The following is a 251,417-nucleotide window of genomic DNA, read 5'->3' on the forward strand; positions in this document are numbered from 1 at the left end:
GTAAAAATGTTCCAGATTACAAAGCGATTTTGGTTGGACAGCCTTGTAGATACACAGGGTGGGGCAAAAGTAGGTTTATAGTTGTGAGTAGGCAAAACAGAGAGTTTATTCTTCTATTAATATTTACTAATTATTGTATTGTTTATTTGCATTATAACCGTAAACCTTTTGCCCCACCCTGTACTAAACACCACTGAATTGTATAAAGAGTGTATTTTATGGCATGTGAATTATACTTCAACTTGAAAAATAAAGAATTTAGGCTTTTAGAAACTGGTGCCAGGAAAATGGCTTTTTTCCCCTGCCCTCAGGTAACACACAGCACCGAGTGATGCTAATTCTGTGAAACTCATCAATATAAATGCTCACCTGGAATAATTTAACTGGGAGAACAAGGCCACCTTTCTCTTCTCCCTGTGACACTACTGACCCATCACTGTGGCTTGGGACTTGCTTCTTTCTTCCAGATGCCTCTTACACCTTGATTTTATGTCCCCATCACCAGGACCCGTATCCATTTCACATGGATCAACGCATCAGTCTGGATGGGCGCCCGCTTCCTTCCCTTTCCTGTCTGTAATCTCCAATTTATTCTAACGGAACAATCGTAGGCACGACTTTCATCGCTCCTGTACTCCACATAGAAATCTAAACTGGCTTCCTTGAGGCATTCCCCATATCAAAGAATGTCTTTTTCTGGAAGAAAAAAATCTATCCTTTTTTTATTACATACTTATTAATTTAATCCTCATCCAAGGACATGCTTATTGATTTTAGAGAAATGGGAAGGGAGGGAGAAAAGTGAAGAAACATTAATGTGAGAGAGGAAAATCCAGAGGTTAGAGATCAGCTACCTGTTGTACAAGGCCCAACCAGGGACCAAACCCACAAGCTAGGCATGTGCCCTGACTAGGAATTGAACCCACGACCTTTTGGTTTACATGAGGCATCACTCCCACCAACTGCGCCACACCAGCCAGGGCCAAAGACCCACCCTTTAACTACGATTTTGTGTGGCTGCTGCCTTAAAAAAGGAATTTGGATGCCGAAATGTTAAAAGATGTTGGTTTATATGGAAAATGAAATAAAATATTTCAGATCAGAACTAGCTTGGAAAACTCAGGAAGGATGGTTATTATACCGAGTGCGTATTGAGTCAAGTTTACAAGCCAGTTCTTCGCACTGCCCACCCTGTAGCACTCACTTCTTTTTCATCTTGCTCATTCTACGCCCACTCTGCTGGGGGGCCTCTTCTTTCTCTGCTTCTCAGAATTCTGCCTTCTCTTCACAGCCCAGCCCAGTTCCAGCTCTTACACGAAGCTGCCAGGGGCGCAGCCTGGGCACTGCCCACACCTTCCAGGTGGCTCTGAAGTACAGCCAAGGCTGAGACCCACTGCCCTGGGCATATTTTCCTCCCCAGACATGGAAGAATAAACAAGAAGCCCCAAGGGACTTATAGTCCAGTATAAAAATAAGCAATAAGCATATTTTAAAAAAAATACTTTATTTATTTTTAGAGGGGGGGAAGGGAAGGAGAAAGAGTGGGAGAGAAACATCAATGTGTGGTTGCCTCTCATGTGTCCCCTACTGGGGACCTGGCCTGCAACCCAGGCATGTACCCTGACTGGGAATAGAACCAGTGACCCTTTGAGCCCAGGCCCGGGCTCGATCCACTGAGCTACACCAGCCAGGGCAGCAATAAGTATATTTTTTTAATTAAAATAATTTCAGAAAGTGGTGAAATAGATAAAGCATATACAATAATAAAAGCAGCTAAGAAAGTGGGAGTGACAACTTTAATTTTTTTTTCATCCTCACCTAAGGACATTTTTTTTCATTGCTTTTAGAGAGAGAGGAAGGAAGAGAGAGAGAAATATCAATGTGAGAGAAACAGATTGGTCGCCTTCCATACTCGCCCAGACCTGGAGCAGGGATTGGACCTGAAATCCAGGTATGAGCCCTGGCTGGGAATCAAACCCACAACCCTTGGGTTATGGGATGATGCTTTAACCAACTGTGCCACACATTCTGAGTGTTCTCACTTATATTTGGAATCTGAAATAGTCAAACTCATAGAAGCAAAGTGTAGAATGGTGGTTACCAAGGCCAGTAGGAAGAGGGGGAAGTGAGCAGGTGTTGGCCAGAGGTGCAAAGTTTCAATCATGCAAGATAAACAAGTTCTGGAGATCTACTATACAGCATGGTGTCTATGGTTAACAATGTTGTGTTCTATACTTAAATTTGCAAAACAGGTAGCTCTTATGTTTAGTGCTCTTGTCACACAATAATAATACTAATAATAGGGGTGAGAGGAGACTTTGGCAGGTGATTGACATGTCCATGGCCTTGATGGTGATGATGGTTTCACTGGTATGTACATATCCCCAAACTCATCAAGTTGGGACATTAAATATACACAGTTTTTTACATGTCAGTCATACCTTAATAAAGTGGTTTAAAAAAAATTCTCAGTGACATTTAACTGAGACCTGAATGACAAGAAGAAGCCAAGATATGAGGAAGGAGCACTTCAGACAGCGGGCAGGACGAGGCAGGGATGTTTGAGTGGCAGAAAGTGAACTGTGAACAACACAGGACTATAATGAGGTAGGGACTTGTAGACTATGCTTAACAGAAGATTTTATTCTAATTGTGGGAAATTGTTTGCAAAGATGACCGCTACTCTCTTCACAACCCTATATGACATCCCTTTGCAATGGGACTTTAAGATGCTTCCCATCAACAGGTAAAGTCTATTTTTCCCTCTCCTTGAATTGGGGCTGGCCCAAACAAAGAGCATGTAGAAGTGACACTGTGTGACACCTGAGACTCAAGGGCCCCCACAACTTTCACTCTCTCCTCCTTAGAATGCTTCCCTGAGTGCACCAGGGAAGCCACTCTGGTGGGCTAGAGGCCACTCTAGCCCACTGGAGGTTGAGAGGCCATATGGAAGAGAGCCAGGACTCCTCAGTCAACAGTGAGCACCAACTGCCAGGGAGGCCACGTAGACCATCCGACCCGGTCAAGCACAGGATGACTGCAGTCACGAGAGAGACTCCAGGGGAGACCAGCGAACCACCTGTGAGCCCAACCCAAATTCCGACCCACAGACCTGTGAGCCGATAGCTGTATTTAAAAAACATAAAAATTTAGTGGTGGCATGTTATGTGGTGACAGACATGTGATGAGAAACCTTTGGGGGGTTAAATAAAGAGTGAAATAATGTTTTTATTTTTCTAAAGACCAATTTCATCCCCAAGACAGTGATAAATCCAATCATAAAGGCCATGATCGCTCATTTTTCTAAAGAAGATTAGAAATATGGTGACTTTCACCAGAGACAGAGAGAGAGAGCAGACCCCAGGGCTACATTGGACTACTAAGGCTTTCAATTCTTCTCTTCAAAAGGAAATCTTATCCTTAAGTACGTTAACACTGTGTGAAACCACAAATACTAGACAAAAAAGAGCTGAAAGTCATTGGACTCTTCCACATTTCTGCTAAGAATAGAATTAGAAAAATTCTGATGAAAACCAAGATTGCATTTTAGACCAGAACTCATTTTAAATGTGTTTCTAAAGAAGAGTAAAAAAGGAAGCATCTGTGAACTCTAAACTGCGGAGTTTCGGGTCTACGTTATGTTGAAATGATCAAGAAAGCATTACATCATTCAAGTAACTAGGAAAGATTGGAAGATAATTTTTGAACACAATCTTGAAAACAACCAGCACTCCTAACATATAAAAAGCTATTTTGTGAAAAAAAATTCTGTAATTAGTAAAAGCCAAGACACCTGCTCTTGCTGTGCATAATTATTTGATCTGCAGAGAAATGGGATTCATTTAGTAATAAAAATAGCATTATTTTCAAATAGTTCTTTAAGTGACAATATCTAACCAGTCTTTATGGCTATTTATTCACAGGACCTCATAGTAGTTTCCATTAACTTCTCAAGGATGCTAACATCATCTTCCCGGGGCGTTAACTCATCATGCTTTTTTATATCTGACAGTTAGATGTTATATGCCTTGAAAGGAAACTATGAACGTACTTTCAAAACGAGTTTATTTAATTCTAATTAATATCTGGTAGTCACTACTAAGAATGGTGGGAAAAGACGGAGAAATAAACTGGAGAAGTTCTGGCCTACCTGACCATGCCACCACTAAAGGCCAAGGTCCCCCTGGCAGCCCATTAACAGTACTGAAGAACAAAGGCGGATGGAGCGGACTGGGAACAAAAGGATCCAAATGAAGGAAAGAGACCGGAAATACGGCAGAGACAAACAAAGGAAGTCAGGTGAGTAAGGAGGAGGGGAGATGAGGAGGCCGGGTGCCTGAGCCAGAGAACAGACTCCCACAGAGGGCATCTCGGGCAGAGTCTACAAAGCTACCGCATGATTATTAGGATCCTTCTATTTAGCACACTATCTGTAGCTCCTTCTGGGCATTCTTGGCCTCTTTGGGATGATGCACAACTTTGAGCAGGAGACAAAAACAACAGAGATAGACCCCTGTCTCTAGGTAAAAGTCAACACACACACTTCCTATCTAGTTCTGATTGTCTCAGGTGTTACCTGGACCCCAAATTGCAAAGTCTCATGGTCTCCACTCAAGGCACGTGGGTAGCTACTCCCACACCAGCACTATCCAGAACAGCAGTGGTTCTACCCAGCTTCAGGACGCGACGATAATCGCCCGTCCTTCTCTGTGACATTCTCTCCACGTGAGACTCGTGGAAAGTTAGAACTCCACCCCCAAATGCTCAGCCTCCTCTCCCCATCTAGATGGGGGAAGTTAGTTCTGCTTTGCTACAAGCCCTGGATGAAAAGTGGCATCTGCCCCGCCCCCCACCCACCCCCGACGAAAGCTGAGGAGGAAAGGGTAGGGGGCCCACCTGGCAGCAGCTCTCAAGCCAGGCTGCCACGATTCTCCCAATGCCACCCAACTAACGTTAGGCTGAAAGGATCCAGTGTCTCTCCAGTTAGCGGTATGTCTCGTTATCTGCCTGACCTCAAACTTGATTGCGGAAGCCATCCACATCATGAGTGGATATGTGGACGTGGAGTAATAAAGTTAACTCGTATATCAGGACCCACAAAACGTTGGCTGGCCCAGTGGCCCGGCCCACATCATAAATCTAAACGAAAGTCAGCCTGTACCTACTGGAAACACTTGTCAAGGAAACCTAACACTCCAATCACAAACCAACAACTCAACTTTAGGTAGGTTACCTTACCAGGATAAGGGGACCTACTTGCCTTATAAGGAAACCCCTGATGTCCCGGCCAATCCCGTCGTCTCCTAGTTGCCCCTTCTGATATTCCATAAACTGGCCCTCGCTCAAAACTGCGAGGGAGACTCTGTCCTCCCCAATCCATGCATTGTTTCCCCTTAAATAAAGGATATCAACCTCGTGACTAAATTGTTTTCGTTGTGTCATTTGACAGGAGAGAGAGATACAGAGGGGAGGGAAGAAGTAACAGAGATATTAGTACCTTGTGCTGTTCCTGTGTTTGACGTACAGTTAAGTTGCAGGTTCAAACTGCGCAGGCCCACCTATGCACGGATTTCTTTTCAACAAAGCCGGCTATTTCTACCCATGGTTTCGCATCTGCAGATTCAATCAACCACGAATTAAAAACGTATTTTCACCTTCCCAGCCACAGATTCCCAACCCAGATAGAGTCTGCTTTCATTTGTGGTTGGTTGAATCCAAGGATGCAAGGGACCAAATGTAGTTCCGTTTTAGAGAAACATAAATTATACTTCCATTGTGTGGGTGGTCAGCACCCCTAACCCATGCATTGTTTAAGGGCCAAGTCTACTTTCAAACCCTAGAATTTTAGTCATCCATCTACTTGAAATGTAACTTTAAAGAAATGAATTTCAAAACCACCTTGAAATTGTTTTTTTAGACATACAGTTTTGCACTCTAAGTTTAACCAACTAATGACTTATTGAATGATAAATACTATAGAAATGGAAACTCGGGTTAGTTTTCGAATTTTCAAGACAAGGACGCGTATAGCAACCTTACTGACAATAGCCGCTTCTCCCCAAAGTTGGAAACCATCCAAATGGTCACCAATGGAAGAATGGATAAGCAAGTTTTGTTTTAGCCGTACAATGTAATATTACACACCAATAAAAAAGGAACTACTGATAAACACAATGACATAGATTAATTCTAAAAATATACTGAGGGAAAGAAGTGGAATTCAAAAGAAGTGATTCTGTATGATTCCACTTATGTAAAGCTCAAAAACAGGCAAACTTAACCTAAATAATAGAAACCAGAAGGGTGGGTACACTGGGAAATGGTATGCATGGATATGTATACATTAAGTTAAAAAATCAGTTGATCTGTAAACATAAGATTTGTGCATTTGTACAGATTCTCTGTATGTAAATTATACCTCAGTAATTCTTTTATTTTATTTTTTAAATTTTATTTATTTAGCTTTAGAAGGGAAGGAGCGAGGGAGAGAAATATCAATGTGTGGTTGTTTCTTGTGCGTCCCCTGCTGGGAACTGGCCTGCAACCCAGGCATGTGCCCTGACTGGGAATCGAATTGAGATCTTTTGGTTCGCAGGCCCATGCCAAATCCACTGAGCTACACCAGCCAGGGCTCCTCAGTAATTCTTTTAAAATCATGTTTTTAAAGCATAAAGACATAGGAATTTATTATATAAAGTTAGGTGCAAGAGACAAGTTATAAACTAAATATTGCAGTATTATCCAAAGTTGCTCAAAAATACATGTGTGAAAAAAAAGACTGAAAGCACATGTGCCTCAAAGTTATGATTAATTAAACCTTCTGTAATTTAGGGTAATTTTTATTCCCCTCATTATATTTTTCTAAAGTTTAACATTTGTACAAGGAGTATATTTTGTTTAGAAATTTTGTTTTCAGTTTTCCGTAACTACTCTTTCTTCCTCATTTGCATGGCTTCAGTCCTGGCCTCTGTAACTGACTCCCCAGACTCAAGATTCTCCCTGCCTAGCCCAATCTGCTTCTCTGAATATTTCTTCCTTTTAAAAAAAAATAGAATTATATGTTTGTGTCATGCATGCAATATTTTTTCTTCTTTTAGATTAAGGTTTATTCTAGTTCTGCATCCTCTGGTTTCCCCCAAGTATCTTCCTTCCTATCTCTGTTGGAAATTTCCTAAACTCTAGGCAATCTCTGGCTGTTTATTATTCACATGTAAGAGCAAGACAATTAAAAGCCTGCCCTTTACTGAATATATTCCATTTAGAGTTTTGTCATCACACCTACATTGAAAACTACTCTTGTCAAAGTCACCAGTGACCTCTACGCTGTTAAATCCGAGGTTCATGTTCAGTTCCCACTTCATCTGACCTAGAAGCATCTTTGATACAAACCCATCATGTCCTAACCCTTACCCTAACCCTAACCCTAACCCTAACCCTCCTGCAAGCCATTCTTTCTTCACTTGGACATAGGCTGCCATTCTACTCTAGGTTCCTCCCTCTTTCTCCATCCCCCCTTCCTAAACTCCCTACCACTTTTCCATCTCTTTTGCTGATTCTGTCTTATCTTCCTGATCTCTCTCTGTTAGAGTGCCCCCAGGGCTCAGTCATGACCAAATCTTGATGATCTCACCTGGTCTCAAGACTTCAACTACCATCTGTGTGATGCGATGATAACTCACAAATGTACCTCCAGCTCTGCTCTGATTCCCAGACTGTATTTCCACTGCCCATGTGATACTGTCACTTAAAATTGATAGACTAGAAAAACTCTGAAATCAAACATGTTTAAAATTCCTGATTCCTTTCTCTGCCAATCATGATCCTCCCCAGATTCTGCCTGTTAGTAAATGTTCCATCTTTCTTCAGAACAGGTTCAAGGCCTGACCACTTCAGGGGACTCGGTGTTCTTTCAATATGCCAAGTGTGTTCCCACTTCAGCACCTTTGTAGTTGCACTGTTGTATTCCTGGAACCCATTGCCCAAATATGCTCTTGATTTGCTCCCTCACTGCCTTCAGTTCTGTGCTCAAAGTTCACACTATCCCTAAATACTCAGCACAATACACCAGCCCCCACAGTCCCTATCCCTCTTACTCTGTTTTATGTTTGTTCCTAGCACTTATTATCCTCTGACATACTATGTACTGGATTTGCTCAACCAGCTTATTTTTTATGTCTGCCCTCTGGAATGTAAGCTCCACAAGAAAAGAGATTTCTTTCATTCCCTCATGTTCTATTCCTAGTGCCTGGACCATTATAGGTGCTTGATCACTGAGGATTTCATTATAGATGCTACATGATTATAAAATGAATGAATGGTGGAATTTCTATTCCCGTGAGCAGCCTTGGTGGGAGGCCTGCACAGGAAGCAATCAGGCAGGGGTCCACTTACTTTGTGGGGAAACCTCCAAATAGCAATGGCTGTAAGCCTTTCTCTTAATGAGTTACCACCCTTCGCTGCCTGAATCCTTTAACTTCCTGCCTAGGGAATATGAGCTTGACTGCCAGCATTTTGGAAGATCAGCCCGCAAAGGCAGCTGAAAGTTTTTAGTGTTCAGTATACAAATTTTTAATTTCCCTCTGTTTAGTGAATTTTGTTCATTCACTGATTCATTCATTTCATAAACATTTACCAAGTGACTACTAAATTCCAAGCACCATTCTAAGTACTTGAGATATATCAATGATCAAAATAGCCAAAAATCTCTAAATTTTGGAGGTTATAGTCAGTATTTCCAGGTGTTTTCAATCCAGAGATTCTCTGTCCAGAAAATAAACCTTCTGTTTTCCACTAGGTTAGGGTGGGGCAGGTTCTCAACTGGGCTGGTTCGGGGAGAGGAGAGACCCAGTGGTTATAACTGCTCTTACCTGCCCGTTCAGCAGGGTTGTGAAATCTGATCCTCAGTCCACCCCCTTGCTCCGACCTCCAGAGGTACCTGGTGCTGGTGCCTTCACTTCTGTAGCCTCTCTGGGTGCACAGCACAAACAGCTCCATTCTTTTCTCACTCAGTTCTGCTGAAGTCAGCTAAGGCTGTTGTATCCCCATTTAGCTTCCTAAATGTGATTTCCTCTTTTTTCTTTGTCCTAGAACATGTTTCTATATTCCTCTATTGTAACTTTAGAATGTAGGTATAACTATCTACATTTAATCTGCCCTGCTTAACCAAGCCAACCTGAATGTCATCTTCCTGAATGCACCATCTTCTTAAACACCATGTCAGATTTGGAAGAATATATTCATCGAGCACCCATTCTGTGCAGGGCATGTACTGAGCATCTAGACAGTGTCTGCCTTTCCATACCTGGGGTACCTGAACGAAATTCAGCCCCTTGGCACCTCCCTTTCCTCATGAGGTTGCTATCAGAATTCAATGATCTCAGGTATGGAAAGGGCTTAGCATAAGGCCTGGGACACAGTAATACATGAAATATAAATAGAATTTCAGCTTTGCTCATTCTTCAAATTGGTCCTTGCGGTTATTAATTCATTTGAATCGGACCAGATGCTATTCTATGCTAATGAATTGACATATTCGTGGTTTCTCCCGAGGAGGCTCAAGGCTCCCTACAACCTAGTTCGGCTCTCTCAAAATGCCACATAGCAGAATCACATGACTTCTAACACGTGGAGGCTATTTCAGCATGTCACATGTGATTTCCTAAGACCCTGAGCCTAGGCTACAGCTGAGTGGCAGGTGAAACTAGTGCTGACTCAGTATTCACATGCTCCACGATAATCCCTAGCCACCTCTGAAGTTAGGTTGGGTCTATATGGCTAGTGCAGGTCAATGGACTAAGAGCAGAAGTAACAGTATCATTTCCCATTGAGGCAGTGAAAAGCCAGAGCCTCCTCTTTCCTCCCCCTTTCAGGGTGGTATCAACGGTTGTATGTGCCAAATGGTGAGCTACAAGATGGAAAGTACAGGAAAAATAAATCCTAGGTCCTTGAGTGATTTTCTGGAATGAGCCTCGAATCCACCCAATCCAACCCACAGTCAACTAGCATGGGTTTACTCACCCAAGAGAGAAGTGAATTTTTGCTGTAGTAAGCAACTGAGATTTGGGGTTTAATTTATTACCATACCATCTCTAGGGAAATAAATCAGTTTGAGAGAACTTGTGAAGATCAAATTAGAGGGACTTCAGCATCCACTAACAGCAGACTAGGTAACTCAGACCAACCTTCACACTAGAAAATATATACCTTTTTAAATGATGCTCAAAGGCATTGGAGAGCCAGCATGGCAGAGAAAATTTACCTGGCTACCATCTGGGAGAAGATATAAATCCTGAGAAGTGAGCTCGACATTTGAGGCCACTTTTCTCCAGGGAGTGTGCTAATTATAACAAAGCCAGTGTTTGACAGCTGAGCAGTTTGATGGCCTGGCATGGCTGCAAAAGTCAGACACTGGTAGAAACACAGTAGTGTGGGCTGGGACCCTGGAGTGCGGTACTTGGGGAACAAGGGCAAACTGAGAGTCAAAGAGCCTTCAAACTGCCTGTAGCCCGGGCTTCAACTCATCTGGCCTTGTACCTGGATGAAACAGGCCCCGGACTGCTAATGCCTTCAGGATCCTGGAAGAAGCAAACAAAAATTCTCTCTGGAGAAAAAAACGACATTATTTGAATCCTAAATTCATTTCTGTTGTACAATTTTTCAAATACAAATTCAGATGTAAAGAAAACCAAGCACAGACCAAAATAGGATAATATGAACAAGAAGCAACAAAACCAATAGAAAATAGAAACAGAGAAGAGGCAAGGGCCAAGAAAAATGGAAGGGTGTCCCATGGGTCTCAGCTTGGAGAGCTGGGTAAGTCGAAAGGTAAGCCAAAATTTTCTCATCGTGTCCTGGGAAGATGACTGGTTATTTTGTTCCAACTCCAGAATGTCCGATTGTTTTCCTATGGGTTCAGAGGTATCACACTTGGATATTTCAGACTATTGACCTACATAACAAAGGTTTTTAGGAAAAAATGGAAACAGAACGACATGGCCTCTAGATGGTGGCACCAATCGGACTTTAAAATAATTAGTTTTTCTAAGTTTTAGGGAAAAATACGGGATTAAAGATTTCAACAGAGAATTAGAAATATTTTTGAAAAAGCATAGCAGAATTGAAAAAGAACCAATAAAATCTCTAAAGCTGAAAAGTCAATAACTAAAATTAAGCACGCAGTGGATTAATTTTTTTTTACCAGACTATGTTTTGCTTAAGAGAAAAATAAGGAACTCACACACACACAAAAAAATACCCGTCAGAAGAAGATATTCAGAATGACACAGAAAGAGGGAAAAGGCTGAAAAATACAAAAGAGATAGTCTGTGCCTTACACACAGCCCAGTACTTGTTTAACAGAATTCCTGGAAAGAACATAGACAGAGAATGGAGCAAAAGCAACATCGTGAGAGATAGTACTAAAAAAAACTTCCAAAACTGATATAAAACATTGAGCCAAACATTGCATTAAATGGACTTGGCAATAAAGAGAGAAAGAGTTAGGTTTTTAAATAAGTCAGAGATGACTTCAAGGTTTCTAGCTCCAGCAAAAGGGTGATGCAATTTCCTGAAATGGAAAAAACAGAGAAGGAAGAACAGGTTTGTTGGGGTTGGGAGGAGGCAGTGTGAAATCAAAATAGTAGTAGGTTTCAAGTTTTAACTGTTGAATTTAACATCCAGGCAGGGATAACAAATGTGCTATTATCTCTTGAGTGATTATTCTTTTTCTTGTCATTTTCAGGAGTCTCCCAAACTTTCATTCTTTAAAAAGAACCAGTGAAACCTTCTTGTCTCAAGAATCCAGCACACTCAGGCCTCCTTCCCTCCTGCTAGAATCCATGATTTGCCTCCAAGGGTCTGTCCATGGTACGAATGGATATTTGCAGCGAAATGTGCGTTGCCTTAGAAACTGCATCTGCCTGGCATTCAATTATCATTACTTGTTCAAAAAATCAACCTTCACAATACCCATCACAACAAAACAATGTGCTTTTTAGTTTTTAACACCATGATCCAGGGCTCCACTTTTTAAAATAATATAAGGGGAGTTTACAGTTACCCTAAATGCTTTGATTCATCAAAATGTAAAATTTCTGCATGACATGGACTTGAAATGATAGAACAAAGGCAACTTAGTGTCACAATCTATAGTATTATTACCTTCAGGATGATCATGAGTTTGTTTAATAGAATTTTGACTTTATTAACAGAAGAAAAAATAAAATACTGGGTACCATAAGTTTCTCATTTTTTTTAACTTAGAAAACAGCACAACTTTCACAATAAATTCTGTGACTCACAGATGAAAATAACACAGCATGCTCTCCTTTCAAATGAAAGTTCCCCAAAGGTTAAAAGCTGATGATGATGATGATAGCTAATGTTTATTGAGCACTTTCTACGTGCCAGAAACTATTCTAAGGGACTGACATGAATTCACTCATTAAAGAGATTTAAAGATAGATGATACCATAAATTATATACCAATAATATAAATAACATTATTTAATGGAGAACAAGGCAATTCTCTTTTAACTCAAAATTATTCTTTTTCTAAAACACACCACAGAGTTATTTTAATAAAATAACTCTGATGGTACAATTGGGGACCAAAATATATATGGAAGAATTAGGGAAAAAACACTTTATAATAATAAACTACATATAAATGGATCACTTTTCTACAATGTTATATTTTTCTTCTGAGAGTAAAAATAAAATTTTCAAAAACAATGAACAGGAAAATAATTTTATTTTCAAATGACCCTTTACATGCCAACATTAAATGTTAAAATATACTTAAAGAGTATCCATATTATTGCCTTATGCAATCAAATGTGAATTTTTCAACTCTTGGCCTAGTTGTCCCAGCTGTTCTCATTCTAGAGTTTCCTTCTCTACCTACTGCCATGTTATTGTTTTCCCTGAATATCATTCTAAAAATGGTCATAAAGGTTACATCCATCATAATTTTGTATAACTCAAACTTCCTAACATCATCAGCAGAAATGGCTACAGACAGACATTTTTCAAACTGAAGACTTTTTCAAGAGAATTTTATGTCATAAAATGCATGAGCTGATTTTTTAGTTTCTAAATGTCTTACTGATTTACAAGTAATTTGGGATGTTACTTCACAACATTCTTGATATTATAGAGTTGAAGTTAAATAGCCAAACCTTTGTTTACTCCTTCTTGGCCATTCTCACCAGAGATTGCTAGAAATATAATCTCTTGCACGGCTTTGTTTTTCTTTCTTTTTAAAAACCTATTTGAATCTCTCCTATAGTCTGTGACCCTTATTATTAAAAAAAACAAAACACTACACATTCACAGAATCATTTGACGTTTTAGATGGTACAGGAACCTGAGAGTCTTTAAATCCCGTCCCTCACACAATGATCTAAAGCTCTGCCATATCAGCCCAAAGGGCTCCCATCCTCTGCACCCGCCAAGATACGGAGTCACACACAAGATAACCCACTGCATTTCAGTTTCATTATTAAAAATGTCTTTCCTACCCTAAGGTGAAACCTTCTTCCCCACAGTTGCTACGTATTTGGGGCCCTACCAAGTCTCAGCACTGGCCCTGGCAGAATGACTGTGGGCACGTCAACCTCATGTTGCTCCTGCTTCCCTAGCTGTGAAATGGGGATAAGAAATGTGTGTCGTTGTGGGTGTGAAGATGAAATGAGAATGTCGACAAAGCACCCGGCACACGAGCACCAGCCTTTTTAGGAACAGGAAACCCTCCTCTGAGTGGCTGCTCTCAGAATCATAGCGGCAGCTACTGTTTTCTCTCCTCCAGGCCAAATATCCACATTTCCTCCCATTTTCTTTAAAAACAAAACAAAACATGGTTTTGAGATATATACATGTATATATGTATATCTATCTTGTCAGCTTAAAGCAAGCTCCATACCCATAAGTATCACTGCAAGATAATATTTCTCTTTTCTCTATTGCTTATTAAATCTTCTCTCCCCCTCCTCCCCACCTCCAGTGGCCCCATGTTTAACCCTCTGGCAAGCTGGGCTATGGGAAGGCAATAGGTATGGATACTTTCTGGTTGTGAGGTGGGGAGGGGACAGAAGTGCCCCTCAGACACTAGGATGTGTCTGAGAAGCTTCCCTCTTCATTCTGGTAATACGTCAGCTCTTCCTCATCAAGAGTCACTCCTCTTTGCCCTCTCCATTCCTTCTCCTGGATTCCACAATTCTGGGTGGTGGCTCCATAGGACATCTTCTTTTTGGGACTTGCAAAACTCTCATGATTGAGTTCCGTCTCCTCGGCTAATTCATCTTGGTCAATGATTCCACACTTCTCTTCAGAGAGGTTCTCGGGGTCGGCCCACTCCTGTTTCTCCCCAGAAGCAAAGACCCCATAGAAGATCACGCCACTGTAGTGCACCAGGGCAGCTATGAGGAACACATTCTGCCATTCTTCACGGGTCTAAACAAGGAAACACAGTACCAATGAATATTATAACCAAAAAGAAAAAAAAAAAAGAGATGAACCGTATGTTCTGGGACAAAAGTACCCAGTCACCCCAAAGACAATGTTATGCTTCTTGGAAGGACATGTGTCAGAAGTGTGCCCAGGAGCCAAACAGAGTTCCAGCATTTAAAAAATGAAAGCTAAGACTACAGTAAAAATGCATTTTTTAAATCCTCACTGAAGATATTTTCTATTTTTGATTTTAGAGAGAAAGGAAGGGAGAAGGAGAGGGGAAAGAAGGAAGAAAGGGAGAGAGAGAAAGAAACATTGCTGAGAGAGAGAAGCATCCATCAGTCGCCTAACCACACACACCCCAAATGCGGACTCAACCCACAACCATTTGTGCAGGGGCTGACCCTCCAACTACCTGAGCAACCCGGCCAGGGCTGAAAGGGCGTCTTTTCATTTAAAAAAATACTTTACAGAGTAAGCATCATGTAAAACACATGCAGCACCATTTTACAGCTCTCTGAATATAAAAATGAGGTTTCCACTCACCTACTAGGTTAAATGTAACTTGCTTAAGGAACCCGCCATTTCAAATATCAGAGGTCTCCTTCTTGCTTACTATAACAATTCGAGCCCTGAAAATACTCAGACTTCACTTCAATAGCTTACTATTTTAAATGATATTTTCTGTGTATAATACATTACCCAAAACAATGGGTATTTGTTTTTAAAGTTGGGGAAGATGGTATCTGAGATTTAATTGTCATGTTGTAAATCTTATCATCTCAGGAACAGAAAGGGAAAATGTGGATCCTCTGCCTATAAAAATCTCCAAATCCCACCTTTCTTTGTTATCAAAAAATAAGGAAGATCACATGGAGGGTCATCAGTGGGAAGGGGGAGAGGGGAGGATTGGGGAAAAGGTACAGGGAATAAGAAGCACAAATGGTAGGTACAACATAGACAGGAGGAGGTTAAGAACAGTATGGGAAATGTAGAAGCCAAAGAACTTACATGTATGACCCATGGGCATGAACCTAGTGGGGGGGTGCAGATGGAAGAGGTGGGTACAGGACAGAGGGGACTAAAGGGTGGGGGAAACAGGACAACAGTAATAGCATAATCAGTAAAATACATTTTAAAAAATAAGAAAAATTGCCTTATACTTTCTCCTCCAAGAAGCTGAAAGAATTTCTGAAGTCATATTTGTAATAGGCAATCTAACTTAAAAAAAATAGTTGGGTAAAAACTGCATAACATCAAAAAAATTCTTACTTATAGAAAGCAGCCTCCTGAAACCTTTCCAATAACAGAGACTAAGAAACCACATGGCCTGCGCTTGAACTTTGGATGGATCCAGGATCCTGGACCGCCAACCACCCTGGTCTAAATGCATAAAGGCTCAGTAACGACCCAGTGTTATACTCTTATGGAGTGTCAGGAAGGGCCATCAGTGTCATGTTTATTTCCTTCATAAGAAGGAAGTAAACAGCACTAATATTTTTATGCTGGAAGATGTTAAGCAATAGATAGAAATTGGCTATAAAGTTTAAATACTTAGAATTATAAAAAATCTTGAGTAATGTATTCATCCTGAGTTGATTGCCTCAGTGTTTTTCCCTCTTTAAACAGTATGGTGTTTGTCCCCACCACACACACACACACACACACACACACACTGTCAGGTCAGAAAACATGGAACCCAAATTAATGGGTAACAGGCAGCCCTGTTGCCATCAATACACAACAAATTAAAGAAGGACCAGGGGGAGGAAGAAGGGGAAAGAAAGATGGAAGAACGGGAGGAAGGGAGGAAGGGAAAGAGGAGGGAGAGAAGGAGGGAGACAGGGAGGGAGGAAGGAAGGAAAGAAAAGAGCCTTGGCTGGTGTGGCTCAGCGGATTGAGTGCAGGACTGTGAACCAAAGAGTTGCCAGTTTGATTCCCAGTCAGGGCACATGCCTGGGCTGCAGGCCAGGTCCCCAGTAGGGGGCGTGCAAGAGCAACCACATATTGATGTTTCTCTCCCTTTCTTTCTCTTTTCCCTCCCCACTCTCTAAAAGTAAATGAATAAAAATCTTAAAAAAAAAAAAAGAAAAGAAAAAAAGAGTTCAAATGACTCAGGCCAAAGACATACACATTTGCAGGCTAGGACTGGGCTTTGAAATCTCAAATCTGTACAATATTTCTTTCAGTCCTCGGATACTCACAGCCCAAAAGGAGACCATTACCTTGTGCTTGGTCATTGCCCCAACGATGAGGGGACAGACCATCCCAGACAGTGTCCCCACTCCGTTTGAGATGCCCATGAGGATACTGGCATAACGGGGCGCAATGTCCAGGTGGTTGACGTTAAAACCTACAATGAAGCCCAAACCTCAAAATCAGGGTCAAGACCAACATTCCATATACACTTTAGAAAATATTTAGCTTCCCCCCAACCCTCATCAGTCTAGGTGTTTTCTTCGAGCATATGACTAATAGAGAACTCTGTTCATGGGATGAGGGTTGTCAGGCTGTGCTGCACACAACAGAAAAATGTGCTGGGATTGATCAGCAATGTCAACCATGGAAAATTATGGCACCTGTGATGGGTAGGGTCAGAACTCCAAAGTAATGGTGTTTTAGGCAATACCAAAAAGCAGAAAGCCTGGATTACATTTACTCAGAGGAAACAATCACAGCATCAGTGTGATTAGAATCAAACTGCCTTCTAACAGGCTCCTAGGCCTCCCAGGCCTCTATCAACTCCCTAACGGCCACTGTAGGTAAGTTTGCCTTGGCCGAATAGAAAGGGTACTTCTGAAACAATACAATTGTGGAGACATTGGCAGAATCCTCTGTAATTTACAAGACACTTTCATGTACATACTTGATTTGGAGTCCATACATTTGGATTGTAATCTTATTTCTACCACTTAAGTCATTTTTAGGCCTTTTCCTCATCTCTAATATGGGATAATAATACTACTTAAGTCATAAAGATGCTGTACTATGAGACCCAGGGGAAGTGTGTATGTGGGAGCCCACGGAAAACAACTAAGCCCTACTAACTACCACTAGTATCACTATCATTAACTACCACTATCACTACCATTACCAGCACTGTTCCCACTATGACATTGTTACTAGGCCAGTCTTGCCCATTGAGGTTTTCTGTCACAAGATAATGCTGCAGGGAGTGGTACAACAATACCTTACTGTTCATCTGTTTATCAGGAGAAGGGAATGAATGGAAAGCTGGGGGAGCATGTGGAGCAAAGGCAGGGAGGGCAAGGGCCAGGCTGCGGAAGGGGAGGCTTTGGGCCCTGAGAACCAACTCTCCCCATATTGCCAGGGTGCATTTTAAAGCAAGACAGGCCTGCCCCTGGCAGCTTCATTGACATGCAAACCTGGACAAAGGATTTACACTTTCTGAACCCCGCCCTGTTCATATATTAACTGGAATAACCATTCTTACAAAATTAGCGTAAGAACCAAGTGAAATAATGTGTCTTCATTATATGGCTCATACAGGTGAAAACCAGCACGTGTGTTTTTTTGGGTGGGTTTCCATCTGTCTTGTCTACCACTATCTTCCCTGAACTGGCAAAGTGTCTGGCACATAGTAGGCACTCAATCAATCATTATTTAATTGATTATCAACTTGAGCTATGAAATTGCAGCAGCGGGTTGTAACTTCTATTTCTCCATATTTTTGTTTTGCTTTGCTTTGCTTTTTAATTTTCTATTCTGTGCAAAGAACCTGAAAATAAGATTGAAAAATTTTTTTCTAATGTAGTACACTAGCTGTTTTTTTTTTCCTACCTCCATTCAGGAAATATTTTGAGAAAACCATTTTTTCTAATAAACATGCTGTCTCTTTCACATCAAAGTGGCAGACAATTAGAACATATTAGAAATATTGTTACTTCTAATATTTCTAATTATTCTAATGTATTACTTTAGTATATTCTAATATATTGCTCTCTATATTAGAATAATTAGAAGTATTAGAAAACAGGTGTAAAATTAATTAATCTTCCCGCTGATTTCAGTGTAATAAATACTTTATTAGAAAAGAACCCAGAGATAAGAAGCAATTAATATCACTGTCGGGTACTGCATCCTGATACAAAACCAAGTCCAGGCACCAGGGTTCTGCTAAAGATAATGTGAGAAAAGCCATTTAGGTTTCTCACTGCACAATCCTGGTATTCAGAGTGGGTGGGGGGGAATCACTGAGAAACAGAGTTATTAATAAATATTTTTTACAGCAGATAAATAATATTTTTTGTATACAAGCTGGGAGAGTCTGCCTTCTCTACACAGGACATTCCTCAAAACAGGCACCACCCAGTCCTCGGATCTTTCAGTGCCACCAGTCTCAACTCGCTTTGCAGACAGACTGGCTACAGCCTGTCCCTAAGTCGCGCCAGTCTTCCTTGGCATCCCTCTTCACTCCTCAGGAAGCTGGCAGAGAGCAGATCCTGGGAACTCCTGCCCACATGGCTGTAGACCTTCCCATCATGTCACTGTCAGACTAAACTGTCTTCTGTCCCAGCCACTTCAGTCACCTTTCCAAGCCCCAGGGTCCTCACTGGCCAAGTGGACATAACAATACCCTTTTTTTTTCAGGCTTACTACAGCGATTGAATGAGACCATGTCCAATAAATGGCTAGCTCAGAGTTAAGTGCTAGAACAATGGGCAGCTGCTGTGATTCGGAGTATTGAGTTTCACTCCTTCTGATTGTGGCTTAGTTGACCATATGGGAGCAACATGAACCCAAACATTCCAAAACCTCTGTGAACAGGATGCAAATCTCTCCTGCATCACAGGGCTATAGGGAAGGTATTCTTCAACATCCTACTGGAAATGGCTATGATTGCTCTGTTCCTGCAACTGAAACTGTGGACCACTGAGCAGCAGCCGCAGCTTTGCCAACGAGCTTATTATAAATGCAGAAACTAAGGCCCCACCTGGACATGCTGAATCAGAATCTGCATTTTTCAAGATCCTAGGGTGATTTGTGTGTACCCTTAAGTGTTAGAAGGACCAGGCCATAGTGAATAATAGTTGAACAGTAAGAGTGAATAGTTGTTAATTTTGTTGTGCCTCTCACACTGGGCTGAGAGCTTGAAATGTTTTATTTCCACTAGAAGGTAGACTTTATAAGGACGGAATCTTTGATTTTTTTCAAAGCAATACCCACCATGCCAAGAACAGTGCCTGATTCATGGGACGTAAATTATCATAAATTATTGATAAATTATCAATAATTAATAGCATAAATTATCTCAGTTCATTGGGACCTCCCCACAGATCTATGAGGTGGCCTTTCCGTCTCTCCAATCTCTAATAGAAGAAATTAAGGCTTGAGAATTCAATAACTTAGCAGTTTTTCCTTTCACAAATAGTAAGTAGTAAAGAGAGGTCTCAAAACCAGATCTATCTACATACCTCCACACCCAAGTTCTCAGCTGCAAGCTACTTTCAAAGTAGACATTTTTCCTGATTTAACTATTCACCAGATTGATCTATGTTGATAAGAAGCGGCCCTTATTTCAGGGTAGTTTAAACCAGAGGTTCCACGTTTTTCTGTTCTGGACTGTTACCACTCTGATTTTTTCAGCAGCCTGGCACGACGGGAAGGGCACAGGCTGGAGCCCTTTAAATCTTCCTTTGCCACTAGCTGAATGAGCATAGGAAAGTACCCAACTTTTCTGAGTTTTAGGTACTTCATGAGCAAAATAGTGATATTACTATTTGCTTCCCATTGTCATAAGATAGGCGCACTTTATGTAAAGTGTTCTGTAAATGATCATTTTTAGTATTACAGCATGTTTTAAAGGTAGAAGAAGGGTTGAATTTAACTTTTTCACCCAGTTTTGCATGGAGAGCTTCTGAAGTCTCTAAGGCATGACACAACAGCACTCTGACCTCTCACACCCAGCAGACTGCTGTCTGTTCCTGGACAACGGGGATGCTGGAAGCCCCTAGGGCAGCTGGGAAAACCAGAGGGGTTAATACGTACACAGGGCTTCGAACCGTCTGACTCAGAGTGAGCTTGATCAAGGTTAGCGCTCGCCATCACTATTATTATTCTTACTACCTGTCCTAACCAGTTTCAGAAGGTCACTTCCTCTCTCTGCACCTGCATTTCCTTGTTTGGAAAATGAAGGCCACGAAGTAGACAAAATCTAGAAAAGCTTTCCAGTCTAAAAAATTTCTGACTAGATGTCAATTCCATGACTAGATGTCAAATGAGCTAATATTAGCAGTTCTCTAGTCAGAGGTGCATCAAGCAGGGGGGTCGCTGGCACTTTGTGTCTCTTTCCAAAACAGAAAAATGACAGGCAATTCCAGGTGGACTGGGCTCCTAAGCCCAGTCCTTAGTGAACTTACAAAGTCATCCCCCACTAGATGAAATTCTTTAGCCAGTGCCTTCTGCTCCTTAGGAAGGGCCCGCCTACTCGAGGAAGGTGATCCAGTATACTTTTCCTTTCTTCCTCCTAAAACTTGCTGGACCCACAGAAAATGTTTGGAAACCTAGAGGACACTTTACCTGAAATAGCGAAGCCACTAAATCCTACGGCGAGCACCAGAAAGGAGATAGCCACCCCTTTGGTATGGGAAAAGCCAACCACCAGGAGCAAGGTTGCTTCCATGCCAAAACCTGTGAATGGAAACAGCAAAGGGAAAAGGTCATGTCATGTCAGTCAGCCCAAGTTCACGAGTTTCTGAAACAAGAATCTATTAATATCTCCATGGACTTCATTTTCCAAACATACTTTCTGGAACACTGCTTCCAGTACTACCTGGGTGTTTCTGACTACATGACTATGCTACCATTACCCAGGTGTTCTGTGAGCTTCTGACGTTATCTGGTGCACCTTGAATACCAGGTAGTCCAAAAAGATTCCAGTGAAGTCCTGGGGTGAGGGATGTTTACTATCAGTTGCTTCACAGACAATTGCCCCTGCCATTTCTAAATGCTAAAACTCCTTTATATTGCCAATGAGTCCCTTTTGGTTACATGTTATGGCCTGTCACAAAAAAATAGTGACAGTACTCTAATATTGATGGCTGAGAGTGACTAGAAAGCTATAACAAATACCTGAAGCAAAAAGCACAAAGCTAAATTCTTCCCTTTTCAGAAGTTCACCAAGCTCTCAGGTGTCCATCTAAAAGCTATGACATATTGGGGGGTAGGGTCGAGGGTGGGAGGTGAGAGTGGGTAGGTGGAAAATGGAGACAACTGTACTTGAACAACAATAGAAAAATAAAAGCCATGACATATTTTCACAGAAAATGCATCAGGATAAAAATATTTTCTGGTCCTTTCATTCAGAAGAAGCAACCCTTCCACAACAAAAAAAGATGAGAAAATTCTAAAGCTGTTCCTCTCACAAACAAAAATAAAACAAAACACACACATTCAGCCAACAGCAGACAGAGGGTGATGTAAGTAGCATTTCCAGGTGTAAAAGTGCCCCAGCAAATGGAAGATAAGGATGCGTCCTTCTGAAGACCGTCTGCTGACTCCAGGCATCTCCACACGCCTGTCCTGTAGGTACCTCCAAGGCAACATGCTCAAATCAAGACTCTGTTCTCCTATTTTTAACTCATAAACAAGGCGAATCACCACAACCATGCTCTTCCTTCTTCTCTAAATTAATCTTCTACCCACCTGTGTTCAGATCCCAGACTTTAGAGTCAGACAGGCCTGCGTTCAGATTCCACCTCCAAATCACTCATTGTGTGACTTTGGACAAGCCATTTCACCTCTTAGACGTCTCATCCCCCAAAACAGAGCTAATCATACAACCATATAGGGGCACTCTGGAAGATTAAATGAAATTGGGTACTTAAGGTATTGAGTGTTGACCCTGGTACATGGGCACAGCTCAACAAACGGAAACCAAAAATCCAACACAGAAATCTCAAAATCCCCCCTTTCTTGGTGTTTAGCTAAGAACCTGTGGGTTCAGCCTCAGAAGCAGCTGTCAAAACCAGCTCGCTCTCTCTTCCTCTGCCGCTGTCCTAGCCCCGGGAACCATTACCTCTCACCCAGACAAGTTCAATAGCCTCTTCATGGGTCTTCCTGTGCCTTCTTCCCTCTGCTCCAGGTTGCACATCACTATCTTTCTAAACCACAAGTCTAATTAGCTGTCCCTTTACTTAAAGCTTTTGTCGAGGCTTCCATATTATTAGTATAATGTTACATAACAAGTCCCTCCTGCTGTTCGTGTTTCATCTTCTGCCAGCCTTCCCATCCCTGCTCACCAGCCAGCCCACAGACAGCCTTCTGCCTTGTCACACAGGGCTATCTGCTATTCTGTCACCACAGCACTGTTTGAGGCCTATATGTATTTCCACAGGCTGTTCTTTAACCTGGGGTACTCCTCCCATACCACCATTGCTCTTTTTCTGGAGAAATCTTGTCCTTGAAAGTCCAGTTCAAATATTACTTCCTCTAGGAAGCTTTTCTGACAATCCTGCACTCAACCACGAGTGAGACCAACATCTCTTTCTTCTCACTTACCTTATAGAACTTTTCAACATCGCCTTGTAATTTGTCACTTGTGTTTCTGCACCACCACCACCCTCGATAAACTGTGATATTTCCCAGGGGAGGTACCATGTACACAGTACAGAGCCTGGCTAACAAGTAATGAACACTCAACAGGTGAAGTAATGCAAAGGGGAAAAAGGAGAATGAAAGGGATTAAGTTGAAAAACAAGCACTTTTTGTAAACCTTGGTAAGTCGCCTACCTTTCTGAGTTAATTTCCTCAAAACTATCCTAGAAACAGAGCAAGCATCGATAATTGCCTTCAAGGGACCTCTCAAAAGGATCAATTAAATCATGGGCCAGGGGTGTTTTTTAAACCGTGGGCTTGATATCATTGCTATCATTGCCATTCACTTTGTTTCAGCAACTTAATTTATATACAGGACAAAATTCTAGTGTTTATATACTAACTATACATGTTTCAGATATGGCCTGTCTTGAATAACAAGGCACATATGAAACTTCTTTTATCTTAATGTTTTCACCAAAGGTTTTACCAGAAAGTGAACAAAGACATTGTCTGAGGAATAAAACTTGCAAGTGATGCATTGACTCCTCTATAAAAAGAAGAAAAAAGAGATGTTGGCGAAATGGTAGATTTTGAAAGAAAAAAAAAAAAGAATTAAGGGCCTAAATGGTCCCTGTCTACAGTGAAAATGCTAGAAATAGGACTGCATATTTCAGGAGCTGAAGGGTAGAAAACGAACTTCAGGAGTACTCAAGAGACTCTTGAAAGTGAACCTATTCAGAGCTAAAACAAGAAAAAACAGGGTTTAAATGCCTGATAAGTGTTTTCATTTCATACTGAAACAACCTGAACTCGTCCAGACCGCCGATTCAGACAGACTAGAATTTCTGACCTTACTTACAATTTACGTGACTCCCAAGGGAGGTACAAGGATTTGACAACTGTCTTTGAGAACTTTGGAAATGCACCCTGACTTAGAATAAACTAGAATAGAGCATCATGTTTTAAGACGATCTGTTTGCTTTAAATGATTGTAGCAGCAAACATCTCTTGCCCACGGAAAGAGAAGGTGACTGACTCCAAGATGTATGAGATCTTCCTCAGATGAAAAATGTCATATATATGTCTTCTCAGGAAATAGGAAACCAACTAAAATTCTCTACATGATCACACAAGTGCTTCATCATATCCATATCAATCTGGCTTATTCAGCGATGGCAAAAAAACTCTACCTTCATGTATTTATCTCTGGTCTAGCATCTTGGTAGTTAAGCAAAGAGGGACAATTGTGGGTTTTTAAAAAATTTTTCTATGGAGAACTCACTGTTTCTGTTATATCAAAATATAAAATGAGTTTGGAGATGGGAGGGAGATGGGGAGGGCTGGGGGTGTGGGCTGGGCTAAAGGGCAGAAAACTGTACTTGAACAACAATTAAAAGAAAAAATATAAAATGACATGAAAAGACATGTGGAGAGGGGTTTTTTGCTTGTGTTTCTCTTAAAGATAGAATTGAGGCTGGTTAGATTCTACATATGCATTCTAGTTTCTGAGAAGAGGAAGAAGAGGGAGGGGAGGGAAAGGAGATTGCTCTCAACAGGCACTTTGGTAGCACTTAATCTTGAGAGTGTTCACCAACAGCAGCAAACACCGACATTTCTGTTTATGGAGAAACAGTGGTGAAGGTGATTGGAGCAAAATTAAATATGAACAAGACATTTCCATAAAAAATAGGTTTAGAGAAGACAGGGCATTTGTCTTTAGAAGAGGCTGTGCAAGCCTAATTTAATCCTGAATTTTCTTCCAAGTTCCAGGTGTAGAGGGTGCATACTTTTGGCTGTGGGAAACAACATTGCATAGCGGATATTTATTGAATGTCTCCTTTGGAAAACTTCTGCTTTGTCAGCGTCTTGAACACAGGAGGAGGGGCACTAACGTACATTGGACCCACGCCAGATACATGTCTATGCTGCCTCGTTTAACCTTTATAACAATCATCTCAGGTAAATACTATTATTCAGATATTAAAGAAGACAGTTAGGCTGGGAGAACTTAGAAATCCATCCACCTCCCTCCACCTCCACTGATACTACTTCAGTTCAAGCCACCATCTTCTCTTGACAGAAAAACTGAAATAGTTTCTTAGGGGTCCCCTTTTTTTACCCTGGTGTCATATGTTCAGTTATACAGATTTGAAAACGTAAATCAGACCATGTCCCTTTCCCTGCTTTAACCCTCTGTTTGCTTCCCAACTGCACTGCAAACAAAACCCAAGCCCTGTGTACATCGACAAGGCCTCCCAAGGTCCGGCCCAGCCATCCATTCTGCCAAAATATAAAAAGACAGGGGAAAATCTGTCCTTGCCTTTTTCAGGATTTTGTATATGATCTGCCATGTGAGCAAGTCACCCTATCATACCCTGTGTTCTTCACTGCAGTTGGGCTTAATAATACCACTCTCTCCCCAGGGTGGTTATGAGGAATAAATAAGATGACATGAGTAAAGAACTCAGCTTCATGGCTGGTACAGAAAGCATTTAATAAATGCTAATTTTTAAAGTACAACAGAAGAGATAATAAGACAATGTAGAGTTTTAAAAGGATGAACAGTCACAAACATTGTAGGGGTTCATGATTACCTTTACCTACCTCTTTTGGAAAAATCACCCAACTTCTACTTTGTCTTTGCAAAATGAAAACATAAAGCAGGGACCGAGGAAAGCAGGAAAGAGGATGGAGTGGGTTCATGCACTCCATGCACGAGAATACGTTGGGAGGCAAGAAGACTATTCAGAGAAACTGTTTTTCTTATGTTTCTTACTAAAACTTGTATATGTAGAAAGGGAAGGTGGAGATAAGGGGATGAACTACATAAGCAAAGGATTCTATATGTGGAAAATGTCTGGGAAAGATAAGTAATAAACAGATTTCTAACAGGAAATCCTGCTGCTTTCGCTTAAGAGCAGTTGAAAGAAGCACTTCTGCAGTTGCAGGTGGGTACTGATTTACCAACTAACTTGTCATATCGTGGGTGGCACAGGTACAGGCTGGCTGACCACTTGGCAGGGGTGTGAAGGACATTCAAGTATCTGCTGGGGGACAGATGTAGGGACTGTTACTATCCTTTCCAGCGATGGGACATAACCTCCAAAACATGCTCTGCAGTTCAGTTTCATCTCTTTCTATAAAAGCTGCTCTAAACCACCTATGAGATCCACGGTACCTCCACAGTTCATGATCTTTCTGACAGCAGTTGTGGTCAAAATTTTTCTGCTTCTTAAATAATCAGCCAGCTGTCCTCCAATAGGTACAATGATGGTCATGACCATGTGTGGAAGTGCCGACAGGAGACCCACCTGGATGAAGAGGAACAATAAGCTGTTCTTTGCTGTTGCTGGGAGATGCGCCGTCCCAATTTCCTGCGCCCACCAAGCCACACCGCCCACCACCATCACCACCAAATTTAATCAACTAATTAGGTGGGACCCTGGTAGACCGGAATTTTGTAATAAATAAACAATGAGTAAGTAAATGATTTTAAGGGTCGACCTACTTGTCTCCTCCACCAGACTGGAAGCCCCTTAAGGGCAGAGATGATTTTCATTCATCACAGAGGTCCCACCACCCAGTATAAGGCCTGGTACGTGGTAGTCACACCCTTGGCACAGAGTGAATGGTCACTGGCGGAACCTGCTGTTGCTTGACTATGTCAGCTCTCCCCTGGTCACTTTGGACAGTCCCTGCAGCTCCGCAGGCATCTACCTCCACCAGGCTGCCGCTCTTCCCTCACAGAAGGAGGCTTAACTCCTTTCCGGTGATGGTGTCAGATTCACATTCCATCCCCCTCCCCCCGCTCCCCCCTCCCCAAACACAGGCAGCCTAATGGCTGGGGGACATTGGAAAGGGCGCTCACACCAGGCAGGGATGGAGACGGGGATGACCTGCCAAATAAGCTCTAAGGTTCTTACTGCTATTCACTGACTAATTTATAGAAGAAAAAAAACCTCTCTCACTGCGAAGTCTTTTTTTCCTTGTCTAATATGCCATCCTTGAGTTAGCTTCAAAAAATACTTTGAGGTCGTATAGAACATAAATCTTTAAAAAACAGCTTACCACAGCTCTGATCCTTACTAAGGAGAAATTAAAGAACTATGTATACTATGCACAGAATGCATGACTTGTCTGACCTCCAGGATTATAAATTATAAGCAGCAACTTATTTTAACATGCAAAGATTTTTCTCAGTAGAAGCAAGAGATTTAAAGTTTGAGAACATCTAAAGCATCTATGTGTTTACCTTACTGATTGCAAATCCAAAGACCTCTTCAAAATAAGCAGGCTGACTTATTAACAGCAGATAAAAGGTCCAACTTCTGCAAAAATTTGCTACAATGATTGCATAAACCGGCAATGATGTGAAAAATTTTTTCCATGGTGTATTAAATTTCTAGAGAGTAAAAATATGAAGGAATTTTTAGTGAATATATTGACATGTCATTTTTATCTGCCAATTACAGTTGATATTCAATGCTATTTTATATTAGTTTCAGGGGTACAGCGTAGTGGTTAGATGTTTATATAATTTATAAAGTGATTTCCCCCTCTAAGTCTAATACCCACCTGGCACCATACATACTTATTACACTGTTATTGACTCTATTTCCTATGCTGTACTTTATGTCCCCATGACTATTTTGTAACCACCAACTTGTACTTGTTAATGCTTTCACGTTTCCCACCCATCCCCTTGACCCCTTCCCCGTCTGGCAACCATCAGTTCACAGGTTATCTTTCTTAAGAGGACAACGCAATCACTAAGAGAAATTCTTACAGGGAAGAGAGGCGAGTCTTCATCTCTCCGCGGATACTTACACTTAGACTAACCAAGTTGGCTCCTTCCCCTATACTCGTCTCTATATAGGTCCTCTCCTCATCGGATATCGTCGGGTGAGCTGCCGGGCACTCATAGGCCTGCAACAGCCAAAACATGTACCAAATGATGCCAAACATACCTGCAGTTAAAAAACAGAGGGTTTGATGAGATGGTCTCATTTTCTCCCATCTCTAAATTTTTTAGTTTTCACAATATTCCCAAACAATACTATGTTCGCTAGGAGAAAGTATTTTGTTGTATTCACTGATATTTGAAGAAAGATAATGTTCTGCTTATTAAGAAACTCAACTTTAATATAAATGTTAAATGAATCATAGGTAAATAAGGGCTCTTTTCATATGTTAAATTTAGGTTAGTAACCTCTATTTTCATAGAGGAAAAGCTTAGCCTGTCCCATCATACAGTGAGTTACCATCTCATGGGCACTCATGAGGTCAAATCGCTCACCATAAATATAAAAGACGGAGGCCCAGCCAATGTACTGCACCAGCACGCCTGCCAGGGGCATGGCGATCACTGCCCCCGCATAGGAACCTAGGACGAGAAAAGATTGAGAGATGCTTACCTGTCCTCATGCAAGCCCTTCCTACCCATTCGGAGTTCATGTGGTTGGGCTGAGGTCGACTCAAACTGGGCAGGAGCCAGAATGCCTCCCTGCAGAGGGGCAGGCCAACTCCCAGTGTGCCTTAAAGCAGGGCTTCTGGCAGACAAAAGTCAGTAGGATGTCCTTGAACTTCAACCAGGTACCATGGAGGGATTCAACAAAGATCGCTCAGGAACAACAATTTGAAATTAATGACAAAATGGAATAAAAAGATGAGAAAAAGCTGAGAGAAGTCTGAAAAATCCAACACAGCACAATATTGGGTGCTGAAGACAGCAAGCAATGAAACATGAACCTCCCTCTCAGAGCTTGTAGTTGAGGGTTATTATCACCTATGTCTTTAAATAAGGGACTTCAAGCTAGTAAAGGATCATGCTTTTGAGAATCTTGATTTTTTTAAAAATCAGGAAACAGTTAAATGGCAGGATGACCACCCACCTCCTTACTTTGTAAATACTTAACCTGGTAAATACTCACCTATGTGGGACTGTGTATCTTGTCTAGACAAGATAACCAGGGCACAGGCAATGACCTGGCCGCCACTGTCTCCTGCAGCTCCCTAGTGTCTGCTGGAGAAACATGAGCCCAGCGAACTCCCAATAAATATTAACCGAATAAAAAAAAAAGCTATCTGAAATTTCCTCCGGGCTGTGAATGGAAAAAATTCTTGCTTCAGAAAAAGTGAGCCACCAAAGGCAATTTCCTTTCCCAGAATGCAATGTCAAGAAACACCTTTGGGCAGTGGGAGTCGGGGGACCCCAGAGAAGGGGATTGAATCCCATCATCTCAAGCTGGGCGTGACTGGCACAGGCCCAACCTGGAACCCCAAGTCTGGACACCATGGCACCGGGGGAAGTCTCTCCATCCCTCTAAACCCTGTTCCTCAGGAAGAAGAGGAGATGAAATCTCTGTGTCAGGCAGCCGACGTGAGGAGCAAACAACCCATATATGTGAAGATGTTTTGTAGCTATAATTAGTGCCACCTACAGACCAACTACACTGCTACTGCCATGTGCAGAATGACTGCACTTTTTTTTTTAACCTCAGACTTTCTCAAAGCAATAAGGCAAGCATTCCAGAACATTCCAGAAAAGCTGTATCCAAACTCCATTGCGTGTGTGTGTGTGTGTGTGTGTGTGTGTGTGTGTGTGTAGAAAGTGGTCTTCTTCCCCATGCCAAACACCCTGGGAGTGAGGGGTGGAAGGCTCCTGTTTAGGTGAGGCAAAGAAATGGCCAGGACAGGGAGGGTCGGGGTAACTAGCAACTAAGATGCACTGGGTGCTTTCTGAGTGCCCAGCACTATGCTGAGTATCCTGCACCTGTGATTTTATTTAATCCTTTTTTCAACCTGATGACATTGGTACCAGTATCACCTCCATTTTACAAGAAGGAAAACAAGGCTGGAGGGGGCAAGGTAACGTGCCTGCAGTTGCGCAGGTGTGAGTGACAGGAACCCAGGTCTGTAGGAATCCAAATCCTTTACACTGAACTACTGAATAATTCAGGCCTGCCTCCCCCACTCAAAAATGCCCTAGAATTCCTTACTGTAAGAAAGCATTCTTTCCTGCGGGAAATTTTATAAACTTGAAACTATCCTTCTTCCCTGTCTGTTGAACAAATTCTTTCTCCTCCTTCAGAACACGGCTGCGTGGAATCTCTTATCATACCCACCCACAGCCCCCGAGTGCACCCCAATAAGGCATTTCACCCACACTGCCCAGGGGAGCTGACTGTGCCTCTATCCCTCTGGGTGTTCCCACACCAGACAGAGGAAGCCCCCAAATGCTTTCTGAATGGCATGCAGGGTGGGGAATGGCTGAACAAGGGGTAGGAGACTCCCCAGTTCCGTCCTTACTCATTGTGAAATTTATATTTTTCCCATCCTCTTTTTCCTCTATAAAATGGTGCCTATAATTAGATGTTTTCTAAAGACCCTGCCAACTCCAATGTAAGAACCAATTAATATAAGAACCAATTTAATATAAGAACCAATTAGCCCCAGGCCTGGGTTTCCTTCTAATGGCATTTTCCCCTGGCTGTTCTTTGAAACCGAGGCCACACCTCAGCTGGGAAATGTAATCAAGCCTGTGACTTTGATCAGGTACTTCCCTGGAGAGTCAAACCACTTCTTAAACAAACCCTTTTAGAACTTATAAAGATGCTAAGAATGGGGAGTGGCATTAGTCATGCTTGCTTTGCTGGTGAATCTGAATGAAATGCCTTAAATAAGCCCTCCAAGGAAACTAAGGTCAAGACTCTGACAGTACCGAAGACCGGCTGGGGTGAAATCTCACATTTTTCTAGAGTTGGTAAGGTCAGCAGTGAAGGTAGAGATGATCCTGAACTGCAAACAAGAGGACAGAAGTGGTTTCTGAAGACAAGAGACACTAAAGATGTAGCGATAGCTCAGCTGGGCATGCAGTTTCAAACTAGGCACAGACTAGGCACATTGGTGACTATGTCACACTGAATTCCAAGGCTGCTGCTGATGATTTAAGGAGATAGAGAGAGAGAACAAGGGAGAAGTAAAAATATTCACAGAAATAAAGAGGAAGGAAGCTAAGAAGTACAGGTTACCTTCTCTTAGAAAATGCATGTTAGCTTGAACATGCATGTTCAAGCAGGTAGCTTGACCTACATTCTGAACCTAATTCTGCCTGGCGTCACTGTGACTTGTGCAGCCTAAGTCACTTTTGTCTTCCTGAGCCCTTTCCCTGCTAAAAAAAAATTTTGAAAATATACAACTGTGTTGACAGGGGAGCACTTGCTGTCCTTGTTGAGTTGTTGACTGGTATCTAGGAGCACCTTTGGGAATGCACACCACTCCCAGAGACACAGAGTGGCGGCCCCAAAGCCACGGCTCAGAGGCAGGCAACCTTAGCAAGTGAAGTCTGGAGACCCAGAAATTAAAGTCACATCACTACTTAGGAGATACTCATTCACTGTCAGGTAAGGTGAATGGTCTCCGCCTCTTTTTACCTGGAATGTAATCATGAAAATTAATTAAAGGGTCTCCAGGACAACGTAGACACAGTAGTGAGTGAGCGAGTGGTAGTGAGGCGAGTTCTGAATCAAGAATCAGGTGGTCCAGGTCCAGCTCCGTGACTTGGTAGCTATGTGAATTTGGACAAGTTACTGAACTTTAGTTTCAGTTCAATAAAACTAAACTTTACATTTTAATCTCAGTTTCTCTATCTCTAAAAAACAGGAGTGGGGGCTTAATGATTCTACCTCTTTGGCTTTTGACTTTGGCAAATACCATTTAATGGATAATCCAACTACCACTTCCAAATCCTTCTTTTTTACCTTCTGCTCCTCATGGTGCTGGAAAAGCTGGGCTCTTACATTCCTAGCCTTCTCTGTGGTAACAAATGCATATGACAGAAACAGGACCAAGGAACTGTAAGTGGAAGCCTGCTAGAGGGGGTTGGAAAAGTTTTTGCTTTTCTAATGAATGGAAGAGATGTGTCTAGGATACCCATTCCCCCTTCTTCCTGCCTTAACGTGGGCTTGGTGCCTGGAGCTCTGACAGCCATCACGTGAACATGAGGAACAAGTATGAGAGTAAAAGGCTATCACAGGACTGTGGAGTAGGAAGTCAGAACGCAGGTAGGCCCTGGATGGATGGATCATTGGGCAGCAGAACCAACACCAGCAACCACTCACCCGTGGGATCTTTATCTGAACCCTAACGCACTCCTAAATGAAACTTGTTATGATTTTAATACACTTACCACAAAAAGAGGTCGTGGCTAGTCGGCTTCTCTCCAAAGGTGGTGCCCACTTACTCCACATCCCGTGGCAGGCTGGGTAGGTCACACCCTGGCAAAGTGGTTGGAAACAGATTATTTGATTTGACTCCAGCTTCTGTTTGTGTCTAAAATGTGGCTCCTGAGTCTTTAACACAGGCTACAATACAAACACTCAATTTATAGATACCAAATAGCATGGTATTTTGACTGACAGCACAGATGCTCAAATTGAAATGTCACTTCAAATGTAAGCATGGTGGGGAGTGGGGGAGGGGGCCTTTGTATTTCATATTATACAGAATATCACTATAGAAAGGGATTTCTGCAATCAGCTGGTCCATCCTTTCATTTCAAGAAACAGAACCTGAGGCTTATTGCCACCGAGTAACCAGACTAGTCCTCGTGGCTGCAATACGACGCTCTTTCCACCATGCCAGTGTTCTCAGAAATGTGCTGTGTGTCACTCTAGTGGGGCTGGAGTAGGATTTGAGGTGCCGTAACCACCTGCACTTTTTAACATAATGGTGACACATATATCCTACCACGCTTCAGAAAAAATGTACCTAGCACAGCAAACCCATGATTTCAAAGACATGGTTCCTCACAATGAGGTTGCGTGTTTTTACGTTTTATGGAACCTAGGTACACAGATTTGTTAGCATACTTTCTTCAGCTACCTTTGCACTACAATGGCAGAGTGGACTAGTTGGCAAAGTCCCCTGGCTGTATTATGCTACCAAGTTAAATCTCTGCGTAAGACTACACTCTTGAAAATCTACAGATTTATTAATAAATCCATTTACATTGCTTCAGTGGGAAGAGCCCTTGTTATGTGACCTGTAGATCAGTTTCATCATTAAATGAAAAGCGTTGGGTTAGATAATCTCCAAGATCATTCCTTCCTCACCTAAAACCCTGCACTCTATGAAATGGCCCTTTATTGTATTTAAATTTGGAATTACGCAATGTTTTTAAATAATGTATCAATAACTGTAATCCCAGCCAGAGAGTTGAGATAGCAATACAAGGCAGAAGATAAGAAAACTGAGTAAAAGGAGTTCTCTCCAGAAGCTGGATTTTCTGCAGGACCACGTCTCCAGTGATATCAGAAACAGATGAGGAAAGAAGCTCCTACCTCTACTAGACCTTGCAAAATTCTGACACACATGACGCAGCCGTAGTGCACTCTGGCTGCAGAAGGAATGAACATGTTCAAGGTCGATGTTAAGAAGATGGCAGCTCCAAAAACCCTGAGGGACCAAAACACTGTGTTACTGGGCAGGCCTGTTCATGGATTTGAGTACTTCACTTAAACAGCAGAAATGAGTCTAACGGCTCATGGAAGACCACTATGGAAATTAACGGAAAGAAAAATAGAGATGTTACAGTCTGGTGTGTCCCAACCAAGACTGCTGGGCTACTTTGATTTGCAAGCTCCAGTGGCTAGACCAATCACGGGCATGTTTTTGGCAATACAGGGATGTCCTGCCCGGATAAGGTCCTGACACTGGAGATTGACCAGCATGGGGTGACCTTGCTGGAGACCCACCATTCTCCTTGGTTCTACCCAACTGACTCATTCTATTATTACTTCGTGACTTGTGCACATTTGGGTTGTATCTCCTGCTTCACAGTTCTGCTCTCACTTTACCAGGAGGGGATACAGACCATCTGAGAAGCATGCTGTGCCCTGGGACCAGCCAAGCACAGCACAGACTGTGCACCTGTCTCAGCCCCCAACTCTCTGTCCTGTGCCACCTGCTTTCTCCTCCCTGCCTTGACCAGCGTGTCCTGGGGAAAGAGAGCAGGCAGCGTTTCCTTCCTTTCTCACACACGCCAATGATGCTTCAGCCCATTTCACAGGCTGGGAAATGGTGCATGATTTCTTTTCTGGGCAGAAGTGTAACAAGTAAACTGAGTGACCACAGGGGCCAATATTTTATCACTTTTTAAAAACAATATAACAGGTAAGTGACAATAACACAGGACACAAATTAGACAAGAACGTAAGTAAATACAGTCATGCTTATATGTATTGAGATCTTATAGTAGTGACTCTCAAACTATTTTTACCTTGACCCATAAAATAAATTTTATATTGCAACCTAATACATCCTCATACACACAAATGTAACTGAAACAAGTTTCAAAAACCAAAACTTAAGTGTGTAATGAGCTAGTTTTTATTGTTTTATTCTATTTAATTATCTTCTATTTAACTCTGTCCCTCTCTTTTTTAGGAAATGCCCATTGGTAAATAATTACATTGATTTTATTACCATCTAAAGACTTGTGTTTTAGAATTTGAAAAACACTGCTTTAGCCCTGGCCAGAGTGGCCCAGTTGGCTGGGCATCATCCCACAAAGCAAAAAGTCGCAGGTTCAATTCCTGGCCAGGGCACATGCCTGGGTTGCTGGTTCATCCAAGAGCAGGAATGTAGGGGAGGCAACTGATTGATGTTTCTCTCTCTCTCTCTCTTTCTCCCCCTTCTTTAAAAATAAATAAAATCTTTATTAAAAAAACAAACAAAAACACTGGCCCTGGCTGGTGCAGCTCAGTGAATTGAGATGGGCTATGAACCAAAAGGTCACCAGTTCAATTCCCAGTCGTGCCTGGGTTGCTGGCCAGATTGGGGGGTGCACCAGAGGCAACCACATACTGTTGCCCTCTTTCTTCTTCCCTTCCCCTCTCTAAAAATAAATAAATGAAATATTTTTAAATGTTCTTTGAAAAAAATAAAAGTAAAATAAAACAAAAACATTGTTTATCAAGTGCACACTTCACAAAATCCACAGATACAAAGTCACACAGGACACGTGTCCCTTCCATTGGAAGGGACCTGGAAATACTTAGCCCTCTCTTTTTCTAGTACACAGACACCCTACCTCTCCTCCAAGTGACATCTTCTTTTGCTTGAGTGACAGAACTCACTGCTTCTTGTGACACCTCATTCTGTCCTGGCTACTTGTCATTGCTCAAACACCTACTATGGAATCTCAAGGACATTAAAGACATCTTGCCTTCTAGAGACCAGACCCTACTGCTCACCTGACAGAACCTGCACAGTACTGCACGACATTTACACAGGATCACAGAATGTCCCCGGTCGAAGGGAGCACAAACCTAATCTAATCCACGCTGTATTTCACAGGTGTGGAAACTGAGGCGCACAGCAGGAAGGAAGGTGACTCAGTAGAGGTCACCACGGGAGTTACTTAGGGTCCAGAAACTTTCTCCTAACTCAGAGTCAGGTGTTCTTTTTACTATATTATCACTTTAAAAATTGTAAGATAAACTAGATTAAATAAAAGGAGACTCTTAAGAACAGGGTCACATGGGATTGATACCTGTGAATCACATCTATTGAAATGGCCCCTATCTTTCCCCTGGACCCCCAAACTGAGCGCCAGCTCTGCAGACTTGGTAAAACTACAAAGCCACGCTACGGTCCATGCAGCACCCACATTACATACGTATATCTTACCTGTTAGCGGCAAACTTGTTCGAAATGAAACCGCCTGGAATTTGGGTCACGATATAACCCCAGAAAAAAGATCCATGGATAAAGCCCACTGTCTCTGGATCCCAGTTAAACTGTGCTGTCTGAAACGAGAAACCGGATACAGTTTTGTTCATCAGAAAGCACTGGACCACCATTTGTAACTGATGATTCTGTATGAGAACCCCACCAGTCCCTTCTTTCCTTCCTTTATTCGACAACTGTTTAAGGAGGGCCTCTTGTGTGTTTGGGACGCAGCAGGGAACACACCAAAGTACCTACTCTAAAGGAACTCACCTTGTAGTAAGAGACTGTGCTCAATTTTAAATATATGGACATGTTTAAATATAAATATATACTATATACTATATATCATAAGGAAATGATACATATATATGGTGTGTGCATACATACATACCAAACATATATGTGCCATACACACCATATATGTGCCATATATATATACACCATATACCAAATAAAATGTTTAGATATATACATGTATATGCATAGATATGAGAACTGTCGGGAAAAGTCCAACCATTGTTAATATAACAAGAACAGTTTGTGTGACATCAATGTCACCTGGCAGCCAAGGAAAGTGGACTAGAATGAATACATGTGAATAATGACAACTTCACTATACTAGCTGTTGATGAAGATGTGTACTGTGTGGCCATCACATTCAAAATGAGCAAACAGAGCAACGAATCTGCATCATATTTTGTGTTAAGCTTGAACATTCCTCTGTATAAACTATTCAGTTGATTCAGAAGGCCACAGCCATGGGCAACTGGTGATTGGCAGCTTCATCACGACAATGTGCCTGCTCATGCATCATGTCTAGTGCAGAGTTTTTTTGGTGAAACATCAGATCACCCAGGTGACTCATCCCCCATACAGCCCAGATTTGGGACCCTGCAACTTCTGGCTTTCCCCCAAACTAAAATCACCTTTGAGAGGGAACAGATTTCAGATTATCAATGAGATTCAGGAAAATAGGATGGGGTAGCCGATGGCGATTGGGTGAACTGTGTGAGGTCCCAAGGTGCTTCATGAAGAGGACTGAGGTGTTCATTATCCCACGTACAATATTTCTTGTATCTTGCATCTTCTTCAATAAATGTCTTTATTTTCATAGCACATGGCTGGATACTTTCTGGTCAGACCTCATATATAACAAATAATGATGAATGCCAAGAAGAAAGTAAAACAGCTTATGAAGTAAACAAAAAATAAGGTCTAGGTTTACTAGGCTATGCAGATGCCAGCTTTGAGAGAACACAAAGGGAATGAGAGCCTTAAGTCTCCCACTTCTTAGAAAAAATAATAAAACCTATCCTACCTATTCATAAGATGTATGGAGAGAAATGGCACAGATATTTCTGGTAGGTTATTCATTAGCTTAGAGATTTGGCATTCAACACATTTAACACTGGAATGTAAAATGGACTCAATAAATGTCAGCAGTCGCCGTTGTTGCGGTGACAATAACAACAGCCATCGAACACCCTCCCACCAGGCTTAGGCCTTGGAAAACGGGATTGTCTGAGGTTGGAGTCTATTTCCTCACTGTCTCTCTAGGCTGAGTAACTCATTTTCCCAGACTCCCTGCAAATGTCCTCTCCTCTGAGGAGACTCCCCAGTGTCCCCGAACTGATGGGGTCACTTTCTCCTGTACTTATTCCACAGACCTCTGTTCTGATAGCAGGGCACCCTCCCCTACTGTCCCTACTGTGCTGTTCTAAAACTAGCCATTCACGTGTGCGTCCACCTCCCACACTGCGTAGCAGGCAACTCAGAGGGTACAGGCCTGTCCCTGTGACTTGATAGCCTCAGGACCGAAAACAAGTATCTGCAGCGTAGGAGGCACATGTAAATACTTGCCAAGTGAATAAATGAATGGCTTTGTAAAGGATATCAAAATATAAGATGTTCCTATTATGGGGTAAGGTTCTTAATTATCGATGTACTACCTTCCGTGACTGTTTATTTTCCTGTCACAAATTGTTACCTATTTATTTGCTCATTTATTCAACATTCGCCTTAGAGCCTCCTAGGTGCTGGGTCAGGTGCCAGACAGTGTAAATACAAACTCGAATAAGAATTGCCTCTGCTTCTAGGAGATCACAGCCCAGGTAACAGTGGCCTGTACCATGTAGTTTCCATTTTGCAGACTGAGAAGTTAAAACTCCAGAGTAACAGTCATTAATTCAAATCAGCTCACCACATTTTTATCTCACACTACCTGGTGCCACACCTTGTTCTAGGCACGGGGGTGCATAGCAGTGAACAACAGCAGTAATTGCTGCCTTCATGGAGATGCCAGCGGGGATGGCAGAGAGTCAACAAGTACATACTGTGTCAGGTGGTCATCAGGGATGACAGGGTGAGAAGCAAAAATAAAGAAGGGACAGAAAACATCGGGTAGGAATCGGGAAGGCTGTGATTTTAGATAAAGTGGCCAAGAAAGACTTCACAGAAGAGATGACTTTTGAGTAAAGCCCCTAGAGAAAGGAAGAGAGTAAGTTGTGCATTCATCATTTGAGAAGAGAGATTTTTGGGCAGAGGCACAGCAAGTGGGGGGGCCCTGAGGTGGGGGGGTATCTTGTGTATCAGAGGTGGGGGTATCTTGTGTCTCAGAGGAACAGTGGGATGATGGCAGAGCTGGAGGGTGGTGAGGGAGGGAGAGGAGAGTAGCAGTTTAGGTAAGAGAGGTTCAAAGGATGACGGGCCTTTGAGTCATTATAAGGACCTGACTTTTGCTCAAAGAGATGAAAATCATTGGCAGCTTGGAGCAGAAGAGAAACACGATTTTGTTAAGGTACTTTCCATGCATTTCCTCCTTAAATCCTTATAACACCTAAAGGTAATTATTATTAGCTCCTTTTTTTTTAGATGAGAAAATTGAGGTTTAGGAAGAATAACTTACTTGCCCAGGGTCATATAGTTACAAGTTACTGGTTATAACAACTAGTTACAGGAAAGCTGAGATAGAGACCTCTTACCTGCCTGCCCCCACACATTACGTTCTTCCCACTGTAAACTCTTGACTTTCCTGCTAAGCAGTAGAAACTTGACTTCTTTGCCTTGAGGGACAGAATAACCAAGGCTCCAAAGGCAGAGGAACCAACTTCATCCAGTGGCTGACTGCCAATCACACTGCCCCTTGCTCATGTCTTTCTCTCTGAGGGGAGGGTGCTTCTGTCCATTCTCTGAAGGACATGACACATGAAGAGGAGCACTTGGCCCTGCTGAGAACTGACTTTCATCATCACTTGAGCCCCAGTAGAATCCCAGTGGCCCCAAGTATGACCATTAGTGCAAGCCAAGCACTGCGTGGGGCGGTAAAAATGGCGCCCAGGAGATAAACACACAAATCCCCGGAACCTATGAATGCTGTCTTGTTTGGGAAAATGGTTTTGTTGACATGATAAAGTCAAGGATCTTAGAAGAATTACCCAGATGAATTATCCATCTGGGCCCTAAATCCCATGACAAGCGTCCTCCTAAGAGAAAGGCAGGGGGAGAGTTGAGACAGATAGGAAAAGGCCATGTGAAGATGGGCAGAGACTGGAGTGATGCCGCCACGAGCCAAGGAAGCCTGGAGCCACCAGAAGCTGGAGGAGGCCAGGACGGATCCTCCCCTAAAGCCTTTGAGGGGAGCACAGCCCTGCTGACACCTTGATTTTGGACTTCTGATCTCCACAAGTGTAAGAGAATACATTTCTCTTGTTTTAAGTCCCCCTGTCTATGGTAATTCATTATGGCAGCCTTAGGAAACTAATATAGGTACTTAATATATTAGTACCACATTGCCTCATTTGCTCTACAAATGAGGTCTTTTATTCCCATTTCACAACAAGGGCAATGATAGTTAGCAAAGAATTATTAGAAATGCCAATTCCTGTGTCCCTGCTCATGTGTCCTTCTAAGAGGATTCCCCACCCCCCGAACTACCATGGGCCTCGCCCCTGCTGAGTGGACATCTGACTAGAGAGAGGTGAGGCTGGACTCAGCTAGACAGCCTCTGTCTCTCTCTCTCCCCCTCTTCTGCCTCTTTCTCCCCAATCTGAACCCAGAGGTTCTGGTTAAATGGTACTGAACTGAAACAACTCCCATTGACAAGGCAAAGGCTCAAGGAACCTCAGCATTGGAGAGAAGTGAGAAACCATGGGAAAGGACAGAAAACGGTCCCTGGAGGGGCTCAGAGAATGGAGCAGACTCAGCGAGGAGCAGAGGAGAGACTGTGAGGAGCGAGCACACTGGAGACCTTCGTAAGGATTTGCTAGTTCGGATGAGGTCCAGCTCTGCTCTGGCCTTCCTGGCAGGGCCTCTGTTCATGCCTCAGAACGAATTACACCAAGACCCCTGTTCCTCCTCATGGTAGAGAACAGCCTGGATTTCAGTCCCAGCTCAGGCTTGGCCCGCCAGTCCAGGGCACAGGCCATACAAACTTACACGGCAGACCTGTTCTCTGCCCTTCACTTTCACAAGATCCCCTACAGCCCTACCATAATTCCCTTTTTAACTTGAACTGGTGTCACTGAATTTCTGTTCTTTGTAACCAGCATTCCTTTACAAGGGTACAAGGGTAACTTGCTCAAGGTCTCAGCACTAATAAACAAAAGTCAAGTTTGAAACCAGGTCTGGCCAGTCCCAAAGTCTATCCTCTTAACCTTACAGAGCTCACGACTCATGGGAAGGAGTCTGGACTTTTCCTGAGGATAATGAGAAATAATTGCAGTTTCTCAAACTTCAGTCATTTATTTATTGCTTACCATATGCTAGATTCCCATGTTTTAAAACTCCTAATTATTAAACTACAAGTGATTATTTACATAACAGCTAAAACTATCTTCTATCCCAGTAGTAATAGAATATATATTATATATACCACACATTTTTAAGACCTACCTATTCATCCTACTTAATTCTTGCACTCTTTCTACAATGAGAGATTTAAAATCTTCTCAGTGCAAAATGTCTAGATTACCCTCCATGGAATGAAAAATCGAACAAACAAAATTTCCAGCCACCCAGAGCCTTTCTTAATACAATTAGTGAAATACCTTTGTCAGCAGGTTGATCACTCTCAGCCAAACTACAAATTGCAGTTGTGCTAGAGCTCCTGAACTTCTCCAACACAACTCTACCCAACTTCCACTTCTGAGGCCAATGAAAATGACGACCTCACATATATTTTAGATCTTAATCTGGTTCTCTAAGACTCCAGAGGGCAAAACCATAGAAACTAGAGAGCACACACCAGTATTGTTCCTCAGGCTTATCAAAATATCTTTTGCACATGCCTCAGGGCAGACTCTACTGAGCTAGACCTGTCTTTGCAGGCAACAAAGGCTAACCAGCATCTCATTGGGATCTGGACCCCAGCAGACAAGTTTTAATTATCTGGCCTCACTCACAGAAGGCTGGGAGGATGCATGCAATACACATCAGAAACCTTGCTCATGTACATCGCTCTTTATTTAAAAAATGCATGCCAGGCTCCCCACAACTTGAGAGCGCTCCTTTCCTCGCCTAAAAAAGAAATGAACAGATTTAGCAGTGAAATCAAAAAGAGACTGGTTAGGAGAATCTCCACAGAGCTCTTTTCTTCTAGCAGAATAATCTCTTAGATTAAAAAAAAAAAAAACCTACAGGCCAACTATTCCTTTTAATGCATTGAAATCAAATTTTCGCAAATCAGCAGTTGGCACAAACTTCTCCGGGCAACACAAGAAGAGGTGGCATGAAGGGAAGCGTTCTGCAGTCAAGTCCGGGAAGTACAGCACGTCACAGCTGCCCTTGGAGCGTCTCACAGAACCCAGCACAGTGAGGGCTCCCACTTCACATGACGCCTTCTTCAGGGCACAGCCTACAGAACAGTGACTTGCCAGACCAGTTTGGATAACTCTGGTCTAAATATTTTTCCAGTTGTGGGCGGGGCCAGACCAGACAACTATTAGATGCCTCTCTGCCAATGGAGGGGTTTCCACATGAGCCATTCCAGTGCGTGTGTCAGTACAAGGAAATGTGTTTATTGGGTATCCGCCGGGCATATATTTTCATCTTTTTCAATGATTCAAGGCCTACTATTTAAGAAACAAACCAGATCTTTCCGGTGATGCACAGAAACAATACTACGTAAGTCACATCAGAGTATGCTCGATTATGACCACAACAGCGCTTGACCTGGGCCTGGTGTTTCCATCCATGGCAATCCCGACCCACTGGGAGATCACTGCTAAACAGTGACCAATCGGAGCACAGATTTTATTGTCTTGTCTGTCCTTAAAGCCCACCCGTGACTCCCTGCACCGTTTACCAAGCTTTACATGATCTGGCCCCTTTTAACCTTCCGATGCTCACCCCCACACTCTATTCTCTTTCGGGGTTCTCAGCCTGGACTCTGTGAATGGAATCCTGTGGACCTGTGAACTTGGATGGAAAACCATCGGCATCTTAATTTCTACTAACTGCTAACTGAAATTTAGCATTTTCTGTGATTATGAATGTGGACAACAAACAACTATGGTCATATTGTCAGTCCCTATGACTCTGTTACTATCTCAAACCATTGATTACAGTTCAAAATTCAAAATTACTGTGATGTTTAGACCCAATGCTAGATTTTGTCATTTGACATGTTGAGACAGAAGCTTGCATGTTTCTATATAACCAATTTTGTTTTTAAATATTTTGATATCTGTGTTTTAACTTTCCCTTAAAATCGCATATATGTAATTTTAAGAATTTATAATGTTATTTTGACAAAGGGTGCATAAGACTTCACCAGGTTGCCAAAATAGGACCATCACACAGAAAAGACGAACTCCTATCTCAGTTCTAACTCACCTCTCCCTCCCTCCATCCCTTCCTCCCTCCTTCTCCTCCTCCCTCCCTCCTACAGTCTTTGACACTTGCTCCTTTCTCTTCAAAGACTCTTCTGTCTACCCTACCAAAACCCTCTTTGTCAAATTCCTCCTCATCTTTCAGGTCCAGCCATCACTTTCTCTGGTCATTCTTTCACCATATCAATTTTTGTATTAGGCCTCCTCACCTATATGATCCTGAGCATTCTGATCACCCCAATAAGCACCTAGAACCCCAAACTGCCATCAGTTGCTTGTAGTGATGTTGTTCAGCATCTACCCCCATCACCTTGTAGAGTTCCTGGCACATGGACGCCCCTTTATACTTTCTGTCGCCTCAGTGAATGAGGTACAGAGCTTTCTTTCACATAGTAAGGAATTTGCACAGGGATGGCCAAAAGCACTGCCACCAGAGACTGGCACTGACCCGAATTTCCGGTTTTCCATCAACATAGACAGTGCTGTTGTTGACCATTTCCACGATGGCCACGCCAAGGTTGCACCGGATCCCAAAGGAAATGCAGAATCCCAGCCCGCTCATGATGGCAATGATGTAACGCTTGGGGACGCCACAGCACTGGCAGTCGCAGAGGGTGGCGCTCTGCCTGGATGTTGGCACTGGCCTCCCGTCTGCATTCAGCTCAATGTTATTTTCTTCCTCATTGGTCCCGTCGATTTTTCTACAGTGGAAAAAGAATGGGCAGAGAAGGACGGTCAGAATTAAAGCAAAATCAAAATGCACTATTCAGAAAGAAAACGAGTAACCGGAAAGAAAAGAAACACACGGTAGGATGCAGCCTGCATTTTTTAAATGTTATTGCTGTTATCATCATAATTCTTACCACTAAAATACATTATAATGGTTAAAATTACTGATATTCTGGATACTGTGTTGCACTTTTGATGGGTATGAAGTCATTTCAATCTCCTAAGAGCCCCATGAGGTCGGCCGTGTTGTGGTGACATTGTGCAGGTGAAGAAACTCAGTCACCCAAAGCGGGATGAAGGCTCAAGACCAGAGGCTGCGTCTGCAACAATGTGCTTCCCTGAGTTTCCCCCCAAAGGTTATCAATAGACTTCGTCCACACTGCATGAGCCAGCTCGCCATTAGGTTTGCCCTTAATGTTGATGTCACCGAAGCTTGCTAAAAAGATATACAGTAGAAAATTAATTCATTTGCAGGTTCTTTCCTTTCCTTCTTTTTCTAAGTCTTAATAAAATGCTGTGTGGAGGGAGGGAGGTACATTTTCCATCACAGCGCACAACCAGTGGGGTGTGTCTGTTTTCCTCATCAAGTGGTTCTTCTAAGGAGGTGGTACTCTGGCATCTTTTAACCAGACTATAGGATTTTTTTCTTTGACTTCCATAGGTTTAGGTTATGGTATGTCCATTTTAGTGAATCTACTCTCTCCTTAAAAATAAGTAATTGGGCAAAGTGAACACTATCTGTCAGTTATAAAAGGAACTGTTTGTAACCAGTTATATTATAACCCTTCACACATATTATAACCCTTCTGGCTTATTTTGAAAAATCTGAAGATCTGGAATGATTAGGCCCACATTCTCTCCTGGCTCCACCCACTTCCTGTCTCCTAAAGTCCCCAGCACTCCCTGCGGTCACTCGGATACTGAACTCAGTTGCCATTTAACATCCCACTTGCACTGGTGCTTTCCTTATAGTTAAAATGAAGAGAAAGGGTAATATGTTGTATATACATATCTCTACCAGAAGTAGAGAAAAAAAGATGAGACTAGGAATAAACATACAATACATAGTCACCACCATTCACAGATACCCAATATCTCAACTGCCCCTTGAAAGTTTGAGCCCTCCCTTCCTAGCACAGAAAATTACTTTTTCTCTGCTCCCTTGCAGCTATGATACTGACGTGTGATGTATCTAAATCAGTAGCACTTGAGTGGAATTTAGATGGTGAAGGGAGTAACGAGAGGAAAATGCTTTGTGCAGGGGAGATGGCACCCAAACAAGGTCAGGTGAAGAGGCAGCGGTCCCGCTCTGACTGCCGTGGCAGATCTGCCGGACCAAATCATGATTAGCACGCAGAGGCGAGCACTGGTGGCATGACTCAACAGCTCCTCTCCTGCCTTTTTCTCAGAGGTGGAGCTCCTAACGTGCTTTACTGAACTTAGAGTAGATTCTGTTGATTGCAACCAAGGACTTTGAATGGTATTGCATGTTTCTTTATGGAAGTGGGGGCTATTTCTGTGTTGATATGTAAAGTGTGTCTTTGTTTAAAAAAAATACAATAGGTCCTGCTTTACTCTCTCAGTACTGAGTCTTTGGTCTTTTAAAATTTAAGAAATACATAGAGGATTTAATTTGGGAAACACTGGAAAAAAAGAGAAAATAAATCCTTGATAAGAAAATATGCTGCCAGACTAGGAGAAGATAAGAGATGGTTAGAAGAGGCAAGGCTGAGAGTCTAAAAGCTGAGGGGCCCTGCGCCCTGCTTTGTGGGCAGAGCCTCCGGGGTGGGGAGTCCCTAAGAGACAGTTGAAGGATGCAGACTCTCAGAGTGAGAGCTTGCAGTGTGATTTCTCAGTAGCTGGCTGTCAGTGAGGACCCCACCACTGGTGGGAGGTGGGGTGCTGGCAGTTCCTGGCATGCAGTGCTGGTGACCTGGGTTGGAATGCAGGTGGAAAGGGATGTGCGTGCGGGCCCGCGCACTGGTGATGGGGGAGGTATGGAGAAACACCGATTTCCCCACGGAGTTCAGCAGCTGTTGTTAAATGGCTTTGATACTTTGAAAAGAGAAAACAACAGGATTTGGACAATCAATCCTTAGTTTAAAGGAAAGTGCAAGAGTCGGTTGTTTCCTTGTCACCGTTTTAGGAGACCCTTCTCTCTCGCAGTTGGAGGGCAGACAGAACTGAAGTTCAGGCACAAGACTTTACTGTAAAAATGGCAGAAGCATCTCAGAGTGTGGGCTGGAGTTAGTGACTTGCTTCCAAAGAACAGAGTACGGAAAGCAGAGAAACCTGGAAACCGCTCCTTAACCAAGCAATCGATGTTAGCATCACTAGTGGTAGGTCACGTGGGCAGCATGGACACCCTGATAGGATGTGATGAGAAAGGCAGTTGCCTCTGTAGTATTCTTCCTTTTAAAAAAATCACAGTCCTACTCTAATCATAAGAAAAATATCAGATACACCCAAACTGAAGGACTTTTTACAACACTCCCAGTCCATATTCCTCAAAACTGCCCAAGTCATGAAGAGTGAAAGAAGCCTGAGAGATGGTCGCAGATCAGAGGAGACTAAGAAAACATGAGGATTAAGTGCAGTGTGGTATCTGGACTGGATCCTGGACCAGGACAAATGACATCACTGGGACATGTAATGGAATTTTAATAAAGTGTGGCATTTAATTATTAGTGCATGAATGTTGATGTCTTAGTTTTGACAAATGTACAATAGTAAAGGAAGAAGTTAACATAAGCTGAAACCAAGTAAGGAGTACACGCAGAGAAAATCTCTGTTCCCTCTCTGCAACTTTTCTGTAAGTCTATAATGATTCCAGAACAAGAGCTTAGCTTTAAAAAAAAAAAAAAACCCAGCAGAACTCCAGAGAAGGTGGGATTCTGAGCTGAGGTGGGTCTCTTATATCAAAGCTGAGATCCTGATAAGAACTGGGATCCTGACAACTTTGGATAAGAGGGTGTCTGAGGCTTGAATTAGGGGATACCTGCACTCAAACACCTAACACCCTACATTCCTCGGAAACCTCTGAACCTACAGAGGTGGCCGCTTCCCCTTGTTGGAAGGTATATGTAAGTCCCTCCTCGCCTTACTTAAAAATTTGGCAAAACCTCAAACACGGCAGGTGACTTATAAGACAATGCTGACCCTCTTCCAAATCTACTCCTACCTCCCTCCTTGGCAGCCAAGGGGAGCTGGTTGAATTGTGTACTCCCAAAAGACATGTTCAAGTCCTAGCCTCTGACATCTGTGAACATGACCTGCTTTGGTGAATCCTGACCCAGTGAATGGTGTCCCTATGAAAAGAGGGAAATTTAAACACGTAGATTCAGAAACTCAGGGGAGAAGGCCACGTGAGGCCACATGAAGCCAACAGAGGCAGTGGCTGAAGCACTGCGTCCACGGGAATGCCAAGGATGACCAGCCACCAGCAGAAAGGAGGAAGCAGCAAAGATGAGTCCTCCTTCAACGCCTTCAGAGAGGGTAACCTTGCTGACTCCTTGATTTTGGACCTCCGGCCTCCAAAATTGGGAGAAAAGAAATAAATTTAAGCCACCCAGGTTGCGGCACTTTGTTACAGCAGCCCTAGGAAACTAAGGGACATTCTCCCACGACACAGGATTGGACATCCTGGCAAAGGCCCAGGCAGTGGTTCTAAGTTGCTAGTGAAGCTCTCAGGTTAGACAGAGAAGAGAGGCTGTGAGGAGCCCAATGACTTTCTTTTTAATTATCATTTTGTACTAGTTTCTAGTCATGATTGCATTGTGGTCAGATTATGGCCACTGCAGCTTTTAAAAAATAACTTGAGAGTTTCTCGTGGTTCAGGAATCGAGCAGAGCACACCTTTGACGTGAATTTGACTACCAGCAACTTCTGCCCTTCAGCTTGACCATGAGGGACTGCCCCCTTTTAATCAGAACCTGAACACGGGGATATGGTGAAGTCAGGTCATGGTTTGATTAGTGTGTCCAACATCATTCTGCTTGTCATTCATATCCATTTTGAAGAGAGACCACTCAAGGATACCACAAGAGTACTCTCCCTTGGGTCCAAGGGTCTACTTCTTCTCTTTTCCTTCATTGTCCAATAAACCTAAATTATAGACTTATTTCACCTTTAATGCCTATTGTATCAATTACTGAACTTGACTGAACCATGTGGATGAATTAGTGAGGATTAAATTGGCTTCCTTCTATTCCTTGACTTAAAATTTCAATGTCTGGAATTTGGAATCTAAAAATTCATGACGTTTTTAATGTTGACTGTACTCTTCAATAAATAGGTCTCTCTGTAACTGTTTTGTTTTTTAAGAGCAATGTCAGAACCGTTATGGCAGGTTAGAGAGAAAGGGATCAAAACACGAAGGAGAAGTGGACATGCTCAATGGATTTACTATATAGAACCAGAAGGTCCACGAGGTAACTACATTTCTCAGGAGGCCTGAGCTAATACCCCCTTCACCAAGGCAATACAGAATGTGGCAGGGACAGGCCACCAGCACCACTGAGAAGCTCCGCAGTGGCTGTGCTATGCGGGTTGAAGCCAGTAGCAGGTGCTGTAGCAGAACGGGGCCCCCTAGTGGCAGTCCGAATGATAGCATCCTGGAGTAGCAGAGGCCAGCCGCCGCACTTTAAAGATCAGAGATGGGGGTGGGAGGTGAGGGGGTGGAGGGATTGAGCGGAAAGGAAAAAGGACTCATGGGCATGGGCAATGGTGTGGTGATTGCTGGGGCAGGGGGGCATAAGGAGACTCAATGGCAATGGCCAAATATATGTAGTAACGATTAAATTTTTAAAAAGAACAGAGACAAGGGCAACAAGTCAGAATGACAATTGAGAGACCTGACTCATAGGAACCGGGAGACATGGGGGTGAACCTACGAGAGTGCACACAGAGTATGAGATCTTTAGGTTGCAGGGAACACAGACCAGAGAGCTCCCACTTGGAAGAGGCACTAAATAGCCAATGAGACAGGCTGACTTGGCTGGTTGACGTTCTCGAGCTGTTGTTCTCAGCCACCCAGCTCTAGAGCAGCGGAACCATGAGTAGCCATGGTAACAGATGGAGGCTGTGCTTGGGCTCCTACTCACCAGGACAGGTCTAGCAACTGCCGCTGTCAGCAAGAAAACTGGGTTGAGCCCCGGTTACAGCACGACCCCTGAGGAGACAAACCAGCCCCGTGGCTGCAGTTGTTTCAGTAAGACTCCTTTCATCCTGGAAAGGGTAGCAATTCATCCTCATGGGGGTTGGCATATATCCCACGTATGAGTTTGCCCTTTGAGCCTGCTATTCTCGGCCAGCATCACTACCTGAGGATTCACAGAATCCCGATTAGCAAACACGGGTTTCCCCACAGCATCACCTAAGACTAAGACACCCAATTTATGGCAAAGGAGGAACGGCAGGGGCACACGACAGCGGGACCCAGTGGCCCTACCGTGCACCACAGCAGCCAGAGGCTGGCAGCCTGCTACAGCTGCGGGAGCCTCTCAACGACGCAGCTGAGGCACCAGGGATGACTCCCTGTGAGGGCAGAGTGCTGTCCTTCAGGATGCAGCATATTCCATAAACCGACAGCTGTGCATGGTGCCATGTCCCCAACAGGCACAACAGACTAGGGTCTTGGAAGCAAGGGGTGGAAGTACCGTCACTTGCAGTAACCCACTTGAGGAATATCTCATGTCTTCAACTCCAGGTCCTGTGGGTCCAGAAGTCCTGATTCCCGAGGAAGACTTCTTGCACTCTGGAGTATCATGGAAACACCACTGAACACACGGCTATGACTGCTGCCCAGTCACCTTGGGGTACTCATGCCAAGACCAGAAGCAAGGCTGGGGGTCACCAGAGTGGCAAGAGTAACTAACTGATCCTGATCTTCAAGAGAAGTTAGCGATGTTGCTTCCTCACGGCAGCAGGAAGACCTATGTTTGGACCTCAGGTGACCCTGCGGGGCATCTCCTGACACTACCTTGTTTAGTTTAACTCAAACACAGCAACCACAGCGTGGTAAGGATACACTAGCCAGGGGTTCAGACCCCTCGGGGAAGCTAACGACAGCGAGGGGAATCGAGAACAGGTAGATGCAGAGACTGGTGGGAGCCGTGGGAGCCGGAATGCATCCCAACTTTTTTCTGGAAGGTTCCTTGGGAATTACCACCACAGAGTCTTGGGGAAGCTGTACCCAGATGGAGTGAGCTTGATTTTGAGAAGTAGACCTGAGTGGTGCAATGAGTAGGCTGCCACAGACACTGTCGTGCACTCCCTGGGTCCCTTTCCTCAGGCCAGCCCACTTCCAGAGCCATTGGAAGCTCTCGGCTGCTCCCTTCGCCCACTGCTAAGTGGACTCCATTGTACACCCCTGCCCCCGCTGCAGTTGCCCACACTCAGTGACTGGCTGGTACAGAGACATACCGGGCTGGCCCCTTGGCTCAGCGCCACTCCACTAATGCCCCAGAAGCTTCCCACTGTGGTCTGGCCCCTGTGTGTTACTTGAGATCACATTCTTGCTTGGTTTTCTCCTTTCCTCCAATCTTTTCAGAAAGAGCTCCCTCTCCCCTCAATAAATCACATCCTAGGCTCATTCAAATCCCTGTCTCAGGCTTGGCTTTTAGAGAACCCTCCCTAAGAGAGAGGTGAAGTAAAACAAAGCAGCAAAGACAGACAAGGAGTGGGTGGGAGGAGGAGGGAAGGTGACCCTTATCTTTAAATAGGATGGTCAGGAAAGTCCTCCCTGGGAAGATGACCTTTGAGAAGAGGCTTGAAGAAAGTGAGGGGTTGAGCCTGCAAGCTGTCTAGGAAAAAGCTGACACAGCCACAAGTCCAGGGAGTTCCAGCCAGAGTGTGGAGCATGGCTGGAGCGGTGTGAGCAGGAAAAGAATGCCAGAGATGAGTGGGTGAGACTCAAAGCCTGCCAGATCTCGAAGTGAGGTCCTGAAGGCCATGGAAAGGGCACGGGCTTTAACTGAGTGAGGCGGGGAAACTGTGGGAGGTTTTGAGCAGGGAAGAGACAAGATCTGACTTTGCTTCAGTAGAATCACCCTGGGGGCAAGGGCAGGAACCAAGTTGCCTGAGGCTGTGCAGGCCTGTTTTGCACGGTGCCTGGGCAATGGGCACCACTGCCTGCCTCTGTCCCTGCAGACGGCGTGCAGAGTTTCCATACACAAATGCTGAGTGCTGAGGATGGGTGCAACTCAGGGACAGGTTCCATACCTTTAAATGGAAAATAGAAATACTTGAAAGACCAGATTCCCCCACCCCAGTCTCCCTATGAGAAAAGCCCATACCTGGCTTAAGATCAGAGGTTGCTGGCTACGTTATAGCCCATATAACTCCCTAAACCTAAATGAGTGGTTAAATTTCAAAACAGCAGGTGAGAAGGGCAAAGGCACTTAATTAGAGAGGTAGCATAGTGTAATGACTGAGAAAGGCGGGCTGAGAATGTCTGTTCTGAAACCTGGCTCTGCTACTTACGTGCTGTGTGACCTTTGGCAACTTACTTAACCTCTCTGTGCCTCAGCTTCCTCATCTGTAAAACTGTGATTGTAATTGGCCCCACCTAATAGGGTTGTTAAAATTAATTAAGTTTACAGAACCTGGAACACAATGTTTGTTATTATCATTTATTACACATAAGTAGAAGATGCCTACATTGTCACTTAAGTTGGACAGATCTGTATGTCAATTTCTGGACATTCATTTCCAAAGTTAATGCCTTCTATGTCATCTGTTCCAATAATGTGCCGTAAATGAGTGCATCGTCTTTCTTCCTACACTTCTAAAACATTACAGTACCTTTAGCTAATTAAATGGTTCAGCTGCTTCTTATCTGTGACTGTTCTCGAGAAAGCTCAAAAATGCCTGACTGGAATTAGCCTCGCGTGCCAACTTCAAACACTTCCCTGTGTGTCTGCCACCGCTCTGACCACGAGGAGTGCTCCATGATTAAAGAGCGCCTCAAGAATTCCACGCAGATGATGGTCTCAGTCTCAAACACATACAGACATCTATGATTTACCCTGTATGCTAAGACAGAAAGTCAGCGCTCCTAACTTCCAAATGTGTTTGTCCTTGTCCCTTACAAAACAGAAGACGGTGCTTTGTGTTTGTTTTTTATTACGTTGGATTCTGTCAACTGGCTTAATGAAAAGAATCAACAAGGGAGGGAACGTGCATCATTACACGCCAGGCACTTGATGCGGAATTATCTTACAGACTTGCAGTTAACATTGTGTGTGGCAGAGCTGGGGGCGCTGGAGGAGTCCTAATTAAGGAGCTCTACTCGGAGAGCTAGAGCAGAGGATCAGCTTAGATGGCTGGTCAAGTGATGCCTTATTTTCCTTCCTTGGCCAATCATTTCCCTGCAGGGATCACTGGAAGGAGGGGTTGGAGTTTGGCTTTGTTTGCTAAAGTCACTCACTCTCCACCCATGACAATGACCCTAACATCTAGCATGCATTTGGGGTGCCCTCTTTCTCAAACACAGTTACCCCTTCGCCTATTTTTCCGTAACTCAATTCTGAGGCAAGTGTTCAGAGTCCTAAACACAGAGCTCAGTTTTGGGTGGAGGCCGCACAACTTGGAAATCACCAATTTTGTTATATCCCTAAGTAAACCAACTGGTAAATGAAAGGATCTTCAAGAGGATCATCCAATCAAACAAAGCAAAGCCAGCTCTTAGGAGAAGTCTCCTATTGAGAAAAAAAAAAGCAATTAAATTTCAAAAAAGCAATTAAAGTTAATGTTGGAAAAGCAAACTCCTAAGTACTCTTTGTCAAGTGTTTTAGAAAGGAGACGCAGTTTGATGAGCACGGCGGTGGCAGTGGTCCAAAGTTCCTGCTTTTATTCCCGACTTTGTCAGAGTCCTTTGTCATCACCTGAATATGCCCGTGAAGCCACTGCGCCTCCCTTCTGCATTTGTGATCAGAGGAACGGCACCATGATAAGGCGTTACCTGGGGAGAGCTCAACAGAAGGATGAACACTCTTAAAACAATAGGTGGGTCTGTCCTGCTTTCACCGAGCTAGGTTTTCATCCAGACAGGAGGACTCAGGTCTAATTGAAGCTGTTCTGTTTTTAATCACTATATTAATAAAGTGCCCAACCCAGTTTTCTGACTGTGCAAGCTCACAGAGAGTGACACAATAAAAAACAAAACGGTTTCAATCAGACTTGAGTGCAGGAGCCCCAGTGTTATAAAAACAGAAGAAATGGAATGAATCTCAGAGTGCCTAAAAATAGTCCTTTCAAGGCTGACATTTTTAAATTTAATAGAAAAGTTAAAAGAAGATACCAGGTGACATCTTCACTCATCATGATTAGAAATAATCATTTAAACACATAAAAATCCTAGCAAGGATGTTTTTCTCATTTATTTATATCAGAGAGAGTAAGGGAGTCATTTCACCTTATATGAGAGAACCACTTATTCACTCATCAAGAAAACCTAGAAAGGCATTTACTATGTCTATTAAAAAATCAGAGATTAAAATGTCATCTCAATTCATTCATTTATGGCAAACTCTCCTTTCAATAATAATGTGTTTAAAATTTTTAAATTATATTTTTGTTTGGACAAAAACATTCAATTCAATGATAGGACTTAACATGTCCCCACTGTAATCCTGTAAGATTTTCTGCTTTAAAGGACACTAATTTTTCATTACCTTCCTCAAACTACTGGTATACCTACACCTCTCTTCAAAAACTGCACAATCAGGAACCACTGTATATAGTTTATACAACAAGCTAAACAATTTGCAAACATCTTATTTTCATTTATTATAAAAAAGTGAAGTAATAGTCTTAAAAATTATTTCAGCTCAAAGCATAGCCATAGGAATGAAATATAGGATTTCATTCCTTTAGGATTTTAATAAGGAATATTATTTTCCTGAGTCTTTTCTAACTCAATGCCAAACACACAATGTATAATATCACCATGTCTAGCAAGTGCTAATCCTGCTGCATAAGCAGAATGCGTGTCTTGGTATTTTCTTGATTCAACCCTGTATTTTTGACACATCCGTTTCCCCCCAGGCACAGTCTGTTGGAGCTGCAAGGGGCTCCAGAAGCCATCTGATCGACCCACCTTCTCCTTATTAAAATACGGCTTTAAAAGCATCAAGCAAAATCTCTCAAGCATTGGCAATAGGAAGCTACTCAGAAATAAACCTAAAGTTTGCATTCAAACTTTACCTTTGTAAAATCCCCAATGAATCTCCCACGGCATTCTTCACTCCTTCCTTTCCAGGCTTCAGAATTTTCTCTTTGAAGGTATCAAATGCTTTAAAAGGCATTTTCAACGGGGGACACACCTACAGCTGAGCCATTAACAGCCAGCCTCAGAAACTGTCATCCTTTCTCATTTCCAGCGTGGGGACCACTTTGCTTTCCTTGATGAACACTTCGAAGTCAGTTTTCCTGCAGGTTAACTACTTAAAATCGAAAAGGAGATGAAACTCAGCCCAGATCTTTCAAGTTGAGGCAACACCCTCCACCCCTCGAATAAAGAGGCCGAGGGAGGTCTGGCTGGGAATTCAGCCCCTTGCAAAGCTCCAAGCTCAGCAGCAGCTTTGTGGTGCTGTCTCAGGCTGAGCGCAGCCTCGCTCCTTCCCTGGGCTGCAGCTGGGGAAGCTGAAGTGGGCTCCAACCCTCGAGGTGCTCTGAGACCAGCGAGACCAGCGAGACCAGCGACAGCATGTGCGCCTATCTCCAGCCCCTCCTGCCGCTTCTGACCACATCCCCCTCCGGCCTCATTCAGCTTGGCTGTGATCACTGAGTGATCCTTTCCAAGGTGATGCTATAGTAACCAGCACAATACCTGCCCCTCAGCTGCTGGGACTTATTAATGGGCTCTCAGCCAGAGCAGACACCCAGGATGGAGCATATGAAACATTTACAAGTCCTCTGTGTTTCTGAGATCTGGCCCTGCTGACAGGCTCTCAGCCACTACATTATGCCTCTGGAGCTCCTCGTGGGAGCCATGAGCAGTTTCTTAGCCAGACACTAGCGTGGATGCGATCCTTAGAGGAACACTTGTTCTGGAGGAGGCTAAGTGCAAAACACAGGCCAGGGACATCTAGGGGGCATTTATTTGCTCCTGATCAACAGGGCAGGATCTCCGCAGGCGTGATGCACAGGAGCCCCTGGGGCCATCTAATTGAAGATACCGGAGCTGGTCTTGGACCTGCTTAGAACTCTTCACTGGTTCTCATGGTCCTCAAAATAAATCCAAGTTCTTTATCCCAGCACACAAAGCGCTCCACGGGGGACCCTGGGCTTGACTGTCACTGCTCATCATACCAGCACTTCACTGAATGCAGCAGGCTCCCTACCAACCCTGGGGTCTGCTCAAGCTGTTCCCTCTGCACCCTTCATCGGGGTCCCTGCAAGGGATTCTTGAGTCTCACTGAGACATCACGTCCTCTAGAAAGCCTCATACACAAGGTCAGGAGTTCGTCCTCCATGCCTCCCAGCCACGTACCCTCTGCCCCACAGGACCCAGCACCTGGGGTTGGCCTGGGGTGAAATACCACACGTTGCTCCCACCCTAATGGGCAGCAGGACGATGCCTCCGGAAGTGATGCTGCCATCTTTTCGTGTGTATCAGTCATTTGCATATTTTTTTAGATGAAATTTCTATTCAAATATTTTGCCCATTTTAAATATTTGTCTTATTATTGAAGTATATGAATACATAGCCTCAATATAAATCCCTTATCAGATTTGCCAGTATTTTTCTCAGCCTGCTGCTTAATTTCTTCATGCTATATTTTGAAGTGCAAAAAAATTTTCATTTTGATGAAGTCCAACTTATCTTTTTTTTCCTATATGGACTGTGCTTTTGTTCGTATAGGTAAGAAATGGTTGCCTAACCTGAGGTCTTAAAGATTTTCTCCTATTTTTGTCTTCTAAAACTTCTGTTTTCGCTCTTACTCTTAAGTCAATGGTCCACTTTGTGTTCGTTTGTGCGAAGAGCGTGAGGTAAACATCTAAGTTCATCTTTTTCCACGTGGATATCCAGTTTTTTCAGCACAATTTGGTGCAAAGATGATCCTTCCTCCAGCGGAATGCCTGGGCACTTTCATTAAAAAGCAGTTGAGCATCACCAACACCAAGATTATTTCTGGGCTCTCGGTTCTATTCTGTTGACCTTTATGTCTATCCTTATACCAGTGCCACAATGTCTTACCTGCAGCTTTACGGTTAAGTTTTGAAATTGGAAAATGAAAGTCCTCCTACTTGGTCCTTTTATTAAAATTGTTTTGACTATTCCAAGTCTTGCATTTTCATATAAATTTTAAGCACATCTTGTCATTTTCTACAAAGAAAAATCCTGTCCAGCCTGTGCTTTTAAAAGGATAGTTTCTGGCCACCAACTATGCTATCCACAAACCCTCAGGGCTGAGAATGCTACCACAGGAAATCCCACATCAAATCACTTCACCAGGCCTTACCTATCTCCAAAAAGCTTGCTCACTCACGATAAGCAAATGCAATCAAAACAGGATAAACACACTCTCTTGCAACAGAAAGCACCCACCAGTGGGACTCCAAACCCTTTCCTTAATTCCCAGATACCCTTGGTTACTAATCTTCTAGAGCAAATAATGGAAGCACTTCTGGCCAAGACCACCTGAATCTCTCTTAAGGGTCAATGACTGCTAAGAGTACTAACCATCCCTGCAGAATGTGTGGCTTATGGAACACACCTGAATCGACAAGTTTTTGGTGATGATTCAGATGGTTGATGATAATAATAACTAACATTTATGGAGCCCTTTCTAGGTGCCAGACTTGAAGCACTTAATTCATTTAATCCCACAGTGCTCCTCGAGGTAGGTATTATCCTTATACCATCTACAGATAGGGAAACCAAGGCACAGAGAGTTTAAGTAAACTTGGTCAAGTTCACACAGCTAGGAAACTAAGCAGAGAGAGGAAAGGGATCCAGAAAGTCCAGCGTTAGAGCCTGTACTCTTAACCTCCACTCCAGAGCTGCTGATAGTAGAAACGATATAAAGCCAGACTTTTCAGAACTGAGGCATTTTATTCATTTATTCACTCGTATCTTTCTTTGAGGGCCTACTATGTGGTAGGCCCTTTGGAAGCCCTGATGATAATAGTTACTGTGATAGTCCCCTTGAAGAAACCAACCAACCAGAAAATGAGCAAGTCCATCACAGTGAGTGCCACCCATGGGGTACAGGAGCACAGGCAAGGACCCCTGACTTAGGGTATCAAGGGGGGACCTCCGAGATGAGGGCAGGGTGGTGTAAGCTTTCAGATGTAAGAAAAAGTGAGGCAAACAGAACGGAGAAACATGAGAGAAAAGACTTGCATGAGAGAGCCTGGCACCTGGGAGACGCTTGCAGTTTCTGAGAGGTGGGTGGTCTGCCAGGTGGGGCAACGATCTTGAGCATTAATTATATAATTAATTAAAACACTATCTCAAAATAGCAAATACAACAAAGGCAGAGGAAAGTAGGTGTGCAGCAATTATCCTGGTAATTCGACACTGGAATTGAAAAACTGCTAGTTATTCTCGCAGGACCCTGGAACTCTAACTGTGTGTGGAGTGGCTATAATTCACTTTATTTACTGGAGCTGCAGAGAGCACTGGCCTGGCAAAGAGCAAGAGGAATGAATGAAACCACCAGGCTCAGGGTGTTCGTGGCAGAGAGTGGCCTGCCAGTCCCCTTCTGTCCGGACCCCGCTGCCCAACCGTCGGGTCTCATGAAACCCCTGCGTCCTTATCACAAACTGCTCTTTTACTTTATTCTGCTCCTCAGAGATGAAGACTTCTGACCATCGCAATGACTTAAAACCCACATCATGTAACACCAACACTGCCTCTGCCTAACGCCCCACAGGCAAGCCTGACTCTGATGAGGAATTCAGTCTCCAACCATGAAAAAAGTGGAGCTCAGGGGCTGGTTATGAGCCAAGTCATTCCAATTGGCTACCGAGACCAAAAAAGAAAGAAAAAGCAAACAAACAAATCCCAAACCACCTGAAGATAATATGTATTCAAGAAAATCATTTAATCTAATCCAACCAAAGGGTTAGGTGGAAAATTTTAACCTGGTTTAGAGCCAATGCCCAAACTGGTTACTTTTTTTTTTTTTTTGGTAAGAACTTCATAAGGAGACAAGGTTCCTTCTCTCCTGGGTTCTGCACAGCTTTTCCAGGCAACCCCTTTATTCACCCAAGGCCGTACTCCTACCTGCCCCCCCAGACCACACTGAGACTAGCACGGAAGTTTCTATCTAGGACTTCTCTCAAGCCTTTCATATTTGAATATTGTTGCTAACTATCATTACTACTAATTGGAATCTATAGAAAACTTGTTTTTCATTGCATGTCTCCTGTATTTAATACTCATTTTTATTAAGAGTCAAACGTGGACACCAAGCACTTTCAAATATTTCATTTGATTCTTCCAACAACCCTGTAAAACAAAACAATGCAGGTATAATGACTCAATTTTGTCCAAGGCAAGCTGTGGGGACCTGGGTCTGGATCCTTAAACACATTTCCCGAGCTTGCACCATCACGGTGCCTGGGACACTAGGATCCTAGGGGCCCACCATGGGCACCAGAGACTGACTGTCTTAACGTAACTCAGGAAAGATGTACTCGGAATCCTTCCATCTTTCACAATGTCATCGAGCACCTAGCTATAGGTGAGCTTGTGCTAGCTACTGTGGACATTTTAGAAATAAATATAACTGAGCTGGTTTTTAAGATGACACACTAATCTGCTTGCTTTCACTCAAAAGTTTCTCAAAAAAGTAGGGCAAACCAACAGTAAAGTGAGTATGGTGCCAGATGGGTACTTAAAATATTGGGGGGGACCACTCTCTAAAGTACATGATTGTCTAACCACTATGCTGTACACCTGAAACTAATACAGAATAATACTGAATATAAACTGTAACTGAAAAGAAGAGAGAGGTTAACACAAAAGTAGTTATGTTATGCACTAGCCTCTGGGTTGAGACTGCCACCACCCACCCAAGTCTGATAAGACACACCAATTCAAAAGAACTTACGCACCCCAATATTCATAGCCAAGTTACTTACAATAGCCAAGTGCTGGAAACAACCTAAATGCCCATCAATAGATTACTGGATTGAAAAATTGTCGTACATTTACACAATGGAATACTATGCAGCAGAAAGAAAGAAGGAGCTCCTACCTTTTGACACAGCATGGATGGAACTGGAGAGTATTGTGCTAAGTGAAATTAAATCAGCAGGTGAAAGACAAACACCATATGGTCCCACTTATAAGAAGACTCTAATAAACAAAATAAACTAATGAGCAAAATAGAACTGGAGACATGGAAACATGGAACAAAATGACTGCCGCCAAGGGGAGAGGAAGGGGAATAATGGTGGAAAGAAGGTGAAAGGACTAATCAAAGACATGTATGAATGACCCATGGTCATGGACAACAGTGTGGGGATTACCTGTGGGAGCAGGGGGTAACCTAGGCAAAGGAGGGCAAAGGGGGAAAGTTGGGCTAACTGAAATAGAATAACACTACAAACAATAAATCAAATAAAAGCATCTAACAGCTTTTTTAGATAAATTACCTAAGCAATGCACTTTTAAACAAGATATCCTTTCTAGGGGAGATGAATGGGAACCCTTACCCATTCTACTGTAATTGCTTCCTTGTCTGTCCTCCTGACTAAAATTCCCCACTTCATTTCGTTCTCATAAAGCAGAATGAAAAAGCAGACGTGGCAAGCAGAATGACCAGATACCATCATCATTTCACATTATCGGAAAGCGGAGGCTCAAGCTCAAGAACTTGTCCAAAGTTACATAGTTTTTTGTGGAGCCAGGATTTAAAACCATCAGATTACAATGCTCACTTCATTATACCACACTCCTTCTAGTCCACGATAAAGCACTGCTAGGCCCATTACATTTCAGCTCACTCCAAGCTGGATACTGGAATTTAATTTGGCTACGTTCCTTAATTACTTCTGGAACATAATTTTATACTATTTTTAATAAAGAAAACATCTCTGTAACACTTTACAACATATGGTCACATACATGGACACACTAGAAACACATATCAAGTTCCGTTTCCAGTCCATCATTGTAACTGTATAAATATTAGATGTCATTTTCCCCATTAATAAAAATTTAAAAGTCAAATAATCAAAATACAAAAATATGGAATGTCTTTACACAGCATAAAAGAATTTATAAGCGCTTTTACATTTTTTAAGAAGGATTTACTAAGTACCTGGATTCTTTATATTTCTGAATCACTTTTAACTTCATTTTTCATTGCTTCTTTGAGACTTATAACTACCCTGAGAAGCCGAGTGGGCAGACTACTCCACTTGAGTCATGGTGTGATGGATGAACTTAGTTCTTCTGAGATATTTGGGCAGAGCTGGACTAGAAACCATACCCTCATCTGCTGGCTGCTGTTGGTTGCCTGTAACAGATTAGTTATCATTTCATCTTGGATAACCCCACTCTCCATGGCCCCCAACATAAGACATCCAAATACCCATTTTTCAGTCTGCCCTCTGGCTGTAAAAACAACAGAATTTTCCTTTAACATATATTACTGTGTGGTCAGCAAGTACCTATTGACTCAGACTTGGTCCAAAGTCCCTATTTGTGAGTAACCGGGGAGATACTGGTTCATTTTGCTCAGTGTCACTGCAGCTTGGAAGCACTTTCCAGTTTGCTTTACACACCATGAACGGTGACTTGAAAAAAGATGCAAGGATTTCTGGGGTTGTGTCCAAGGCCAAAATATCCTGGAGAATCTGATAATTTAACAAATACAGTCGCATCACAATGCAACCTAAAACTGTGGGAGAAAGTCAAGATCAGAGTATATTTTGGAGAATTTCTCACCACCATTGCTTTTCTTGAAAGCGCAGGTGGAAGTCGGAGCGTCCAGATAGTCTCAATATATAGAGCGGTGAACAGGGTTCATAGCTGGGCATCAAGAATTAAGATGGAACAAACCTACACACGTTGAGCACGTATTTCTGGTGAGACCTTATCCTCCTTGTAGTTTAAATACCAGACGTCACATATTCTCATCAATCTGTCACAGCCTGTCAACATTCAAAAAAATGTACCTGAAAAGGAGGGGGCGGAGCAGGAGTGTGTGGCTATAAATGGACCATTACTTAGGAAACAGTGACATCTTCTGGTAGTTTACACACTAAATACATTTATGCCAGGCATGCCCCCACCACCACTCCACCCCCCCACCAATGGATCTATTCAGCATACGTTTATTAAACCTGTATGTGCAGATTCTTAAATTTCTGAAATGTTCAGTGAAGCATAAATTACTGGCTACAAAATGATACTATACTCACCCATTCTGCTCCCTGCCTTGCTGCTATCCCTGTCTCAATCTAATAGGAGGCGTTTTAAGCAGCCAACGTTAACTCCATTTTTCCTGGTAATCAAGTCATTTGGCCAGACTTGCCTTAATTCAGGTACTTTCATATAATCTCAGAATTCAAAAAAACCTTAGGAGTCACTGGCTCTAATCCCCTCCCCCATGCATCCAATTTAATTTGGGAAAATGTCATTCCTAAGTAATCGTTTGACAGCATCAAAAACCATTTTGAAAAGGCTCCTGGCAAGGCGGTGCTCAGGCCCAAGCCCTCTGAAGAGGGCCCCCCAACACCCTAGTGTAGGTGGGGCGCTCTCCTCTGCAGATGGGTCACAGCACACATCACACTGTCCCGTGCTCGGCTGCTTACTCGGCTTCCTTTATAACCACAGTGCAGATGCCTTGAGGTTAACATATCTCCGTTACTATTTGTCCCAAGAATCTCACAGTGCCGAGCCTAAAACCTGTTGCTTTACTTTTTTTTGGAAAAATAAAGGTATTCAAATCATGCTAGCTGAGACATCTGTTCTGTTCTTCGTTCAAGTAGGTTTTATTTGAGATGTGTAGGTCCCTCATAAGGAAGGTGGGGATATCTACAGAGCACCCACCATGTACCAGGAGCCTTGCAGGTGCCTAACGACTTTTACTTCATTTCCTCCTAATGAGGTAGAGTGGTCCTCACTGCACAGATGGAAAAACTTAACTTGGTGAAAGACAAGATTTAAACTCATTCACTCCAAATATTTATTTCTACTCTACCTTATTTTAAATTAAGACTGTCTAAGAACATGATATAAAATCTGGAAAAGGAAATCAGAGTAAAGGAGCTATAAGAATTTAAAAAATCAGATACAGCCAAAGGGTAAGTGCTGAACGACGACTATTTTTAACCTCCTACATATTTGCTGCAGGTAGCCTGTGACTCTGCCAGAACCACCCAACTGTCAACATGTGATTTGTTACATTACTTGCAGATTTTAAAAGGGCAAACCAGTTGCTTAAAAGCACATTTACTCCTGAACGGAACCCTGGAATTTCTCCTGTGGGTCCTCAAAGAAGCTGTTGTATGTTAGAGTGAACCAGTGTCATTCCTGACACGAACGCGGGTTTTGCAACGCAGTCGTAAGTTAAGTGTGGTAAAGGAACTTGACACTCGGCCCAAACACCGCAACCAGGCACAAAGGTCTCCACAGTAGACTTCGCTTCAAGAGAAACGGCTGGATTATTCCAATCTGGTTTCCTCCATAAACATTTCTCAGAATTGAGATTTTGGACATTGGGCAAGAGAGTTAAAGGTTGTTTTCTGACGAGTACATAGAGTACGGTCATCACTGCTGATTACTGGCAGGTCTCTGCCATCCTTGGAGGGGGGCAGCAATGGTCCCTCCTCCTGAAGCTGGAGCAGTCCAATGAGCACTTGACCCTCACCAGAGGCCTTTCCAACACTTCACAAAAGTGATGTGTTAAGAGCACCTTCTGGCAGAGACAAGAATTTCTTAAAAACATTTTGGATCTGTACCAACACATGACAATTGTTAAAGCACCCCAGCCCACCTCCCTACAGTATAAATGTATCCCCACCCCTACAGCATCAATGATATAATTTTCCCCTGAATTTAAAAGAAAACTTAAAAACAAAACCCAGCTTCATCTGACTCCACCATCCAGGCACTTCTAGGGTGCTCATGGAATGCCTCACGTCTGACTTTCATTTGACCACCGAGTGTAGAAAGACTGGCAAGCTATTAAGGACACAGACTTGGAAGACACTTGTATGAATGTTGATTCCTATGCTCAAATTCTAGACATTAAAGTCTGGATCTCATTTACTTTTATACAAAAGTCAAACAGTGGCTTTCCTAATAATCTAGGCCATTACACAAATGAATGTATCCAAAAAAGTAGAAAAGCAAGACAAGATAAAAATTAGAATGACATCAAATAGGTGTAATTAAAGTAGCTAAACTGTATTTCCTCGTCAGGCACATTTCAAAAGAACTCCTAAGAAAGGAAAGTTTTTAAGCTAGGCTAGGTATATACATGTAATTCCATATGGCCTTTGCTAGCAGTTTAAGCGAAGCCCTAGTTTAAAATAGCTTAGTAGAGACTTCTGGCCAAGATGGAGGTATAGGTAGATACACTTTGCCTCCTAGCACAACTAAAAAATGACAACAAATTTACAAACAAAAAATAACCAGAACTGCCAGAAAATAGAACTGTATGAAAGTCTGACAACCAAGGAGTTAAAGAAGAAACATTCATCCAGACTGGCAGGAGGGGTGGAGATGGGAGGCCAGGGTGGAGAGGACTCAGCAAGGCAGTGGCTAGAGGACCAGGATGGGTGAGACAGCGGCTGGTGAAGCAGTCGGTCCCACATCTGCATGCAAATAAACTGGGAAGAACAACTGGGGAGCGAGACAGACCACACAATCCACGGTTCCAGTGTGGGGAAATAAAGCCTCAAAGCCTCTACCTATAAAAACCTGTGGGGGTTACAGCTGAGGGAGAAACTCCCAGCCTCACAGGATAGTTCATTAAAGAGACCCACAGGGTCCCAGAACAAACACAAACCCACCCACCCGGGGACCAGCACCAGAAGGGCCCAATTTGGTGGTAGGTGGCTGAGGAAGTGACTAAAAGCTGGCTAAGAGCTGAGCAAGCAGCATTGTTCCCTCTAAATCCCCTCCCCCAAATACAGCAGGAAGGTGGGTTACCCTGGCCTGGTGAATACCTAAGGCTTAGCCCCTTAGTGTGTAACAAGCAGGTCAAAACTAACAATAGATCAAAACTCCAAAAACAGAACTAAGCGATACAGAAATAGCCACCTATCAGATGCAGAGTTCAAAACAATGCTTGCAAATGTTCAGGATGCTCACAGAAATGGTTGAATATGATTGCAAAATAGAAAAAGTGAAGGTTATGCAAAGTGAATTAAAGGAAAATGTACAGGAAACCAACAGTGACGAGAAGGAAACCAGGACTCAAATCAATGATTTAGAACAGAAGGAAGAAATCAACATTCAACTGGAACAGAAGGAAGAAACAAGAATTCAAAATAATGAGGAGAGGCTTAGGAACCTGTGGGATCACTTTAAGCATTCCAACATCTGAGTCAAAGGGGTGCCAGAAGGAGAGCAACAACAAGAAATTGAAAACTTATTTGAAAACATAATGAAAAAGAACTTCCCCAATCTGGCAAATAGACTTCCAGGAAGTCCAGGAAGCTCAGAGATTCCCACAGAAGTTGGACCCAAGGAAGCACACACCAGGGCATATAATAACTAACTACATTACACAAGATTAAAGATAAGGAGAGAATCTTAAAAGTAGTAGGACAAAAGGACAGTCGCCTACAAAGGAGTTCCCATCAGACTATCAGCTGATTTCTCAAAAGAAACCTTACAAGCAAGCAGGGGCTGAAAAGAAGTATTCCAAGTCATGAAAGGCAAGGACCTACATCTAAGATGACTCCATCCAGCAAAGCTATCATTTAGAACAGAAGGGCAGATAAAGTGCTTCTCAGATAAGATCAAGTTAAGGAGTTCATCATCACCAAGCCCTTACATTAAAAGTTAAAGATACTTACCTAAGAAAAAGATGATCAGAAATATGAACAGAAAAATGAGTTCGATTCCCAGTCAGGGCACATGTCTGGGTTGCAGGCCGGTTCCCTGTACGGCCAGTTCCCAGCAGAGGACACACGAAAGGCAACCAAACATTGATGTTTCTCTCCCTCTCTCCTTCCCTTCCCCTCTAAAGATAAAATAAATAAAATCTTAAAAAAGAAAAAAGAAAAGTGACAACAAACTCACAACTATCAACAACTGAACCTAAAAACAAACCAAGCAAAAAACTAGAATAGGAACAGAATCACAGAAATGGAGATCCCATGGAGGGTTATGAGTGGGGAGGAAGAGGGAGGAGAATGGGGAAAAAGGTACAGGGAATAAGAAGCATAAATGGTAGGTACAAAATAGACAGGGGAAGGTTAAGAATAGTATAGGAAATGGAGAAGCCGAAGAACTTAATACATATTACCCATGGACATGAACTAAAGGGGTAATGTGGGGGGAGGGTTGTACAGGGTAGGGGGGAATTAAGGGGGGAAATGGGACAACTGTAATGGTATAATCAATAAAATATACTTTTAAATTTTTTAAAAAAGAATTAATTTTGCCTATTTATTTAAAAATGTGGTTACTAGAAAATTTAAAATCACATACATGGCTTGACCCCCAGGTGGTTAAAACCTCTGAGTAGCTGGAGCAACTTGGCTGCTTTGGACAAAGTTCCCGGTAGCCAACACACTCCATGTTGGTGAAATGGCTTCTTGCACTGCACCTCCTGCTCCTAGAGGCCACATGCCTTAGTCCTGTTCCACACTGCAAGCACTGCTGACCCGGCTCCCCCGGCCTCTGCACACAGCATTCAGAGAAGCAGCCCAAAGGCTCTGACTAAACATTTGTTCTGTCATCTCCCTCTAACTCAATTTTTCCAGTGTGAATGTATTTACGGTAACCAATAAGCACTGAACACACAGTTGCTACATAAAACAGCTTCTACCAATGCTACTCCAGAAGAATTCAATACAATAAAGCACATAAAGGATGCGACATGGTAGAGAGAGTGGGACTGCAGATTAGAAAACAATCTAGTTTCTCTTCCTGGCTCTGACCAACTCAGGAAAGGCTGTGTAAATCCCTGGCCCTCTGTTTCTATGTCTGCTTGGACAAAACAGGGCTGAATTATTTTGCTTTTATTCAAACTACAACACGAAATCCTTTTAGACATTGTAATCAATTTAAAAAAAATAAATAGTATAAAATAAAAAATTCAAGACGTTTTCCAGTATCCTGAAACTTTTGTTTCCAGTATATATTTTACATACTGGTCTGCATTGTAAGATACATTTCTTAGTGAATGTCACTGTTACACTTTGAAAGCTACTGACATAATCTTTTAAATTCCTATACAGTGGTTTGAACACTTATAATTTGCTTTGCTCTAAAATGATTTCAAGACCAGTAAATCACAAAGAATGAAATCACAACTTAATATGGAATGTTTGATCAAAGCTAAAATTTATTTGGTGCATACTGTGTACTTGCTATCAGGTACTTTCACATATGCTTTTCCTTTAATATGTAAAAGCAACCATGAGAGGTATTTTACAGGTTAAAAAAATAAACAACATAACAAAAAACTACTCCCTTAACTTATTCAGGTGAAAGGAAGGGTCATAGCATTCCAAATAAAAAACACACCAAACACACAGTCAATTTCCCTTTCCATGTACACAACTCCACATACATCACACACTTTAGTATTAGAAGGGCCAAGTGAAATAAAAGGGGACCTTTCCTGTAATTTTTGTCTGCAGGTACTTTCCAACTTACCAATCTTCTACTCTAAGCATAAGAAACTTAAATGCTGTCAATATCTAAAATAACTGTTAAGGTGATCTAGTACTTTGAAAACTCTGTTCACATGGAAATACAAGCCTAAAAATAGAACTATTTTTCAGAGGCAATTTCTCAACAGAGAAAGGCAGTGGTAACAGTTCAATTGTTGAAAATTATTTAAATAATATAGCTTTGAGGAAATAAAGTGTAGGGAAAAGTTTTCTAAAAATGTAGCACCGTACCTCAATACATGAGCAAATTTCAAGATACGAAAATTACCTAAGAATTATATACCATATGTTTTCAAATAACCTATTTTTATAGGTTAACTTCTATACTTAGAAGTTCAAAGTATGTGTATTACATGAAGCTTTCCTTCTAACTAGAATTCAACATACTGACATCAAAGTATTTTACAAAATAAAAAGCAATTTCCTAATAAACAGTGACCACTGAATTGTTACAAAGAAAAACTCTTTAACATGAAGCAATTTTATTCCATGTAAACTTTTCTCTAGAGAAATCTTAGTGTGTTACAAATAAGACATACTCTGGTCACAGTGTGAACGTGTTTGTAGAAACACGTGATCTTCCCAGTGCTTTTCATTTCTTCGCTATTTCTTCAACAATCCTGTGAGTCCTTTCTCTAAAACTATGGAACTAAGTATACAGCTCATAAAGAAACCAGATGTAAAGCTAACTTCTTATTCTTTAAAGTATGCTCTTACTGAGTGCCGCCAACAAAATTAGCATCAAATTACACTTTATAATCAAGTTCTGTGTGGTTGATGAGACATTTAGTGTATGTATACATATATATTTCAAAGAATAAACAGTATCAGCACACTAAACTGCATATGGTTTATTTCAAATAATTGCTGGTTTCGGGTATTTAAAAAACCACAAACTCTATGGCAGCAACTATAATACATAAATATTTCTCTGAAAGACCATTTTAAAGTTGTCATATAATGATGGAATATAATTTAACAAAATACAAATCACATTTACAAGCATAAGGCTCAGTCTGTGACTGAATGAATTATCAGCAAATCAAAGACAAATGTTACTAGAAAAGAAGTAAACTTCAGTTGTGAGGTCAGACTTTCTCATGGTGGGCTCAAAAGTGATCTCTTGGTAGCCAGAAGATGCAACTGCTCATTTTTATAGAAGTAAAGTTTATTACATTTGAAACAATACAGCAGAAATCTCAAAACTTTACTCATTAAATATAGTTTAGTTCTTACAAATCTCCTTTTGAAAACGCAATTCACGTGTATTGCAACCCCAGAATCCTGAATTCAGATGAATGACGAAGGCCGCGTCAGGGAAATCACATCAGAGGGCTTTGTGCAATGTCTGCACAGACCGGTACAGACCTCTCCTGTCTGTGATACCACAGGAAAAGTGATTCTAGTATATCCGAGTAAATGCAAAAAAAATTACTATTTGAGGCAGACCATGCTAAAATATAATTTACAATGATTAATTTGCATTTAAGGTGGTTAATAACGCCTTTAGTTTGAACCAATGAAGTCAACATTATGTTAAATTTTGCTCAGTCTTTTGTACTAAACATCAGTTCATCTGAGAAGATTGGAAAAAGCAAGTGACCCCGATCCCTCTCGTTTTGCTTGTTATTATTTCCTCGCTCAGTCACACTAAATGCAAACAAATCAATACAGCATTAAGATTTTTCACATATTAAAATGAAGACTAACGACTTGTGAAGGCAGACTGTGTACCATGTAGTATTTAATAGATAAAAATTGCAATTACCATCAACTAGATTTTTTAAAATAATACCAGGTTTTCAAGCAAAATAAACATTTGATTTAAAAATTCTGCTATTCAGGATACTTGAGTATCTTTTTTTTTTTTTTCTGAGATAAGTACAGGTTGGGTCTCTTAAAAACCTGAATACAGTAAGTGAGAAAAAAATCCTCAATCCTTTAAAAATGCTTTCTACTCTTATAGAAGTCCATACAACCACTATGCGGGCATGGAAACAGGTATTTTCTGTCTCAGAACCACTTATTTTCCCACAGAAGTAGTTCCTCCAAGCAATGTATATAAAGATGTAAATCAGTTCACCCATGATTAAAACTGAAGCAATCCTCTGAAATTAGGGGCAATACACCTCACCCAAAAAGATCTTTTAAATCATTGCTAGCTGAGCTGCTATTGGTCATAGTAGTTGGTGGCTGTGCAAAGTTCTGTGGGCTAAAGAAAGGGTTGGCCTGCATCCCAAAGGCAGATTGTCCTATCATGTTCATCTGTGTTCCCATTACTGAACTGCCCATACCTGGAGACCCTTGAGGAGGAGCAAACTGATTAAGCCACTGACTTGGTTTCTGTTGTGATAACTGGTTCATGCTAACTTTGGGTTTCTGAGGGCCAAAGAGATCATTAAGAGCAGACATATCTGTGGGTCTTTGTTGAGTCTGCTTTCCACCAGCAGGAGGAACCCCCACAGCACTGAAGTTTGGCAAAGCAGAAGATGTTCCCAGTGGCATCGAGGTCACTCCAGGTGTGCTTGGACTACCGAAGAAGTTCTGGTTTGTATTAACTGGCATGTTGAATCCTGAAGTCTGAAAGCCCATGTTATTAGCATTCAGGCCATTTGTCAAATTTCTCTTTGTATTATCAATCGGTGTGGAAAACATCATGCCAAGGCCCATGGGAGGAACAGAAGCGAAGGTACTTGAAGCAGAACTTTTAGGGATACTAACAGACAGGCTGGTCAAAGATGACATGTTATTGTCCATCAGTGTGTCTGTCAAATCCTTAGTCTGAGGGGGAGAGAGGGGGAAAAATTGGGACAACCGTAATAACAGAATCAATAAAATATACTTTAAAAAAAAAGAAAAAGAATCCTTAGTCTGAAAAACACGAGGGAATTACTTCATCTCCAAGAATTCCAAATTACTTTATAATGAATAAACACTTCATAGAGTATAATGGGCAAGTTAAAATTAAGCTCAACAGTCTACACCAAGGTGGCAAACCAAGGCCCAGAGGCCAAATCCAACCTGCCAGTACACATTTCTGTACATTTTTTACAAATGAACATTTGTAAACAACTTGCTGCTAGGAAACACTAATTTTGAACTTAAATGCAATATTGTCTCCTCCACCTTCCCCCAAATAGAACTGTATTGTTCTCATTAGTGGATCTGTATTACAAAAAAGAATACTTTATCATTTTTATATTTAACTTTATCAAAATTTTGTGAAAAATTTTCTTTATTATTATGTAAGTAACTACAAAATATTCTGGATTTTGCCTCTTGGCACACATAAAATTTTTTCTATTAAGAAGAGATTAAAAAATTTTAAGAAAGCTTTGAAGAAAAAGTTATTTCTGAAACCAGTAAGAATGTAAATTCTCTATAAGCAGGGACATTAGTCATTGCCACAAGTAACAGCACCTATAACATTACCTAGAAGACAACAGGAGTTGAATACGGGTCAGGTCATATAAAAAATACTCCTAATCAAGTTACAAACTTAACTATAATTAAAAAGCCAAAATCTGAAAATTGCTTTTGTTTAAAAACACGTAAATGCATGAATATTATATTCCTGATCACTTCAAAGTGATTAGTGTTGAATTAGTACCAACACACCTAATATTTAAAAAGAAAAAAACTGTCTTGTTCATCTAGCTTCTTCCTTATTGGCAACAAGCATTATCTTGAAACACATACAGCAGGCAGGCTATTGAGGAATTGTTGGAAAACCCTTTCTGCCCATACTTTTTAGAAACTGTATAGTAAAGTATTCTTTAAATACAAAGTCTGTAAACGGGTTATACAAACCCCAAAGAGCAGCTTAAGTTCTATACTACCTTATTCCTTAAGAATGGTATGCTTAAAAGAAAAAGAAATTAACTCTGACCTGTTTGACTGGAGCGACAGGTGTGTGCACTTGGGGTTTCAGAGGCTGCTGGTTTTTCAACTTCTGTGCCTGCTCCTGTTCTTTTGCTAATTTTTGTTTTTCTTCAAGTGTAAGTGATGCCTTAAAAATAAAAATAAAAACTGAACTGGCAAATTCATAATTCCATTTGAAAAACAGCAGATTTCTTATTTTGTAAAGTATATCTTGGTATGTTTGACAATACCTGTATTGGCGATTCCAACAGGTATGTTTCAAAATAACTTTAAACAAACTGCAGAGAATGATTAACTTTAGGTAAAAACTCACAAAATTTGTGCTAAAATATTTCTAATGTGAAAATAATTATTTTAAAACCATTCATTAGAAGCGTATTTTTCCAGACAATGAGAATATGATTAGGTGGTTTTATTTTATAAATCTGGGAGATTCTTACTCAACTCTAGTCTATAAGAAGTAATCCCCCCAAACTTGGAATTTATTTATAAAAAATTGTATATTTATTCTTACATGTTTAAACTTCAGTCACCTTCAAAGTACTCTCCATCTGATGCAATAACACCCATCTAGACGTTTCTCCCACTGCTCAAAACAGTGTTTGAACTTGCCAATTTTGATGCCTTTTAGTGCTTTTGCCATTTTTAGTTTCACTTCTTCCACATTGGCAAAATGTTTCCCTTTGAGGACTTTTTTCATCCAGGGAAACAAAAAAGTTCTCTTGGGACAATATCAGATAAATATGAAGAATAGGGCATGAGGGTTATGCCATTATTGGTCAAAAAACTGCTGACCACTCAGCAAAGTGTGGGCAGGTACACTTGTAAATCACTCATTGCAAAATGGGCAAATACACTGAAAAAGTTTTCAAAAAAATTTCACTGAAGCTGAATGTAGCCTCTCACAACAATGCCAGCTGGTACACTGATACAGATGGCTTCCTAGAACACACACCTCATGGGGAAAGCCTGTACTACAACAGGCCCACTCTCCAGAAAATAATTCCGGTTCTTTTGGGTCCCTCCTCCTATCTCACTCCAAAATTATTTTAGAAACTCATCAAAAGGCCAGGGAAGAAATAAATAGCTTCTTTCACAATGGCTGCATCAAATCTGGTGTTTGTCTTTTTCTCTTATCAACTTTGCTAAACTGTAAACTCACAGAATGTTCTCTTATAGTTTTGTAAACCACAATGTCCAGTAGCTCCATGGCTTTACCCACACAGGTAACTCTTTTATTTGCTGAATGAAGAGAAGAAAATTGGTCTCAGCAGCGATACAAAATTCAAGGATTTTTTAATACTGGATGCTAACCAATATTTCAATTGGAAAGTGTAATTTTACTGTTTATTATTATTTGAAATCAGAAGCAGAAAAGAGGCACAGAAGTTACCAAGGGCTGTGACTGGCAAAATACAGCAGAACAAACAGAGGAGCCAGGCAATCGAGAAACGTTACCATGTGGGATGTTGAATAATAAAGCAACTAAAAATCTTAAGTATGTTTATTCTCAACATGGGTCAGCTCATGTTCCACTGATAACTTTTAAATTTCATAAAATGAACTAAGAATATTTCTTGTTAAGATGCTAAACACTGTTTCCCAACCAAAACCTGTTTAGAGGAAGTCCTCCTATATATATAGCACAAAGAACTGGAGTGAAGAAACATACTCTTTTGTGCTTATTCTGTAACACATCCTCTTTATGTTCTGAATCACCACTGGTCAGAAGGTCTCCTCCAATACTGTTAAAGACTTTGTCCATCTGATGAAATAGAAAAAAGTCAATTGCTTAAAGGACAAAAAAAATTTGTGATTTTACTTCTTAAAGAGCAACCCCGCCAACAAATGAAGCACAATGTCAAGCACTTTTTACAAAAACTTAAATAATCTAAGATTGATCTAAAAATAATCTTACCTGAGACCCAACATTTGAAACTTTTGTCTCCTCAGAAGCATTCATTTGATTTCCTATATCCAAAGATCTACAGGAAAATTGAGAATTATGACAGAGCAATAAAGAGAAATGCATTATTTTTTCAATACTCATACTAAAAAAATAGTTCATCTACATTTATTAGAATCTAAACAAACTGCAACTTCATTATTTATTCTATAAATCTTTTTCACTGTTTACTAGTAGTAATGTCTGCTTGCCTCCTAAAATAACATTCGCATACAAATCTTTTTTTTTTTTAACTCAACATTTGAGATTTACTGGAAAATTTACTCAGGATGTAAATTTTCATAAAACCAGGCAAGCAAGGTTCCTACCATTAGTTTATACACTGAGAGAGTAGATATAATATGGGGAAAAGTTCAGAATCTGTGGACTCTTAAACAAACAATAAATGCTATAACCACTGTGATACGGATCTGATCCATGCCTTGCAATAAAAGACAGGATTTAGGTCGGAAGAAGGAAAAGAGAAGGTTCATTTATACCGCAAGTACAGATTCTAGATATTAAAAATTTGTTATAATTAAAAAATTTTTTTTCAGGGTTTCTATGTTTATACAGTTATCCCACCAAACATGAATATCAATATATACATCCCAGAATACTTAGAGCATACAAAGGCTATTTCGCATCATTCTATAATACACCCCGTGTGATTTATTTCCATAAGCCTTCACCTCACATTGGAGAAGAAGCTAAGAAGTTTCTTTTCGGTAACCTTGCTATGGTTCATATGAATTTTACTGATTTTCAGATGTCTTTTGGCTTAGGGGTGGACTCTAACAGGTATCCTAAAACCATGTGTCGTCCCCCTGCCACCCTTGGCCCTGGGACAAAGAATATAGCAAAAATTTGATTTTAATAAACTAGCATTCTCCAGTGAATAATTTTCATCTTTTCTTTCTTTGTATATAAAATGAATGCTCCCTAAATGTTTCTGGGGTTAGAGAAAAGAGAAAGGAAGAAATCAAAATGCCAGGGTTTTATAGATTTGAAAATTATTGATAAGTGATGCTCTTAATAACTAGTACCCTGAGTTTACAATGCCAGTGGCTAATGCTAAGAAGAAATTTTTTCAGAAACAGAATTTTCTCTATATAGAGAAATGCTAAGATTATGTTATATTATACTTTTGTACTCAGAAATTATTAGATTTTCAACAATGGTCTACCTTAGCTCAGTTCAATTTAATATGCTGAAAATTTTGTCAAGTTGAAAGCCATCAATTTTTTCTAGTCCATATTCCAGAAAATTAATAATGAGATAATTTTAATCTTATTCCTGGACCATATGCAATTCACACACAACCTACTTACTTCTGCTGTTCTTGCATTATATGAAGTTGCTCCAGTTTGGTCTTATGTTCTGACTCCAATCTATTAAGCATCTCTTTAATGACGGAAATGAAAGAATTGAACTGGTATAACAAGAAATAGATATGGTTATAATGTCTCAAGTTAGCAATTAATAAATGTTAATTAATCAGATAATTCAGCAAGTAAATAATAATATTCCCCATTTTTACCTGAATATGACCCATTCATACCATTGATGTCACAAAAAAGTATATTTAAACTCAGTTTATCATAGCAAGCTTTTATAACATCTTAGTATGGTGGTGATATAATTGATGACTTTTTAGTTCCAGAAAAGATGTCTTCTTCAATTTTATACCCTGACTGTCTAACAGCTATTATTCAGGGGTATTATATAAATGTATCCCCAGCAGTTATTACATACGTACTGGTTTTCCTAAAGTAACCCAAAATTGACTACCTAAATTTGTGTACATTCAGGAACAATATGCTTAATAATGGATAAGAAATTACCAAGTATTCAGATTGTTATAAAAATGTTTGGCCAAAATAAAACTTGTTTTTCTGAAAAGTTAGAAATACTACATGTACCTAGTCTAACAATTAAAGTTCATAAAGTTAATCCGACACTATGTCTTAATGTAGTGGTTAAATAATTTGTATAGTGCCCTCAAGGATCATCATAAACAATGTATTTGAATAATAGCATCTACTACAGAAAAAGACCTAGAACCGCTTTCATCCTCTCCCCAAATCTCCTAACTACACCCATGGGCCGGGTGCTTATACATAGTGTTTCATTAACCTCACGAGTCTTCAAGGTTGGTTTATTAATATCTCTATCCTATAAATGAGGAAATTCAGGCTCAGCAAGAACCTTCTCAGACATTAAATAACTCACATGGCACCAGCAGAATTCATCCTGCCTGTCTCCCAAGTGCTGCTCTTCCCTACCGTCCACCCCACGGCCTCCCACCGCGCTCCACCACCCACTCACCCTGTATCTCACCACCAGAGTGACAAAAGGCAAGTTTCCTCACGGTGACCAACTCTCTGCTAATCGGTTTTTAAAACTTCTTAATGAAGTATAATATAACATGCTAACAGAAAAGTATATATTTAAGTGCACAGCTCAAAAAAATCAAAATGAATTTAAACAGGAGGCTTAGGAAGAAACGGAACGTTGGCAACACCCCAGAAGCTTCCTCCTGATCTCTTCCGGTCACCTACCACCCTCTCACCCCGAGGAAACACTAGTCTGGCTTCTACCATGTAGTTTTGACTGTTTTTGTACTTTATATAAATGGAATCATTCAGTACATCCTCTTTTGTGTCTGCCTTCATTTGTTCGCCATTATGCTTCTGAGATTCATACATATTGTTGCATGCGCTCAGTACAAAAAGAGTTAGTGTAGGCCTGAACTGTTCTCCTTGGAAATGCCTGTTTCCAAGGTTGGCCCCTGCTGGGGTCTAGGGACTAAGAGGTTCTCACCATTAACCAATGACAGTGGCTCACTGTGCCTACCAGGAGTGTCCAACCTTTTGGCGTCTCTGCACCACACCGGAAGAAGAGCTATCTTAGGCCACAGATTAAATACACTGAGACTCACAATCACAAAAATCTCATAATGTTTTAAGTAAATCTATAATTTTGTGTGGGCTGCATTCACAGCCGTCTTGGACTACATGCGACCCACAGGCCACAGGTTGGACACCCCTGGAAACTGTAGAAAGAGTATGTTTTATGCCGAACACCTACTTTCGTGCTGAGAATCTGAAATTTGAGTACATGACAGGCAGAGGGTGCTACCTGATCAGCTCCCAATAAAAACTCCAGGAAGGGAGTTTCTAATGAGCTCCTTCGGTTGGCAACATTTCACACATATTGTCACAACTCATCACTGGGGAGACAAAGCACATTCCTCCTTCCATTAGCAGGAGATGCCTCTGGAAGCTTGAGCCTGATCTCTGGCCCCACACCTCGCCCTATGAGCCTTCTCCCTTTGCTGATTTTGCTTTATATTCTTTTATTACAAGAAATTGGCGTGAATACAACTACATGCTGAGGCCTGTGAATCCTCCTTGTGAATCACTGAATCTGAGGGTAGTCTTAGAAACTCTCCCTGACATATGTTGTGATTATGTTTTGATTGCTGCACAGAATTTGCTATTTTTAATTAAATGCTAAAAATATTTTTAAGCTACATAATCATTTTTGCATAATGTATAATACACTTAGATAATTTTCAATCAAAACTGACAGAAGAGGGCAGTCTTGAATTAAGAACCCTGTCCATAAACTGAATAGGAAAACAGACCACTCTAAGTTAGACCATGCAACTATTCTAAAATACTAGAAGAGATGAATTAAAGTATTTCTGTTGATGAAAACAGGCCCCTAAAAAACCAACCATAAAGCTGAAGAAACACTAACACCATATTTCAAAAAAATTTACGTATCCTAAAATAAGCATTTGGAGATATTTTTAAACACCCTAAATCATAAATATAAGAACTAAGAAGAAAAATGATCCAAAGTTAAAGACTATCTTGATCGTCCTATTCTTCCTCAATATTCACTGTGTCTCTTTTTTTTGCCAATCATAACTTTAACATGCCATCCAAGATATGAAGAAACTATCAAGCCAAAAACTAAAATCTAAGAATGCAAACTTTCAGAGGCTACCCCTACCGCTTCCATAAAGTTTGGATCTGATTTATGTCACACGTTTCTTTAATTTGGAAACTCCATTAATGAACTCAATACTCTCCTCTATGCCCAGAGCTCTCTTGCTTAACTCCCAGCTTTGCTCTAATTCACTTGCACTCTCAGTTTAACAGTAACCCATCCCACTCTTTTCCATTACACTTCATTGAACACCAGCTCTATGGAGACAAAGGGTGTCATTACTCTGTACCTCAAATTTTCTCTCAACAAACATTTTTATTTCTGGCACTGTACTAACTGCCAGGTATAAAATGAAGAGTAAGCTATAACAGCCAGCCTTCTAGGAGAACCAAGCACTTAAGTACATGGCTGTGGTAACTACAGTGATAAGAGAGAGACAATTCCATAATAATTTTTTATCACATCACCCCTTTGCTCAAGCATTTACCGCACCCTAAAAATTTCAAATATCTAAATCACATAGGTATTTAAAATCTACCTATTCTAGTCTCAATTTATCCTTTTCCTACTACTCCCCTATTGTACTATAGGCATTGCTCTCTCGAACTGGATTATTCATTCCCAGTGGCAGATGCACTAGAATGGTTCCTAATTATCACCTTTGCTACTCATACCTTCTTATAATCCCTCATCTTTGAGCATGGGCAGGATCTGTGAGGTGCTTGTAACCAACAGAATATGGCAAAGGTAAATGGGATGTCAGTTCCTTGATTATATTATAAGACTGTAACTTTCACCTTTCTAGCAGATTCTTTTCCTTGCTTTGGTAAAATAAGTTGCTATGTTGGAGAAACCCATGAAGCAAAGAATTGACAGTGGCATCCTGCTAAGAGAGGGCTAGGGACTGAGGCCCCCAGTCCAACAGCCCAAAAGGATTTCCACCAATTACCATGGGATGAGCTTAGAAACAGACCCTTAGACCAGCTGAGCCTTCAGATAAGACCCGACCTTCAACTGACAAGTAAGAGAAACTAAGCAGAGAATACATGCTCTGGCTTGGCTGCCCCACAGACACTGAGGTAAGTGCTCGTTTTCTTTAAACCACCAAGTTTGGAGTGACTCGCTACATGGCAATAGTGAATACACACCCCAGGCACATTACATTCATATTCCTTTGTGCATGTATACTTCCCAGCCTCAAAGGTGAAGCAGTCCCAAATCCTACACACCTTCCAACATTCCGCTTATTTACTACCTCCCACTGAGGCCGCCAGTGACCCATCCTTCCACCTCACACTCCACACTTCGAACCCACAAGTTTTCACTTAACAGTTATATTTTCCCTTATTTTACCAATATTTATTAGTAATATATTTCTATATTTAATGCCAAGAAACAATAAGCTGAATAAATTGAATAGAGCACAAAATTACTCCTACCTGATTGAGGTTAAGATTATTTTCAATACTCAGAGGTATAAGATGAGGCAATACTTTGCCAGCCAGCTGCTCTTTGGTGATTCCCAACTTCTTATGTGTAAAAGTACATTTGTAAATGCCTGACAGAAAAAAATGAGAAAACTGTATAATTTAACATCACAAATTAGGAAAATAGTTCATCTACTTGGTGAATAGAATAGAATATAGATGAGAATGATTTCAGCTTCACCATCATTTAAACAGCATGACATATTTACCCTGCACTCTTTTCGTTTAAGAGCACCTTTAACGATAGCATACAACATTAAAAGCCTATCAGTACTAAGTACAGTTCTTATGGTGCAGCAATAAGGTTACAGAATGCCCGCTGAAAACATTTGAGTATACATTTCAGACCTCTCATTCCACTGGAGACACCTATTTCAAAGTGTATAAGTATACTCCTACACATTTATTCACATCTTTAACCAATGACACTCAACATATGTGAACCTCAGCCATTTAATTAAACTCCACACAATCCCCCCCTATTGTCTCACCTGTTCACTGGGCCCTCAAGACTCTGCTGGTTACACCTAGTCCACAAAGCCTTCACTTGGTCAACTGAGCACACTTACTCCTCATTCTGTTTTTTTGTGTTGTAAGAGTTTTGTATATAATCCAAGGCTTTAGAACATACCATTGCCTATTATTCTCCTGTTAATGTACACATCACTTACTTGTATAAACTTAAAGAATAACTTAACTGAGAACTTACTAAGTTCAAATAAGCATTTGCTAGGCACTATGCTAATTACTTTCTCTTCAGTTGTCTCACTGAATTCTCATAAGACTCCCTCCATTTATAATCATGTTATTTTTATCCTCATTTGATACATGAAGACACAGACTGGGACTAGGCTCTTTCCACTATGCCAAACTCCTTCTCAAGAGGACTAATTTCTTTGAGCCCAAAACTTTCATACATACCCCAAAAGTTTTATCCCTGCAGAGGTCCACAATAAATTACCTGCTACCGTTCCCAGAAATATTTGCTAAGAACTTTCTACAGACTAGACACTATAATAGATGTTAAAAATGCGTGGCTGAGTAATACAGTTTTTCTTCAAAATTCACAAAGAACTTCAAATTTAGTAAAAAGTGAACTTTTTATTGCTTCTGTGATTCATTAGTTGTGCCTGCTTCTATTAGTATAGCAGAGCCCTAGCATTTCCAGATTGCGACTCTCATAGTTCTATTTCCAAACAAGTTTAGAGTTTCTTAACACAGTAATCTGTAACTATGCTAATAGAATAAAATGTGCTGTAAGACCAATATGCTTCACCGGCAAATTACTTAACAGTGAAACAGAGTGGTTAAGATTTAAACATACCTAAATTGAAAACCAGCTCTATCACTTATCAGTTGTGTAATCTTCAATAACTTCACTTCTGAGCCTCAGTTTGCTATTGTAAAAGAGAAATAATAGTACCTATTTCTCACTGGATTTTGGAGAGGACAAAATAAGATAATGTACAGAAATACTTAGCATAGTGCTTCTTACAAACTGTATACCAAATGAACATTAGGTATCACTATTAAGACTAGTATCAGTATTTCAAGTAGCTTTGTCTGCCTCTCTTTTTTGGTACTAATTTACAGGGAAGACTATATGCTATAATGGTGTTTGTGAAGTAAGGATTCCCAATGTCTTATTCCTTTGTAAATGTCAAGGTTCTACTGCTTTTGCTAAAATTAACACAAAGAAAATTTACATCATGGCACTTACCCAATCATTCTTCAATTACTGAATGCTATATACAATACATGAGAGTACAATGGTTCTATAGATTGAAAAATTTATTTGCATGACTGTAAAACAATTCAGTAGTATCAAATGATATTAAGTTTTCAGCTACCTAAAATCCCCATGAGGACTGCGGGTTCCTTGGATGGAATCTGTTGTAAGAAGGGCAGGATATCATCAAGTACAAACCACTTATCCAAGTATTCCAAAATCTTTCCTAAGCACACTAATGAATTTACACGAACCTATTAAAAGAGGTAAATTGCATTAGTCATTGAATGTCTTTACAATTAAAACAAAATATTTAAGTGTAAATTTAATTTTCATATGGATACATGTTAAAAAATAACCCAAGAATAAGAGGATGAAATGCTCTCATCCTTTCTTAATATAGGAAATTCACATAATTACAAATGCCCTTGACTTGTTTCAGAAAGATTTACAATGGCTTTACCAGGACACTAGTTAGCTAAAGCTAAAGAATGACTTTAATTTTGTATTATTTTAAATAAAGTGATTAGGATCTGAGAAATTTTACTCTATGTTTACTGAGAACATTTCTTTGGGGATATCTAAATCATAAAAAGGACTGCATTCTCCCACCAAGTAATCAGTTTTACTGGGCTTCTACTATTTTTCTACAACTCAGATTCAATCCATTCTTTTCTTAATCTTTATTGTTTATTCTATTACAGTTGTCCCAATTTTTCCCCTTTTACCCCCCTCTACTCAGCCCACCCCTCTCACAGTCAATCCTCTCCTTCTTGTCCATGTCCATGAGTCACTCATACATGTCCTTTGACTAGTCCCTTCCCCTTCCTCCCACCATTCCCCCCTCCTGCTTCCTCTCCTACAACTATCAGTCTCTGCCCTGTTTCCATGTCTCTGGTTCTATTTTTCTCATTAGTTTACTCTGTTCATAAGATTTGAGTTATAAGTGAGATCATATAGTATTTGTCTTTTGCAGACTGACCTATTTCACTTAGCATAGTAGTCTCCAGTTCCATTCTCAGGTTCAATTCATTCTTTAAATATTTAGTAACATGTAAAGAGAATCTATATTTGTCCTAAATAAATAGAACTATTTCTAAATATATCTTTAATACAGTTATTAAAACCTAATTATTTTTTCATCTGGAATTTGTTAGGATAATATACTCAGCCAGGATCACAGGAATAAAACTCCATTTTTCAAAAAAAGTAAACTAAGAAAAGCAGAAAGCAACCGAATTTACAAAGCACTGTATTTCTGCAAGATGAAAAATTTTTATGACAAATAATGTATAACTTTTCTGAAATTCAAACACACAGGATATTATAAATTCAAAATGATGTCTAAAGGCTAAACTTGCTCTTAGTTTCATAAAAGAAATTGCTGCATTTGTTGTGTGTGTGTGCTTATGTGCACACACACCATAAAGAGAAACTGGAAAGAACACTTTACTTTTACTTCTTTTATGATGTATAAAATATTACGTAAGTCATGAATTGAGCTTTTTTTAAAGCATTTTACCTAACTGTGCATAGAATTTATTTTCTTTCTATATTTCCAGGGAAGTTTACTGAAATATAATTCTAATTCATGATTCATGTTTCAGGAATTTCCTAGTTAGATCATTCAAACCTTAAGAGTCTATACCTGTGAATGCAATTCAAGAACTCACATTTGCCACTCCAAAGGTAAAAGCACTAACTGTGACAGAAAATGCAAATCCATTTCAGTTAACTGTTCTAAATCCATTCATTATAACTCCTTCTAAGCAACAAGCTTTTAATGGCTTGGATGGCATCTTAAAAAGGAATATAAACATCCTGGGGCATTACAGATCATTTAAATATCCAAGCTTCCCATCTCACTCTGCAAACATAGAAATGAACTACAACATGTGCTTCAATAAATGTACGCTTCCAAGAAATACAGTATGACTTATGTGACTTTTTAAAGGGCATTTTGAAAAGTGAATTTTAAGCTATATTATTACCACCTAGTTTGAAATTTAATACTAAAATTAACAAATTTCAGAGAAGTGGACTTTTTTTGTGTTGACCAAAGACACTCAGAGAGGTAGAGTGATCTGCCCCCAGGGCACAGGGACAAAGAGCAGCAGAGTCAGAATAAAAACTGGGGGTTTTTAACCCAATTTCATAGATGGTCATTTCAGTAAACAATGATATTTTTTCGTACTTTAATGTTGTTTTACACTCACAGCCTTTCTACCAAAAATTAAAATCCCTAAAATAACAACAACAAAAACCATGAACAAAAATGAATTAGATGGCTGTGAGGTAAAGTCATGTCCTTTAAATTGCTTTTGCCTATAAATCTATTAAATTACAAATATTTATTTTTGTTTAAATTCACATTTCACCAAAGAAGAAAAGGATGGATGAGATCTCCAAAGAACTGCAAATTCAATTGATCAATTGAAAGAAGGCCATTTCTCTCTTTTTTCTAAAGCTGCTATTTGAAGAGAGTATTCAGTGTTACTTCTTTTTTAAAAATTATTGATAGACACATTTATTACAGTTTTATTTTATTAAGTATGTTCCTCTGATATTTTGTATTTCCTTTTTTTCTTTGTCTTCTCCTCCTCCTCTTAGTCCTCCTCCTCCCCTTCCTCCTTCTCTTTCTTCTTTTCCTTCTCCCCCAACCCCTCCTCCTCCTCCAAGCAAGACCCTTAACATCTGGTGCAATACTGGTTTGGTGTTAGCAATCTTTTTTAGCTTTTTATTGTCTTCAAAGCTCTATATTTCTCCTTCAATTTTAAATGATAGCCTTGTGTTAAGCAGCCTTGGTTATAAGTCATTGCTTCTCATCACTTTGAATATTTCTTGTGAATCCCTTTGGGCCTGAAATGTTTCTTTTGAGAAATAAGATGCCAGTCTCATGTGAGCTTCTTTTTAGGTAACTGACTGACTTTCTCTTGCAGATTAAAAAAAATTTTTTTATTTAGTTATTTTTCAAGTACAGTTTTTTGTCTATTTCTCCCATCCCAGCCTCCCCCCCCATGCTCTCCACCTCCCTCCCATTTCCTCCCCTCTTAGTTCTCATCCCTGTGTCCTTCCTATTTGTTCCTTCAAATCCCTCCCTTTTTTTCCCCTTAAATTCCCTTCCCTCTCCCCTCTGGTCACTGTCCCCCTGTTTTCTATTTCAGTGTCTTTGTTTTTATTTTGCTTGCTTGTTTGTTTTGTTGTTTAGCTTCCTGTTAAAGGTGAGATCATACGGTATTTGTCTTTCAACACCTGGCCTATTTCACTCAGCATAATGCTTTCCAGTTCCATCCATGTTGTTGCAAAGGGTAGTAGCTCCTTCTTTCTCTCCGCTGCATAGAATATGGGTGAGATAACGCTTACGATTTACAGTTAGAGAAAAGGCGGGGGACATTTACTGCCTCCAATATGAGACAATGAGAACTACACTGTTTACACTACCTCCTTGACTCCCAAGTAACTTAGTAGTAAAATTCTGTATTCAAAGAAGGCAGCTACCCTCACCACAGATTTCTGAGTACAACTATTTCTCCCACTTGTACTCTCATTAACTTACTGTTTATTGTACCCTTTACTTTTTTTGAATGTAGGCAAGTAAGTGAGGGATAAAAAAATTAAGAGTAGATGACTAAAAATAAAGGCAGTTTATAAAAGGAGTCATTCAAAAAGCTTTTAGGCTTATACACCAACTTAAACTCTCGTGATTACTTTAAAACTACCAACAAATAAATTGTGAGTTAAAATAGAAAAGGATAAGAAAAAGAAATTACTCAAATTTTCTACTGACGCACTCAATAGGGAATAAGATCAGGGATATACTACTATAAAATTACATATCAGGAAAACTACAGCTATCGCTTTCTTTTATAGTACTATACAGGTTACCGAAAGCCACAATATGAACAAACTATAAAAGGAAAATTATTTAAACCAATGAGAAACAAAAGAAAAACAAAAATTAATATGCAATTACTTACAGCAAGGGAAGATGTTTGCAGACATGCACTTTTAATCCTTGGTATCAAGGCATTTTTCATGGATGGGTAGTCTATAAGATTTGCAAAGGTTGGAATGATGTTTAGACAGAGTTCCTATTAAGAAAATTAATTGGATCAATCTTAGGGACTCACCTTTTCTCTCACATATTGAAAAACATTTTGCATTTGTATGGCTAATTTGTCACATGGTTTAAAATAAACTTTTATGTATGTCAGTCGTATCATTTGGTCTGTTCAGCGACTATTTGAAAGAATAGTTATTTTCAGTTTTCAATTTTACAGATGAGGAAACAGGCTCAGAAGGCTTCCTCAAAATCATACTGTGTTATAAAACTAGCATATGGTGCCGAAATTCCCTGATCTCGTTCTAACTTCTTTCCCTGATAACACGATTCTTTATTTACTTTTGAAAACAAGAAACTTCAGAACACCTGTTTTCTTTATATTTTTAAGTACTTCTAAATTCTGAAACTTAAGCAAGTATAACTCATAGAAATGGGAAAGGTTATTTAAAACATTCTTGTTAACTAGTGCCATGGCACTGCATAAATAATTGAAACTGGTAACTATGATGAGGATAATGGGAAAAAGAACGATGAATAAGTGGATTAAAGTAAGGAAAAGAAGAACAATGGCTGAGAACTAACTGGCTGAAGAACATCTCAGATACCTGATAAGGGTCAGAATGATCTTCTAGCAAAGCATAGAAGGGATTACTAAAGAAAATGGAAATGTCAATGTGTGTCGAAGAAGGAGTTATTGACAATATTTGGTAAACTGAAAGACGTTCATTTGCCATTAGCAGATAAAAACCAGTTAACCACTAAGACTCTTGTTATCGAAATACTGGGAAGCCTTTTATTTAACTTATTCCCAGATTTTCAAAAAGCAGATATAAGACAGTTATATGGTTTTTTTTTATTTTTTTAATTTTTTTATTTTTTAAAATTGATTATGCTGTTACAGTTGTTCTATTCCCCCCTTCATTCCCCTCCACCCTGCCCCCCATCCCCACCATTACCCCCCTTTAGTTTATGTCCATGTGTCCCAAGTCCTTTAGGTTCTATATTTCCCATGCTATTCTTGCCCCCCCCCATCTATTTTCTATCTACTGTCTATGCTACTTATTTTCTGTACCTTCTCCCCCCATCTCCTCCTCCCACTCCCCTGTTGCTAACCCTCCTTGAGATCTTCATTTCTATGTTTCCACTCCTGATCTAGCTGTTCTTTTAGTTTGCTTTCGTTTTAGGTGTGGTTGTTAATAACTGTGAGCTTGTTGTTCTTTCACTGTTCTTGTTTCTTTAACTTCTTTTTCTTAGATAAGTCCCTTTAACATTTCATATAATAAGGGCTTGGTGATGATGAACTCCTTGAATTTGATCTTATCTGAGAAGCACCTTATCTGTCCTTCCATTCTAAATGAAAGTTTTGCTGGATAGAGCAATCTTGGTTGTAGGTCTTTAGATTTCATGACTTGGAATATTTCTTTCCAGCCCCTTCTTGCCTGTAAGGTCTCTTTTGAGAAATCTGCTGACAGTCTGATGGGGACTCCTTTGTAGGTGATTGTCCCCTTAGCTCTTGCTGCTTCTAGGATTCTCTCCATTTTAATTTTGGCTAATGTAATTATGATATGCCTTGGTGTGTTTCTTCTTGAGTCCAACTTTTTTGGTACTCTCTGAGCTTCTTGGATTTCTTGGAAGTCTATTTCCTTTGCCAGATTGGGGAAATTTTCTTTTATTATTTGTTCAAATAATTTTTCCACTGGTGGTTGTGTCTTTCCCCCTTCTGGTACCCCTATAATTCGGATATTGGAGCGTTTAAAGATGTCCTGGAGGTTCCTAAGACTCTCCTCATTTCTTTGAATTCTTGCTCCTTGACTCTTTTCTGTTTGGCCATTATTTGCTTTCTTCTGGGCCACTTCATTGATTTGAGTCCCAGTTTCCTTTTCATCTCTATGGGTTTTCTGTGGAATTCCATTCATTTCCCTTAGTTTAGCCTTCATATGTTTCTCTAATTTGTGGCTATAATCAACCAGATCTGTTAGGAACCTGATGACCAGTGTTTTAAACTGTGCGTCTGAGAGTTTTGCTATTTCTTCGTCGCTTAGATTTATCTCTGGGACTCTGAGGTCTTCCTGCGACATTTTTGGTCTGTTCTGGCCCTTTAAATGTGAGAAGCAGCGCCTTGGACTCCCAGGTCGCTGGGTTGTGACGCTGTATGTGGGGGCGTGGTCAGAGCGGGGGAAATGGCGGCGCCCTCTACTGCCGCAAGCCACGGGGACCGCCGGGCCCGGTCCAAGCGCCCACTTCCTCGCCTGTCCGCTCGCCCACAGATAGGCAACTGCAGTCAACACGCAGCACCGCCTCCCCACTGTCTCCTCAGCAGTCGCTCACCCGGTGGGTCGCTCGGTCGCTCACTAGGTCCAATCCTGGGTTTGGAACCCGTGCGTCTGGATTCGCGCGTCTGGATTCCGCTCCTGGGTCCGTCCAACCGGAGTCCTGTGCAACCCCTCACGAGACGCCGGTTTCGCCCCTTACCGGTCGGGCTGAAGAATTTGTTGTTACCGGACTTCCGAAAAGTTCAATTTTCCGTGTTCTGGTTGTGTTTTCTGATGCTAATATTTAGTTGTCCCTAAACTTGGTTGTGTGAGAAGGCACGGCACATCCACCTATACCTCCATCTTGGCGGAAGTCTCCGAGAGTTATATGTTTGTATACACTCAGTATTACTTTGTACTAATTGAGTGGCATCACTGAGGATAAGATACACAAGCTACATTTAAGAAAACATTTTCCACAGAGGGGAGAGAATAAACAAGAGTGAGCAGTCAGTGAGATACCGCATTCCTCTTACCAGAGGAGAAAGATGTCTTTAATTGATGGGGGGAGGCTGGTGAGGGGCAGAGAGAGAGAACTATGATGTATAATCTAGCAAATTACAAAGAGGCCAATCTTGAGTCATGATTAAATCACTTAGCAAAAGGAGGGGAGAGCTCTCTCCATCAGAGAAGGTAGATTGAAGAACCTAAGAACAGGAGATTGAAACTGAGTTTCAGAAGTTACTTTCTAGCCATGTGTCTGTGTGGAGCTTGAGGAAAAGATTTTTGTTTCTTGCTCTTGCTCTGGGATGGGGCATCAAACTCTTTCACAAGGGGCCACATCAGCCTCGAGGTTGCCTTCAAAGGGCTGAAAGTAATTTTAGGGCTGTATAAATGAAACTACTCCTTAACAGTTAAGTGAGAACTTGGTGCTGCCACCAGATAGAAACAAGGTGCCAGGCCAGGTAAAACAAGGCGTCTCCGGAGGGCCAGATTTGGCCCTCGGCCCCTGTGTTTGCCACCTGTGCTCTAGGACTCTTCTAGAGCTTAGACAGGCTTTATCAGACTCTGACCAAGTAAGGTTGATACTAGTTAACTGGACTGGTGGTTAACACATATTAAGTAATGTCATAAATGTTGCTTTAACTATTTCACTAAAATACTGCCTGATACCCATGGGCAAAATGAACTCCCTTATAAAGAAAAGTAGCCTTTTTTCTTTATAGGAAGGTTAAATCACTTAACCTTCCCTCTCCTTCCTAATCTCACTGAATATAAACCCAGGTTGGCTATACAGGGCCTGCGGGAACATTTCAAGAAGCTGTACTGACAACTCCTTTGGAAAGAGCTAAAGAGTAGATGTATAGTACACTAACCCCAATCACCCCATGTCATTCGGACAAAGGCAACTTATCCTCACCTTTAAAAAGGCAAGACCTCATAAAGAAAACAATTTTAACCTCAACTTCACAACTTGAATAAACAAAAGAACTTAGGAGACAAAGACTGAACTGAATTAAAAAAAAAGCGACTTTATATGTGTTATTAGGCTCACATTAAAAAGCAAAACTTTGGCCCTGGCTGGTGCGGCTCAGTGGTTGAGTGCCACCCTGAGAACCAAAGGGTCGCCAGTTCCATTCGCAGTCTAGGGGCACATGCCTGGGTTTCGGGCCAGGTCCCCAGTAGGGGACACATGAGAGGCAACCACACATGGATGTTTCTCTCCCTTTCTTTCTCCCTCCCTTCCCCTCTCTAAAAAATAAATAAAATCTTTAAAAAAAAAAACTTTGGACAATAACTTTCAAAAATTAAAATCCTATGCTTTTCTTATAAGTGTACAAAATTTCTATAGTAGCAAAGAATTTATAAATTTAAATATGAAACCATTTTTACAGTGGGATGTTCTTAATACACATTTTCCAATGTAAAGAAAAAATAACAAAAATAAATTACACTTTTAATAGTAATTTTTTTTCCAGACAGAGACCCCTAGAACTAAAATTTTAACAGCAAAGCTACAAAACCAAGTTTGGCAAAGAACATCACCTTCGTGATACAGCAGCATGACTACAAATGGATTAGCAATGACTACACTAAATTACTGTTTGCTTTTCTACCTGCTTACATATTAGTTTCAATACAGAAGGAGCATTTCTGAATAGATTATGTTACTAAGCATGAAAAAACCTTATAAGTATGGGAAGAACCCACTCAACGTTTTTATAAGAAAAAGACATATATATATTTAACACTTTAATTCATATGTTAATTTTTTAAAGAAAAAATTAACATAAACTATACAATAAACTATAATCAATCAAACCTTCCAGAACAGTATATTTCTGACAAATAAAATCAATGAATCATTTTACTTCATTAATACGGGTACTTGTCAATTGATTCTTCAAGTTAGTTAAAAGATCCCTTCCACCATGTGAGAACACAGCAAGATGTCGGCAGTCTGCAACCCAGAAGAGGGCCTTCACTAAAACCTGGCCATGCTGGGACCCTAATTTGGGACTTCTGATCTCAAGAACTGTAAGAAGTAAATTTCTATTTTTGATAAGCCACCTGGTCTGTGGTATTCTGTTATAGCAGCCCAAAGTCAACCACCCATGTTTGCCCTTCTGGAATTGATCATGACCTGGGTCAGACCACCTGGACTCATCTACTAACCAGCATGGCCCCCTCCATCCTGGTCCTCAGTTCCCCACCTCTACAGGAAGAAAACCACATGGCTTCCAAAGGACCCTCTGGTTCCTTCCATATCCTCTGGATTCAGTGGCTCTACTTTGTGTTACTGCAAAAAAAGCTGCAATTTTGGCTGAAGGTGAAAGGCAGATGAGCAGGAAAGGCCCGTCCTACTCAGGAGACGCACACCTGTGGGCTGTACCTTTGAAGGGAGCAGAAACCAGGGGAGGTGAGTGAGGGAGCCTGGGGCAATCGCGCACTGATGACGCTATGGGCAGAAACGGGAGATGGAAGTCAGACTCCTGGTTGAGTGTTGCCCCATGATGACCCAATGGGAAGCCACACTCTGAGCTCTGAGATGTCACCCTCATTTGGGGAGGAGCCAGTGAGGGGAGCCCCTCCTAGTGGCCTCCTATCCCTGCTGCTTCTGCCCCAACAGAGCAAAAGGTGCTAATACCTCTAAAATCAACTCCCCACCACTTTTTTCTATCAGACTAAAGAAAGAAATTCAGACTGGACGAGAGCCGTTGTATTAAAATTTTATGTGAAATTCTATAAAATATATAGCGTGACCAGAGGTCACCTGCCCACAAGTCCTGGCCTGGGTACCACTGCTCAGCACTTGATGTGGATGGCTGCACTGCCCTGCTCCTCAAATTCTTCCTTGCTGACCCAGAACTCCTGGAAGGTCTGCAGGGATGCCAAGATGGAGCCACCAGTCCACACAGAAGTCTTCCTCTCGGGTGCAGCAGATACTGTGAGGCTGTCCCGGGGGCAGAGGCGGCTCAACTCCCTCTGAAAGCGCTCGGGAAAGCCATCCAGCATGGTGCAGCCGCCACACAGCAGCACGTTGGCGGCCATCTCCTCTTTGAAGCCTGCCTCCTGGCAGTGGCCCAGGCAAGTGGCTGTGAGCACAGGGAGGCCGGGCTGGGTGCTGCCCACCAGGCTGGGTTTGAAGAGCATCTCGGCGCACTGGAAGCGCTCATGGCCAATGGTGATGAGCTTGCCATCAGGGAGCTCGTAGTCTACACGCAGCTCCTCCAGGGGCAGGCCAAGCTCCTCCTCGGGCAGGAGAGCCGAGTAGCAGCAGGTCTTCTTGACATGCTCGACAATGTGCAGGTGGTTGTCAGTGAGCTCGTGGCCAGCCTTGTTGAGCAGCTGCCGCAGGTAGTTGGTAAGGTCCCTCCCAGCATAATCAGCACGGACCGTCAGGCCTGGCAGCACGTTGCCCTCTGAGATGGGGACCACATGAGAGACACCATGCCCGCTCTCCACCACCAGCCCTGTGGTCTTTCCATAGGAGTAGATGGACAGCAGTGACTGAGATGTCACATGCATGGCAGGGAAGCCAAAGGTCTCAAACATGAGCTCTGCATACTTCTCCCGGTTACTGCTGGGGCTGAGTGGGGGGTCAGACACCAGCACAGCATACTCTTCAGGGCGGATCTTCATGACCGTGTGGAAGATGTACTCCCAGATGTTCTGGACACAGTCCCAGTCCATCACAACACCATATTTCAGAGGGTTAACCAGCTTCACAGGTTCCTCCATGTTGAGCAGCTCATGGCCCACATAGATCTCTTTGTGGGTGTCGCCCACATCAGCTGCCTCGGAGTGGCGCTTGCCCACCGTGGAGGAAATGAAGTAGGTGGGCCTCGGCTCTCCTGCATAGCCACACTTGCAGTACTGTGAGCCCAGGTCAATGATGAGTGCCTTGATCTTGCGTACATTCTTGGGCTTCATCTTCAACTGAGTGGCTGCATCTATGTCCCAAGTACCAGCATCAAGAGCTGACAGTGTTTCTGCCTCTCCAGGGTCACCTTGACCTGTGCCCACAAGTGTGGGGCTTGAGCTGTTTCTCGTTGTCATCTGCCTTCCTTGCTCACCTTTCTCACATCCACATCCTAGAGCTCCGTGGAGAGATATGAGGGTCCACCTCCAACAGTGCCTTGGGAACCACTTGGGATTGTGATGTCACTGTGGGCGGGTCCATTCCAATAGCCAGGGGAGGGACTGGCTTTTGCAGGCCCGTGATCTGCCACCCCTAATCCTATCTACTTAGCTTGACTCTGCTCTGGGCAGAGTAGGTGGGCAGCACAAAAGCCCAAGCACACTGGTGTCTTAAGAGTTTTTTGCTCCTGACCCCTTAAATCCATGCTTCTAATCCTCTGTTCACTAAACAGACAAATACCTTTTCCTCCTCTACTTCTTGGCTGTATGAGTGATGTATATTTGAACCCTTACAGTAAGCCAGGCATTGTACCAGAAACCTCATATGTTACTTAACAGAATCCCATGGGTAGGTAGACCTGAGGAAATGGAGGCTCATAATTCTAATGCCTTTCCCACAAGCAGACAGCTCTTGGAGTGTTAGTAGTTTAATGAAAATTCATCCAACTCCAGTGCACCAGGTTTGCCTATAGAGTATGAGGATCCCAACAGTACTTTCATTCCTTTAACATTTACTGGGCTTTATGGTGGGTCCAGCAAAGTACAGCCTACCAGTGACAGAAACTCAGCCACAACCAGTGCCCAGTCTCGGTGGGAAGAAGATGGAATGGATGCAGAGGAGTCTGCCAGTGAAAGTCTATTGGGAGAACAGAAGTGCATAAAAAAGGGAGCAGTCATTGGAGAGAGGGGGTCAAAAGGTTCCTGAGAGAGGTGATGACCAAGTTGAGTTCTGAAAGATATGTGGGCATTTGTCAGGTGGTTGAGAGAAAAGTATCCCCAGCAGAGAGCGCAGCCTGAGCAAAGGCTGAGAGAGGGACAGAGTGGGGACCTGCCTGTACTTAAGGTGTTTGGAAAACTGGATGAAACTAGAGGGGTCATACAGCCAACCAGGGAGAACCTCGAACACTAGGAGTAGGAGCTTGGATTGAATTGAGGACAGCTGGAAAACAATAAAGACTCTAATCAGACTAGTGGTCAGATTTGACTACTAAAAACTTTAGAAAAATCTGTGTTCAGCTGTAATATAAAGGGGCAAAACTCTGAGACCTATAAGGAGAAATGAAGAACTTCCTGTAAGACTCGAAGGAGGACCAAACCAGGGCTGTGGCAGTGTGGAAGAGCACAAGGGACAGGTTCTACAACGTGCTGAAGGTTCGTTCCCCGACTGTCCTCAGTTCAACCCAGGCTCTTGCTCTGGCATTTGGGGCCTTCTCTGGTTGGCTCCCATGCCAGCTCTAGCCTCGAGCGCTGTACTTCCATTAGATTGACCGGATTACATGTGGAAAGTGAGGGAGAAACATGAACCTCTTACCTCTGTCCAAGGGAAGAAAGATGGTTGGTCATCAGAATGGACACATTCATTGCATTCCCACGGGCCCCTCCATCCAAAATTGCCCCAGACCCCACCAGAAAACAAACATATTAGGGTTTTGGTGATAAAGAAGTAAGAGAAAAAAGGGAAGAGAAACAACTGGGGTTGAAGAAGTTTTCAGAGAAAATTAAGAAAAGCAGAAATAGCCCTGGCTGGCGTAGCTCAGTGGATTGAGCGCGGGCCTGGGAACCAAGCAACCATGGTTCGATTCCCAGTCAGGGCACATGCTTGGGTTGCAGGCCAGTTCCCAGCAGGGGACACACTATAGGCAACCATACATTGATGTGTCTCTCCTTCTTTCCTTCCCTTCCCCTCTAAAGATAAATAAATAAAATCTTTGAAAAAAAAAAAAAAGGAAGAAAAGCAGAAATAGCTGAGGGATTAGGTTATGTGGCTAGGGAAATAAAAAGGGGATTTTAAGACACAGTCAATGCTGCTATCAAGCATGTAAGAATGTTAATGAAGAACTCGGGGGCATTTTTTATTGCTGAACTGTTTCTTGGAACATGGCACTTTGAAACTGGATTATGTGGGGAACAACTTCATAACGATTAAAGTGATGAGCACCACCAAGCTCCACTGGTGGTGTCACAAATCACAGAACCTAAGGATCGGACACGTGCTCCGGCAGAAACAGCGGTGGGTCCCAGACTCTTCCTCACACTGGGTTTACATATGGACCTCTGGGAAGAGGACATTAACTGGTCTTGGGTCCACCTTCGAGGTTGTACAGGGCAAGCTAATTCTTCCATGTGACAACTCTTATGCTATTTTAAGGCAATGCTTATGGAAAAATAAATAAATACATAAATAAATAAAATAATTTAGTTAAGAGTGGGTACATTTTAGTAACAGTGTATAATGCAAGTTAAGGAATTAATATATACTACTGAGCTTTACATAAAAGATTTTGACTCTAACCCAAAATCATCATTCGAAATCGTCATTAAAGAAGAAGAAAATCAAATGCTTTACCTGGATCTGAATGGAAGGAGCCTCTAGTGCTCTGTAAACCATTGGCAGGACGCTGTTCTTTATCTCATCAGGAGGAGTTTTGGTTAGTAGCAAATCCATTTTTTGTAAGAAAATTAATAAAATCTGTATAGAAAAAGGGAACGATGTATTAAAGTCCAGAATCTTTATGTGACTTTACACATGCCAAAATTTAAAGTATCTTCTAAAGAGTAGGTTATATATTTTGACACTCACCATGTTGCTAGCCTGAGAGCATGGAAGACAAAAAACATACAAATCAAGTCTCTTACATTTCTGGAAGCAAAATATTTAACATCTGCCCTCAGTTTAGACATTTAAATAAAGGCCCATTTCCTAACTCTCACATATCTTTAGTAATACGTCACTCATCAACAAGTACCAACTATCTGGAAAGCAACTGGGTAAGAAAATAAAAGGCTGAGGGCAGCAAAACCACAAGGCCCATAAAAGTAAATTCTATCACTCGGCTTCTGAGGGCTCAAGAGAAGAAGAAAAGGTACAGCTCAAGAGAATAGTAAAAATGATTGTCAGGAAAAATTCTAGAAATAAACATTTCAATTCATTTTTCCACCTAGCTGTTACTACATACCTAAATCATAAGGAACAAACTGCCCCTTCTGTTCCTGAGGAACAGTTAGTCTTGCCAAGGCTTGGTTAAAATGTTTCAGAAGGAATTTTTAGCTGGACTACTAAGGAAAAAAAAGAGTACCAAAGAATGGAGACAAGTAAGAATTCAAACGATAGATTCCTTAGGATACTATCTTGACTGACGCAGAGCGTAGTGACCATGTGGCTCCACTACTCACTACTTTCTCTCCCGACAGCTTCACAATGTTTGCCTAATTCTGCTTCAAAGCCCACAGTTCCCTCACCTGCCCTTTCCTTAGCTGCAGGAACTCCTGCCTTACTGCCGCAGACGTCCTCCTGTTCCCCTCCTTTCAAGGGAAGGACTGCAAACAGCCTGCCACAAAACCATTAAATCAGGTGGTTGAGAATTCACCAATAAGCTAGTGCCATGTAGTTGCAGAGGCACGTAATATTTACTATGTGCCAGGAAATTTCATTCACTCTCAACAACCTCTTTCATTTTGGAAATGACCAAAATAGAAGCTTTAGAGAGTAATGACTTGCTCACTCTTAAAGGACAATTCCAACCCAGGTGTATGATCCTAGTGCTCCTAAACCCAAGACTACCACGAATCTGGCAAATAAATATTGTAATAGAGTCTACATCAGCACTTACAATACATACATGTTAATTTTGGGTACTGTCACCATTTTCCCTTTTTTGATGAAACTATTCATTAACAATAAAATAAAGAAAAAATACTGGTATAAACCATCTTCAAATCAAATATCCTGAATAACAAAAGAACAAAAAATCTCAGAAGCATACGAAAAATATAAATCCTTCTTTATCCAAATCTATAACTTTCAATAAGGGCAATGGGAACAGTGGAACACATACAAAATCTCATTACAATTTTCTGAGATGGTACCTTATGAAAAGCTGCAGACATTTACTTGGAGAGTTCAATTACAATTTTAGGAATAGTTTACTTCAAACATGCAAAACAGCAGACTAATGGAAAAGAAAAGTCTCTATACTTACCTCATTTTTTAAAATGTCAGATATCCATTCCTTTTGTTTTCGATGATAGTCATCATTGATTAACATCATCGAAGAACAGTAGATAAATAGGAAAAATACCTATATACATACCTGTATTGGTTCTTGCTGCTTAAAGACAGGGCCAAGTTCAGGTAGAATTAATTTGACATATTCTTCTTTGGTGCATTCTTCAGCAATTAGAAGAACATTGGGCAAAACAAAAGGTACCATGTCAGGGTTTACAAATTCTGAAGTCAAAGAGGGCAAAATTCTCTGCACAATGACACGCTGAAAGGCAAAAAATGTTTTCATAATTTATTTCAGGTGTTTAGTATTAACATTGAAATTACACTTGCTAGTGAGACAATGAACTCCACAATGACAGAGTATGGGGCTTCTCTTCTGACATTTATCCTTCCAATTTTTAAATGCTATTTAATTACTTTTGAACAATATATTAAAAAGGTCCACGGCCCTGGCTGGGTGGCTCAGTTGGTTGAAGCATTATCCTGTACACCAAAAAGTGGTGGGTTTGATTCCCAGTCAGGGCACATACCTGAGTTGTGGGTTCAATCCCCAGTCAACCCTGACTGGAGGTACATCCAGGAGGTAACTGATCCATGTTTCTCTCCCACATCACTGACTGTCTGTCTCTCTCCCCACTCCCCTTTCCTCCTTTCCTCTCTCTCTAAAATCAGTAGAAACCTCTCCTTGGGCGGGGATTAAAAAGGAAAAAAAAAGGTCCACTAAACTTTTGGCTTCAGTTTGCAGTCTTTTATAGTCATAAGTTACATTTATTTCTTTGGAAGAGTCATTAGAGCAAGTCGAAGTAAACTTTAAATTCTAAAGTCCTGACTATAGTAAGAAACTGATCAACAACAAACCTTGGGCAGTTTTGGTAGAACCTTTGGCAATCCTTTGAAAAACTGTGATTTCTGAAGATTATCTCTTTGGAATAAGGTATCAAAATACTGCAGTGTTACTGCACCAACATCATCAAAGAAGGGAATCTAAAAACCAGAAAATAATATTATTTTAATAAATATTAAAGCACTTCTCATATCTGAAATCACCACAATTTAGTGAAAAAAGTATTCAGAACACTTAGCAAAATGCTAAAGATCACTTCATAAAAATTCTAATTATAAAAATCAGAATAAGAAGTAATAAATTATTTTTTTTGAGTTGGCTGGAGTAACATTTTCTCTCCATAACTAGTAAAATATTGAAAGATTAAGTAAAAATCTTGAAGGTATAAAGAATATCACTTATCTATTAAAGTCCATGCTTATATGAGTGAATTAGAAGGCTATAAATTCTTGGGATGGCCAAAATTTCTGCATATTTAATGGTGACTGTTAGAACTCTTGCTTATTTGAAATCTTAATTTTATACCACAGCAATTATACACATAAATTTTTAAAATGTTTAAGAATAAAAGAAGCCAAATGATTAATACATTCAAGAACATGGGTATTATCTGGGAACTGTATTTGACTAAATCTTGTTTTAGAAGCAGTTAATGATTTTTTTGTCCCTCCATCGAAGGCAGGAATTCATGTGTATTCACTTACCTTTGTCATTTGATCTGCATCTGGTCTTACAGTTGGAGTTACATTTAACAGTAGTTTTACATGTTCACGAACTTCCTCAGGTATATTTGTAAGTGAACTAGATCCCAAACGACTCAACTATTCAAAAAAGTGACAATATTAAATATGAATATAAAATATTCAGATATGCATTTATATTGTCAAGTCCACTTGAGAAACGTAAAATGTACTCAGAAAGATGTTTCAATTTAAAAAAATTGCTAATTCTACTACTACATGAAAATTAAAACACTTATCTTTATTACCTGAAACGCTTTATTCCTAAAACAAAATGTCCAGTATTTTTAACATATTCTAATATTCAGCTAGTAAATTCACCATGATTACAGTTGAAGTAACAAACTTTAATCCTCATTGATTACAGAATTACTTTTTTTAAGCTGATTTTATGCAAACTTAAAATACAAGACACTCAATTTTCTGAATACATTTTAGGAAAAAAAAGTCAAAGCAGCAGTTAATACATTTTTAATGCAAGCAAATATTTAAAGGCAAATACCTGATCCAACTGCCTACTGAAACTCTTGTAAATATCTTGCTTGTTAACTTCAAATACAGGTTTCCCTTTGTTAAATACAGCATAAATGACAGTCCCTAAAGAGTACATATCACTGGCTGTTTCACAGCTCACAGAAAGGATGTATTCAGGAGCCAAATACTCAGGATTTGGAAGACACAATGATGGTAAATTTGGGTCCCATTCTTTACAAGGAAACTTGGGCTATAAGACAAAAAAGAGATTCATAGCTTAAATATTTCAATTAAAGAAAGCCTTTAACAGGCAGTAACAATCTAGTTTTAAATTCATGTGCAGTCATACAAGTAAAAACTCTCATCCCCACCTTAAATCCTAAAATTCCCAAATTCCCAAATCTGGAAGGTGCATGGAACAAATTTAGAGATAACAGAAAGAACTGTTTAACTTCTGAGATTAGTGGAGCTCTCTTCCAGAAGACAATTATCAGTTTATCATACTGCATGAATATGGAGAGGTCTGGCCTATGTTTCATGATACACTGGCTTCAAGTTGTATGGGCTGGAACAGACTATCGTTTGAAACCTTGCTCTTTCACTAACTAGCTATATCACTGAGTTAACAGGTTCAAATGGTTGTTGTAAGATTAACCAAATGGAAAAACAGGCCTGGGACAGTGCTCCACCCACAGTGCATGACACAAATTATTTTAGTTTCCCTTAAAAATGTTTAAATTACAAATCTACTTCAGGATCCATCAAAGCCCCTTTAACAACTACATATAGTAAAGACTTAAAATACTGCAGGGTCTTCCAAGTATAAATAGAGAGGTACCACAATCACTAAGCAACAGGAGTGTTGGGACCAAAAAGATGACTCAATTCCTAGCTCTACCACAGATGGCCCGTCAAAACTTGAACAGGTTATTTTATTCTACGAACCTAACATCCTTGCCTGCATTTTTCCTATACCTCAGTTGACTTGTTTTAAGAATTAAATAAGTAAATACATGAAAAGTGCTTCAGTAAATGCTACTGTTGCTATTGCTGTTATCATGCTTCCTAAAGAAGATTCTGTGGTCAACAAGTTGGGGAAATAATGGTAGAGGTTTGCAGCAGTGTTTGTTAGAGTGTTTAACATTCTGAGAAGGAAAAACACCATAACCCAATAGTTTTCAAATTTACTTGACTCTAATATCCTTTTCTCAAGTAACATTAACCAGTGTGAAATTAATGAGCTGAAGAATACTCTTAGATACAATGAACTCTAAAAATTTTCTGTAGATTTCTGTAATTTTCATGGTACATACCACTGTACCATGCAGCCTATTTCTATACATTTACCAGGCTTGTAAATTCTCTAATCCGTTCCAGATGCGTTCCAGTCAAAAATTTCCACAGCTTTAAAAAATTAGAAGATGAAGAAACACACCAAGGCACATCATAATTACATTAGCCAAGATTAAAATGAAGGAGAGAATCCTAGAAGCAGCAAGAGCTAAGGGGACAGTCACCTACAAAGGACTTCCCATCAGACTGTCAGCGTATTTCTCAAAAGAGACCTTACAGGCAAGAAGGGGCTGGAAAGAGGTATTCCAAGTCATGAAATCCAAAGACCTACATCCAAGATTGCTCTATCCAGCAAAACTTTCATTTAGAATGGAAGGACAGATAAAGTGCTTCTCAGATAAGATCAAATTCAAGGAGTTCATCATCACCAAGTCCTTACTTTATGAAATGTTAAAGGGACTTACCTAAGAAAAAGAAGTTAAAAAAAACACGAACAGTGAAAGGACAACAAACTCACAGTTATTAACAACCACACCTAAAACAAAAGCAAACTAAAAGGACAGCTAGATCAGGAGTGGAAACATAGAAATGAAGATCTCAAGGAGGGTTAGCAACAGGGGAGTGGGAGGAGGAGAAGGGAGGAGAAGGTACAGAAAATAAGTAGCATAGACAGTAGATAGAAAATAAATTGGGGGGGCAAGAATAGTATGGGAAATATAGAATCTAAAGAACTTGAGACACATGGTCAAAAACTAAAGGGGGGGTAATGGTGGGGACGGGGGGTAGGGTGGAGGGGAATGAAGGGGGGAATAGAACAACTGTAATGACAATCAATAAAAAAATTAAATTAAAAAAAAATTAGAAAACTAAGACCTTCATTACCTCTTGTTCAGAAGGATTGGCTGATGATACACAAAAATCAAAGCCCATTATTTTCCAGGCTCCACTTTTATTCAAAATTACATTTTCAGGTGTAATATTTCCATGAACCATTTTCACACTGCTATGCAAAAATGACAATCCTTCAGAAACCTGTAAATAAAAAATAACCAGACATTTTTACATTACATAAAACTTTCAATTACAATAATAAAATGTCTCATAACTCATAACTGCTGCTTCTCCCAGTAAAACTTTTTACATGTCAGGTAACAAATTTCATCATAAATGCAAAAGTGTAGATATTCTCAGTTGCCAGGATAAATGAAGCCAGCAGCAGAGAAGACAAAGTTATAAAACCAGAGAACAACTATTTATCAAGTTCTTTTCTATAAGCACATAAGCAAAAGAAAAGGTAATACAAAAGCACTCTGCTATCCGAACTTACTCAGTTCCTGATTTTTAAAAGTGAGAAAATCCTTGATCCTGATTTATAGATGGTAAATATGAAAAGATACCTTTGTCAATTTGATTCTAATTCTTGTATGTGTATATACTTACATGTCATATTGAAATTCAGCTTTTCTGAATAGCATTGAGCTCAGTTTTCAAATAGTAACTAATGCTCCCTCATTCTCACATCGGATTAGTATTTGTGCCATGATTACCATGGAATTGGTTAACCAAAAATCGAAGACTGACTCAATTTTGTTTCCAAAAACAGAATTTTGGCACATTAATGCTCTCTTACTCCCAACTCCCTTGGAGACTGCTTTTCAGTTTATTTTACTGTCCCCTCCTCATTACGCCAACCTCCTGGACTCAATGTTTCAGCCTCTCTATTCCCCATCTACTCGTTCTCAGTGTTCTCACAGCTTTAAATACCATCTATAAGGTAATTACTCTGAAATACTCTCAAGTTGCTCTAAAGTCCAGACTTGATTATCTGGCTGCCTTCCTGACTTCTCTCCCATCAAACGTTAAAGCATCTCCATCTTAGAACAATCCAAAACAGCTTCCCTACAATTTAAATCTCTCCTCTTACAGCCTGTCCCGTATCAGTTAATGGCCACCTCATTTTTCCATTTGTTTGGGACAAAAATCTTTGAGTTATTTTACACTACACTTTTTCTTATATAGCAAATCTCAATAACTTTATCATTAAAATATACATACTGAGAATCTGACTATTTGTTACCACCTTCCCTACCCTGAAACATCATTTCTGGCCTGTCTGACCCTAGCAGCCAATCTATCTCATCTCTTTGTTTGTGCTGTTACTTTACTACAGCAATTTTCAACTGGTGTGCTGCAGGAACTTTTAAAATATGCCATACCTGACTTTTTAGTCAAGGGTACTGACCTCTTTTCCCTTAGACTGTCAAACACACACAAAAATAACAACAGCTAACACAACAATAGCCATACAGTGTGAATGAAGCAGCAAAATTTATATTTTTTGTGTGCCACAGAATTTTAGTAATTACTTTGTGTGTGTGCCATGAGATGAAAAAGGTTGAAAATCGCTGCTCTGTTACATACTTTAATTCTCAATACAGCAGCTAGAGTAATTCCTCACTTTCCTGCTCAAACCTCCCAAAGACTTTTCCTCTCTCTCAGTAAAATCCAAAGTATTTCTCTGGCTTTCAGGGCCTAAAAAGACCTAACTACTCATTAACTCTCTGCCTTATCTCCTGCTCATCTTCTTATTTGCTCTGCACCATTCCAGGTATTTCATTGTTCCTTGAACCTGTCACGCAGATTCTATGTCTCAGGGACTTTGAACCCGTGGCTGTTTTCTCTGCCTAGATCATTCTTTCCCCTGGTATCTATATGGTTTGCTTTTTTTCAGGTCTTTACTCAGGTATCCCCCCTTTCAGTGATAGATGCCTGACTACTCCATTCAAAAGTGCAACTCCCCTTCCCTCCCCAAGCAAACTATCCCTCCTTCCCCCTTCATTCTGTTTTTCTCCACAAGTATTTATCATTATAATCTAGTGTACTATATATTACTGTCTTCCTTCCACCATGAGACTGTAAATTCCAAAAGGCAGGAATTTGTGTCTATTTTGTTCACTGCCACACTTTCAGCACCCAAAACTATGTCAAACATATAGGTGATAAGTAAATATCTGATTAATAAACAAATATGAAAATGAATTTTCTAAAAACTCCCTTATAGCTTTCAACATGAAGGTAAGTCAACAGTTAAGAGTTGACTGTAAAGAGTAAAGAGTAAATAATACTCTTCCTGTAAAGAGTATTATTTTAAAAGATATCTGGATTCTTCTCATTTCATCACTTGCAACTTTGAGCAAGTAAGTCATTGAACCTGTGTAGGTCCCCACTAGTGAATTATTTCAAATGTTGACGTATCAGCTTCTTAATAAATGCAGGAAATCATATTAGACTCCACACCACTCCCAACTCCCATTCCCACTCTAAGTCATCAGGGCCTATTCTACCTCTGTGTAACTTCACTCTGTACCTCTAGTCCTTCCTATGATGCATGACCAACACTTTCTTTTTCTTAACTATCATTAATTATTTTTGCATGTAAGCACTATACTAAGCACTTATAAATTTATGTATCTGATTCTGAAAAGTAACTCTGGATAGTAGGGATGATTCCCCTTATATTTTCCCCATCCCAAAATTCCACTTTCTAGAATGGTACTCTAAAATGTACATCAGACCAAGTCGTTTACCTGCTTAAAATCCTTTCGTGTTTCCCATCACCAAAAGACCTTTTCTATGTTTTCCATTTCATTCTTCACCACTCCCTGAAATACAACCTGCTACTTCTAACTGCCTGAATATGTACCCTCAGTGACTACTGCAATTAGGAGCTTAATGTTTTTCAAATGAGTATTTTCCAATTCTAAAACATCTGACTCCATGAATTCCACATAAGATTTAATTTTCAAAAGTACATATTTATAAAATATAATTTATAAAGCATGGAAAGTTTTTCAAGCCTACAAAAGTTTTCCTAAATTTTTAAGGAAAAAAAACCCCTTGTTATATGCTTATCATATTATTTCAGACACTAATTTGGTAGGTACTTTTACATAATTATTTCACTTAATCAGTGTAACCACTTTGTGGTTAAGAGGAAAATGTTCACTACAAAGCTACAGTGTGGTACTGGCATAATGGCAGATATTTAGACCAATGGGACAGAATAGGAAATCCATAAATAAACTCTAGTACACATGGTTAATGATTTTCAACAAAGATACCAAGATCATTCAACAGGGAAAGAACAGGAATTCAATAAAAAGTGCTAGGAAAACTAAATTCCCACATGAAAAGAATGAAGTTACATATGTTAACACATACATAGTGGAGCAAAAGTAGGTTTACAGTTGTGAGTAGTGAAACACAGAGGTCTTGTATTATTATTTATTATGGTATCATTTTCCACGTTAAAACCATAGGTCTACTTTTTTCCACACCCTGTACATAAAAATTAATGCAAAACAGATTAAATACCTAACAATAAGCCCAATCACTATGACACTCTTAGAAGAAAACATAGGAGAAAACTTCATGACACTGGACTTGACAATGATTTCTTAGATATGATACAGGCAACAACAACAAGAACAAATTAAATAAAATAAAACACTATATATCAAAAGGACAAAAATCAACAAAATGGAAAAAAATATTTGCAAATCATGTATCTGACAATAGGTTAATATCTATAACATAAGGGGCTCCTGCAACTCAACAAAAAGAAAAACCACTCTGACTTCCGCCAAGATGGAGGTGTAGGTGGAAGCACTGTGCCTCCTCGCACAACCAAGTTTAAAAGCAACAAAGTTTTAGCAACAAAAACGCAGTCAAACCACCGAAAACTGAACTATACAAAAGTCTGATAACAACGAACCCTTCAGCCAAACCGGTAAGAGAGGGAGAGCCAGCAGCAGAGTGGGATCGGGCAGGAAAGATCCACTGGACCGACCCAGGTGCACGACTCGGGCATGCCGACAGCTGTAGGCGGAGCCCAGGTGTGGAAGAGTGGGCAGACTCACTGAGGGCTGACCACAGTCACACATTTGCGCGCAGATAAACCAATGAAGGAGTGAGTGGTGAGACGAACTGTGCAGGGCCCAGTGGCAGGAAGCGGCAGAGGGGACTGCCATTGCCCCTCCCTGACCCCGCCCCCACGTACAGTGTCACAAACTAGCGACCTGGGTGGCCCCACCCTGGTAAACACCTAAGGCTCCACTCCTTATAAGTAACAGGCACGAAGAGATCAAAACATGAATCAAAAACAACTCAGAGCCCCAGAGCCGATAAATCTAAGCAATGAAGAAATAGCCAAACTTTCAGATGCACAGTTCAAAACACTGGTGATCAGGATGCTCACAGAACTGGTTGATTTTAGTCACAAATTAGAGGAACATATGAAGGCTAAACTAATTGAAATGAATGGAAATGCACAGGAAACCAATAGTAATGGAAAGGAAACTGGGACTCAAATCAATGGAGTGGACCAGAAAGAGGAAAAAAATGACCAAACAGAAAAGAATGAAGAAACAAGAATTCAAGAAAATGAAGAGAGGCTTAGGAACTGTCAGGACATCTTTAAACACTCCAACATCAGAATTACAGGGGTACCAGAGGGGAAGAGGAAAAGCCACGAGTGGAAAACTTATTTGAACAAATAATAAAGGAGAACTTCCCCAATCTGGCAAAGGAAATAGACTTCCAGGAAATCCAGGAAGCTCAGAGAGTCCCAAAGAAGTTGGACCCAAGAAGGAACACACCAAGGCACATCATAATTACATTAGCCAAGATTAAAATGAAGGAGAGAATCCTAGAAGCAGCAAGAGATAAGGGGACAGTCACCTACAAAGGACTTCCCATCAGACTGTCAGCGTATTTCTCAAAAGAGACCTTACAGGCAAGAAGGGGCTGGAAAGAGGTATTCCAAGTCATGAAATCCAAAGACCTACATCCAAGATTGCTCTATCCAGCAAAACTTTCATTTAGAATGGAAGGACAGATAAAGTGCTTCTCAGATAAGATCAAATTCAAGGAGTTCATCATCACCAAGCCCTTATTATATGAAATGTTAAAGGGACTTATCTAAGAAAAAGAAGTTAAAAAAACATGAACAGTGAAAGGACAACAAACTCACAGTTATTAACAACCACACCTAAAATGAAAGCAAACTAAAAGGACAGCTAGATCCTAGGAGTGGAAACATAGAAATGAAGATCTCAAGGAGGGTTAGCAACAGGGGAGTGGGAGGAGGAGACGGGGGGAGAAGGTACAGAAAATAAGTAGCATAGGTGGTAGGTAGAAGATAGATAGTGGGGAGGGTAAGAATAGTATGAGAAATATAGAATCTAAAGAACTTGAGACACATGGTCAAAAACTAAAGGGGGGGTAATGGTGGGGATGGGGGGTAGGGTGGAGGGGAATGAAGGGGGGGAAACAGAACAACTGTAACAGCATAATCAATAAAATATATTAAAAGAAAAAAAAAAGAAAAACCACCTTACTAAAAACAGGCAGAAAACTTGAACAGACCTTTCACCAAAGAGCTAATACAAATAGCCAATAAGCCTAAGAAAAGATGCTCAAATTCACTAACCATTAAGGAAATGCTAATCAAAACCACAATGAGATACCATCTCACTCCCATTAGGATGACTACTACCAAAAACTAGAAAATAACAAATGGAGAAATTAGAACCCATGTGCATACTGAGAGGACTGTAAAATGGTGTAACTGCTATAGAAAACAGTATGCTGGCTTCTCAAAAAAACATGAATACTACAACATGACGAACCTTTAGGACATTATGCTAAGTGAAATAAACCAGTCACAAAAGGAAAAGAGTATTTGAATCCACCTATATAAGGTACCCAAAGTAGACAGATTCATAGAGACACAAAGTAGAATCATGGTTGCCAGGGACTGGGAGGTGGAGAGGGAAGTGTGGGAGTTACTGTTCAGTGGGTCCAGCTTCAGTTCTGCAAATAAAAGAGGTCTGGAGATGGATGGCGCTGATGGCTGCCAACAATATGAATGTACTTTACGCCACTGAACTGCAGACTTAAAAACGGTTAAGATAGTAAAATTTATGCTATGTGCATTTTACCACAATTAAAAAGCACATACTGTTAAGAGCATGAGATAAGCCACAGACTGAGAAAATATTGTGAAATCATATATAAAACAAAGGACTTGTGTGACCACAATATATAAAAAACTCTCAGAAATCAATAACAGAAAACAATTCATTAAAAAAATGGGCAAAAGATCTTAACAGATTTTCACTAGAAAAGATACTCAGATGACAAAAAAGCATATGAAAAGGTGTTCAACATCATTATTCATCAGAGAAATGCAAATTAAAACAATAAAATATCACCCTTCACCTATGAGAATGGCTAAAATTAAAAGAAACAACCATACCACATTTTGGCAAAGATGTGGAAAAAATGAATTCTCATACAATGCAGAGGGCATATAAAATGGTACTACCACTTTGAAAAAGTTTGTCAGTTTCTTTAAAAATTAAATATATATATATATACACACACACATCATCGGATCTAGCCCTTCCAATCCTTGGTATTTAACCAAAAGAAATGAGCATATGTCCATCTAAAAACCTGTACATGAGTGTTCACAGCAGTTTTATTTCAACAGTCAAAAACTATACACAACCCAAATGACCACCAACAGATGGATGCATAAACGAACCATGGTATGGCCTTACAACAGACTACTCAGCAATAAAGGAGTGTTGACCAACAACAACACAGATAAATTTCAAAACAACTAGCCAGGCCAAAAAAGAGAGTACATATTTTATAATACCATTTATAAAATGCTAGAAAATACAATTCAATACGTAGTTACAGAAAGCATTTCAGTGCAAGAGATAAAAGATCAGAACAGCGGCAAGAGATTGTAAGGGGCATGAGGGAACTTGGAGGGGGTCTGGATATATGCATTATTAGTATGACTGTTGTAATGGTGTATAAATTTATAAAACTATGTATGTAAATATGTGAAGTTTTTTGTATGCAGATTAATTATACCTTAATAAAGGCATTAAAAATAATAAATAGAATGATATCTGTCCCCAAGGAACTAAGAATCTTCTGCATAAATTTACTCTGTTGAGCTGAAGATATTTAGCTAAGCAGGGAAAGGAAAATTAAAAAATTGTGGACATATATAAAATGATCAACTGTATCTTTTAATAGCTATTAAATAATTTCTTTACAGATATAATTTATTTTAATTAACTACTTCATTATTTCAACTTAATATTTGTGAAATTTATTCACAAAGTTTAAAACTCAAAAATAAAATCAAAAGGGAACCGCCCCACCCCATCTACCAGTTAATAAGTGCCTCTAAAGGCTACCAATGTTATCTTTCAAACAATTAAAATATAATGTAAGCCTAGAAATAAACTCTATAGAATATTCTAAAACAAAGAAATAATTTTTAAATTACTGAAAAGATACAAATGTTTACATAAAGTAGTTTATATGGCTAATAGGTCTGAAATAGCCAAAAATAATTTTGAAGAAAAAATTCCACATGATCAATAAAAATACATACCTGAAGCAAACCATATTTGGTTTCTACATCATAAAGTTTATAGTCCTTAATGTCTGCAGACACAGGAGAAGGCAGATTTTCCCAGTTACCTAGGACATTGGCTAAACTGGCAAAAACTGGTTCTGCACAAAATGCCAAGCAATCCCTGTTTTAAAAAAGAAAAAGGTTATTCACTATCATTTTTTCCCACATTATCAAAATGAAATACACATAAAGCATTAGTGGTCCTATTAAACTATCAAGAGGAACACAAAGTATTTTACATTCATTTTCAGCATTGACATAACAACTTAAACCAACAGACCAAAGTCAGAAAGCTTTGTATATGAACTATACTAGATAAATCATTCAACAATCTTTAAACTAAATGGTATAACAGTTGTTATATATTTTTTAATACTTAAAAAGTCAGGAAATAAAACATTTCAAGTATGCTTTTTGAATGACTGATATTCTTTATGGACAATGAATAAACTGATTTAAAATATTGTTATATTATTCCTACATTATCCTTATTTCTAAGGCTATCAATTTCAGAACAAGCTCAAAGGAGCCTACAGCTTTCCCACAGACACCTCTGGGTAAGAGGAGCTGGGGACAGGGAACAGGTCCAGGTCCCCTAGAACCAGTTCAATCGGAGCAGCTTTGCTTTTATCTATTTTATATATCACTTTGAAAGGTCTCAGAATTTTTTAATTTTTAAAATTACTGCTCTTTGACGTGTAAGAATGTTTAGTAATTCAAATGTTGGATATTAACATTAAATAACTTTATAGAGTAATGATCAGGAGCTCAGACTTGGAAGACAAATACCCAACTTTGCGTCTCAGTATCCCTATTCCTTCAAGAGATGGGAAGTCTGGAACCTGCCAGCTGTTTCTCCACCTGCCTGTTCCACTCCTATTCTTAAAATCCTAGGGTCTACAAACACATTTGCCAAACCATTTAATTAAGAGCTTCTGAATTAGCCCTGGCTGGTGTGGCTCAGTGGACTGAGTGCTGGCCTGCAAACCAAAAGGTCACCGGTTCCATTCCCAGTGAGGGCACATTCCTGGGTTACGGGCCAGGGCCCCCAACTGGGGGCACAGGAGAGGCAACCTATCAGCATCTCTTGCACTGATGTTTCTCTCCCTCTCTTCCTCTCTCTCTAAAAATAAATAAATATATTTTTTAAAAGACCTTCTGAATTAAGAGAGGGAATACAGTCTGCTAAGTAGGAAGAAAGAAAAAATTAGGGGTTATGAGTTTTTATAGGTAGGGTGTCTACAGAATATTAAAAGTACCACAGGCTTGAGAATCCAGTTAAGATGACAACATAAATTTCATTGTCCTGTCATTCTCAGCAATAGTTCCCAAGCTCGCTCTTGAGAAAAACAGATGGTACAGTAACTGAGGGCTATGGACTAACATGCTGGGCATAGCTGAAGGTTAAATGTCTAGAACAGTACCTGGAACACACATTAAAATCGCCCCCAAAGAGTGAATCAATGAAAAGAGAACAAGAAGTTCTAGCAAATTTAACAAGAACAGCTATTTTCACACAGACTGTATTCTATACTTCTCTTGCATCTTCTACTTTGACTACTGTAGTGCTGAGCATAGAATAAGCAAAAAGACTCACTGCAAATGTAAACAAAGCTTCAGTTACTATTCCAAAAATAGACGTGTACACAGAATATGCAAATAAATTTTAGGGAAATAACTAATCTTTAAGAACTCAACACTCGGTTTACAAAAATGTTTCACTGACAGTATACTATATGGACAGGTTTCATATATAAAATTATTTTCAACTATTTGTTCAGGAAGTCCTTTATATAAGTTTTTATAAAGATTTACCTGGATTCTTCTAAAGGATGCTGGACAGTAAGAAGTCGAGGGTGTCGCAGTCGAGTTAACTGTTGGACTCCTCGTTTTAGAGAATCAATGATTTGATCCTTTTCAAACTTTTGATATTTGTCAATCAGCTTTTTATCAAAGACAAAAACAGCCACTTCCTAATAAAAGAATTATGTAAGTAATTTTAATCAAGAATACATAAAAGTAAATTTTAATTGTGTCACAATAGTCTACAAAAACTAAAGTACCATATAAATTTTAGCACCATTGTGATACCCTTCTGATATCTAAAAGCTGGTTTCTCCATAATTAATAAATCTAAATATTCTTAATGGTATGAGACCCAGAGCCCTCATCTAGGGAGAACACAGGAAAATCTCCATACCTGAACTCTGGTATCAGAGGTACACAGGAACTGTGTGTAATGTGTTGCCCCTACTAGTAATCTCTTATATAACCAGAATTGAGATCAAAGTTAAAAGTATTTAAAAATTAAAAATACCATTCATAATGATAACCCTGGAGTACACTACAAAATTTTAAAATGCTTCTTGAAAAAAAGTCTGTATGTGTCAGGGAGTTACTGTTCATACAAAAACCAATTCATAAGTATTTCGCATATGAATAGCATGTAATTTCCCTCTCTCCTTCCTCCCTACCCCCATCTCGCTATGGGTACTAATGGGAATAGTTTCCAGCGCAGGAAAATGCTCCCCCCATCACATCTCTTTGAGATCATTCACAGCTTATTTTATACTACTAAAATCGAACATTTTCTTTGTCTGTCATCTGCTTTTATTCTCTCTCAATTACCTAAGGAAAAACAGTTTCCATCCAGTTACCCAATCTTAACAAATTAGTCAAAAAACACCCTTATTGACAGTTGATGTATTACCAACGCTAGAACTCTATCATAAATGAAAAGAAAACTGATAAGCTAGAAGCAAAATTAGCAAGAATCAACCTAGCCTTCCAAAATTCTTTGAAAGATGTTTTTCCCATTTTGTATTGAATTTACTGGGGTGACACTGGTTAACAAAATTATACAGGTTTTAGTGCACAAATCTACAAGACACAACCTGTACACTGTACTGTGTGTTCACCACCCCAAGTCGGGTCTCCATCTCTCACCATTTATTTTCCCTTTACCCTCCTCTGCACCCCCCACTGCCCTCCCCACCCCATGAAAGGTTTTTAATGGCTCTTCCACAATTTCTGTAAAAGTCTCTTTCAAAATCGTCTAATTAAATCTACCACTCAACTATCAATATCCAAGAGCTTATCTTTTTATTTGTACTACTTTCTCTTCTAATTATTTTTTACCACATTATGATTGTTTTCACAACTTAGCCTAGTAACCTTATCACATAAGATACCCACTGCAGAATTCCAAACCAATAAATTTCTCAAATACAACTTGTTTTAAGTTGGAGGCTCCATATATATGCATATGTATACATACACATATACAGATGAGTTAAAGATATTAAAGAATTGAGTGTCTGAAAAGTGGTAATAACATAAAAGGACTAGTTACTGAATATCAACGTCCCATTCCCCCAAGCATCTGTATACTTTTTAGATATTATTCCACTCCAGAAAGCAACCCTATGAGAACAGTTATTATCCTCAATTCAAAGAACAGGGAATTATGAAGGTAAAAGCATTATCTAAGATTTCACAACTGGTAAGGTGAAGAATCAAAACCCGAACCTTATTAGCCTAACCCTAGGGCCCGCATTCTTTGCAAAAATACCATTGTGCCCCACCCCCCGAAATAACACATGGTAAATATATATAAAGCACTCCAGTAAAACATGACATATACCTTCTGAGAGCTTTAAGTAGCACTCACATGTAAGTACATTATCTTACCTCTTGCACATTTTGAGACACAGGACAATCAGGAGCTAAGAGTACTCTGTACTATTAATTTGAACTAAAACCAAATGAAGTTCAAGTGCCTATTTCACTATTTATGTGTACAATCTTATTTTAGTAAGTGTTCTGCTATAACACATTTTATAAAGGCATCCAATTTAAATCTGTTTATTTTTCACAATGTTTCAAGTCTTTAAAAAAGATCATGTGAAATGGCTCTTGAGCTCCTGCAGTTTCACCACCTTTAAGGAGGAACACTACAGTTCATAAAAAGAAATAACACAATATTCTCTCTCAGACATTAATTTAAGTCAAAGATGGAAGATTCCTGCACACATCAGAATAGGTTAACAACTACATTAAAAATATTGTGTTTGTTTCAATCAATAAATAAAATAAACCAATTTCAACAAAGTTGTTACTAATTAACTACCGTATTTTTCAGACTATAAGACTCATTTTTCTTCCCTCACCCCAAATTTGGGAGGAACAATGATTGTTAATGCTACTGTTGAGTTCTGTTTACATTTATTTTACATTGGTGAAATATTGTTATTTATGTTATTAAATACTTTACACTTTTTGCTTCCAAAGTTTTTCCCTATTTTCCTCCTAGGTGTGTCTTATGGTCCAAAAAATATGGCAGCCCCTTAGAACTCATACTCACATCCTAAGAGAAAACTCTTAGCCTGCACTTTATAACCTTCCATCAGAACAGATTATTGGCCCTGGTTGGTGTGGCTCAGTAGACTGACTGGGCACTGGCCTGTGAACCAAAGGGTCACTGATTTCATTCCCAGCCAGGGCACATGCCTGGTTCGTGAGCCAGGTCCCAGTAGTGAGTGCAGGACAGGCAACCACACATTGATGTTTCTCTCCCTCTCTTTCTCCCTCCCTTACCCCTTCTCTAAAAATAAGTAAAATATTTTATCATCTAATTGATAAAAGTAAAAAAAAAAAGCGTACCACCCAATTTCTAATTTGTGCTTTCCTTCTAGTACTTCACTTTATTAAGCACTCTGCTAACACATACCACTTGTGCACAACTCCTGCCACCTTATATGTATTACACATGAAGAAAGAAACCTACTGGTAGTCAATAAAGATAAGCGATTACTAGAAGCCTTTCATTACCTTGAATTAAAACCTTTTTAGACTTTTCATTACAAAAATTTTCAAACATACAGAAAAGATAATGTAGTGCGATCATCCAATATTCAACAACTGTTAACTCTAAATAAAAACTGAGGTCCTTTTTTTATAGAAGAATTACTAAAACAAAATGTAAGCCATATTTGGCACTCTATTGTTCACATATTCACTTCGTATTCTTTAAAATACATCCGGAAAGAAAGTTAGCCACTAAAAAGTATTTTTTGTCAATAGCCTATCTTTAAACAAAAAAAGCTATGAAATTGTCTATTCAAAAAACTAACGTTTCTCAAAATGGAGGCTGTATATATATTTTGGTATAGACCTAATTTATAATTTTTAAAAGCTATTTTGCTCACGACAAAGTTGAACACTTGCTAAAAACAAGACTGTTTAAAGAATAAGATCTAAGTTAACATATACCGATGTTTCTGGGATTCCCTAGAAGCGATCATGGCCTCCACTAACCTGTCCCTCAGAGCCACCAGAGATGGTTCTGAAACACAGAGAGTCCCTGTAAACTCTACTTCATGCACCACACACGACTGGCCAGGGGCGACTACCAAGCAGCATCATACTCTTCATTTTTCCATGTGACATTTGAGACAACATTCCTTTTTCCAAACGATAAAACAAAACCTAAATTTTTATTTAGAATGAGTTATAAAATAAGGTGGTTTTGAGAAGACTGAAAGATATAAGATATATATATACTTATATATTTTTAACTATTAAAACTAGGTATGAAGGCCCTGGCTGGTGTAGCTCAGTGGATTGAGCACGGGCCTGCGAACCAGACAATCGCAGTTCGATTCCCAGTCAGGGCACATGCCTAGGTTGTAGACCAGTTCCCTGCAGGCCAGTTCCCAGCAGGGGACTCACGAAAGGCAACCATACATTGATGTTTCTTTCCCTCTCTCCTTCCCTTCCCCTCTGGCCCCAAGTCCCTATTAAAAAAAAAACAAAAAACTAGGTATGAGAATCTCCTGGCCCCAAGTCCCTAACCTGGTGTTCACATCAAAGTTAAAGTCAAATTTAAGATCATATATTCTGCTATGTAACACAACTGCAATCAAGCACACTACATGCTAGATTAGGAAAGGCTGCGAGGGTAAGAAAGACTGCCCCCCCGCCAGCCTCAACTCAATGCCCATTTACAGGGAAAAAAAAGAATCAAGGAAATCATCTCTTTCCTTTTTTCTTCTCCCAGCTTCTTGAAGATCACAGAAAGTTCTATACCTCATTGTCCTATATGGCAATACTAGCCACATGTGTCTATGGAGCATTTGAAATGTGTAACTGGAAAACTGAATTTAATTTTATCTAATTTCAATTAATTGAAATAGCTATATATAGCTTGTGGCTACTATGTTAAATAGCAAAACTCTAAGTTATCTATTTTCTAAGATTTCCTCTAATAAAAAGGCAACTGAAAAGGAATTAAAACTGTTCAATTAAGGGAGAAATTAAAACGAGGACTTCAGTGCCCAGGAGGGTAAAGACTTAGCCATTCCTTCAAGAACTAGCCAGCAGTCCAGAGACAATAATCAGTTCTGACCCATAAGGTGTGAAAGAAGAAAAAAATTCAAAATCTTATCTATAGAGAACACTAAAATATTCCAAAACTATCTTTTTCCTCAAAGCAATGAATTTGGGACTGACGGGGGGATGCAGTAAAGTTTCCTAAAAGAACCCAGTTCTGACAGTCAGCAATTGAGTACTGCTGTATTATTTTACAATATCTAGTCAATTATCGATTATTTGTGTCTCATTCTCATGTTCCATGAGCAGCAACAGAAGCTCCAACATTATGAGAGTATGTCAGTATGTGAACTACTGATATGGACACAGACACCTACAACACTTCCAGTTAAGCACAAAGACATTGTTATGTTACCACATCCTTAATAAATAATGTAAATTTTATTTTTTTCACCTTTCCCTTATATAACTGATTGTAAAAGCAATTTGTGCTGGCGTTGAAGGTTTGTCATTTACAAACTCCATGAGCTTTTTACGGAGTCAATACCCAAGAAACCACTTAATTTGTAGATGAGCTTTTGGTGAATTGAAAGAAAACAATATTCAAAAATGACAAATCAAATCAGCATTGAAGATACAGGTAAACTTTAAAAACAAGATTTACAGGTCAGGTATAAACCACACACCACAGTCTAACATACTACCATGATCCCTATTTTATTAAAGTATAATAAAATCAAAGCCAATTTAGTCTTCATAATAGACTTGTTTGGGAAATAAGCTGATTTTGGAAAACTGACAAATAACGCATATCCACATGATACGACTGTGACAGTCACTGGAAAATATGAGTAAATCAAGTCTGTAAGTCTTATAATCCAAATGTTTCACTTGTAGGAAAATAAAAGTGACATGGTGATTTTTATTTTTAAAGAACATATTTTGCACAGAAGCCATATTTGTGAAGATTTTTCAATTCTTTAACAATTCCGTCAGAATGCTGTCAGTAAAATTAAACACTAATGAGCCTCCACGTTTTCCAAGAACTATTTGTTGGTCTCTTAAATCAAATTTAAAAAACAATAATACAACTCACTCAAACTACTCCTCACTAAAAGAACAATTAGTTTTAAAATAACTTTGAAATCAGTATAAATCAAGACACATTACTGATTATACCTTACAAACATATCTCCTGATAGTAAAAACTATCAGATTAAACACAAAAAAATATTAAAGAAGTCTGTCTTCTACAAGGCTATAGAATAAAGGAAGGAGTAAGAATGAACTATGTAAGAATGCATTTAAAGTTGGAAAAATTTAACTGGGTATTTAACCAACCAATAACTTACTGACAAATATAAAGGGGAACATGACAATTTTAATTCTAAAACATATACCATGCTAAATATTAAAATATAATACTGTGTACTCATTTGCTTATTAGCTCATATATTTATTTTATAAGTAAGCAAAATGAAAGTATAAGATGAGACCATATATCAAACAATATATTTATAACCAGGAGACTCAGGACATGTTTAAAAGCATTTGTATGTGTTCATTAGATGAAATGAGAACTAAAAAAACCATCAATTTGGCATTTCTTAACATAAAAATGCAGACATGCACATTATAATACTTATTAGCATGTGTGATTTTTCCAATTGGACTCAATTAAAACTTACCTGTTTCGTTGATTTTTTTGTGCCATTAAAAATCTTCCAAGCTAGCCCATTGCCACCACTGGCAATGTGTCGACCAACATCAAATTCTCTAGTGACAGGATTTCCCATTACCGCGCTAGTGACGTCAGCTGTTACTTTTGTAACAGTACTCTTCAACTTATTAAGCATGGACTCCATGGCTGCAATATTGGGTAATTACAGTTACCTAGAAACAAAGGGGGTTAGAGGAGCTTAGACCATTTGTTTTTACTAGTTTAAGCACTTAACGTTCATTCATTAGTCTGAAAAGCTTAATGCACCCATACAATGTGTGAAACAATCCTACGGAGAACAAAGCTACATGTTGGTCTGGTCTTCTGAGAACCCAGTATAACTTGCATGCAAATTTAAGTCTAGGAACCAAACTGCTCCCTTCAACTTCAATTGTTACAGACCAGGAAGAAAAAGACATATTCACACTTGACACTGATACGAATGTTGCTCAACTAGATAAGTTGGACCCTTTAAAACATACAGTGGTGTAAAGGCTTTGAATCTTCCTTCACACTAAAAACAACCACATGAAACTTGAAAATAACTAATGCTATACTAAGTAATAAATTCATATTTTATAAAAGTTTAGTTCATTAAAATAATTGCTGTTGAATTGTGAAAACATTTGAGAATATATTCTATATTGATTTGTCATCAATATATTGATGACAAAAGGACAATAAAACGTGCATGAGTAATAGGTCATAAAAAAACATTTAAAATTTTACACACTTCTGGCCATGAGAAAGACTGAAATTACCCCACCTTAAATAACTAGAAACTAGAAATATATGAAATGAACATTTTCAAACACTGAACAGGCAGCACAGGTATATGATCCCAGTGAGAAAGCAAAATTACAAGGTGAACCCTAGGACTACCCCAGCTTTCCTAGACACACAATACAAACCAAATAGCAAAGAGCAGAATTCCAAGAAGCAGTGTAGCTCAGTTAAAAAGTAGAAGAGGCAAGCTGAAAATCAAGGATGCTGAGGTAGATGGGAGCTCTGGAATAGAATTGCAAAGAGAATGGGAAAAATATGAGAAGGAAAGGAAAGGAGGAAGGAGAGGGAGGGGAGGGGAGGGGGAGGGAGGGGAGGGGGAGGGAGGGAGGGGAGGGGAGGGAGGGGAGGGAGGGGAGGGGAGGGGAGGGGAGGGACTACTATGCTGAAACAGACCTCCAGAAATTTGCATTAGGAGTCCCCTGAGGCTTTGTTTTTACTAACATGCACTTGCATAGTATGAAACTCCACCAGGTCAGCCAAGGACTAACTAGAGAGCTGTGAGCTGAGTAGTTCCAGAGTTCACAGAGGGCTGCAAATCATTTAATTTCTCACCAGCTTGAGCGAAGAGTCCTTGTTGATCATTAAAGGCATTCAGTAGAAATCCCAAAAGGACCATGCCTTACTAAGACAGTCTATTCTTAAGAATAAAAGCTACTCTAAACCTGCCCTAACAAATTAAAAGCAATTCTCAAATGATTAAGAAACTAAATTACTTAGCCTACCAGAAAAAAATCCACACTCATTAAAGGAAAAAAAAAGTACTAAAACAACAGGACATTCACAATGTTCAGCATGCACTCAATAATTATTAGACATGCCAAGAAACTAGAAAATATAATCATAATCAAGGCCAAATTCAGTCAATAAAAACAAACTCCAAAATGATTGATTACAGAATTAAAAAGACATTAAAAAGCTATCATATGTCCAAATATTTAAAGAAAGGCATGAGCATAATGAAAATGAAATATTTTTAAAAAACACAAATGAAAATTCTAGAGATGAAAAATAAAATAGCTCAAATAATTTAGAGGATATCATTAAAAGATCAGAGTGTAGGGAAAAAAGATTAGTGAAAACTGAAGGTGGAATAAAAGGCTGAAAAAAATAATGTCTCAGTGACAATGTCATAGTCTAACATATATAATTGAGGGGAAGAAGGAAGAAAAAATATTTGAAAGAATAATGGTCAAAACTTTTCCAAATTCAATGCAAACAGCAAGAAATTTAATGAACCATAAGCAGGACAAACTTAACACCATGCCCAGACATGTCATATATCAAATAGCTGAGAATCAGTGCTTAAGAGAAAAATCTTAAAAGCAACCACAGAAAACAGAAAAATTATATATACAGAGGAACAAACATAAAAATATTACTCAGACTTCACATGAGAAACTACCCAAGCCAGAAAACAACTGCATGAGTACTAAAAGAAACTTGTCAACCTAGAATTCTATAAGTCATGGGAAAAACACTTTAAAAATAAATGTGAAATAAAGACTTTTTCAGAAAAACAATTATCTAAAAGAATTTGTTGCCAAGTGATATTCACAATAAAATACATTAAGGAAAGTTCTTTCAACAGAAGGAAAAAGATAAGCAGATGGAAATCCGAATCTACCATAAGAATGGAGGACACTGGAAATACAAATTAAAATGGGTATATTTTAAAAACTCATCTTTAAAAATAGCAGATGATTGAAAGCAAAAACAACAAAAATATATTGTGCTTAAGTAACAAATGTAAAAAAAGTAAGCCAAGGGCAGGAGAGGGAAAATGGAAATATATTTTTGAAAGATTCTTACATTTTATGTGAGGTAGTACAACATCATCTGAAGGTAGATTGTGGCAAGACATATTATAAACCCTAGAGTAATAACTAAAAATATTAAGATATAGCCTAAAAGCCAATAGTGGAAATAAAATGGAATCCTAAAGTAAACTGAATTAATAGAGAAAAAAATAGGAAAAGAGGAAGAAACAAAGTGACAAAGAGAAAACATCAAAATAATAAAATTTAAATCCAACCATAAAAATAATTACGTGTAAATCCTCAAAATTCCAATTAAAAGGCACAGACTGTCAAACGAGACTTAAAAAGCAAGACTGGATTAAATGCTATTTATAAGAAACCCACTTTAAAACCACTTTACAAGATGATTTAAAACTAAAAGAATGTAGCCACAAGCTGTTGTGGTTATATTATTAACAGAATAGGCTTCGAGACAAAGGGAGACACTGATAAAGTTGTTAATTCATCAACAACTTTAGGACGCAACAAACCTAACTGTGTATACACTCAATAACAGAGCTTCAAAATAAATGCAGCAAAAAGTGATAGAACTGAACGAATTAAAAGACAAATCCACAATTATAGTTGAAGACTTCAAAGGTCTTCTCTCAGTAACAGATGGACGGTTAGGCCAAGTAGACAGAAAATCAGCAAGAATACAGAAGAGCCGAACAACACTATCAAACAATCTGACCTAAAATACTCTACAACAGAATACATTTTTGTTTCACATATGCATGGATATATAAAAAAATTAAGTGCTGGGCCATAAAACATATCTCAACACTTACAACTACTGAAATATTATATATTTGATCACAATGAAATTAAACTAGAAATCAGGAACAGATAATTACCTAAAAAATGCAAATACTTGAAAATTTAACAACACTTCTAAATAACCCAAGGGCTAAATAAGAAATCAGATAATATTTTTAAGTATTTTGAAGTGAATGAAAATGAACAAGCTGTGGGATGTAGGTAACACAGTGTTCAGTGGGAAATTTATAGCTTTATGTGTTTACATTAGAGAAATAAATCCAAAATCAATGGTTTAAGCTTCTCCCTTAGGAAGATGGTAAAAAAGAGAGAAAATTAAGCTCAAAATATGTAGAAAAAAGGAAATAAAGAGTAGAAATCAATGAAACAGACTAAATTCAACATAATTTAATAGTCTATGTAATAGAGAATTGAAAAAGAAAAAATATCAATGATGCCCAATTTGTTTTTAAAAGGTAAACCTTTAGATACATTAAGAAAAAAAATGACCTATATCGGTAATAGAGGAAATCCTACAGACCCTAATTCTGTATGTCTTATAGATGCTAAACAAATAAATAAAGCATTATATAATGAAAGATGTTATGCCAATTAATTCAACAACTTGGATGAAAAGAAAAATTCCTTGAAATCCACAACTACCAAAACTGAGTCAAGAAAAAACAGAAAGTCAGAATAGTCCTATATAAAAAGAAATTCAATTCATAATTACAATCCTTACCACAAAGAAAACTCTAGGCTCAGGGGCTTCCCTGTTGAATTCTATCAAACATATAGGAAAGAAATAACCAAGCTGATGCAAGCTCTTCAAGAAAATTTTATGTTATGTAGTCTGTGCTGTCCTAATACCACCAAATAATGACAGAAGAAAACTAAATATTACTATCCCTCATCAACATGTAAAAATCCTTAACAAAAACTAAGAACAGAAAGAAAGTTCCTCAACCTGCTAAGTGGTATACTTTGAATACCTACAGCTAGTATTATTTTAAAGATGAAAGACTGATGGCTTTCTCCTTGAATTTGGGGGCAAAGTAAGGATACCTACTTTTACCACTTCTATTCGGTACTCTAATGGAGGCTGTAGCCAAAGCAATAAAGAGAACAAAATAAAAGTCATTCAGATTGGGAAGGAAGAAGTAAAACTGTTTATTCCTAAATGGCATGATCACATAATGTAGGTCAGAAGAAATCTATCAAAAAGCTACTAGAAGTAATATATGAGTTTATCATGACAGTAGACTACAAGAACAATACATTTGAAAAGGCTTGTTTTCTACATAAAACAGACAGCTGAACAATGAAATTTCAAAAATACGATTTCAAGGATATAAAATAACCTATGGGTAAATTTAACAAGATATACAAGATTTATACAATAATAACAAAAAGAAATTGCTGAGAAAAATTGAAGATTAATACAACGAGGTCTGCCCAGAAAGTATCCAGCCATGTAATACAAAAAATAGAGGTATTTATTGAAGAAGGTACCTGATACAAGAAACACTGTACACAGGACAATGATGACTCAGTCCCCTTCAAGGTAGGTACCTTGGGACCTCACACAGTTCTCCAATCTCTTCCCTGTTCAAAACACTCTGCAAAATCCTTTGTTGGAATCACTATCAGCTGCCTTGTCATATTTCCCTGAATCTCACTGACAATCTGAAATCTCTTTCCTGTCAAGGTAATTTTAGTTTCATGCCAAGATCCTACGTCAAAATCTCAGACACAGTAGTTTTTGGAATCTCCACATCAGCTTCTAGTTCTCACAATGTCAGTCACTGATCTTTGTTGAGTGCGGCCCACACATGTGTTTAACATTCTCAGGTGCTCTGCTTGTTGCATGCCTTCTGGAATGTGGATCACTTTCGACAGATTCTCCATCTTTGAAGCATCTGTGCCACACTTCTATTTATGCTGCATTCCTTGTATCGTCCCCAAAAGCCATCTGAACCATCTGAATAGTTTCTGCAGAGGAACATTCAAGCTTAACACAAAATCTGATGCATATTTGTTGCTCTACTCAGTCATTTCAAATGTGACGGCCACACGAACACATGCTCACTCAATAGCATCTACTGCCCCCACTGACTAGTACAGTCAAGTTGTCACTGTTCACACATGCCAGTTCTAGTCCACTCTCCTTGGCTGCTAGGTTCCATCAGTATCGAGCAAACTACTCTCATTATATTAACAATGGCTGGACTTTTTCCAGACAGGCCTCCTATATGAAAATACCGTGTTCATGAATTGAAAGCCTCAATATTGTTAAGATGTCAATTTCCCCCATCAATTTATAAATCACTGCAATCAAATCAGAATTCCAGAAGCTTTTGTAAAAATTAACAAGCTGATCCTAAAATATTGCCCTGAAAAGAGGCCCACAGGCTTCACTGGATTGCCCAAAGAGGCCATGGTACAAAGAGAAAGTTATCACTCTTCGAATTTTTAACTTCCATGCATACTCTTTCCTAAAACTGATTCCCCCTGAGAACAGTCTGTGTACTGCAAATTTTCCTTAACCAACTCTTTCTTTCTCCTATTTTACCAAAGAAAAGTATTTTTCTCAGCCATCCTAGTCTTATCATACGGCATTCACTCAGGTATAAAAAATTTGGGGGGGGGGATAGGAGAAAGGCAATTTGAGAATGCATAATTCCTGAGATAAAGTTCCTTATGAGTAAAGCAAAAAGAAGTTTGGTAAGAAATACTGAAGGGGGTTATGCTTTATTTCTTCCAGACCAGATATTAACAGAAAGACCCCAAGCCTTATCTATCACAGAATTGCAATTAAGAAACAAGATGGATATCACAGGAATGTATAGGAACAAATTTACTTAAATTAATAAGCAAAAACTTCAAGTCTCCTAAAAGTAACACATAATCACAAGACACAACGATATAGAAATTAGGTCCTTTGTAACTATCTTCACTCGACAAAAAATTTCAGATGCAATCAACTTAAAAACATGCAAAGAAGTATACTGTTTTTAAAATTAGAGACTACACAAGAAAAATATTTGTAAGGCCATGGACTAAGGTAACACTAAGTTTGTACCCTGCTTTCCTCTCTTAAATGTTTAAACCATAAATAGAAAGAGACTCATGTTCTCTTTTTAATTTAATGCTGCATTTCTGTAAGCAGTTAGGAAATGTTGCTATTAGCATTATAAAACATTGATTGCTATGCCAAATTGTTCTCTACGAACATTTGCTGATTTTGAATAGGAAAGTGAGGGGGCACAAAACCCTATTTAAAACCTGGATACGCATTCCTCTAACTCTGTCTGAGTGGCCATATATTGCATGCCATGCACCTGTTAGATACTGGGAATAGAGATGTGAACAGAAGCATAGCTGCTCTTTAGAGATTCAGACCAACAGCAGACTCGGGCCTGCAAAAATTTATAGCAATTAACTGGAGGTATAAACGTACCATATTATGGGAACAGAAAAATGGGCTCAAAAATGAAGTGTTCTTCCAGTAGAAAAAATGGGAAAGAGCATTCCAGAAAGGATGTGCCAAGACAGGAAGGGGAAGAAGACTATGATGTGATCTGAAAACTACCAGTACTGTAGTTTTGTATGAAAACAAAAGATATTCTGAGTTAATATTCAAATTGCACATGCCCACTCACTATCTAAACAGTCAACGGAAATAAACATGGAAATTCATCTGGTGATTTAATATTTATTTAATACCCACTACGTACCTGATACCATATAAAAACTAGGAAAAAAGCAGCAAAAGAAAAATAAGTCATGAAAGCTCTTATCATCAGAGATGAAAGAGAGAGAAAAGTAAACCAACCACAGCATTAGCCTACAGTGATAAAATGCTAAAGAATATATATGCACAGTGTTACAGGAGCAAAAAGAAGAGAAACAGATGGAAGAAAGTTTCCTCAAAACAGTAGTACTAGAGATGTCTTTAAAGGTGAGTAGGAGTGAACCAGACAGTGAATGGTAGGAGTATAGGAGTAATAACAAAGCAGTTCAGATAAAAGCTGGAGTATAAGAAGGAAGTATGGGAAAGGAGACTTAGAAAAGCCAAATCACCAAGGGTATACATAGTAAGAAATCAATCTGTAATAAGCCACAGGATTTCAGGCATGAGGTAATGTGATCAATCCATGAAGCACAGTGAATGATATAGGGGTGAAAGTACGGAATATGGCTAAAGAGTACATCAACATGTAGTTCAGGGAATATGGTGTGTATGTGCAAAAAATACAGACAGACCTGGAAGTAGGGACAAAGAATATAGGGAAGAGATGCTGAGTTCAGGGAGTATTTCAAAAGTGCTAGTTACATGGATATTTACTTTATAATTATATATTAAACTTCACTATGCACTTTTACATATTATATATGAAAATTTTAAAAGAGGGGGAGGTTGCTGAATTAAGGAAATAGCAGTAAGAAAGGAGAAGACAGGAAAAATTAAGAAACGAGTATGAGTTAGAACTAACAGAACTTACTGACATACTAGGTAAAGGGAAGGGACAAAACTAGGAAGCCCAATCAGGTCTCTAACTTCAGAGTCTAGGTGGAGAATGATGGTTATTTACTAAGGCAGGACTTGAAGGAGACAACTGGTTCTCTCATGGGAGGAAAAACTCAATTATGGACATGGTAAATTTGAGTTGACTTAATGACACTCATAGGGAGATATATCTAATAGGTTTTTAGATATGCAGGCCAAAAACTTAGAAAAAACTTCTTAATCGAAGATCAAAATTTGAGCTTACAAGCATACAGTAGTAGTTAAGACTGTGGGCTTGAAAATGGTGACCAGGGAGACCCAAGAAAAATATCACAAGAGCAACAGAAGGCTAAGGACAGAAAGTAGATGAGCTTGTAAAACAAGATTCTGAATTATTTACCAATAGCCTTTTGTCATAAAACAAATCTAGAGTCCAAATATCTTTTCTTCAAATGAATGATAGCTTTTCAAATTTTCACTTGATTAATAAGCATATTTTTCCAAAGTTAATAGAAATATTTATTCATTTAAGCCATTTCCCCTTGTACATAACTTAGTAGAAATCACTTTAAATTCAATTATCTTTCCCTCCTAAATCTCAGCCAAAATGAGATTTGCAACAGCTTCAAAATGATTCCAAGATTATATCTTTCTACCATCTGGCTCAGCCATCGCTCTGATTTTAGCAGAATCAGTAGGTGAATCTGTTGTATTACTAGATTTTACACGCACCTGACAGAAGGTGGATTGAATATTACAGCACCTGATGGCAGGTAGAGAAAAAGAACTGGCAATTCTTTCAGTTCTGCCTACTCACAAACTCTAGACATAACAAGAATGTAATAGCTAAAATTATATTTATGCTAAAAGAGGTTCCTGAGTTTTCAAGTAATACAAGTGCAAGAAGAGTCCCTTAATTTGCCAAGAAGAAAATGTTTCAAAGTAGAATTAGCTTGCATTTCATTGGAAATATAATACACATAAGGTTACTGTAATTACATCTGATAATGAAATTATGTTTAGTAACTGTCAGTTTCAAAGCACCCAGCAGAGACTAGACTTTCAATAGGCACAAAATATTATTACACATTGACTACAAAGAACAATAATACAAATAAATACAAATGAACTCAAAATAATGTTTTATTACTCAAAGAGGTACCAGGGTCTGAGATTTCTTTCTATGTAAATGCCTGAAAATAAAAGAATACCACTTACATAGTCACTTAAATAGTTAAACATACATAGAATGAGATTTTGTAATTTGAAGATGTAATTTGTAAGATTGTAATTTTGAAGATGTAATTTGTAAGAATTACATTAACATGACATAAATACCTTTAGTAAAATGATTCATAAAATTTGGGGGAAATTTTTATATTTACACTCCTGTATGTAGTGCTTATTTGTTTATATTTAAAGAAGATGATCCTGGGATACACTCTTGAAATACATGTTTTCCTTTTCCTGCGGGAGCACTCAGAGATTAGTAGAAATTATAAAAAGAAATCATTTAAAAAAATGGTTAACACCACTCTTTGGTCTATATAGAAGTCATGTTTAATCTTACTCAGAAAGCAAAGATTGTACCGAGTACAATCATTCTCTTTATAACCACAGAAAGTATCTAATAATTATCAGTTGAGCTACAAGAGATTACTTCCAGAAGACAAACCTGATTTTAAGAAACAAACATAAAACACTAAAGACACTTAGCTATGTACTGTGAAGTACACATCCAGTCAACAAATAAGTGCCTACTAATTTGAAAGCACCATGTTAGACACAGTAGGAGAAACAAGAAGCAAAACATTCCGTTTCTATCACTGCTTACAAACTTAAGACCACTGTACAATAAGATTTAAAAAGCAACATGAAAGATTATGAACAAATATAAGTTAAAATACTTAATTAGTAATTTGAATAATAAGATCTGAGAAGAGGCTACACCCAACTCTTTTGAATGCAATTCCAGCATATGTAGCTGACGTCATGTTTACTACATGACGTCAATCAGATTCTTGACATTATTGTGATTTTTAAAAAAAGTAGCAGCACTGGGGTAGCAGAGTCTTATTATTCAGCCCCCTCAGCTGGAAAAGAGGGGAAAGGAAAGCCTGGGTAGAAAACTTGACTAAATGATCAATAAGGTCACTTCTTAGGCCCACAGTTCTTTCTTGATTTAAGAACATACAAAATCTGAATACACTGTAATACAGTGTGTGAAAACTGACATTGATAAAGTACTGTTGTCTAAGATAATGGTTTCCAAACTCCAGTGCACATCTAATAACATTTAATGACTGAATACCTTGTTAAACCACATAGATGCTTACAGACCATCGCAAACCTTTGGAATCAGAATCTAGACCGTAAAGGTGCAGTCAGGGCATTTGTATTAGAGCAGCTCCCCCAGGTGATTCTGAGGTACAGTGTGAGAATTAAGTGTTACATGATTAAATACACAACATCCATTGGCAAGGAAACCTGGGCTCAAATGCCAGCACCAACTAGTCTCCCTAACACTATTTCTAACCTTTAAAATGGGGGAAATGCCACCCATTTCTCAAGTAATTCCTATGAGGATTAAAGGTGATGAGACATATAAACTGTTTAGTACATTTAGTAAACATTCAATGAATTCAGTAAACAAACACTTAATAAGCTCTTACACACTACTAGAAGATGAAGAACATCTCATTAAATTGTTAAGTATTAATAAATATGGCAACTCTGTAATGGTGTTAGGAGAACATATAATTTGGGGAATCCATGCTAATCAGGAAAGTCTTCCTGAAGTGAGCTGAATGATGAGGAGGCAGTACCTGGATGAAAAGGAAAGGTACTGCCAATCAGAGAAAGTGTCATAACCAAAAGCCAGGTACCTAAGCACAACAGAGTGATTAGGAGAGAAAAAAATGCCAAAAAGCACGATGAAGATGAAGTTGCAAAGGCAGTCAGGGGAGCCAAACAGGCTGTTAAGGATTTTAGTTTCTCTTAAAAAACAATGAAAGCCACTGAAGGGTTTTAAATATGGAGACAACATGATTAGATCTGCATTTTAAAAATGTCACTCAGTCTGCTGTGGCAACCTGGGGAGTGGGGGTCACGGTAATGCAGGTAGACCATAATTCGGAGGCTAGTGACACTTCAGATAAGAGATGATGGTGGTTGGAATTGGATTACAAGTGGCAAAGATGAAGAGAGACAAGATATTCAAGAAGCAAAATCAACAGGACTTAATGAGAACTAGATAATGAGGCACAAGAGAGAGGAAGCTGTCACACTTCTATAGAAAAGAACTGATGATGAAGCTAGTCACTTAAACACAATAAGAGGACCTATTTTTCTTGGGAAATAAATCATGTGAGCATGAGTAGTTATTCCCAATTATAGGGTCGAATTGTACAGAAATATTCTGTTGTCTGGAAGCACAATATGCCTGTATATATTCCTCTGGTTGTTCATGGATCTTAGAGACAAAAGAACAGAATTCTGCATGTGTATAGTGGATCTGAACAGAATGAAGATCCTTAACTTCCATTACAATTTTTTTACAGTCCCCTGAAAGTGTCTTTTATGAGAACAGCTTACTATTGTCAAAAATTCTACCAAACCCAGCTGATATATAATTTTTAAGCTTTTCAAAATTAACATTTATACTCAAGAATAAGACTGGAAGCCAAACAAAAAGAGCCTGTAAATTTCCGAAGGTAGCTTCAAGCACCAGACTATGATAGAGTTTTACAGTGACAGGCTGTAAAACTATGTTAATTTTCCAGAATGGAGAGCATGTGAATGTCTCTTACAAAACTTCTTACTCACAGAATCCAATTTGTAAAACAAATCATCATACAGATAATTCTTGAATTTGATCTACAAAAAACCAGCTTGCAACGTACAAAATAAAACAGCTTGCAATTTACAACTCTTAAGTCACTACCGATACAGTTCCTTTAAGGCTTGAGTGGGGAGACTCCGAAAGAGTTGTAGGGACTGACTTCACCATATTGGTTTCCGTAATTACTAATCATAGGTATGAATTCAGTTGGATTCCCAAGAAGTTTTTGCAAGCTTTGTCGGTCTAAACCTTCCTCCAGCCTTTCTCTTCCGCTTAGAAAAACAGGAGCACAGAAGCCTCCGAAGGGGTTTTAGTCTTAACAAAACACCTGCCCCACCCACCTCAAACACAATACCTTCCCAGAGCTATATCTACTGTCAGAAAAGGACGCCGGGCGCTAACCCAGGTTATCAGACGTCGACCTCAGAAGTGAGGGGAGCTGTCTCACCCAGTCCCGAAGGAGTGTCCAATTTCCCAAAAGGGAACTAAGAGCTCCACAACGGAAACCCGAGCTCCCGGACCGGGAGGCTCTCCCCGCAGCAGACGGCTCCAGCCCCTGGTCTTCCGTCACTTCAAGGCCTTTTATGGGGACTCGAGCCTCTCGGAACCGCTCCCCGGAGCTCGCCGCTCGCCGAGCTAGGCTTCACGCGGGCGCCCACCACCCTGCCAGACCGGCCCTCGGCCCGTCACCTAGCAACGGTCGCCAGCACTCGGGGTCTTGGGAGGCCTAGCCCGGGCGCGGGTCCTTCCCCATTCCTTCCTCGCTGGCCTTGGCAGCCCAGGCAGGTGCGCGGCCGGAGAGGTCACTCGGTGCCCGGGGGCGGTCACTCACCTCTTCCCTTCTTCTCTCAGGAAGGGCGGTGCAGAGGCTCGTTTCCCCCGCCCCGCCAAACGTCTCCCGGTTGCTCCAGCTCAGCTTCAGCGTCCGGCGGAAGCTGTGGCTTACTCCATAGCTTTATCCACCCGCGCGCCCTCACAGGCTAGAGCAGGAGGTGGGAAGGGGGAGGGCAGGGGAGGGATTGGGGAGGAAGAAGAGTAAGGGATAAGAAAAAAGACCGAAAGACCGGCCGGCCTGGGCATTACGTCACTTCCTGCTGGTTCGGTAGGGGCGGGGCTGGAACTTCCTGGGCCGTCGCCCACCCCGCGATCCGACGGGGGCGGAGTTACGGGCCAGGGGAGGGGCCGGCGCGCGAGCTTCTGGCGATTCTTTCGACTCCGCTGTTCCGGAACCTTGGCAGCTAGAGCCTACCTCCCGGCCCAGGTCGAATTTCGTGAGCCACAGAGGTGGCTTCTGCCGGAAAAGAGAACGGGTAACCTCACAGATCCTAGCCGAATATACTGAAGGGGAGGGCCGCTGAGGGTAGAGGGTGGTTTAGACTACAAGCCTCAGGATTCTGGGGTCCGCCCCTTTCCAGGCCCCGCCCCTTTTCCGGCACACCTGCCCACCGTGGTCTGGGACTAAGAACCAGGACTTGGGCTTATATGAACTGCTGTTCTTGGGAAGTCAAAAAAAGCAGTGCTTCTCGAACTTTAACGTGCACACGAGTCATTTGGGGGTTTTGTTAAAGGCAGTTTGGATTCAGGAGGAGTCTGATGTTCTGCGTTTCTCATGAGCGCCCAGATCACGAGCCAGTGCTGTTGGTCCACAGGCTACACTTAGGACTAGAAGGGCTTGAAGTACTAGATGGCAAGTTACTTGAGTACGAGGACTACTTCTTCTAACCTACTTGTTTAACAGAGGTTAAAGACAGATGGTCCATGGGGAATACCCATGTCTCCACCACTGATAGTTTTCTAGTCCTCTCCACCCCACCCCACCCCAACCTGACTCCGTCCCTACCCCATCCATCACTCCTCCCCTCTAGTCTAACCCCTTTTCATTGATCAGCTTCCTCACTCCACTCCTATCTCCACACTGTCTAGAGTGTCTTGAGGTAATATTTAAAGGATAGATAGGCGGACAGCTTGTTACCAAAGGTATTTGAGGCTGATGGGATTTTATTGATCATTTTGTTATATACATCAGACTATTATGTAAAATCGGGCAACCTGTTTCCAGTTATTTATAGTCAAAGGAGAGAGATCGAATTCTTGAATTTTATTTTTTTAATTGTTTTATTGTTGTTCAAGCACAGTTGTCTGTTTTTACCCCCCACCCCCACCCCAGGCATCCCAACCTCCCTCCCCTGATTCCACCCCCTCTTGATTTTGTCCATGAGTTCTTTATAGTTGTTCCTTCCAAATTCTTGAATTTTAATTCAAAAAACCTAGAAACAATATTCTGGATGTTTCAAGTCATTCCCTTATCATTCTTCCATTTTTTTTTATTTAAAGAATTACTGGGGTGGAGGGGATAAGGAGTGACTTAACTGTATGGGTTTCTTTTTTTTGTATGTATGAGTTTATTTTTGAAGTGATGAAATGGTCTGCAATAATAATAGTGATGGTTGTACAACTTTGTGACTGCACTAAGAAAACACTGAATTGTACACTTTTTTACAAAGACTGAATTTTGTGGTCTGTCAGTTATGTCTCAATAAAATTTTACTGTCTCCAATTTAAAAATTACATATACACATTATAGAAAATTGGAAATACAAAAATTAAAACCCCCAAACCTTCTTTTATTACAAACCTACTTCCCAAAGTTTAGTAGTTTGAAGCTTATCCTTTCAGACCTTCCTTTCTATTTATTTACATATATTTGTGTGTAGTTTGAGAATTCCTTTTTACATAACTAGGATGATGGTAAACAAATTGTTCTGCTCAACTTGTTGAGTTTTTGTTTTTGTTTTGTTTTATGTAATGGTATCTTTTCATGCTATAAACCTTATTCTCCCTAATGGCTGCTTAATATGCCATAGTAACATTATGCCATAATTTATTTAACGATTCGTCAGGTGATGGACATTTTTACTGATTTCAGGTTTTCGTTGTTACTCACAAGCTGGTTTTTTTTTTTTTTTTCAAAAAGAATAGCTGGCTGATAAATAGATCGGTTTTATGAGCTCCTTGCCCTATATCTCATGAAGAGTTTATGCCACTGATCAGAAATGGAAAAAGAAGAAAGAAAAAGATCAAACCCTGGTGATCTGTAATAATCAAGACTCTAGTGAGTGTGTGTATTTCTTTTATTGTTATTTATTTATTTATTTTTGAAGAGAGGAAAAGGGAGGGGGAAAGAGAGGGAAAGAAACATCAATGTGTGGTTGCCTCTCACGTGGCCCCCACTGGGGACCTGGCCCACAACCCAGGCCAGAGCATTGAACCAGTGACCCTTTGGTTTGTAGCCTGTGCTCAGTCCACTGAGCTACACCAGCTAGGGTTGCATTTCTTTTAAATGTGTCCCGATATAATATCCTTCAAGATTAAGTGTGCCTAGAGTTAATCATGTAACATTAAGGGTTTATAAATTCACAGTATAATACATTTCATGTGAGTAAAGTACGTTACTAGGTTTTCTGTTTTTATTGGCAGACAAACATAGTGCAATCTTAGTAAATATATTATGGCTTACATAAGATGAGAGGAGTAGAAACTTAGGAAAGACAATGGCAGCAGATATGCCATTAAGAACATACAAAGACTGTTTTACTGGTTCTGATGCTGTTGATGTAGTATTAAGTCATCTTATGCAAAATATGTGCCTAAGTAGTAATGCTATGTTTCATCTTAGAGGAGTTGGTCTTTGCCAAGTTCTGATGAACCATAAAGTATTTGAACCAGTAGGAATAAAGCTACTCAAAAATGAGAAGAAATTGGAATTTGAAGTTTCAAACAATACTCTACAGGTTTCTAGGCAATAGATAATCTATGTTTTTTGCAAAAGAAAAAAGGATAATACAGAGAATGGGTCAACAGATAAAATATATGCCAAGGAATCTTTAAGGTTAGTGTTAATTAAAATACTGTAACGCATGTGCCGCGTTTAGAGGCTGGCAGAACAGTCATCATTGAGTTAAACTTGAATGTTATGCTTTCAGTTTTTCTTTTCAGAAGTCAGTAAAAAAAAAGCATGTAAAAATTAATCTATTTCAACTGATTTGTATTTCATGGATAAAAAAATGTTTACCTTTTTGGAAGTTATGTTTTCATACTAAAACTTTGGGAGAGAAGTGTCTTAGGAAGTTTCTCTGCTCTAACAAGTCAGGCACGAATGAAGTTCGCAGTTATCCACTGAAAATGATTCTTCTGCGATCCTCAAGCACAAAACAACCCCATCAGACCTATGAATAGATAAAATAATAAGAATACAACAATATAGACACTATCTAGTTTTATAAAATTAAATAATTAGCTGGCCAACAAGAAAATGTAAGCCATGTTTTGTTTGGAAAAATATAGCCCGTTAAAGGTATATAATTGGCAACACACCTCAACAAAATTCAGCTAAAGAAAGGATTGAGTTTCTCTATTTTTTTGAAAAATTCTATTTAGTACTTTCCAAGTAACTGATATAATCTATTTTTGAAAAAGGCCAACTCGTAGTTCCCAAGTAACTGAGAAACCTTCTTCATTTGAGTTGAGTTGAGCACTCTGCCTGCCTCGGGGAAAAGCAGTGCAATTACAGGGCCTCAGGCTTCATCACCAAATTGCATTTGCGCAACAGGAAAGGTTAAGATGAACCACCTTTGCCAGTATTTAATTTTTTCATAGTTGTTTGTTTCTTACTGAATATCATGAGTAATATTTCAAAAATATATGTGCGTTGTTTTGGAAATGTTAGGAGTTCTAAAGGTGTAGAACACAACCTTTCCCTCACCTCTGCAGGGTGGGTCTTAGGGGAGTGTCTGATATTGTTGCAGGAAAATGAAGCAACCAGATATCGAGGGTTTCTGGAGTACGAGGTTTATTAACGTGCACGGGTCAAGAGGAGTCAGTTTCCAAATTCTGAGCCCCGAACAAAGGATTCTTGGGATTTATATAGCCTTCGGAGTAGTAAAGCAAGATACAGAAGCAGGAATTCGGAAGTTAGTCCTAGCTACCAGGCGAAAATAAAGTACAAAGGCTAAATTCAAAGGTCAGTTTTTAACAGTAGGGGTGTTAATCTCAGTCCTAGCTAATGCACCGTTGTTTACTTATCCCCGACAGCCCCATTATTTTCCCCAGGGCGCCTGGGGCCTGGGCAAATAAAGGTTAAACAAAGGTTCTTCAAAGCTTCTTATATCAATATCAGCTAGAGCATTTCTGCTATTAATCTGTTTTCTTTCACTCCGTTTTCCTCAGTTAAAATAAAGTTTGAATCCTACCAAACATACTACATTTCTCCTCTGGGAAAAAAAAACAAAACAAAACGTGTACACTTAATGGAACAGCCTGTTTATTTGTGTTTATTTCCCACTAGTGTATGAGGTACTAGCAGCGGTGTCTGACCCGCAGCCCATGGGCCACGTGAGGCCCAGGATGGCTATGAATGTGACCCAACGCAAAATCATAAATTCACTTAAAACCTTTTTTTTTTGGCTCATCAGTTTTTGTTAGGGTTTGTGTGTTTAACATGTTGTCCAAGACAACTCTTCCACTTCCAGTGTGGTCCAGAGATGCCGAAGGTTGGACACCCCTGTAAGGAATAGTCCTGATATTATTCATTATATCCCCACAGAATGAGACAGCATCTAATTGTTAATGGGTGTGTAAACATTTACTGTATAAATGACTTGAGTTCAGCCTCACTTTATAAATATTTTCTTTTTATATATACATGCTATTCAGACATATGTATGTACATAAGACATATATGTGTGTGTGTATTCTCCCCTCAGTGTTGCATGGATTGCACACTCTTCACATGCAGAGTCTATCCCCTCTGTCACTCACTCAGCCCAATGGTCATCAAATATGAAGTGCCTCATAAATCTGACCCTAGTGATAGGATGTGTTGCCACAATATCCTTTTTGAGTGTAATTTTCCTAAATAGAACTAGATGTTCTGTTTATCATCTCTGTATTTGACTAGTATGTTCTAGACAGTACATTTCTCTGCTCCTTCTCCTTCAGGTCTTTGCTGAAATATTATCTTCCCAATGTTAGTTCCTACACATCTTATTTAAAAGTGCGATGTTATCCCCTAACACTACTTCTCTCGTTTGCTGCTTAATTTCTCTCCATAGAACTTACTCCTGACATGCTTCGTATTTTACTTTTTGTTTGTTTATTGTCTACCTCCCTATCCCCACTTGAATATAAGCTCCATTAAAGCAAGGATTTTTTTCCCCCCCTGGCTGGTGTGGCTCAGTGGATCGAGAGCAGGCCTGAGAACCAAAGGGTCACTGGTTCGATTCCCAGTCTAGGGCACATGCCCGAGTTGCGGGCCAGTTCCCCAGCAGGGGGTGCTTGGGAAGCAACCACACATTAATGTTTACCTTTCTCCCCCTCTAAAAAATGAATATTTTATTTTTTAGTATATTTTATTGATTATGCCATTACAGTTGTCTCATTTTTTCTCCCTCTTATCCCCCTCTGTCCTACACACCCTCTCTTCCAGCATGACTCCCCTTTAGTTCATGTCTATGGGTTGTACATATAAGTTCTTGGGCTTCTCCATTTTCTATACTGTTCTTAACCTCTCCCTATTTTTGTCCAGTCTACCAATTATTCTTCTTATTTCTTGTACCTTTTCCCACATTCTCCGCCCTCCTCCCCACTGATAACCCTCCATGGGATCTCCATTTCTATGTATGTTCCTGTTCTAGTTGTTACTTAGTTTGTTTTTGTTTTTTAGGTTGACTTGTTGATAGTTGTGAGATTGTTGTCATTTTACTGTTCATATTTCTGATCATGTTCTTAGATAAATCCCTTTAACATTTTATATAAGGGTTTGGTGATGATGAACTCCTTTAACTTGACCTTATTTGGGAATTATTTTACCTGCCCTTCCATTGTAAATGATGGCTTTGCTGTATAGAGTCATCTTGAATGCAGGTCTTTGCCTTTCATGACTTTGAGTACTTCTTTCCAGCCCCTTCTTTCCTGTAAGGTTTCTTTGGAGAAATTAGTTGATAGTCTTATGGGGGCTCCTTTGTAGGTAACCCTCTCCTTTTCTCTTGCTGCTTTTAAGATTCTCTCCTTATCTTTCATCTTAGGTAATTTACTTATGATGTGTCTCAGTGTGTTCCTCCTTGGGTCCAACTTGTTTGGGACTCTCTGAGCTTCCTGGACTTTCTGGAAATCTATTTCCTTTGCCAGATTGGGGAGGTTTCCCTTCATTATGTTTCAAGTAAGTTTTCAACTTCTTGCTCTTCCTCTTTTTCTGGAACCCCTATGATTCAGATGTTGGAACATTTAAAGTTGTCCCAGAGGTTTCTAAGCCTCCTCAATTTTTGAAGTCTTGTTTCTTCATTCTGTTCTGGTTGAATGTTTATTTCTTCCTTGTGTTACAAATTGATTTCCTGGTTTTCTTCATTTCTCTGTTGGTTCCCTGTACATTTTCCATTACTTCACTTTACATAGCCTTCACTTTTCCCTTTATTTTCCAACCATACTCAATCATTTCTGCAAGCACGTTGATTACTAGTGTTTTGAACTCTGCATCTGATAGGTTGGCTAGCTCCTCATTGAGTAGTTCTATTTTTTGAGCTTTGATCTGTTCTTTCATTTGCATCATATTATTTATCTTGGCGTACCTATTACGTTGTAAGCGGACAGCCTTAAGTATTCGCCAGGGTGGGGCAACCCCTGTTGTCGAGCTGCATGTGGGGGACGGGTCCAAGAGGAAACAATGCTGTTTGCTTGGCTCTCACCCTCCTTTCAGTCACTTCCCAAACTGTCCACAAGCAATTGGGCCCTTCTGGTGCTGATTCCCGTGTGGGTGGGTTTGTGTACGTTCTGGGACACTGTTGGCCTTTCCAACTCTCCTGTGAGGCTGGGAATTTCTCCCTCCACTGCAACCTGCAATTTTCACTCAGAGATTTTGAGGCTTTATTTCCCCTCGCTGGAACCCATAGTTGCTCAGTCTGTCTTGTTCCCCAGTTGTTCCTCCTGGCTTATCCACACACGAATGTGGGATGTCTGGTCTGCCAGCCACTGCCTCGCCCACCCAGTTCATTGCCTTTCTACACGTCCTTTAAACCCTGGCTGCCCATCTCTGCCTCTCCTACCAGGCGGGATGAACGTTTCTTCTTTAACTTTTTGGTTGTTGGACTTCCGTATAGTTCAATTTTCTGGCAGTTCTTATTGTTTTAAAATTTCTTGTTCTTTTGCCTGTGTGAGGAAGCAAAGCATATCTACCTGTGCCTTCATCTTGGTTGGAAGTCCAATAAAATCTTTTTTAAAAAAGCAGGGATTTTTGCCCATTTTACTTACTACATCGCTGGCACCTAGAACAGTACCTACCACAAAAATAGGTCTCAATAAATATTTGTTAAATAAATGAGTGTTCTGTCTTGATGCACTTGAATAAAGTTTTTTCCCCTATTTTTGGACTTATTCATAATGTTATGTTTCCTCCTGGTGACATGATATAATTTGTCTTCACTCTTTCCATCGGTGGCTATCTTTGCCTCTTTACTTAGAATGTGGCTGCTGAAGGCCCACTCATTTTTATGTATTTTTACAGCACCTGGTTCAGTGCTGTGCCCAAAGGTTGGTATTGAAAAATGTGTCCTGATTGGTTAGAGGCTATTTATGATCACAAGTCTTTACTAAAAAATTGTTAGTTTGATTTATAATGGCAAATAACTCACAGGTAGCAAACTGAGATGATTTTAGGAGCCAGGCAGATCAGCGTGCCAATGAATACTTAATTATCAAACATATAGGAAAAATATGCACTGCTGTTTTGCTTGAAATATATGGCCCACTCAGGCTGTTTTTCCTTTCCCCACTTAACACAGAGATATAAGTACAGGGAAATTGATTTGTATTGTAGCAAAACCAACAGGACAAACCATGAAAGTGGTAGCTGACACTCAGCTTCATGGGATACAATGGGGAACATTGGGGTTTGTGGTGAACTGGGAATGACATGCAGGTGCAAAGCACTACCCACAGCTTCCTGTCAGCTGACTGGTCAGGAATTCATTCAAGCCCAGTGTTATGAGATTTTTTTTTAAGAGAAACTTGAAACCAGAACTTTATATGAAATCTCCCATTTTCACATGAGTTAATTTTATTCAAAATGCTTATGAACAAACAAAAAAATCATGGCTATGGTACAAATTTAATACATAGGCTACTTGGCTTGGGATCTTTGCAAGAGTTTTACTATGACTGTTGCTTTTATAATTTTTCCTTCATTTAAAGAAAAACAAAATAGTAATTATGGTCTGATGATTAGGATAATGAAAACTTAACAGGAATGACCAGAAAAGTTAAGATTACCCTAATACTGTATTTTAATTTAAAACAATAAACTATAGTTATCTGTACTACTTTGAATAAAATTATAATTAGCAATCTCATATTCTCTCAGATATATAATTAATTTATTAGCATGACCAGTAGCTTTTTATATTTGTAATTAAATTATCATTGGCCTTAGAAGTTAGACAATATTACTATACAAGCAACATAACCAGAAAATAGAATCACTTTGCTCCTAACTGATGTCTATTTAAAGGTCATTCTTGAAAATAAAAATTGTAATTTAGAAAATTTAAATTATCCTAGCATTAAATTAATCCATCAAGTATACATATATAATATATATATCTTTTATTTTGTATTACTTAGAAATGGAAATTTTTATAATATTGCTTGAATGTGTGCTATTTCTTGATCTGGTAGTTACATTATTTCTCTTTTTAAAACATAGAAGATTTTTTGAAACAACAAACATTGTTACGTATTCTTCAATTGATTCACCTTCTATTTGTGGAAAATGTTTTGTAGCCAACTGTTAAAACACAAAATCTTCAATTAAATAAAGAAGGGGATCTTGTTATCTCAAACACTTGTCTAGATGGAGATGTTATTCCATGTGTCTGTGTACCTGGGTAAGTGACAGTTTTTATTGTCAAGTAATTTATAACTTAAGAGGCCTTTCACATATTTCACCTTTGGTATTTTAAGAGATGAGAATATATATATCCATATGTATAAACTAACACCATCTCTGTGTTATAAATTAGTCACTGTGAATTCTCACATGATCTAACAAAGAAAGTCCCTGGTTATGACCTGCAAGAAGATCTGGAGATTAGGGTTTTCATTCGGATTAATTCAGTCATGATTTCACAATCATCTTCTCCCTGTACCGGCGCTCAGTGTTTTCCAAAGTTCCATCATTTCCTTTTCATGGCCATAAATAACATCATCAGTTTCTACCAGTTTACTTATTCCTGCCCTAAAAGAATCCACAGTCTAGTAAGGGAGACATTTATGAAATGGAACATTACAGCCCGAGGAGAGAAGCCCTATCATAAAATCAGCCTTCTTCATGGGGAAGGGGTTCAGGAAACCTGATAACCTGAATGGCACTCTATTCTCTTTTCTTTGAGCTCTAAAATATTTGTCATTCCTACTGCTCAGAACTATTGATATAAGACTCTGGGTACTAGCAGGGATTCCAACAGAGAGAGCTGATACACTGCTTTTTTCCATGTGGTCCAAAGAAGAAAAGAACACCAGACTCTGAAGCTGAGGACCAGAAAGCATCAGACCCTGAGAAGAACTTGGTAATGAAACCTGTAAACCTATATAGTCAACTGTGGTCCTGTTTGCATATGACAGGTTTCCCTAATTCACAATAGGCAAACAAAAAAAAGACCCACACAAAGAGCTGAGCCTTCCCCAGCCTTTGAGTCAGGTAGAATATAGGGACATCAGAAAAACAAAAACAAAACAGGATTTCTTTGGATGCCTCTGAAGGAAACAGCAGCTAGTGCCTTTATAAGCTTCTAGGCAGAAAGGACAGATTACCTGCAACAGAAAAACAATCCAACTGTCATTAATGTTCTCTTCTACAACACTAGGATATGGAAGATAACGACTCACTAATTAGGGAAGATACACCATTCACCTGACAGGGCAGAAAAAAGAAGGAAGGAAAGGTGGGAGGATAAAGGAAGAGGGAAGAAGGAAAGATTCTTGAGGATTATCAAGAATTCATAGAGTATGTGAGAAAGGAGAGGGGAGGGGAGGGGAAGGGAGAGGAAGGAAAGAGAAAAGGGAAAGAAAAGAAAGAAAAAAACCCCCCAGAAACCCAAGATGGAGCTCTTACTAGTTTCTCTCTCATTTTGTACACATGCACGCGCACACACACACACACACATTAATAAAGGTCCAAGGAAAAAACATTAAGGGGCACTAATTGTCAAGGGTTAAGTAAATAGGAATCTATGAATGAGACAAAAACGAAATGTTAGGAGGGGAATTAGGTGATGTTGTGCCCATAAAACCAAGGAAATATACCATTTGAAGAAGGAGGATTCTGTGTAGCAGAAAATTAGGACTGCCACTTACTATCAGGAGCCAGTTAGTGAGAGCTGATTTAGCAGTTTGAGGGGCAGAAGCTGGGCTGCAGAGGGATGAAAAGGAATGAATGGATAAAGAAGTAAAGAGTGGATCTATGATAAGAAGGGGAAGAGAGAAACTGACCAATTATTGGGGCAATACTGAGACAAGCCAGAGATTTGAGCACACATCTACTGAGAACAACACAGCAGAATAAAAGGGATACTGAAGGAAAAAAGAAATGTCTGATGGAACTGGGTCCTGGAGGACACAGAAGGAAATGGGTTCAAGGGCACAGGACCAAGGGTTTGCCTGGAAGAGGAGCAGGGGGCTTGGAATAAAGGAGTATTGGAGGGGTAAGGAGTATTTTTTTTTAAGGAATTGCAAAACCACTGTTGGGAAGCTTTGCCTTAATATTTCTGTGGCATAAAACTACAATTTGTGAATGTAAACAAACCTCTGGTGGTTTTCTCAAACTACCATACTTACACTTCAGGGGCAGGTTAGCCTCCAAGCATTGTAAGTGTAATCATGCTTAAAATGTTGAGGAAGGTGGTCAAGGGTACAAAGTTATTTATAAATTAGTCCTTGGGATGTAATGTACAGCATGGTGACTATAGTTAATAATACTATACACTATATGTTCAGAAGTTGCAAAGAGAAATCTTCAAAAACATGTTAGGCAAGTTTTTAACTTTAAAAGGAAATGCTGCTGAAGTCGTGCTATTAGCGATCTGGTATATTTAATATCTTTAGAATTTTTTTTACAGAAAAGGAACATTTCATACGTGAGTTCTCGAAAAACATGCATTTTCTTTAGCATATGTGATTTTTAAGCTACCCCCATAGGCTACTATAACTTAAACACCGTGAATCATTTAAATAGGGTGAGACTTAGAAAGGATTTTAAAATCTACAAACTTAAAATTCATGAATCTCTAAAACCATGATTTTGCCTTCTCTAATTCTTTAGTCTAGAGTATTTTACGGCTTTTCTTCTTTCTTCCCTCCTTTCCTTTCTCCTCCTCCCGCCCTCCCTCCCTCCTTCCTCTCTCCCCCGCAACCCTTCTCTCTCAACTGGAGGTATGTGTGGGGGAAAGTCTCCTTACTAGGAAAATTGCTATTTAATGTTCTGTGTAAATCGGGTGGGGAATTTCTCCCCATCACCATGAATGGCTGGCATTTTGAGGAGTGCATTAAGTCTATTACAGTGTCCTTGTATCTGGTGATTAGAAGACTACATATAACCTGAAGTAAACATCTTCTCTCTGAGCCTCAGTTTTTCTTTTAATCTCTAGAGTAAAAATATACACTCATAGGTTTGTATTTATAAGACCAGAAATATCAAAGGCATGAGGGAGAGCAGGTAGGATGGCAGACAGTAAGAGAATGGGCTCTGGAGTTGGAGATCTGGATTTACTAGTGACCTATTTGCGTTCAGAAAGGAAAATGTTAGCAAATGAGTACCCTAGATTAAGGTAAAATCCAATGTAGAAATAGTAGAATTACTAGAAGTTAGGGTGGTTCGGCAATGCTTGAAATGGTTTATTGCTATTTAAATGGAATGACATTTCCTAATGGGGCTTATTTTCATCACATATACCACTATTCAATTAAACTTGTTTACAAAGAAAAAAAAATGCCTTCCACTGAATGGTTTTGAAGGTTGAGGCATTACTAACCCAGAAGTGCCACTCCACCTAGTGACAGCTCCATAAATTACAGTTATTAGGCTTAAATAGAATTCCCAAAGGTGTTGTCATTCAATTTTAGGCTAAACCTTTTGAAGGACTTATTATGTGCAAACCATTTTCCCCTGTATAAATAAAATCCAGCTCTGCTCATTGTACAGCCTACCTCCTGATACAATATTTATAAATTTCTATGAGAACTGACAGCCTGATTCATAGTGCTTATTACTGCTTAGTCTTAGGTTATTCATTCTCAGGCACTATCCAGGTAAAAAGGTTTTCTAACTCCAAGAAATAAGTGTTCAGACAACACTTCTCTCCCATTTATATACATGATGTTCAAGATTGAAAACCATTCTTGAGACTTTTTTCCCTGGAAATCTTTCCTCCCACATGCTCTACAAGTGGAATTGGAGGTGCTTTTACTATACGATTGCTTCTGTGCCAGGAAGATTGTGAACACAAAACGCGGAAAGTTGGTCTTGTAGCTCCAACTCTGTCACCTGACAATTCTGTCATCGGTGACACTATTAGGCAACTCTTTGTCGTCTGATTCTCTCACAGGTGTACAATTCAATAGTTGATCTATGCCAACACTCCACTTCTGGCTAGAGCCAGCCATTTCATGCAGAACCACTTATAAACCAGGTTTGAATTCTCCCTCGGTGGTATTAGGGAACCTCCAGGACATCACAGACGTGAGTTGAGGGAAAGGTAAATAGTGCAGTATGAGTAAGTACTCTCAGCAAGATCATGCGATTGACTTGTCCAACCTGAGTCCCAACTTGTGTATACCACTTCCGCTTGAGCACAGCTTGCTGCTGCACATGCCTGACTGACAGTGGGAAGGGACATGACCTCGGAGCAAAACTGAGGGCAGCATTTCCAGTTGTTCAGTTTGCATAAAAATATGGCCGGAAATAATGGCTAATGGGTTAACTGAAGGACCCCAGATATGACAACTAAAGACAAGAAACCTGGGAACTAGAAGCTTTAGGAAAGAAGCATATGAATGGGCATCTCAGAGTAAGCCACAAGTGCAAGGATATTTGTGTTCTGAGAGCTCATCAGAGTCCTCTTCTACAAAAAGGGCTCTAGGTGGACAGCATAGCCAACCGATACTGTGGATATTAATCAGCCTCTTTCCCCAGCCATCCCAGTCCTTGCCGAATTGTGCTACATTCTGGGAAAATTCTCTCAGCTTTCTGTTTTTCAGTCTAGTAGTGTCTGTTCTGCTATTCAACGCACCAATTGAGCATAAGTAATCCCTACTTTCAGTTTCTACAATCTATCTTTGTTACAGTGTAAATGAATGCAGGTATGACTTCCTGCTGCTATGAACGCCAAACTTGTGAGACAGGTGCTAATGTGAAGGAAAATGGTTTATTCAGATGCCAGTCACCTGGAACATGGAGGACTCGTGTCTCAATACCTATGTCCACATTTCAGTGCAGGCAGAGGTTTTTATAAGGAGCCAGAGGGGAAGCAGAAGAAAGAGATCAAGGGAGGGGGTTAAAAAGCTCTCAACGTGCAGATGGGTCTAGTCCATTCCAATAAGACAAGTGACGGTCCAGTGTGCACCATCCTGGTTTAGTCACCCTGGCTCCACGTCATCCTGGCTCCAAAGGCAAACAGTCAGCACATGGCTTGGAGCTTGGATGCCAGAAGGTCAGAGACTGTATCTTTTGAAGTTAGTGCCTAGGACCCTTATACAAACATGCTATTTATCTACAGGCTACTTATTAGAGTCAGCATTTACAGAAACAATGTCAAAAGAACGATGGGGTGGGTTACAATTCCCCACTGTTACAACAGCAACCTATTGTTGTAATACATCCAATTCCATCACCAGTCTCTTAGAGAATATTACTTATTACTTGTAAAGTTCCTTTTGCTTATTTTACTCCCTAGGGGTTCACTATTGTTTGTTGGCGTTGGTGCCTCTCTAGTGGTGTTAAGCACCCCTCAAATAAAAATAAGTCAGCACACGTACCTAGGTTGCGGGTTTGATCCCCAGTCGGGGTACATGTGGGAAGCAACCGATCGATATTTCTCTCTCACATCAATGTTTCTCTCTCTCTCCCTCTCCCTTCCTATGTCTAAAAATCAATGGAAATATCCTTGGGTGAAGTTTTTTTTCATGAATTTTTGTGGTCTCAAAAAGGAATACTAGGAGACCTACACTGTATACAGAAATTACAGTGTACTGTAGTAAGGACATGAACACACATGCATCATTCTCAGTAGAACATAACAGAAGACTTCAGGTGAGGGTATGTTTTGGGAGTGCAGCTTTGAGGAATGCCCTCACAGGTAAACATCTGGTTGGTAATGACAGTATTCTGTCTGTCTGTCTCAGATGAGATACTAACAAGTCAAGGAAAACCCTGTAAATGGGGGCTTATCGTTTTACCTCTAACCACATCACCTTGAAATTCTAGCACTCTTACAATGTATGGTTGCAAAAGCTTCTTTTCTACCACCAGCATCTTTCTGCTACACTGTTCACAAATGACAATAACTGGGTATCAGACAAACACACTCCATCTACAACTCTGTAATAATAACCAACCTAGGTCTAGGAAGGAGCAACCTGGCCCTAACCCAACATAATCCAATATATAATTGTTGTACACAGCTCAACATCTGTCTCTTCACATTAATTTTCCTTTGGGAATCTTCCTTCTTTCACTGTAAGTGGTCTTAATAAGACTGTCAAAGCCCCTAAAGCTATAGGGTAGATGCATGATCCTAACTTGAGAAAAATGATTGTTGGAATTTGAATATTGAGTATAAGGCCAAACAGAAAATACAGAAGCTGAGCTATTTTGATGGCAGGGCTCTATATGGATTGTCCCCTAGTTTATATAACCTAGATGCCTAAGTTTATCTGGTTTACACTCTTAAGGCTGTTGGTCTAGCTTTTTCTTTTCTTTTTTTTTTTTAAGGATTATTTATTTATTTTTAGAGAGAGAGGAAGGGAGCGAGGAAGAGAGGGAGAGAAACACTGATACAAGACAGAAACATCAATCGGTTGCCTCTCAAATACCCTGAACCGGGACCTGGCCTGCAACCCAGCCCTGTGCCCTGACTGGAAATTGAACCAGCCACCTTTCAGTTTGCAGGACGACACCCAATCCACTGAGCCACACAGTCAGGGTGGCCTAGCTTTTTCACAGATTTTATGAGCTGCTCTTTGTCCTGCAGATAAATGCTGTTTTGCTTAGGATAGCCCTAAGGAGTTTTTACTGTCTGCAATCAAAGGAGCCTACCTGCCCCCTTTGTTAATGTCACTGTATGTCGTTTCCCTAAATTGAACAGCCATAGCCTTTGACACCTTACATACTGTACATTACATAAGAATTTTTAAAACTAAACACTAGCATTTGTATAAAGTTTTTGAACAACCCAAGTTAACTTCAAATTTAGTTTCCTCTCAAAAAAATGGTGCGGTATTTTTATGAGTGAAATAGTACATTTCTGCCAACAGAGTAGTGACCAAAAACACTTCAGTAAATAGGTTTTAGTCTCTGCCCTTTCAAACGTACTCTAAGTAAAAAATAAACATGAAACCCATATGACTGGTCTTTCCAACTTTAGTATATGCAAATAAAAGGACAACTTTAAAGTAAAATATTTGGTTCTAAGAGAGAGAGAAATCCTATCAGACTGAAAGCACTGGCCAATTCTGAGTCAAAGTCACACAAAATTACCTCAGAAAGAAAACTGACTAGTGAGACAGTTAAGTTTCTGCTTTCAGCTATGAAGAATGAAACTTAAAATGCATTCACTCTTCCATTTTCTAATGTAAGATAACCTACTCTCAGAAACAACATAAGCATTGTTACAGTAGTCTAGCTCCTAGATGAAAATATATCGGCCAAGTTACAGTTCACTTAATAATCTACCTTAGAAACCTTTGAAAATTAGCCATGGATCAAAGTATTTACATAAGTTCAAGTCTTTATCTTAAGATAAAAGGGAGCACAGGCCCTTAACCTCCTTTAAAAAGAACATTTAAATTAAACCTTTGTTGCAACCAGTCAAAACTTTCATTCAGAAATGTTATTTAAATATCAAATTTCTCTTCACAGACGCTATGCCCATTTTCTTCATAATCTTCTCTTGTTACCACCATATCTTCAAAATCATCATTCTCTGATATCAATTTTCCACCTTCCCAGGAGTAAGTAATAGGGCTAAAAATAAAGATAAAATAAATGAATCCAGATGATCTTATAGAACTAAAAAGCCAAAAAAAAGTGTTAATAACTAAAATGTAGCAATCGCTACCCAACAGAAAATCACTTGAAGTATACAAATAAGCATAAACTTCATAGGACTAAAGCAAACTAGGAAAGAACCTTGGTCAACACTACAAGTAAGTGTTCTTTTGACTTTTTCCCCTGTGCCCTGAATTCTAATAAAAAACAAGACAATAAGCAAAAGATCGAAAATGTATAAAACCAAAAACACTGTCATAACTGAGTCTAACTTTTCTGTATGTGGCAAAGATATGTCATCTCATTAATTCACACAGCAACCCATGAAATACCTATTATAATTCCCATATTATAGATTTAAAAAATGAGGTTTGTAGAGATTAAGTCTGGAACTAGGATTTAACCTGGAACTGTCTTCACACAGCCTGTGCCTTTGCTGCTACACTTTGTTGCCTCTAATAAATGAGGCATTTGGAAAACACAGGGCATGATAAACAGTTACATGGGAGGACGTGGACAGTAAAACTAGAGCATGGTAAACATTTATTTGGCTCTATTTACAAGTAAGTTTGTACTTTGTGTTATGACTCAATTATATTTCTACTCTCCTTCTATCCCCAATTCAGTTTCAAATCTAAAAAATGAGAAAGAAAAAAGCTAAATGTTTTCCTTATTGTACTTACTGAATTTCCTAACCTTAGGAAACACACACACAGCCTATCCAGAATGCAGTATGAAGAGACATTTATTGAAGAAGATGAAAGATAAAAGAAACATTGTACATTGTCATAGGACAATCATGTTTCGGTCCCCTTCAAAGTTGGCACCTTGGAACCTCACATGGTTCTCCCAATTGCCATCAGCTGCCCTGTTGTATATTCCTGAATCTCACTGACAGTCTGAAATCTCTTCCCTTTCAAAGGTGATTTTAGTTTTGGGAAAAGCCAGAAGCCACAGGGCACCAAATCTGGGCTGTCAGAGGGGCTGAGTCACCTGGGTGATTTAATGTTTCACTAAAAAACTCTGTACTACATGTGATGCATGAGCAGGCATGTTTTCAAGATGAAGCTGCCAATCACCAGATGCCCATAGCTGCAGCCTTCTGAATCATCCCAGTAGTTTTCCATGGAGAAGTGTTCAAGTTTAATGCCAAATTTGATGCAGATTTGTTGCTCTACTCACTCATTTATTTTCAATGTGATGGCTACACAGTATACATGCTCACTCAATGGCATCTACTGCCCCCACTGACTAGTACAATGAAGCTGTTATTGTTCACACATGCACATTTTAGTCCACTCTCCTTGGCTGCCAGGTTACATCAATGTCATGCAAACCATTCTGGCTATATTAATAATGGCTGGACTTTTTCTGGACAGACTATACACACACGTGTGTGTGTGTGTGTGTGTGTGTGTGTGTGCAATAGATGTGCAATAAAGATTTGATGAATAAAGAATAAAACTACTTTTGTGTATTCCTTGGCCTGTAATATGTGCACAACTTACATTTAAAATGCAGGATAAAAATTCAATATGCTTCATACTCTTCTACACAGAGTGTATGAACATTAATGCTGATAAAAACATTTCAATATCTAGTGGTTATTTATTCTTTTAACTGATAGTACAAAACTAAGTGATCAGATGAGGGCCTTCTCTTAACTGCTACAGATTTTTCAAAATTTTAGTTTAGCTTTAAAACAAAATTCTAAAATTAAGCCAGGGTTGTGGGGTCTTATTTGCAACTCTGCCACTTAAGACTTGGGAGAAAGTGGTTATTTAGAGCTCCTGCCTCAATTAAAGAGCACGGGGTTTTGGTCTGCTCACCACTATTAACTCACTGTAAAGTCTTTGCCAACTCATGAGCCCTTGTTTCTTTATTTACAAAGTAAGAACGTTGAACAGGATGACATGTAAGCCTTTCTTACAGCTCTAAAATTTTACGTTTTTTTTTAAACCAAGAAAAGTGGAAATTAAATCTGCTTTGTCTCATAAAACACGATAGAGGAATATAAAAGTTTGGGGTGTTTTTGGTGAGAACACACTTTATAGGGTGTTACCCCCCCTCCCAGCAGTGCCTGGACCCCCCCTGGGGTGGTGGCTGCAGAGATGACACCCCGATCTGGAGTGCAACCTGTTCAGGGATGCGGCTGGGCTCAGAGCGACGGGTTTGGCTGCTGCTGCACCCAGCCGTGTAATGAGCCCATATAACACAATTTTGAATTTAAGAAAAACTAATTAAATGTAAAAGTTAATTCAGAAATATTTTAAATTATCTTAAAACATTTCAAAACAACTTATGAATTGACATAACTTAATGAGTCAATTCTTAAATTTCTCTAGTTGACACTCTCGAGAAATGACACACTTCAGATACCCAAATAGATAATAACCTGTTTTGCTTGTAAAAATCTCTTAAGAGTGAGGACTGACTTTACTATAGGGAAGTGATCCCCTGTTAACCGAGTGCCCATAATGTACCAACCATTACATAATGGTGGGCACTTTGCATACATCATCCTATTGAACCCATTGATATGGCAGGTTTATTACGTGTCAACGTTTGGGAAAAGGAAAATGAGGGTCCCAGAGGTGAAATAAACCTGCCAACGTGGTAGAACCAAGCTTGAAACTCGTCTGCCTATAGGCAGACCACTTCATTTACACAACGTCCATGTTGTGTTTCTATCACACATGAGCCAACACTTACTTTTCAGGCAGCACAACAGAAACATCATAATCTGTGGGAGTGAGACATCGAACTTCTGAGTAAACCCGGTCCCGAAATCCTGGGAAAAGGGAATTTCCTCCTGTCAAAACAATGTTCTTAAAAAAATGTGGCTGCATTTCTGGAAGAAAAAAAAAGGAGAAAGGAAAGAAAAAAAGCATTAGAAAATCTGTTTACTTATCTTTCTGGAATGGCAAGGATCAGGGCTTAGGTTAAAGTAATTAAGGATTATAGTTACTGGTTGGGAGACCACTTAATTTTGTTATTACCACATAAATGATAATTTTTAAGATAATTTTTAATTTTGCAATGAAGTTATAGCTTATACAAATAAGCACGTTAACCAAAATATCTATGACCTCACAGATATTTATAAGAAAGGCTATTGAACTATGGGCTACTTATTATATTATACAACTATACATAAATCAGTAACATTTTAGTAGTGAACATTTGATAATTACAATTATTCTTCCCCAAAATGCGTGGAGTGTTTGTGTAGGAGACTGTGAGTCAGTATAAGGATGAAAAGGAGTTCCTTTAAGACATTTTAAATGGGAATCCAAATTTCCAAGTTATCTCACTGAGACAGTATTTAAGTACTGTGCAATACTTACATTTGATAGTGAAAAATACTCATAATCTATAATGATATTTAAAGAATATTTAACTCATTAAAGTTACACGATGGCAAACTTTAACTGCCATATGGTTAGCCAGTATTAAAAGCCGACTGAGCACCCATGGGAAATTTATCAGGAATTATTACAATAATAAGTACTGACCATCCCACCTCTCAAAACAAGGAATGAGTTCCCATATACTTGACATTTAATCACCTGGCATGACATTAAAATGCTGTATATATCATGACTGTAACTTTAATATAAAATTGAAATTAATATGAATATATAGTTGTGAAATAATTATATTAAGGTGTTGGCAATTATGTGCTTTCTTCCTTTCTTCATTGTTCTCTCTCTATATATACATATATATGTATATATATGTGTGTACATATACATATACACACACACATAAATAGGAGGAAAGGATATTGCCTGTTCTAGATTGTCTCCATTGCCTAATGTTTCTTATGAACTAGGAAGACATTTCCAAGATATAAAAGTAGTTTAACACTCTAGAACATTAGTTAAATCATGCTTCAGGAGAACCTAGACATCACTACAAAGTACCATACTTTACTCTCATTAAAATTAACTTCCTATGTATCAACCCAAATATAGCAGAAAGAATAAACCAGTCCTACCAATAGCAGAAGACCATTAAATTGCTAAGTTATAAAGTCCTATTCTATAATAATTTGGTTGAAGTTAAAACTTTTTCTAAAATGGATATGACAATTTAATATTAATGGAGAGATGAACTCCAAGTTTAAGTGGATAGTAATGACTTCTATATCAGATTTATAATCTAGGGCCAATAATTACTCAAGTACATTATTGGAGCTGGAAATCTCTACAAATCAAATAGACTTGCCACTTGCTGAAACTATTTAGAAAAAAGAAATCACTTCTCTAGGTCTCACTGAGCTTATGGTGTTTTAAAAATATCATTGCTACTCAATATTTTAACTACGTACCTTCGGGTAAGTTCTGAATTGAATAGACAATAGCTTCTGGAATTCCCATTTCTTGAATGCCTATATCAGAAGGATTAAAAAGTATTTCTGGAACAGCAAATCTTTCATTGGTCAGACGAAGAATTTGTTCCCCAGATTTATATTTTCCACTTAACACCATCTCTTCCCTTGGCTTAAAGAGAAATAAGATAAAACATTTAAGCTACATTATCTGGCTTGCCTGACTAATAACATTTAGTAATATGTAATACTAATACATGAACATGTTTTTGGAAGGTTCAGAATACTCAAAAGTTAGGAAAAAAATGGTCTTTTCTCCTGTTGCCTACAGTACATAAGTAAATAATTATTAAGTCTAACACAGCTATTTCCCCAAAGATAATCTGGCTTTATTACACACATTTGAAAACAGAAAGAAAAGAACAGATGGGTGGGAACTTTATAATCTACCTATAATACTAGACTGATTTTGGTTTCTGAGAACAAAGAATGTACTCTCAATAAAAAGCACTCTCTCATCTTTCCTCCACTATCCACTTTCACTCCCCTAAGTTAGCTGCTTACTGAATACTGTGGTCCCATTCCATCAGGATTTTCCCTTTCCCTTGTGCGAAAAGCCTGTAAAATTTATTGTTTATCCAATCTCTATTAAAAAATCTGTTTCTGGCCCTGGCTGGTGTGGCTTGGCGGGCCAGGTGCCCAGCTGGGAGGATGTAAGAGGCAGCTGATTGATGTTTTTCTCCTCCTCTTTCTCCCTCCATTTCCCCCCTGGAAACATAATAAATAAAATCTTTATAAAAATCTGTTTCCAGCCCTGGCTTATGTGGCTCAGTAGATCGAGTGCCAGCTTGTGAACCAAGGGGTCGCCGATTCAATTTTTAGTTGGGGCACATGCCAGGGTTGCAGGCTGGGTCCCCAGTTTGGGGTGCACGAGAGCCAACCGCATATTGATATTTCTCTCTCCCTTCCCCTCAGTCTAAAAATGAAATAAATAAAATCACTTAAAAATCTGTTTCCAAATAATTTAAGCAAATATATAGACATTATCAGTGAAATTCACATTATTTATTTCCTGTTAACCCACCCATCTGTGAGCTATGTTCCTGAAGGGGCCAGAAAAAAAATCATTGCCTTTTACAACATTCTACATAATTAAAGTAATATTCCCTCTCACCCTGGCCAGGGTAGCTCAGTTGGTTGGAGCACTGTCCCATACACCAAAAGGTCGTAGGTTTGATTCCTGACAGGGCACATACCCAGGTTGTGGGTTCCATCCCCAGTTAGGGCATATATAAGAAGGTAACCAATCAATGCCTGTCTGTCTGTTTCTCTCTCTCTTTCCCCCTTCCTCTCTCTGTAAAAGCAATGAAAAAAATGTCCTTGGGTGGGGATTAAAAAAATTTTTAAATAATAATATGCCCTCTCAGTTTTACTAAGAATCATCAGCTTTTCTACATTCAGTTGTAGACAACTGAATGATTCACCTCATTCGACTAATATATGTAATTTTCCTCCCATAACAGAGTATATCCTAATCCTTTATATGGGTATGAAAATACTTAAAATACATGAAAAACATCAATAATTTATTGGTACAGTGTATTATATGTAAAGAATATTATATTAAGCACTATACTGTATACCTGAAACTAAGACAACATGATATTGAATGTAAACTGTAATTAAAAAGCAAAATTAAAAACAGTATTATGGATTTTTTAATATAATCAGTCATTTCCTCTCTGTTCACATTACAGCTTCCTCAGAGAGGCTTTTTCTGACTCCCAAATAAAAGGCGCCTCCATTATTCTCTACTATTGCTCTATGTATTGTCCTTCATAGACTGTATCGTACACTCACCGATACACTACATAGCATAGCATAGCACTAATACACAATGAGTATTCAATGAACACTTGAACAGTGGCATGTAAGCCAACAAACTTTTGTTATCATTTGGAAATTCCAAATGAAATTCCATTTTTAATCCTAAAAATTAAACAATATTCACAACACTATAGGAAGAGCAAGGAAAACTGCAGAACACTTTGAACCCAATTAAACTATTGTTACACTAGCAAAGAATGTTATTTCTTCACAGATAAAGTATTATTCTTTCTCAGGTAAAATGAAAAATATTTACTAATCATCAGAGAAATGCAAATTGAAACCACAAGATCCCATCTCACACCTGTCAGAATGTCTATCATCAATAAATCAACAAACAAGTGCTCACAAGGATGTGGAGGAAGGGGAACTCTTTTGCATTGTTGGTGGGAGTGCTGATTGGTGCACTCACTGTGGAAAGCAGTATGGGGATACCTCAGAAAATTAAAGGTGGATCTGCCTTTTGATCCAGGGATCCCACTCCTGGGAATATATCCAAAGGAACCCAAAACACCAATCTGAAAGAAAATAAGCACCCCTATGTTCATTGCAGCGTTATTTACAATAGCCAAGATACGGAAGCAGACCAAGTGTCCATCAGCAGATGAGTGGATAAAACAACTATGGGACATTTACTCAGTAGAATCCTACTAGGCTATAAAACAGAAAATTTTACCCTTTGCTACAGTATGGATGGACCTGGAGAACATTATGCTAAGTGAAATAAGCTAGTCAGTGAAAGATAAAATACCACATGATTTCACTCATATGTGGAATCTAATGAACAAGCAAAGCAGACACAAAAATAGATGGAGAACAGATGACAGCTAGTGGGATTGGCGGGACTGAGCAAAAACAAAAAAAGACTCATGGATATGGACAACAGTGTGATGATTGCTTGGGGTAGGTGGGTATAAGGAAACTAAAAGACAATGTAAAAAAAATAACAACAGATTAAATTTAAAAAATAATTAAAGAAAAATATTTACTATAAGTTTACAATTCATTTAAAAGTGATATTGGCTTGAGTTGAAAGGACGTAACTCATTTTGTCAACACTCAAAATAACCTCAGACAGATGCAGACTTGGGGAATTTCAGCTGATAAAACATTAGAGGTTATCTAGTCCATAGCCTTGATTTTATATAGAAGAGAATCATGTGACTTACCCAGGATCAAATATCTAACTAGGGGAAAGAGCCAAAACTAAACATTCTTGTTGAATGTTAGCTCTAAAGTCATTATGGCTTTAGAGCTAACATTCAACAAGAATATTTAGTATGTAATCTGGAACTACACAGAATTTCTGATTTTATGAGTACAATTCCAAAAGAGATTTTTACTGCAGACACAGTCAGAGGAATTTATAAGGACTGCTGGGAGTTGCTATTTTGGTCAATGTAGGCCGTGGTCACTGCACAGCCCTCATAAACCTCATTCTGGTACCATGAGAGAAATGATCAGTTCAAATTACAATGGCTCTGCAGAAAGTGGTAATCTTAATGATGAAAGCTACTTTCAATTCAGGTCAGTCAAGTGCATTCCACTTTAGTAGGTATCCTCTTTCTGATAAGAGATAAAACTGGAATTCCTATCAGTTGTAATCAGCAATATTATAAACCTTATTGTTCTTGTTACTATCATTATTACTAGAAAATCAAGTTGTAACCTTTCCCCAAGTATTTAAAAATATTCTTGAATAAACTATCAAGGTCCAAATTTTAACAATAGCCTAAATGTAACAGCTCTCAAATTTTTCTTTGTATTATGTAATATTGCTTTTCTAATTTCATAAATACTTATCAGCTCTCATCAAAGTTGTTACATTATCAGGAAACAATGCAAACGAGTTAATCAAATATTAAATTCAAAGTAATACATTTTAGGAGTATTCCTAACATGCATAAAATATGACTTTCTAAATTTTAAAAATTATTAAGATGTATGAGTGATTCAACATGTTCTGTGAATAATGTATAAATTTTAACACTCACTGACAAAGTAAAGATTAAACCATTCTTTTTTAAATAAACATTCAGTGTGACACTCCGCCATCTGGCAGAAGTCCAGTCTGACTGACTCCGTTCATTCAACTGATATTAAAGTACACAAGGAAAAAGAAATCTGTACAGAGTTAATGAAGTGCAGTCTGTAACAAAATGTGATGTGGCTTCTGCCTTTTCTCTCCGAAGATAATGCGTAAAACAATGGTCAACTGTAACAACCACACCTCCACTGGCTCGCTGTGTAAGGTGCAGGTTTGGGAAAACAAGGCTCAGGATTTGGCAAGGAGGAAATTGGCATTGTTTAGCAGAGATAATGGCTAAAAAACTGACAGGCTGTCACTTGCAGGGCAGGAGAGAAATACATTTTTAAAAAACAGATTTCCAAAACCAGTTGGCAGACCAATCATCTGGAAAAGACTTTTTCTTTTTTTAAGATTAAGTAAGTTTGCAAACTCAGGCACTAAGCATTTCCAGGGACAGGAGCCGAGAACATGAATATGGTCCATAAGTTTGTTTTTTTTTTAATCACTGGAGTGTTTTAATCAGCTATAATATATAAGGATGATCAAATGTGCCCAATGAGAAAGCAGACTGACAGCTTCAAGTTTGGAGCAGTCTATAAGGATAAAAAACACACCTTCCATAAGCTACATTGGACTTGGGCTTCCAGTTTCTCTTCCTAGTTCATGTCTTCCAGGCAACCTGATCCTGGTTCTAATGTCCACTTCTGAAAGCCACCCTAGGTCCCCCACCAGGATCTGCTTCTAAGAACATTATAGGATGATTTCAATTTTATAAGGCACTGGGTAGCCTTCTCTGAACTCTGATTTGTATTGCCCCTCGATAACCTGGCCAAAAAAACCTATTTTTACATTTCAGGCATGTAAAGGAGTACAAATAATTATATAAAATCCATGTATCTATCAACTAGTTTAATGTAATTTTACAGATAAATTAACACTCCTCTTTTAATTTAATCATTCATATCCACAGTTTTATATTTTTACTTCATATTTCTATAGTCCTAAACAACAAATTATTATTCTGCATAGCCTGAAACTACATATCCTTCTAAAACTTACTTTTAGACATATTTCTGAGACTTATCCATGATGATCTTATAGTTCTACTTCATTTTCACTACTGCTTATTTTATAATATAAATTTACCAAAATTTATTTATTCTACCATTAGTTGATTTTTTAAATGTTAACTTAGTTTTATACACTGGCAAATATTATAATTTTTTAAATTTATAACTTTTAAAAATGGTTTTCAATTACAGTTTACAGTAAGCATTAATTTGTATTAGTTTCTGGTGTACAGGATAGTGGTTAGACAATCATATTTTACAAAGTGCTCCTCCTGATGCTTTGAGTACCCACCTTGATATTTCCAAATTTTCACTCTTTTAAATAGAGTGCAATGAACATTACCATAAATGTCTCCTTGTGCAATATGCTTCCATTTCTAACCAGAGTTTTTTAACTTCCAACAGTCTTTACCATGCCAGTTGCTAGAAAGGTTATCTTTACATTTCCCCAAACACAGAACTGAAAGTTTACCTGAGCTGATCAAAGATAAAAAAGAAATTATTTTCACATCCAAGATAAACTGGTTCTCAACACTTGGAAAGTATATTGGATTGTGCCCTTTTCCATTACAATCTGACCATAGTAGACCAAACATAACTAAAATTCAGCTCCAGATTAGCCGTATCAGTAATATTCACAACAGGCAAATAACCAACTTCTAACTGAATTTAAACTAATTCTTAAAAAAAAAACAGAAAAGGGTTAACCATGATACATGTAATGATACTGTTTATCTTCAGATTTGCCTATACACTATCATTCGGCTGATAGTTCTTTTTCTAAATAACTTTAGTGAGATATTTATTAATCATTTATGTGCCTGTGCCTGGAGAAAGGGCCACTAGGAAGGCACTCCGCCAGTCCCAGCTGGACACTTTTCAAATCTGACTGAGGTGGTCACCGAAAGGAATATAAGCAAGGATCTTTCAAATTACCTTACAAAAGCCCTTTTTAATTGTACTAAAGTCAGGCAAAACATAGTCTATCATTACTGTATTTTCTTCTCCTTTCAACCTGGAAAAAAATAGAGATTTATGAACTATTTAGCTACATATAACATTCCCAAAATTCAACCTCCCAATTCCCCGATTAGCATTATGCATACTTAGCAATATCCATATCTCTATAAAAGTCCTGAGAGACATAGCAGACATCTTCTTTCACTTGATTAATCACATGGGTTTCATCCATAACATGTAACTGCCTAAAGAGAAATAAAATTGTAAAATTTCAAATTGAAAAAAAAATTAAACATAACTTAGAATTATTATCTTAACTATCTTTTCTGGAATTAAATTTTTAGGTAACTAATATTTTAAAATAGTAAATTCTTGAGTGTGTAAGATACTTGTAACTTCATGGAATACTTATTTCCACTGTCTTCTTTAATCTCCACATTATCCCTCTGAAGACAAAAGTCCAGTTTGCAGAAGGAAATTGAAAACAGGTGTTAAGGGGAAGGTGCACCCAATGAAAGAGCAAACTTTTTCCTCCAACCATTCTGACAGAATCTTGCCTTAACCTTTTGCACTTTCTTTTCTGATTACAGAAGTATCGTGAATCAGCACACAGCAGATGCTTAATAAATAACTGATGAGTGAATCTCAGAAAACATGGGCTTAATGTATAAAGATTTTTTAAAATCAAATAAAAATGGAAGGTTATTTCCTTTGAATATTTTTCTCTGCACATAGATTATATACATGTTTATATTTTATGTCTGAGACTAAACATTATCTCATGAACATTTTCTTATACTTTTACGTATTCTTTACTTATCATACATTCTTTAAAAATGACTTTTTCACTGCCCTAAACCATTCAATCAGAGGGGTCTATTAAAAGGTATTTATCAGTGTTCCTAATGTTGGAAGTTTAGATGAGGGAGGAAAGATACTTGGGTGTTTATAAACATGAACTTTGGAGCTGAAGACTTAGTTTTAATCCCAAATTAGTAGCCAAATTACTTTAACTCTTTGGGAGCCTGTCTCTTCAACTCTAAAAAGGTATTAAGATCACTGACTTAATACAACTATAATATCATTCTAATCATACAGGTAGAGTATTTAACATAGTTCCTGTACTCAATAAATAAAAAACATTACTATTGTTTCTTTTTGCCTTTGTTTTATACATCATCATATACACTGTATTCTACCTTCTCCACAACTGTATCAATGAGAAGAAAAAAATGCTAATTAAACCATGAAAATTCTCAGGTACCAATGACTGGAATATTCACCTGATTTCAAAGGTTAAAATATAAAAAAGTACAATCAGAATCAATGAAATACAGGTATTTTTAATCGGTATCTCTGATTATTTCATTACTTATTCATACTCTAGGACACAGAATATAAAATACTCTTAGTTTCTTGGTATGCTGCCAAATTGTTTACCAGAAAAGTTATTTCAAGCTGTGCTCTGATCAGCAGCAAATAAGAGTGCCCACATCACAGATCTACACCATCTTTTTTTTCCTTTAAAATAAATTTTTATTTATTGTTTTCTTAAGATTTCATTTATTTATTTTAGAGAGAGGGAAGGTAAGGAGAAAGGGAGGTAGAGAAACATCAGTGGGTTGCCTCCCACACGCAGCCCAACCAGGGACAAGGCCCCCAACGCAGGCATGTGGCCTGCCCAGGAGTCAAGCCTGCGACTTCTGGCTTTGCAGGATGACACTCAACCCACTGAGTCACACTGGCCAGGGCTTTCCTTTTTTTAAACTTGATTTTTAGAGGGAGAGAAAGGGGGAGAGAGTGAGAGGGACAGACAGATTTGTTGTTCCACTCATTTATGTATTCAATGGTTGGTTCTTTCTTTAAAGATTTTTAAATCTTCACCTGAGAACAATTTTGTATTGCTTTCAGGGAGAGAAAGCAATTAATGTGAGAGAAAAACACTGATTGGTTGCCTCCCGTAAGCGCCTGGACCAGGGATGGAACCTCCAACCTCAGTATATGCCCTGATGGGGAATCTAACCCATACATAACCTTGGCATATCAGGACTACGCTACCTAGCCAGGGATACACCATCTTCTGAAAAAAATTCCATTAATGCGGATTAAATGGCATTTTAATTTATATTTTCTCTACTAAGAAGCGCCATGAGGAACAAGCATTCTTGTCTATTTTGTTAACTCATGTATCCTGAGAGCCTAAACAAATGCTTAGTATTTGAATTGAATCTGTAACTTCTATAGGTGTTTCACATTTTTTAAGTCTGAGAATTATCCACCTACATCCCTTGTAACTCTAATGTAACTGTTACATCCACCTATGTAACTCTCTAATGATCCTCTCTGTCTGTGCCACTGACCATTTGTTTCCTGAGAATTATCTAACCATTTTATATCTGGGTAGCTTTCTTATGGGTTGATACATCAAAGAAAATAACCTTGTCACATTTGTTTCAGGTTTATGTTTACCTGAGTTTTGTTTACAGGGGCTTTTGATATACCTAAATAAGATTTAAAGTTTTTATGTAATGAAACAGAAAAGCTGGAAAAATGTACTCCGTTCAAGGCCAGTGGTTTCCCTGATTACAAGGGAACAAAAGAGAGGTTGGAGTGAGCTTTTCATGTTCTGTTGGAACGATGTTCTGATTACTGGGGTATATTCACTTTTTGAAAATGCATTGAGTTGTACACTCGAGGTCTGTGAACTTTTCCTTTATGTATGTTTTACTTCAATAAAAGTTTATTTTTAAAAAAGTTGTACGTCGGAAAAAATATATCCTTTATTATTTCTTCTACTGCTTTTATGCTTAGCAACTCAATCAAATAATTTCTTGTTGTGGTTTTGTTTTTAAGTATTAAATCCATTTCAACTTTAGTATATGAGGCTGAGTAAAATTTTCATTTGTCTCCAAAAAGACAACTTTCCCGTATTTTCTCAGAATAAATAATGCCCTCCTTAATGATTTCTGATGTTTTCTTTAGTATAATTTGCTTGTTTTTAAAGTTTTTAAAAATTTATTTATCTTTAGAGGGGAAGGGAAGGAGACAGGGAGAGAAATATCAGTGTGTGGTTGCCTCTCATGCGTCCCTTGCTGGGAACTGGCCTGCAACCCAGGCATGTGCCCTGACTGGGAATCCAACCGCAATCCTTTGGTTCGCAGACTGAGCTCAATCCACTGAGCTACACCAGGCAGGGCATATATAGCTTTTCAAAAAAAACATACATTTGATTCAAAATTAACCATTGCCCTGGCCGGGTGGCTCAGATGGTTGGAATGCCATCCCATACACCAAAAGGTTGCTGGTTCCATTCCCAGTCAGGGCACATGCCTGGGTTTTGGGTTTGATCCTGGTCAGGGAGTATATGAGAGGCAACTGATAGATGTTTCTCCCTCACATTGAAGTTTGTCTTTCTCTCTCTCTCTCTTCCTCCCCACCATAACCCTCCCACCACCACTTCTTCTCTCTCTAAAATCAATGAAACATATCCTGAGGTGAGTATTTAAAAACTACTCAGTCTCACTTATCAGTTAATCGTTCTAATTATTACAATTTAAAAATGATTACCGCATTTACTAGAGAAAGTCTCCTTTTGCTATTACTGCTTGCCATCACATTTCTGGGTATTCTTCCCTGTTTGCTCCCAAGATGAATTTGAACAGCCTTGCTTTTTAAAAAAAAATATATATATATATATTTTCATTCATCATGGAGGAATGATTAAGGGTACAGGCCTTGCATTCAAACTGCCTGGGCTTCTGTTAACATCCTCATCTGTCTTAACCTTGTCTGCTTTTCCAATTTGCTGCTTTCAAGCTGACTGAGATAGGGCAACTCAACTTCCAAACTTTTCAAAAATGAGCCCAATTCTATTTGTTTCTGTAACTGATAATATAATATTACAAATGCTATTTATGACTGTTCCATTTTTGGCATTAATCTATTATTTATTTATTATTGTTGTTCAAGCACAGTTTTCTGCCTTTCCCTCCACCCCTCCCCACCACCCCAGCTGTCTCCGCCTCCCCATTTCCACCCCCCCCAATCTATTTATAAAATAAAACTTATTTTCCTTTTAGACCCTTATTTCCTTATAAACATTTTCAATTTGTTTTACAATGTACAGGTACAACATCTATAGTTTAAAAAATACTGTTAATACATTAAATTCTGTAGAGTTTGGATATGTCTTTTTTTGGTGGGCACTACCATTTTATATGCTAGAAAGCTTTTCAACTTAAACATCATTAGTATTTACACATGTGAAATAGCTTTTTAAGCAATAATAATATAGAATTGCCACCTGAAGTTACAACTAAGGGTAAAGAATAGTCTTAAACTGCTTGAAAAGGTTCATTGCCAGCATCCTATCTTCCCAAAGAATAAAAGCTAAGTATTACCTATAAGATATGATCTCCTTCAGGTGATTGGTTAGGAGTTTTCCTCCCACATTTATCCTGAAAAGGAAGAATGCAAATCTGGATCAGTTCATCACACATTTCTTTTTGTTTTGTCCCAAGAGACAACATAAAAATCAACTTCAACTTACCGAATAATTGCTTCTTTTTTCTTTTTACTTCTACAATAAGGGACTATATGTGTAAAGGAATATCCACTATCCACAATGATACAGCATAATTCGGAAGGATTATCTCGGAAATACCTATGTGCACTGAGAGCCCCAGCTATTAAAAAAAGACAGAGAAAAAAATAAACATTAAAGTATAATTAATTTGAAGAAATAAAGAAAAGTAAAAACTAAGGCAAGCAAAGGAAAAACTGTTCTTTTATTTATGAGGAAAAATGTTCAGTTATTATATTCATAATTCTGTCAAGAGTTCTTTAGTGTTTAAATTTAAAACATCACCTTTTTGTATAATCAATTTTTAAAAGTTAAATATTCATTTCACAACTTATAATAATTGTTTTAATAGCAGATGATTTTACTGAGCATTCATTACATGCTGGGCACTATGCTAAACTCCTCAAGGGTATATTTTAATCTCATGAGAATCCCATTTCACAGGAACTGCAGCACAGAGAAGTTCAGTACTATACCCCAAAGTCACCTGATTAGAAACTTAACAGAGCCAGGATTCAAACATAGGCAGTGTGACTCTAGGGCAGAGCTTCTCCACCTTGGATGTACTGACATTTTGGGCCAGGTAATTCCCTGTTGTTGGGTTTTACTGGGCATTGTAAAATATTTAGCAGCATTGTACCTTTCTACCCACTAGATGCTAGTGGGACCCAACTAGATGTCTCACAGTTGTGACAACCAAAAATGTCTCCAGCCATTGCCAAAAGTCCCCTGAGGAGCAATTCATTCTCGGCTGAGAACTTCTAGAGATTCTGCTCATAACCATTATAGTATATTGTTCCTTTATATAGGCTTAAATTCTGAAAGCAAAATATTTGAGTATGTTCATTGTATAGCCACATAATGTAATTCTAACCTTTAATAAACTTACTTCTGGGTGGTATTTACAGATTGTTTTTCCTCCACATGTTGACAGCTTGAACTATTAACATTATTTCAATCAATAATAATAATAGTTAACACATCTGTAACAGAAAAGATAACTACCACAAAAACAATAATCTTTCAGAAATTAGAAATATGTGGCTAGGAACTTCATTAGAGAGAAATATCATAATAGTAAAAAGATAAAATGGGACGCCCCAACTGGACGCCCTAGTCCAGTTGGTTAGGGCATCATCCCAATACATCAAGGTTGTGGGTTCGATCCCCGGTCAGGGAACATGCAAGAATCTACCAATGAACACACAAATAAAGTAACAAAACAAAACAGATGTTTCTTTCCTTTCCTTTCTCTCTTTTTCAAATCAATCAATAAAAAACTTAAGATAAAATGAGAAAAATCTGAATAAATAATCTCTAAGGATCCATCTAGTTTTTAAATTCCATGTTTTATTTCCTTCAAATCTAAAAGAATGTGACCCAATATTCTTGCATTTTAAGTGTTCTTTTACCCTGTTCATATCTAAATTCACATAATTCAATTTCAACCAAAACTTTTAACTCACCATTTACTCTTAATACTGCTTGGAACTGGTATTCTTCAAATAGGATTTCATTCATGGATTCTTGAATTGAGGTGAAATTAAAATATGGTTCTGTGATAATAATATTAGTATCTAAAAAATCAACCTATGAGAGAAAAAAATCCCAAAAGTTTTGTGGTTATAGTTATAAACACATGCTTTACATACATAAACAACTGATTTTATCCTCACAATAATCCTAGGAGATTATTAAATCATTAACCTATTAAATGGGTGTAATAATCCAGGTCTTACTACACCCATTTAATAGGTGGACAAACTGAGGCACACAAGAGTTGAATAAGTTACCAATGTTCATATACCTAGTTAGTGACATAGCTAGGATTTGAACACAGGAAGGCTGATTACAGAATTCATGCACTTTATTATTTAATTTTACTATCTTAATGGTAACATGAATAAAAAGGTGCTATCAAATAGTTTAAAGGTAATTATGCAAAAGTAATCAATAATTACAAGCATTGGGGTTGTTGTTACTTTGTTTTTAAAAGTTAAAACGTGAGAAGCTTGAGGATATTTAATATTTACATAGTTCTCTCCCATGCATTCTGAAGCAGAATTAAAATTTGAATATCTTCTCTGCATACTTAAAGTCACATGACTGACATTAAAAGCACAAATTTCTCACAATGTAATATTCAAACATTTAGATATATAGGTAAAAATATTTTACGGTGAAAATAAAATTAGACCTGACTTGGTCTAATAAGAGTAGAAATCTTAAGTAAAATTTTAATCTTGAGTTTCATACAGAAAATATGGAAATTTTATTCACTTGTACTTACTTAATATTTAGAAAATCAAAGCCAGGCAAAGTGCCCTGGGTGGTGTGGCTCAGCAGGTTGAGTGCCGGCCTGTGAACCAAAGAGTCACAGGTTCTCACCAGTGATTCAATTGCCTATCAGGGCACATGCCTGGGTTTCGGGCCATGTCCCCAGTGGGGGGTGTACAAGAGGCAACCACACATTGATGTTTCCCTCACTCTCTTTCTCCCTCCCTTCTCCTCTCTCTAAAGATAAATAAAATCTTTTTTTTAAAGCTAGGCATAGTATATTAAGTGACAAATATTTGAAGCATATTCAAAAGATTATAAATCTTAAAATAAAAGCTCTAATTTTTCATTTACATAAGACATGGAAAGAAATTTGAATACATACTCTAATTTGTTACCTGATACATTTCTTTTCCAAAAAGGTAATCCCAAACTTGTCTTTGAACATCCCAATTCACCAAGTAACCCTAAAAAAATTTTAAAATAAATTTAATAATTAAAAATATTTTAACAATTTTTAAAAACAGATTATTTTAAATCATTGATTTCTATTTCTTTATGGTTACCTTCATCAGTCTAATGCTGTTTTTCTCCTTCTACAAGTCCAAAAAATTGCAAATTAACATAACCAAAATGTCAAGAGTTCAAAATATATAACAATACATAGAGATGATTCTCTATACTTATTTTTTTAATGTGTTCATCTCGTTTAACATAAACTAGTAAAATTCAGTACTCACACGCATAGCCAGTAACTCAATTATGATCATTTATTTTTAACAAGACAAAACCAATTTTGGTTTTACTAAGCTCTCGTTTAAAATTTTAAAGACTTTTTTCAGAGATCTAAAAATATTTCCATGCATACAAAATCTTATACCTAATTTTTAAAATTATCTTTAAGTTTAGGTCTGTAATGGTAGAAATGATATAAATTGAATTACCTTCTGAAAGGGAAGGATGTAAAAGAGTCCAGAAGGGTCCTTTATTTCATCTATCTGGTTAGCAGTAAACGTTTTAAGACGTGCTGTTTTTGACCTGAACTGGCAGTTAGGAACAACCCTACAAACAAAGAATTAAATAATATAATTATTTCCTAAACTTACTTACTTGCCATAAATACATTTACTTAACCACCACCTTGGGTGCCAAATAATACCTAACACCTGAGTTTCTCATTTTTTTTCAAATAATAATTTTAAAAGTCTTCTTTTTAGGATTCTGTATACCCGGTTCTATGCCCATCTCCTTTTCTTTCTCTAATAATCAAGAACTCCTTTCAGGTGGGTTTTGGTTCTGCCAACCACAGGGATGAATAGGGAACCTACAGTAAAGTCCTGGGTCTTTCTGGCTTTAATTCTTTCAGTCTCAATACCATTCTAGTGAAAAGTTTACAAGTTCAATATTCTGGCAACAAAATTAAGTTTTCATGAAGTCAAAGATTTTCAATCAGCAAGCTGGCATAGGGTAAAGAAGAAAGAAGTAGTTTTAAATGTGATTGCTGTCCACCTTGAGCTTACAATCTATTTAGGAAGACAAAATAGAGCCATTATCAATCATTTCTCTGTGTTTAAACACATGGTTTTGAAAAGCAGCATTGTAGTAAATCTTATGGTTATATTACAATTTTAATCAATTTGGTATTCTTGATTATTTAGTATGCTTTCTTTTCTTCTTTTTTTCTGTTACCATACACAATGTCTATAAACACTTCATAGCATCCTGTATTTACTCATAGCAAGCACCTCTAATTTATTCCTTAGGCAACTGATAATCGAATCGCTGTATCAAAGAATAAAACCAATGATACATATTGCTAAAGGTTTTTCAGAAGGTTGTAACACTTTCCATCCTTAAGCAGTTCGATTGATCTCTTTAAAAGAAAACGGAAAGGAGGAAGAGAAAAAAAACCCCTCTGTGAATATAAAAGAAGAAAAGCGTGTCTCTAAATTTACTTCTACTTCATGCAAACATACATGAATGCTATGGTAGTATTTGTTTAACTGACTTCATAATCAACCTAGTTAACCAACCAGCACTTCAAAGGGCTTAGATACAAGCTTTCGAATTAGGGGGGTCGTGCAGCCCTCTGAGGATTTGAAGAAATCTATAATCCCGTTTCCAGGAAAATGCATATACAAACAAATGTTGCCAGAGACTACTAAGATTCAAGAACTTTGTGAACAGAACTGCCCCTCCACCTCGCAACTAGGAAGCGCTTCTCTAGAAGCCTATTTTACTGATCAATTTCCGGTTACAAAATGAAACAGACGTCCCCCTTCTCGGGCCATACAGCCCGAAATTAACATCAAAATCCCAGTTCAAAGCTTCCCAACCACCTAGCTCCAACCAGAGCATCTCTTGGCTCAAGTTAGGGCCGCGCGGGGGCATTAGTCTTTTGCTGACTCGAAGATGAAGCGCAGCATAAGAAACAATTAGGCGTGTACGCCGTGTGCCTCGGAGAAAACGAACACTTACGATACATTTTCATGGCTGTAACCGATTTTGGCATTGTAGGCTCCGTTATCCAACACTAACGTCGTCATTTTAGCAAAAAAAAAAAAAAAATCCAAAAAACAAAAACAAAAGAAGGCGCCGTTTCTTTCTCTTGCCGGCCCTTCTTCTCAGATCTTTTTTTTTTTTTTTTTTCCGGGCAGTTTCTGGTTTGCGTGGGTGGAGCTTAAAGGCGCGCTTCCGGTTTCTCTTAGCAACGGAGGACGCCGGAAGCCAGAAAAAGCCCTGCTACTTTGCTCATCCGTGTGAGTCGGTACTAGTGTGCTCCAGCCTAATCCGTTTACGTCGTGGCGAAACCCACGAGTGGAAGCGGCTAAACGCTTTTTCACCCATTGCGAATTTGTCTTTTACTTCGCAGTTTGACTCGCTGCTGCAGTTTTCTTCTAACTTTTGTAGCGAACCAGGTGTGTGTGTGTGTGTGTGTTCGGATAGTATTGTTCAGTGACAATGGTGTATAATAAAGCGCAAAAACATACTCAGCATGGTATTGGATATGAGGTCTTTTCAGCCTCATTCCCCGCCGTTGTCCATCCTACTGCGGGATCCAACTACTCTGAATTGCAAATAAGCTGTTCTGTCAACCTCCCTTAACTGCCTTGCTTTTCAACTCACACTCACATACTTCCCCCGTCTACGTGTTCATAAGGACAGAGCTCTGCATCTTATCAAAAAAGTCTTCCCGACATTGGACATGCACGAGTACTTTTTCGTTCCCCTTCCTAAAATTAGGTGTTCATCCTGTGTGTTCCTGTAATGCTCTCGGCTAACTCCTTCATGTCATAATGGATAAGAGAATGAATTTTGGACTGGAATGGAACTCTGCCACAAAGTAGCTGTGTAACCTTGGACAATGAAGATGATAATGAATAATACACAATGCACGTGGATAAACTGCCCTAAGAACTTTACATATGTTAACTAATTTAATCTTTACAATTTCTGAATGAAGTACTATTACTGAAATCAAAGACATGGTTAAGAGTGCAGTCTCTGAATTCAAACACCTAGCTCAAATTGGGGCTTTGCCACTAGATGGCCAGACATATTATTTAACCTTCCTATGCCTTAGTTTTTCATCTGTATAATGGGATAATATTAACAGCACCCCCTTGCAGAATTGTTTATGAAGAGCAAATGATAAAAGTACCTGGTAGTGGTTATAACCACCACCACCATCATCCTTTTAACATATGATCATTCTCTGTTAACTTGTATACCTTGCAAACTCCCTGAAGTCAGGCACTGTATTCCATTGGTACCAACATCCCTTTTATCAAAAAGGTCACCGAATGTCCAAAATTATGTTAAATTTTAGTGATTTGATTTTTCCTAATATTCAATTGATAAGATCCCTTACAACAAATATGTAAAGAATATTTTATAAATCTTATACCGTGGAGCAGCCACCACCAATATCGGTTTCTTATCTTTTAAAATACACTCTTTCAGCCCTGGCTGGTGTGGCTCAGTGGATTGAGTGCCGGCCTGCAAACTCATTGGCCTGAAAGATCTTCGGTCAGATTCCCAGTTAGGGCACAAGCCTGACTGTAGGCCAGATCCACAGCTGGGGGCATGTGAGAGGTAACCCATCAATATTATCTCTCACACACTGAAGTTTGTCTCCCTGTCTATCTCCCACCCCTCCCTTCTCTCTAAAGTAAATAAGTAAAATCTTTTTAAAAAATACATTCTTTCAACCGTGTCTCTTCTGGTTGTCAGCCCTTTCACATTTAAGCTTCTCTTTTTGTTTTCCTTTACGTGCTCCTTGATCGCTATCATTTTTGTTCTTGGCTTCAGCTATCATTACATGCTTATAAATCCTAAGGCAGAATTTTGCCCCCCAAAACTGTAACCTGAATGTTTCTACACAGATACCCTGAGATAATCTCAAAGGCAGCAAAACCAAAACTGAATCTTATCTCCAAAACTGCTAATTACTTCCACATTACTTATCTCAATTAGTGGTGTGCCCGAAGAGCCACATAAAGACCCAAGTTAGAAATCTCAACTACCTTCAACTATAATCCTTGACTTAATCTCTGAAATGAGAGATCCAGGTTCTGGAATGCACCTTCTTTCATCTCTACTGATACTGTCTTATCTCTCACCTGAAATAATGCCACTGTATCTTCAATGTCCATCCTGCCTCCATTCCCTTCTCATCATGATCTGTGCTCTGGACTGCCAGCATAAAAATCAGCAGCTATTTTCTAAAGCAGAAATCCAATCATCCTCCCCAAATCCACCCTCCATAGAAGTCTTCCATGGCTTGACATTGCCTATGAAATAATGTTCATGCATTTGCAATCTCATCCCCCCCCCATTCATCTTATGCTGGTAAATGTTGAACCACCAGGTCTCCAGGAAATAAAGCTCTGATTTATGAGGCTTGACCACTGTCTGTGGAACAAATACAGTCAGAACAGATAATGTCAAGATATCTTTAAGTCACCGCACACAGTTGGTCTCAGAAGCCAGTATAAGCCAGCTTTGGCACAGACTCTTCAGTAAAAGCTCTGACACTATTTACCTTCACACTACACACTCTTCTTCCAGGTTTTAACTGGAAGAAGACCTTAGCCAAAAGGCCAAAAGCTCTCTCTCCTCCCAGGTTTTAGCACAAATAATCTCAGGTATGTAAGTTCTACTTTTCAGATATATACTTCAGCAATGTATAATTTTAAAAGTTAAAAACATGACTCTTCTATAAATATGTAATTAACATGTACAACATATTTAAGTCATATTAATAAGTGAATAGGTTTATACCCTATCTTGTTGGTTCTTACATTAATGACTTAATAAATCTCTGATGCATGTTCATGATATATCTGTATGACAGTCATGTTTTTAACTTTTTGAAAATGTGATAATTAATTAGCAATTAACAAAAATATAAGTTAATTTAAAATGCTAAATTTATGGTGGTTTCGTGACATTATGTGTTCTTTCAGTCCAGAGACAGTACAATTAAAATTATTACCCTGCATTTTCTCAACCAAAAGGTACTGTAACTGCAATTATTAACCTGTGTGGTTCGTTAAAACTTATTACTTTGAAAAAGGAATCTATAGTTTGTTATAGCCAAAACATTAGGCCATTTTGCCATTTAGAAGTCATGAACTTTGACATTTTTGTCTTTTTTTATCATTGTGTTTCACCTGTCTGAAACATCCTGCCTAGTGAATCAATACCATTCTATTGCATCTTGGATTTTCTAAGTACTTTAAAACTCGTGACAACTTCATGAAGGTAAATAGTACCACAAGGCTCAGAGATTCTTTTCCTATGTGATCATAGGAAAAAATTGCATTCTTTCCTATGAGCACATACTTTTCTATGATCACATACCTAAAAATCTGCAGGGTTAGGTTTCAAATGCAAATCTTTGACTTCAGAGACAGTTCTTTTTAACACATTAAGCTGACATTCTCATCTTTGAAGTAATATTGCCACTGTAAATCTGTCTGACTTAACCAGATAGAAATGAATCATTCCCTCCTGTGTTCTCATTGTACCTTGTTTCTGTTTGCAATTATACTTATTATAATAGCATTATTAAGAGCTTGACATACACTAGGCACTCACTTTATATGCATAATCTCATTTAATCCCCACAAAAACTCTGAGTTAGATACCATTACTCCAATAGCCCTAAATGGTAACTGAGGGTGAAAGATATAAATAACTTGCCCAAGTTTACACAGCTACGAAGTGGCTGAGCCAGCATTTGAACCAGTATAATGACAGAGTTCAAGGTCTTAGCATTAGCAATTTACCTTCCACACTAGGGTCTTAACTCTTTGATGGCAGGAACACTGGTTTGTTTGTTTGTTTTTGAGGCATCCTTAGTTATTTGAATAATAATATTCAAATATATTGGTTCATGATAAATGTTCAGTGAGTAAATAGTCAACCCGTATATATCTGCTTTCCTTTCTTTGGAAAGGGACGGGTGTTGGACTCTCCCTGACACATACTCACACCTCCTCCTGATACATCCCACAGAGATAGTGTAATTTCTTTTCCTCTTCTAGAAATCACTGGATGGTCGTTTTCACCTCCGAAAAATGTTTGTTTAGGGTTGAGTGGGGCGGAGGTTCAGAGCTGTAATAGTTCTCCCTGCTATTTCAACATTTTTCTTCTGCTTTACAAAAATATTCAAGTAAATTTTACATCTTCATTTCTTTAGATATAACAACCTAGTGAGGTAGGTAAGGCTGATAGTATTAGCTCGTTTTATAAATAATTAAACTGAGGCTAAAAACAAGGAAACTATTTTCTCTAGTTAACACTTCCAGGAAATAGAGCCTGGACTTGATTAGTCCTTTTAATTCCCAAGCCCTGGGCTCTATTAGGGGACGTCGTCAACTCTTACTTCAGATTGGAATCACCAGATGAAGCATTACAGGATTTAGCCAGGAAAGCAGGATATCTTAGCAAAGAAAAAGAAAATGAGACAAGAATATGGAGACAACTGACTAGGTAAACAGAGCAAAGCAAGCAGAAAAGTTTGTGGGACAAATTCTGAGGAAATTTAAAAAGACAAGTAGGACGTGGTAGGTAGCTCAGTGAAGGACACAGGAAGAAGAACAGAGGCGGAGAGAGTGGATTAAAGCCCAGGAAGGTTTTGGGATCCCGAGTCAAAGCACCCTAAAGCCTCAGGACATCTGAGGAAACCGCCCCAGCCTGGGACAAGCGTGGCAGGGCAGCACTTTCCAGGCCTGCCCGGAACGTGCGTTGCCACGCCCCTCCCCGCGCTCGCCCCGCCCCTCGCGCTCGCCCCGCCCCAAGCCTGTATCACCCCCGCCCTCCCCCAGGTCTCTTAGGTGATGCTGCAGCCAAGATGGCGTCCGCGGCGGCTGCGGCGGCGTGAGGGAGATGCTCCAGGTCCTCCCCGACAGAGGTGGCGGCTGTGGCCTCGGCCGGGGCCTCGGGTCTTTCCCGGGCGTGAGCGTTCAGGCCCCTCCCGGACAAAGAGGAGACGGCCGCGAAGAGAGGAGGCAGTGAGGAACCGAGAGAGAGCGCGGTGCCTCCCGCCCCGGCACCATGGCTGGGCTCATCAAAAAACAGATCCTGAAGCACCTCTCCAGGTCAGTGGGAGCCTCGGACGTGGGGGCCAGTCCGCCTCCGCCCCGGCTGGTACCGGAGGCAGCCCAAAGCCTCGGGGACGGCGGGGACTGGCAGCTGTGCGGGAGGCGACCCTTGGACTCCCCGCTCGGGTCGGAGCCCCGGCTGTCCTGCCGCGCCCGGGGTTGGCCGCACGAGTGAGCCCCCGGACGGGTTCTTCCCGGGCCGGCTCGCGGGGGGCGGCTGCAGGAGGCGCCGGGCCAGGGTCCCCCCGGCCAGAGCATCTGGGGGCGACCCGGGGACACCTTCGCGGCGGTCCCGGCGGATAGTGGAGCTGCCCTGGCGTCACCTGGGTGCCCGTGGGTTGTGGTAGAATGAACGCGAGCTTGGCACTCGCCTCCGCTCGGAGCAGAGCCGTCCCGTTACCCGAGGGCGTCTGGCGCTGCGTGACCCGTGGGGCAGAGGCTTGTCTTCTCGGGGAAATGTGAACTTTGTTGTTGTTCCGAATTCACCCCACCTCGCCGTTCCCGCTCCGGGGCATTAGAGGGTGTGCCGGTTTGCACAGTTAGGATTTGTTTTAGGTAAATAAGCACATATTCCTAGCTTTGGCAAGTTCTTTCTGGAGTCATTTTAGCCCCACGTCATTTTTGCAAAACAGTTTTTTTTTTTTTTTTGCTTTTTTTTGGTCTTAACCCGAGACCCATAAATTCAGATTTAACATCTGTGGTAATAAACCCAAGACTTGTCGTTCTTTCCATTTCCTAACGCGGTTTTATTCAGAAACATGACTCAGTAAAGCTGGCAGTTTGTTGCTCCTGGCTTCCCCATATTTGTCTCGAGACACAGGCTAAATGTAGGATCCTGTTTCCAAGTTGTTGACAGCGGCGAATCCAAAGCGTTTGGTTATGACCCTTTACTCTGTTATTGTAAGTTAATGATTACTTTCAACGCATTGTAGGAAAAGACTTGGGTATAATGATATATTTGTACAGCAATGACAGTTCTTGACTTTACAGATCGTTGTACACCACAGGTTATCTATTGGGGAACAAAATCAATATTTCTGTGATTCAGCACATATTTTCCTTATAATGTTGAATAAGATATAACAGTTTTTAAAAGCAAAAAATTATAGCAGCATTTATGAATATACATTTCTTAATATTACCACTAATTAAAACGTTTCTTTAAAAGTGTACATATGGTCCACGTGAGTAACTTATTTTGGAAGAAGTTTTTATCTTTTAATTTATTATTTAGATAAAGTCTTACCTATCAGATGTCCTTCAGTCTTTCTTACACTTATGTCCACTGGAATATTCCAACCTACAGAAAATAATTTGAGTGTCTATTTTCTTGTTCTCCCAAGGATGGTAGCACATGGTTCCAATCTAGATGTAAGGGAGGAAAGTTAATTCAATCAGTGAGTGCCTTAGAGTATTAGAGTTTAATTCTCACCTAGAACAGTTGAGGACTCCTGTAAATTAATAGCCAAGGTAATGGCTTACTTCACAAAATACACAATACCATATATTCAGAATTTGTATGACTTCTAATATCTGTGTTGTAAATACTAAGGAGGATTTTTTTTTCAGGAATGAGTTTTTGAAACCCTTGAGTTTTTATTTCATATTTAAAACAACTCAGGTGACTGGTAGTATCAAATTTATATTCTTGGTTTATCTTACTGCTATTGTGTCATCTTTATGATGTTATTTATAAATCTAAAGATGGCAATAGATGAAACAAGGTGGTAAATAATAGTTATTCAAGTAGGGATGAACTTTTGAAATTACCTGGGTCAAACTTTATTTTACAAATTAGTAATGATGATGTCACTATATGATGTAATCATCTGGAATACAATTTAATAAAGCTTAACAGGAACTACTTAAAACACATTACTTCCAATAGCATACATTTCAAATGGCCAGTGGATGCAACCCTGGCAACTGTCTTCAAGGAGGTCTTCCTTAGTTAACTGACCACACTTTTTTGTATAGCATTCATCCTCATCTGTCATGTATTTGCTGTCTGTCTTGCCTAGATTGTGGCTTCCTGGTCAAGGGCACATACAAGTGACAACCAATGAGTGCATAAATAAGTGGAACAACAAAATCAATGTTTCCCTCCCTTCCTCTCTCTTTTTCTCTTCCCTTGCCTCCCTCTCCCTCTTCATCTCTCTTTCCTTCCTCCCTCAATCCCTCCTTTTCTCTATTTCTCCCTCTTTTTCTCTGCCTCCCTTTCCCTCTCTTCCGCTCTCCCTCCTTCTCTCTCTCCCTCTTTTCTCTTTCTAAAATCAAATTTTAAAAAAACTTCTATTAATCCAAGGATATGGATTTATTATTCAAGGATATGTTTATTGATTTTGGGAGGAGACAGACAGACAGGCAGGGACATAGATGTGAGAGAGAAGTATTGATCGGTATTGATCCCTTACGTGCCCCACTGTGTCCCCCACCAGAAATCAAACCCGCAACCTTTTGGTGTACCAGGATAGCGCTTCTACCAACTCGGCCACCCGGCCAGGACAAAAGAAAAATGTATTTTTTTTTTAATATTCTCACCTGAGAAAGAGAGAAACTTTGATTTTGTTGTTTCTCTTATATGCATTCATTGGTTGTCTCCATAGGTGCCCCTGACTGGAAATCCACAATTTTGGCATATCAGGATGACGCTCTAATCAACTGAGCACCTGGCCAAGGGCAGAAAAAACAAAACAAAACACAAATTTAGTTTTTGAACGAATGGAAGAGTAGCACTAATCACCTGACTCTCTCTCACATTGCTTTTTTCTTAACTTAGGCAAGCCTCTAGGCCATCAATATTATTGAAGTTTACCTGTGGTTTTGAGGAAGCAGTGGGTAATTGAATCACTGAATAAATGTGGTGTTTATGGTGTCTTGGCAAAAAGGACTAGGAAAATGAACCAATAGGAGAAAGAGAATGCTTACTCTGAGCCTTGAGATTTAAGATTATAACCAAAACCAGTGTTCTGGGATGTAGGTGCGTGAAAAGCCAACTTTGATGAAATGCTGCACTGTTTGAGTCTTTTAAATCGGTATACTGGTTCCTTGCCTAATTGTTTAGTTTCTATCCCAAGCGTGTCTTGTATTGTTAATAAGTTTGTATACTTGGAACTGATCTCAAACTAACAGGCATGGGGGCGGGGCGGAGGAAGGGAGAGATAGAGGAGACCATTTGTGTATGTGGTGGCGTGGGGGTTGGAGTTGTTACATTTTAGAGAAGTGAAACAGGATATCTTTAAAGGAGAAATTACCTCCATGTTTCATACTGTAATTGGCACAAAGTATGCTTTGGAATATTTCCTGGGAGTGTCTTTTTCACAAGGGAATGGAAAAGTTATAAGCATCAGAAAGGAAATAAGGGCAGGGGCTACCTTTCAGCCCAAGGCCTCATTATTTTTTACTGTGTGTGTATACGGGAGTGCCTGAGCAAAAGTGAAGATAGGGAAAATAGAAGCTGCAGGATGAGGTATGTTTAAGCCAGGACCTGCAGAGGGGTAGGGAAAGTTCAGACACAAGTGCTTCCCCTTTCCCTCTGACTCAAGGCGTACTGTAATGGCACAAGGTTTACTGGGGGGGAGTGGGGGGAGTTGGCAGGAGAGACATTCACCACACGTGAGTGGGATCTTTGTTCTGTTTAAAGCAGTGGTTCTCAGTCAGGGGTGATTTTGTCCCTCTGGGGAAATTGGCAGTGTTTAGAGGCATTTCTGAATGTCACAACAGAAGGGTGGTTAAGGGTACTGACATCTCGTAGTTAGAGGCCAGGAATGCTGCTAAACATCCTCCAATGCACAGCACATTCTGCCACAGTAAAGAAGTATTTGGCCCAAATGTCAGTAGTTATGAGGTTGAAAAACTGGTTTAAAGTGCACACATGTGTGTCAGGTGATTGAACTAGGATTACTGTGCTAGTAAAGGTTATTTTGTCTATAAACAACAAAACCCTGCTATGTTTAACTCAGGTGAAAAGGTAAATGTAACCAGTAGCTCTGGGAGTGGGTCACAGAATAAGGGGAAGGGGAGGAACTAGACAGCTCCTGGAACCTGTTCAGAAATGTCCTTGGATCCCAGCACTATTGACACTTTGACAAGATATTTCTTTGTTGTGAAAGGATACTCTGTATGTTGTAGAATGTTTAGCAGCGTCTCTAATCTCCACCTGCTGGATGCCAGTAGCACTCTCACAGTCTTGACAATGAAGAATGTCCCCACATGTTACTAAATGTTCCTTGGGGACAAAATCTTTCTTGGTTGAGAACCACTGCTTTAGGGTGCTAGCTCATCTCAGCTCCCAAACTATGATATCTCCTGTCAAGTTTCAGATTCCTGGGAGAAAAAATCATGGACCAATTAGCAATGGTAAAAGATAATGGGTACAGTAAAGATATGATCATGGGGAGAACTGGTATTTTGAGTCAGGCTTGTTGTCTTTAATAGGCACAGATGTAATTAGATGTCAGAGGCCATTTGCTATGTTTAGGAAATTGAACTTCATCCCAGGTGGTGACTGCCAGTGAAGAATTCCAGACAAGAGAATGATATGATCAGTAAAGAGGCCTGGTTATCAGTTTGGTTTTTGAAATCCCGGGTTCAGAATTGTCTGGGGGTGGAAGTACAGAGTCTGCAGGGGGCTCTGATGAACTTAAATAGAAACAAGGTATTGGAAGGTGTCAGTATTCCACAGGATTTATAAGAAGGTTAGAGAACTGGACTTGTAAAGAGACTGGATCCAGGCTAGCCTCAGGGATCTAGGTAGTAGAAACTGCCCAACACTTTCAATAAGATGTGTTCCCTAAACTAAGGGTAGGGAAGAAATCAATAGTGTGGGGGAGTGGTCACCTGAGAAGATTGCTGAATATTTGGAATATTTATTATGGAGATTAGAAAGGGTTGAGCACTTGGTGGGATCTTGTGATTGGATGGCAAAGTAATAGAGTTTAGATTGCCTCACAAGGTATTGATGGGGTGGCTTCGGTGGCAAAGGGTGGGGGGAGGGAGGGAGGGAGGGAGGGAGGAAGGAAGGAAGGAAGGAAGGAAGGAAGGAAGGAAGGAAGGAAGGAAGCAAAGAAAGAAAGGATGGACATTCTTAAAAGGAAATACAACATAAATTATTAGACTGTCAAATTATTTTCTCAAATGGTAATTTTATATTATCAATAGGCTAACTACTGACATCTTCCACTTTTATAGTAAAGCACAATAAGTAATTTTTGAGATTTTATGTATACATGGTTTTGAGCACTTGGCATCAGAGTCATAAAAATGGGTAAGATATGGTCTCATCTTTTGAGAAGCTTCAGTGATTTTCATTATGGCATAAGAAGCATGAGTAAGATCATTAAATGTAACCTACATATAGAACTATGCTGCCATTGAAATTTGTGAGGCTTGTTTTACTTGGAGTAGACAACTGGAAAAAAATTGAGTTAAATGTTTCCTTTTAGAATTATAAATAAATATACTTTGATAAATTTGGGGATTTTTAAAGTAACTTTTGGTTACTTACAGTGACAGTATTCTTTTAAAAATAATCTCCAATAATGTTTGATACTAGATATACTAGTCATTTATTTAACAAATATTTGCTGAGTGCTACTTTGTACCACTTATTGGTCCATATTCATAGAGCAAAAAAATCCCTGCTCTCAGTGGAGTTTCAATTTAATTAGAAGATGCTAATAGTAAATAAATACAATAAATAAGGGAAATACATTGTATCAGTTTGTGGTAAGTGCTACTGAAAAAAAATAACAGGAAAGGGAATGGGAAGTATGTACACAGAGGTATTGAGGTACAGAGGTATTGAGGATGGGTTTTGCAGTTTCTAATCTGTTGATTCCAGAAGCCTTAATTGAGGTGATATTTGAGAAGAGATCTGAAAGAGGTTGTAGAAGCAAATGAAGAGATGCAGAAGTGGAAGTTTGTTTGATGTTTTTGGTGTATATCAGGGGTGTCCCTGGGCGCCAACCTTTGGCGTCTCTGGGCCACACTGGAAGATGAGTTGTCTTGGGCTACACATTAAGTACACAAACACTGAAGAAAACTGATGAGCAAAAAAAAAAAGTTCATGTATAATTTTTGTGATATCTGCTACTGCAGATAAGCAAAAAAATCCTCACATAATAAACCCTAATTATACAGTGGCCCTGTCAATAATCTTTAAAATCATCGACCAGGTCCCAAGTTTGTGATAACTAATATAGAAAATGTATATATTTAAGTAATAAAATTTAGTATTAAACTTAGTAATGTTTTAAGTAAATGTATGATTTTGTGTTGTGTGGAATTCATAGCCATCCTGGGCCACATGTGGCCTCAGGGATGCACATTGGACACCCTTGATATATATCTAGGCCAGTGATACAGGTAAAGGAGAGTGAAGAATGGAGTGAGTGCAAGATGCATTCAAAGGTCAGATCTTTTGGGGCTTTGTAATGACTTGTCTTTTATCTGAGTGAGATTGGAATCCACTTGGAAGGCTTGGAGCCAGGGATCACTCTGTAGCCATGTGGGAAATAAATAATAGGAGGGCAAGGGCAGAAACAGGAGCCCAATTAAAAGAGTTAACTGTCTAGATGAGAGAGATATCGGACCTAGGTGGATGCCGTGGAGTTGTTGAGATATCATCAGGTTTTAGATGTATTTTTAAGGTAGAACCCCAGGGTTTTACTGAGAGAGAAAATGTGATGGAGAGAGAAAGAGAGCAGTTGTGGCTGACTCCAGAGTTTTTGACATAAACAGCTGACAAGATGGAGTTGCTGTTCACTAAGTTGGAGACTGTAGGAGGAACAGGCTTATGGAAGAAGATCAAGGGTTAATTTGGGTACCTTTAGATATCTATGAAGATCTGTTTTCTTTGTGAACTAATTCACACTACATGTTGTAGTCTGGCAGTAATGTCCTTTTTTGTGTGTGCGGTTATCCTTTGGTTTATGCAGTACAGAGTTTTTATTTTATTTATTTATTTGCTATTGAGTGCCCTATCTGAAACATCTGAAATCCAGTAGGTGCTTTGTTTCTTTGACATTCATTTCTAAATAAAACCAGATATTGATTCTTGCCGAAGTTACTTTCAGGAGATTGATTTGAAAACTTTAGGTGTAAAGGGGGTGAATGCTTGGTCTGTTGGGTGTTCTGATATCACCATTCTCATAGAATCAGAAGGGATTTGTTTCTGTCCATGAGAAGGTGATTATTAAATGTTGAGATGTGTCACTTGCCTAAGGTTAAAGTTTGACAGGTAGTGTTGAGTGGTTAAGTCACTGATTCAGCACCCTTTTAATTTGATTTTTCTGTGCTGCCTGCTTAAACTATTATTCCCACCTAATGGCTTGATTTTCTTTTACCCAATTTTCAGCATTTCCTTTATTACTCTTACAGTGTTTCACTATCTTAGGATATTCTTAGTAGTGCTTAGGAGCTTTTATTACTCGGGAATCCTTTGACACAGCAGTTCTTTGAAGTTGTGGAAGCATTATTTCTCCACTTATTTCTTTTTACTTGCATAATCATTTTTGCAATATTACTTTTTGCAATATTATTTTTTGCAATATTGCACTTTACCTTATTACTGCAATTCAAGTGTAAACATTTCCTTAATAAGTTGATCTCTTATCAGTTATATATCTTTTAATTCTTCATTTTACATTATTAAGGGTGAGTAATTTAGTATTTCTATTTAATATTGGAATTAGTTGGTATTAGTGGCTGGAGCTCACTCATATTGAATGTAAGTTACAAGTAGAAGACTTAATGATTATTTCCATTAGTGAAATATGAACAGTTATCATGTCAAGACCATGTTGAAAGGTGAAGCAAATGTGATTCAGGATATAGTAATTTATTGTTTGTTTGATTTTTCAGGCAACAGACTTACTACTTACTGGTTTGTCTGATCATTCACTCACTGGTTTTGAGACTTCTCCCAGACAAAATGAATGTATAGTGTATAAATTTTGAATTCTCCAGAGTCTGGCACAAATAATATCCCCTTTTTATTACAGAATCTTTTATCACAAAATCATAAGCATGTAACTTGGTAATATAACAACATCACATGGAAGCACACTGTATGACATTTTAGGTGAAATGTTCACATTGCTGTCCATCTCGTGCAAGACTCGCGCGTGCCCTACTAACCACACTCAAGCAGGCTTACTTCTGCCGGACCCTGTGTATTCACCTGTCCTGTGAGATGTTATGTTGAGTATATGTGCTCTTTTTCTATCCAGAAAACCATTAAAACCTGGTGAGTTTTGGCACTGCTAGCCTAGCATCAAGTATTGTTTCCCTCTACTGATGTCTATTTGTAAACCTTTTGTACTTTCATTGTTAGGAGTTAATACTTAGGGATAAATGTAATAATACTAGAAAATCAGGGGTTTAAAATTTGGTAAAACTGTGTTTTTAAATACAAAATTGCAGTTTCTCCAAATTTTTCTTCGGCTGTGATGCTTTATATGTAATTGACATGTGCTGTAAAAAGGGGCATCCATAGTCTGTAAGATTTATCTTTAAGAAATATTGTAAATATCTTCATTGATAAGTCATTCATTTATTTTTTTTTCTACCAGTACTTAAGGTTCTGTAAGACATGTAAATAAAATTAAGAGCTAGAAATGTCTTCTGGAAACAATATGGTGGGTGAGTAAATAGAATTTAAGATAGCATCTCAGAAAATTGTAAAGCAGTAACAAAATAAAAGCACATAAATGACAGTCTTATGACGTAAAAATGGATAGTTATTAAATCTGTTTCGTTGGACTGCAGCATGCGTACCAGGGGAGTATTTAAGGCGAGTATTTAGAGACCTCAAGGAGGACTGAGGTCCTCCAGATTTGGCTGCAGCTTTGTTTTTCACTATTTTCCAGTACTATACTCCCCCACCTTCGCCCTTTCACCCATTCTCTGTTTTATTTTCTGTAGTCACATTGTCTGCATCCTTTCATGACAGTGTTTCCTCTCAGGCTTCATTTTACTTCTGCATCTTCCATAGGCAATTTTAAGTAGACTAGTCCTTACTGGTCACCTTCATTTGAAGTTTTTTAGGTCTTAAAATACATTGTTTGCTTTATTAAAACAAAAGCTTCATATTTGTTGATAGTGCAGATTGTTATCTCTTTAAGGGCAAAATCACCCTGATAGGCTCTGAATTTTGAGGACAGTGACTGTCCTTGTCTTGTTCACCATTGTACCTTTAGCAGCTGCCATAGTCCTGTGGTACATAGTAGTTGTTCAGAAACGTATTTAGCTGACTGGAGAAATAAATTTATACTACACTGGCCTTTCTTGAATACACAGGGCCTGAATTGGTTGCCCCGAATCCATTTTTGGCTTGTTTAAAAGTTGACTGATATCCGCAAAATGTAGATTAAAGTTTTTTTTTCCTGGTAAATACTATACTTTTTCAATTCACTTTTGAGTGTTCAGATGTAGTTTATTGCTGGATTTCTCTTTGGTTTTTGGGTTACTCTTCATAGGTAATTTGCTGTAGTATTTTCTGCAATGAAATGAGGATTATATGTTTTACGGGGCCTTTTGACGGTGAATTTGACCATTTGTATTTGTAGACTGTGTGTCTTTTAGACTGCTTGTCCTAATTGGCTTCATTTAATGTCAAATTATGTAGTTCAGACCATCTATACCTTCTGTATTACATAAGCTATGTCATTTTTGTTCATTAGTATCTTTAATATAAAACATTAAAAATACCTATTAATTTGGTAGAGTAGTAGTAATTCCAGTGGTAGGGAGAATGAAGAAATCACAAATGGTTAATTTATCTTATAATTTTAGCAGTGTTTGTTTTCGTTAATCCAGTTTGAAATACAAATATTTTTAAAAAGTGAGTCACAGCTAAATATCTTTATCATATCATTCCTCTCCTCTCCCTTCCCTTCAACTTGCTCCCTTCTGTGTCCCCCGTGTACCCATTACCTGCAGTGATCCCTGCTGGCTGTGGTGGAGATTGGTGTGCTGTGAATTTCCTAATCACCCAAATGAGTACCAGAGGAGTCTAAGAGACCCTGGCAACTGACTACTTGCTTTCATCAGGAATAGGGACCTTTTGTCTGAAATTTCCTGCCCTCAGGTAATACTGCTGTTCCCCATGGTTTTGTTTTCTTTCTGTAAATGGGAGCTCTTATGTCCCTCTTAAAGATACTTAGAGAATAATTTCTAATTCTTACTGTTTTAGATACCAATTTCATTTTTTTTAAAAAGAACTGTAGTTATAGGCTTGTGAAATTGCTGTCTCACAATATGTTTTCTAATATGTAAGGTTTGGCAATGCACTTACACTTTCTGATGTTGTCAAAAAAGAGTTTTATAATTTAGAGGGAGATACTTGGAAATAGTAATTAGCATTTGATCTATTCTCTAATGGGTAAGGCTTTATAATCTAATACAATTACTGGGGAATGGAGGCTCTTGTGATAAAGAGGATGTTTTGATCAATTCTCTCACTGAAGGGCTTAAGTGTTTATTTTGTGTACTTAATTATAATCCTTATTAAGGAGATTGAAGTAACTTTCATGGACAGCAGTGAAAAAAGGATTCGTTTTTTGAGAAATGTAAAAGGTCCCTAACCCCATTCTTTTCCTCTCCTCTCCGCTGCCCCTTTTAAAAATTCATTTATCAGGGAAAGCAGTTATGTTATGAAACCAGATTCATGTGGAAATGGCATTGAATTTCTTTCAATTTAGGATGTCATGAAAAACCTAGAAACTCAGTATCGTCGGACACTTCTAATGCTTGGCAAATGTACCCACATAAATACTTGGAATTTATTCTAAAAGGCTAGTAAGAAATTGGTAATTAAAGAATAACTATGAGTGGAATTGTGTAACACATTACATATTTACCTTAGGAGTAATGGGACAGGTGATTAACATGTTGGTCATATGTTAGCTAGCAGTTGTACAGGCATCGTGACATAAGTATTGTTTTTCAATATTCTTGTCTGCCATGATTCCATTTGGATATCTGGATCTCTACCAAAATTGCTAAAGGAAAGATGCCATGCTTTAACCTTAGGTAAACCATTAGTGAAACCTTTGAGATTCTCTCTGGGATATTGATAGTTAAGGACTTGTTGTTTATAATGTCATTCAACGATGGTTCTGATTTTATATATACTTCTAGCAGATCCTCTGGGACTTTTCTCCTGAAATATAGTCATAACTGAAATCCTGTGCTTTTTCTGGGTTATACATCCTGAACATCTTTTTTGGCCTGGTTTGTACCTAGTCTGTTGAAGATGAGGTGTTATGATTTTATTCTCATTTTAAACCACAACTATTCATGAGTTTATTCAAGTCACCTGCACAGTTTAATTCCTTGGTAATTTCTTTACCTTCTTATTTTAATCAATTAGGATTTCTTTTTATTTAAATAACTCGAATTTATGTTTTTTATCCTGAACCTAGTGCATAGCCAACAATACTGAACAAAGTAGATATCAACAATATTTAAATATCTCTGTTCTCACTACCCAGATATAACTCATAATGCCTTGCATCAGTTGTTGCAACTAAGTATTCTTGTTTCCTTCTGGCCTCATACTTCTTTGTTCCATCCTTGGCACTGTTACCAGAGAGACATTTCCAAAATGGGAATCTTATCATTTAATTTCCGGGTAAGAATCTTTTAATGGCTCATGTTTAAGATTTTTTTTTAAGATTTTATTTATTTATCTTTAGAGGGGAAGGGAAGGAGAGTGGGAAACATCAATGTATGGTTGCCTTTCATGTGTCCCCTGCTGGGAATTGGCCTGCAGGGAACTGGTCTGCAACCCAGGCATGTGCCCTGACTGGGAATCGAAGATTTTTTTAAGTTTGTTTATAATAGTAGAATATTTTCTCCAGAAAAAAAAATGAAAGTAGAACTTCATTGCATTGCAAAATAGACAAAAGTAGAGCTCCTATAATTGAGTCAGTAATTAGAGGGGTCAGCTGTCTTATCCTTTCATTTTTATTTCTTCTCCCACCTGGGTTGAGTCATGAGCAGTCTTAGTGGTACTGTGGGAACTAAACACTAAGGTGTGGGTTGAAACCCACATTTCTTCACCTGGGATAACAAGAGTTCTTCATTACATGGCTTTAGTCCATCTTTCGAGGCTTCTCATTTCTTTCCAAAGTAGTAGATGCCTCGTACTTCATCTTTGACTACTGTATGTGAACCTGTAACCTTGAACGTGCTGCTGCTTTGCTTGAAATGTCCTATTCTGCCCTATTCACTTTACTCTTACTTGTAAAAACTCAAGTGCTCCCTCCTCCTTGAAGCCTTCTAAAAGCAGTATTCTTTTTGCCATAACTGCTCACCTCTTCCCTTGTGCCTCAATCTCATTCTTCTCTCATTTTATTGAGAATAGGGTTATCTGACACACAGACCTGGCACATTGTAAGAACTTAATATACAGCAGTGATTTATTTATGTGCTTATCTCTAATGATAAAGTTTGAGGTTTTTCAAAGAAGCAATTTTGTCTTATTTATCTCAGTTGCCCAAAAGCCTAATCAGTGCTTAGTTTTTGCCATGAAGGATGTATGTTTAGTTATGGCAGCTCTTTCCATGTTTCAACAAAATTCAGAAGCTCAGATTTCAGTATAAGGTTCACTCATTTTAAATGTTAGCTACAAATTCAGGTTTTTAAAAGCACAATATAAACCAGAAAAAATATATCTGTGGGTAAAAATGTAGCTCACAGGCTGCCAATTTTCAGCCTCTCTCATTCTTTAAATGTTCTTGTGGAAAAACTGGTTAGACAAGATTGGTTGATTTTCTTTACATGCGTATTACAAAAATAACCAAGCCAAACAAACTCAGTAAATTGAGAATGTTCAAAAAAGGGTAATTATTATGCTGTACCTCCCTTGATCCTCGTTCCATTAGTGCTGTAGATTTCATTAAAAAATAATAACATTTATGCCTTAAATATTTAATAAGCCTCACCAATTGACATTGAGGATGAAAATTGCCATATACCCCCATAATGCCCAGTAAATATTCAGTTGCACTGAAATTTGATCAATATGATAATGGAATGGTAATTGATCCTAAATACCTTTTATGTTAAAATTGTACAAATTCGATTATACAGTTTGTACAATTATACTGCTTTGCTGTAACCTTGAGCAGTTAGTTGATTTAACCTCTCTGGGCTTCCTAGTTCTCTACTATAAAATGAGGATTTTGGATTAGAGGAACTTTTAAGGTACTCAAATTCTAAAACTATTTGAAAGTTTTTGCTAGTATGAAGGCTACTGATGGCTTTATTCATTTTTTAAACTTAGTTTAAAGTCATTTCTAATGTCTCTAGATGATAAATACAGTGATGTAGTTTTCAAAAATCCATGATTTATTTGCCTTTAAAATTCTTATTTCTTTGGAAATTATTGTGTTAGTTTATTCTTTTTTATTAAGAAGTATATGTATACAGATATGTATGTGTATCAAAGTGTACTCATGATAAATTACTCTTTTCTGAGCATACCCAACACCCAATGTACAGTTTGCTTGGCTTAATTACTTTTGTAATATGCAAGTAAAGAAAATCAACCAACCTTGTGTAACCAGCTTTACTGAAGTATAATTGCTTTGAATGCAGTTAACTGCAGATATTTAAGGTGTAGAATTTCATGAAATTTTGATACACCCTCAAGTTTTCTCATGTCCTTTTGCAATCTCTCCTTTTCTCCTTTGTCTTTTATTATTATGTAATATATTTTATTTCACTTAGATTAGTTTGCATTTTCTAGAATTTATATAAATGAATGATATACTTACTTTACTTTTCTAACCTTTTTCCCCCCAGCATAAATACTTTAGAATTAATCTATTTTGGTTTTATACATTTTATGTTATTGCTGTGTATATTCTATTGTGGATATGCTGCAGCTTGTTGACCCATTCACCTGTTGGTGGTCGCTTGGGTTTTTTCCAGTTTTTAGCTTTTACAATAAAGCTGCTATGAGTATTCATGTATAAGACTGTGAGGACCTACAAAGTTTGTCCAGAAGGTATCCAGCCACGTAATATGAAAAATAGAGATATTTATTGAAGAAGATATAAGTTACAAGAAACATTGTACATAGGACAAAGATACCCCAGTCTCCTTCAAAGTAGGCACCTTGAAACTTCACACAGTTTTCCAGTCTCCATCAGATGCCCTGACATGTGTTCCTGAATTTCATCAACAGTTTGAAATCTCTTCCTTGTCAAAGATGATTTTAGTTTTGGGAAAAGCCAGAAGTCACAGAGCACCAAATCTGGGCTGTAGAGGGCTGAGTCACCTGGGTGATTTGATGTTTTGCCAAAAATCTCTGCATGGCTGCAATGCATGAGTGGGCGTTATTGTCATGATGAAGCTACCAATCACCAGTTGCCCATAGCTGCAGCCTTTGGAATCACCCAAACAGTTTCTGCAGAGGAACATTTAAGCTAATGCAAAATTTGATGCATATTCGTTGTTCTACTCAGTCATTTGGAATGTGATGGTCACACAGGACACATGCTCACTCAATGGCGTCTACTGCCTCCACCGACTAGCACAGTGAAGTTGTTGTCATTCACACATGCGCATTGCAGTCCTCTCTCCTTGGCTGTCAGGTTACATTGATGTTGCACAAACCATTCTCATTATATTAACAGTGGTCGGGCTTTTCCGAGACAGACCTGGTATACTTTTTATTTCTCTTAGGTTAACACCTAGTGAAATGGTTGGGTTATATGTGGGTAATGTATAACTTTTTAAGAAACTACTAAACAGCTTTCTTGAGTGGCTCCAAAGTATACATTTTATATTCTTACCAGCAGCAAGTATATGAGAATTACACTTGCTTCATATTTTTACCAATATTCAGTATGGTCAGACTTTAATTTTATGCATTTTAGTGGGTAAGTAGTGGTATGTTAGTGTGGTTTTTATTTTTATTTTTAAAAATTAATTAATTAATTAATTAATTTATTTATTTATTTAGAGGGGAAGGGAAGGGGAAAGAGTAGGAGAGAAACATCAACATGTGGTTGCCTCTCACACGTCCCCTACTGGGGACCTGGCCTGCAACCCAGGCATGTGCCCTGACTGGGGATTGAACCGGTGACCCTTTGCTTCACAGGCCTGTGCTCGATCCACTGAGCTACACCACCCAGGGCTTATTGTGGTTTTTAATTTGCAGTTCCCTATTGACACTGATGGTGTACATTTTTACATGTGTATATTTGTCATCGGTATGTCTTTTTTGGTTTGAAGTTTTGTTTAAATCTTTTGCCTGTTTTATCAATAGAGTGCGTTATTTTTGAGTTCTAAGAGTTCTTCTTACATGCAGATTTAAATCCTTTTTCAAACAGGTTTTATAAATATATGGTACTGGACTGTGGCTTGCCCTTTAGTAACAGTGTGTTTTGATGGGCTCAGATTTTAATTTTGATAAAGTACATTTTATTGATTTTTCTTTTATTCTTTGTGTTTTCTGTTTCATTAAATAAATTTTTTGCCGAGCTCAAGATCCACCAAGCTTTTCTCCTATAATTTCTTAGAGAAATTTTACAGTTTCAGTGTTTAGAGTTCAGTCCGTGATCTATTTAGAATTGTTTTTTTGTTTATGGTATGAACTGTGAAAGTTCCTGTTTTTTAATATATGGCTATACAGTTGTTTGATCACAATTTATTGAAATACTATCTTTTTCTCACTGAATTGCTTTTGCACCTTTGTTAAAAATTAGCTGACAAAAATTTTGGATCTATTTCAGGACTCTGTACTTTGTTTCATTAATCACAAGTCTTTTAAAAAATATTTTATATAATTATTTTAATTTTTATTTTTTTTAAATAGGCTTTATTTTATTTTTTAAATTTTTTAAATTTATTTATCTTTAGAGGGGAAGGAAAGAAAGAGGGAGAGAAATATCAGTGCATGGTTGCCTCTCGTGTGTCCCTTGCTGGGAACTGGCCTGCAGCCCAGGCATGTGCCCTGACTGGGAATTGAACTGTGATCCTTTGGTTCACAGGCACGTGTTCAATCCACTGAGCTACACCAGCCAGGGCTATATACTTAGTTTTAGAGAGAGAGGGGAAATGAAGGGACAAAGATAGGGAGAGAAACATCAATGTATCAGAGAAACACAGATTGGTTGCCTCTCACACGCCCCCAGTTGGAGACCTGGCCTGTAACCCAGACTGTTCCAGTCTGGCTTGGAACTGAACTGGCATCCTTTAGGTTCGTAGGCTGTTGCTCAGTCCACTGTGCCACACCAGCCAGGGCAGATCACAACTCTTAAAATTGGTGGTACAAGGCCTCCAAGTCTGATATATTAAGTCTTCAGCATTTTCATATAAACTTTAGATCATCTTGTCATTTCTTACAAAAAGCCTTCTGGGTGTTTGCTTGGAATCTATAAATCTATTTGGGAAGATTGGACATCTTAATATTAAGTATTCTGACCTACATATATGTTTTATTTCTCTGTGTCTTCTTTGATTACTCTCAGCAACATTTTGTTGCTTTCAGTATATAGGTCTTGTACATCTTTCATCAGATTTATTCCCCAAAATTTCATACTTGTTGTGATAATGTAAATGGTACTTTAAAATTTCAGTTTCCAACCCTGACCTGTGTGGCGTAGTTGGTTGGATGTTGTCCTGCAAAGTGAAAGGTTGCCAGTTCGAGTCTCAGGGCGCATGCCTGGGTTGTGTGTTTGGTCCCTAGGTCGGGCGTGTATAGGAGGCAGCCAATCGATGTTTCTCTTCCTCTCTTTCCCCCTCCCTTTCTCCTCTCTCTAAAAATAAATAAAGAAAATCTTTTTAAAAATACCCAGTTTCCAATTGTTTGTTGCTAGGATATAGAAATACAATTGATATTCTTGTTGCACTAACCTTTTATTGAGTGGAATTTACATACACCTTCCATACACAGCTAAATGATTTTTAAAAATAAGATATTTAATTTAGAATACTCTTCTGTAAATCTAACAGTACTTCTTATGTATTGTTTGTTAACTGTGGGTCATAGGCTGCCTTGTGGAATTAGTGTAGTAGGTTGTGATCACCACTTGAAAAAAATGCAGTAGAGTAGAAAATGTCAGATTGTATTAAACTATTGCTTTGTGAATTTTTTTCAATTATATGTGTGTATTAGATTGTAACTTTAGTAATGAATTTCTTGAATGTAGCTCATATAAAAAATTTTGAAAATAAGTAATTTGCTTTTGAGGCATAGAGTAGGGCAAGAAGGCAGCTAGCCCTAAGAGGAGGGTGCCAGATTAAAGGAAGTATAGATTGGGTAAAAAAGGGGGTGTTGGGTAAGGGAGAAACAATGGGTTTCTTTAGAAAAGCTTTCTGTTTCTTAGTTTTGGTTGGAGATATATTTAGGTTGCATGATGAAGCCCACAGACTGTGAAAGGATGTAATTAGTTCAGATTAATAACTTAATGTTCCTAGCCAAAGTACTTGGCAGTCTATCACATTTTGGGAAGCCTCTCCAAGAACATCCTCTCTTGTAAGACTTGAACATGTGGCCATAAGGTACTTTTTTCTTTGAGAAATACTGTTTTGAATAAAATCAAGCAGAAGCTGTTAAATTTGCTTACACAAAGGTATGCTTCTTATAATATGTCTTCATATACAATGAGAAGTTAATCCTTGTAAGGGCACACATTTTGAGATAACTAGCTAGTGCTTTCAATTACTTTTTCATTTCAAGGGTGTTTTGAGTTTGGTCCAGTTGGGGAGAATGGAACACGATGGGGAACTATCTTTATGGTACCTTTAAGTTCTGAAATGTTGGATCTGTTTTTTTCTCTTAAATGCACTCTTTTATTGTTTGTCATCCAGATCCTGTGGTAGTTGTTTTAGTTTCAGCTCTTGCAGGAAAGAATCTGATTGAACAACGTAGAAACCTTGTCAGCCTCTAGATCAATCAACTGTAACCAAGGAAGTCTGTTATATCTTAGATTTGTGCCTTTCCCGTATGTCCATAGCCTTTCTCCAAGAGTTGGAATCACTGATAGCTAGCTGGGTAGCCACCCTAACAAGTGTTTGTTTACTAATAACAAGTTAATTTAATTTAGTTACTATTAAAAGTCAAATTATGGTATTGAAATAATTTCTGGATGGTTAAAATTCTTTTTCTTTAAGGCATTGGTTCTTAGCCTTTTTGGTGTTTAAAAACCCCTTTTGAAAATATAACAGAATACCCTGAGCCCCCCTTGACAGCTATCCACAAACTTCAGATTGAGTGCCTACTTTTAAGTTTTTTAATTAAATAATTTAACATGCATTATTAAGTTCTCTTAAAATCTGGTTGTTCATACTATAGCATGAAATATAGAATAGAATAGGAATGATTATTTCTAATTACAACTATTATCTTAGAAAACATTATCAAGTAGCAGAGCCAGTTCTTAAGTTTAGAAAAGTAGTAGGTGTTGATGTGAATCTCTAATATCATACACAACAGTAGGAACTATAAACAGTCTCAGGACAAGGTGGATTAAGAAATTCATTATATGAATGCAAAAAGGTAAGTGTGGAAGAAGGTCAGAAAAGGGTTTTTATAAACTATGTTCTAAGATTCTTTTGAGCTCTATTCTATGATTTTACCCTCAAATATTATTTTTAACCTGGAGATGGTTCACTTCACAAATCTTTTTCAGGTTTCTTTAGCAAATAACAAAACTGTATGAATTTTGTTTTTATGATGTAGCCGTAAGATGAATCTAATGAAAGCTGAAATAAACCATGACAAAAATTTATAGTAACATCAGGTACAAAATTTGTACCATTGATTTATGGTTTACTGCCTACTTAATGTTTAATCAGGTCAAAATTTTTTTTTTTTTTTAGAAAATTGTGATCACTGGTTATATAATGTCTCTATTATTCATATTCCTACTTGACCTTTATCTTCATTTTAGTAAGAGCTAACACTGAGTTTTCCTGTGTGATAGGGACAGTTCCTAGCATTTTAAGTGTTGCAACTCAGTTAATGCTCAAAATAACCCCACGAGGCAGGTATAATTACTAGTCCTATTTTACAGAGGAAACTGAGGCATAGAAAGGTTAAGTAGTTAGTGGTATTTTCCTTCTTGCAAAGCTGGGATTCTTGACTTTTCTTGACATAATGCATTTACGCTGTGTTCCCTTAAGTGTATTATAAACCTTGATTACATGGACTTACTTTGTTGGCCTTAAATGTTTTTTTAGCACAGTCCTTTGCACATAATTTAGGCTCTACTAATTATGTATTAATTGAAAATTGTGTAATATAAATCAAACCCATTCTTTCTATTTGCCTGGAAATTTTAGTTAGCTACTGGTAGTGTTAATATAGTAAATATATTTTCATGTATAATGTGTAATTAGTGAATTTATTATATATTTTATTTATATAATGAAATATATTTTTATGTATTATGTGTAATTAATGAATTTATCCAAAATGGATAAATTCCAATTTATCCATTTTGGATAAAATGGGAGCCTGTTTTTATGTTTTTTAATTGTTTATTATTAAAAATATGGGAAAGTTAACCAATAAAATATATACATTCACAGTGAAATTTATATGATACAAGTGTTAGAATAAAGGTCCTATTTATTCTAAAACCTCTTTGCATGCCACAAGGCAGCAGTCCCCAACCTTTTTGGCACCAGGGACTGGTTTTGTAGAAGACAGTTTTTCCATGCACTGAGGCAGAGGAGATGGTTTCTGGATGATTCAAGCACAGTACATTCAGCTCACCTTCTGCCGTGCTGCCTGGTTCCTGACAGGCCCAAACTGTACTGGGGATCCCTACCATAATGTACATAGCAATGAAACATTAGTGTATGTTCTGGATTTTAAAAATATCTGTAAGAGTTGTGCCATTTTTATCTTTGTTATGTGGTATGACTTTCTTCTGTACAGTTGTTACAACTTGGCATATTCAGGTCAATCAGCTTTGTCTTTACCTTTGTTTTGAGTCTTTGTTAAATACCATCTGCTTTGGCTTTACATAGATTTCATGCTTCTGTTCTTCTCCCTACCATCTCCACCAAATAAAATAATTATTCAGTGTTTAATTTATTGACCTAGATTTCTAACAAACGTAAGCTTTAAAATGTTTCTATGATTTTTTACAGCTTTAAATGGTTTTTTAATGAGTTGAAATGGTTTAGATCAGATATAGTCTCTTTAGGATCAGGGCTAGTGTTATAACACTTCTCAATTATAATATTTAGAAGAGTAATACAATTATCTGGAGACTTGAAATGGCAATTTAGTCTAAAGAGCCTGTAGCAACACTTGGAAAAAGCATAGGTAGACACAGCTTTCTTTCGTGCCTTAATGCTCTCTTATGAATATTTGTCCCTTTGTTTGCCTAGTATACAGTTAATGAAAGTCTGCTTTTCCATATCAATTAAATTATAACAAATGTGGCTTAAGAGCCATTATACTGTTTCTGATGTTAGAAGCATAATCATATTAATAAATGATTGGGAAATATTTGTGCAGAACTGAGATACATGTAAATTAAAGTCTAACATGAATAATAGAAGATAAATAGACTTCTGGCCAAGATGGAGGCGCCGGTTGAAACACTGTGCCTCCTTGCACAACCAAGTTTAAAGACAACAAAGATTTAGTAACAAAAACACAACCAAAACAGACAGAAAATTGAACTGTACTGAAGTCCAACAATAACGAACCATTCAGCCAGACTGGTAAGAGGGGCGGAGTCAGTGGCTGGTGGAGCGGGGTCCCGCAGGAAAAAGTGGCCCGACCGGCCCAGGCACAGGGGCGGTGGTTGGCAGATCCCAGGCATGGGATGGCAATGGGCAGACCCAGTGACGGTGCAAGGAGGCTGGCTAACCATAGTCACACATTCACACGCAGATAAACTAGGCAAAGGAGGGAGCAGTGAGACAGACCATTTCAAACCAGGGCCCCAGCACTGGGAATTAAAACCTAAAAGCACCAACTGGAAAAACTTTTAGGGGTCGAGGTGCTGGGAGAGGCTCCCAACCTCACAGAGAGTTTGTTGGAGAGACCCACAGGGTCCTGGAGGGTGCACAAGGCCACACACCCAGGAACCAGCACCAGGGGGGCCCGGTTTGCTTTCAGGAAGCAGCAGAGGTGACCAAAATCCAGAGAGAGCAGAACAAATGCCATTGCTCCTCTCTGACCCCGCCCCCACATACAGTGTCACAACCCAGCAACTGGGTTGCCCTGCCCTGGTAAACACCTAAGGCTCCGCCCCTCATACATAACAGGTACAAATAGACCAAAACATTATGTCTCAAGAAGAAGAACAGCTCAAAGGCTCAGAGCCAATACTTCTAAGCGACCAAGAGATAGCCAACCTATCAGATGCACAGTTCAAAAGACTGGTGATCAGGATGCTCACAGAACTGGTTGATTTTAGTCACAAATTAGAGGAACAAATGAAGGCTAAACTAATTGAAATGAAGGAAAATGCACAGGGAACCAATAGTGATGGAAAGGAAACTGGGACTCAAATCAATGGAGTGGACCAGAAGGAAGAGAAAAACATCCAATCAGAAAAGAATGAAGGAACAAGAATTCAAAAAAATGAGGAGAGACTTAGGAACCTCCAGGACACCTTTAAACATTCCAATATCCGAATTATAGGGGTACCAGAAGGGGAAGAGGAACAGTCACTAGTGGAAAACTTATTTGAACAAATAATAAAGGAGAAATTCCTCAATCTGGCAAAGGCAATAGACTTCCAGGAAATCCAGGAAGCTCAGAGAGTCCCAAAGAAGTTGGACCCAGGAAGGAACACACCAAGGCACATCATAATTATATTAGCCAAGATTAAAATGAAGGAGAGAATCCTAGAAGCATTAAGAGATAGGGGGACAGTCACCTACAAAGGAGTTCCCATCAGACTGTCAGAGGATTTCTCAAAAGAGACCTTACAGGCAAGAAGGGGCTGGAAAGAAGTATTCCAAGTCATGAAATCCAAAGACCTACATGCAAGATTGCTGTATCCAGCAAAGCTTTCCTTCAGAATGGAAGGACAGATAAAGTACTTCTCAGATAAGGTCAAATTCAAGGAGTTCATCACCACCAAGCCCTTATTATATGAAATGTTAAAGGGACTTAGTCTAAGAAAAAGAAGATAAAAAGATGAACAGTGAAAGGACAGCAAACTCACAGTTATTAAGAACCACACCTAAAACAAAAGCAAACTAAAAGGACAGCTAGATCAGGAGGAGAACCATAGAAATGAAGATCTCATGGAGGGTTAGCAACAGGGGGTAGGAGGAGGAGAAGGGGGGAGAAGGTACAGAGAATAAGTAGCATAGAGTTAGGTAGAAAATAGGGGGGAGGGCAAGAATAGTATGGGAAATATAGAATCTAAAGAACTGTGACACATGGACATAAACTAAAGAGGGGAATGGTGGGGGAGGGGGTGTGCAGGGTGGAGGGGAATGAAGGGGGGAAATGGGACAGCTATAATGGCATAATCAATAAAATATATTAAAAAATAAAAATAAATTTAAAAAAGATAAATAATTTGATATATTCACTGCATACCAAATATAAGGAACCAGCTGTGGATGCAACAGCTACCAATAGTATTTTTAGCTTCCTATTTAAAATGTTTTACTTTTTAAAAAAATATAAAAGATGAACAATATTAATATAAGATAGTTTCAAGATTAGCTTCATAGCTCAGCTATTTAAAAATCCTGTTTGGATATGCATGACCTTTTGATATGGTTCCAGTTAAAAACTATAATTAGTGTGTTCATAATTTAATCTAAATAGAGGGAAGGAAAGTTTTTTAAAATTTTATTTAGTTATTTTTCAAGTATAGTTTTTTGTCTATTTCTACCATCCCAGCCCCCCCCCCCCCCGTCCTCCTCCCTATGTCCTTCATACTTGTTCCTCCAAATCCCTCCCCCTTTTCCCCCTTAAATTCCCTTCCCTCTCCCCTCTGGTCACTGTCCCCTTGTTCTCTATTTCAGTGTCTTGGTTTTTATTCTGCTTGCTTGTTTGTTTTGTTCTTTAGCTTCCTGTCAAAGGTGAGATCATATGGTATTTGTCTTTCAACCCCTGGCCTATTTCACTCAGCATAATGCTTTCCAGTTCCGTCCATGTTATTGCAAAGGGTAGTAGCTCCTTCTTTCTCTCTGCTGCATAGAATTCCATTGTGTATATGTACCACAATTTTTTGATTTATTCATTTACTGATGGGCTCCTAGGTTGCTTCCATCTCTTGGCTATTGTAAATTGTGCTGCTATGAACATTGTGGTGCATAGTTTCTTTGATATTGATGTTTTAGGATTCTTAGGATATAATCCTAGCAGTGGAATTGCTGGGTCAAAAGGCAGGTCAATTTTTATTTTTCTGAGAAAATTCCATACTGTTTTCCATAATGGTTGTACCAGTCCGCAGTCCCACCAACAGTGAACTAAGGACCCCTTTTCCCCACACCCTCTCCAACATTTGTTGTTGGTTGCTTTGTTTATGATAGCCATCCTGACCGGTGTAAAGTGGTATCTCATTGTGGTTTTAATTTGCATCTCTCTGATAGCTAATGATATTGAGCATCTCTTCATGTGTCCCTGGATATTCTGTATGTCCTCCTTGGGGAAGTGTCTGTTCAAGTCCTTTTCCCATTTTTTAATTGGGTTAGATGTCTTCTTAAAGTGGGGTCGTGTAAGTTCTTTATATATTTTGGAGATTAAACCTTTGTCTGAGGTATCATTGGCAAATATGTTTTCCCATACAGTTGGTTGTCTTTTTAATTTAATACTGTTTCTTTAGCCAGGCAGAAGCTTTTTATTTTGATGAGATCCCATTCATTTATTCTTTCCTTTATATTCCTTGCTCTGGGGGACATATCAGTAAAAATGTTGCTGTGTGAAATATCTGAGATTTTCTTGCTGATGTTTTCCTCTAGGACTTTAATGGTGTCACGGCTTATATTTAAGTCTTTTATCCACCTTGAATTTATTTTGGCGTATGGTGTAAGTTGGTGGTCAAGTTTCATTTTTTTGCATGTAGCTGTCCAGTTCTCCCAACACCATTTGTTGAAGAGGCTATCTTTACTCCATTTTATGTTACTGCCCCCTTTGTTGAATATTAATTGACTGTAGAGAGTTGGGTTGATTTCTGGGCTCTCTGTTCTGTTCCATTGGTTTATGTGCCTGTGTTTATGCCAGTACCAGGCTGTTTTGATTACAGTGGCCTTGTAATACAGTTTGATATCAGGTATTGTGATCCCTCCTACTTTGTTCTTCTGTCTCAAAAGTGCAGCTGCTATTCGGGGTTGTTTATGGTTCCATATAAATTTTTGAAGTGTTTGTTTTATGTCTGTGAAATATGCCATTGGTACTTTAATAGGTATTGCATGGAATCTGTGTATTGCTTTGGGTAAAGGAAAGTTTTTTGAGAACTCAGTTGAACATCTGTTTTGTACCAGATACTTTATGTATTACATTTAATCTTCACTAAGATATTTGTGGTTGGTATTATTTTCCCCATTTTATAGATGAGTAAATTGAGCTAGAGAGTTTTCACAATAAGTGGCTAAACTGGAATTCAGACCTGTTTGACTTTAAAGCCCATGCTCTTTGTACATGTTATCCCTTTGTTATGAACTAATTTGAAGATAGGATTTCTTGTGAATAACATATCTTAATCTTTCTATCTTTCACTTTTCACACTTGTAAAATTTGTCTTTTTGGGTTTCTGTTGAACTTTTTATAAAAGTGATAAATGCTTGTATACATTTAAACATGCAGAAAAGTATGAAGATGAGTAAGTCTAAAATTTCACCAACCATAGGTACCCTTGATATTTGAGTTTTTATAGTACATTTTTAAAGATTGTTTATTTATTTTTAGACAGAGGGGAAGGGAGAAAGAGAGGGAGAGGAACATCAATGTGTGGTTGCCTCCCATATACCCCCAACTGGGGACCTGGCCTGCAACCCAGGTTTGTGCCCTGACTGTGAATCGAATTGGCAACACTCTGTTTTGCCGACCTGCGCTCAATCCACTGAGCCACACCAGCCAGGGCTATAATGCATTTTTTAAACAGATTTTATTTATTTATCTTTAGAGGGGAAGGGAAGGAGAGAGGGAGAGAAATATCAGTGTATGGTTGCCTCTGGTGCATCCCCTGCTGGGAACTGGCCTGCAACCCAGGCATGTGCCCTGACTGGGAATTGAACCTCGGTCCTTTGGTTTGCAGACCTGTGCTCAAACCATGAGCTACATCAGCCAGGGCTATAATGCATTTTTAATATAATTGAAGTCACAGGGTATAACTTTAAATCTTGAATTTTTACCAGACATTATAATGTAAACATTTCTTTGACAAAATATATTACGTAATATGTATATAGTATAATGTATCAGAATTAAAGGGCCTACTCCCTTTTAGACATTTTTAGCTACTCCCTTTAGCTTTTATTTTTTCCCTTTAAAATAATTGAGGTGAACATTCTTGTACATACTAATCAAGATGTTGCCTGATTTCTCCACTAACCACCTTTCTCCACATGCACATTTACACATCCACACAGTCCATCCTGCCCAACACTAAAGATACAGTGGCAAATGTGTCCATGAGCTAACTCAGATTAGTCTTTGTCCTTCTGTCTGTCCTTCCTTCCTTCCTGTTTTTTTCCCATTAGTATGCTTATAGTTTTTTGAAGTACAATTAGGGTTAGTTGTTTAAGTTTGCTTTTAGTTTTAGGTGTTTCCCCTCTTCTCATTCTTTCTCATTTTATTTTATTTTTTATATATGTAGAGTGCTAACATGCTTTCCAAAGTCAAAACTATTCAAAGCCAACCCTTCCTCCTGTATACTTTTTCTGCTCTCTCCTAATCAAGGATTGTCAGTCCTCCTGCTACCATTAATACTAGGTTTTTTGTTGTTGTTTGTTTGTTTCTGCATCATTGTCACCAGCACACAAGCCTCACCATTAAACAAAATAGTCCCTGTCTGGTGTGGCTAACCGCATTGAGTGCTGGCCTGTGAACCAGAGCTTGATTGATTACATATGGAAGTATTCAAACGTATGACAGAAACACCGTAACTTTCTATGAGAGAACTACAGACAAGAGAGATAAAAACAAAAATAGTAAAGCCATGTTGAAAAACATGAATTAAAGTAGAGCCTGTCACTGTGGTTTAGGTTTCTTAGTGCAGCTACATTTTTAGTGTTCAGTATATCTGCAAGAATGACTCTACCATAACCGACACTTGAATAAATGTCACTATGTATTCTCTTTCAGATTTACCAAAAATTTATCTCCTGACAAGATAAATCTAAGTACCCTTAAAGGAGAAGGTGAACTGAAGAATTTGGAGTTGGATGAAGAGGTGCTCCAGAATATGTTAGATTTGCCAACATGGCTTGCTATCAACAAAGTTTTTTGTAATAAAGCATCTATTAGGGTGAGACTGATATCTATGAAAAGCATTTTCTGTTTTTACTTTTTAATTTTGTGTTAGGTAATTCTGTAAAAAGTATTTTTATTAATATAGTTTAAAAAGACACATACCTTTGTCTAAATAATTACATGAATATATGCTTTATAAATTTAGTCATATACTAATATATTAGTTATTAATTTATAGATTTTAATGCTCACTTAAAATTTAATGTTATTAACATTTAACTACATTTATTTATAGTTTCTTAATAAAGTAATTGGTTAAATTTGGCACATTGAAACTTTTTAATAAGATTTGCTGTCAAATGCAGCATCTTAAATTTGTGTTTATCTTAAATGAAGACATTTAAAAATTATTATTATTACTACTTATTAAAACTTATTTCTACTTGCTTTGACACTAATCATGGCACTTCTTGCTCTTAAAGACTTGGTTTGGCCTTGGCTAGGTGACTCATTTGGGTAGAGTGTCATCTGTGTACACCAAGGTTGTAGGTTCAGTCCTTGGTCAGGGCACATATAAGGACCAACTAATGAATGCATAAATAAATGAAACAACAAAAACCGATGTTTCTTTCTCTCTAGAGATCAATAAAATCATACATTTAAAAACAGTCTGACTTAGTTTGAAAGTCTGCTTAGTAGAAATAGTGAATACTAATTTGTCTCATAAAGTTAAAATTGGGCACCAAAAGAAAAGATAGTGGAAAAAAGATAGTCTCTTTCAATTTTTTGTTCTATCCTTCATAAACCTAAGTATCTATAAGGATGTGATATTTTAGTGCAGGTTATGTTTGAATATTATTTACTTGATATTGCCTACATTTTATAACAGTGGTCTCATTTTTGTACTTACGTTGAATATTTGTAAAAAGATTGGTCAGAATTTCAGAATAAAAAAATTTGTTAAAATGAACAAAGTACTAATTGTGCTTTGCTGGGAAGTCTTAGCTAAAATTCTGAAATTAAAATGTGTTTTAAGGACTGGAAAGACAAGATATTTAAGGCAACCTGAAATTTTTACTTAAAAAGATGACTAAGAAAATAGGACTAGTCATTTATGTAATACAGGTACAATTAATTTTAAGAGTATGCATGAATTGCTTATGTAATATTTTGCAACTTAAGAAATAAGTCATCTGATACAATTTGATATGTTTTTCACTATAGTAAAAAAGAAACTGTGTTGGTTACTTTTTTACATTTTTTAATGATTTGTTTTAAAGCAAAAATTTTTTTGTTTTTAGATCCCATGGACAAAACTGAAAACACATCCCATCTGTTTGGTGAGTACTGAATTGCCTCAGAAATAAACATTTATATAAGCATATAATCTAACTACTCCTTTAATATTAACACATCCTGGGATTAGAAACTGCGCTTCTATAAAATCTCAGCAGTATATGGCTACTTCTTAGAGTTGTTCTCTCATACCCCTATACTACAACTTTTCTACCAGATAGTGCCTTGAGAAGGACTAAGCACATTGTTTTCCATTTTGATACTCGTCTTTTTAGGCCTTTAGAGAGACATTTAAAATGGCTCTGCTCATTTACTGTTTACTTTGCTGGTAAAGAAATGAAAGATAATATGGTCTTAAATAATATACATAAAATAAAAATAAAATATCTAATTGTTTGCTTTTTAAATGTATTTTTATTAGTCCCTAGATAAAGTAATAATGGAAATGAGTACATGTGAAGAACCACGAAATCCTAATGGCCCATCACCAATTGCAACTGCTTCAGGACAGAGGTAAGCTGTTTCCATTAATCTGTATGACTGGCAAAGGGAAATTTTTCCTATGGTCATCTCTAATATCTGCAGTAATGTAACATAAAACCTCTCCCATCAAACATTGTAGAGTTTTAGTATGTATGTTACAAAAGTAGCAGAATTGATTTTTAGCCTCTTTTATTTATCTTGCTTTTCTCAATATTTAAATAGTAATTATCAACCAAAGGCAGAGCAGAAACAGAAAATGAAAGTAGAAGAGCTTAGGTATACTATAAATCAGATGCATATAATTTATTCTACACATTGGTAAAGAGTTAAATTGATGCCTAAAAAATTATAGACCTTTTAGATTAGTCTAAAAACTATTAAATAAAAATGCTTCCAAATTTGATTTTGATAGCCAAGTCAGGTGCTAATTACAGTAGAAACATGACCCATTTTGCAAAGTTTTCTGGGAACGTTAGAATAGTTGTTGAAAAATAGATCTTTAAGAAATACTGTTTATTCTGCATTCAGTGTGTTTGGATCTGGTGTTATACATTATTTCCTTAAGGCAGGATTTTGCACCATTTTAGTTTGTGCAGTTATTCATGTTAAATGTTCACATAGGTTTAATGAGATTGGTACCTCCTCCAGTTGTACAACTGGGCCACTGTGAATATTTATAGTATTCTAGGTACAGAGTAAAACCAGTGAAAATACTCCTCCTGAGGATGAAGATGCACATATACACATACACACACTTACACCATCCTCTCTCACCAAGGTTGAACCACCTTTACATCAGCATATTCTATCAGATTTATAATTTATATTTGCATTACAGATAATAGTGACTGGGAAAAGAGCTTCCACATGAACTTCTTTGTAGTTTTTGCATTGTCCAGCAATTTATGATTTTAATGTATATTTTCAGGTTTGATAGAGTAGATTAGAGCAGTTGGTCTTTAAATTAGCTAGAGTCAGAAAAAATTAGAAAGTAGAGTTGTTTATAAGATTATTGAAAGCAACAAAGATCAGGAAAATTGCTATTAATGAAAGACTTACTTTAATTAGATGAGGCAGAAATTAGATATTTTGTCACTGTGTGCTAAATGTGGTTGATAGTGTTCTTCCTAATTTACATTTTTATAGTATCGATTAGCTTTATATTCTGGCTTTGTAATTATATGATGGCAATTCTTGTACTTTGATGCATGGCAGTATGGTTAATCTGTTTCCACATTTTTCATACTTGCTTGATTATAACAATCACTTAGGGTGTTTACTAATTCTGCAGAGTCTTTTAAGCTGTTTTTTTTTTTAAATTACAATTCATTAGGTTTATAATGGTTGTCAAGAAGATGAATATGGGCCCTTGCCAGGTAGCTCAGTTGGTTAGAGCATTTGTCCTGATATACCAGGGTTGTAGGTTTGAGCCCTGGTTAGAGCACATACAAGAATCAATCAATGAATTCATAAAGAAGTGGAACAACAAAACAACAAATCAATGTTGTTTTCTCTCTTTCTAAAGGAAAGGAATATGAATATGTAATTTTCCAATTCTTTAGAGTCATGCAACTTAGGAAACATTGATCTATTTGAGTTTGTTTTTAGCTAAAATATTAAAATAGAGGGATGCTAGTAATTAATAGGCTTAGAAGAAACTTACTTGTAAACAGGAATTTTACCTTTAAGTTATAATGGATGACATAACTAGAAACATGTGGACTCAGTCATTGATACTGGCATCACCCTGCTGATGGTAAGTCCTGGAAAACAATTGTAACACTTTTTAATGTGCATACACATAGGGATGGATATTCTAAAGGGTATTCCTGTAAAATTATTTCAGAAATATTCTTTCCACTCCAGGAATATTTCTACCTAAGTGACTGATAATTGTCCTTAGAATCAAAGCACCTCCTCTTTAGGATGCTGATGAGTTCTTACTCTTTGATTCTCTAAACCCAAGGTAGATGGTCACCTCTTTTCATAACAAAACTACATCAGGCAAGCCAAGAACTGTATAAGTTACTACGTATATACTGTTTCACTTAAGAATCACAACCACCTTTAAAATAGGTATTATTTTCATTTTACAAATGAGGAAACAGGCTCACAGACTTTCAATAGTGTTAGTATACTACTAATAATACTATAAATAATAGTTATATTTTTATGAAGTATCAGAAGAGATGGACCGTTTGGTTAATATGCATTACCTCATGTAACCTACAGATAACCTACAAAGTATTACCTGATTTAAAAGATAAGCCAGGCCCTAGATGGGTAGTTCAGTTGTTTGGAATATTGTTCTGATATACCAAGGTTGCAGGTTTCATCCCCATTCAAGGTACATGTTAGGAGCAGCCAACAAGTGCATGGGTAGTGGAACAGCAGACTGATGTTTCTCTCTTTCTCTCCCCCTTGTCTTTCTTTCTTTCAAGTCAGTAAATGAAAAATTTTCAAAATACATTATAAAAAGTTATATGAAGCTTAAAAAGATTAAGTGATTTACTTATTTAATAAGGTATTAAATAAAAAAACACAGCCGCAGATATACTGGAGGCATATACATGATCCATATGATGATGGGTTCATTTTTATTCATGTTGGCTTTGAAATGTGTGAGAGCAAGCCTGGTGGAGGCATGTGGTAGACATTTGAACTTTACAGTCTGAAATGAGAGAGGTTTGGATGGAGACATAGATTTAGGAATAATGGTCATATTGATGATGATTGAAGTAATGTGCCAGTTGGGCAAACTTTCTCCACCCCTTCTGCCAAAATATATTGATAGTCTATATTCCAGTTACACTGCACTATTCATCATTCTTGAAATATAACCTCTGCTTTCCTACTTATATCTATGACTTTACTCATGCTTTTTCCTATTCCGAGATTTCCCTTCCTTCCCATCTCTCTCTGTGGAAAGTTCATTTTTTTTTCTAGATATATTTCCCCCTAGTTATGAGCAATTTCTTCCTCTACTAAGTATGCTGATGATTTCTTTAAAAAACACCTAATTACAGATAGCCTCATGTTTTAGTTACTAGGGTCTCTTTTTTCTTCCCCAAGTAACTTGTGTGCCCTATAATGCCATAGCTCTATTTTGACTTTCCTTATGTTGTAGTGTTGTTCACATAGTAGATGCACAATAAATACTTGTTAAATAGAATTAGAAAATGTGAACTTTTTCTTACCTTATTCCTGAATTACAAGATTATATTCCAACTGGACTCTGTATTCTTTGTGTCAAGAATTTAGCTCTCTTATTTATGTTATAGATGCCAATTGTCCAGACTAATGCTTTCTGAGAAACTAATTATAAAAATTTAATTTGTGGAATGACCTCCAGTTTTAAAAATTGTTCATCATTTTGAGATGAGCACTTTTATAACTTACATGTAATCAGGTTATGCTATTAACAGAAATTGTTTTTAAAAACAAAATTAATAATAATATGATAGTTTGTATACTCGTGTGAGAATATTAATGTGTAATTTTTCTTTAAATGATATTTTTGGGGCTTTAGCACATTATATTTTGTTTGCTGTACTTTTCCAGTGAATACGGTTTTGCTGAAAAAGTAGTTGAGGGAATTACTGTTTCTGTAAATTCTATTGCCATCCGCATTGGAGCAAAAGCCTTCAATGCATCCTTTGAGCTTTCCCAGTTACGGATCTACAGTGTAAATGCAAACTGGGAGCACGGAGATTTAAGGTTCACTCGTATTCAAGATCCACAGAGAGGAGAGGTAAAGATTTTTTTCTTTGTTTGAAAACTATTTTAGTCACTGATAAATAAAAGATATTTAAACTAATTACTTCTATGGTTACCTAGATTCGCATACTACTAGATTTACTCTTGCCTTTTAACTGTATTTTTCTCTGTTTTACTCTTAATCATTATCAAATGTATGTATATAATGTTTTTATCATGATAAATCTTTTAACTTATAGAGTTAATAAGTCCTAGTTTAACTTTACAGCTACTCAGAATTAAATTTTACATTTATAAAACTAAAATATGTCTTTTAAACTCTTGGTCACATGCTTCAGATACTCTGTACTTTATATTAAAATTAAATTACTTAGAATAAAAGCATTAACAGCTTTACAGATGATGAATATAATTATGAGAATGTGTTACTGAATTTGTTGGAAGTAGACAATATTTTAAAAAATAGTTACTGACTTTATCTAGAATGTCATGAAAATTAGTGAAAAGGTACATTTCTTTTTTTTTTTAATCTACATTTTTCTTGTGCAAGTGAAGCTAATCTCTGTGTTCTCTTTAGGTTTTGACATTTAAAGAAATAAATTGGCAGATGATTCGAATAGAGGCAGATGCTACCCAAAGTTCACAACTTGAAATTATGTGTGCTCCTGTTCGATTAATAACCAACCAATCAAAAATCAGAGTCACACTTAAAAGAAGAGTAAGTTAGCAGGGTTTTCTTTTTGATTCATGTGATAACTGTTGCAACTGACAGGAAATTCAAAATAATTTTTAGGCAAAACATTGGCGTATTAAGACAATGCAAAAACAAAAGTAAATGTAGTAGCTTAAGCAATATTTGAAGAAACCTACTGTAATATTAAACTTTTCAGTTCTCTAGATTTAGTACTCAGATGTTTATTTTTTATGATTCAGTAGATTTCTCAGTTGTCAGATATCTGTTGAATATTACAGTTTTAACAATTTTATTTCTACTGTTGAATCACTTAGGACTCGGTAAACTTTAGTAACCAAAACTACTAGCTTTAGAAGGTTATTAAGGTATGACTGGTAATTAAGATAAATAAAGAGGATAGGTACTTAAGAATGTCAGAAGTGAGAGCTTATTATGGGTTGTGATGAAATTTAATGACAGAGTAATGACTGATTTTAAGCTTGACTTAAAGTCTCAACATGTTTTGCATCACTAAGACACAAATTACTATATTAAATTAAATTGGAAAAAAGTATTTTTAGAATATGTAGTTTTAAAATAGCATTTTAGTTTTTAATTAATGTTAATGCCCCTTGTTACTGCTAGAATCAGTTGAATTAACATAGGGAATTAAACAATTTATCAGTTATAAATACAAAATTAAATCATATAAGTACTTATACCTATATTCCTTTTACCTGTTTAGGTACAGAAATTTGCTGGTCTTTTTTACCACTGTATCACCAATATTAGGAGATATTTTTTCTATGCTTTTGAAACTCATTGAATATTGAGTGAATGAAGGAAGGACCCATATTAACTCCATTCAAAACTTAAATTTTTTAAAAAGCAAGTACATTATAAGTTTTATTTCTTGGCTTAATTTTATGAATCAATTTTTTTGACAGTTAAAAGACTGCAATGTCATTGCAACAAAGTTAGTTCTGATATTGGATGACTTATTATGGGTTTTAACGGATTCTCAGTTGAAGGCTATGGTGCAGTACGCAAAGTCTCTTAGTGAAGCAATAGAAAAATCAACAGAACAAAGGAAGAGTATGGCTCCTGAACCGACACAGGTAAGCTGTTAACAGGAAAAAACAAAACCTTACTTTACGTGTTAATGGTTTAAAAATCAGAATGGATAGTTTTATGTGAAATAGATTGTAATACTCATTGAGTCCAAGATTCTCCTTGTATATCTTATTATATACTTTTACATACTTGATACCTATATGAAAACATGTATTAATTGTATTTCTATCTCTATAGTTCTTATTTGTTTGGAGGTAGGTCTGTATTAGGCACTAGAGTTAATGATAACAAAAATCCTTGATATCTCCTTTCAGGAAGTTAAAAATATACAATTTTCAAATTACTAAAGTAAAGACAAAAGGGAAAAAACCCCTGGGGAATGATAGTCCAGGGTAGGGGGTGAGAATTAATAATGCAGAAAGTGGAAGCCCTGGGGAATTGCTGCAGTTGGACACAAAACCGTAGAGTTGTCTGACAGCTGGTGCACAGATGGAAGAAATACAGTGACCACTTTCTTAAAATTAGAAGCTGTCCCTGTTTTGTCTGAAGAGTAAAGGTTTTCTAGAAATCTTTCCCAGTACTAAATTCTGAGAATTTAACATGAAAATGTTAGTAGAAGGAATGTTGAAAATCCCATTGTATAGTGTTTTTTGATAATTTTATAAAGAGTACAATTGAATTTTTACATTAAATGTCAGTCGAGGAAAATGAATCAGGAGGCTTTGCCAGACTTGAATAATGAAGTTTTATTCAGGGATCTTAAATAAACTGCAACTTGAGAAACAGTACCAGGCCGTGCCTAGAGAGTTCAAAAGCAAGAGAGAAGTTGAGAGCTTTTATAGTAAAAAACATACTTGAGAAGAACCATTTCTCCATTCTTAGCTTCTGGGTTGGTGGAAAAAAGGTAATCTTTGAGATGCCGGGTGGTCTGGACAATGAAAGTCTTTCCTAAGTATGTCGGGTGGATAATGGATACGTTTGGTCCCAAGTTCTTCAGATTGTGATCTGTAGGATTTATGTACATCCAGGCATTGACCCACAGCAAGAAGTTTGAAAGTTATGCCATCAGGCTAGTTCAACTAAAATAAAATAGTTTCTTGATAATTCTGGTCACTCTGATTTAATTAATTTTGTTAGCTGACTATAGTGACTCTGTTTTGTTTCTGTGATCTTCCTCACTACCCTCAGTAAAAACTTAGGTGTTATTGTGAAATCATACTTCTGTGAAGCTACAGTACTTCTTTGGAAGCTGAGGAATATATTTCAGGTTTATAGCTTGGTGATTTGGCTTATACGTCAGAATGCACACATTTAGGCTTTCCCGTGTCTATCAAATTGGCATTATTTACAGCCTGCCTCCTTTGTCATAAGGTGTAGGGCTAGACACTGGGTATAAAAAACTGAATAGTGTTTGACCTGACCCTAAAAGATGTCAGAGTATAACTCAGAAGAAATCACTTCAGTTTAACATAAATGCTAGAGTGCAGAATTAAAAAGAGGGGTGAGGCGCAGAAGTTTTTAGTCAGCTGCTCACAAAGTTTGGAAAGATCTCACTAAGGATGATGAAATTAAGTCTTAAAATGCATAGGTGTTTATAGGTAAGGGAAAGGGTATTTCAGATGAGGAAAAAGAATCTGCAAAAGTGTGGTGATGTTAAAGAGCATGATAAAGATAAGGAGTTTGGTGTTACTAGAGCAGTGATTTTGAGAGCAAGCTACATGTGCCGGTGGGATATATAACTGTCCAGGTTTTAGGAAATCGGGGACCTCATCTTCCTTTTGATGCGTACTCTTTCTTAAACTTGGTCTACCTGAGAATGCTTTTGTGTTAAGATGCCAGACTGACTCCCTTTCCACAATTACTCTTATTCTATTTTACAGTGAAAGACATTTTTCTTATTTGTTCTTATTCTTACTGTAATGAATTTGTCCAGCAAGCAAAACATAACAAAACAAAACAAAACAGCGTCTGGAAACAACACAGGCAATTTGAAATATTGCTGTGCTTATCAGAAGTGAATAACCAGGGGTAAATAACAAGTTAGGTGATTTTCACTTGTTCACTTTCAACACATTTGAAGGAAGACCTAATCAATGTCAGTTTTTAGGTTATTAAAAATAATTTTTCATCATTATTTTGTGAATGTTAGAATGTAGCTTGAAGGAGTTGAAAGAATAATGTTACATTGCTAAAACAAAACTTACTTTATTCCAATCTACCTGTTTATGTGATCCAAGTTTTTCAGAGCTTTTCACCATAAAAACAAATAGGTAGAGAATTGATGGTAAGCCCCGTGTCATTCTACCAGTAATATTTATTCAATAAAAATTTGTCATAATTTTCTGGGAACAGAGCACTGGACTGTAGCAACGAATAGAACTTTCCTGGGCAGGTAGTCTGGGTTTAGTAGAAGAGTGTGGTGACCACAGCATGACATGTGTTATATGTTGAAGAATTTGGAATTTTTTCTACAGCCATGTTGTAGCTCATGGAAGTTTTTAAATAGGAAAGGACAGTCAAATATGGCATGGGGGTACTGTAGAGAATGGACAGAAAAAGAAATGTCAGAGGAGGGGTGGACTTGAACCTCCGGTAATAGTTTTAAAGAAGAAATATAAGCTAAATTGGTGAGATTAGCAGGGTCTTTTCATCAGTTGAGGGTGAAGAAGAGGAACAGTTGAGGACTTTTCAAATCAAAATCGGTAGTTTCATTAGCCAATAATGGGATTGCACAGAAAGAAACAAGTTTGATTAAGGAAGGGAAAGCTAAGAAAAGTAAGGAGTTCTTTTTTGGAGTTGAAAAACAATTAGAGAAGTATAGGAGGTAATATTTTACAATTTTGCCATCATAGACATGAATAGTGGTCTGTTAAAGCTTGCAGTGATGATTTAGATAGCTTAGGGTGTCATTAATGGAGATGGTAGTTGAAATTAAACAATAGACAAGGTGTTGATGTTACCATAGCTCTTGTTTATACAATGTGCAGGTATGTTTATATAAAATAGAATACAGATTGGGGAACTAGATAAAGGTACAGGAAAACTAGGAAACTAGGAAGAAGCATAAAATTCTATAATCTTACCATTATAACAAAATAAATGTTAGCATTTTGAGGTATTTTCTTACAGATTTTTCTGCCTAGGCATCTCCATTTTCCCTCTAGTTTTGGTAAAGATGTAGTAAGTGGATATATACAGTGTTCTTCCATGTTGTTAGTCTTTGTAATTACTATTTTTTTGGTCTCTGTAATACTTAACTTCAGCATTCACATTACCGTGGAGTTTCTTCCTTGGCTGGTGGTTGTCACATCACTACTTCAGGCAGAATGAAGAACGGGTTAGAGAGTGAAGTAGTTACAGCTCAGCTTTACAATTTGTGAGCCAGCTCTTAACATAAATATTTGCTTATCTTGATCCTTTCCTTCTGTAAGAGAGAAGGAGGACTACATTCAGAATTATTAACCGCACAGCAAAAGAGTTTATCGTGACCTGCTTTTTTCTCCAAACTCCTGAATCTACCACAGTATTAAGAGAGGGGTTTGTAGAGAGACAAATGTTTGTTTTTTTTTAATTTGTGTCAGTATTTTCTTGATGAATAAGAGAGAAAACATGATTAAAGAAATACAGGAGAGTGTTTGCTTTCAAAATAGTGTTATTATAGATATAAATACTAATCTCTTAATGTTTTAAAGTAGATAGGGAAAAACTTAAGAATGGTTTTTCTGATGGAAATGAGTTTTAACAATCAAAAAGTTTTACTTGAGCCCCTAATATTATGTTTTGTTTTTTAAAATTATATCTTATTGATTGTGCTGTTATATTTGTCCTGATTTTTCCCCCTTTGCCTCACTTCCACCCAGCACCCCCCCCAACTTCATCAGGCAATTCCCTACACCATTGTTCATGTCCATGGATCTTGTGTATCAGTTCTTTGGCTACTCCATTTCCTATACTGTACATTCCCATGGCTATTCTGTAATTTCTGATTTGTACTTCTTAATATTCTCACTGCCTCACCTATTCCACCACAGCCCACTCCCACCTGGCAACCATCAAAATGCTTTCTGTGTCCATGATTCTGTCTCTTTTCTTCCTGTTTGCTTACTTTGTGTTTTAGATTCAGTTGTTGATAGATTTGTATTTATTGCCATTTTATTGTTCATAGTTTTTATCTTCTTCTTCTTAAATAAATCCCTTTCACATTTCATAGATTATTGGTCTGATGATGATGAACTCCTTTAGTTTTTTCTTGTCTGGGAAGCTTTTTATCTGCCCTTAGATTCTAAATGATAGCATTGCTGGGTGGAGGTCCCTGCTGTAGGTCCCTGCTTTTCATGACTGAGTATTTCTTGTCAGTCCCTTCCCTTCTTTTGAGAAATCAACTGACAGTCTTATGGGAACCCCCCTGTAGGTAACTACTATTTTTCTCTTGCTGCTTTTAAGATTCTCTCTTTTATCTTTAACCTTTGGCATTTTAATTATGATGTGTCTTGGAGTGGGCCTGTTTGTGTCCATCTTGTTTGGGACTCTGGGTTGAGCCTCTGGTATTAATGGCTTCACATTGAATATAGGTTTCATTTTCAAATTCTATATAGTTTTTGAGTTTGAGTTTTATTCCTATGTAATTGAGAAAATATTTAAGGAAAACTGAGTTATTGATATAAAAGAAAACACATTAGCGTATTTTTTAATACTTTATTCTTACAACTATATTAAGTCTTATTGTTTGGGAAGTTTCAAGCATATAACTTGCAGTGATGATGCAGTTTTGAATCTTTTAGAGCTCTACAGCAGCCCCGTCTACGCAGCAGGTGAAGACACCACAGACTTCAAATGCTCCTGATCTGAATGACGCAATTGTGAAGCTATTCAATGACTTTGATGTTAAAGAAACCTCCCATCATTTAGTGATTTCTCATCTAGATCTACACATATGTGATGATATTCATGCTAAAGAAAAAGGTAATTCAAGCTGCTTATTTTAAACTATTTTGTTTTTTCTAGAATTTACTGTAAAATTGGATTATTATATGTAATATATAGTATGTACTGTAACCGGTTATAATGTTGTCATTCATAAGAGACACATGCCTGAAAGGTATAATGTTCAACGTCATAGATTGCAGTACGTACATCAAGCTCCATAGAGACAGTGCTGGGGCAAGTGTGAGCTGGCCCAGCACTGAGCAACTCTGCTTCCTGTGGCAAAGTAGTTAAACCTGGGCAAAGGAGAACTTAAAAGACGAGAGGCAAAATGCCATTGTATGCTTTCTTATGCAAACTTGCCAGTAGGAGCACAAGAAGTAGTACCCAGGTGCTTTAGTCAGCTTCTCAGAGTTTTCTAAGAAGGGTTCATAGAGGTGTAAGACCATGTGTGCTAAAGAGAAAAACATTTGAAGACGTGGCAAAGGTGGACAAGGCCTGTTTTGAAAGAGAAAGGAAAACTTATATCTCTCCTAAAAGGGCAATAAAAAAGAAGTTCAAAGATCCCAATGTAACCAAGAGGCCTTCTTCAGCCTTTTTGTTGTTTTGTTCTGAGTATTGCCCCAAAATCAAAGGAGAGCATCGGGCTTATCCGTCTGTGATGCTGTGAAGAAGCTGGGGGAGATGTGGCGTCACACTGCTGCAGGTGACAAGCAGCCTGATGAAGGTGGCTGAGCTAGAGGAGAACTACGGAAAGGATATTGCTGCTTACCAAGGTAAAGGAAAACCTGATGCTGCAAAAAGGGAGTTTTCAGAGCTGAAAAAAGCAAGAAAAAGAAGAAAGAAGGGAACACAAGGATGATCAAGAGGAGGAAGAAGATAAAGAAGATGATGAGGATGAGTTGGTTCTAGTAGTTTTTTTCTTATTTATAAAGCATTTAACTACCCTTCTACACAATTCACTCCTTTCAAAGCCTTATATTGAAATACAAGGCTGTGTAAGATTTGTTTTTAAACTGTACAATGTCTTTTTTTATATAGTTAACATAGTACTGAATGTGTCTTTAGATACCATATGGTGGTATTTTCAGTAGCCACTAACCTTGCTTGGTACAAATGGGGTTTGTAAATTGGTATGAAATTTAAAATAGGTTCTTATTGGTGCACATTACAAATTAGTTATATATGGGGATGGTAGATTTTTCATTTTCAGTTGTCTCTGGTGCAGCTTATATGAAATGTTTGTTAACTGAACACCACTCTGTAATTGCAAAAAAAAAGTTACAACTGTTCCGTTGACATTCTGAATACTTCTAAATAAATACAGGTTTTTTTAATTGAAAAAAAATTATGTATTGGTATGACATTTTATTTTGCTTTAATAAGTAAGTACTTAAGTATAATTAATTGTTAGCTATCAATGCCAATAAAATTAGATTTAAAATATCAAAGACTGAGTATATGACATTCTTGGAGAATGATGGAATATTAAACTTGCCTTTGAATTAACTTTTCTATAATTTCTAAATCATCCATAAATGAAATTATTGTCCATACTCAGTTTATAGTTTGCACTTGTGTTTTCAGCATGGTGGTTCATAGTTTTCTGACCCCGAGTGCATGTAAACACACTTGTGGAGCTGTTTGACATTTCTGGTGTCTCCTCCTCCCAGTACTCTAAAGTTTGATTAGGACGCTAAATTTCAGTTAAGAAGTTTTTTTCTTCTTTTCTATTCGCTTTTGTTTCTTTAATTTTTTTATTATTAAATACTTTTGAATTTTATGTTTGTTCAAGTGCAGTTTTCTGCCTTTTCCCCCCACCCCTCCTACCACCCCTGCCATCCCCACCTACCTCTCCTGTTTCCAACCACCCGTTGTGGTTGTTTTTGTCTGTGTGTCCTTTAAAGTTGTTTCTATAAACACTTCACTCTTTTCCCCCCATTATCCCTTCCCCTCTCCCCTCTGGTTACTGTCAGATTGTTCTTAATTTCAATGTCTCTGGTTATATTTTGCTTGCTTGTTTGTTTTGTTGATTAGGTTCCAGTAGAGGTGAGATCATAATGGTATTTGTCTTTTACTGCCTGGCTTATTTCATTTGCTCTCCAGTTCCATCCATGCTGTGACAAAGGGTGGGATCTCCTCTCTTTCTGCTGCATAGAATTCTATTGTGTAAATGTACCATAGTTTTTTCATCCATTCATTTACTGATTGGCACTTAGGTTGCTTCCAGCACTTGGCTATTGTAAATTGTACTGCTATGTTCTGCATAGGTTCTTCTGGATTGGTGTTTCAGGGTTCTTAGGATATAATCCTAGCAGTGAATTGCCGGGTCCAAAGTCAGTTCCATTTTTAGCTTTCGTTTTAAAACAGTATGGAATTTACTGTTTTCCATAGTGGTTGCGCCAGTCTGCAATCCCTTCAACAGTGCACTAGGATTTCCTTTTCTCCCCAACTTCTCCAACACTTGTTTATTGCTTTGTTAATATCCATTCTCACTGGTGTGAGGTGGTATCCCATTGTGGTTTTAATTTGCATCTCTCTGATGGCTAACAATGCTGAGCATCTTTTCATGTATCTCTGGGTCCTCTGTATGTCCTTGGAGAAGTGTCTGTTCAAGTTCTTATTTAGTAGACAAAAGTAACAGGGTAGCAGGAAGCTCTTCTTGGTCACTTTGAAAACCTGTGCTCCTCTCATCTAAATTCTAGGGCATTTTTCTGTCAGAGAGTGTCCCTGGTCCATAAGTGTGGGAAGGGTTCAGTAGATGGTCCTGTCTCTAGGACAGAGGCTTTCAGATTTTGGTGAGCATGAGGATCAAGCTGAAGATTTTTTAGAAATGGAATATTTGACCTATGTTCCTCAGACTGAAATCAGAATCTCAGCTATGAAAATTGTTGCTCTGGAGCAAAAAGAGAAATAAAAATAAGAGAAAGAACTCATGGATAGGGAGGGACAACAGTGTGGTGATTACTGTGGGGAGGAGGATGGAGGAAGTGGAGGAAAGATAGAAAAAGAAAAAATTGTTGCTCTGGACTTTTAAAGCCTAGAGTGAATATTGAGACTGATCCTGGATAATTAGCAATAGAAATGATCTTGCCTTCATCATTTAAGGCTACCAGCTCAAAAAGTAGAGCATAAAAGGTAAGGAAGATTTGGAATATGGAGGTGGTTTATTGTCCTTCCTTTGTTCACCTTTGTGTCATTTGGCATAGTCGGTGATTTGGAAGGAAAATCTAAAAAATTAGAACAAACCAAAATAACAAAATGAGAGGTCATGGTTAAGTAATAAGCACAAGAACAGAGAAAACTGTTTTCTAAGTTGTTTGACATTCCTTACTTTCATATTCCCTCAGAGAATAAGCTGTATGATGTCATTTAAGAGAAAGCCCGTCAACCAAAATATCTTCACCATTGTACAGATCTGTAACTAGTTCGCTGCTGTTCTGATGAAATACAGAAAGTTCTGAAAGGTTTTTCTTTTTAGGTTTGTGAAAAACTTATTTGCTGGAAAAACTTGACCTAAACAAATACATTGTTATTCATCATCTTTATTTTACCCATTAGTGTAAATATTTGAGTTTTGGTGGAATTACTTTTTAAAAAATTATTTAGTGCTGTCTCAGAATCTGCTGGAGGTGTTATATGATAACCGTGTGTATATATTCTTTTTCATAAAATATTTTTAAAATTCTGAATTCTGAAACATTTGGTTCTGGTTTTTTTTTTTTTTGTTTTTGTTTATTTTTAATTGGTAAAGAGTGAAAAAGTGACTCATCTTTATTTTTCCCAGTGGGGTTCAGGTGCCTTATCATGATTTAGAAATAACCTTTCTTCCGCTGCATCAGTAAGGGTGTTGGGCTTTGAATTAAATTCCATGTCCAGTGTTTTGAAAGGAGTGGTTGTAGATCTGTATTAGAAATTCTACTAGTTGAATAAATTAGAGTTAGCAAATGAATAAACAGAGTGTGTGCATAGCTGTGTCTTAATTTGTACTTGATTTGCCTCTACTGTTTTAAAATTTGATTTTTATGTTGGAGTTACACTGACTTATCTACCTCTAATCTTAATATAGCTATGTGATCTTGGACAACTTAACCACCCTAATAGACTCAATTTCTCTTCAGTAAGAGGCAAGATGATAGAATGTAGTAACAAATGTTTCTAGGGTTCAAAACCAATTCTACACTTACTGGTTATGTGAGTTTCACCTATTTTACTTATTTGTGTATCAATTTTTTTATCTAAAAAATGAACATAATAATAATGTTATCTAGCTCATAGGGTTGTTATGAAGAACAAATGAGTAAATATACCTAAATTATTTAAAATAATGACTGACATATTGTTAAGGCTGTAAATATAAAAAAGGTGTACTATTGCATCCTAATTTTTTAGCCTATTGCTTTGCAATTGATAAGGGCTTAATACTTATCAAATTGAATTGCATTTCCTAAAATCCTTAATGTGTTATACATGATAACAGAGAGACATGTATTATTGCTTAGAACATAGGTATGGTAAATTATTTCTGATATTTGCTTAATATTCTTTTCTTTTTCTCTCAAATCCATTTTTCTCTTTTCCCAGAGTCAAATAGACGTATCACTGGAGGAGCTATGCAACTATCTTTTACACAGCTTAGTATAGATTATTATCCTTACCACAAAGCAGGTGTGTATAACAGTTTTTTTTAAATACATAAATCTTGCTTTCAATTTATATAGCAAATTTATTTCATTTGTTTTATTTTCATTTTAATTTAATTTTAAAAGCAAAAAGAGATCAAAACATTTGCTATTTTCCCCCATAGTATCTTACCAAGAAAATATAATTGCCATAGAGAATATTCATTCATTTTTATATTGAGGTTTATATAGATTGTTAGAAAGTATAATTGTTAAATATTGGCAATATTGTAAATAACTAATTTAAAAGCTTTTAAAAAATATTTTATTTATTTTTAGAGAGAGGGGACGAGAAGGAGAAAGAGAGGGAGGGAAACATCTGTGTGGTTGCCTATTGCATACCCCCTCCTGGGGACCTGGCCCACAGCCCAGGCATGTTCCCTGACTTGGAATTGAACCAGCAATACTTTGGTTTGCAGGCCAGTACTTAATCTACTGAGCCATACAAGCAAGGACGAATTTAAAACTTTTTAAAAATGAGAACACATATTTGTGCTATTTTGTTAATTGTGACAAATTTATTAATATGTTTGAATTTTTAAGTGATATATTTAGATATTAAAAACTCAAAAATATGTAAAGCCAAAGGGTAACAGTGAATTTTTGCTAAGATGTAGGAGTCCATGAACTAGCTTTTAAAAACTTTTTAATATTTTCTAAATTTTATCAATAAATAAGATTTAATAGGGTTCTTAAATATTGATGGATTCTTTATCCCAAATAATAAAAAACAAAAAGAATGTGCACTTATGGCCAAATTAAGTACTTTGACCTTATACCCCTCTCTGCATTTTGGTGGCATGTGGCTTTTTGTTTTTAATTCACACAAATAACTATAATGAGTTTTCTGGGTTACGTAAAAATACCTAAAATATTTTTAACTATGGAAATAATTTGTATTGGAAAGTAAAACTTTCAGTTATAAAGTAGATGTTATTTTCTTAATCTTTTTATATACATATTACTTTCCTTAGTTGTTACAGAGAAACCTAATATCCTGATGTCTATCTTGAGAATTCTTATTTATTTCTTCAGTTTTTAAATAATCCTTATCACTTTTATGGATAAGTTTGTTAGTCACTTTATAGTAGATCTTTGATGAAAAGACTGTTTTCTTTGATGGTTGAGCGTTCAGTGAACGTTCACTAGCAATGCTGCTTCTAATTGAAACTTTGAGTGATGTCTTACCATAGGTAGGGTGTGGAGAGAAACCCTCCCTGGTTATTTCCTTTTGACTTGCTTTCCCTCTGTTCTGTGTTTGCTCATCTTTTCTAGGAAAGTTAAAATCTATAGTTAGCAAAGGCTGTAAATTTATTGGAAAATTGAAGAGTCTCTTGAGAATATGAAGAAATCTGATTAGAAGCGTAACAGAATAAATTGTGTACTCTTCAGTGAAGTTTTTTGCTATTCATTTTACAGGAGATAGTTGTACTCATTGGATGTATTTTAGTGATGCAACCAAGACAAAAAATGGATGGGCCAATGAATTGTTACAGGAATTTGAGAGCAACGTTGAGATGCTTAAACAGGCTATAAAGGATCATAATGTAGGTTCACCTCCTAAATCACCAACACATGCCTCTCCCCAGCACACACAAACAGGTATTTTACCTATAACAACATTAAGGCATTCCCCTAATACTAATTGTGTGTGTTCGTTTATATATATATATATATATATTTTCTGTAAATAAGTATTGTTTAATTAAATGTATAAAAAATCTACATTTTATTCAGACAAAAGGCATAGAATATTTTAGACTCTTTAATGACTAGTAGATTTCTCTTTTTAATAATTATTTCAGACAAAAGTTATATGGGAGTATCTTAAGTGTGATATGATTCCTGATTAAGGAATAATTATGAAAAGGTAATCATCACAATTTAACATTCCCGTATCAGTTTACATACAGTGTTTCTACATGTATTATGTCATTTGAGAAATCAGAGTTCATCTGTATTTCTAGTAGCTGTCATAAACAGTAAAAAAGCGAGTGTTAGAAAAAAAATGCAGTAAATTGAAAGGAGTTTTTGTTCCCCACAGAGAAAGATGCAGCTCTGAAAGGGACTTCCAGAACACCTTCAGTGTTATCTCAACAATCCAAAGCTAAGTTAATGTCTAGTTCCCTTGTGGTTAGGCTCGCGGATTTCAATATATATCAGGTACGTTTTACTTTTTAGATGAAATGTTCTGATGTAATACATTTAGTATCTCCTGCAACTCTTATAAACTAATGCCACCATTTTATTTAAGAATATCTGACCAGGTTTGTGAAATGCCTTAAATTAGGTAGGATAGAAAATATCAGTTCATTAATTTTTATGTGTATAGTTTTCCGAGATTAGCCACAGTGTGAGGTTAAGGTTACAGTGCTTTAGATTGCCAGATCTGCACAAGACTTCTGGTACCAACTGCAGGTTCAAGGGTTTCCATAAACTGCTCACAGATTCAGGAATTCACTGGAAAAATTCACAGAACTCGTTGAAATCAATCATACTCAGAGTCATAGTCATGAAAGGAAAGAATACAAATTAGAACCACCCACAGGAAGGGAACATAGAGAGGAGTCTGGGAGGGTTCTAAATTCAGAACTTACTTTTCCTCAAGACACATTAGCCTCCCAGCATGGTTGTATAACAGTATGTGTGAACTATTGCCCATCTAGTTGAATTCAGTCTCTAGGTGGATTAATACCAGGTGCCCCAAGGTGTCCAACTTATAAACACTACTGTGGCAAATTTGGCCAGTCCCACTCTGAGACATCTTGTGAGCATAAGCTATTACTTGCGGCCCCAGGGGTCCACCATGAATACGAAATTCCAGTAGTTTAAAATTACTTCCCAGGAGCAGAGACAAAGGCCAGACCTCTCTTTGTAGTCCAGATTCCGTATTACACAATTGTTTTAATGGAAGGAAGTAGAATACCTTTTGCTTTATTGAACTACCATGTATTAGCTGTACTGTGAACATAATTTTATAGCCAAGATCTCTATGTCCCATTTACAACTAAAAATCTTACTCGGGCTGTAATCTGACCATATAGTTTAACCTCACAGTTTATGAGACTAACACAATAGAATCTGTTATGATTCTAATGTAACTCCTTAACAGTTAATGAGGAGTTACATTTATACAGTCCTAAAATTATTTCAGCCTATTGATGTCATCAAGGCTGACGTGGCCCCCGGTGAAAATGAGTTTGACAGCCTGCAATATAGTCTATGACTTATTTTTAAAAAATAAAAGAAAGGATTTCAGATGTGTGTTAGCATTTATGAATTACTTTTTTATTTTGATAAACCCATGCCTTTGAGACTTAGTTTTATATGAAAAGTTTTAATTTTAATAGTGGTTTTCAACTGGGGCCAATTTTGTTCCTCAGGGGACTTTGGGGGACTGGTCTGAGGACAATTTTGGTTGTCACAGTTGGAGGGGGTAGCTGCTGACACTGGTGGGTAGAGACCAATGATTCTGTTGAACATTCTACAATGTACTGGACAGCCTCCACAATGAACACTTATCTGGCCCAAAATGTCAGCAGTGTCAATATTGGGAAACCCTGGTTTAACAGTTATTGTGCTATTGCTTCCTTTTTTACATTCTGTATGTAATGTGTCTCATTTCAAGCAGACTTTAAATTATGAGATTTAATAAATTCAAATGGTAATGAGTTATAATATCAAATGATTGAAGGTGAAATATAGTAAAGAAATCCCACATACACAAATATACCAAAACAAAACAAAAGTAACCAGGAGACAATAAAATGGTATGTTCATTCCATCTTGAATAACTTATTAACTATTAAAGGAAAAAGTAAGCTGTTATCTGTAAAAATAACTTGATACTTTGAGTTGGAAAGGATTCATTTCCATATAGAGAGAAAAACTTCTTGATTAGATAACATAAGAAGGTGGCTTAAATTTATAAAGACTACAGATAATTGAAAGGTTTGAGTAGCAATTTATACAAAACAAACCATCGAAAAAGCATTTTACTTTGTATGAGAAATACACGTTTGTTGAATGAATGAAAAAAATAACCTTGAGATGCATCTCTGGGTCTACTGAGTAAGCATAAATGAATGAAATTGATAAAACTATTAGTTGAACTTTGGGGGAAATTAGTATATACATTTTTAATGTAATTATAAATTATCAGTTTTGGGAATAACCTTAAAACTAATAGTTCTTTTTGGAAAAATACTTTAAACTGTTTAAGAGGCATTTATAATTGTATTACTTTTATTAAATATACATAACAATTTGTCATCTTAATCATTTTTAAGTGTATAATACCTTGGCGCTAAGTATATTCACATTGTGCAACTCTCATCACTGTCCATCTTCATAATTTTTTTGTCATTTCAAACTGAAACTCTGTATATAACTATATTATTTCTCATAATAAAGAAATTTGGGTAGAGAATTATTGTCCAGTACATAGTGGAGAAGCATTCTAGTCTTGAGGACTTAAAACTATGTCCAGACTCTGTTGTTTACTTATCTGCTTTATCTTACAGAAATATTCTATCTGGTATTTTAAGGCTCAAAATAATAAGTTTGCAAGGAATGTTGTATAGAGTTGATTTTTGTAATTGATAAGAATCCAAAGAGGGGACTGTTTTCTGACTAGTTAATTTAAAAATAATTTAGTGTTCACCCTGACTGCTGTGGCTCAGTGGGTTGGGAGTCACCTGCAAACTGAAAGGTTGCTTTTTAGATTCCCAGTCAGGGCACAGGCCTGGGTGGTGGGCCAGGTCTGGAGCGGGGTGCACAGCTGGTGAGTGTTTCTCTCGCACACCGATGTTTCTCTCCCTCTCTTTCTCCTTCTCTTCCCCCCCTCTTTAAAAATAAATACAATCTTTAAAAAAAATGCCCAGTAAAAATAATGTGCAGTTAAATATATAATAAAGTTTTTATTTGAAGTTAACCATTAATTAATTATTGGAAGCAATTTTTAATACTTTGAAGTGATGTCTGTGTTGCATAAATTCTTTGGAAAGGGCCTTATTCAGTGTTACCTTAGGAAACTTAATTATTTTTTCAGGTCTCTACAGCAGAACAATGTCGCTCTTCCCCGAAAAGTATGATTTCGTGCAATAAAAAATCCCTGTATCTTCCACAAGAGATGTCAGCTGTCTATATAGAATTCACAGAATATTATTATCCTGATGGAAAGGATTTTCCAAGTAAGAGGATTTCCTATTTTGTTATTATTTGTCCATTACTAGGGAAGTTTTTTTTCTTGCAAAATTTTTCACTTTTATAAATGTGAAAAAAATAAAAAGTCCATTGTTCTTTACTCTTGTTATTGTATGTGGTATACAACTCTAGGATAGCGTTTTCATGTATTATTTGTTCATATGTTCTTTTCTCTCGCTAGCTTGTAACACACTTGATGTCAGGAATTATGTAGAATTCACACTTCCTTTTATCACCAAGTTTTGACACATTTTTATACTTAGTAGCTGTTTGTTTAGTTATGCCATTTATAGAATAAGATTTTCCTTTAGTAAAACTTCATTTATATTTCTGCTGTATAAAATAATACACTGTATTTCATTGAAGAAATGAATAATGATGTTATCCCTTTAGCTCCAGAGAATTCTTCAGGCTGGTTTTTAATACCCATATAATATACCTTGGACAACTTTTAGCACTTTAGTTAGAAACACTGAATTACATGAATTTTTATTTGTAAGCTACTTTGGCTGCCTAAAGTTAAAATGCGGATGTATTTGTGTTCTCTGAATATTAAAATTCTGTGCTACTTGTCTTGGTTTCTCTGGGAGTCCTTCAAACTAAAATTTGTACTTGTTTATGTGGTACCTTTTTCATTATTATAATTAAAAATGGAAGTTGAGGGAAAAAGTGTTTAAATGAAGTAGGTTATGTTATTTGGAAGACAGAAATGTTATGTCCTCTCTTAAAAGTGGAACTCCAGGATCGGTTGGCCTACTTTGCCCATTTGTTTAATATTGACTTAATGTAGGCTCTTAGTTTCAAAGGGAATTTCTGATGCTCATGCCTTTGCTGTTATCTAAAAAGAAGGTAGCCTGGAAATTACTTTGGAGAAACAAATATGGAACTGTTTTACTGCTTTAATTTTTGTTTTGTGCCAGACTTTTAGAATCTAATCCTTACCATTTTTGCCTTTTAGCAGTCTTGTATATTTCTCACTTGTTTGTTTCTTCTACCTTCCTGACTAAAATAATGAGAAAATTAAGATAGATTAAATATTTGCTCAGCACCTTATGAAGAGTAAAACGGCACAGCTAAAACTCAGCATGGGTCTTTTAAATACAAATTCATCCCCCCCCACACACACACACACTGTTTTCCCAGGGACATTCACAGCCATTTTTCTGTAACTGGGTAATCCTGTTGTCTCCAGCCCTCCCCCACACTCCCCAAATTGTTTTCCTTAAATAATGCGTTGTTCAACTAGCGACTTTTCTTCACAGTTAAGACTAGTTTCTGGGATTTCTGACTTCTAATTCAGGTTTATTTCTATCAGTTTTTTAATGTGTACCAGAGGAATTATCCCATTCTATAATCTATACATTTTTTGCCAGATAAAAATATAAATTTTTTCCCTGCAGTGTAAATCCTAGCCCCCTAGATACCTAGAAGTGGATGTTTTAACTCTTTTTAATTTAACTTTTTATTATGGAAAATTTTCAAACACACACCAGTGTAAAGAGGGCTGTATGTTGAATCCCCATCTGTAGGCATTCATTTTTAATCCTCATGTTTCATCTCTGTTAAGTGATTCAACTTTAAAAACATAACTTTTAAAATAATTATAAATGCAATATGTTAATTATATTATAAAAAAGAAAATACCCAAAATAAAAAATGCCCATGAGCCTATAATTTCGAGACTACTCCTCCTAAAACTTCAGTGTATTAGTTTGCTAGCACTGCCATAACAAAGAGCCACAGACTGAATGGTTCAAACAACAGAAGTTTATTTCTTCACAGTTCAGGAGGCTGAAAGTTCTCAATCATAGTGTGGGTGGAGTCGCTGCCTCAGAGACCTCTCTCCTTGGCTCATTGATGGTCATCTTCTCATGTGGTCTTTCCTCTGTTTGTGTCTGTTTCCTAATCTCTTCTTGTGACACATACCGCATTGGGCCAGGGCCCACCCATAAGAACTCACTTTTACTGTAATTGTCTCTTTAAAAGCCCTGTCACCATATACAGCTGCATTCTGCGGTACTGGAGATTAGAACTTCAACATATCAATTTTAAGGGGACATAGTTCTGATTGTAACAATAAGTAGAGTGTTGTTAGTTCCATTTTTAATGTATGTTTCTTTTACATACTTGATTTACATCCTGTTTTTTTTCTTAATGATATGAGCATATTTCTGGTTTCTACAAGTTCATTTTAAATGTCTTCAATAGTCACATAGTAATCTATTTCATAAGTTGACCCCTATTAGAAACTGCATATTCATCTCTCTACTGCTTAGTCTATCAGGTTTCTTCCTCGGTCCATGATCTGCCATCAGGGTTCTTCTTTCCTTTTGTGCTCTAGCCTTGGGACTGCATTTGCTGTCTAGTCTTCTCTGCGGCTGTCATCATCACTTATTCTGTATTTGAGATTCTTCTTTCTTTCCATCCAGAGTGTGATGTGATCTCAGCATCCCACTTCCTTGCTATTTCCAAAATCAAGCATCTCTGTCTGCATCCCAATTGAATGTCTCCATTGGACTTGAATTACAATTTCTCTGCTTTCATGTCTGTCTCATGTGATAGTCTATGAACTTTTTTAAGGGAAGGAACCATGCCCTGTTTTTTAAAATGAATCTTTGTGCTTAACACAGTATAAAAGGTATAGTTGGCATTCAGTGAATCCGGATTTGTTATGATGCTGTTTCTACTGGTCCTATCCCTTGGGCTTATTTTTCTTAATAGAGCTTAAAAGTTCTAGATATGCATACTATTTGCTTTGGTAGAAGTAAATAAGTGTGAATTTTTGGAATAAAATATCCTCTTCATGATCTGAAAATGATATTGGCTTTATGATACAAATATATGTGGCTTTCAGGAAGCGATATATACTCTAATTGTAAATATTAGTTTAACATTTATTTGCACTAAAAATTTGTCTAACCCCTGGGCATTCTACTAGTTTGGGAGAGCTATGAAAATGAATATATTCATTTGGTTACTTGAGTTTTTACTTTGCACCAAGCACTATTCTAAGTTTAGGATTAAGGGCAGAGTAAAACTATACATGGTCCTTCCTCTCAAAGAGATTTGCCTGGATTACTACTTCTTTCATTGTGGAGGATTCAGATTAAGATTCAGATAGTAAAAGTCCTTACAGAAATAAGTGGTTAAGCATCACAACTAATGTAATAATTTATTAAAAAGGTAAGGTTCTTGAAGTTTGCTGATTGGTGACTATAACATTAGGAAACGAAATCTAAACAGTATTTCCTATTTATACAGTTAGTTTTAGAATCAGTTGTATATTTTCAGTTAGTGAAACAGAAAAAATGATTTTTGTCTGTCTAAATGTGTTTGCTATCACCGGCATGTGTCACTTTAATTTTGTAAATAACATCTGAAAAACTTTTTACCTAAATTAAAAAAGAATGAAATGTGTTAAAATGTATTTTCTGTTCTCAGGGAAGATTTGGAACTATCGGTTTATTAAGTCTTTTAAAATTTTTTTCTCCACAGTTCCATCTCCCAACCTTTATAGCCAGCTGAATGCACTACAGTTTACTGTGGATGAAAGAAGTATTCTATGGTTAAATCAATTTATATTGGATTTAAAACAGAGCCTTAATCAATTTATGGCTGTATACAAGTTGAATGACAATTCAAAATCTGATGAGCATGTTGACATTCGAATTGATGGCTTAATGCTAAAGGTACCATATAAACAAGTGGCTACGAGAACAAAACCATTTTTACAGAAGAAAAGTTAACACCATTATAATTTCCAGGATTTAAGAGGGCATTCAAATTTAACTCAGCTTCATTGCATCTTAATTTTGATTTTTAAATTTCAGTTTTAAAATTCAATCATAGAAGCTTTAAGAGACTTTTCCCCCTGCTTCTTTCTCTTTCTTTTATTTTTTTTCTTTTCTCATCTATTTGGAGGTAAGCAGTAGAAGTAAAATTTAAATCAGTCATTTTGTTCCTACTTCTTACCAGAAGTGATAAAAATTTTCTTTTTAAGATTGTAAATAATACAATGAAGCTTTTAAGTTAAATTTGGGTTTTATATATTCACATTTATTCTGTTAATAATATCCAAAGGTAATGGAAAGTTGCTCAATATTACAGGCAGGTGACTGGTAATCTGAATTCCATGGACATTTAAATTTTAAAGGAAGAAAAAAATACTTTAGTATAGAATGAGTCTTGGGCATAGATGGAAATTTTAGTGTTGCTGGTAGACTAAATTTATATACTTTAAATTTCTTTTCTGTAAATTGAGGTTAATAATTGACAATCACATTATAGAAATGTTTTAAAAATCTTATAATCACTATAGAGACACATTTTATAACATTTATAATTATAATTTAAGATACAATTATATAATCTTTACATTTTCCAAGTTTGGTTAGTCTTAAAACCAGTCACTTTGAACTCTTTAGTGTGAATATTTTAAGGACTTGGGTTAATTATCTCTGGAAAATTATTTTAGTAATTGGACCGATACAGTTAAGTTTATTAATAGTTTTCTCCCAAAGAAGTGATTCTAATGACATCTATCAAGTCATTCCATCTACTCATCTATTTATCCCCCAAATTGCCTGAATCTAAAATATCCTAATAAAAAATTTCTTTTTTCAAACTTGACACTTTCTTCTATATGCTCATGGCAGAGTAAGCATTTAGTAATACTGGTTTGATATAATTTTGTTCTTTTTATTTTGTGATATGTTGTATGCAAATTTTTTTATGTTGTGTATATTTTTCATCATTTCTTTGTTTTTTAACCTTTTCTTAGTGGTAAATTATTTCAGTTCTTTAAACTCAGTTTAATAAAAAAGATTTGGGGGAGAGAAAGTTACTGTTTTATGTCTGGTTAGGAAAGTAGTTTGGGTGGGAATGTCAAAAAGTATTGTTTTTGGTTAGTTTATCTTCAAAATATATGGATTTGTAGTTAGACTAGATTAATGTGTTTTCTCTTTTAGTTTGTTATTCCTTCTGAGGTGAAATCTGAGCGTCATCGGGATCAACCACACGCCATTTCTATTCAGAGTTCTGAGATGATTGCCACAAATACAAGGCACTGTCCAAACTGTCGACATTCCGATCTAGAATCCTTGTTTCAAGACTTTAAAGATTGTGATTTTTTCAGTAAAACATATACCAGCTTTCCCAAATCTGGTGACAATTTTAATCTTTTGCATCCAATCTTCCAAAGACATGCTCATGAACAAGATACCAAAATGCATGAAGTTTACAAAGGAAACATTACTCCCAAATTGAATAAACACACTCTTAAAACTTCTGCTGCCACAGATGTTTGGGCTGTGTATTTTTCTCAATTTTGGATAGATTATGAAGGGATGAAAAGTGGAAAAGGACGACCAATAAATTTTGTAGACTCTTTCCCTCTTTCCATCTGGATTTGTCAACCCACAAGGTATGCACTGTCTCAGAAAGAGCTGCAGGCTTGTAATCGGATATCTCTAAACACATCACAAAGTGAATCTAGTGATCTGACTGGCCGGTTGAAGCGGAAGAAGCTCTTGAAGGAGTATTACAGTACAGAGTCCGAGCCCTTGACAAACGGGAGTCAGACATCTTCGTCAGACACATTTTTAAGATTTTCCTCTTCATCATCAGATGCAGATATTCATGTCCTGGTTCATGTTCAGAAGCACATCAGTATGCAGATCAATCACTACCAGTATCTGTTGCTGCTTTTCCTTCATGAGTCACTCGTTCTGCTTTCAGAGAACTTAAAGAGCGATGTAGAAGCCGTGACTGGCAGTCCTGCCAGTCAGACATCCGTTTGCATTGGAATTTTACTTAAAAGTGCAGAAGTGGCTCTTCTACTACACCCAGTGGATCAGGCAAATACTCTCAAGTCTCCCGTTTCTGAAAGTGTGATCCCTGTTTCTGATTATGTGCCTGCAGAAAATGGAGAGTTCTTGTCTTCAAAAAAGAAACAAGTTACTAGTGGCGTAAATCAAACCAGAAGTGTAACTGTTAATCATAAGTCAGACAACCGATCTATGAGTGTTGACCTTAGCCACGTCCCTTTGAAGGATCCTTTGCTTTTTAAATCAGCTAGTGATACAAATCTGCAAAAAGGCATTTCTTTTCTGGATTATTTATCAGATAAAAATTTAGAGAAAATAAGTGAAGATGAAAGTACTGGAATTCTTTGCAAAAGTGGCTCAGGGGAAATTGGATTAGAAACAGGCGACAGAAAGGACTTAACTTACGCAGGTTCAAATAGTGTCTTTAACTACAGAGAGGATTCAGGTTTGCTGCCATTTGGTCATTATGGTAATCAACACATGCTTTCAAATAGTGTAACTAGTAAAGGAAATGAAGCCATAGAAGCTATCTTTAAAGCTGAAGATTTGCTTCCAGAAACAACTTCACTCTCTGAGAACCTGGAAATGGGTAAAGAAGAAGCACCCACAGTTAGAACACTTAAATCACAGTCATCTTTAAGGTAACAATGCAGTGTTGGAATGGGTGGGGGCGGTGTTTGGAGTGTGTGTGTGTGTGTGAGCATATTTTGTTTTCAGACCGAAAACCTCATGGCAAAACATGACATCATCAGAGTTAACACATGGAAGAGAAGGTTTTTCAAAATATGAAAATACTTTCAGCTTAGACTTATATGATTTAAAAAGTACATTTACTGTATACTGTGTTTTTCGGACTACAAGACACACCCCCCACCATTTGAGAGGAATAATGGTTGTTAATGATGCTGTCGAGTTCTGTTTACATTTACATTGCTGAAATATTATGTTATTAAATATTTTACCACATTTTAAAAATTTTCCTCCTCTAAAACCTAGGTGTGTCTTGTGTTCCAAAAATACGGTACATGTTTTTATTTTGTTAGGAATATTTTTAGAATTTTTGACCTCATCTGCGATGATTTTCTGGTAGTTTTGTTTATTAACGTCTAAAGGAATGGTGCCCACCAAATCTGGTTCCCCTCTGTACTTCCTACAGGAACGTGAAAAGAAGCTCCTCACAAACCTCACTGGATACCATTTCACTCGACAGCATGATATTGGAGGAACAGTTGTTAGAAAGTGATGGAAATAATAGTCATATATTTCTGGAAAAAGGTAAAGCAATACAGTAAAGAACTTATATATACACACACAGAACACACATTTCTTAGAAGTAATGTTTAAGTATTTTTAGTTATATTCAATAATTAGAAATACTTAGATGTTTAAGTATTTTTAATTATATTCAATAATTAATTACATTGCCTAAAAGACATTTTATTTATACACACATACATGCACAATACACCAAAACTATTATACCTAATTTTATAATAGTTCTGTTGCTGCTTTTAACCAGATAATTTCTCTCTCTCTCTCTCTTTCCTCCCCCTCTCTCTTTTGTGGCCAACTCTAACTCTTATTTGTATTGTATATAGACAATAAAGCAGACAGCATTAAAGCTACTAGCTCTCTTACAGAGACATCTATATCTGGAATTTTGATTAGGTGACCTTAATTAGCAGGATGGATTCTCAATTACGTGGTCCTAGGACTGTAGTACAGACTGAATCTACTTATTTCCATACCAGGATTCTCTTACTTACATGATTATATCTGATGGAACTACATGATTGCCCTTTTTAAAAATGTTTTTTAATTTATTGATAGATTTGAGAAAGAAGGGGAGAGAGAGAGAGAGGAATACTGATTTTGTTGTTCCACTTATTTATGCATTCAGTTGTTGAATCTTGTATGTGTCCTGACCAGGGATTGAACCCACAACCTCCTTGGTGTCATAAGGACAACACCCTGATACTCGGCCAGGTACAAAGGTTCCTAATGTCCCAGTAAAGACCACGAGGAATGACTTAGAATTATATGCATTTCAACCACTAAGACATTGGGGACTTTGTGAACAGGGATAAAAACATGGGCACGGAGTAGTTGTCCCAGACACTGAAGCATAAGGGACAAGAGACACATACAAATTACTTTGTGTATAGAGAATAATAAGCCTATTGGTTGTTGAAGACATCTTCAGTAAGGAAAGACTCGTAGCTTCATAAACTGAAGCTTAAAGAAATTAGTATACAGTCAGGAAGCAACAGAAGTAGATTTGGAACTCAGCTAGTCTGATCCAAGGACCTAGGCATTTAACCAATCAGTATGCTATATTAGCTCTCTAGACATGGGAAATGTCTGGAGATGAAAAAGCCATGACCTAACCCTGTATAGGCAATTTATGGCAATATCCTTTTCAGCATACTCTACCAATTAAATGGAGATGGAGAAGAGGTACTAATGCAGTCCATAAAAATCTATTTTAGATTCACAGAGCTCAATTGCTAGTTTCTCTGCCCCCTTTATGGTTTTAAATCCTACTTTAGCAGAGGATTTATATTCTGTGATCAAAATTTAATTTAAAAAGTGTCCCTTTAGAAAATATTCCTACTTGGTCTCAAAAGGCATCAGTGTTTTCTTGTTATTTCTGAATATTAAATCATAAAAGTGACTCTCAATTTGGAAAATAAAGACAACTGCAATTTGAAAAATAAATGAACTCCAAAGCTCCACAATCTAGTGATATTAACTGTCATTTATTCTATAAATTTTTATATGTATTCACATATATATATACACACATATATTTGATGTTATATTACATACATGATTTTTTAACCGACTTTTTATCTCACATATGCATTTGCTAATATTATATATGAAATGACCTTTAATAATTTCCCAGATATTGGATTGTTAGATTGTTTATAGTTTCACAGTTATAAAATGATTATAGTTTCACAGTTATGAATGATAATTAATATTCATAAAGTTTGCTTGCATTTCTAATTACTGTCTTAAAATAGATTCCAGCAATAGATTATTAGGATCTAGAAAAAGAGCAAGGCATTATTGCTGTGTGTCACATGTAAATATGTGACTATATAGTCCTAATTCTCCTGAAATGTAATAATTTTCTTTATGTTACAGAAATTGTTTTTCATTGGGAACACTTGCTTTGTTTTTTGTTTGTTTTAATTTTTTGAGAAATATATGGATATGTTCTCAGTGTAAGAAAAGAAGACATTATAGAAATACAGTACAAAATGAAGGTGTCACTTTAAACCACCCTTTCTCTGTCCCTTGATACCTTTCCCCAGAAATAACACCCATCTGAACTTTTGGTATATACCGTATACTTTCAGGCCCTTTTCTCTACACATATATATGTTTATATGTATATACTGTAACATACATGTGTAGGTATGTTTGTGTGCATATTTTCATATATATTTACATGTTTATACAGAGAAACAAAGACATGGCTGGGCTATGACCCCATGATAGGCTTGTATCTCATCTCCCCACTTTGGTTCTTGTCAATTTTCAGTTCATTCTTCACCCCATAGGAAGAATACTCTTTAAAAATGTAAATACTATCATGTTGACTTCAATTTTAATCCCGATAACTTCTCACCGCTGTAAGGTAACAACTTTAAAAACCTTAATGTCACTGACAGTGCTCTGTGTGATATGGCCCTTGCTTAACATTTCTGCTGTTCTCCCATGTGCTTACTACACTTTAAATATACTTTACTATATTCATTCTTTTTTTCAGGTTCTTCATGGTAACAATTTTTTTTTCCACCTCAGGGTTTTTGTACGTGTGCATAGAATGCTATTTTGTTTTTGTTTGCTTTAACTTAAGTATTACTTTATCATGGAAGCCTCTTTAACCCCTAACTGTGTTAGGAACTCCTTGTAAAATGGGAGTTTATTATCTCTTTATACCATAGTTGTATTTATATATATCTTCCTTGGCACTAAAAATAGTTTTATTCATTCTTTCAGCGGATAATTTATTGAGCATCTACTATGTTGCCAGGCACTAGGTTAGCAGCTCATTATATAGTAGTAAATGTAGTAATAAAAACATTGAGGTCATGTTTTCCATGTCTTTGGTTTTTCTAATCTAATTTCTAGTAATTTATTTTAACAGTATTTTTAAAAAGTATTGATCTGTGATGAACACTTCAAAAAATATCTTACCACAGGAATTTTCGAAACACTTGAAATACAGCACATTGAGGAATTAAGGCAGGTAGATAAGGATAGAGAATGATAGCATTGATGATAGTGGCATTAACTTCATGTAAAGATAATTAGAAGTTACTTTAGAATACTGAAAAGAAAAAGTAAGGGGTAGAACGGACCTGTGTGATATAGGACAGAGTGAAGGGCCCCCGCTGGCCGGCTACAGCCCCGCTAGTTCCTTAGGCACTGTGCCTGCATGGAGAACGTGGGCTGTGGTCTCCACGGTAGATTTCTTGTTAGACTGTCTAAGTTTAGGGCTTATGTATCTCTAACATTTTATGGTGAGAAGTTACTCCTTGTTACAATATTTGCTAACTAGTCACAGAATAATCTTTCTGTGTTTATTGTGCTTAATTTAAACAAGGCTATGTTTAGGAAAGAGTTAAGGGGCTAGCCCATCTTGGTTAGATAATCGTGATATTTTTGGATCATTTGTAAAACTGGTTAAAATTTATTAGTTTATCTTGTACTATTTCAGGTATTAAAAAGAATTCGAGTACAAATTATCAGAGCCCAGCAGATAGCACAAATGCCAGTGTAAACCTACAGAATTACGGGGAAGCGTCTCCAGATGCCGTCAGTACGACTTCAGACAGTGCTCAAGAAAATAACGACCTGGTAATCATTTCAGACAGGTTCTGTGAAGAGAAATGCCGCGGGCTTCATCTCATATTTAATATGTTCATATTTTAAGACATTAGTGTATAAAATGAATTGACGTAGATTGTGGGTGATTCACTTTGTTCTTTCTTGAAAATTCTCTTTGTACTCTTAAAAATTCTTCCCTCTTACTGAATTATTTTTCTCTGAATTTTACTTTAAAAAATTTTGGTTTTGTATTGAGGAGAGAAAGCTCTATCTTTTTTTATCTTTTAGTTTTCAATCTTTAGTTTCAATTTAAATATACTTGGAAACAGTTTGATAGTAAGGATGGTGGTTTCTGTGAGGGGCTTTTTACAGAACCAATATTATTAGTTTACTTAAGCCCTCTTCACCCAGTGCAATATTCTGTGGATGACCTAGAGAATATGTTCAGTTTTAATGGAAATAATATCTCACAGAAATGTCATGTAATTAGTGTTCATGGTCAAAAAATTCTTCTCTTGACTAAGAAGAAAAGGAGCTGAAGTTTATGACTATGATGTGATAACCACATTCATTTGATCACAAGTATATATTTGGTTTATTAGGCCATAGTTGTATTTTTAAAGGTTATAGTATTAGTTTCCTGTGGTTTTTTTTTTAGAATTTTGTTTTAATTACTTGGTGTACTAACATTATTTATGCAATCATTGTTAGATGTCAATCGTGATGTTTAAAATTACTGGTGTTAATGGGGAAATTGACATACGAGGAGAAGATACAGAAATCTGTCTTCAAGTGGACCAAGTAACACCAGCTCAGTTAGGCAATATCAGCCTTCGGCATTACCTTAGTAATCGTCCAGTAGGTGAGACTTTAATATGACTTCAACTTTTATTCTTTACGCAAATGATTTTATACATATGTATTATTTATACATACTATTTATACAAAAAACAATCGAACATAGAATTTCAAAACTAGACTGTTGTTTTATACCCATCCCTACCTCTTCTCAAATTGTACAATTTTAGATTATTTCCAGCTGCACAGTTTGGTTTTTTTTCACTTTTCTTTATAGCTCACTTAATACCATACTCTTACTCCTTTTTTTTATGGTCTTCCTAACTGAGTAATTCATTTTGAAGTGCCTTGAGTGTATGGTTGTATGGTCAATGCTATCTAATGTGTTATTTTTCCCAGCTTTCTCATTTGGTCGTTAGAAGGATAAAAAAAAAAACAAACAGGAAGGAAGTGAGGGAGGAAGGGAGTCAAGGAGGGAGGGAGAAAAGGAAAAGGAAGGGGAAAGGGGACCCATGGAAAAAGAAAAGTTTAGCATTAACATTTCAAACACTAATAAACATACGAACAAAGATTGTACTTGATTGTTTATGTTTGCTTGTGTTTGTTTTTCTTTAATGTGTGGATTTTGGATTCCTTTAATAGGAAGACCTTCATAGAATAGTTTTATGGCATAAGAAGTAGTAGGGAGGAGCGGTTTTTGACTAATGAAGATTTTGTTTTATTTCTACTTGAAGTAGATACTCTTTTTGTTTGAAGTTATTTCTGGTTCTCAGCTCCCTGAAGTGTGTATTGGTGTATGTATGTGTAGATACAGGTATAGATTGGTAAAAGACACTGTAAAGTAACATTTACTGAATTGTTTGTTTCAAATAGCTCTTATTTTTAAACAGGTTAATTAACCCTTGGTTTTCTTAATATGGGGAAAACATCTCCATACATATTCACATCCATGCTGAAGGAAAATAAACATTTTCTGTCATGAATTTAATGAGTGGCGTCTTCTTACGAGGGCACACAGGACAGATAAGTTTGATTCCTCAGCAACTGAAATTGCTCTGCCTTTCCAAAACAACTAGTTTGCTTCAGCTCATGGGTTTTATGAATTGCGAAATGGATATTTTTCTCTTTGCCGCTAGAAAGCTCATTTTTGGTCACCCTTTGGTACAGAAATTTAAATAATGTTTGAGTTTTCAACCTTCCTACCTAGTTTTTCCGCTTTCCTTCTGTCCTTATTTTTCTTCTGCTTATTTTTTATCTGATTATGCCATGTGCATGCTACCTCCTAATGTTTTGGGAGGCAGGTAAAATAAAAGAAATAGTTATTCTTAAGGGCCAGTTTAGTTAGTGGTTCCACTAGAAAATTACCTTGTTAAAAATTATGTATTCTGTGGATGCTTCATTGAAATTCTAAAATATATTTTTGAACTCAAGTATTTATATCTTTATAAGCTACATGAAGTTCTTTTTTGGAACAAGGGCAAGGCATAAGTAAATATAAATATTTAATATCCAGTTTTAATAAGGAACGTACAAAACTTCTGTCTTTTGTTACTTGTCGAGAAATGGCTTAGGAGTCACTTTAAATGTCATGACGGTTTCTGCATGACAGTCATCCATTATCTTACAAATGTATAGATTGCCATGTACCCAGACACACTCTTAAGTATCTGAGGTATGCATGGTATCAGATTTATATCATGGTACATTGTTTCATGTTACCAAAAAGTAAAAAATAGAGACAAGTCAACATTATTGCAATAGAATATTGTCTATAAAAATTGAAAATAGGATGGCACATGATATGTTGTGTATATATTGTAAATATCACAGGTAAATTACAGGTAAATATTAAAACTTTATTATTGCTTTACTGTTGTATAAAGCAACAATAACCTCTAATGACAAATACTCGAGAGTGACATTTTTGAGTAGCATCACAGTTATAATTTGATTTGTTCTTTTTCTGTAGGTTCTGATCACAAAGCAGTTATTCATTCCAAATCCTCTCCTGAGATTGCTCTGAGATTTGAAAGTGGGCCTGGTGCTGTGATACACTCTTTGCTTGCAGAAAAAAATGGATTTCTACAATGCCATATAGAAAACTTTAGCACTGAGTTTCTTACATCTTCTCTTACGAACATTCAACATTTTTTGGAAGATGAAACTGTTGCAACAGTGATGCCAATGAAGATACAAGTTTCTAACACAAAAATAAATTTAAAAGTATGTTAAATTTTTCACATTTTTGTATTATAAATGTTCACTTTGCTACCTGAACTTTGATTCATGCCTGAGAATATGTCTCCTCTGTAACATACTTTACCAGCATTTATTGAAGTAAATAAACTATTTATTTATTTAAAAAGAATAACACTATGTGTTAGTCTTTGTGATGAATGATGTAAAGATTCTTCTTAGAATTAAAAAAATATCAAAATAGAATGGGCAGTTTTCTCTCTATTTTAACTAAAGCACTTAAAGATAAATTTGTAACTCATTAAAAATATTGACTGAAGTAATGTTTTTTAAGAAAATAATTGCATTAACTTAATCATTTACTTGAGTAACAACACACTGATACTTTTTCTCCTGCAGGATGACAGTCCTCGCAGTAGCACAACGGTGTCCCTCGAACCAGCTCCCGTAACCGTCCACATTGACCATCTCGTGGTGGAGAGAAACGATGATGGCTCCTTTCATATCAGAGGCATGTATGAAAAAACAGGTCAAGTGAATACTTACTAAAATTTGAAATTAATTATTTACATGCCGATTATTTTTTCTCACTGTTATATGTATGCTCATATATAGGAATAGATGACTGAGGGACACTTTCAGTGCATTGTAATAAAATATTGCCTATGTATGGATCTACCTCAGAACTAACTCATCTGTCGTTTACAGGTATTTGCTTTTGAGAATTAAGAAGAGTTTTCAGTGAATGCTTTGAATGGCCCAGATTTCTCAAGTAGCTTGTTAAGAAATTTTGAGATATGCTGTGTTTTTCCTCTTTCGAAACAAATTTACTTAGCAAGCAGGAGCATTCAAAATAATCTCATTAGTAGCTGTTTCAAAAATTATTTATAGGTGTTTGTTGGTGTGGTAATGGTACTTCACCAAATACTTTTCTTCACTCCTTTCTCCCCAGCCCACCCCCACCCATATTCTAAGGTGTACTAGCAGCTGTTCTGGATGTGATTAAAGTTCATCATGAAGCAATACATGCTTTTATACCTTTTTTGCTTCATATACTACTTCACACTTCTGGGGAAAGTCTTTAAAACAATTATTGATTTTGCAGTAAAGACTTTAAAAAGAACTTGAAATAATTTTTCAGAAAATTTGAAAGATATGCTATAATTTGTTCTTCCAGTAAAATGTAGTTAATTAGGTAACTATTAACAAGACTACCAATGAGCGAAGAAGACAGAGAATGTTTGTCGTGTGTGTGTATATACATATGGGGTGTGTGTATATACCATGCCATTTATCATTAATTACTTTTAATAGTTGTATACTGGCTCTCAACATTTTTTTCTCCCCAACAAACATAGGGCCTGGCATATTCCCATCTGAAACAGTGGCCATTATACATCAATAGTCAACTGAAAGGGATGTGAGGAAGGGAGGGAGGGACTACCTCTCAATAGGTTATATCAGACTGTGTCTTTAAAGGTCTGTGGTAAGCAACTCTTTGCCATACACACCCTAAAAATTATTAGCATAATGCTTCCTAACTTGGAATGTGGGAAGATTTATTTGATTGGTAAACCTAAAGAAAGATAACATCTAAATTCAGAAGACTGTCCATATGACCAGAAAGGAAAAATGAATAGAAATTTTCTGTTTGAATAAACAGAGAACTGTTGAAGTGTATGAGGTCAAATATTTATTAAGCACCTACTGTTGTACTATTAACAATTCATACTTGAATAATGCTTCCCAGTTTATAAAGTTCTTTTACGTTAAACATAAACTCATTCTTACCATAACCCTTTGTAATAATTACGACAAGTATTCTTATCACTTCTGTTTTGCAAATTACTGTAAGAAATTGAAGTTTATAGAAGTCAGGTGACTAGTTCAAGGTGAAGGAGTTAGAAAGTAAGTGGCAGGTCCTGCACTAGGGAAAAGTATATGTTGCTGCAAGACAGTGCAAGTTTCATCCTTAGGGGCATGGACTTGTTCATCAAAATTTGTCCTAAGAACTTGAAAGAAGAACCTCTTTTAAAGCAAATGTAAGGAAATGTGTTTTTCTGTAGCAGTAGACTTCAGTCACCGTGTCGTTCACGGGTTCTCTTCCCATTCCCTTCCAGTCCCCCCGTCTTTTTACCTTCTCCACCTTTTTGCCTCTCTGTCCCCATTCCCTCCCTTCTTATCTCTTCCTTTTCTCTTCCCACATCTTTCTGCCTTCTTCTCCCTTCTTTTTTTCTTTGAAAAATATGTTATTGTTTATGCTATTGCAGTTGTACCAATATTTCCCTTTGTTCCCCTCCACCCAGCCACCCCAGGCCCAGAGGCAATCTCCACACTGTTGTCCATGTCTGTGGGGGCATTCATATGTGTTTTTACACTAATCCCTTCCCCTTCTTCAACCACATATAACTTTCTTACATAAATCATTGCTTATAGCGATACTTTTTATAAAATTTCTAGTTATTTCATGATATTCTATTAATTGAATAATATTTCCCTTTAACTTTTTATTTCAGGCTAGGTTATGACAGTATTTTATGCACTAGTATCCAGAAATCCCATTGGAGTTTATCACCCACAGGCCATCGTATCCTTACCAATATACGGATGTCTGGTCCCCTGATTGAGGTCGTGCCAACAGACCATACCCTGCCCCCCTACCCCCAACGCCAACGTGGAATCTCTTCTTATGTACCATCATTTTAGTTTGTTCAGCCTCTGAAGAGATTACTCTATCCAGCAAAACTTTCATTTAGAATGGAAGGACAGATAAAGTGCTTCTCAGATAAGATCAAATTCAAGTTCATCATCACCAAGCCCTTATTATATGAAATGTTAAAGGGACTTGTCTAAGAAAAAGAAGATAAAAAAGATGAACAGTGAAAGGACAGCAAACTCACAGTTACTAAGAACCACACCTAAAACAAAAGCAAACTAAAAGGACAGCTAGATCAGGAGCGGAACCATAGAAACGAAGATCTCATGGAGAGTTAGCAACAGGGGAGTGGGAGGAGAAGAAGGGGGGAGGACAGAAAATAAGTAGCATAGACAGTGGGGAGAAAATAGATAGGGGGGGGCAAGAATAGTATGGGAAATATAGAATCTAAAGGACGTGAGACACATGGTCATAAACTAAAGGGGGGAATGGTAGGGGTGGGGGGGTGCAAGGTGGAGGGGAATGAAGGGGGGAATAGAACAACTGTAATGGTATAATCAATCAAATCAAATCAAATTTAAAAAATGGGATAATAAACAATAAGATACAATAGGTAGTGCAACTAGTGAAATTGAATGGATCATTACGAGAGATTACATAGTCTGCTTGGTCCCCCGAAAGATCGAACTGTAAGAGGATTATGATACATTCACTCAAATGTACTCCAGCCCTGATGAACTTTTAAATGAGATTAAACAGTGGATGACTCTCCCTTCTTTTCTCTCCTTCTTTACCTGTTTTTACATACACACCCTCTCCCTCTCTTCCATCCTTCCTCCTCTTTCTTCCTTTACTCTCCGAATCTCTCATTTCTCCTCTCCATACTTCTTCCTCTTCCCTCTCTCCCCCCTTTCTCTCCTTAGTCTACCTCCCAGTGATTGATATAAAATAGGTTTTAGAGTTGTTTAATCAGTGGCTTTTTCATTATTCTTAGAATCCCATGAGTAGTAAGATGTAGGCTAAATAGAATAGGTCCTGGGTCTTCTGTTATCCTTACTACAGCAAGGTAACTCAGCTTTTATTTTTAGTTCATTTTAGTGTTTTGAGTCATATTTAATTTTTAAAAAGTTTTGCTTTAAAAGTTTGAAAACCAATAATGAATCACATGGTATTTTAGGAATGCTATTTAGTCTTCTTTAACTTCTTTTTCTTAGATAAGTCCCTTTAACATTTCATATAATAAGGGCTTGGTGATGATGAACTCCTTGAATTTGATCTTATCTGAGAAGCACTTTATCTGTCCTTCCATTCTAAATGAAAGTTTTGCTGGATAGAGCAATCTTGGTTGTAGGTCTTTGGATTTCATGACTTGGAATACTTCTTTCCAGCTTCTTCTTGCCTACAAGGTCTCTTTTGAGAAATCCGCTGACAGTCTAATGGGAACTCCTTTGTAGGTGACTGTCCCTTTATCTCTTGCTGCTTTTAGAATTCCCTCCTTCATTTTAATCTTGGCTAATGTAATGATGATGTGCCTTGGTGTGTTCCTTCTTGGGTCCAACTTCTTTGGGACCCTCCTACCCAGCAGTGCAAAACAGCAGAGCGTGCCGCCATTTCCCCGCTCTGACCACGCCCCCACATACAGTGTCACAACCCAGCGACCTGGGAGTCCAAGGCTTCATTCCTCACACTTAAAGGGCACGAACAGACCAAAAATGGCTCAAGAAGAGCTCAAAGCCCCGGAACCTATAAATCTAAGCGATGAAGAAATAGCAACACTCTCAGACGCACAGTTTAAAACACTGGTCATCAGGATCCTCACAGTCTTCTGAGGTTGTTTCCTTCTGGGAATCTTTTTAAGGGGGGAAATTACATTGAGCAGATAGTACTCTTTTATTTACACAATCCAGTTTGACTTAATATACTGTTATTCTCTCATTCCATGTAATTTTACTGAACCTGGCAATCATATGACACTCTTATCACAGAAATGAGAATAGGACCCGCTTGGCCAATCAAAAGATTTCAGTGCTTGGGACATGGTGACTAGTAAATGATTTGTCTGTGACCCAAGCATTCTGAGCCATTTTTTTGGTGAATTGAGGAGGACACTAAGGGGTCACAGGCTATGAAACTTTCTTGTTTGAGTCACCAGTGGCTACCTTTGTTATCATATGACTGAACCCACACAGAGAAAAAGAAAAGTAGACCTAAGATGTAGAGTCAGGTTCCTAAAGTGATACTGTTCTGAGGACACATGAATCCTAGTATCCAGCCCTGCCTGAAGCATCATCCCTTGGAGATCTCTGTTAAAGAAGCAAATATATTTCTTTTTTAAAAAGCAAGTTTGAGACGGTCTTCTATTACTTATAATCTAATGTCCTCTCTGACCCAAAAAGTAAGAAAAAAATGTTGATGTATAAAGATGTTCCTTGCCTTTTTAATAATTACTTCTAATAAAAACATTTTTGAGATATAATTCTAATGTCATACCCTTCACACAAAGTATACAGTTTAGTGGTATTTAGTATACTCACTAATGGTGCCGTCATTATCATGGTCAGTTGTAGAGCATTTTCATCACCCTCAAAAAACCTCTGTCTACTAGCAGTCTCTCCCCATTCCTTCCCTAGCCCAGGGCACCCCCTGCTCTGCTGTCTGTCTGTGGATTTGCCTACTCCTGACGTCTTGTACGAATGGAATTACACAGTATATGGTCTTTTGTGACTGGTTTCTTTCATTTAGCATAGTTTCATGATTCATTTATGTAGTTGCATTTATCAGTACTTTATTTTTCTGCATGGCTAAGTAATAATTTCATTTTATGGACACTACATTTTGTTTATTCATAACTTGATGGGACATTTGGATTTCTGTTTTTTGACTATTGCAAATTATGTAGCTATAAACATTTGTGTATATGTTTTCATTTCTCTTGGGTATGTATCTAAGAATGGAATTATTGGGACATATGGTAACTCTAAATTAATCATTTCAGGAACTGCCAGACCATTTTTCAAAGTGGTTGCACTGGTCTGCATGTTTACCACTAGAGTATATTGAGAGTTCCAACTTCTCTACATCTTTGCCAACACTTGCTTTTATCTGACTTTGATTATAGGCATCCTACCTAGTGGGTATGAAGTGATGGTATCATTATGGTTTTGATATATACTCTTCTAATGGTTAATGATGCCAAGCATTTTTTTTTATGTCTTTATTTGCTATTTGTATATCTTTGGGAAAATGTCCACATCCTTTGCCTACGCTCTAAATGGATTATTTGTCTTTATTATTGGGTTTCAGGAATTCATTATATATTGTAGAAATAAGTTCCTTATCAAATGTAATTTGGAAATATTTTCTTCTATCCCGTGGATTATCTTCTTACTTTTTTCAGAGTGTCCCTTGAAGCATGAAAAAAAATTTTTTTTTAGTAGAGTGCAGTTCATTTGGGTTGTTGTTGTTACTTTCGTTTCTTTTGTGCTTTTGGTGTAATATCTAAAAATCCATGAATACATTGAAATTATGAGATTTACTCCTATGTTTTCTTTTTAGAGTTTTATAGAATTAGCTGTAAGTTTAGCTATTTGATCTGTTTGAGTTAATTTTTGTATTTGGTGTGCTGGTAAGGACCATAGACAAATCGGTTTATTTCTGAACTTGTAAGTGTATTTAATTTATCTGTAAATCTAATTTACAGTGTAGCAGCACTGCACTGTCTTGATTACCATTTTGTTCAGGGGTAAGTTCTGAAGTTGGGAAGTGTGAGTCCTCCAACTTCAGGTGTGTGTGTGTGTGTGTGTGCATTTGTTTTCACTGTTCTGCGTTCCATGCGGTACCATGTAAATTTTAGAATCAGCTTGTTAATTTCTACAAAGAAGCCAGCACAATTTTGATAGGGATTGTGTTAAAGCTGTAGATCAATTTGAAAAGTGGTGCCATCTTAACAATATTAAGTCTTTTCATCCACGAACATGCAATTTTTTCCATTTATTTAGGTCTTTAATTTCTTTCAACAGTGAAGTTTTGGAGCCGAAGTTTTTATTTTTGTTAAATTTATTCTTAAGCATTTTATTTTTGAATGATGGTTTAAATGGAATTGTTTTCTTAATCTGTTTTAAGGTTGTTCATTATAAGTGTTTAGAATAACAAGTGATATTTGTATATTGATCTTGTATCCTGCAACTTAGCTAAACTCATTCATTAGTTCTAAGAGTTTTTAGTATATTCTTTGGTTTTTTTTCTATATGCAAGGTTATGTCATAAGTGAGTAGAAGTAATTTTACTTCCTTTCTAGTGTGGATGCCTTTTATTTCTTTTTCTTGCCTAATTGCCTTGGTTAAAACCTTTAGTACATTGTTAAATGAAAGTGGTGAGAGCAAACAACCTTGTGTTATTTGTGATTTTATCAGAGAAGCATGCAGTCCTATACCATTAAGTATGGTGTTGGCTGTGGGTTTCTTGTGGTTAACCTTTGTCAGATTGAGAAATTCCCTTCTGTTCTTATTTGCCAAGTGTTTTTATCATGAGAAAGCATTGGATATTGTGAAATGTTTTTTTCTGTATCTGTTGAGATAATCATGTGACTTTTGTTCCATTTTGTTAATGTGATGTATCATGGCAATTGTCTTTTGGATATTACCTCAACCTTGCATTCCTGGGATAAATCCCACTTGGCCCTAGTATATAATTTTTATACATATATCACTGGATTCAGTTTTCTAATATTTTGTGGAGGATTTTTGGGTTTATATTTATGAGCATATTGATTTTAGTTATGTCTGGTTTTAGAATAGGGGTAATACTGGCTTCATAGAATGAATTGAGAAATGTTACTTCTATTTTTTAAAGAGTTTGTAAAGATTTGGTGTTAATATTTTCTTAAATGTCGGGTAGGATTCACCAATGAAAGCATCTGGGCCTGGGCTTCTCTCTGTGGGTAGTATTGGTGATTACTGATTCATTCTCTTCACCTGCTGTATGTCTGTTCACAGTGTGTATTCTTTCTTAGTCTATTTTGGTAGTTTATGTCTTCCTAGGACTTTTTCTATTTCATCTCAGTTATCTAATTTATTGGAATATAGTTGTTCATAGCATTCCTTTATAATCATTTTTATTTCATTAAGATTTATAATAGTGTCCCCTGTCTAATCATTTTTTACTTTTGGGGGGAGGTTTATCTAACTAAAGTTTTGTCAGTTTTGTTTTATCTTTTCAGTGAATGAGCTTTTGGTTTTATTGACTTTATTGTTGTTCTATTTTAGAATAATGTCTTCATACTATTAGAGATATGTTTGTTTTAAAATTAGTTTTTCATAACAGTAAATGAGATATATCAAGTATTTGAAAATGTGGTCTGAGCATTTTATTTGTTTTATCAGATTCTCAGATACTTAACACTGGAAGTGATTTGAAAGAAAATGTCACACATGAATCAGTGCTGCTCACCAGTGGAAAGTACGACCTGAAGAAACAGCACAGTGTCACGCAAGGCACTCAGACGAGTCCTGAGGCTCCTTGGCCTCCTCAGTCAGTTAACTTTGTTGAGTGCTCCTTTGGCTTTACTAGGGAACAGGTAATGGGTAAACTAATTTATTCTCTTTCAGTTTCAGCAATTAAAATAAATGGTACATGCTAAATAATTAAGAGGTTATTTACTTATTTAAGCACCCTTTGCTGAGTGCCTCTTGTGGACTCCCACCCTGTGTTAGATGTTGGGGATGGCCTGTTGAGCATGATGGGAACCGGCCCAGCCTTCAGCGGGGCTGCCTCTAACCAGGAGATGGGGGAGTGAATGTGGGCGAGTGCTGGTTTCTCATTCTGGAATGCCTCCTGGGGAATAAAGTCACGTTGATGTCTTTTTTTATAATGTCTTATTTTTAAGTTGGAAGGATATTATAATATTTCAGAAAAATATTTAAAACAACTTTAGTACATTCTAACCTCCTAAATAGTGCTATTAATACTTTATTTTCCTCTCAGGCTTTTTTCCATAATTTTATTACACACTTGTTATTTTAGTGTATATACTTTATTGTTTTTTACCTAGTATTGTTTAACAGTTATTTTTTTTTATATTGATACGTATGCTTCAAATTCACTTTTAATGGCAGGTAATGTGGATGTGGATATAATCTCATATCTAAACTTTCTGTTAACATTTGTTAGTATTTGAATTGCTTTTTGTATTTGCCATATCATAAATAAAATGTCCAGCAGAAGTTTAATTCTGCATAGTAGAACCACAGAATGACTTCATTTATGTTCAGCAGGGTTTGTTGGATGTCACCTGTGAGCCAGGATACAGAGTTGAACAGTGTACCATCCTTATCTGTTGAGAAACTCAAAGTCTAGTGGGAAAGACGGGAGTGTGTGATTGGTAGTTACAACATACTGTTGCGATGCTGCACTAGAGATTGAGGAAATACAGGAAGGTACCCAGCTTGGTTTATAAAGCAGGAATTTTTAAGATGGGACTAAAAGAAGTCTGAGAACTCTTTGAAACTAAATATATATATTTTGATGTATCTGTAAATGCATTTTTCTGGGATAGAAAGTACTTAGTTTTATCAAATCTTCATAGTGAGGGGTTAGGGAATAGTTCTAAGAGGATAAAGTACTTGAACTAAGTGTTAATTAGGAGGGACACCTTTTGGCCATCTAGATGAAAATGCCTAATGAGACGGTCAGAATGTGGGTCTGAAGCTCGAGAGGGTGGTTTACACTGTGTCGGGCTGCGTGTGATAGTGGGAGCCGTAGCAGTACATGCAGTCACCTAAGAGAGTGACTCGAGTGATAACAGAAGGTGACCCATCCCAGAGGCTAGTAGAATATTAAAATGTAAAGGTTCTTAAACAGCAGAGGAAAAGCCCACATGTGGAAAGGGATAAACACGAAAGAGCTGTGGTATAAAACGCAGAAAAGGAGAGACACTTAGGAAAGTGAGGTGAGTTCAGCACTGTCTAAAGCCACAGAAAGGTCCAGAGAAATTAAAATGAAACTAAATCAGCGTTAGATTTTGAAATTAGGATTTAATTCGTGTTTTGAATTGCTGAGTCAAAACTTGTGGACCTTTTAAAGGGCTTGAAATGTGTTTCCACCTGGCTTCTCAAGGCAGTTTTCAGCATAAGTGCATCTTCACCAGCACTGGGTGTTTTTACTGTTCCAAGGGTCATACCTTTAGCTACTATATAAATTATCTGTGTTTTCTGAAAATTATTGAATTCTCTGATTTTTCAAATTTGTCATTTCAGCTCTTGGAAGAGAACGAATCTCTTAAGCAAGAATTGGCTAAAGCTAAAATGGCTCTTGCAGAGGCGCACTTGGAAAAAGATGCTCTTCTTCATCATATAAAGAAGATGACAGTCGAATAGTGGGAGTGGCAGTCCGAAGCTCAAACTGTAACTCTGGAGGCTGTATTTATGCTGTGATGTTTACCAGTTAGCGAGAGAATTTCCTTTTCATGAAAAAACAATAAAATGAAATGGAACATGATGAAGTGGTGACTATTCCAAAGCCAGTTTAGGAAATACTAGGTACGAGCATTACAATCTTTTGGTTGTTTTGTGTTTTAGAGTTGAAACCTCTTTTAAACTGGTGTGATAGAGGGAAAGTCAACACATACGGTAAAATAATTCCATGCCTAATGAAAAGAAGCTGTCATTTCCTAATTTTGATACCACACTATAGGCATTTTTTAAAAGAAAAATGAAATCTATTGTGTTCCACAGATAATAATTACTATTATTTACAAAGTTGCAAATGCTTTTAAGGCTAATGTAAAATAAAAGGCTTACATTTTAAATGTTATTAAAATAATGTACTTAAATCTATAATTATTTAATTACTGTAAAAAATCCAATCAGATTAATAAATTATATAAATACCGGGTTTGAAAGTTCTGGAAAATCATCACCTTACTGAACTTATTAAGTAACTTGGAGGTGTGAAAAAGAAATTATTTTAAATGATGGGTAAACTGTGTAAGTTGAAGCTATAATTTTCCACAAGATGGTATAAGTGTAAAAATAAAAAGCATAAACTATAAAAAGCAAAACATTAGAGTATAAGGCCAACTGATTTAAAAAACATTACTTGTACATTCCTTGAAATATTTATTGTTATAAGCAAAAGAATAATTTAACTATCCCACTAAATTTGTCAGCATTTATAACTGTAATAATTTTTATTAATACTATTTGTATGATTTCTTTACCTTTATCTTTTCTCTGTTTAAGGAGGGGAATGTTTTCAGAGAATTTTCTTTACACATACAGAAACCAATTTGATACCATTCTTGTAGTATCAGATTTAGGTAGATGTTTGCACATACCCAATTTATATAGCTAGTTTTGATTAAAGTTCTTTGTGACATATATACTTCTATGATAATAATATTGCTAAATTCTGAATTCTATTTTCTAGGAATTGTTACGGTTGAAGCCAACAAGAGACACTCTCAGTCATGCATTATGAAATACAAGTTCATGAGTGTTTGAGAAAGAGAGGCTTTTAAAGATTTAAAATATATTTCTGATAGAATTAAACTAAGTGGGGGTCTATTTTAAAATTTAAATTCTTAAACATAAACATATCGTAGGTAGAAGGTAAAACAGCTGGACTGCTTTTCTTTAACATACTTGAACATTTTAAACGATGTGACGACGCTCTATGGTGCTTTGCTTATTGGCATGACTTACATCGCCATCCCTGTGTCTGAGTGCTCGGAGGAGAACACATGTTTCGTTACTTAAGTGTTGGAGTGACTTAGCTTTTATTGAAAACAGTACTGGCCTTTTTTTCTTCTGTAACACCCATTTTCACTGACATGATTTAAAATACAGGCCCTGTTTTGGGAGGTGAGGATACAGCAAAGAACAAATTTAAATTGTTAATGGTTTACCTCAGAGTATTTAAAAGTTATGTGAAACCATGTTAATCTAAAACTTTGTAGTAGTTGTCTTAGATTAAAAGGGAGGTCTAATTAAAGATTTGAGCTGTATAGCTAATATCTTTTTTCTTTTGATTTATGGTACGTATTCAAGAAATGCAGCCTCTCATATAGAAAAGCAGCTTTGATGAGAAGTTAACTTCTTCAGAGTTGACATTGCTTCTCAGGATTGACCTATTTGCTCTCTGTAAATTTTAAATTTGTGGTATATTTTAGTTAGTGTTATAGAAGCCGAATTTTTAAAATATTTTTTCCATTGGCCTTCTCAAGAAAGTCGTATACAGTAGAGATGCTAACTAATATGGATCTGAGCATTCCGTGTGCTTTGTTGGATTTTTAAAACATGTATAGTGTGTGCTGTTTTTATAGAGATTTAAAATTCATAAAACACTTCCAAAAAACACTGTCTCATGTAATTTCCACAAAAGCAATGTGGGAGGTAGGTATTATTCACATTTTAGAAATTAAATAAAAACCCTAAGGCTCAGAAAAGACAAGTCAACTTGATTGAAATCACAATTAATACCCTGCTTTTTTTTACTTAAATCCCAGTTATATGGTCATTAATTCATACATTTTGCCATGGGTGGGGAGCATCACTTACTGTCTTTTAATCCATTTTTCTTTTAAAGATAAATATAATACTTTTAATGGTGTGTGTGTGTGTGATAGGTATTATTCAAACTGCTTAAATGATAGTGAGAGGATTTTTTATTGCTTCCGTGAATTCCAGCCTTTTCGGTGGTCAGAAGTATAGGAATAAGCCTATACAAGACTTACCAGAGTCCTTACATGACTGCAAATTACAAATAAAGTTGCCATATCTTGAAAATATTTTTTCTAAATCTCTAGCAGAGATATTAGTGATCAGGGAAAATAAATGGTACTTGTGTTTTGCATTTCAATTTTGTGAATGTGAAAAACATTTTCTCAGTATCTTGTTTTTATTTTTTTTTCTCATTTTATCTTAAAATTTCAGAAGGTCACCTTATGGTAATAGTTGTGATGAACATTATTTTTAAGTCATGTTAGAATGGCTGCATATGATTGCAGGCAATTATATGTGGCTTTTTATTGTCGTTATTGTTATTCAATACTTGAGTTATAACTTCCTCTTTAACAAGTTTTTATTAACCTCAGTTTTTCAAAGCATCTTCTATTTCCGTGAATGGCAACACCATCACCCTGCTTTTCAAACTAGTAACCTTGAATTCACCTTAGGCACCATTCTCTCTCTAACTCTCTCTCTACCCTTACCCCTGTCAATTCATTACCAGGTTTTGTCATTTTACCTTGCAAACATCCCTCCAATTTGTCTAGTTCACTTCTCACCACCTTTCTAATCCAGGCTACCATCAGCACCTTTGCCTTGAATTACTTGAATTGCCTCCTAACAGGTCATCCTACAGCCACTCTGGACCTCTTTGGTTCATTCTGTAGGTGCAGGCAGAGTTCTTGTTTTTGAAGTGCAGTTTTAATCAAGGTAGCCCACCTATCCCTTTCTTACCCTTAGCTTAAAATACTTTAGTGACTTTTCATTGGTCTTATGATGGAAAAAAAAAACTATCTTGTAACCTACAAGGTCATAGATTAGGGCCACCATTTACTTTATATGGTAACTCTAAGCATTGAAAGACTTAATGTCTCATAAAATTAAAACTGTGCCAGTAGCTGGCACATCACCTTAAAAAGCACCCAGTAGAAGATACTATTGCTATTGCTTCGTTAGCCTCATTGTGTAGCATGTTTCAGTTACTTTGTGTTCTGCTTTGGTTGCACTTTAAGTATCTGGAATAAGTGAGAATAGTGTGCTTCTTCCACATTGGAAACTTGTTCGTGCCATTCCTTTGATTTGAAATACCTTTCGCTACTCATCGTCTAGTTAATTTCCATTTGTCTTTAAGATCTCCACTCATCCCCTTATTTCTGTCACAAAACAAGACTGCTGTTACACGTAATTACATGAACACATATCTCTAGTTAGCTTTGAACACTTTTGTAATTGTAATATGTATTTGTTAATGTAGACCCTCTAAATGGTAAACCCCTGACAACAGGAATTATGTTTTTGTTGTTGTCATCGTTCAACTTTGTATTCCTTATCTCTCATACAGTGCCTGGCACACAGTAGGTGCTCAATAAAATTGTTGAAAGAATAAAATGGATAAGGTACCAAGGATGTTTTCAGGTATTGAGTTCTTCCTCTCAGTTGGATTGATGGGCGGGGGAAGGTAGGCTGAGAAGTAGGTAGTGGTTGTTTAAAGGGACAGACTCCCTTATCCATAGGGGGAAAGGTAGGGAAATGGAGAAATTGGCCATATTGTATTGTTTAGAATTTTGAATATCTGAACCTATAGTTAATTTATCACAGGCCATCCCAAAACAAAATTAGCATATCATGTCATAAAACTACTACAGTGCCAGAATGTCATCTGTCTTTTATTGCGGCATATGGTGTTGTGGCTGTCGGGATCTGCCAGTTCTGTCAGCTCAGCAGAGTGGAAAGAAGGCCAAGAGACTAATAGCTGAAAGGTTTCGATTTTGAGAACTTGACTGATAACATAGTATCTATTGTGCCTAATTCTTAAACTGCAAGCCATCTCATTTTAGCTTATGCCTAGAGATGCTAAGGGAAGTAAATTTTTAACTTCTATTTCCTTTTGGAATAAGATAAGGAAAGTTGGGAACACACAGGATATAAAAACACTAATGCAGTAATTTTTAAAACAATTACAGTATAAAATTTAAAAAATGTTTTGCTGTCTTTATTGAGAAATAAAATAATTAAGGTAACATGAAGCAAAAAAGCAAGAATGGCTGTTTTTATAAACCATTAGATATTACTTAATGGATTATCATAAGGTGGAGGGAAATGCATGTTGATGTCACAGTATTGAAATTCAGCATATCAGTTGCCAACACTGCTGTATAGTCCTCGGTTTATAGTCTTTGTATAATCATAGGTTTGAGAATTTGAAACTTTTAAGAGAAAAGTTTTAAAAACTATGAAACCAACTTAATATCTTTTTTCTATTTACATGATGAAACATTTATGATAAAACCTTTTTGATTTTGAAAAATAAGGTACCTAAATCACTAAGAAGAATAATCTGGATTTTAAATGACTGAAAAAATTGGACAAAAAGGCAATACTTATAAATCAGATATTTTCAATTTGTGTTATCAATCAAAAGTTGATTCATTCTGTACAAGTTATACTAAGTGTTAAGTAAAATTTCTCATTTTTGACTTTCAATTTTTATGTGAAGAAATAGTAGATTGTTTAGGTGAAGAAATACTTGGTGTTACAGTGGTGAGGAGAGTACAGTGAGGTGACTAACCTTTTTCTTATTATCATTTAGCAGAATTGTTTTGGTTGGTATGACAGAAAAAACTCAAATACTGAGTCATAGATGTCATCAAGAATAAAAGACATAGGCATATGTGAATAAAGGTGTAAATAAGTAGAGATGAGAAGAATCCCTGTAGGATATGGGTGAAATAAATTTATAGGGGGATGACCAGGGTCCATCCTTCACAGTATTTTAAGTCACTTCCCATTAAAATAGATACACAGTAAAATCGGAACAGGAGCACTTAAAAATAGCCACCATGAGCAAATCCAGTGTAAGGAAATATGTTGAACAAAATGTCGATAATTAAGCACTTGAGAAAGATCTATGATAAAGAATTCACTTGGTTTATCATATGAATTATAGCCTAAAGCAAAAAATGAAGCAAAAATTCTTCACTTTAATGTGCAAAAATTGGCACATGTAAAAATTCTTCAATAATGATATGCCCACAAAAAATACATCTATTGGAATCTTAAGATTCCAAATTTGACATTAATATTCAAGGTACTCATTGCTGTTAGAGACATTTTATTGGTTAATAATAATGTGGCATCTTAGCATTTTGTCTGAATTCAATATATTTACTTGATAATTCTTATTAGCATAATTAGCATAGATATGATAATCATTTGGTGCTTCTCTCTGGTTTATTTTTACTTTCTTTATTCCTTACAGTCTAATAAGATTTTTCCACAGAAAACATTAAAGCTATGAATGCAAAAGAGTTCTAAAGAGGAATATAAAATGAGCAAATAAGGCAACTTTTTAATATTTTATTTCTAGAAATTTGTAGAACTTAAGGCTTTCTCATATTGTAATACCAGTATAAAAACGTGAAAGATAAGTATAGGTTCTTGCTTCATTAGCATGTTTGAGAAGTACCATAATGTATGTAAGCCTTTCATCCATTTTAATGGTAATTTAGTTAAGACTTTGCAATTCTTACCTGTATCTTTAGTAAGTCCCCCCTCTTTTTTGCCTTCAGAATTGTTTCATGTTAATATGTTTTGTTGAGTAGGCTTCAGCTTTGAATTTCTTTTGATTCACTTTTTGTGTAGTTCCACTATTATGTCTAGATGCCATTATAGAGTGACCAGTTTTAAAAACTAAAGTAAAACTAATATATACTGCTAAGTCCCTTTTGCTATGTAAAACAACATAATGTTCTGGTCAGGAAGGTTGGTACCATTATTGCACTTATCACAACCTCCTTTTACTCTTGGTTTTATTTTTAATTTTTTAGGCATAATTGCTTAGATTGTCCACTAGTTCTAAAATACCTTGATATATCTTGTGAGCATACTAAGTATTTTTATTAATATTACTTCTTATTTTCTAGTTACATAGATTACTTGGCATTTACATTTATGTAAACATAGAATACCTTTTCTCCTTTACATACCATGATCATTTCCCCATATCACTGTTAGTTCTTTATAAACATAATCTTAATGATTGTATAATATTTCATTGAGTAAGTAGATCACTAAAATTTAACAGTTGCTGTATTATTAATTATTTTGGGGTTTCCTCATGTTTTACTATTGTAAATAACTGTAATGAACATTTTTGTGCTGGAAGATTATATAGGTGTTGGAATCTTAGGATAGATTCCCAAAAATAGAATAACCACATCAAAGGCCATAGTTTCCTATGATCAAAACTACTTTCCAAAAACCTCAACAAAACTTGTATGCTCAGAAGCACTGTCATCAGTAGTGAACATCATTATTAATAATAAAGCAAACAAAGGCTGAAATGAAAGAATATTAGACAATATTTCAGTGTCATAGAGAAGGAGAAAGTGTCAGTAAAGGTAAATGCGTATGTAGGGGAGCTTCATCCAGCAGAGCTCCCCTGCTGCCAGGGATGCGAATAAGTGTACCAAGACATGATCTGCTTGGGGAGGAAAGGCTGACCAGTCTCTCAAAGGAGGAAGGTGTCAAGCCCTCTCTCAATGGGCTTTTATTGAGTTTAGCTTGCATAGGGATGCATGTCAAAGAAAGGAGGTGTGGTTTACAGGTAACATGTCTGGGATCACAGGGTTTCATTTGAGTCCAGGGTCTGGTTGACAGGGTGACACCAATTGGCTGTAAAACTTTGGGGAAACAAACTTTGTGCTTGGACCCTTAACGTTTAAATTAGGGACACTCTTAGTAAAGCAGGTTTCATAGGACTTTATGCATTTTTTAAAATTTTATTGATTATGCCATTACAGTTGTTCTATTCCCTCCCTTCATTCCCCTCCACCCTGCACTCCCCTGCCCCCTGCATTCTTTCTTAGGCCTGATAGCCCCCTTCCGGGGATCACCCATTCTGGCACAGGGCTGCATCCCCCTTCAGCATTGTTTCAGACCAGAGTCAGGTGGGGGAAGCAAGGCAGCCAAGGAATCAGACTTTTTTTACAGATAGAATAAGGACTCAGGCTATGATAAAGCTGAGGGGTGAGGGTTTTTTGTCCCTTCTCCACAATCCCCTAAGTCCTTTCCTGATGGCTTCTTCATGACTGTGCCTGTCTTAGGTTGTTTCTTGAGGAATCTTACCTATCATTAGCTATCCAGCCATTCTCTAGGGGCCAAGTAGGGTGAAGTAAAGGAGGCAGAGGCTGTGCCCCTGCTAGAAGAGTAAGTTTTGTCTCAGTGGCTTATGGTTCCCTGGTCCCCTAGCCATGGGGCCTTTTTTCCTGTTGGTGGGGTTATAGCTCCTGAAACCAGGCAGGATGGTTACCAACATGCGTAAGCAGTTAGATATTCTTGTAATAATCGTATGTACCTTTTGTCTACAAAATGAAGCATCTTCTTAAACAATTGTTAGTCAAAGCAATGACTTTGTTTTATAATAAAATTTTATTTTTATATAATTTAGGAGACTGAGACATTAAAAATTATTTGTTTTTGGATATAATGTATAAAGTATAATGTGTGACATTAACAACTGAACACAGTAGGAGCAGAAGTGAGACGTTGGAGCCTGAATATATTTTGAAGATGCATCTGTTGAGCATTTGGATTGGATGTGTGGAAGATAAGACCAACTCTAGAGTTGGTGTATGGTTTCTGACCTGAGCGAGCAGTTTACTGAAATGCCTAATGGAGAGTTCAGCCTCTCTGGACCTGAAATACTGTGCTGTGATTGCACACCCACTTACCAAACAAAATCCCTGCAGATAACTCTCCTTCTTAGATGAAGTTGTGAGCCATCTATTGTTACTTGAGCACATCTCTTTTGTGTAAAGTATGTATGTAAGTGTGTAAGGTTTGATGGGTGTTAGCTCCTTCCTTAAGCATTTATTATACAAGGCTCAGCACAAATAATGCCCCCTTTTTATTAGAAAATCATAGGTGTGTAATTCTGTAATATAACAATATCACACTCAAGTATACCATATGCCATTTTAGGTGAAATGTTCAAGTTTATAAATCATTACACCCATATTATTACCCTACCAACTATACTCAAGCAGGCCTTACTTCTGCCAGGCCTTGTGGATGAAACCAGGAGAGGTTGAAACAGAGCTCTTTGTCATTCACTGTTCATGGGTCAGAGGTGAGGAAGAACCAGGACAGGAGACCAAGAAGCAGTGACAGGAGGAAAATTGATTAAGAAGGAGGAAATGACTGACTGTTAAATGCTGCACAAAGATAAAAAATGTGAGGGGTGAAAATCGACAATTAGATTTAACAATAAACAGTTTCAATACAAAAGGGCAAGACCTGTTTGCCGTGGGGCACAGGGAACAATAAAAGATGAAAAATGGGGGCAGATGAGCATAGACACCCGTGAAGGAGTTTTGTATGAAAATGCAAGTTTTTTATAACTTACAATCCAAAATGGAACACGTTTGTGAAGGGCATCAGTAATAAGCAAAAATTTAATAAATATATATGAACTGCCATGACAAACTGAAATAAACATCCTTTTACGAAGGAAAGGAGAGAAGGCTATGACTGGAAGTGATACTTTTTTGGGTTTTTTTTTAAGGGAGGAATAATAGGTAAAAGGAATGACCTAGTAGGGAAGTTTTATGATGAAAAAGGACACTTTTGGAGCAGGCAAAGAGCAGTAGGCATTTGAGTAGGCAACAGGGGAGAGAGTATAAGGTGCACAAGAGAAAGGCTGGTGTTAGCCAGGAGCACAGAAGGTAAGGAGTATGGAGACAAATGCAGGTAGGGGAGGTGATGTCTTGGGAGCTCTTGGGAATGTTCCTAAGAAAGGTTTGTATTGAAATAGGTAGTTTGGTCATCAGCTAAGAGTGAAGACTAGGGAGGGTTTTAGGACAGAGAAGATACAGAATAGATTTATAGGAGAAATGAATGAATGAATGGTGTAGATAAATACAATAGGTTTTCCAAGCACCATTAGGATCCAGTTGCTTTTAGTCACGTGTTTGAGTGAGACCAGTCAACATGGTTGTGTGTTTTTCTCAAACACAGTTTCACTGCAGGTGTGGTCAGTGCTGAAAATTGGATTTAATCAGGATTTATTGTTTAGTCAATTACAATGAAGTAAGAAAGCAAGGGAATTCAGATTGTACACAGGGAATGATGGTTCTTATCATTTGACTAGTAATTTTTATGATTTTTCATGATAATTGGCCGTATATAATTTAACCTGGTGTATTAGTTTCATAGGGGTGTAATAGAAGTACCACAAACTGAGTAATTTAGAACAATAGAAATTATTTCCCATTTCTGGAGGCTAGAAGTCTGCAACCAAGGTGTTGGCAGGTCCGAGTTCCCTCTGAAGCTTTTGGGGGAGGTTCCTTCCTTGTCCCAGCTTCTCTGGGAGAAGCAGCCCCAGGCATTTGTTCTTTGGCTGAGGTCACAATTCAAATTCTCTGCCTCTGTCTTCATATGGTTGTCTAGATTTCCCTCTTACAAGGACACCAGTCATACTGGATTAAGGCCCACCCTTAATTAGTGGTAATAAGGTCTAGAGTAATTAGGAGTGAGTAGCTAACAGAGTGAGCAACAGTCTCATTGAAGGAGGGGAGACTAAGGAACTGAAAGGCCGGGATGTTAGATGGCTGAGCAGTGAGGATCTTAAAAGTCCCCAAGAATAATGACAAATGGAGTATTAGAGATAGTGAAGTGATCCCGGAGCTAAAATGTTCACAGACCAAGGAGTAAACTGGTGTTGGAATATAACTTCGACAAGAAAGAGTAAAGGATGCTACAGTCTGATGGTACAAGATGTAAAAGTGACTGTTTTTGAAGAAAGGAGGGAGGGAAAATGTTCTGGAAGCACTAATAAAGTGCTAGGAACACACCCCACCTCGGTCCTGTGATATGAATGATTTGTGAGGAACAGCTGCCACTACTTGACGAGGCTGCAGAAGAAGCAGTGCCCTGAGGGGAGGTACAGTTTCCAGTTAGATAAAGGAGGCAAAGGGAATAAAGAAGATGTTAAGAAAATGGGTTCTGCTGATGACTGAGTTTCAGAGGGACTCGGTGCTGGTTTGGGGTGCTGGAGTGGGTCAGGAAGGCTGGTGCACCGATCAGTGCAGGGATTAATGGTTTGAGAGTGAAGGATGTGTTAGGAGATCATGGCTCGTGATACAGGACATAAATACAGATCTGGGGTGTGGTGATTGTTCTTTTTGCCCCCAGAGGTGAAGGTAGTGGTGAAACATTTGTTCTTTTAGGCCAGACATAAAGGTAGACATGAATCTACCTTTGTAGATTCAGGGGAAGGAGAAGTGGAGTCTTGCCTGGGTCATGTGATTTGGAAGCTCCCAGTGGATTTTTGCTGATGAATATAATACATGGAGGTTTGCAGGGATGGTCTCATTCTAAGCACGTGGACTCTCTTGACTTCTTTTGAGCAATTATCAGTATTCAAAATGACTGTGTTTGTTTAATCACTTGTTTACAGGTTTTCTTTTTTTTGCACTAGAAAGTACAGTCTTAGGGCAGATGTACTGGCTGTTTTCTTCATTCTTAGGCACCGGTGCCTAGAACTGGGGTTGGCATATAACACAGTAACTATGCTGACCAGGTGAATTCATGAAGATTCCATTCTTTCAATCTACTGATGGGTTGGAATGTGCTTACTCCTTCATTTAAACCTCATCTCCCTCCTATCTTCAACCTGTCAGATCATTTATCAGCATTTAAAGATATACTAGTACCTCCCATCTTTAAAAACAAATTTCCCTTAAGCCTTCTTCTCCAGTTATTGCTCCAATCTTCATGGCCAAACTTCTCAGAAGGGTTATCTCAAACAAGCTGTCTCCATATCCTCACATTCTTTTTATTCTCAATTCCACGGCCACCTGAAGTTCCACCCCACCACCACCATTCAACGAGCTGCTTTGGTTACCATCAGCCTTCGTATTGCCATATGTAATGAAAACGTGCTGACCTTACCTTAGTGGACTTTTTGGAGTTTTTGACTACAGCTGACTGGCTTCTTGGCTTCCATGATGCCAACTCTCTCTTGTCTTTTCTCTCTTCATTGCCAGCTCCTTTTCCATCTTTAGTTTCTTCTTTTCTCTCCAACTTTTATATTCTGGGATTTCCTTTTTCTTTTCTTAGGTAATCTCATTCATTCCCTGTGGCTCTTTTACCTTCTATGTGCCAAGATTTCCAAAAATATATTTCCAGCTCAGACCACCGTTCTGAACTCCAACTGCCTACCT

At 37.9% G+C, this 251,417-nt stretch overlaps 6 protein-coding genes across 12 annotated transcripts; 2 read left to right on the forward strand and 4 right to left on the reverse strand.

The window, feature by feature from the left end:
• Positions 1–12,744: 12,744 nt before the first annotated feature.
• On the reverse strand, positions 12,745–53,876 carry SLC17A8 (solute carrier family 17 member 8). The gene is made up of 12 exons (XM_053661446.1): positions 53,502–53,876; positions 43,015–43,267; positions 35,698–35,816; positions 33,348–33,462; positions 32,195–32,282; positions 28,304–28,390; positions 27,835–27,974; positions 27,260–27,409; positions 26,186–26,318; positions 20,989–21,099; positions 16,674–16,801; positions 12,745–14,451 (listed from the first exon to the last, which is right to left on the reverse strand). The coding sequence occupies exons 1-12, from the start codon at positions 53,600–53,602 to the stop codon at positions 14,107–14,109; spliced, it is 1,770 nt and encodes a 589-aa protein (XP_053517421.1). The 5' UTR covers positions 53,603–53,876; the 3' UTR covers positions 12,745–14,106.
• Positions 53,877–66,952: 13,076 nt separating this feature from the next.
• On the reverse strand, positions 66,953–126,775 carry SCYL2 (SCY1 like pseudokinase 2). Of its 4 annotated transcripts, none has more exons than XM_053661736.1 (18): positions 126,513–126,775; positions 113,957–114,161; positions 107,754–107,911; positions 105,915–106,059; positions 98,315–98,464; positions 96,168–96,389; positions 95,630–95,746; positions 94,940–95,065; positions 94,167–94,343; positions 92,423–92,545; positions 83,097–83,210; positions 79,241–79,373; positions 77,343–77,461; positions 73,275–73,375; positions 71,917–71,983; positions 71,671–71,763; positions 70,006–70,125; positions 66,953–68,897 (listed from the first exon to the last, which is right to left on the reverse strand). In XM_053661736.1, the coding sequence occupies exons 2-18, from the start codon at positions 114,131–114,133 to the stop codon at positions 68,247–68,249; spliced, it is 2,793 nt and encodes a 930-aa protein (XP_053517711.1). In that variant the 5' UTR covers positions 114,134–114,161; positions 126,513–126,775; the 3' UTR covers positions 66,953–68,246. The 4 variants fall into 4 exon arrangements, with proteins under 4 accessions (XP_053517711.1, XP_053517714.1, XP_053517713.1 ...); XM_053661739.1 differs by lacking the exon at positions 126,513–126,775 and adding an exon at positions 126,371–126,506; XM_053661738.1 differs by lacking the exon at positions 126,513–126,775 and adding an exon at positions 126,129–126,506.
• LOC119060227 (actin-like protein 7B) lies at positions 87,826–91,755 on the reverse strand. The gene has a single exon (XM_037160213.2). The coding sequence runs from the start codon at positions 89,992–89,994 to the stop codon at positions 88,741–88,743; it is 1,254 nt and encodes a 417-aa protein (XP_037016108.2). The 5' UTR covers positions 89,995–91,755; the 3' UTR covers positions 87,826–88,740.
• Positions 124,650–135,616, forward strand: DEPDC4 (DEP domain containing 4). The gene is given in 6 exon segments (XM_053662062.1): positions 124,650–124,681; positions 126,162–126,395; positions 126,787–126,951; positions 129,255–129,471; positions 134,191–134,260; positions 135,432–135,616. Coding segments are annotated over 6 exon segments (903 nt in total).
• A 2,181-nt stretch (positions 135,617–137,797) lies between these two features.
• On the reverse strand, positions 137,798–162,758 carry ACTR6 (actin related protein 6). 2 transcript variants are annotated; one of them, XM_037160272.2, is made up of 11 exons: positions 162,602–162,758; positions 161,068–161,185; positions 160,522–160,590; positions 159,313–159,436; positions 157,814–157,949; positions 157,665–157,721; positions 153,411–153,509; positions 153,241–153,319; positions 147,319–147,490; positions 145,698–145,836; positions 137,798–142,961 (listed from the first exon to the last, which is right to left on the reverse strand). In XM_037160272.2, the coding sequence occupies exons 1-11, from the start codon at positions 162,667–162,669 to the stop codon at positions 142,832–142,834; spliced, it is 1,191 nt and encodes a 396-aa protein (XP_037016167.1). In that variant the 5' UTR covers positions 162,670–162,758; the 3' UTR covers positions 137,798–142,831. The 2 variants fall into 2 exon arrangements, with proteins under 2 accessions (XP_037016167.1, XP_053517729.1); XM_053661754.1 differs by having other exon boundaries at positions 162,607–162,748.
• Positions 162,759–167,467: 4,709 nt separating this feature from the next.
• Positions 167,468–243,497, forward strand: BLTP3B (bridge-like lipid transfer protein family member 3B). 3 transcript variants are annotated; one of them, XM_053661602.1, is made up of 22 exons: positions 167,468–167,730; positions 177,676–177,823; positions 193,991–194,153; positions 195,400–195,438; positions 195,816–195,907; positions 199,439–199,628; positions 200,172–200,312; positions 201,215–201,385; positions 206,123–206,303; positions 210,849–210,932; positions 212,366–212,548; positions 212,991–213,109; positions 215,997–216,138; positions 219,647–219,840; positions 221,119–222,617; positions 223,133–223,251; positions 226,712–226,851; positions 227,533–227,683; positions 229,589–229,842; positions 230,215–230,344; positions 237,853–238,046; positions 239,725–243,497. In XM_053661602.1, the coding sequence occupies exons 3-22, from the start codon at positions 194,091–194,093 to the stop codon at positions 239,842–239,844; spliced, it is 4,206 nt and encodes a 1,401-aa protein (XP_053517577.1). In that variant the 5' UTR covers positions 167,468–167,730; positions 177,676–177,823; positions 193,991–194,090; the 3' UTR covers positions 239,845–243,497. The 3 variants fall into 3 exon arrangements, with proteins under 3 accessions (XP_053517577.1, XP_037016065.2, XP_037016066.2); XM_037160170.2 differs by lacking the exon at positions 177,676–177,823; XM_037160171.2 differs by lacking the exon at positions 177,676–177,823 and having other exon boundaries at positions 230,215–230,326.
• The last annotated feature ends 7,920 nt before the right edge of the window (positions 243,498–251,417 follow it).

This window comes from Artibeus jamaicensis, unplaced genomic scaffold (genome assembly GCF_021234435.1).
Source record: "Artibeus jamaicensis isolate MK-2021 breed Jamaican fruit bat unplaced genomic scaffold, CSHL_Jam_final contig_233, whole genome shotgun sequence".
Taxonomy (NCBI): domain Eukaryota; kingdom Metazoa; phylum Chordata; class Mammalia; order Chiroptera; family Phyllostomidae; genus Artibeus; species Artibeus jamaicensis.

What these genes read in the sequence shown, in the direction of transcription:
- SLC17A8 (XM_053661446.1), bottom strand. Translation starts at nt 53,602, where the DNA reads ATGCCTTTTAAAGCATTTGATACCTTCAAAGAGAAAATTCTGAAGCCT. An exon ending in TCATTGGGGATTTTACAAAG is followed by an intron (nt 43,268 to 53,501) that starts GTAAAGTTTGAA and finishes TTTCCACTGTAG; the next exon opens with AAAAATCGACGGGACCAATG. An exon ending in CCAACTTGGTTAGTCTAAGT is followed by an intron (nt 27,410 to 27,834) that starts GTAAGTATCCGC and finishes TTTACTCTCTAG; the next exon opens with AAATTTAATACACCATGGAA.
- LOC119060227 (XM_037160213.2), bottom strand. Translation starts at nt 89,994, where the DNA reads ATGACAACGAGAAACAGCTCAAGCCCCACACTTGTGGGCACAGGTCAA.
- SCYL2 (XM_053661736.1), bottom strand. Translation starts at nt 114,133, where the DNA reads ATGGAGTCCATGCTTAATAAGTTGAAGAGTACTGTTACAAAAGTAACA. An exon ending in TTCTACCAAAACTGCCCAAG is followed by an intron (nt 94,344 to 94,939) that starts GTTTGTTGTTGA and finishes TTTGCCTTTCAG; the next exon opens with CGTGTCATTGTGCAGAGAAT. An exon ending in ATAATCTTAACCTCAATCAG is followed by an intron (nt 73,376 to 77,342) that starts GTAGGAGTAATT and finishes TTGTTATACCAG; the next exon opens with TTCAATTCTTTCATTTCCGT.
- ACTR6 (XM_037160272.2), bottom strand. Translation starts at nt 162,669, where the DNA reads ATGACGACGTTAGTGTTGGATAACGGAGCCTACAATGCCAAAATCGGT. An exon ending in TACAGCCATGAAAATGTATC is followed by an intron (nt 161,186 to 162,601) that starts GTAAGTGTTCGT and finishes CTTTGTTTGTAG; the next exon opens with GGTTGTTCCTAACTGCCAGT. An exon ending in AATTCAGAACTTACCCGAAG is followed by an intron (nt 145,837 to 147,318) that starts GTACGTAGTTAA and finishes TTTTTCTTCCAG; the next exon opens with AAATGCAGCCACATTTTTTT.
- BLTP3B (XM_037160170.2), top strand. Translation starts at nt 167,687, where the DNA reads ATGGCTGGGCTCATCAAAAAACAGATCCTGAAGCACCTCTCCAG. An exon ending in TGGCTCCTGAACCGACACAG is followed by an intron (nt 201,386 to 206,122) that starts GTAAGCTGTTAA and finishes TGAATCTTTTAG; the next exon opens with AGCTCTACAGCAGCCCCGTC. An exon ending in TGATGGAAAGGATTTTCCAA is followed by an intron (nt 216,139 to 219,646) that starts GTAAGAGGATTT and finishes TTTTCTCCACAG; the next exon opens with TTCCATCTCCCAACCTTTAT.